At 44.2% G+C, this 288358-nt stretch overlaps 4 protein-coding genes and 2 long non-coding RNA genes across 13 annotated transcripts; 4 read left to right on the top strand and 2 right to left on the bottom strand.

Moving 5' to 3' along the window:
- The first annotated feature begins 2761 nt into the window (after positions 1-2761).
- On the top strand, positions 2762-13496 carry CCDC42 (coiled-coil domain containing 42). Its single transcript, XM_077324346.1, has 7 exons — positions 2762-2962; positions 4499-4604; positions 5093-5197; positions 7013-7210; positions 8556-8777; positions 9392-9550; positions 13207-13496. Exons 1-7 carry the CDS (start codon positions 2886-2888, stop codon positions 13303-13305), a joined length of 966 nt encoding a protein of 321 aa, XP_077180461.1. The 5' UTR covers positions 2762-2885; the 3' UTR covers positions 13306-13496.
- A 51513-nt stretch (positions 13497-65009) lies between these two features.
- LOC143831306 (uncharacterized) lies at positions 65010-66256 on the bottom strand. The gene is made up of 3 exons (XR_013228806.1): positions 66129-66256; positions 65859-65887; positions 65010-65218 (listed from the first exon to the last, which is right to left on the bottom strand). It is a non-coding gene; the product is annotated as an uncharacterized LOC143831306 (long non-coding RNA).
- A 27574-nt stretch (positions 66257-93830) lies between these two features.
- MYH10 (myosin heavy chain 10) lies at positions 93831-189558 on the top strand. Of its 3 annotated transcripts, XM_077327484.1 has the most exons (43): positions 93831-93962; positions 98380-98753; positions 107864-108020; positions 116890-116917; positions 119614-119716; positions 127744-127773; positions 129064-129081; positions 131599-131691; positions 133568-133631; positions 136326-136424; positions 137827-137970; positions 138563-138658; positions 141708-141826; positions 142169-142321; positions 146441-146614; positions 147647-147820; positions 149848-149962; positions 157371-157564; positions 157793-157914; positions 158112-158181; positions 158270-158430; positions 158915-159023; positions 159112-159243; positions 160296-160502; positions 160634-160771; positions 161708-161831; positions 165912-166083; positions 169428-169640; positions 170244-170388; positions 171223-171429; positions 173875-173979; positions 175880-176032; positions 176362-176610; positions 177026-177238; positions 179418-179630; positions 182008-182169; positions 183006-183134; positions 183764-183852; positions 184005-184128; positions 184224-184432; positions 184943-185051; positions 187383-187555; positions 188044-189558. In XM_077327484.1, exons 2-43 carry the CDS (start codon positions 98406-98408, stop codon positions 188186-188188), a joined length of 5982 nt encoding a protein of 1993 aa, XP_077183599.1. In that variant the 5' UTR covers positions 93831-93962; positions 98380-98405; the 3' UTR covers positions 188189-189558. The 3 variants fall into 3 exon arrangements, with proteins under 3 accessions (XP_077183599.1, XP_077183600.1, XP_077183601.1); XM_077327485.1 differs by lacking the exon at positions 129064-129081; XM_077327486.1 differs by lacking the exons at positions 127744-127773; positions 129064-129081.
- A 5463-nt stretch (positions 189559-195021) lies between these two features.
- On the bottom strand, positions 195022-236965 carry NDEL1 (nudE neurodevelopment protein 1 like 1). 4 transcript variants are annotated; one of them, XM_077327479.1, is made up of 10 exons: positions 236829-236965; positions 219342-219439; positions 215057-215210; positions 207508-207656; positions 205479-205615; positions 204825-204998; positions 203373-203464; positions 202162-202313; positions 200173-200302; positions 195022-196697 (listed from the first exon to the last, which is right to left on the bottom strand). In XM_077327479.1, the coding sequence occupies exons 2-9, from the start codon at positions 219425-219427 to the stop codon at positions 200206-200208; spliced, it is 1041 nt and encodes a 346-aa protein (XP_077183594.1). In that variant the 5' UTR covers positions 219428-219439; positions 236829-236965; the 3' UTR covers positions 195022-196697; positions 200173-200205. The 4 variants fall into 4 exon arrangements, with proteins under 4 accessions (XP_077183594.1, XP_077183596.1, XP_077183597.1 ...); XM_077327481.1 differs by lacking the exon at positions 236829-236965 and adding an exon at positions 236061-236535; XM_077327480.1 differs by lacking the exon at positions 195022-196697 and adding an exon at positions 198316-199179.
- A 93-nt stretch (positions 236966-237058) lies between these two features.
- Positions 237059-246972, top strand: LOC143832701 (uncharacterized). Of its 3 annotated transcripts, XR_013229371.1 has the most exons (5): positions 237089-237251; positions 237890-237968; positions 238076-238223; positions 240870-240928; positions 245771-246972. It is a non-coding gene; the product is annotated as an uncharacterized LOC143832701 (long non-coding RNA). The 3 variants fall into 3 exon arrangements; XR_013229372.1 differs by having other exon boundaries at positions 237059-237159; positions 240870-246972; XR_013229370.1 differs by having other exon boundaries at positions 240870-246972.
- Positions 246973-269621: 22649 nt separating this feature from the next.
- Positions 269622-272459, top strand: RNF222 (ring finger protein 222). The gene is made up of 2 exons (XM_077324345.1): positions 269622-269668; positions 270796-272459. The coding sequence occupies exon 2, from the start codon at positions 271069-271071 to the stop codon at positions 271744-271746; it is 678 nt and encodes a 225-aa protein (XP_077180460.1). The 5' UTR covers positions 269622-269668; positions 270796-271068; the 3' UTR covers positions 271747-272459.
- The last annotated feature ends 15899 nt before the right edge of the window (positions 272460-288358 follow it).

Raw genomic sequence — 288358 nt, 5'->3', positions numbered from 1 at the left:
GCCTTTTGTTCATTACCCTTGCCAAATGATATCAGAACTAGGGCACTTTGACCGACTATATTAAAAGAAGGCTTTTATTTTTTCAGAGAAAACGCAGGTCTGGGAGTTTTTTGTTTGGCTAAGAACAGCCAAGAGAAATAACAGGCATCTCTCTCAAAACAGTAATTATCCTGTTTAATCATTGTCAGTTTTCCATTCCATTCCATTCATTCTGGAAGTTACAGAATAAACGGCAAGCCAATTGTCTCTGGTTTTAGTTGGCAGGTCAGGAAGTAAAGTTATACATTATTTATATGTGATTAGTATATTGATCAATTATGTCTGAGACTAATGAAAAATTCAAGATTTACAGACAGACAGACTGTAGTGACTTCAGTAATGACCTCTTGGTTATTTAAGCAATGCCTGGAACACAGGACTTCATCATAAACTTAGGAATTTCCCCAGCCCCGGGAGATTCATCTGTCTTCTTCAGTCATTGTCTTCTGCCAGCAGGTGAAGACTTTTCTCTTTTGTTAAGCATATCCCCAGTAAACCTTACTGTTCCTTTAGCTGTGATGTGTGGTGTTTGTGGGTTTTTATGTTTTTATCGTTAAAGAAATGCTTTTCATGTTTAATGTTCAACCCCTGTGAGTAGAAAGGTGGCAATATTAATGTTTTAAATAAGTAGACAAGTAGACATTGCCTTCTCCCGCTGCTCCTCTCCCTAGACCAGAGTTCATAGTGATGCAGAATTTAGAGGTGGAAAAATGCTATCCCTTTTGGAACTAAAGTACAAAGAAGGTTCTCTGGTACCTACAAAGAAAGGGTTTCTGTATCAATAACTACATTTGCAAATGTTTCCTCTGCTCAGTAGCTATAATCAGACACTTATTGTTTCAATGTTTGGTTTCTTTTTCTAAGACTATTTTAAAGAGAAATTCAGTTGGTGCAAGGTGGTCTTTGCATCCCCATATGCAAATCTACTCTTTGTTGATGCTAAGAAATGAAGCTTAAGTGGGACAGAAAAGTAATCTACACAATCATATTTAAATAATCATATTTAAATAATTTAAAAATCATATTTAAATAATATTTAAATCATAACGCAGGCTTTGCTGCTTTAAGAAAAGAGTCTAAAACTCAGCATAAATGAAAACGGGTGGTCAAATAAATGTCTGTAAGCATTAAAAGAATATTTATTTGTTTGTTCTTCACATTTATAGACCATCCCTATCCGTAAAGATCGATAGTTGAAAAGAGATTTGTAGCTATAGGAAGACTGGAGACCACAGATCTAATAGTTCTTTCTTGTAGCAGCGGTTAAAAGTGCGGTGAAGGAGTAGAATTCAAGAAGTGAACCCACATTGTGGTCTAGTAACTTGGAACCTGGCCATTTGGGGAAATTCTCCATTCCCCTGGCAAAATGAAAGAGCCTGGGGGGGTTGTTCTACCACACATCATTCCCTAGATAGTAGCATTACAAGGGGCCTGAAGCAGTAACACACAACAGAGAACATAAGGTTGTAGCACACTTTAAGATCATTTGGATAAGCCCACAGTTACAAAAAGCAAATGGAATGAGACCCATCAGCTGCCCCTCAGTATTCAGCACCAACAAACAGTTCCTGCCTGGTGATCCTAAACCCCTTCTAAATAAGATCAGAAGGGACTCTCTGCCTTCCCTCTGCCTAAAATTTGTTCTGATCTTTGCATTCAGTTTTCCCACAAGTCTTGTATTTATATTCTGTCCTTTATCTACCCTGGAATTTAAGGCAACTTACACCAGCCAATGTAAGCAAGTCCACTCTGAAACTACAGTTAGTACAGAATGCAGCCCAGCTATTATGAGGTGCCAGGATACTCCGTTGCTTACTGATCTAGGCAAGATAATCTAGGCATTAACTAAGCCCTCTTAGATTCATTACATACAGCTCCTCTACTCTGCACCTTCAGATCATATTCTGGGCTTTAAAAAGTGACAGTTGTTGGTATCTCTTCTGTTTCCTTCCCGATTCTTCTGCTGACATCCAAGAATGGGGGGTGGGGGTGGGGGAAGTTTCCAAGCATCTTTTTTTTTAGATTAGGAGAAATATGTATTCTAAATTACTAGCACAACAGTGAAAGATAGCAAAGAATGGTGGTTCCACAAAAAATCCATACACCGCATGCAATCTGAATTAGTTGTTGTTAAATGACTAAGGATAAAGAAGCTGAACTGAATTCTGAGAAAACTGCTCTGCAAGAACAGCTCTGAGAGAACTGTGGCTGACCCAAGGCCACTCAGCCAGGTACATGTGGAGGATTGGGGAATTAAGACCAGTTCTCCAGATTTTACTCAACCACTCTAACTACTACAGTGCACTGGTTCATTTAGGGTGACTCCTGGCAGTCACAGCTTTCTCCTTCCCCTCTAAATCAGTAGATGGCACTTCACAAAGAGAATCCCAAGCATGACTCCCAAGGGAGTTGAGTCAGGGTCTGGACTCAGGCTGTCTTGCAATATTGTCTCAAATTCCACCGCCTACATTTTGGTCACGGTCAGAGGAAGAGGATAATTTGACCTGCTTCTCAAACGACAGTTGCTTCCTATTATTTTGAGAGATTTAAAGAAATTTAGAAGCAGTCTGGGGCATTCAGACCTTCTCGAAGGGAAAACAGCAGTGGCTCGGAGTAGTGGGCTGATCCCCAGCACACACACAGGGCAATAAAGAGCCTTCATTCCCAGTGCAGCCTAGCTCTTGGGTTGCTAAGCAACCATTTGCATCTTCCATATCTACAAGATTCTCTGGTCCCAACTGCAGCAGGCTCTGATAGGTCACGTAGCTCAGCTTCCTTCCTCGCTGGCAGAGTGTGTTCAGCCGCCCAGAGCATTAGGGTTGAAAGGGCAAGGGGTGTCTAGCATCATGGGCACCATGGAAGAAGAAGATCTCAGCGAGTATTTCTGCATGCAGTATGGGCAGAAGTTGCTGAAACTGCTGATGTGAGTTAAACCATCCCCTCTACAATTCTCTCTCTCTCTCACCCTGGACTCTTTTGCCATACGGCCCTCCCACATGCCTTCCCTACCCAGCTTAGATCTCTATCTTTCATGATTCCCTTGCCTCTGATCCATCTCTCCCATTTTAAGTATCTTCCTCTTCTCCCTTCATTGGTTTCCAGACCCACTTTTACTATAAGAGCTATGCTGATTCAGGCCCAGGATCCAACTGCTATCTTCTCTCCCACAAGAGCCAATCAGATACCTCTGAGAAGCCCACCATTAGGGTACACAGGAAACATGGACACTCATCTCATATCCCCACTGCATATGTCATTCAGAAGTCAACTGCCACTGAACAGGGTGGTTCTATTTCGCTGTCCGGGCTAACATCCATTTAAAGTTTTTGTTTGCCACCTTGGGGACAATGACTGGGTGGAAAGGCCACATAACAACGTTTTAAATAAAGAAACCAATCTCTTGCAAATCCTTTAACCTTTCCTTATAATAGTGCATTAAGATACCAGATGTTATTTTCACAGAATCATAGAATCATAGAGTTGGAAGGGGCCATGCAGGCCATCTAGTCCAACCCCCTGCTCAATGCAGGATCAGCCCAAAGCATCCTAAAGCATCCAAGAAAAGTGTGCATCCAACCTTTGCTTGAAGACTGCCAGTGAGGGGGAGCTCACCACCTCCTTAGGCAGCCTATTCCACTGCTGGACTACTCTGACTGTGAAAATTTTTTTCCTGATATCTAGCCTATATCGTTGTACTTGAAGTTTAAACCCATTACTGCGTGTCCTCTCCTCTGCAGCCAACAGAAACAGCATCCTGCCCTCCTCCAAGTGACAACCTTTCAAATACTTAAAGAGGGCTATCATGTCCCCTCTCAACCTCATTTTCTCCAGGCTGAACATTCCCAAGTCCCTCAACCTATCTTCATAGGGCTTGGTCCCTTGGCCCCAGATCATCCTCGTCGCTCTCTTCTGTACCCTTTCAATTTTATCCACATCCTTCTTGAAGTGAGGCCTCCAGAACTGCACACAGTACTCCAGGTGTGGTCTGACCAGTGCCGTATACAATGGGACTATGACATCTTGTGATTTTGATGTGATGCCCCTGTTGATACAGCCCCAAATGGCATTTGCCTTTTTTATTGCTGCATCACACTGCCTGCTCATGTTTAGTTTACAATCCACAAGTACCCCAAGGTCTCGTTCACACACAGTGTTACCTAGAAGCGTATCCCCCATCCCCCATTTTCAATTTATTTCCAGTTAATTCTCAGAACTCTGTTTGTCTTCTTTCACCACACCTGGACTCAATTCTGGTTTTTGGATGACAGAATGTGAAGGCCATCTCTTGGTCTGCCCCTATTATTAGCACCATTATCAAATAGGAGTTTCGCTCTCCTTTCCCACCATCTGTCCACCTGAGGCTGGTTGGTCAATACAAGACTGACTCATCCTGCAAGGTCCTTTAGCTTGGCATATTCTCTGCATTCTTCCCAACAAAATAATCATCCTCCCTGTTTAGGAAATTCCCAGTCTCGGAGGAGCAGTCCCCCTCTCCTTCCATTCGACTCCTGGAGAAGAAAAAAGAAGCAAAACTGGTGCACCAGGCAATGGAGGCTCAAAAGGAGGTAAAGTTCTCAAACCAAAGAGGATACCTTGCTTCAGTGTTCTACCATATACATCTTTCTTCATTGCCAGCCAGTTATCAGGCACAGAGCCACATGGCCAATGTTTAAGTGCCAATTAATCGCACATGGTTGTATTTCATCCATAGCTACTATACCAGAACACTTTTCTGGTCCATCAGGACTGGAATGTGCAGAAAGCCATTTCATGTTTTATTATAGTTCCAGGGAATCAGAATCTGAAGTCATTTACTTGTGATTCCTTCTCTAGGCTAGAAGGATGATAGATGCCATGAAGCTTCTTTTGTATTTGTCCCATGTTCTGAATAAAGTCCTTCTTTGTTTAACTCCAAATGCCCTCAGCATGTTCCTGAATGTCTGCAGGGACCCGAATACCAATATCTTTCCTCTGCTGGTACAGCAATGGATATAGAATCGCCAAAGCCCACTGGAATCAGACACATGACCTGTATCCTTTTTGAATATCCCAGGCATTCAAGACAAGAATGGAAGCTCTGAACAATCGGTGGGAGGAACTTGGTGCAAAAGAAGTCCAGCTGAAAGCATACATTAGGAAATTTGAGCAATTCATACAGGTATTGGTCCCTTGCATGTCCTTGATTTCTGCTCCAAAGCCTTTCCTCATTGGACAAGCTTCACTGAAGACACTGACAGGTTATATGCTCTGTCCCAAGGTAACTACAGTGGAGGGAGGCTAGGAATCAGCACAAGAACCTCTGCTTGCACATAAAAGGTCTCAGGTTCAGTCCTTGGCATCTCCAATGAAAAGGATCAAGTGACAGGTGCTGTGAGGGACCTCAGCCTGAGATCCTGGGAAGCCATTGCCAGTATGAGTAGACAATACAGACCCTGATGGGCTAATAGCCTCATTCAGCAGAAGCTCTGTGGCTATGTGTAAGTGTGGTGAGGGGGGACTGTCCTGGAGTGCACCTAGGGTACACATTCTGTAATGTAACCAAAAGTTATTAAAAGAACATTAGGCTGTAAATATTTCTTGAAAAAAATCAACATTAAGTAATTATGCATATTAGGTAATTACATCTGTTTTGAAGGTGGTAGGTGTAAAACAAGATATTTGCTCAGAGGCTTAATGAGGGCAGTAGGCTTGGCAGAATGGTACTATAGGAAAACCTGATTGGACCTGTGTGTGCAGCCTAACACCATAAAGCTGATTCTAGCCATGAATACTGGAGGAAGTTAGAGCCATGCAGTACTGGACAGCTGTATTAAGCAGGATTTTGCAAAATAGACTGAGCAGGAACTGACTAAGTGTAATGGTTAGGAGCGCAGACTTCTAATCTGGCAAGCGGGTTTTGATTCCATGCTCCCCCACCTTGGGCTCACCACAGCACTGACAAAGCTGTTCTGACCGAGCAGTAATATGAGGGCTCTTTCAGTCTCACCTACCTCATGGGGTGTTTATGTGGGGAGAGGAAAGTGAAGCCGCTTTGAGACCCCTTCGGGTAGTGAAAAGTGGCATATAAGAACCAACTCTTCTTCTAAGAGCCTTGAATTTCCACAACAGTATCTTTAAAGATCTACAGCCATTCTTAACTCACCTTGGTCCTCAGTCAGGCTCAAAACTATTAGTTAGGATACCAATCTTAGCTCTGGAGGTAATAGTTCAAGTGAGTCTGGGATTGAGCTCCTGGACAATACTACACAACCAGTAGCAGTCTGGGGAGTTGGGAAATGGCTGTAATTTTGGCTAGGCAGGCCACTGGCATCTCTGCCAGAATCTCAGTGAGCAGTTTCCTCTCTACTTTGTCCTAATCTACTCCCAGGCCTAGGTCTGAACCTCCAGTCAAAGACCAAAGCCCTGGGCACAGGTCAATCAGTGATGAAGGGCCTTCCCCCACCACCAATTTCTTGTCAAAAGCTGTGCAGGATGGGAGGGAAGGATGAAGCCCCAAATCCACAGCAGATCCCCCACCCTGCGCGTACACACACAATTTTTGAAGTTCAGGTGAGATGCAAAATGCACAATGTTACTTACATTTCACATCTCATATGATGACAGTCTAACTCATTAAGATTCACATAGAAAGCAGGGTTTATGATGAAGCAGATTCTATTTTGTAAAACACAATAACTAAATTAGTAGATACAACAGTGCCACAGATTCAACATTACCAGCTACTAACTGAAACGTAGCTGCTAATTCGCTTACATTCTTATGTGTAGCACACCTGAGAAGAGAAGCTTTCTGTCAACAACCCCCATATATTCAGAATGAGGAGCCAATAGACCCTACTCCACTGCCTTAGGGGTGCCAGCCCCATGTTTTCCCAACATGGAACTGGCAACGATACACCACCAGCTACCAGTAACTTCTTGTCTTGATTTTTTTCCCTTTCAAAATGATGTGGTCTCTGGGTGCTGAACATTAGGAGAATGATCAGAAGCGGATCAGAGCTCTGAAGAAAGCCAACAAGGAGAGGGAACTGAAGAAGCAACGAGTGAAGGAGCTGGCCAAGGCCAAGCTGGAGATGGCTGCTCTGAAACAGCAACATCAGCGGCTCTACAACAAGTTACAGCAGTACTCCATCTTCAACAAGTATCTTGAGAGGGTTGTCGAGATCTCGGAAGTATGTGTTGGTGGGGTTTAAATATGCAAAGAGGGGCCAAGCTCCAGGCTACTTAAAAGAATAAAATAGTTGTATTTAGAAGAGAAACAACTTTGTAAAGAAAGAGGAGAGAGAGTGTGTGTGTGTCCTAATTAACTGCATAACTGTAGTCCTGCATTCATTCTGTCTGTTCTTTCTGGAGGCAAGTGGGGGAAGTCTCCAACTCAGCCAATCAGGACAATTGAAATTTATTTGAAAAATATCAGGAAGTTCCCATTCTATGCTAAATACACATCTCCTCTCATGACCTCTGTAGGATATTCTTCATATGTTTATGAATCATGCACACTGCAGATCTTGTATAGGGTGGATGGATTGCTGGGAAAGGAAGCAAAGTTGAGTCTTTTCAAACAGCAGCGTCTCACTTCTTGGTTTGATCCTTGCTCACTAAACCACCAAAGTGGATAAAGCAGGGACTTTGCCATGGTTGTATCTGACTCTGGAACACAACACATTTGCGGGTTAATATTTTTGCCATGATACCCATCCAAACCGTGGCTTCCATACTGCAGAACTGAGACAATTACTGTTCAGGCATCCACATGGCTTCGTGATGCTGTCCTGGAGAATGTGTATCTGGGCAACTCTTCCCACTCTTTGCTGAATTCAGGCAGGCAGGCTGTAGATCCAGACTGTGCCCCACAGCTGAGGTCAAATTCATCTTACATGATAATAAGAGGGTGGCAGCCAGTTTTATACTTCTATGTGCAGCTTTCCCAAGCCAAGTTGCAGGGTCTGATTAGCCACTCATATTACTGAGGAAATCCTGGTGTGCCATTTGGTTTTAGCTTCTCTGTGTCCCCGTGGTAGGCTCTGCCAGGAGGACCATGGTCATGCCAAGCTTTGTCTGGTTCTGTTCTGGGCTGCTGTTGAGGAACATGGCAATGGCTTGCTTTGCCCTGCTGGCCTGGATATAATGCAGCCAGCCAGGGAGAACCATGGTGCAGTGGCCCCCAGGTTTACCCTGAATAGTGGCAAGGAGGAACAAGGTCAGAGGGATGGCCAGCTTTGCCTCTGGTGATGCAGATACAAGGTGGCTGGCAAGGAGGAGCACATTGGTCCCTCTTTTCTCTCCAGCTGGCTCTTTGCCTCCCCATCAATGAGGGGTATGTGACCTTTTCCAGGACTTGTTTAGCCTCCCATTCCACCCCTCCATGGTTGCTGGTGTTTCATGCAGTGTGTAGTGCCAAGCAATATCTTCATGTCCAAAGTGGCATGCGTGGTTTTAAAGATACCTGTGGGTCTTGTGGTTTGTAAAAACCAGTCTCATGGAGTATAGAACAGTAACACAAGACATCTCTTGTAGTTTGAAGAGATCCGGGAGGTCATTGGCCGCTACAAGACGCTGGTCGGGATGCATAGGGATTTGGTGCAGTCAGCACAGGAAGGGCTGGAGATGATAGAGCAAGCCAAGGTCCGCCTAGCCCGTTACAAAGAGGAGAAAGACGATGAGATCTTGCAACACAACAATGAGTTGGCCCGCTTACAGATGCGTTTTGACCATGCGCGCAGTGAAGTCATTGTCTGGGTAAGAGATGGAGTGGTTTTTCTTCAGCACAAGGAGAAATAATTGCTTACTCTTTGCTTAAGATACCGGTCTATATCTGCATGTCCTGAGGTCTTAAGGGTACTTAACCCCCCCCCCTTTGCCCTCTTTTTTGTTTCTGAATGTCCACTGCCCGCTGCAGCAGGAGCAACTGGTGGAGCGCATCACTCCCTCTTCCCAAAACTTTAGTAGCATAAAGAACCATGTGATGGGATAGAGATCATTAAAGTGGGAACCTGCTAAGGCTGCCAGGTCAAGAAAGGTGATTGAAACCCGAGTTTGACCTTTGTGTCTCTTCAAAGGGCTGGCAGTTATAGCCAGAGAACTATTTTCAATGAAACCACAGGAAATGATTGAGACTAACAAAAATATTAAAACCAAGATTAAAAAAAATAAAGTGCTTTCTCCTGTAACATTGCTCCTTGCTGGAGTGTGAGTTGTATAAAGAAAATGCAACAGAGAGAGACCAATTCAACGGGCTACTTTGTAAGCAATGATGATTCCCTAAATTACAATTTAGGATACTTCTTAGGGGGAAGTTATTACTGTATAAGAGGGCCAAAATCATTTTAATCCCAGTTCTTCCTTCTTTTCAGGAGTCACGCTGGGCCCATATCCAAAATACTGCTGCCAAGAAAACCCTAATGCTTGGCACCATCAAGATGGCGACACTGAACCTTTTCCAGAGTGTAAACAAGCAGATGAAGGAAGCTTTGTTGGTACCTGTGGAAGACACCCACAAGCAGCTTGACATGGTATGTCATGAGCAACTCCCACCCTTTGCTGTCCAGAGGAAGGGCCAATGGTTCTTCTAGCCGGCTGACAACGGAAAGTGACTGATTTCCTTAGGCACCTTGCTCCTCCCTGGTGGATGAGATTCATTACAGGACAGGGTGAGAAAGGGGTATTGTATAGTGTGGTGGAGCATAAAATATGAGTGCAGGATCCAAAGTGAAAGATATGAGAAAAACCTCTAATGGATTGGACCAAAATGTCGGTAGCTAACAATGGCCAGCCAGATGACTCTGGGAAGTTGTCAAGGAGGGCTGGATACAACTTTCCTCTCTTAGTATGTGTTCTTAGCATCTGCTGCCCAGAGATCTATCCAGACCAACCAGAGGAAGTACCCAAGAGACTGGGTTATTACTACTATGGGTTATTACTACTATGCTTGTAAACCACCCCTCTCTGCAAACAGACCCAGAGCAGTTCACAGCAGTAAGATAAAACAATCAAACCAATTAAAACTGCATAAAATCCTAAAATTAGGCAATAACTGTCAGCAATTAATAAGTCTCCATCCCTTCCTCCAGCCAACCTCCATATGGCCTGCTGAGTAGGTACTACGTGCCAGCAGAGGAAGGAGATCCGTATGGTTTTAAGCTGCCATGGCTGCAACCTTTGGCCTGGTGGAAGAGTGCCTTCTTACAGGCCCTGCAGAACTGTGGTAGCCCTGTCAGAGCCCTGATCTCCGACAGCAAGACATTCCACCAGACTGAGGCCAGGGCGATATCTTTGAGGCCAGGATTTACCAACATATTGCCACTTGAAGAATGAAGTGCTCTCTGGGGGACATAGGTTGAATCCCTATTACATTTTTTTTATCCTTCCCTTTCTCAAGGGAGCTCAGGGCAGTTTACATGGTTCTCAAGCTGCATCAAGTTGACAGGAAAGACAGGAGTTAAATATTTAAATTACTAAATATTCTCTGACCCTCTGTTTCCTCCCTCTCAAATTTAACCTTGTTGTTGCTAATAGCTCTTTGTCAAGATCATTTAGACAATAAAATACCCGCAGTATTATTTACCCCTCCCATATTTTCTTAAATTACACTACAGTTATACGTATACCTTTTCAATACCTTTTTGCTGTCTTTATCATGACAGAGACATCAGTTTTAATAAGCACACTTTGAACAAGCATATAATTGTTAACTATTAACAAATCAATCATATCTTTCAGTTACGTTTTCTTCCCATCCTTGACTCCTTATTTTCCTTCTATCGGGATCTATTCCCAGTTAACAAATCAATATCAACAAAACTTGACTCTGACCAATACCCCAGGATATATTAACTTGAAGCCATTCTTATGCTCTGGAAAACATCTGTAGACACTTACTTGAGTGGGCTACTCTTTGGTTGCAGCTAGGATTGCCACCTGTGGGTTGCATAAAACCTGGAGACTTTGGGGGTGGAACCTGGAAAGGCCAGGATTTGGGGAGGGACTTCAATGGGGTATGATGCCACACCGTCCATCTTCTAAGTGGCCATTTTCTCTGTTGCCTGGAGATCAGCCGTAATTCTGCCCCCACCTGGAGGTTGGCATCCCTAGAAAAGATCACCATCCATGGCTAGCATCCTCTCCCTGATATCCTTAGCTAAATCTATGGCAGGTAGATTAGGCAGAAAAAGAGAGAGAGAGACTGACTCAAGGTCCAGTGAGCTTGATGGCCAAGGGTGGATTTGCATGGACAGGATGCTTGCAGCAGCGAGACCAACCACATGCCCACTAGACTCCTGCCCATCATGGCTACTAAAAACACCAGATATAAGAATAAGAGGTCCCCTCCAGGAGATAATCAAGTCTTGAATTCCCAGAATCGCTAAAAGAGGCAGTGGTTCAGCCACAGCTGTAAAAACCATCTCTAGACCCGTGAGAGCCTGGTAACTATAGACCTGTTTCGCACCTAGCATTCCTGGGAAAAATGGTTGAAAGGACTGTTGCAGATCAAATATCAGCATTCCTGGAGGAAACTTCAGTCCTTGACCCATCACAGTCAGGTTTCCAGCCTGGCCATGGGGTAGAAACAAAGCTAGTCACCCTGACAGATGACCTCCGTTGCCAGTTAGACCGAGGCAGGTCGGCGCTGCTTGTACTGTTAGACCTTTTGGCAGCATTTGACACAGTTGACCATGAGCTTCTAGCTCACCACTTCACTGACACTGGAATACAGGGTACAGCCCTTCAATGGCTGATCTCCTTTCTTCAGGGCTGTGGACAGAGGGCAGCAATAGGAGAGAGACTTTCAAGCCACCACCAACTTATATGCGGAGTCCCACAAGGAGCGGTCCTCTCTCCAATCTTATTTAACATCTTCATGCGCATTCTTGCCCAACTGGTATGGAAGTTCGGGCTGAGACGTCACCAATATGTAGATGACATCCAGCTCTTTCTCCTGATTCTCCCCCAGAAGCATCACCCAGCTGCCTGGAAGCAGTGGTGAGGTGGCTCAAGCAGAGTCGTCTGAAGCTCAGTCCTTTAAAGACAGAGATCCTAAGGCTGGACGGGAAAGGACCAAGTGAGGAAGCATGTTTGCCCAATTTGGATGGAGTGCAGCTATCAGTGGCTTGCTCAACCAGCAACCTGTGTGCAATCCTGGATGCTTCCATCTCAATGGGAGGCCCAGGTCAGAAGTGTAGTGCAGCTGGCATTCTACCACCTTTGCCAAGCCAAACTAGTAGCTCCCTACTTGGCCCTGGTACACCTAGCCACAGTGATCCACATGACTGTACTTCTAGGCTAGACTTCTGCAACTTGCTCTATGCAGGCCTACCCATAATTTTGATCTGGAAACTATAGCTGGTCAAGAATGTAGTGGCCAGAGTCCTCACAACAACACCATGGAGGTCCCACATCCAGACTGGTTACCAGTTGAATTCTGGATCAGTCTGAAGGTTCTTGTAATCACTTTTGAGGCCATATGTGGTCTGGGCCCAGGGTACCCAAAGGTGGGGCACAACAAAATCAGAGCCTCTGCCTATGCCTTTCAAAGAGCTCTGCACTCCACCACCTCCAACTGGCTGGTGATCCCTGGCTACAAGGAAGTCTGCTTGATCTCAACCAGAGTCAGAGCCTTCTCTGCCCTGGCTCCACTTGGTGAAAGGAGCTCCCAGGGGAGATCAGGACCTTAACTAAAACAGTTCTACAGGGCATGCAAGAGGGAGCTGAGGTCAACCAAAGCTAAACAATGCTGACTGGGCCCCCAAATTTCCCTCCCTTGAACCCATACAATGACCAACCATGAATCTGTTAGATTGTTTACTGTTAATGTTATTTCTCTGTTTATTGCTATTATTATTATTACTGTTACCTTTATTCAATATAGTCACGGAATTCGATTTATTGATCTTTGCTTACATTCCAGGTGAACTGCCCCAAGCCTTAGGGGAGGGTTAGGGTTGAATGAATGAGTGAGTGAGTGAGTGAGTGAATCCATATCTTCCCAGTCCTAGGCTGAGATTGTAACCATGGCCCTAGACTGGCTATCCCTGGAAATGAACGTGTAGTGATATGGAACATGCGGTGGTGACTCTAGCTCAACTACCTGGATTAAATCCTGAAATGAGACAGGCCCTCAATTTAAATTTGTGCCAATCTGGTGGTCATCTCTACTGTCCTTTGCTCACAGATCCAGCAGTTTATCCAAGATCTGTCAGACATCTGGGCAGAAGTGAAGAAGAAAGAAGCCCAAAACAGATCTCAGATGTCAATGTCAATGCATGTCTAAGAGATGTAGGAGAAACAGACTAACACGTCTCCCTACTACACTTTCAGCTCTTTCACATTTGCTGTACTTGCTATATTTTTGGGGAAGATGATACTTCCTGCATTGTAAGTCACATCTTCCCTATTTATCCTTTTCATTTCTTGGAAAAAACCCTCAGAAACTCTATATGGTATTAAGAATATATTTTATATAATGCAATGTTGGTGTCTCCATTGTGTTTCTTTCCCTGTTTGGTACAAGCCCTTCCCAATCAGCTTGATGACAGGTCTTTTGGAGCGAGAAGAAGAGCTGCTTTTTGTACCCCTCTTTCTACTACCTGAAGGAATCTCAAAGTGGCTTACAATCGCCTTCCCTTCCTCTCCCCACAGCAGACACCCTATTAGGTAAGTGGGGCTGAGAGAGCTCTGAGAGAACTGTGACTGGCCCAAGGTCACCCGACTGGCTGCATGTGGAGAGTGGGGAAACAAACACTTGAACAGAACCCGCAGCTTTTAACTGCTTTGCCCCACTGGCTCTCAAGTGCCCTGGCTGACGTGGCACTAAGTAAGGTCTTCAGTAATCAGGTGGTCCTTTAATTCATGCCTAAAAACAATTCCACAGAAGAGCACACCTGGAGCTGGAATGCAATGTGCTGCTGGGATGGGGGTTGTGCATGGCGGCGTCTGAATTGGCCGTTTCAGGCCGATTCGGACGCCACCACACACAACCCTAGTTGCCATCCTTTGAGAGCTCTGCTGCATGGCATTAGTACTCAGGATCATGATATAAGGGAGCTATCAATGTTGTCCACACTGTTGGGAGGGGAGTTACTGAAGATGGGGACAAGTTTGATCAGCCCAGTAGCAAAAAAGGGAATATCAAACCTTTTCCCCTCCTGTCTTACAGGTATGACACTCTCAACACAGCCCTCACCTTTTCTGCAATATGCAGCCCATTCAGGCACAGGTGTAGGGAACCACGTGCAGAGCCCCTTCTCTGCTCCCTCTCATTGTGCTCCCAGGTTCTCTTTCAGTTTAACAGGAAAAGCGACAGGTAATGAAAGCAAGAGCAGCATGGATTCTCCCTTCCCCCCCCCAAAAAAGCTCTTTCCATCCATTGGGAAAGGAGGCAAAGGGCACAGCCTTTGACAGCAGCCAGGACCCAGACCATCTTTGTGCTGGCGTCACTGCTAAAATCTGCAGTGCAATCAAGTGGAGCTCCTGACGCAAATTCAAGAAGGGCAATTTGAACAGCGGGTGGGGGTGGTGATATCTCATCTCTTGGGGCTGCAATGACTCATTCCAGTTTGCCTCACTCAGCAGAGGGGGGGGCTGCTGTGAGAGGGGGGAGCTCCATGCACTTTGCAGTGGGCACAGCAGGGAGTGACAAGAAGCACCGAACAACTGCTGAATTCTGACTGGTCAGCTTTGCTCAGGAGAAAGCAAGCAGGAGGAGAGAGGAATCTCAGTGAAAAGAGAAGACACATTCCCAAGGCAGGGAGAGACACTTGAAGAGGGAAGGCCTCCTTCCATAGTCTCAGGAGGGAAACAACGTACTGGAGAGAGCAACCCTGAACCGTTTTTTTCCGGATCCTACTCATGTCTATTCCATGGGTCTGACGCCCGGGAATATTGCCCTAGTATTGAGAGAGTGTTCACTTTTGTCCTGTCTGCACAGTCACACTACAAACTCAGCAGTTCTATTATTGGTGTCAGTGGGAAATTCCTGGAAGTGTGTGGGTGAGGCTTGGGGACAGCAGAGTTTAGAGAGGCAAGGGACTCAGTGAGGTGTACATGCCACAGTCCACCCTCCAAAGCATCCATTTCATCCAGAGGAACTGATCTCTATACCCTGGAGATTAAATCCAGTGGCACCTTTAAGACCAACAAAGATTTATTCAAGGCGTGAGCTTTCCACTGTGAGGAAGAGTGCTTGCACTGGACTCTGGTTTTATTGTACTACTTCAGACCAACATGGCTACCCATTTGAATCTACCCTGGAGATCAGTTGTGATTCCAGGCTCCACAAGGAGGGTGGCAACCCTCAAATCACTAAGCTAACGCCTGCCGTGAGACACTGACCTAGCAAGGAGGAATAGGCTTCAGAGGAACAACTTATAATTATACAAACATCTCTACTTTTATCTTTTAAAAGTCAGGCTAAATGTATTGCCTCGCCCCCAAGAGAGAAATCTGAACTCCAAGGGGGAGGTGTATCAGCACCATGCTTACAAGGATCTCCCATTTGATCCTGCTCCTTTGTCACAACAAATAAAAGGTTTGTCAACATGACTCAGGTAAGGAGCCTGTTTTGACTAACAGGGCTTGGAAGAAACTGTCCCTATTCTTGGTACAGGCTGACTGATTGCATGTCATCTCATGGACTGTGAACTGCTTAGCCTGATGTTCAACTATGCTACAGTAAAATTGTTTCTTTCACACAAGCATACAATGAAATGAATGCCATAAAAACACCGAGAAGTATTCTTCTTTCATCTTTTAGTAACATAAAAATGAGGATGTTAGACACATAGCCCAATCCTGTGCATGTTTACTTGAAAAGACTCGAAGCATCTTTCGCAGGCCTGAATCCAAATTGATTTGGCATCTGGGCACTTGTCCCTTTCTATCTATTCCATGCTGTGTGTCTGTGTGTGTGTGTGTGTGTGTGTGTGTGTGTGGAGGGGGGGGTTTAAGATAGAGGCACCAAATTTGCAGCATAAAAGATGTTCTGTTCTTGTCTTTCCCACCCTCACTACTGGAAACAATGGAGGTCAGAGGGGGGGACCTTGTTTGGGGGCCTGTAGCACTGGACCCCTGGTACAATCTTTTTGAAACTTAGGGTTGCTTTTGAAGAGATGTTCCTGCAGCTATGCTGCAAATTTGGTGCCTCTACCTCAACCCACCTCCACCACCCACCCACCCCCGGCCACAGAACAGACAGAAAAGGGAAATGTTTGTCCCTTTAAACTGCCCAATATCTGCAGGACCAAATTGCAGTTTGACAATTTTGCCAAGGTTGATTCAGGCAGCTTAATTTAAGAGGAAGTGCTATTTGGACCAGATTTGTCTGAAAAGTGTCCAAATCAACATTGATTTGGGTACTTTTGGGATTATCTGAAATGGATTGCAGATGCCTATTCCTTGGTTGTACACATAGGATTGCTGTCTTAATTTATTCTTAAAATGATGCTGTATGGTTCACCACGAATGAGTGCTGCAACCATCTTCAGTTTTAACTAATTTATTTCAGCTTTTAACACAGAGAGACCAAATGCTACTAAATGAGGATCTCTCTGTGGGAAACCAGTGAAATTGGCTTAGGATGCAAAATGAATCCAACGTCATCAGCTCAAAGGGGAAAAAAATCAAGCTGCAGATGTTAACGACACGAGCAAACACACAATGAAATTTCAAATCAACGCTAAGCTGTTTCAAAATCACATCCTATTACATGCTATAAATGTCACCATTTAAGTATCCTTAAAAAGCCAATCTGTTGGAGGAGGCTGGTAGAGAAGAGTTTGTTCTCTCTTTAAAGCTGCTTTGTTCACAGCATCTGAATAAGGTTTGGGCTCTATTAATACGCCTTACGGGAAGGCACGCTGAGAAGTGAAATTCGTTATGTGCCAGCAAGATGTGCTAGCTGTTTATGCTAAAACATGATTCACTAAGAAATACACACTTATTAAAACACTTGACTGTGCCCATCACAGACAATGTGCAGCATTGCAGCAAAGGTAGGTGAGCACCAAAGCACCTGCACTGGGAATGGTCACTGCTCCAATGAGACATACTACATAGCAGAAGTACGGGGTGCTTTCCACTGGCCAATCCCAATATTCTGGTTTCTCTTTGGATCACATAAATCTTTTGCCTTTTACCAGTGGCCAATCCTGGCCAACACTCAAAGCTGTAGGGCTTGAAGTCAAGCGGAGCTGGATTCGATCAGTGCCTGATGAGAGCCCCATGTAAAATACGCTTTCAAAAAGGCCATGTGGGTTTTATGTCAAGCAAATTTATTTGCTTGAAGCAGCTCATGGCTGAAGTACAATACATTAAAAAATTATTAAAAATAGCCAAAACTCCCCCAAATGATAAAACATCTTAGAAGCACATTAAAATGATCAGAGAGTAAAAAACAAAAAACAAAACAAAAACAGAGCTTCCCTATAAGTAGTCTTGAATGGTATAAAACAGTGGTTCTCAACCTTGGAGTCCCAACCCCATTTGGAATCACCTGGCCCCATCTGCAGGGTCCCCAGATTGGTGGCTGCTGTGGTGGTGGTGGCTGCAGGCAGCGGTAGCAGTTGGTGGCAGGTGGCAGCAGTGGCAGTCAGGGGTGGGTGGCAGTGGCTGGAAGTGAATGGAGGTGGCTAAAGGTGAGCGGAGGCAGCCAGAGGTGGGCGGAGGTGAGTAGAGCTGGGTGGAGGTGGGCACAGGTGAGCGAAGGTGGCCAGAGGTGGGCAGAGGGGAGTGGAGCTGGCCAGAGGCAGGTGGGGGTGAATGAAGGTGAGCAAAGGTGGGCAGAGGTGGGCAAAGATGGGGAGAGGAGGGCGGAGGCAGCGGAGCCATGGCACTGGCCACCTCTGCGCCACTTCCTGATTATTGTGTGCCTGCGTGTATGCAAGTGTGCACACCCACACCTGTACACCTGCACACACTACCCCGTGCATATGCACGCCACCCCTGCAGTTTGGGTTGTGGCGGAGCAAAGAACCACTGGTATAAAATCAGAAGCTCCCTAAGAATAAAACCCATAGAATTTGCAAAGTACAGGTGGTTTTACACTAAGAACCAGTCAGATAAAAAGTTAAAAGAAATAATGGGAAATAAAACTATAGCTAGCATACTAGGTACATGACAAATCTTTGTGGAGGAGCGTTTTCCATAAGCACGGTGCCACTACAGTAAAAGCTATGTCTCTGGCAGCCATCTACCCTTCTTCAGATGGTGGAGGCACACAGACTAGGGTTGGAGAAGTCAGCGGGCATCCAGGTGAACACAGTAAACACAACAAAAGTGCACACCAAAATTACTTCATGCCCATTAGATGCAATAAGCTTTAGAATGGCAGAATAGCTTTGATTAGCTAACATGACCATCACATTTTTGATACATTCACAGAAAAGTAATCTCAGAGTATGACTTTAATAGCTTTGGCCACTTGGGGGCTAGCCCTTTTTAAAACTAGGGTGGTGAATTTCCATGCAGGATGTATCTGAGTCAGGTCCTACATGTAAAGGTCCAATATAACTTTGGGTGATCCAAGAAGTTTAAATAAGGAGGGAGTTTACCCTTAAACAGAAGTTCCAGGGTAAGCAAAACACATGTTCTCTGAGCATCAAAATGGGCATACATTCTTATCTCTGGCACAAATGTTTGGTCCTATTTTTTTTTGGGGGGGGGGCATTGACTTGTAGAGGAAGAAAGAAGATCCTCCATCTGTAGATTTACAAGAGATAACTTGTGCAGTTAGGCTTACCAAACTACCCACAGGGGCCTAAACAATAGATGAAACCAAATATTAAAGGCAGTCACCCAGGCATAGGCTACTAGAGAGCAAAGTTCAAAGTCATAACAAAGAGTCAATGATGAAATGCATCTGAGGGGGTCCTCCAATTTCCCAAAGGAACAAGGGCTGTACTCTGTTTATAGAATCACCTACAGTAGAAATCAGTACAAGGGCATGAAACACAGTTGTGAAATTACCACAGAGTTAAAAATTCTAATAGAACTGGGATATACTGCGCCCTATTAGAAGAAAGAAATGCAAAATTGCCTTCATAGTAGCCCTAGATTTCTGAGTGACCAATTGTTTACGACATCTCCAGGACAAGGTAGACTGAAATAAAACATCCAAATACTTAAAAGATGAAACATGCAAGATATTCCACCCATTAACTATCCATGTCTCTCGGTTAAAGATCGACGTGTAAACTGAGGGCCATTCCGCACTAGTTCAAAATTGCACAATGGTTGCAAATTGAAATCACTACTAATTTGCAGTTATGCACAACGTCGTTGACAATCTGCCACACTCCCGAAACCGATCCGCAAAAAGCGCTTCCTTGTAGCGCTTTCAGGGAAATCCCCAAAAGTGGATTCACCCTCCGGAAAGCACTACACTCTTGCAACCAATCTGCAACACTTGCAGGAAAGTTCTGTGCATTACCATTGTTGTGGTTTCTGCAAAGTCCCTCCCCCTGGCTCTCTCCTCTGATCTTCCGGCGAAGCGATCGCCATTTTTTTTTCTCGGAGCGAGTGGAGATCAACGCATCAAAGCACCACATAGCCCCGTTTACTGGTTTATTTTCCCTTTATTTTTCCCTTTATTTTCGGCCAAAAATCGTGCCTGTGCGGGGGGGGGGGGGGTATTTTTTTTTTCACTCAGGGGGAGCGTGGCAACGATGAAACGGCAGCTCAAACACCACCTGCTAGCTAGATTGGTCTCTCCATTGCAACAAATCAACGCAGATTCGTTGCAACATGTTTTTTTTTTAAAAACCTGCCTTAAAGGGAAAGGGGCTTTTCGGGAGCATGATAACGGCCGCCCATTGGCTGCTCGTTTGATTGACGGCCAGGGGCAGGACAAAGCTCGGCAATATCACTTCCTGGCTAGCGATTTTTGCCGAGACCAGAAACCTCTGAGAAACTATAGAAACGCAACTGGATTCCACTACAAAGGCAGGTATGCATAACGATGAATTCCACTATTTAAAATGGCATTTTTTTGTTTCACAACCAATTTGCAACATAGATACTGGTGCGGAATGGCCCTGAATAATTTTTGATGTGCAACAAAGTTCCTCTGTTGCCAGAGGCATGCTAGAAAGAAAATATATTGACCCAGTTTCCAGCTGGCTTCAGAAATTATGACACATTTCAATAGGAAAGAATTGCTAGGACTGAATCTAAGAACAAAACCAAGCAACTGACATACTCCTTTATCCTGCTTGAAGTCAATCATACATCTGCCTGTGCCTGGCATTACAGCAGTGACATCATGTGCACATAGGTCAGATTCTAGGATGCCTCAAAATATGAAATATCTAAACAAAACAATTCATAGATATATTATTTCTCACCTCAGGTAAGTTTCAAAATTATCTGATAACACTAGCTAGAAACATGTCTTCGGTTCAGCCAATACCTGTATTTTTGACATGATTGCTGAAATTGCCAAAAATGAGGGGCAAACATGTTATTTACCTGGTAATAAAACCATAAGAGCTGGCAACATTAGCTTCTTAGGTGTGGGCTGAGCATTATGGAATGAAATGGTTTCTTGCCCTATGATAGATTTGTACTCAAGACTAACTGGAAAATGCCAGGCACAGCCCTGGACCAGCTCTGGGAACATGCTTTGTAGGTATGACCAATCTAAACACAGTTTGGAGGGAAAGGTTCTCCCATTTATTTGAGTCACCATCCAGGGGTTGATGGCAGAAATAGAAACATAGCACCCCCTGCTGTGCTCTCAATCCGCCATCAGCCAAAGGATATCAACTAAGTCAGTGGAGAGTTGGTGTGGGTACAGTGGTTGGGCTTTGAGACAGAGGTCTGAGAGAACTGGGATCCAGGCCCCACATTGCAAACTCTCTGATGTTTTCTGCACACACAGCTTTGTTGTTGTTAGATGCGAAGTTGTGTCTGACCCATTGCAACCCCACGGACAATGATCGTCCAGGCTTTCCTGTTCTCTACCATTCCCCAGAGTCCAATTAAGTTTGCACCTACTGCTTCAGTGACTCCATCCAGCCACCTCATTCTCTGTCATCCCCTTCTTCTTTTGCCCTCAGTCGCTCCCAGCATTAGGCTCTTCTCCAGGGAGTCCTTCCTTCTCATGAAGTGGCCAAAGTATTTGAGTTTCATCTTCAGGATCTGGCCTTCTAAGGAGCAGTCAGGGCTGATCTCCTCTAGGACTGACCGGTTTGTTCACCTTGCAGTCCAAGGGACTCGCAAGAGTCTTCTCCAGCACCAGGGTTCAAAAGCCTCAATTCTTTGATGCTTGGCTTTCCTTATCGTTCAACTTTCACAGCCATACATTGCAACTGGGAAGACCATAGACTTGACTAGGTGCGCTTTTGTTGGCAGGGTGATGTCTCTGCTTTTTAGGATGCTGTCTAGATTTGCCATAGCTTTCCTCCAGCTTACTTTTGCTTTTCACTGTATTCGTCAGTATGGCTTAATGCGAATGCTGTGAGTGCCCTCTGCACCTTTCTGTTTCTCTGATTTTTGTCTGTGGAATTGCAGAGTATAATCCTACTTTCCACGAGAAGAATTACACCGTCGCAGTTGGCATTAATCTAATTGGCAAATTTCACCATGGGCATGTTCATTGAAAGAGGGAGGCAGTTTTTTAATCTGTTGTGTTTACTCTCGGGTAGCCATATTTGCAGGACAAAATGGGTGTCTCCCCGTCACATATGTGTACATGCTTAAAATGTATTAAATATCTCGGAGGGAGGACATGGGGGGGAAATCTAGTGAAAAAGCATGCTTATTGTTAAACAGTGTCACAGATCACTTGAGAAGCCAGTGGCAGGGGAAAGTTTGAACATTTAGCTTGATGCTGTGAAACAGCATAGCGGAAGGGATGAATGGATCTTGAGATCAGCATAAGGTCATTTACAAATTACTGAGCCCAGCAGCTATTGCTGCAGGATGCCCGCAGTACTCAGCTGGGATCCATGTGTGCATGTACCTGCATGCTTGCTTGCGTGTGTGTGCCTGCATGAATAACGGTATCGTTCTGTGCCCCAAAATATGAGATTCTCCTAAAAAATGAATAGGGAGCTATGTGTAGATCTGCTGTTGTTGAGAAAGTTGACAGGAACAGCATACATTTCATTGCAAAGTGCTTGTTCTACCATTCTGTGTGTGTGTGAATGAACATACATGCACAAAGAAAAGCATGCACATACCCCAGCTTGGTAATGTTGGTTGCCCGCCATGCTCACAGCTGGGGACACAATGCCAGTGTTGATCTCCATTCCTCCTTCCACCTGTCCGGTTCTGGAGCATACAAAGAGGTTCTCCAGGAGGCTGAAAAATGTGTCGTGAGATAAACCTGGGCAGAGTCTGTACTTACATTCTTTATTCCATTGTCAATCCTGTTGAATTCAGATCGCTTTGAACTCGGGTCTTCCTCTCCCCCCCCCTCCCCATTGAAACAGGAAAGTCTTCTGCACGTGGTTAAGGTAGTTCAGAAGGTGGGGGGGGAGCCAAGCCTCTTTCTTTTCTTGAAGGGGGGGAGGAGCCAGGCAGGGAGCCTCTTTCTTTTCTTGAAGGGGGGGGGAGGAGCCAGGCAGGGAGCCTCTTTCTTTTCTTGGAGGGGTGAGGGAGAAGATCAAAAAAGGCAGAGGAGGGAGGAAAAATCCAGGACTGACAGAAGTTGAGAGAAATTAGGGGCTTCTCCTTTAAGGCAAGCGTGTCACATGACCAGGTGTAACCTATCAGAGGTTCTCTACCACGGAGCTTTCTTTCCCAATCTGGATATTGAGAATTAACAGCACTCTAAGATATCGCACAATAAAGGTAGGGTCACTCCGGATCAATCCTTCTTGCTGCAGAAGGAAAATTTAAATCGCCCAAAATCCAAATGGAAATCGCATTCTGTGTAGAGGGCAGGGACTGAATCGATCTGTGGTTGGAATAAAAGCTCCGTGCAATTTACACCCCTCCACAGGGTTGTTAGAGGATTAAAATGTGGGAGGAAGATCATATACTGCCCCCTGGAGGAAAGGTAGGAAAAATAGCAGCAATAAGGACATTCTCATTCCCTCACAATTCAATAGAAATCCTTGTGCAAACATTTTTATTCCTTGAAGGCATTTCTGTTCCACCTTACAAAGTCTACAGCCATTTAAAAACAATATTAAAAAATCCACATAAGTTTTGCTTTTTTCATAGCCCACCTTTCTTATTGAGGCTCAAGGTGAGCGACACAATGCAATACCATCTGCAATTAATAGCTCTCCAGTGCTAGCTAGATATGAAACAAAGTCTTCCCCCCCCCCCCACACACACACACACACAACACTTCTATTTAGTTACTGGAGTCCTGGTTCCCCTTCCCTGCTTCTGGCATTTCCCATGCAGCTAACAAGAAAGTGTTGGCATGCTGACCCAGACCAGAATAAGAGAATAAATGCTGTTCTCTTATCTCTCCCTTAGCAATTGGCCTGGCAGGACAGGAGTCCCAAGAGGGATGACTCAGGCCTGGCCTTAGGTCAAAGGGGCAGCCTCAGCTCATTCCGGCAAGAAAGGCAGCCTTGCTTCTTCTCTCCTGGCTCCCCAACATGGGAACTGGAGTTGAACTCCTGCAGCTCACAAATACTGGACTGTCCACAGAGGGGAAAGCACATGAACAGGGGAGCCAGAAAGCTTGGTTTGGAGAAATTTCCTTCTCTCATTAAAGTGAGAGATTTCAGTTCTCACAGAGGGTGTCACGTTCTGGGAAGAGGAGCCAGCCTGGGATCCAAAGCGTGTGAGAATAAACAAGCATTGCCAAAGTCATCCCTGCTGCAAGCTCTGTCGTTTTGCTTGGGGCAGTTAAAAGGAATTACATGTGACTTCTTGGGAAAAGTCTAATTTTCCATTTGTCGGAACTTTGCATTCATTTGTTCTTGGGTTTTTAACCTTTCCTTTTTTTAAAGAAAAAACAACACTTTTGTGACTATGCTTCCCTCTCCCTGTCCCAGTAGGATGAACTGGACTAACTGAAATGCTAGCTGTAAGGCAGTAAACAAGTAACTGAGTTCACCATGTTCATATGCAGGAATGCCACCAATACCAAAAGAGAAGAGCATGGGAACATGCACTGCAGCATAAAGAAGAAAGCCGTTTATAACAGTGGCCTCTCTCCCATTTTTCCTGGCCAGAAACCAGCAATGTAACAGAGATCAATAGGAATTAGCAAAAGAGATACAGTCTGTGCCAGCCATTCCATTCCTCCTAGAACAAGTTACGGGGTGCTTTGCTGCCACTGCTTAGAAGCCAAGATACCAGCAGTGCTGCCCATAGAGCAATACCTGTGCTGCCCTCTATTGGTCATTCAGCAAAAGAAAAATGCTCACATACTAATAATCTGGAATTTGCTCCCCCCCCCCAAGCCACCATGGAAATCCATCAGTGCCTGGACACTGTCCACCTGGAAGGCCACTTTAGCCATTTTCAGGTATTACATTTCTGGCATTCCTAGCCTGCATATAGGAAGACCAAGTGACACACAATCTTCTTAGTCCATGTGACCCCCATTTCATGTGAAAGGGGCAATGCATGTATCTCAGTACACCCAGATGTGTAGCCTTGAAAATCTGGGTTATGCATAATATCATTGGGAAATATGCACAGGGACATTTTCACAAAATGGTGACCACAGTCACCAAAAGGACCATATGAAGCACATTCTCCTGAAAACAAAATAGGAGCACCACAACTGCAGCTTGATTCTGCAGGTAACGATGCAGTTACTCCATCTGGTGGACTGGACTTCTGTTAAAGACATAGCAGAAGAGTTCAGTTTTAAAAGTCGTGCTCCTGCCCCTCAGGACCTGGAGCTAGTTCCTGTGCAAGCTGTGCCTTTCTCAGTTGGTGACTGCAGCTTCCTTACTAAAACCATCAGGCGGGTTATGAAGAGCTAAGTCTTCAGTTCAGCGGCTTCTCTCTTTTTCACACTGGCCGGGGGGGGGGGGGGGTCCAAACCTGGTTGACCCACTGGGCATTTTTGGAATTTTTAAAATAATTACTTTTATTAAAGTTTATCACAGTAACAAGATAACAGGAGTTGAAAAAGAAAAAAAAGCAAAGAATAGACAACTTAAATCTCCTACATTACATTATATGTACTTTCCAGAAGGTTATAAATGTAAACTCTACATCAGATTCTGATTATACAATACATACATTTTTTAACTTTAAGATTACCTCCCTCCCAAAAAGTCTATATTTACTTACTTTATTCTACAAAACCACAGGTCATCCAGACATTTTCTTCTTTCTCCTGCAAGAAGTCAATAAAAGGTTTCCAACATGTCATAAAAGAAGTTATTGTCTTTCCTCTAATCAATGCTTTAGCCATTTCAACTAATTCTAAAAACTTGAAGATTCATTCTATTGTAGGTATATTTATAATTTTCCTGTTTTGGGCATACAAGAGTCTTGCAGCCATTATAATACACATAAACAGACATTTTTGGAATTTTTGGGACCATGTTTTAGGCACCACAACAAAATGGCTGCCATGGGGGCTGAGTCCAAGCATAAAATGCTGGGAGTATCCCAAATGGAGGCAGCTATTTGCAAAGTGGTACTTGCTCTCTGTGGACATGGAGTGAATACCTTCTGGGCTCTTTGGAAGCATGCCCTATTCCAATGAAGAGAAGAACAATCAGGACTGGCTTTAAATTTCAGCAAAAATATACTGAGGGGGAAAAGCAATTAGAAATACAGCACAGGGTGCCATGGTATCCTTTGATCACCATGTTAGGCTTCACTATTGTACACTACCATAAACCTCACAAAGCTCTTTAAACTTGCGTGGCCTTGGATAGATTGCCACCTGTGACAGCAAATAACAAAGGTAACCTCATTGGGTTAAGGTAGATACGGGAGATTTTACAGCACTTTACATAAGAGAAATGGCATAGAAGTTGACAATAAGGCATGCTTCCAGCATCATCGGCTTATAATAGAATTGAAACACTAGGTAAAAAGCAACTAACTATTGAAAATCACCTACAATCACTAAGGCTTTAGCACAACTGAGGCAATTTGTGATCATCTAAGGCAGCGGTCCCCAACCCCCGGTATTTTGACCAGTTCTGGATCGTGGATCAGTCGGTACTGGGCAGTGGCTCCTCCTCATCTTCCTCCCTGGCTGCTGCCTCAGGGGCTGCCCCGTCACTCTGCCGCTGGCTCACCTTTGGTGCTCTCTGGCGGCCGCCATGGCTGGGGCTCCCCCTTGGCATGGCACTGCGCAGCTGCTGCTGGCAGGACACCCCAGCAGGTGGTGGGAAGTCAGGAGCAGTGGCAGGTAAGTAGAGCAGGGGCTCAGGTGGCAGCAACATCCCTCATCAAAAGACTACCCCCCCCCCCGGACCTCAGTAAAATTGTCAAGCGTTGACCGGTCCCTGGTGATAAAAAGGTTGGGGACCACTGATCTAAGGAGTGGCACCTCTGAGGCTGCTTCCCAGATGGATGGTCCTTGATGGAAGCCATGGCATGTCCCCTGTTCTGAGGCCCTGAAGCAGATTCATGATAACCTGAAAATTGACATTGATGTAACAGCACTTGGGGCACTAACAAGAGCTGGGTTCAAGTTCACACCCCAAAGTCAGGGAGCCAGTGTGGTGTAATGGTTCAGTGTGGTTCAGACTCTAATCAGGAGAGCTGTGTTGGATTTCCTACTCCACCGTGCATAAGAGATCACTTTAGACAGCCTGTTGTAGTTGCTAGTAATGTCTGGATATGCCAGATACTGTTCAGACTTCTGGAATTCTTAAGAAAACTTTCCATTTGGATTTTCTGTGAGAATTGTGAGAATGAATGCTTCAGTTCTCATGTGTATTTAGGAACAGGACTGATACCCCTGAATAAGGTGACCAGATTGTCCCACTTTTGGAGGGACATCTGGGGGCATGCATATATATATATATATATATATATATATATATATATATATATATATTACAATACTATTCTTGCATTCTATGCATTCTATGAAACTTTTTGTTGCTCCATATAGACCAAATTTTTAATCAAGAACCCCCCCCCCCCCCCGGTCAATGGTGTCCCGCTTTACCAATGTTAAAATCTGGTCACCTTACCCCTGAATCTCTGCTAGTTCTTGTGATTATTTTTGACTCTGCTGTTTATCTTTTTGGAAAATAGAGCATTAAATATTGTTGCTTTTTGCCTCATGTAGTTTATCATATTTTTTATCCACCCGGGAACTGGCATCCCTGCAAACCAGGATAGGGAAGAAACAAGGGAGAACAGAAGTAGCTCAAATGGAGATGTTCCCCCAAACCCACTTTTTTAAAGAATGAGAGAATTAGCTTAACTTTTAATATTAATTTTAAAGTTGGACCTGCTGTTTTTTTAAAACTCTGGTATATTTGAATAGTAACTGCAGTTTGCTTTGTTTTCTATTTTCTAACACAAAAACCAGCCTAACCTGTGAATTCACTATCCCTAGCCTGTGGTATTAGTACTTTAATCTATTGGTGTAATAAAGTTTAAAAAGTTATATTAGAGCATAAGTTTAAATCCTTGCCCTTTGTTTGACCCTCTATTTAACCTTCCTGTACTGGAGCAGCTACAGCAGGACTAAACTTAGTACATTAGGACAGGGATAGTCAACCTGTGGTCCTCCAGATGTTCATGGACTACAATTCCCATGAGCCCCTGTCAGCAAACAAAATAGAACAAGAATCATGAGAGTACAGAATTTGGATACTATGACACAGTTTACTAATTTGCTACTAATTTACCTTTTATATACATCTGTGCTCTTATGATTCTTGCTCCATTTTTTCTGAGGAAGTGTGCATGCACACGAAAACTCATGTTTTAAATAAAGCTTTGTTGTTTTCTAAAGGGCTTTTGGACTCAATGAAGTGCTACTTCAGACCAACGGCTACTCACTTGAATCTGTTTTTGGCATAGTCATTCTTCAAGATTCAGCTCCCTGCTGAGGAAAATTAAATCTCTGAGAGGATGTGATTTCTAGTGCACATTAGATACACAAGCACCCCATTTTGCAGGCTGCAGATGCAGACCCATGTTTTGAACTTGTAATTACCAATCATCAGGCAGTTCTTTCTGTCTTTCTGTCTAGAGCCAGTTTGGTGTAGTGGTTAGGGGTGTGGACTTGTAATCTGGTGAAATGGAAAGGAACAATACATCAAGATGCAATTTAATAAAGATAAGTGTAAAGTTCTGCATCTGGGTCAGAAAAATGAAAAACATGCTACTGGATTAGGGATATGCTTCTAGGTAACACTGTTGTGAACGAGACCTTGGGGTACTTGTGGATTGTAAACTAAACATGAGCAGGCAGTGTGATGCAGCGATCAAAAAGGCAAATGCCATTTTGGGCTGTATCACCAGGGGCATCACATCAAAATCACAAGATGTCATAGTCCCATTGTATACGGCACTGGTCAGACCACACCTGGAGTACTGTGTGCAGTTCTGGAGGCCTCACTTCAAGAAGGACGTAGATACAATTGAAAGGGTACAGAGGAGAGCAACGAAGATGATCTGGGGCCAAGGGACCAAGCCCTATGAAGATAGGTTGAGGGACATGGGAATGTTCAGCCTGGAGAAAAGGAGGTTGAGAGGGGACATGATAGCCCTCTTTAAGTATTTGAAAGGTTGTCACTTGGAGGAGGGCAGGATGCTGTTCCCATTGGCTGCAGAGGAAAGGACACGCAGTACTGGGTTTAAACTACAAATACAATGATATAGGCTAGATATCAGGAAAAAAATTCACAGTCAGAGTAGTTTAGCAGTGGAATAGGCTGCCTAAGGAGGTGGTGAGCTCCACCTCACTAGCAGTCTTCAAGCAAAGGTTGGATACACACTTTTCTTGGATGCTTTAGGATGCTTTGGGCTGATCCTGCATTGAGCAGGGGGTTGGACTAGATGGCCTGTATGGCCCCTTCCAACTCTATGATTCTATGATTCTATGATCAAATTCAGCAACTTTGCCAGATGGAGTAACCATAATGATAGTAGTAATAACACAGAGAATAACATTTTAACAGAATAACAATCAGATCCATGGTTGGTCTGTTCAGGCACATGGAATCATGGGAGGAAAGTTCAGGAGCCCAGTGGGTGTTGTTGGTTCCCGTCAACCTCAATCAAATACCACAATTTAAGAGTATAATCTTCATCCCCACCATCCTACAGGGAAAGTACTTTTCTTTGTAGGGGGAATGTTCCCATGTTCCTATGGAAATGACCTGGGTATGATGTAGGGTAACATGGCTGCAGGATCTATTCAGACCGAGTGGTGTCCCAGGTCCAGCCAGTCAAATGAGTGGCAGAGGCCCATGCCTCGGTGTAATGCCAGGGGTTGTGGCCAAGTCCTTGAATCCTCTCCAGCCCCCAAAGGGCAGTCATTCCAAAGGCTTCCCTTAGTTTTCCTTCCTAAGCTGATCTCCTCTGGCTGCTGTGCTCTGCCTTGGCTTTGGGGCGGTGAAAGAACCACCATCATACTAGATTATAAACCAGCATAGACTAAGGTAAATAAATACTGCATAGATCCAGCAGAAAGAGGGAAGTTAGTTAAATGAACCTTATTGTAAAAATAGGCAGCTTGGAACGTTTCCACATTTTTTCTGTGAAATGTCATACAATATGTTTTCTCGCTAGATTTATAGCTGGCCATCCTTCATTAGGCACCTGTCACTATTGCATTGCTATAACTGGGATATCAAAGTAACACTCTCCTTTCCACAAGGAGACCTGGATCCTGATTTTCACTCACTCGGCCATTGTGTATACTGGATTCCAGTTCCATTGTCTCTGAATTCCTCACTGGCTGCTCCCTCTGCCACTGCATTGCTCATCTATTTCCCAGTTTTTCTTGGCAAAGGGCAGAGAACATCTGGCCTTCCTTCTTTCCATTTTGCTCTGCTCTTCCAGACCATGAAGAAGCAACTGCTGCATTTATAAAGTCATTTATCCCTTACAAAATGCTAACTAGGGCAGCATCCTTGCTTGCTTAGGGGTTAGGTGGGTCCGGTTATCATGTGATCCAAAATAATAATCCACATAATCCCTTTAACCAAGATCCAGAACTGCTCTTCTCCCTGCTGTATCTCTGATATTCGCAATGAGTACTCTGCTTTACCGAAGAAGGGTAAAAGTCGGAGTCTCTGCAATATTGGGATCTTGTCTGGAGAGAGGGCAATTGCTGTTTTTCATTAAACAGACATTAATCACATGGAAAGGGCTTGGGCAGCCATATAGAGTGCAAGCCACAGGACAAAAAAGCACCATAGAAATAATGTTGCACACGCATGCACCAGTGTGCACTACGAGCGTATATTTTTGTGATCTTTCCCCAGCTGCTTCCTTGGAGGTACCTGTTCTATATGGCCCCTGCGAATATATACTGCCTTTTTCTAGCCCAGCTGCCCCCAGGCACAGCACTCCTGTCATCATGGTTCACTTGTTTATTGACTCTTAGCTTGAGGGGATGGCTAATTTGTCCTAGAAGTTGTCTTTTACACTCCGTTTGGGTTTTGGATCACACATAATTCCTGGCCTTTGCATAGCACAGGAGGAAAAGAAGCTCTGTTTTCTACATGCAAGACCAAACTGAGGCAGGGAAGTTGGGTATGCAGGATGTAATGCAGGTTGTAGAGAGAATTTTCTCTAGATAGTAATGCAGGATGTAGCGAGAGTTTTATTTCAATCCTGCTCCAAACAAGACACTGGAAGCACCGGTCTTTCCTGACTTGTCTCTTTCCCTAGCACCTGTATGTCAAGGTAACCTTTAAGTTAAGCATTGTTCATCTTTCCTCCACCCCCATTCCAGGTTGGGTTCTTCTTGTCAGTGAGACCATTTTGAATGTGCATCTGTAATAGCAGGTTTTTCAGATGGGACAGACCAAAGGATGTCTGTCATTCAAAGAAAAGCCAAAGCATTAACATATTCCCAAGGGGGCATGAAGGGGTAAATCATCATGTGTTATGTAACCAACAACAGTAAGCAAAAGGGAAAAGGGAAAAGGAAAGGAAAAGGGTTGTTAGTCTAAAAGGTGCCAAAGGACACATCCTTGCTTTTTTCTTGCTTTTTTGAGTGTGTGTGCATGCGTGCGTACTACAGAGTGTGATTCACACAGTCTTCAATAGGGCATGCATGGATAGTAATCAGCCTATATGGACACCTCCCATCAGGTCATCAGGGAACATGCACAGACATCTATGCTGGCAATGTATTAAATGTCTCCAGTTCTTCCTCTCCTGGCTGAGAATTGCTAATGGGCATGCAGTTTTGCATCTCACAATGAGCATGACAGAGGTATTTGTACAAGCCCATTGCCCCATCATGTGTACAGTATTTTCAAATTGGAGGTGAATCTACTCTACTAATACTAATACTAATACTAATACTAATACTAATACTAATACTAATACTAATACTAATACTAATACTAATACTAATACTGGATCAAACACTTCCTAAGTGGGAAAATGTCACCAGACTCTAGCAGCTTTGGGGATCATCCAGCAGTCAGACATCTAGCCTGGGTTCTCTTGCTAGCTCTAAATGTGTCTCATGCCCACTTTTTCTACTGCCTTCTGGTCCAAATTGCTTACTGAAGCACAATGAAAACATTCTCACCGTTTTGCTCTTGAACATTACTTCAGTGAACTGTAGGGGGCGCTGTGAGGCTTTGCCATATAGCCATATTACCATTTACAATAGATTATGGGCATGATGAAATGCTATTGTCAACGTAAAAAAGACATTCATTCCCTCCCCAACAGCTCAAAAGTGATCTGTAAAAGGAGCTGCCTGTGTGGGATGGGACTAGACCTTCTGCCTGGAACCCTGTGGGGGATGTTCACAGGATCTGCTTCAGGAAACACCCTCACGGTTGAGAGAAATCATTATCTGGGCTGACAATTCATTGCAGGAAAGAAAGCACAGTGACACCAGATTTCAGAAAACTATCACTGTGCTCCATCTTCCCTGACATGATTGGTGCTTTACTAGCCTCTGCAACATTTGAGGAGGTCAGCAACATGCAACCCTGTCCCATAGACATCACCTCTAAGCCAGTGGTCCCCAACCCTCAGTCCGGAGACCGGGACTGGTCCGTAGATCAGTCGGTACCGGACTGTGGCTCCTCCTTGTCCTCCTCCCCAGCTGCTGCCTCGCGGGCTGCCCTGCCACTCTGCCGCTGGCTCACCTTTGGTGCTCTCCGGCAGCCGCCATGGCTAGGGCTCCCCCTTGGCCTGGCACTGCACAGCTGCTGCTGGCAGCACCCCCCCAACGGGCAGCAGGAAGTCAGGGACGCCAGTAGAAAAGCAAGTGGAGCAGGGTCTCAGGTGGCAGTGGCGACGTCCCTCGGCAAAAGACTACCCCCACCGAGCCTCAGTAAAATTGTCAAGCGTTGATCGGTCCCTGGTGATAAAAAGGTTGGGGGCCACTGCTCAAGCTAAAATCTAATGAACTCCATAGTGCCCCTTCTCAAGGAAGCAAGCACCAGACTGCAGCCTAAGAATGTGCTTGCTATAGAAGAAGACAGGCAGACAAAATTCTTACTCATCATCTCCTGCAAAAAGTTTCATGCTGGAGTAAGAGGAACCCTACAAGAATGGGAATGCGCTGCCTGGTGTTTTAGCTTCATTGGGGAAGGGTTTACCACACCAAGATATGCATCAACAGTTCTAGCTGTCCAGAGGGCCCTGAGCCAGCTAATCAAGACAACTTTTATAGGAAGGAGTGGGAGCCAAAGAGGAACTATCTATGTGCTAAAACTGCATGCCTTACATTCCCTCCTCTTTGGGGGGCATTTTCTGTGCTGTTGCTGCTGTTATTGCTCTTTCAGTCCTTGTACTCCTAGAAAGAGGAAACCCTGCTCCTATTCTTCAGGGGCGGGAAGAGGACAGCATGTAGAGTTGCCAACCTCCAAAGATCTCCTGGAATTAAAACTGATCTCCACTCTCCAGGCCCCCCTGGAGAAAATGACTGCTTTAGAAGATGGCCTCTGGCATTATACCCCACTGAGGTCCCTATCCTCCGCAAACCCTGCTGTCCTTGGGGACTACCCCCAAGTCTGTAGGAAGTTTGCAACTCAGAGCTGCCAACTCGAACAGGGCTGCTAATGCGAATCTGTGCTTTCTCCCCTAACTTTTTAGCACAGATAAAAGACTGTTGCATGAATCGTAGCACAGGTACTGCAGATTTTCTGTAACATTTTGAAGACAGCAGGGACAAGAATAGCAGCACCTTCACCTACTTGCTGTTGCTCTATTCAAAACCTAAGAATAGTCCCCAAATCCTCCAGATCTTCTCTGTAATGCTCCCATTATCAATGGGCAAGAGACCAGAGCCGCAGTAAGAATTCAACTGCCAATTTTCAAGATTCTGTTGCATCATTGGTCCTTCCTCTCATGGTAACTGAGGACAAGGTTAAGTGTCAGGTATCTGCAAAGATGAGGCCGTATCTTTCTGCCTCCCAGACCATGATGGGAGATGAGGGCTTCATCTACCCTTCCATTCTTCTAAGGGCCACAGAGACCTCCTGTGTCAGTGCAGGAACCTTGAATCTTTAACTAAAAGTTTCTGTACATGCCTTTTCTAAGCTGTCACAATGGGTAAGGGCTTCAGGCTTCAGTGAATTTTTCCATTTCACAGTTTGGGGCTGCAATTGAGCATATCTACCTTATTGGCCTCTCCCCAGTATCAAATACTGTTCAGTTTATTCAACAAGCCACTCTGCTTCATCTCTGCCTCCTATCTTTTGGGTTGGTGACCCCGTTCTTATCCCTCTGGCCTTCTTGAAGCTTTGAGCTGAGAAAATAAGGTTGCACTTACCTGTAACTGTTGTTTATTGAGGATCTTCTATGTAGGCACACATGGGGGCCATGCATGAGCAGGTCTGCTAAAAGCCTTCAGAGAGTGTTGTGCACTAGAACTGGAAAAGATTGTTCCCATCTAAATTGTTGTGTGCTCTATTGCACTCCCCTCCTCAGTACCTCAAGCACTGCCAAAGCCAAGAGAGAGCATGCTGTGGGGCAGGAAGGAGGGTATGTGTGCCTGCACAGAAGATCCTCAATGAACAACAGTTAGACTTAAGTGCAACCCAGTTTTCATTGTCAATCTTCTGTGCAGTCTCACATGGAGACTTTAACAAGCTTCACGCTAGGAGGAAGGAAATGCTCTCATCACTTGAATAAGGACTCTAGAACCACTTTGCCCACTTGTACCTCTCTTCTTGTATGTAGGTTCAGAGCATAGTAATACATAAACATGCTCCATAAACAGGCAATGGAACTCCATCTAAGAAGGCCATCAAAGACACCATTGCTCGGGTAGAATGGGTCCAAAACTTAAAAGGACATGGAAGCTTGGCCGTAACATCCCCTGATTGTATTCACAGTCTATCTATTAGGGGTGGGCTAGCCAAACAAAATAAAAGGGGGGAGCTTATCCTTTTGAATGTTCTCTTTAAGTAAAACAATAAAGCCCTTCTCACATCTAAAGCGTGAAGACCTTCTCATTTTATGATTCCAGCAGAAGGAAGAATATTGGCAGAATGATCTCCTGAGACAGATGAAATCTAGACCCTACTTTGGGTAGGAACTGAATGCTGGGTCTCAGGACCACCCTTTCGGAAAAAGGTGGGTCCATATGTAGTGCTGCCAACTCTCCTAGCAGAAGTTACATCCACTTAAAAGCATAGTTTCATGGGCAATGTAGTCACAGGGCAAGGACACAAGGACTAGAAGGGTTTTAGTTATGAAAGTACTAGGGACAGGGACCATTGGATCACAGGAAGATAGAGACTGGATATGCCTCTCAGAAATCTTTTAGGCAATCAGTGCAAAAAGGCCAATTTACCATCTAATTCCAGATGAAATTAGGAAATAGCTGTGGTGCAATTTCAGAGTGGAGTAAACCAGCCCAAAGGGAAAGCCAGTATTTGAACATGGACTGCAAAGGCACCCTAGCAGAGGCAAAATCCTCATGCCGACACCATTTTAAAAAAATGCTTCAATTTTTCTAGTGGTTGGTTCATGTGAATGTAGAAGGATCTCATTCACTTCCTGTGAGAATAGGTCAGCTTCTTTCAACATTTTGACCATGAAAAAACTCTTTGGAATATTTTTCAGGCTTCATGGAACCTCAGAAGTGGTGACATGCCTCTTCAGAGAAATGGGCTTGGAAGTAGGATGCGGGAGACAGCCAATCAATCAGTTGATCATTTACTATTTCCATTGTGGAGAGACACTAGGTCTGTAAAGTGAAAGGGGAAGTGGGCTCCAGTGATGTCAGTGGATATCCAAACTTTTAGGAATGGTTGCGTAACTCCTGAGGAGCTCTTGCATAACCCCAGAGTTCCCTGGAACCCTGGTTGGTTATCCCTGAAATATGCCTACATCTGGGAACCCACAACGAGAAAACACCAGCAGCATGAAGGTGTCCCTGATGGACCATTCATGCATGCAGGTCGGCATCCTGCTTGGGACCCCAGAGATATGAATAACATGGATCAAAGCCTGAGGCTCCATTATATGTGCCCAGACTGCCAAGTCTTCCTGGCACAACAGCCTGGATCCCATGGCTTTTTGTTTGTTCAAATAGAGCATTATGACAGTATTATTTGTTTGGAAAAAGATGGAATGATTTAGAACAGTGGTTCCCAAACATTTTCAGGCTGCTGTCCCCTTGGTTCCCAGGCCACATTCCAAGTGCCCCTCCCCACCAACATGCATGTTTTTCCTGGTATTAGGCCTACTGCAAATTCAAAATACACAATATTGCCTACATTTCTTTTTGGTTGTTGGGCAGTGGCCATAGTTTAGTCGGAGGGGGGGGTGATCGTTGTACAAGTCATTTGTACAAGTCACTTGGGTTTTGTCATTTGGGGGGGGAGAGAGAGAGAAGCAAGCAATGGAAAATCCCATGGCCAAGAACATGCAGGAATTGGCTCTTTGGCCAAAGATGCAGACTCTTGGGGAAGGGTAGCCAACCAAGGATTAAGAAATTCCTGGAGATCTGGTGTGGAGCATGGGAAGGACAGACTCAAAGGGGGGAAGGAGCTCAGTAGAAATATGATCACATCCAGCCCACCCTCTGAAGCTGTGGTTTTCTTCAGGAAGCTAAGCAGACTTGGCCCTGGTCAGCACTTGGATGGGAGACCACCAAGGAAATCCAGGGTCCCTACTACCAGAGGCAGGCAAAGGCAAGCCAGTTTTGAATATCTCTCACTAGGAAAATGCAGCCACAGCAGCAAAAGTCAAATTGCTGTCCCTGATTGCCCCAAAATTCCTCACTGTCTACCTGGATCCTTCCACCAGCCGTGGGAGGTGTTCTGTCAACTTTGGTAACTTCTAATTTTGAAGAATATGTGCAAGGCAGCTACGGGCATGACACATTGCATGAAGCTCTAAGATATTGCTATGCAATGGCCTCTCCTTAGGAGATCAGGTACCCTGAGTCAAAAAGCCCTTTGAACCAGGGAACCAAGTAGTGAGGCATCTGTAGTTAAGGTAGCCTTATACTCATCTGTTCCCTCTACATAAGAAAATCCTTTGTGAGCGATGCAGGGGTGAGATCTCCCACACATTCATCTGGACTAGAATCTGAAGGCGTATCTGAACCCAGCGAGCTTTGTAGATGATGTGGCAGGTGTCTCCCTAACCCCACCCAGAAAAGGCCCAGTGAGCCTCGGAGAGGAATCAGCAGGCAGCCCTCCCGGCCACACTCACCTGCGGACTGAAAAGCCCTGCTGCGGCTTCTGCGAGGCCACTGCCTTTTCAGCCCAGTGGAGAGTGTGGGCAGGAACTCCGTTCCTTCTGCCTCCCCACCCCTCCTCACAGTCCTACCAATCTCCATCCCCGGCGGCAGGCAAGGGCAGACTGACAATGATAGCATCAGAGTACTCCTGGCCAGGTTAGTGGAGGCAGGCGCTACTGTTCCGTGAGCCAATCAGGACACGCAAAGTGAAGTCTGGATAGGCCCCACCTAGGAGGGCTCTGCTCAATTATTATAACAGTGAAAACTGTTACAGATGTTAACATATATATGACTCACTTCTGGTGTAGTGTTCCTGATCTAGCCAGTATTTTGGGAAAGGGCTCTGGCTCAGAGGTAGAGCACACATTTTGCCTGGAGACAATCCCAGGTTCAATTCCTGGCCTCTCAAGCCAAAAGAATATTGAAGAAGTTTTATCAAAGACCTATACCTAAAGTTTGTGAGACCACTCTCCATTCAGAGTATCCAGTACTGAGCTAGATGGATTAATAGTTTAACTCATTAGGGCAGGTTCATTTCTACCTTGCATCCTCAAAGAAGTGTAAGAAATCATCTTCATTGAATAAAAAAACACATTGGCAAGACAGGAAACACCTGGAGTACCATAGCCAACCCAGCTTCTTCAGATATGAAGGATACCATCCCGGCACCTGGAAGTAGGAGAAGGAAACCAAAAGTTCAGGAGGTCACAGCTAAGTATTAAGGAAAAAGAATAACACAAACATCACAACGGTAAAGGGAAATCAGCACAATAGAACAGATTTGCCAAAACAAACATTCTGGAGCTTGCTAATATTGGCATCCTCTCCCCCACATTGTTTAACATCTTTATGCGCCCTCTGGCCCAGCTGGTACAGAGCTTTGGGCTGGGTTGCCATCAGTACGCTGATGACACCCAGCTCTATCTCCTAATGGACGGTCACCCGAACTCCCCCCCGGAACCATTTGCCAGATGTTTGGAAGCAGTGACAGAATGGTTCGAGCAGAGTCGCCTGAAACTCAACCCCTCCAAGACAGAGGTCCTGTGGCTGGGGGGAAGGGGGCGGGAACAGGTAGCGCGTTTACCCACCCTAGCAGGGGTGCAACTTACCATCGTGCCCCAAGCTAGGAATTTGGGTGTGACCATTGATGCCTCCCTGACTATGGAGGCTCAGGTCAAGAGAGTAGCGGGCCAGGCATTTTTCTACCTTCGCCAGGCCCGGCTACTAGCGCCCTACCTGTCCCCTGACCACTTGGCCACAGTGATCCATGCGACAGTCACCTCCAGAATAGATTTCTGTAACTCGCTCTACGCAGGCCTACCCTTATCCCTGATCCGGAAACTACAGCTGGTACAAAATGCAGCTGCCAGGGTCCTCACTGGAACATCTTGGAGGGCCCACATCCAGCCGGTGCTGAGGCAGCTGCATTGGCTGCCAATTGCTGCCCGGATCCGGTTCAAGGTTTTGGTTTTAACCTTCAAGGCCATACGCGGGTTGGGACCCACATACCTGAGGGACCGCCTACCGCTCTATGCCCCCCGCAGGGCCTTATGCTCTGTGGGTGAGAACCTGTTGGTCGTCCCCGGCCTGAAGGAAGCGTGCCTAGCCTCGACCAGGGCCAGGGCTTTTTCAGTCCTGGCCCCTACCTGGTGGAATGAGCTCCCGGGTGATCTGCGGGCCCTGCGGGATTTGTCAGCTTTCCACAGGGCCTGTAAAACGGAGCTCTTCCACCAGGTCTATGGTTGAGGCGGGGGTCAGCAAATCAGGGACATCGCTCCCCCCCTATGCTACTCCCTTATCCTTTCCTCTTCACCTCTTAATAATTGGGGGAGAGATGGGATTTTTAGCCGCCATGTTAGTAGATTGATGTTTTAATGGGATTAGTTGTTGTGACCCGCCTCAAGCCTATCGGGAGAGGCGGGAAATAAATCTAATAATAATAATAATAATAATAATAATAATAATAATAATAATAATACACAGACAGAGAGTAATATTAACACCTTGCTCTGCTTTGGATTGCTCATCCCAGAGTATCTTTGTGTATCACTATTGCTGAGGCAGTACACAACTATCTTACTGATGTCCCCCAGGGAGGCTTTTGTGTGCTCTCTGTGGTGAAGATGGGAATCTTCCCAGTTCCCAGCAAAGGTCAAACTCAGAACTGCATGAGGAGAGAGTCTCATTGCCGGCACCTGCTATCACGGCCAGCTCAGTCAATGGATCTTGAACTAAGGCCAGAAAGTCTTTCCCCTTGGAGTCCACGTTTCATCTGTAACTTGCTCAGTACAACTCAGGGGACTTCCTTCCTTGTAGTAAGGCTGCAGGTTTCCATTGAACAGAGCTGCTGTCACATCTGATCTATGTTTGCTGGAACAAAGTGGAAAGAATGGCTGGTCCCATGGGGACTGGGTGACCTTGGCTATGTGCTGGTTGGTACTTGACAGCCTCCAGCAATAATTGCAGAGATTCTATGCGTCAGCTCCCAGGAACATGGCTCATCACCTGGGAAAGATACTTGTCACCACTGAGTCCACATTTGGCTACAGAAAGCCAGAAAACAAGCAGAGCGAGACCCCACGAGGTCAACCAAGAAAACATACAGGACCACATCACATGTTACATGTTCAGGTGCAAGATCAATATGCTTTAAGTGTACACCTAAGCATCAAAAAGTGTGAAAGCAGCAAAAGTTCGCTCTGGGTATCAGACAGACAAATGCGTCAGGGAGCTATCTGACCAAAGGCAACGCTCTATTGAGTGTCCACTGTAACAAATCAAGAATTTCCTCTGAGTAATGTGTGAAATGTTTCTAAGACACATAACGATCTACAAAGTATCAAGTTCTGAAAATCTTTCTGGATCCTAAAGCAGAATAGAAATAACTAATTAGCAATTTGGAAAGAAAATGAGAAAATAAATGATACTCATTAGCTGCTGGGAACCTAGGATTTGGGGGGGGCAGGGGATTGTTTAGTGTATTTTGAATGCAGTGGCTCTGTTGTTATTGATATTATGTTACATCAGACTTTCTTAACCAGGGTTTCATAAAACCCTGGGGTTTCTTGGAGTTACTAGAAGAGTGTCCTGGATGAGTGGGAGTTAATAAATTTTTAAATATATTTTTAAAATTTGTTAAACATTTATCAGGTGATATGACCATATGTGGTCATGTTGACCTGCCCCCCTCCCAAAATGGCCAGTGATAGGGCTGGAGGGGGTGGGAAGAGGAGGGGCCTCAGGTGGGCGTGTCCACAGCTATGCTTCCCAACCATATTCTGCATGATCATGTCACTTCTGGGGTTTCTCGAAGCCTGAAGAATGTTTCAGGGGTTTCTCAATAAAAAAGTTGAGAAAGGCTGTGTTACATAATGACTGATGTTATGATTTTCCCTTCCTGCAAGTATTTTTAATACACTTTTTATTCAGAGTTGTTTTTAAATACAGCATAGATACGAAATAATATAAAATTGCAAAATTATCAGATAGGAAAAGAAAAGTAGAAAAAAGAAAGAGAAAAGAAAAGAGGCTTCTGATTTTATCTATGATGATTATAAATCAAATTGTTATCTGTTACACTATGATAGTACATACAAAATTAAAAACACTCTTTTTTCTATACATTCATACCTAAAATCCATGAACCATCATTTAATTTATCCCTGCAGACAATCATGTCCACTGTGATTACTCTGCACAATGTAGTGATGACTTTTGGATACCCTACTAGATCTACAGGATGTCCTGTGGGATTGTTCTTGTAACCTCATGGATGCTGAACAACACCACTCCCCTCCCCCCCCCTGCCTCCTCCTTGTCTTTTCCATCTTCTGAACCTTGTGAAAATTCAGTTTTCAATGTTATGCTTTTTAAAATCAGAGGCTGAGTGCTCTCTGCCATACCACTGGCTTATATTTAGCATCTGTGGAGACAGGGAAGCTGGCAAGGGGGATTACTTGACAACTTTCCATCTTCCCCACACAACATCCCACTGGAGATCATGGAGTCATTTGAATTACATTGTTCTTAGTGACCAATGAGGCTGATCCTGGACTAGCAGGACCTGCTGCAGGTATCACACCTAGAATCAGCAGTGAACGGAACACAACCTGCAGGCGGCTTCTTGTGCTCCAGCATTGGTTTGAGAGTTGTAAAACCCATCTCTTAGCATCATACTGGTTTTGCCGGGGCTTGCAAGCCTCACATCTGGCCTTTGTGGTGAGGTTTTATCATTCTTTCCATATTTTAAATATTAAACCATCCAGTTTAGTGCTGTTTTTGGTATGTCTGGCATTGAGGTTCTGTTTGAGCTCTTAAAGGACTCTGCACTGGAGGTTTGGAATCAGATGTGAACAACTCCAGGTGGAGTCTCTGATCAGGAATTCTCCCATGCTACTTGTGATCTATGCTGACCCTAAATTGGGAGATGTCATGCTGAATGGGAAGATGCTCTCTTCCATTAGGACTCTTTGTAATCCATTGATTTACGACAGCAAAGTCAGCATGCCATGCACATTATGCTTTACAAGGGCTGGAACAGCTTCCCTGGTGTGGGTTTATGAATGACTGACACATAAGAGAGGCTCCAGCAAATGAGGGGGAGGGAGGGTCTGTGCTGGGAGCAGAAGTTAAAGTTTCACACTATCAGTAAACAGAATTCCACCGTGAGGCTACAGTCGAGCCCTTGGCTGGGCCACATAATGATGTCACAGCAGGCAGAGCTTTGGCTGGCCTTCCCTGCACCTAATTTTCCCTTATATGGGCAGAGAGAACAATCGGACTTCTGGCAAGCAAATCAATACAACCAGATGGTGGGCTCCCAATTAGAGATTAGGCGCATTCTGATCCAGTACAAATAGACTATCAATCACACAGGAAGGAGGTATTTATAGTCTCTATCACATTTCTAAATTAATTCAAAATGGCTAGAGTAGAAAACAGATTTACAAAGGGGGCATTTCATACTGAGCTTTTGCTTTTCTCCAGTAAAATTGCATTCCTCTCAGAGGGAAAGGAATTGGGAAGCCACAAGACAGATGTTGGCGAGATCACTCTATGCGACTCGAGGGGAAAAGAGAACCATGCAGCAGAAAACGGGGCTTGTAGAAGAAAGCGATTGTTCTGAGTTACAGGCACCCGCTGGTGGGACTTGGTCCACATTACCCAACAGGATCAGGGCAAAGCTCTTCTATATCAGACTTTGGCCTGCCCAAAGGTATGTGATTGGAAGGATGGATCAAGGAGCATCAAGGCACAATCCCTACTGAGAGGATATCTGGACTGTCTCTAGATAGATGCCCTAGTTTCCAGTTGGCCCTGTAAAACAAAACTGGAACGTGAGAAGTGTCCAAAGAAATGACAGAATACTTGCACAATCAGAATTCAGAAGCCAATTTGGCTGGCTCCAGCTGGAACAATTCTGGTTCTCAAATCTCACATTGGCCATAAAAGATGAGCCCCTCTCTATTTACAGTGTCAGGATCAAGTTTACAGCGATTCACAAGATCATCAGTATATCTAATTTATGGCTAAAGATGTACAAACTTAAATCCAAAGACTGGGGCCAGGGGCTGACAAGACAGATCCTTCTACAGACCTGCACATCTATATAGATTTGCAGAAAACCTGAAATCTTTTTCTTTAAAAATTAGCTGCTAATATCTCCCCAAATAATAGAAGCGGCACCTGTCGTTTTAAGAGGCAAATGGCCTCAGTGGCCACTGCTAGGTAACTACACTATGGCTTGTTCAAGCCTTGTTTCTGTCAGTAAAAGGCAAGGCCTGGGCTATTTTGGTCTTTGAAAGAGGATTCATTTGGGATGGACACACCATCAATGACCCGGTTGCTAAGCCCAGTTGCTTGCTATCATTCCACACCAGTAACTCTACAACAGCCTGTATTATATAGTGGTTAGAATTTCAGCCTAGGATCTGGAAGACTCAGGACATTTCTGCACATCAGTAAAAATAGTGTGTTGCCAGCTGAATAGCAAAGTGCTAAATGTTATCTCACTTCCATGCCATTCCTCACCTTTTCTGCTCTCTTGTCTGCCACCATTTCACCCTCCTTACCCTTCACATGTGCTACTGGAAATGGTGGAAGAGAACCACACACATTATATGTAACTCTCTTCTGCCTGTCAATCAATCCAGGCAGCCAAAACCCTTCCTCCATATTATATAATGGGAATTTCAGCATTCCTGCCTTTCCTGGGGTCTGGATGGCCTGGGGTTAGAGCCTCCAAACTTTCAGGGAAGCTCCGGGAGGCTCTTCCCTGACTCCCCTCCAAATTTCAAAATGATTGATCCAAGGGGACCAAATGTAGAGGCTCCTGAAGAGGATGCTCCCATCCTTCCATTATATGCTTTGAAATGGACTCTTCATTGCGGGGATCATCAACTCCCAGTTTCCAGCCTGGTACCGGGCCGCAAAGGCCTTGGTACTGGGCTGACACCGGCCGCGCCTGCCTCCCCCCCCCCCGCCCCGCAGTGAGAAGCTCGCCAGGTTGCGAGCTTTGCTCACAGCCTAGCTAGCTTCTCACTGCAAGAGTGGGGGGGGAGGCAGGCTTAGCAAACGCATATGCGCCAGGTGGGCGAATCAAGCACCTAGTGATTTGAGTCCTTTGATTTGGGGGTGGGGTGGGGGAAGAATTGTTCCTGATTTGGGAGGAGGGAGAAAACTTTAAAGAGGCATGCTTTGTGTTTAAACTGTGGGGGGAATTTTTTTTTTTTTTTGCTTCACCTGCATGAATGAACATCTATTCATTGCTCCAGGCAGCTTACTTTTTAAAAAAGTCCTCAGGAGAAGAGAAAGGGAGGTGGGTATGAGGACAGGACATTGGAGGTGGAGATAATGCTTCTTCGCCTCCGTACATTTCTTTAGTGTGAGGCCTCCTGGTTGCTCTCCTCTACCTTACACTTTTTAGTTGGGGGAATGCACTATATGCGATTCCCCAGCTAGTGCTTTTAGATGGAGGATGTAGCTGCCAGTTTGCTGCTTGGACACTGGATGTTGACGATGTCGTGCAAAACACCAAAAATGTAGCGGTTTCATAAGATAAGCATTTCATTACATTTAATGGATGTAGAATGGCCCTCAGGTTCCAGGGCTGCTCAAAATTCCAGTTTTTCTCTTGGAAAAAAAGGCAAAATGTCTTCCCCTGGAAAAACCTTAATTTCCTCCTTAAAGTTTCACATCTCTGTTCTGGGTGGGTGAGAGGAGAGGGGGCACTCCAAATGGAAGAAAGGTATCCTAGACACTGGATTCCAGCCATGGACTGAGCATACATTAAATTTTTTGTATTTAAGAAAGCCACAGATTCTCTGTTATCTTTTCTGCAGCAGATTTAAGATGATCAATACTCTGGCATTTATCTTTAAAAGGTAAAGGTATCCCCTGAGCAAGCACCGGGTCATGTCTGACCCTTGGGGTGACGCCCTCTAGTGTTTTCATGGCAGACTCAATCCGGGGTGATTTGCTAGTGCCTTCCCCAGTCATTACCGTTTACCCCCCAGCAAGCTGGGTACTCCTTTTAACGACCTCAGAAGGATGGAAGGCTGAGTCAACCTTGAGCCGGCTGCTGGTATTGAACTCCCAACCTCATGGGCAGACAGCTTCAGACAGCATTTCTACTGCCTTAACAACCTGCACCACTAGAGGCTCTTTATCTTTACAAAGGACAAATTTTTAGCTGTACATAAAGTTGACAGAATTTGGTTAGAATATAGGATCAAGGCCCACTGCCTTGACAAAAATGTGGGCAGGCCTGAAGCTGAACATATGTGCAGGCAGCTTCCTGTCCCACCTAGACTAAGTTCTGTGAACAGAGTTTCTCCTAATGGGCTTTGAAATGCCCATAGTTCTTGGCTGGGAAAAAGTTCATCTTGATATTCTTATCTTATTACCTTTCCATTAGGAGCATCACTCATGCCCTCTTCTCAGCACTTCCGGCCAAGATGCAAAAACATTATGATGAGCTGCTGCTTGTTCTTATCCTGCTGTTGCTATGGAATTCACAGGATATGTACTAGATATACTGCTGGACTCCAACAACATAACCATTACGGAGAAGAAATGAAGCACTCTTGAATGAGGATGTCTAGGGATGCTACCTGGGGATCCTATGGAATTATAACTCATCTCCAGGTGACAGAGCTCCAAGGCCTGCTCAGTCAGGCTTCCGGCATGGCCATGGGTTGAGACAGCATTGGTCGCCCTGATGGATGACTTCCGCTGTCAAGCAGATCAAGGTGGGTCTGCGCTACTAATACTAATCTCACAACAGTGTTCAACACAGTAGATCATGAGCTGCTAGCTCACTGTCTCACGAATGCTGGGATCCAAGGGAAAGCCCTTAATTAGTTCACCTCTTTCCTCCGAGTTTGCAAACAGAGGGTAGCAATAGGAGAGAGTCAATCCCATTGCTGGCAACTCCATTGTGGAGTGCTACAAGGAGTAGTTCTCTCCCCAGTTCTATTTAATACCTTTATGCGCCCCCTAACTCAGCTGATAAGGAGGTTCCGACTGGGAGGCCATCAGTCTGCCAATGACACATGAGCTCTTCCTCATGATGGACAGTCATCCTGACTCATCTCCAGACTCATTAGCTAATATCTGGAAGCAGTGACGAGTTGGCTCAAGCAAAGCCATATGAAGCTTAATCCTGCAAAGATGGAAGTCCTGTGGCTCAGTAGGAAAGGGCCAAGTGAGGAAGCATGACTGCCCTACCTGGATGGGGTGCAACTGTCAGTTGCATGCTCGGCCAGGAACCTGGGCATGATCTTTGACTCCTCCCTCTCCATGGAGGAACAGATTGCAAAAGTAGCCTGGCTAGAATTCTTCCACCTACACCAAGCCAAGCTAATCATGCTCTACCTGGCCCCAGAACACCTAGCCACAGTGATCCAGGCAATGGTCACCACTAGGCTGGATTTCTGCAATTCGCTCTATGCAGGCCTACACTTATTCCTGACCTGGAAACTCCAACTGATTCAGAATGAGGCAGCCAGGGTTCTCACAGGAACACCTTGGAGGGCCCATATCCGGCCCACACTCCAACAGCTGCACTGGCTACCAGTTGACTACCGGATCAGGCTTAAGATTCTGGTAATTACCTTCAAGGCCATACGAGGTTTGGACCGTGAGTATCTAAGACACCACCTCTCTACCTATGCCCCCAATGTGCTTTATGCACCTCCAGCACCAATAAACTTGTAATCCCTGGCCCCAGGGAAGCTTGTCTATCAACAACCAGAGCCAGGACAGGTGGAACAAGGCCACAGAGGACATCAGGGCTCTGCTGGAGCTAAAACAATTCCACAAGGACTGCAAAAGGGGGCTCTTCCACTTGGCCAAGATGAGTGAACAAGTTCCTACCACCAACCAGAAGCCCCATAATCTGCACTAACAGAAAACCGGACCAAAGTACAGATAGACCAAACTGTTGTTTGCTGTTGAAGATTGTTATATCACACTGTTTATTGTTGTTGTTACCAAGCACTGTTATTACACTGCTTGATACAAGTTCACTGTTAAATAAATTTTATATTGAATGTTCATTGTATTGTACCACATATGAGTTATAATGTAAACCACCCTGAGCCAAAAGGGAGGGTGGTATATTAATAAAGAAACAAATAAACAAATAGTGTATTTAAACCAGTGGTTCTCAACCTGGGGGTCGGGACCCCTTTGGGGGTTGAACAACCCTTTCACAGGGGTCGCAGCAGGGCAAGCAGCTCGGCTGGGGGGGGCACCGTCACTGTTGCCGCTCCATCTGAAGGCACCCACCAATTTATATAAAATTTATATACAATCATGAACAATGGATCTCCATGCCATTGGTCAGTTTTGGTTAAATTTATGCGAAAGAACACGTGAATAATTTTATGATTGGGGGTCACCACAACATGAGGAACTCTGTTAAAGGGTCGTGGCATTAGGAAGGTTGAGAATCACTGCTTTAAAAGCAAGGGCCAACAGGTTAGATGAGTTGGCTGCTTATTAAACCTATGGCTAAAAAGGGAAGAGATGCTGTGAAGGCTGGCAACTAGCTTGGAGAAAAAATGTCTTTTCCCTTTGATATAGGCTTCATGTGTAAAAATGGCACGATGGTCAATAACCTCACACATGTCCGTTCACCTCTATTAAAGAAACGGGACATTCTCCTCCAGGCCAGTCAAGAACCCCTACATCATGGGGATCAGGTTTGGACAACATAGATTCTTCTTCTTCTTGATTCTGTACAAATAACCAGGCTGACAATTAAATTCATAAATTTCCCCAAACACATTGCTTTGAGTTAATTGTAAAGTGCCAGGGTCTGGAATGGTTTCATCCAAGTTCCAGTTATTGCAGTCTATCCACCGATTCTTGTTTCAATTCAAATCAATACAGATTTTAAATAGAAGTGGCATGAGTTTTGTGGGGTACGGCATCTGATAGTCAAAATACCTTCTTTAAAGGTGATCACCTGTTAGTAGGGATGCCAGCCTCCAAGTGGGACCTGGGGATCCCTCAGAATTACATCCCCAGTTTACAGAGATCAGTTCCCCTGGAGAAAATGGCTGCTTTGGAGGGTGGACTGTTTTGCATGGTACCCGACTGAGGCTCCTATCTTCTCCAGGCGCCATCCCCAAATCTCCAGGAATTGCCCATCTTGGATCTGGCAACCCTATCTGTGAACCCTACCTTGTTGATCACTTTTGAATTAGTGGTGCCAGCTCTGGTTTGGGAAATAACTGGAGATTTTGGGGATTGGGTGGGATTTGGGGTGGGGAGGGCCTCAGTGGAATATAATGCTATGGAGTCGACCCTCCAAAATAGCCATTTTCCCAAGAGAACTGATTTCTTTAGTCTGGAGATTAGTTTATAATTCCAGTGTAGAGTTTCATTAAGAGCCTCTTGTGGCGCAGAGTGGTAAGGCAGCAGACATGCTGTCCATGAGGTTGGGAGTTCGATCCCAGCAGCCGGCTCAAGGTTGACTCAGCCTTCCATCCTTCCGAGGTCGGTAAAATGAGTACCCAGCTTGCTGGGGGGTAAACGGTAATGACTGGGGAAGGCACTGGCAAACCACCCTGTATTGAGTCTGCCATGAAAACGCTAGAGGGCGTCACCCCAAGGGTCAGACATGACCCGGTGCTTGCATAGGGGATAACTTTACCTTTACTTTAGGGTTTCATGAAACCCTGGGGTTTCTTGATGGGCTTCCACCTACCTGGGTGCTGGCATCCCTCCCTTGAATGAATGATGAACAGATCTGCAGTAGCAGTGGTGGTGAAGTTTCATTTACTCATGAGAGTGAACATTCATTTCTTTGCCTTGAGGCAAATGTTTTTAAAAATATTTATGTGGTATGTGAGACTGAGGCTACCAATGGAGGTTCACAGATGGTTGGATCGAGTCATTAAATGTTGTGGGGAAAAACAACACGAATTAAATAATATCGTCAGCACTGCCATTTATGAATGCCAAGTTCTAAATATATTTTTAAAAATAAGACTTACAAAGGCTGGTTGACTGATCTGCCCACTGTTTGTTTATGCCGTTGGTTGTTGAGTGGCATGCAGCAACCAGTCTCGGAGGGAGAAGAGAGGGAGCAAGCAGGGCTGGCACTGGGCTCTGAGAGAATATTCATACACTAAACACCTGCACAAGGCTCTGTACTGCACTCTGTGAAATGCTGAAAAAGAACCCACTTTACAGGCTTAAACTGCTTGCATACAGAAAACTCATCAAGGGATAATTGGTTCCCTGTTTAAGAACAGATGGCAAGAGGAAATGCAACAAGGCTAGGTAAATGGTCTTCTACCATCCCTATTTTCAAGTCCATCCATGCAGTAAACTGCAGTTGGGTTTAAGACTGCCAACTCTGGTTTGGAAAACTGCTGAAATTTTGGGAGTGGAGCCTGGGAGGGATGGAGTCTGGGGAGGGAAGGGGCTGCCATCCTCCACGTGGGGCTAACCACTTTTAGATTGAATGACAGGATGTTAAGGGTTTTATGAGCTATCACAGAACAAAATTAAAAGAGTAGGCATGATAAATATGGAAGGGTACTAACTTCTTTCATTGTCCCCATTCCTTTGAGTTGACTAGTAGCCAAAAGTTAAGGTATGGGTGGATCCTGCACACCAGATTGCTATGAAAGGCACAGGGCCAGTTAAAAAAAAAACCTGGCAGCCATAGGAATGAGGGAGTTTTTACACTAACTCCATTGCATGGTGAAAGAAGAGGGGTTTGGCAGAGGCATCTCATGTGTTCTCATCTCCACTGTTTTCTTTTTAAATTCTGTTTGTTTGCTTTTTTGCTTTGGAGTTGTAACAAGTAGATAGAATATGCATGAGGTTGCCTTATACTGAGACAGTCTATTGACAGCTAGTTAGGTGGAATGGTTCAACTACTACGGTCTCTGAACTGGAGAACCAGGTTTGATTCCTCACTCTTCCACAGGAAGCTTGCAGGTAACCTTAGGCTGACATTTCTCTCAGAGCTCTCTCAGTGTGGGGAGAGGTAGGCAATTGTAAGCTACTACTTCACAGGGTGTCCGTTGTGGGGACAGGGAGGATAGGCAATTGTAAGCTACTTTGAGACTTCTTCAGGTAGTGAAAACCACTCTTCTTCTATTGGTTTGCCTTCAGTATGGTTTTCTGTGACTGACAACAACTCTCCATTGTCTCACTATCTTTCACATCATCTACTCCCTACTACTTTTTAAAACAAGATATGTTGAGGATCGAACCTGTGACCTTTTGCATGCCAAACTGGTGCTCTAGCTCTGAGACCAGGCCCTTCTGTTACAAAGGTGTACCACAGAACAGTACTGAGGAGTTGATAAGAGGACCAAGAGAAAACGGGCAGAAAAAGCCACAGCTGTCACACTTCCAAATGAAAAGTATACTGAATTTCTGTCAACATAATCAGACAATGTTAGCAACAAAAGGAAGTACTGCTTCATTCATGATTTCTATATCCAGTTTTACAGAATAATGATTTCAGAGACAATAAGTACTCAGATCTTTTTTTTAAGCGGTTTTCACTAAACATGCTCAGAGCATTATTCCTTGTACACATTCATTGTTTTTTGCTTTACTAAAAGGCAAGACCAGTAAAGGGCATAACTGAGGAGCTACGGCCACCACAGGGAACCAGACAAGGTGCTGCTGATGTGCAGCTGTAACTTCAGTAGTCCTAATATTGAGAAGAAGAGAAGAGAAAATATTTCAATATAGGGATGCCAGCCTACAGGAGGGACCTGCTTATCTCCCAGTTTTATAGTTCATCACCAGGCAACAGAGATCAGTTTGCTGTGAGCAAATGGCTGCTTTGGAGGGTGGACTCCATAGCTTTATACCCCACTGAGGTCCCTCTCTGCCTCAAATCCCACCCCCTCCTGGCTCCATCCCCAAAGTCTCCAGGTATTTCCTCACCCAGAGCGGGCAACCCTATTGGCACAGTCACTATTTCTCAACCTAACCTACTTTACAGGGTTGTTGTAATGATAAAAATAGAGTGTGTGGGGGGGTGGGAGCCATGAACATTACCAAGCTCACCTTGATGTTCAAGCCAAGCTCACCAGGGTGGAAGGGTAGAAAATAAATGTGGAATATAAATGTGAAGAGAAGAAATGAATAGAAAAAAGCAATGGGGTTTATTTTCAGATGATGCTTGGGTGATGAGAGGAGTAGATGGCATCCGTCTGGTGCTCTTTCATGGCTAAAGGCAGCGTGGATGAAAACTAAGGGACCTTCCATCTTTGGAAAGGTAGGGTGCGGAGTGAATAATGGCTGCTGGGATATACACACAGCCCACAAAAACAGGACTTGGGGACATATTACTGCTCAGTTTTGTCTGGAACTATACTTTGCTCCCTTTCATCTTATATAAAATCATTCCAGGAATCTGCCTCAAGGAGTTACTTCAGGGTCAGGAAAGCTGCTTTCACTGAGAAATGTGATAAAAATCTTCTTTATCTGACTCCAAGAAGCCAGTCACAATATTTATACAAGCCTTCTGCAGCCGCCACTGGGTCCTATAGCCACAGCTCTCTGAAGCTGAGCCTACAATCTCCCCCCTCCCTGTCCCCTTTTCTTCCTCTCGACTGGTCTGTTCCCCCCACTGAGCCTCCAGCATTCACTGGCTGAGATTGCTCACATTCCTGGGTTTACTACTTCACTTTACCACCCAGAGATGCTGGCCGCAACAAATCATGTTTCTCAGCCTGCAGAAAGCTCCTGTCTCTACTTGGAACACTCAGCCCTGGGGCATTTCAATCCCTTTTAGTCTCAACAGGATGAGAGCAAGATGTGTCGGGGCTTGCGCTGACGTTCAGTGTTAACAGCAGCCCATTTCCTTTATAACCCTACCCGTGAAGTAACTACAGACCTGGCAACAAAACTGTGACAACTTTTCACACCTAATAAAGGAGGGAAACTGCATTTCAGAGACCTCGACTGGCTGCAAGACTAGGAAACAAAACCAAAGCACAAGTGGGGTGGGGTGGGGTGGGGTGGGGTGGGAGATAGTTCAAAGGGGGGAAATGCAAAAAACTGTTCTGAAACTGGAGTATTTTTGGCAGTTGTAAGATATCCTTGGCTCCATTATCTTCTTTCTAAAAATGTAAAATTATATATAAAATGTTAGGATTTTATTGGGGGGCATTTTCTGGTAATATACCTGTCTATTGACTTAGTACATTTTATCCCATCCTTTCCCCAAGGTTGAAGATCAAAGAATTGTCTATCACTCTTCCCTCCTTCGTTTTATCTTTACAGCAGCTCTGTAAGGAATAAAAATAATAAACTTTAACTTTTGTATCCTGCCCTTCCTAGATAGCTCAAGGTGGGTAACAACATGGTCTAAAATCATATATCGCATAATAAATCAATTAATATTAAAATATTTTAATAAACCAGAGTAGCCTCTGCCTATTGGTTTTTTTTTTGGGGGGGGGGGGTGTTTGAGAGCTGTAGGGAAGATCTTCCTTGGTTTCAGCAACAAGGCCAGCTGTCTTACATGTCCTGAGGAACTGATTAAGGTCCTGCTGTGCCCTAAAATCTCTTCAGTAGAAAGAGGTTGAGCTGGAAGAGTGACTGGCCCAAGGTCACCCAGCAGAGTGGAAACTGATCCTTCTTTTAAAACACATTCCCCACCCCCCACCCAGGCTGAAAATTGTTAGTTCACCGTGGAGCGATCTGTCTCTCCAATGGTTCTTGCTATCACAAGCACTGTCCAATAGTCACCAGTGACTGCTGCTTCACCTATATTACAGAATCACACAGCTGATGTTAGTGATGGGGGTGAAATAGATTTAACCCTTGACTTCCAACTGCAATATGTGTTCTTGTTGGAAGCCACAAAAGGACAACTTGGGTAGGATTCTTTTGTGAGTAGGAAGAAAGTAAATGTGAATGCCATCTGGGGGGGGGCAAGCATCTACAGAACCACTTATACACAGGAACAGAATATAGGTATATCTGACTTTGCCGCATAGTTGGGCAGAATACACATCCATGCACTCAATCAGAAAACCCTTTGCAAAGACTCACGCTGGACTTCACACTTGTTCCCTGTGCTGGAATAGTCTGTGGGAGGCTCTCTAGCTGGTTTCAAACCTTTCACAGAATATGCAAAGCAGAAGGGCTCAGGACGGCACACTTATAAAAGGATCAGGACTACTGTATAATGGATCAGCTCCTAAGGTTGTTTCTCTATAGGACATCATTGTAGTATTTGGCAAAGGTAATTCTACACAACCCTTCTACTGCAATTCATCATCTGTTACCTTTTTAACCCAATATATAGCAGTCTTTAGACAGCCTGGTTGTTTTCCGATATAGTTTATTCAAAGTCTTTGCCTCTTTAATTGTTTATCATATTTTGTAATTCACCTAATTTTTTTTTCATTTCATGTAAGAAGTATGACAAAGTATAAATGATGATAATGATCATCACCATCCAAGGCAGGAGCAGACCAGTTGTGCTTTCTTGGTTTACTTTCTTTTAGCAAGAAGCTAAAATAAACCTTCTTCAAATAAAAGTTGGTTTTGCAGATGCAAGTAACTGCTGTCACTTATTGTGCGATTCTAAGCATCCCCTGCCTTCAACAACTGACACCTGGTGCCTTGGAAACACACATTAGTATTTGGTGGATTGCAAAGTTATTAATTAATTAATAGGCGCAGAGACAAGATAAGCAAATGCAGTCCATTTTCCTACAGGGGAGAGAGTCCTTGGCTATGGTTAGATTTAAGCATAGAGCCCCTGAACTCCATTCTACAGCCTCATCCACTCTTGTTGAACTGCAGGATCTGGATAACCTACTACATACAAACTCCCTGGGGCTTTTTGCACGCCTTCAAAATCGCACAATGGTTGCCAATTGGAAACGCTATTGATTTGCCATAATGCACGACGTCATAGACAATCTGCCACACACCTGAAACCAATCTGCAAAAAGCACTTCCTTGTAGCGCTTTCAGGGGAATCCCAAAAAGTGGATTCACCCTCCGGAAAGCACTACACTCTTGCAACCAATCTGCAACACTAGCGAAAAAGACCTGTGCATTAACATTGTTGCGGTTTCTTCAAAGTCCCTCCTCCTGAGCCTGTCCTCCAAACTTCCGGCGAAGCGATCGCCATTTTTTTTTCTCCGAGCGAGCGGGGATAAACGCACCAGCGAGCCTCTTTCTGTTTAGAGGCTTCCCTGGCTTCAGTCCTTCACCTTTAGTCACTAAGCACAAACCACATAAAAGCCCGTTTGCTGAAATAAAGTCCCTTTATTTTTTACACATTAATTCAGCCGAAAATCGGGCCCGTGAGAGGGGGGGGGATTTTTTTTTTTATCACTCGAGGCAGCGTGGCAACGATCATACGATCAAACGACAGCTCACATTAGGCAGCTGGATGGGTCTCTCCGTTGCAACGAATCTACACAGATTCGTTACAATGGGTCTGTTTTTTTTAAAAAAAACCTTTCTTAAAGGGAAAGGGGCTGTTTGGGAGCATGCTAACGGCTGCCCATTGGCTGCTTGACGGCCAGGGGCGGGACGAGCTTGGCAATAGCGCTTCCTTTTCTGCCGAGACCGGAAGCTGTGGGAAACGCTACAAAACGCAACTGGATTCCAGTACAAAGGCAGGTATGCATAACGACGAATTCCACTATTTTAAATGGCGATTTTTCATTCAGTGACCAATTTGCAACAAAGATCCTGGTGCGTAAAGGCCCCCTGAGTTCCCAAAACCCAAGGCCAAACAAAATTGTCATTGCTGTTAATGTTAGCGTTGCCAGCCTCGAGCTGATAAGCGCAGATCTCCTGGCACTACTTCTGATCGCCAGGCCATAGATATAAATTCTCCTGAAGAATATGGCTGCTTCAGAGGATGAAGTCTATGGCATTATACCTTGATGAAGTCCCTCCCATACCAAGCCCCACCTTCCCAAGGCTCTGCCCACAAATCTTCAGCCAGTTATCAATCCAGAGCTGGCAACCCTACCACTACCACAGTTTAATTTTGCATGACACTCTTGATAGGTAGAACCAAGTAGTTATTCTCACATATGTCTTCCCTGTGGCTGTGCAGCATCCAACATTTTCCCCATCTGACAGGAGGGGAAGTTGAAGTCTGACAATTAATTCATGGCAGGGATGGAACTGTACCGCTCGGATTCAAGACCTCCAGACATTATGAATGTGTGTTAATTATGCTGTATTTGAAAACCAAATGCATTTATATTATTTAATCCTAAATTTCCACTAGACAAAGGGATGCTGCATCTTCTGAACCTTCTTTAGGTATTCAATATTAGTAATGTCTGAGCTGACCAGTGGAATCTAGTTGCTTACCCAGATGGCTCCAGGCTGTAATGCTACAGGTTAAATAGGAGATTCCAGTCCTGCTACAGGTAGAAACAGGCAGTTCAAGCTTTTTGTGGCATGGAGGTAAAGAACATCACCTGGCCAATAACATTTCAATAAGCTTTTATTTAAAAGAAAGAACTTTTCCTCCCTCCAAGCACCTTATCTTTTCCCTCTTAATAAAACAATAAGGGGTGTTGGGGTGGGCTCAGTCCGTGATGGGGAGGGCCAACAATTGGTCCCTTGGCCCTGGACTGACAAGCGGAGGGGCCAATCGGAAGGCACAAAGCGCCTTCCAATTGGCCCCTTGCAAGGACAGACCAAAATTCCAGCCAGCCAGGGGCAATCTGGAGAAACTAGTAATCAAGCCCATTGCAGTTCTAAATGCAATGGGCGCTAGCAGTGAGTGTGGGTTTGGGGGGGGGGGACTACCTGCAGTCTTTGGGCAGGCTTTGAAAGGGGAGAAGGGGGAAGGGTAAGGGACACGCTTCCCTCCCCCCCGAAAAGCGGCGCCGCGGTCACGCTTCTCAGCTGTTTGTGTTCGGCGGGTGCTATCAGGGGTTTGGAGGGTGAGGGGGCGGCTGTCGAAGGGGAACAGGTCGAGGGGGTGGACTCTCCGCAATGGCGGAGGCGGCGCAGCCTACCCGGAGCTGGCGGTGGGTCTTCCATTGTCTTGCATCCTGGCGGTTCCCTCGGCGGCGGCTCGAGTCAGGCGGCGGCGTGAATCGGGTGGCGGCTCCCTCTGCGTAGGTTCCTGCGGCTGGTGGGACTCCCTCGGGCGGCGGCGTGACTCAGGCAGCGGCGGCTTCCTCGGTCGGCGGTTCCGTTGACGGCGGCGTTTCTTGGGCGGCGTCTCCCTCGTCGGCGGCGTGATTCGGGCGACGGCTCCCTCGGGGGGCTTGCATGAGTCCTGTGGTTGCGGCGGCGGCGGCCTGACGCGGCGAGAGGCGCTTCGCGCCTCTCGCCGCGTCAGGCCGCCGGGCAGGGAACCCCCGGCAGCCGCGCTGCGCGCGACTGCCGGGGGCTCCCCCAGGCGGCGGCCTGACACGGCGAGAGGCGCTTTGCGCCTCTCGCCGCGTCAGGTCGCCGGGCAGGGAGCCCCCGGCAGCCGCGCTCCGCGCGACTGCCGGGGGCTCCCTCAGGCGGCGGCCTAACGCGGCGAGAGGCGCTTCGCGCCTCTCACCGCGTGAGGCCAGGGGCAACTGCGAGCCGCGCTGCGCGCGGCTCGCAGTTTCTGGGGCTGGGAATCGGAGGGACCAATCGGCAGGCGCTTTGCGCCTGCCGATTGGTCCCTCCGTTTGTCTGTCATGAGGAAGGGTCCAATCTGGACCCTTCCTCATCCCGGACTCATCCCACCCCAGAACCCCTTACTGTTTTATTTAGTCCGTGGCGCCCGCGGCGCCACGGGCGGTTTACAGATGGCTGCCAGTCTGATCAGTAGGTCTGCCAAAGGGGGTGAGGCTTGGACAGACTGTGCCAGCCCTTTTTGCCGCAAGGCTGTCCTAACTGTCATCTCCAACTGCAAATGGCCTCAGAACCCTGACAGAGCTTGCAGGAGGCTGCAGAGTGCTCCCCCTCCCCCCCTTCAGGCCTGCTGCGAAGGAGCCTCTGACAGCCCCTGAATGAGGGAAGGAGGCCTTTCCAAGAGCAACGAAGGGGAGTCTGACGGCATTCCTTTTGAGGGGGGGGGACTTTCCCCTTCTGCCAAACAGCTGGCTGACAGGGAGGCCACAGAAAAGCCCCTTCTCACTTAAAATACTGCTCTGGCCAGGGGTTAGACACACCCAAGTCATGTGTATCTCTTCTTTGCAACTCTCTGCAGATTTGAGGCCACTGCACAGCGTTATTCTGCAGAGGAAGCTGGCTCTTTTGTCTCCTGTTTCATCTGCACAACAACCCTGTGCAGTAGGCCTCAAGTCTTTCAATTCAACAACAACCTGTGTGGGAGGCCTTAAATGTTTCTTCTCTACCACAACCCTGTCCAAAGTCCCCATTCTGTCTGGGGAGCTGATCTTTATACTCTGCAGATGAGCTGTAATTCTAGGAGCTCTCCAGCCCCCACCTGGAGGTTAGCTACCCCTGGGTTGGAAATATTCCTGGAGGTTTGAAGGTGGGACTTCAAAATCGTACAATGCCTCAGAGTCCAGCCTTCAAACGAGCCATTTTTGCCTGCAGTTGGGAGGGAGTGGTGCAGGTGTGTCCCTCCTGGCCTATGGGTTATGGCCAGCCCTTACCAGTAACTGTTTGTATTCTGGGGCCCAGACAGGCAGCCCAGCATCAGTCCTGTGAGTCTGGAAAGTGCAAGAAGATCTAAATAAATACTTACAGCCTAAAAAATGTAAATAGTGAGAGGGAGGGGAAGGGAAGATGATTGGAAAATGCTTTGAGACACCTTAGGCCTGCTGGGTTACTCCGGCCCATTCCCAGTTCTCTCACAGTCCCACATACCTCACAGGTTGACTATTGTGGGGAGACAAATGGAAAAGGTGTTTGTAAACCGCTTTGAGACTCCTTTGGGTAGTAAACAACAGGGTACAAAAATCCATTTTTCTTCTAAGGAGCAACCATGAAAGAGGCATGTGGGCACATAACATTTTATCAACAGTGAAAAAATGGAGAAGAAGGAACAGGGTGGACACCTGTGTACTGTGACTACCCCATGTGTATTAGGGCAGAGGGGCATTTCGGTGTCTGTGGCCTAATTCACACAAGAAGGGAAATAACGCAGAACTGGGGGGAATTGGTTGCCATGTAATCTTCCCCTAAGAAGAGTCTCCAGTCTGATTTTCCCTTTACATATCTGAGGACATGGCTCTGGAAAGCTCATCTGTAACCACTATGCCACAATTCCCAAAGGTCAGACCTATCTCACACTCAGCGAGCATTCCAAACCACAGGTTCTTGACACCCATATCTCCACACCCATGCCCTCATTTGCCACTATGCCACCACAACCTCCCACACAACACACACATTCAACCCCATGCCCTTACAGACTGGACAACTCCTCCCCTTCCTCTTCCCACTGCCAAGCTCTAGCGCCTGTTGTATTCTTGGATACAACGGGCTTTGCCCCTAGTATGTCTAATAATGCATTACAGACTTTGAATGGATAGTGTGAACAGAAATTGAAAACCAAGAATCATAAAATTCTGTTCCCATGACACAAATCTCTCTAATCCAGGATAATTAATCTATATTGATAGCTCCAGGGCCAAATGAAACTTGGGAGGGCATATGTAAATATTCAGATGCCTACTTGCTCATATGTAAGGGAAGAAGTACCGTATATACTCATGTATAAGCTGAGTTTTTCAGCACAGTATTCATCCTCGGCTTATACGTGGGTATATATGGTAATTGAAATAACAGCCTGCTCCTAGCCAGCCAATCGTTACATTGCTTCTGCAAACCTCCTGCAAGCTGAAACTTGCTTGTTCTGGCTGCTTGTAGGACAGCAAGGGTTTGGCTGAGGGACTCTGATCTTCTTTTTCCTTTGCATTCACGTCTTCCAAACTATTCTTTTGGTTTCTAGGGGGTGGGGTGAGGTGGGTTTTGGAGGTGCTTTGGGATTTACTGTTTCTTCTAATGTTTATTTCTTTTTTCTTAGGGGCAGCATTGTTTGCCTTTTATTCTTGGGGTTGTGTTTCTTTTAAAAGTTGATTTTTACAGTTCTTTATTTCAGTACTTTGTTTTGGGAAGGCACTGTAGGTGTATTTAAAGTAGTCCATTCTCCCAGTTTTATAGCTGTTGTACTTTTTGTAGGAGGTTGCCAACTTTGGGTACTGTTGTTCTGCTCTGGTTTGCTGGCCCTCTTTTGCACTTACAGAGCTACTTTACTGTTTTTTCTTTGAAATAAGTGTTCAAAAACATTGAATCTACTGGTGTCTCAATTAATGTAAATTTACCAGTAACTGCTGCATTTCCCACCCTTGGCTTATATGCGAGTCAATAAGTTTGCCCAGATTTTGTGGTAAAATAAGGTGCCTCGGCTTATATGTGGGTCGGCTTATATGCGAGTATATACGGTATTCATAGTACCCCTTTGTCTCTACAACATCAAATAACTATATTGAATCTATCAATTAAATGGACCTACTCAGCCAAATATCTATGCTGTATCTAGTAGATACAGAGAAAGGAAAAAGGAATGATTAAATTGACTTGGAGATGACAATGACAGAAACTATTTACCTATCATAACATGCTGATTTTTTTAAACCTTCATTAAATATCAATAAGATGATGTACGGATGGTTTATACCCCACCAAGAATGCCAGAAATGGTATTGACATCCTCTTTCAGTTGCTGGAGATATTAAAAAGCATGTTGGTATTTTTATCCATATTCAGTGGGTGTGGTCAAAATGTTTTGGTAAGAAATACATCAGATTCTAACAGAAATTATTCATTGTGAGATCGCATGTAATCCAGTTACAGTTCTGTTAGGCTGTCTTAATATGTTAGAAACAATGAGGAGCTTATAAGGAATTTGCTAATAGCAGCTACAATTTGAGTAGCAGAATATTGGAAACAGAGGGTACTACTAATGCCTCTGTGTAAAATATGTACCTGGAGAAAACAGTTTATAGACAAAGCTGGGATGCTAAACAACTTATTCAAGATATTTTGTTATGAAACATTATCTTTTTATTGTCCTAGATCAATGTTAAAATCCATTAATTTTTAAGGAAGAGATATATTTTGGGCAATAGGGATATGCTGTACATTGTATGACTATTATACATAGAACAACATTAGTATTATACTATTATGACAGTAAATTTAAACCTTTCCAAAGATGTGTTATCTGGGCATGGAATTGGGATCACTGTGGGGGCCAGGGTAGTTATGTTACCCGCACAGTGTAGGGGATTGGACGAGGTGACCCTGGAAACCCCTTTCAGCACCACGATTCTATGATTCTGTAACCTGTAGCCAATACCCAGCTGCTTTCAGTGTCTCAAGCCTATCAGTCCTTGCCTTTCAAGCAAAGCCTTCATCGTTGCCATAGGGATGGCTAGGCTATGATGCTGAGTATCCTGCTAAATGATGTCACAAACATCTTCAGTCATACATAAAGCCTGCACACAGTAGTTGGTGTGCAGTCTGCCAAGACCTGCTCGGTGGCATACATCTTGCTGATATGGATTATGCTCACCTCTTCCTTTGGATGTTACTGGTGCCTCTTACGGGGCTAGCGGGAGCTCAAGGGCCTTGCCCTGCCTCCTGCCACTGCAGTTTGGAAATCCTCAACTGCAGCAGAATCACCGACTCTCCTGGATTCCACCAAATTCCTCTTCCCAAGCCAGGAGTTGATCCTCATCCTTTCATGTACTTGGACTTTACCAGAAATGTGATTTCCTCTATTGGAAAAGAAGTGTGGAGGGCCTATCCCTGGACTGAATACTTGGTTCTCAAGGACAACAGCTTGACGAGGCTTCAAAACTCATCTCTGGAAGGCTTGCTCACACTTACCTACCTGGACTTGTCATGCAATAAAATACAAATTATCGACAGGAATGGTTTGAGGCTGTCCAATTCCTGCAGATTATAAACCTCAGTGGCAACATCATTGAACAGATCACTGAGGGAACATTCCGGGCTTGGCATGGCATCCAGTTTTTGCTCAAGGTGGATCTCAACCACAATCCCCTGGCGGTCATACAGGATTCCTTTTTTTACAGGCTGTCCGCGCTGCAGGTCCTAGACCTTGACGCCACTGAAGTGATGACTCGGATACTGGAGAACCTGCTGCAGACCTCTCTGCAGCTGAGGACACTCGTCTTTCCCAAGAAGCTGTCCTGCTGTATTTGCTGGATTCAGGAGGACATTGATGCTCTGGGTGACATTGTCAAGTTGAAGTGCACAGGGTCATGTGATGAAAATTTAACTCTGTGTGAAAAAGAAGAGCCTCTGATGCAAGAAATCATGAAGGCATTAGAAATGAGAAAACTGATTGGCAGCAGCCTGCTTAACATTTTGCCTGAGAAGGCCAAGCACGACAATGCCATGGCAGAGAGAACTGAACACAACTCTCTGGTTTTGGCCCAGAACTATTCCAGTTTAGTTGCCAATTTTAACCTGTTAAATTTGGTCAAACAGTTAATGCAGAAGAAGGCAGATGAGCCTTTGGACGTAAACTGGGCAGACAAAAGTGAGTTTCTTCAATCCCGCCAAGCAGCTCTTCCGACCTCTTGGAAACGCTCCATTCCAGACTCTCAGACGAATGTTCTTGAGGCCAAAGGCTCCATGGAAGTGGACAGTAAAGACAGTGACTTGACTAACCTCCCTAATGGTGAAACTCTCTGTGAGTACTGAAGAAGGTACTTTGGTCACAGATATCGACTAAAGAAGTCCTGTTGAAACCGCTCCTACAGGGAGCTAAACATGTTGCAGGAGAAATCTCGGCAGGTGACTCAGAACCTCTCTTGAATGAGCCCTCACCTCAGAGGACTTCTGTTTCTCCCCCTTTGGGCTTCTTGCCTCATCAAGATGACAACATTCAGGGTGATGGTGAAGTCTTTGAAAATGAGCTGAAGGAGAAGTTTACTGACCTCATCCCAAACACACCGGTGAGGAGACTCATCTCTCACATGATCCGCATCCTGAAAATAGATTGCACGTCACCCACACTCCAGGTGGATTGTGCAAAACTCATCACTGAAACAGACCTCATGAAACATTTTAGTGAGCACGTCAATGAAACATCCTCCCTATGGAGTATTTGGCCCTCCTTGGATGCAGCTGATACGACCACAGCAAGCACACCAAACTGGAGAAGCCTTCAGGCAAGTTAGCACATGGGGATTCCAGCATATGGATATGGAAACAAGCTGCTCTTGGCTATTACAGTGACCACCATCATTCTGATCATCGTTGCTGTTATCTGCCTAATTCAGGCCTTGTCTCTGCATTCTGCAGCCAAGGAGAAGAGCTTTCCGGGCAAAAAAAAGAAACCCCTGCCAGATGGAGAGATTCCCAGAACACCCTCTCCATTGAGGGATAAGCCTCTTTGGCTCAAAGATATGTATTATAATCTGGATGAACTAGAGGATAACACACTGAACAAACTGCATGACGAAGAATCCTTGGAGGAAGTGGATGTGACCAGTTGGAGCATGGGAACACCACCATTACGAGAGCCTAGTGTTGAAAAAATACTATCTGAACCCATGCAGGAACAACGGATTCCCCCTGTTACTCCACCTCCATCACCAGCAGAACTTGTTCCTCCTGCTGCTCCTCCTCCTCCTGCTGCTCCTCCTCCTCCTCCACCACCACCACCTGCTCCTGAACCACCACCACCAACAACAACAACAATACCTTCTACTCCTTCTGATAAGTCCATTGAGAAAAAGAGTTCAGAAACAACAGAGGCCATCAGTCGAAAAGCAGCATCTTCAGCAGCAGATGAAGACATAGAGAGCTCTGCTGAGAAATCGGAGAACCCCCCTTCAACAGAAGTTATGAGTGAAGGACCAAAAAGTGGAGAGGGAGATGATGAAGGTGAAGGTGAAGGTGAAGGTGAAGAAGAGAGTGACTAATCTCTCTCGTTATGAATATTTACATAATTTGTAATAAAGTTTTAGTGTTGCTTCTATTTAACATGTGATTAAAAACATACCTCTGACATAAAGTGTTTTGATTTGGTTTGACCGAAAATCTGCAGTCACGTTTCCATCTTTAGAAAGAGCAGTCATTCATTATTTATAGATTTGTTTATTTATATTAAAACTAGAAAATAAGCCCGCTGCAGGCAAAATGCAGCGGGCGCTAGGAGGGCGCGCGATGAGGGCGGCAGGGCTGTGCGGCGGGGCTTTAGAAGTCTGGGGTCATCCGGGAGGGGTGGGACCTCGCGGCCTACCTGGTGTCCTGGGGGGCGAGCGGCGGGCAAGCTGGAGGGCAGGAGGAAGTGGACGGGCTGTAGTGACTTGCGTCGGATTCCCGAGCTGCGGCTGGGAAGCTGGCTGGGCACTCAGGCTGTGTCCGGTGGACGGCGGCGCGGGCGGCGCAGGCAGCGCTTGGGTGGCAGGCGTGAGCGGTTGCATGTGGCGGTGCTGGAGGTGGGCAGCTTGGGCCGCGTGGTGGAGTGTGCCCCCAGCGCCGCCGGGTTCCCCGAAGCTTCCACCGGCCGCTGCTGGTGGGCAGGCAGCGGGGCGTCCTGCGCGTGCGCGGCAGGCGGGAGCAGCCTCAGCGGCGTCATGGGAGCTGGGCGGCTGGCACTCGCGTCAGTGGCGGCGGTGGCCCTGAAGCATCCCCCGCCAGCCGCTGCTGGCTGGCTGGGCCGGGGAGCGATGTGTTGGTAGCGGCAGCGGTGACCTGCGGCCTTGCAAGGCTTGCAGGTAATGGTGGCAGGCGGACGGCTGTTTCGGAGCGCAGAGGGGGGCGGATCGGGAGGCGCTTTGCGGGCGGAGAGGATCGCTCACCAAAGCACGGCAGGCGGCCAGGCCAGAGGGTCCCCGGGGAAGCGAGCCGCGCTACGCTCAGCCAGACGGCCGTCCTTCTGGGGTCCGACGCAGCTCGTCTCCCCGCCTGTGTGCCTCCTTTTGCGGCAGCGGCGGCAGCTCCAGCGGCGGCGGGTCCAGCAGTGGGCGGCGCACGAGCGACGGGCTGGCGGCTCCCAGCAGCTTCCTTCGCTGCCCGTCCCGACTGGTGGTGCAGGACCTCTCCACTTCGAAGCGGCCAGGCGGAGCGGCACACAGCCTGCGAGCCAGCCAGCCCGCCGGCGCTGCACGTGGACCAAGAGCGCAGCGAGGGAGGAAAGGAGGGAGGCTGGCGCGCTTCCCTTTTGCAGGCGGCGCGGGATGGCACTGTGGCTCGGCGGGGTTCCCGGGCTCGCTCGGTCGGTGGCCTGAGACGGTTGCTGCATCAGGCCGGCAGGTAGGGAGCCCCCGGCAGGCCGGCAGGTAGGGAGCCCCCGGCAGCCACGCTCCGCGCGGCTGCCAGGGACTCCCTTGCCAGGCCACTGGCAAAGGGAGCAAGTGCAAAGAAGCAAGTGCGAGCCACGCTCCGCGTGGCTCGCAGTTGCTGGAGCTGGGAATCGGCTGCGCGCCTGCCGATTGGTCCCTCCGATTGTCTGTCCAGAGGAAGGGTCCAATTCGGACCCTTCCTCATCACGGACACATCCCGCCCTAGAACCCCTTAGCCTTTTATTTAGTCCGTGGCGCCCGCGGCACCACGGGCGGTTTAAAGATGTTTATATTGCCTTCCTTGTGGGCTCTTATCTAATAAGAATGCTCCTGACTTCTGAGCCTTTCATTCTGAACTGAAAAAATACATGAGCTTTTGGGGAGGGCAGTATATAAATATAATAAATATAATAAATAAGTAGAGTGAAGAGGTTCTTGCTGCCTATTCTCTAACTCAATATTTTTTTTAATCGAGTAAGGTTTAGCTATTTAGTTACCTCGAAAAGACATGAACTTTACTGTGGAACTGAGTGATCAGAACTAGCTATTTATACAGTCCAATCCCTTGCAGACTACCCTAAATGCATTGGATTGGAATCCAGCCAGTTCATCCCCTCCACCTGCCAGAGAAAGCCTGATGATCATAGGCCCAGTCTTTTGTCCAAGCAGGTCCCATGGTCCCCACAACCTGGGGTGATTCTGTACTTACTTTGTTTTTTTCATTGTGGATCCTGCTGATTTCAGATCGATTTGAACTCGGGTCTTCCTCTCCCTTCCCCCCATTGAAACAGAAAGTGTTCTGCACTCGATTGTAGAAGCTCAGCATGGCGGGGGCGGGGGGGAGAGAAACGCAGCAGGAGTCTCCTTTTCTTGAATGGAGTCGGATTGGAGACAGCAAAGGAGGGGGAAAAAACCAAAAGGCTCATCTCTGCTGAGAGAAGTTAGGCCTTTTGGAGTGCAGTCACTTGAAGGGAAGCCTTACAACCAGGAACCAGGCAGACTTTGAACTGATGCCCTGGCCAATCAGGGAAGACTTTTTTGCTACAGCATTGGAGGCACAAGGCAGAATTATTTCACAAAGAGCAGAGTTCTGCACTGATCCTGATGCCAGTTTTTCAAATATTGAGGCTTATATCCACTCCAGGATAATGTGGGGAAAAGGTAGGGTCACCACGAATTAATCATGCTTGTTGCAGAGGGGAAATTTAAAGTGCCCAAAATCAAAATGCAAATTGAATTCAGTGTAGATGGGAGGGATTCATTCAAACTGGGACTGGGTAGAAAGCCCTGTGCAGACTACACCCTGGTGTTTTGCGTAGACAAAGGGATTACCACTCTTATCCAGCAGAAAAGCTGGTTGGATCTACTAGGTCAGTGGTCCACAACCTTCTTGAGGCTGCGGACCAGCGGCGGCGGGGAGGGCGATCGCAATCCTTTTGTGTTAGTGACAGACCATGAGCCTTTAAAGTGGATGGACAAGGCCAAAGACCATAATGCCCGTATCCTCCGTTGGTATTTGTCGTCCCCTTTTTCCTTTCAGGTGGTGCATCGCCCTGGCCGGTTGGGGTTGAATGCAGATTTCCTATCTCATATGTTTGAAGCCGAGCCCCTACAGTCCGCTTCCGTAAGGGGGGGGTATGTTCGGGCCCACCTGGACTTGAAAAAAGGAAAGCCTGTAAAAGAAAAAGACAATGTATACTATGGAAAGGAATCCCAAAGAATCGACTTACTGGGGACGGGGCCGTTGAGCGGGTCCAGAGCAGCGGCTGAACACGGAGGGGGTCTCAACAAAGATGTCGGCGCGGCAACAAACTCGGCAGCGACAGACGGTCTTGGAGAGGTCAGCGTGTGCTGGCGTGGCTGGAATAGAAGCGCCAGGCAGCATCAGGAAAGCGTCGAGAGAGGGAACAGACCGGGGGAGTCGAATACGGAGTGGGGCGATTCGGCCGTGGCATGGGCATTGGAAAAGAGGGGTACAGGAAAGGAGGACAGAGCAAGGCAGAGTATGCTGGCTAGTGGTGGGTCCAGTGGACTAGGCCTGGCACCACGGGGAAGGCTAGGCCTCGGGTCAGGCAACACAAGGGCGGCACGAGGAAAAAGGGAGAGCATTGGGGAGGCACACGAGGAATAGGGAAACGCCCAAGGTACAGGAGGAACGTGATTAGGGGTGTGGGCCTATGTATATATAGCAAGGGGGCGGGGCCTAGAGGGGAATAAATAGAGTCACAGGAACGGTGTGGGGATGGTGGTTGTTGCCTAGGAGTGTTGGTGTATGCATGGTGTGGAGCAGAGCTGAAATAAACCTTTGCTTACCTTGAAGACTGGTCCTGCCATGGTGGTTTCTTCATAGCCGACATACCGGGAAGAAAAACAAGGGTGAGCCGCCTGGCATGTTAATAAGAGCGCACCCTTCACAAATAATTCCACTGTAATATTTTTAAGTACCCTAACCTCCATAGCCCAGGTTACTTGATTTTGTCAGATTTTGTCAAGCTTACAATTTAAGGATGAGAATATGAAAAGATCATGGTCAACGGGTAGGATGAACAGAAACAAAGGATATGAAAAGCACCCAAGTAATACCGTCAGTTATCAAGACTTCTTAAAATTCACAGAGTGGTTTGGTGAATCTGAGCAGATGTAGAGATCACCATGGGCAATGAACAGACTTCCTTGAAGCTGAGGATGAAGACTGTGTTCAGACATTAAGAATGTTTTTTTGTTTGTTTGTGACATCTGAGGGAAGAGACATGAAAGAATGAGGTGACAATGAGGTAGAACCCTGAGGTGGTGGAATGGACTGTGCCACTTCAAACTGCAAATGGTGGGTTCCAGGATTGAATGTTTCTTTGCTGTGAGACCTCCATGCAAATAGAACATTTGGCCAACAAGAAGAACGTTCTATGGTTGGGCTGTGGGGTAGGTGAGGCTGAGAGAGCTCTGATATTACTGCTCGAGGAGCGCAGAATGAAACCCGGCTTACCAGATTAGAAGTCCACACTCCTAACCACTACACCAAGCTGTTGGATGTGGGGCTGGGGGTTCACACTCCAACAAGTTCATAGAGACATCCCACTCTTGTTTGGGATAGATATAAATAAACAGCACCACTCTAAGTCAAAAGAGAATCGTACTCCAGAAGCCTTGTCAGGCATAGGATAAATGCAAGTCTCAATTGAAAATGAACTAATCAGTATGTATATTAGTCTTACTCATGATGGATATGGTCATTTTAAATTCATTTAAGACTTGGCTGGACAATTAAACAATGTTATGCATGAGCTTTTAGTAGGGTTGCCACCTGTGGGTTGGGAGGCACCTGGAGACTTTGGTGGTGGAGATGGATGTGGGTGGGATTTAGGGTGGGGAAGGACCTAAGTGGAGGATAATGCTACGGAATCCACCTTCTAAAACAGCCATGTCATCCAGGAGCACCGATCGCTGTCGCTTGGAGATGAGGTGTAAAGCCAATGGATTTCCAGGTCCGACCTTGGGACTGGCATCCCTAGCACTCTGTCCTATTAACTCTTCCAGAATTCACAGGTAAAATAGGATGAACACCAGATCTAGAGAGCCAGCTTGGTGTAGTGGTTAAGACTGTAGACTTCTAATCTGGCAAGCCGGGTTTGAATCTGCGCTCCCCTACATGCAACCAGCTGGGTGACCTTAGGCTTGCCACAGCACTGAGAAAACCGCTCAAGCAGGACTATCAGGTCTCTCTCAGCCTCACCTACGCCACAGGGTGTCTGTTGTGGGGAGAGGAAAGGGAAGGCGACTGTAAACCGCTTTGAGCCTCCTTCTGGTAAAGAAAAGCGGCATATAAGAACCAGCTCTTCTTCTTCTTCTTCATGTTTCAATATATCGTATATACTCGTGTATAAGCTGAGTTTTTCAGCACAGTATTCACACTGAAAAAGTCCTCTTTGGCTTATACGTGGGTATATACGGTAATTGAAATAACAGCCTGCTCCTAGCCAGCCAATCGTTACATTGCTTCTGCAAACCTCCTGCAAGCTGAAGCTTGCTTGTTCTGGCTGCTTGTAGGACAGCAAGGGTTTGGCTGAGGGACTCTGATCTTCTTTTTCCTTTGCATTCACGTCTTCCAAACTATTCTTTTGGTTTCTGTGGGTGGGGTGGGGTGAAGTGGGTTTTGGAGGTGCTTTGGGATTTACTGTTTCTTCTAATGTTTATTTCTTTTTTCTTAGGGGCAGCATTGTTTGCCTTTTTTTCTTGGGGTTGTGTTTCTTTTAAAAGTTGATTTTTACAGTTCTTTATTTCAGTACTTTGTTTTGGGAGGACACTGTAGCTGTAGTTAAAGCAGTCCATTCTCCCAGTTTGGTAGCTGTTGTACTTTTTGTAGGAGTTTGCCAAGTTTGGGTACTGTTCTGCTCTGGTTTGCTGGCCCTCTTTTGCACTTACAGAGCTACTTTACTGTTTTTTCTTTGAAATAAGTATTCAAAAACATTGAACCTACTGGTGCCTCAATTAATGTAAATTTACCAGTAACTGCTGCATTTCCCACCCTCGGCTTATACGAGAGTCAATACATTTGCCCAGATTTTGTGGCAAAATTAGGTGCTTCGGCTTATATGCGGGTCAGCTTATATGCGAGTATATACGGTATATAAGAAATGAGTGTCTATCTTTTTACTGAAAACACCCACCCATCCACACACACCCATTTTCAGACCTGCTCATTTCTGATATTGCAGCTAAACTGTAAAACAATACTCCATGCAACATAGTTAGGTATGTAGGGCAGAGTAGTGCCCTCAGTCAGGCCCTCATTTTCCAGTAAAAAATCCCAAACCAAAGTAGATCTGTCCAAATCCCTGATCTACCAGAGAAGTGGGCATGTGCAGATCCACTTGTCACATCTAATTTGGTTTGCTTCTTTCGGAGTTCTACTACACTCTAGGATAGTAGATGGTGACACAGTTAGATTCAAGTTCAGTATCACTTTAGACACCAGCAAGGTTTTCTTTCCTTGGGGGCAGAAAATTAGTATCTGCAGTGAGATAAGAATCCTATGTCCTGGTTCAGCCTGAGATGGTAAAGGTGGGGGGGGCACTCTTTTGACCCTGACCCTCACATTGTAATTTCCCCTTGTTGTTTCTTTGCTTGAGGACTGCCACTCTTAGGTCAGCCACGGAATGACACGGAAGATTAAAATATTCTCCGAATGGATTTTGAGTGTTGTGGTTTTTAATGTCAGATTCACATCCAGGTATTCTTTGGCACAGGGGCTGAACTGCCTGTCCTGTTTAGAGAGTGGAAGGGCACGGCTGACGTTTGATGGCAGAGATGATTTTGGACGATGAACAAGTGAAAGAACCTGAGATGGTTTGGCTGGTGTGATTGGGTCTGGTTATTGTGCTGTCACAGTGCATACAGGGACCAAGTTGGCATATTGGTTAGCTACATGCCTTGGTCCAAGAGTCTACACCCATGTTAGGTAGGGCATGGTTTAGGCCGAGAAGTTATATTAAGGTTTAGGGGGGCTGTCTATGAACAAGAAAAGGGTTGCCTCCTAATGCCTGTGAAAGGGGAATATCATTGTCCAGCATGATGTGTTGAACCAGTTTGAGCTGAGAAATGTTCTGCTCTCAGGCATTTCCCCTCTTTTTTAATCAAGTTCATGAGAATATGGACTGTACCTTTTCATACTTTACAACACCCCTCCCACCTTCTGAAAGGGATAAAAAGGCTTGAGAAATCTCCATTCCTGCTCCTGTCTGACAAGGTGAGAGCTTTGACTCTCAAAAACTTTTTCCCTGGAAATCTTGTTGACCTCAGAGGTGCTACTGGACTTGAATCTGACTGTTCCGTGGTAGACGGGCATGGCTACCCTCTGAAATTACCTAGATGGTAACCAGCTTAGATGGCTGTAGTAATACAATAACTCCCATTCAAACATGACTTGCAAATGACCCTAGGGAATGCTTAGGATAATAGTGAGAACTTTCCGAAGGATATACAGTTACATAATATTAGCCCAAGCTGCTTTTCAGTTCCTACAAAATGTCAGGAATTCAGCAGATCTGCCATTAAGTGAAGATAGGTTTATGAACCAATTTACATCACCATCACTGACTATTCCATCCATTGTTCAGCTTTCTATATGGGCAGACATGGCCAGTTGTAAGTCTAACATGGACATATTTATGATAGTAGTTTTTATAAACAGGAATGTCTGAGAGGTATAGTAGTGCAGTCCAAAACAACTCCAGAGGATGACATACAAAATATCCTTAAGTAACAGGTACCTGTAACAATAAAGGTTCATCAGGAAGAAATCTTGAACTCAATTGGTGGCTATCAAGAGCCCATCTTAACTGGAACTACAAAGCCAAACAACTAGTGTTCAGAGAACCCAGCACTTCCTGGTATTAGGAAAAGGCGTGAATGTTTAAAAGGCTATTCATTTTGGGTGGTCCAAAAAGGCCCCACCTGAACCAAACCAGCCTGGGCCGCAGCTTACTGATTGCCCTGGAAAGACCTTCCTTTCCTTCTTTCTCCTGACATGGCTTGCCACAGCCAGAAGAGAAAGGCAAGAGGAGATTGCTCTGGAAGTGACTCCCTTCCACCTTTCTCCCAGTGGAGGGTTGTCCTGGCCAAGAGAAAGGGAGATGGGATCGCTGGGGAAGTGGTTTCCCATCTCCTATGCAGCTGGGAGGAGGTGGGGGTGGGTGGGAATAGAGACTGTGCTTGGCAAAACCCGATTACCATACTGGATATGGCTTTGCTTCTAGCTGTCAATAGCTTGCATGCCAAGCATAGGCTTATGGGAAATCCATCGGAAGAGACATCATGACCTGCAGAGGTATTACAATGAGTGAACTGTGGTAACTAAAAAGAAAACAGAAACAAGAAGAGTGTACTCTTCGGAAACAACTGAAGGGCATACTCTTAATGTGTGAGGCATTTGGCCAATCTTGGAGCTTATAAGCAGGCAGCCAACCTTACTGGGGTGGGTAAATGCTGGTTACTGAATTGCTAGAGACAGAGTGGGAAGTGGAAGGAGTTAAATGCTGTGTTCCTAACAGCTGATTCAATTTCAACTCAAAAAGAGCAGAAATTGTGAGCCAAACTGAAGCTATTGACTCATTGTGCAAGGCTCTGCACCCTAGTCAAAAGCTGCTCCTGTTCTTTGCCTGGTGGGAAAGAAGAACTGCTCCTTGGACAATTAAGCAAGAATAAAGACAAAATCTCTGCCCACCCCATATGTGGATGGATTCCATCAGCCTTGTACCTGGTCTGGCAGAGGCAACTATGGCCTAGTTGAAGCTACAATTTCTTTTACTTACTGCTGACGTAGAAGACTAGAATAAATCAATTCAGTTTTTTCTAACCACCTGCAGGCTTACTCAAACTTTAATCCTTGTCTTAATATTTATGGCTGAAAGCTGAGGAAACAAAAGGGTAGTGAGAAATATTTGGGAGGGGCAGCATCTGCAGCTAGGGTTGTGGGTCTTAGAGACCACGGTATGACTCTGGCGCATGAGCCAGGGCCCTTTCATCCCCCAGTTTCTGTGGCTAAGTTGGTAGTAAGTGATCCTGAATAACAGGAAGCTCCCTTGACAAACACTCTGTCTACTTTGCATTATTCCATTTATTATAGGTGTCTTTTAAAACGCTGCTTTGACCTGCCTCGTCTGAGAAAAAGAATGCACATCTGGACACAATCAGAAACGAAGCATCTGGCTGACCTGGCGAGAACAAAGGGAATAATATTTCCCCTTCACTGTGTGTTCTCTGCAGTAGGAGCTGGGCTGTGGCCCATTCTAGCACAAATGCATAAAATTAATCATTAAGTGGCGGGCATATGGCCCCCCTCCCCAGTTCTTGTTCATTTCAGTCAGCGCAAGGATTAGGAGAAGCAGCGTTCATATTCAAGAGAGCCAAGTGCTCAGACATTGGATCATCATCAGACTAGAAGGAATGATAGTGTATAAATCTACCAGCATGTGGTGGTGGGAATAGAAATACTGAACAAAGAATTCACCAACATTCAAGACTTCAGGTGGAGGGCAGATCCTGACCAAAAAGAGGGGAGAAATTGCCCTCTTAGACTGAACATTGTAATCAGATTACTTGTAAATATGACACACCAGTCTGCATGGCCAGTAGATATTGGGTGAGTATAGGACAGTGGTTCTCAGCCTTGGGGTCAGGACCCCATTTGGGGTCGCCTGGCCCCTTCCCTTGGGTTGCTAGCTTGCTCTCCAGTACCGCGGCAGGCGGGCAACGGAGGCGTGAGGAGGCGGGTGGCAGCAGTGGTGGCGGATGGAGGCAGCAGCCGGTAGCTGGAGGAGGTGAGCAGAGGTGGCGGAACCATGGCAATGGCTGCCTCCATGCTGCCTTGATCATCGTGTGCGCTCGTGCACACCACCCACTAGTGTGCGTGCAGCCTCCACCACCGCACCAGCCACTGCCGAAGTTGGGGTCGCAGTGAAGAAAACTTTGAGAACCGCTGGTGTAGGAGAAAGCAGGCTGGCATCACCTTCTGCTTGCAGTTGAGCATCATAGCACCACCCCTTCCTATGCATATTCACCATATGTGGTCACAGCACCTATGCTCACACAATATGTACGCATTCCTGTGTATGGGAAGGATTAGAATCTAACATTCTTGACTATGGGGATGGAGCCCATGTACATATATGTCTACTACATACTTTATAGAGACAAGGGCACTGTGTCCACATGCTGTGAAACTGTAGTGGAGGCACAACAACCCCAATTACTCTTGTACCCATGTAGGCATGTTGGAAACTCCCAGTGGTGGAGAACTGCACAGCTTGATTACTATTTGGGGTTAAGGTTGTGACTAGGCAGAGCATGCACATTACACCTATTTTGCAATCACCTCCACTTGTTAACCATTTGTTCCCAGCTTTAATTCAATATGCTGTAACCTACAAAGCCCTTTGTGGCCTAAAACCCACTTATCTACGAATAGGTACAATATTTGGGAGGGCATTTTCACAAAAGGAAAAAAGTTGTAGTTATGGCCTGTGAAATTTCAGCCATCTCATCTCCTTTTGAAAACCTCTTCAACCTTGTTGAAGACATGGCTCTACTCCTTTCTGCCTTCCCTTCTCCCACATATTGAGGAACATGGAAACATTCCTGACACTATCTTATGCCATTCCAGGGTGGGGGAGATCTAATGAAGATTGGGAGGCATACAGGAATCTGCTCAACTACCCTAGATGCCTCTGGATTCTTTTTATAATCCTTTCAGTTATGCCACAACAAAAGTGTTAGTCTTCAAAGGCTGCAAGAGTCTTTGTTGTTTTGGCTGCTGCAGACTAATTTTCCTCTGGAGTTAAACATATGTAGTTCTTCATGAAATATTTTGCAAGAACAGCAAGAAAACAATCTGTTGGCTGGCTACATAGGGGAATGCTGAAGTTTCCCTGGGACCCTGCCCAGGGCAAAGGATATCCAGGGTCTCGATCCGTCATGAATAAGAAGCAGAAGAATTCAAAATAGGAACCAGAACAAGGAAAGGAGAACAGGATTAGAACCAAAATTAAAGGCAAAAGAGCCTGTTGTGAAGTACATAGTCTGTAGATTAGATACTTCTTTTGGATTGGACCACATACAGAAGTGTTGGCTATGTGGGAAAGAATATTAGAATCAGAATCAGAGCTAAGATGCCTGGAGGCGGCTCTATATATATGTTGTCTTCAGAAAGTCCCAGAATGTGGGAAGCAAAATGCTGGATGTCTCCTAGCTACCAACCAAGAATATTATATGAGCAGAAGGACAACTGTTTAGGAGATAAGAGTCTGTATGTGTATGGATCTGAGCTGATGCAACAGAGACCACAGAACTCAGGATGCTTTTTTTAAAGTCATGCACACATTTGATGAGTGTGCAATTAATGTTGTTTGTGTATCGATGACATTGCAAACCATGTACAAAGCAAACATGTTTTCAATTTTGTCATACAGGCTTGTTTTAAAAAAATGTATGCCCTTAATTGTGACATAAAATGCACAAAAGAGCTTACAATAAAACTAACATCAACAAAATCTAAGAGTCAGATTAAATCTCCAGATACAGCCTCTAGTGTCTTCCCACTTGCCTGAGACCCTGGGTGGGGAGGAAAAGAGCTAGCCCACTCACCAGCCCTGCAATGGCAAGTGCAGCTCCTGCAGGGCTCTCCCGACCACCCTCCCAAGACTGAAGAGGGGAAGAGAGCTGGGCTGCTTGCCAGCCTTGTTGCGGTAAGTGAGACCTCCATTCTGCCCCAGGTAGCTGCAGAAGGAGGATTGTGCCAACCAGTGGAGTAACCCTCCTCTTGTTAATTCCACCGCCCAGGATGGGCATAGATCCAGGAGACACAAAGTAGGCTTCATTTCTTCAAGCATTTTATCCATTTCCACAAGTGCCCATACAATCATGACAAACAGAAGTCTTGGCAACATTTAAAGTCAGTTGTCATCTATTTTATCAGTGAATCGGTCACTGACTGCTGCTGCTGAGTTTGCCAGCAACCAAAGTCTGTTTTAAGCAAAAGCACTCTAATAAAACCCGGGAGAAATTGAGAGAAAGTGAATTGAATGCTGAAGGGAGAGGGAATCATTGTAGAATCAAAACAAAAAACAACCCCAATGCACATGCACAGGGTAAGCAGAGGAAAAGCAGATTGTAAAAAAAAAAAATCAAGAATGCATGGTGAGTCTGAAGGAAAATACCAGTGCATAAAAGCCCTATGAGGAAGAGCATTGCTCCCCCATATTGCTTTAATTTTTGCCCTACAGATATATCCTCCCAATCCTCTTGAGAATCGAGGACTGACAGTAATCTCCGATGCCGAAATAGGCAGGTTACCTGTTCTTTAGATGGGGAGGATAAAGGCTAAAGGGTAATTAAACACACAGAGACATGTGATGAAAAATCAGGGTGTCTCTCTGAGAAAGAGAGATATGAGATCTCTCAGCTGTAGGGGACCTGATATGGATGGGTAAAGCCATGAATTTATTTTATTGCAGAAGTGGAGCGTTCAGGTGCAAGAAGACAAACTCTGTTCCTCCTTCCTTATTTCACAGTGCTGAGTACTTGGCTATCTGGACACTGTTCCTTCCTCCAGTTCAGTTTTCAAGGGAGTGTTGGGAAATTATTTTTGCTGGATGAAGTATGGCAGCCTTTGCTCAGACATATAATCTGAGGGGCTTTTTGCACGCCTTCAAAATCGCACAATGGTTGCTAATTGAAAATGCTATTGATTTGCCATAACGCACGATGTCGCCGACAAACTGCCACACACCTGAAACCAATCTGCAAAAAGCGCTTCCTTGTAGCGCTTTCAGGGAAATCCCCAAAAGTGGATTCACCCTCCGGAAAGCGATACACTCCTGCAACCAATCTGCAACACTAGCGAAAAAGACCTGTGCGTTAACATTGTTGCGGTTTCTACAAAGTCCCTCCCCCTGGCTGTCTTCTCTGATCTTCCGGTGAAGCGATCGCCATTTTTTTTTCTCCGAGCGAGCGGGGATAAACGCACCAGCGAGCCTCTTCTGTTTAGAGGCTTCCCTGGCTTCAGTCCTTCCCCTTTAGTCACTAAGCACAAACCACAGAAAAGCCCGTTTGCTGATGTATTTTCCCATTAATTTTTACACATTCATTCAGCCGAAAATCGGGCCCGTGAGAGAGGGGGGGGATTTTTTTTTTTTCACTCCGAGGCAGCGTGGCAACGATCAAACGATCAAACGACAGCTCAAACACACCAGGCAGCTGGATGGGTCTCTCCGTTGCAACGAATCTACCCAGATTCGTTGCTATGGGTCTGTTTTTTTTTTTTTTAAACCTTTCTTAAAGGGAAAGGGGCTGTTTGGGAGCATGCTAACGGCTGCCCATTGGCTGCTTGACGGCCAGGGGCGGGACAGCTCGGCAATAGCGCTTCCTTTCTAGCGATTTCTGCCGAGACCGGAAGCCTGTGGGAAACGCTACAAAACGCAACTGGATTCCACCACAAAGGCAGGTATGCATAACGACGAATTCCACTACTTTAAATGGCGATTTTTCATTCAGTGACCAATTTGCAACAAAGATCCCGGTGCGTAAAGCCCCTGAGAATTTCTTTCCAATTGGTTGGCAGGCAAAAAAGTTACAAGTGAAAAATATTTCCCACTGAAATGAATGGGAATACATTCAGATACATATGCCATTAAAATATTGAACAGTTTTTTTCAGCAAAAAAACAGGCCTGGATTTGAAGAGACTGATTTGCCCAGAAACCATTCTTTACCCAATATGGGGGTGTCCCAAGACAGGTAAGCGTGGTGTAGGGCCAGCATAGTGTAGTAGTTAAAAAGTGGTGGACTCCACACTCCTTTGATTACCCTACTCCACATGGAGCCAGCTGGGTGACCTTTGGCTAGTTTTTACAGAGCAGATATCTTAGAACTCACTCCTCCCCACCTACCTCACAGGGTGTCTGTTGTGGGGAGGGGACGGAAAAGGTATTTGTAAGCTGCTTTGGTATCTTTCAGGTAGTGAAAAGCAGGGTATAAATAAAACAGGTCTTCTTCTAATGACTCTGTGCCTTGTTGGAGGGTGGTTACTGAAAGCCAAGTACACTCCTTCCAATCCTTGGCAGGATGTTGGATGGGTTTCTCCTTGAGACATCATGCTGCCTGCCCTGTACTGAGTCTGCGCTGTATATGGCTCTGCAGTGACTCCCTATAATGAAAGGGTAGTTTGCCATTTATTCTGTGTGACAAGTTGACTTCATGGCCTCATACAGGGTTTTAACTCCTTCTGTGTTCTCACTCCCCCTGCTGTGCCTCAGATCAGTGATTTGCATTGTGGCTGGCACCCAAAGGGTTAAGTGGCTGACTTTTTGCAAGACAGAGAAGCACAGCAGTTAATCAGACTGGAATTTAGTATAATTGCACGTTGACAGGAGTGCTTGATGGCTGCTGACCTTGAACAGTGATGTGAAATGGCAAATATTTATCCACATGGCAACAAATCTGGCCCTTTCCAAGCGATGCCCCAGAGGGGCAGGAGCAGAGGCCACTGTTTTTTCTGCACAGCTATGACCATAGACAGAATCACAGACTGACTGGTGCTCAAGCAAGTCCTTGGAGAGCAAAGGAGTGACAAGCAAGACAAGGAAGGAAGAAGTGCTCTGGAATGCCAGTGCATTACGAGGGGGCTCTGGAAAGAAAAGCTTTTTATGTATATAGGAAATGAATATTCTGCTTTTCTACTTTAAAACACTCCTAGATCCTCTTATGTGGTTTCAAGCAAACGAACACAAGATTGTAGCAGTGTGCCCAAAAGGGTGGGGGGAGATTTTGAATGTATCCTAAAAACTATCACTCTAGATCTCTGTCCTCTCATTTCCCTGCAAGTGTCGATTGACCTTCATTTAATTTCTCTCAGAGGAAGGGATTAATAGATCACCAGCACATTTTTTATTGTTAAACAAAAAATGTGTGTTGGGAGTAGATAACTGTGTTCATCTGAAGCAGCAGGACAAAGTTCAAGTCCTGTGGCACCTTTAAGATAAACAAAGTTTTATTCAAAGTATAAGCTTTTGCACTCTTCCTCAGATATACTGAAATGGAAGTTACCAGCGCATACATATAGATAGAGGATGAGCAGCAAATCAGCATATAGCATAATGAAGATGTTTAACAGAAGCAAGGACCATACAGGAATAACAAGCTTAGTTTACATGGTTTATATGGTTACCATTTGTTCAGGTATACTTCTGGGGGGGAAACATAGTAAAGGAAATAAAGCTATCAAAAGCAGAGATTGATGGGCAGATGTAACCAATCAAGGAGAAACTCTCTGAACTGAATTTTTCTATTTGGAATCAACCTACTTGGCAAAATTTCTACAATGAAGACAAACAATCTACTGCTATTGGATTTGCTTAAGATACAGAAAGAGAAAAAACACTGTAATGTGCAACAAGAAGTGAGAGAGAAAAAAAATCTCTAATCTGCATGCTACTGACCAAAGTAACAAGAACTCTAACAATAATGTCACTCTTTAACAGCACAGATTCGTCACAGTAAAAGAATCAGTTCTTTCACAACCATGATTTGTTAGCCCACTACCTCGCTGGGGCTGGGATACGTGGGACAGCCCTTCAGTGGCTGATCTCCTTTCTTCAGAACCAGACACAGAGGGTCGCTGTGGGGGAAGAGCTGTCATGCTCTGTTCAACTCCCTTGTGGAGTTCTCCAAGGGGCGATTCTCTCCTCCACACTGTTCGACATCTATATGTGCCCTCTGGCCCAACTGGTCCAGAGGTTTGGGCTGGGTTGTAACCAATATGCGGATGACACCCAGCTCTATCTCCTGATGGACAAGCGCCCAGACACACACACCCCACCTGGATACATTTTGCCCAATGTTTGGAAGCCATGGGTGGGTGGGTGGAGCAGAGCGGCCTGAAACTCAACCCCTCTAAGATGATGGTCCCATGGTTGGGTAGGAAGGGCTCAGATCAGGAAGTGCATTTGCTCACTCTGGACGGGGTGAAATTTAGTTTCATGCCCTTGGCCAGTCTTCCTTTCGGAATGGTGTGTGTATATATATATGTGTGTGTGTGTGTGTGTGTGTGTGAGAGAGAGAGAGAGAGAGAATAGGGGCTCTGCAGCTGCTATTTAGCAATACACTTTCTGCTGAAGACACATTCATTGATTTTTCAGGGTTTGACCATAAGAAGTCAGCTCTGACCTGTCAGATTGTCAGTGACTAATTTCAAATATAGGGGGGAGTGCATTCTGAATCTTGGGGTCTAAGCTGTGGTAGTCTGGGGAAAGGGGTTATTAGCCATTGAAACAAGAAGTACACAGCAGCCCAGCAAACTGGCTTGCAGAATTTTAAAATTTGGATTTTGTAACTTTTATTAATTTCACTGAGCAGAACTGGTTTTCCAGCGTTTTCACTGGTAGCTAGCTACTGCATGTCAGGTGAGTGCACACTTCTGAGTCTGTTTCAACCTTTTGTTCTTTCAGACTCTCAGAAGAGACTTTGGTTCAAGGGAAAGGTTTGTCTGAGAAAAGCGGGCAAGGCCTTAGAAAGAGGCAGAGTGAGGGATCTCAAGCTTTGAGGACTAGAAGAGAATAAGGCAGATTGCTTCAAGTGATACATTTGGCCAGGTGTTTATTCACAAGTCTCTTCTCTTACAGGATTATCTGATTAATGGGCATAAAAGTTGCGGCTGCAGGATCTCCTCTAGCATGCTTCAATTGTAGACACATCCTGCTGTACCTCAACCTCTGTCAAAATTTCATCGTGAATTTCTGGCAGTCAGAGTCTGGGCTGTAGCCAATGTCGTCCTATATGTTACCAGAAAATGGTTGGCAGGCATTCTGCACTAATTCATTGCAGATACCATATATGTTCAACTGGAAATGGCAGGCAGCCTTGTTGGACCCTGACAGAGAATTTAAATTACTTTTTTTAAATGGAAAAACAATTTTGTTGACATGTAGGTGGAAATTAAAAAATGCCACACATTTCTCCTAACACAGATCCATAGTCTTTATTCTATAGACTGCACGGGTAAGAATATCGTTGAGCAGCTGTAGTTTCGACCGTGGTGCCATTTGACTTGCTCAGATGCTTGTCTCACATGTTTAACATGCTTCAGTGAATAAGTTGCAGCCATTGAAACATTAAATTTCACTGGTTTGCTGGCTCCACGTCAGCTTTTAGATCCCAATAACAGACAGTAGAGGAGAAGACATGGCTTTTTGGTCAATATATCCCAAGGCATGAGAACTTACAGACCCAGTTTACAAACACTATAGTCTCCATGGCACTTGCTTTTTGATGCAGAGTATCCAGTTTACCAGAATTCCTCAGGGAATTAGGTTAAACAGTTTGTATGCCAAGAAAGGTCCAGGACAACTGAGCAGCACTGAAAAGGAACCCAGAACTCAAGAAGTCACTTTCCTCAGACTCAGATTGGGATTTGCTCAGCAAAAATCTCATCATGTACTAGGAAATACAAACTCCCAGTTTGATACCGTTCATTTTCTTACAGAAGCCATTCTAAAATGTTGGGCTGGAAGTTACCATTAAAAAAACATTAAAATCAACCTTCTCCTCCTCTGAGGCCTGAGTATTTATATTATGCACATATGCTCCTGATCACTGTTTTATAGCTAAGAATATTTTCACATCACCTTCTAAATTGAATGTTATTGGTTGATGGCCCAATTTCAAGTAAAGAAATATAGGGATGGGAGTTTCATTCAGCAAATTCAATTCAATTAATGAGTCATCTCTCAAGCATTATGGTAATTTCAAAGAGTGTCATTACCCCCCCCCCCTTACTTTTTTACCAGGCCATCTTAATGAGTGTTTTTAAAAACATTCTAAGTTGAGCGCTATAGTGCTAAACCAATGTTTAGCACTATAGCACTTCAGTAGTATAGCACCACTAAAGAGCTATATTGGTTTAGCACAATAGTGCGCTTCTCAGATCATTTTTAAAAAGTCTGTGGAAGATTCTACAGTGAAAAAGAATGGAGTGGCATTTTAAATAGCACATGTCAACAATTCAGAAACACAATGAAAAGGTAGAAAAAGAAAGTAAGCAGTTTCCATCAAACTCAACCACACTTAGCTAATTTGACATATACTCGCATATGAGCCGAGTTTTTCAGCCCTTTTTTAAAGCTGAAAAGTCCCCCTTGGCCTATATGTGGGTATAAAAAAAAGCTGCCAGAAGACAGAAGGGTGGGGGTGGGCGAGAAATATACTTAACTGAAGAAACAGATGCAGGAAGAAGCAGAGATGCAGCAAGCCCAGGAGGGACAGTTGGAAGTGAGGGAAGAACAGTCTCCACCTCCCCCCCCCTCACTGCCTTAACGAGGCTAGCCGAGGCTAGCACATGCTGCTGCTGCTGCAGGAAGCTCTGGAGCCTCTGTCTCAGATGGAGAGCAGAGAGCAGAAGGAGGAAACGCCCCTAGAGGAACAGAACACCCGGCTAAGAAGAAGGGAATTGGATAAGAAGAAGGATTGGATATAAAAAGGCAAGAGGGGTCAGAGGGAAAGAGGGAGGAGGGTGGGAAGAAAGGGGAGGGGGAAAAGCCACTATCCAAACACCTTGGCTTATATGCGAGTCAATAAGGTTCTCCAGCATTTTGTGGTGAAATTAGGTGCCTCGGCTTGTATGCGGGTTGACTTCTATGCAAGTATATACGGGTAAGTGGGTTTGTATGAACAGGTAAATAAATTCCACTAGCAGCTGGTGACTAAAAGGGTTCAGACAAATGACAGTAAAAATCCATTTGCAATCAGTTACTAGAACAGAATACAAAGGCAGTGTCCAGCCTCTTCCAGGCTCCCACTCGGGAGGCCAGACTTAAGGATGCCTCCCCAAAGCCTCAGACTGACCTGGGCCACAACTGAAACAGAGCAGCGTGGAACTCAGCCAGCTGCCACCAGGCCAAGAAGACATGGCAGGCCAGCCCCAGCCGGAGCAGGACGGTGTGAGGCCCAGCCAGCCACTGCCAAGCCAAGGCAATGCAGCAGTCTGGCCCAGCCTCAACAGATTGGCATGGCTTTACACCCACCACTGCTTTGGAGAAGCTCCTTGATGCTGCCCCAGCATCACACAATGCCCCAGCAGGGGCCTAGCAACAAGGAGCATCAGGCTGCACCTGGCATCTCAACCCTGGCTCATGTGGCTTGCTGGCCTATTTGAGCCAGGGGACACTTATGTCCATGGCTGCTGGGTACAGGAAAGGGCAGAGTCCAGAAATCAGACACCAAGGTTGGGGTAGAGGCTCTTATCAGCTCAGGGGGAGGGCATGAGACAAGGGCTAACAATGGGAAGATAAAAGGAAGGGAGGTGAGAGAGATGGGGTAAGATGCAAAGGAAGGAGAGGTGGGCAGATGTCCAAACAGAGGCAGAGAGAAAGAGTGAGAAAGAGGCAAGACTAAGGAGAAGTAAGGAAATGTCCTGTGGTGACAGCCAGGCACAGATTGATGCTGGAGGAGGTTGAGTGGGCATCCTCCTGTGAGAACAAGGAGGAGGAGGATTTGGAAGCTGACAGCCTCTCCCTACCATCCTTTTGATGCCCTTCAAAAGGGGGAGCCCAACTTCATGTGTTGGGGCATGAATTAGGGGGAGCTGTAGCTGCTGGACAAGCAGGAGGAACCCACAGGCAGTTTGAAAATGGCCTAAGTCACTAACAGTTCAGTGTGGGAAGAAATGGCTTAGACCCCAAACTTTGAGGTTAAACCCTGAAGTCTGATCATTCTTAGCTAGTAAAGTTTAACCTGGGGGTGGCTGCTCCCTGCCCCTGCCCTGATCATGGGTTATTGCACAAGCTAAGCAATTATAAAACCAATAAGCAGCTGATAACTAAAAATTGACCTGTTAATTACATGCGTGCAATCCAATCAATAATTAAATTGTTGCTGTCAGCTCGCATGACAAATGGATAAATCATGGAACCCCTAGGGGCTTGCTCTTCATAAGGAAACTGGATGACAAAATCACTAGGATTCATCAGTTCCAAACGATTTTAAAAAACACTATTGACTATCCTATATCATTGGTATATCTCTTGAGCTCTATCTATGTACTGGAATGTGGTTTCTTAACTCTGGTAACTAGTTTTTATCCTTTATTAACCGTTATTTCATGGTCCTGTACAGATGCTAAGATATGAAATCTACATAAAATGTCTGCTCATTGCTCAAATACTGAGAAAATCATCAAACCAAATCAAAACCAGGTAACACCAGCCTCTATAAAAAGCTACAATCCTAACAAGCACTTATAAGGGAGTAAGCACATTGTACTTAGGATTTATTTCTGAGTAAACTTGCTTAGAATTGCACTGTGAATTATTCACACACAATTCACATATAGTCATCTATCTATCACTTATACTGATATTTCCCATAAGCTCAGACTCAACTGTGCTCATAATGAATGAACAGTCAGACTGCTCCATCACCACCAAAATCTAGGGATGGGTACTGTTATCTGTGGGTTTGGTAAACAGACACATCCCTTCAAAAACACAGCTCTTTATTAACACCAACTCCAACAAGAAACATTGAACAGCAAACTCTAAAGTCCATTGAACTTATACACAATTTGGGCAGCTCATCAAGTAGCCTGATTGGTCCTTAACAGAGCCCGACAATTGTTCCATTACTAGAGGCTGTAGATGATCAGTGATTGACTGGTTTTCAATCCTTCATTTGCACATTGCCATACAAAAGTCAATGTCTCATACACAACAGGTACTAACTGGCAGAGAAATGAATTTTGGCCAGTTTATGGTTCACACACTGAAAAGCCACAATAAACCTCCCCAGATTTGGGGGCAATTCATGGCAGAGGATCACCACCAGCAGAAAGGAATGGAAAAAGTCCCCTCCTAGGGGCACTGCCTCTCCCAGTTTGTTACAGTCTTCTGCAGTCCATTTAGAGTTTAAAGGAACTGCACAAGATAGCCCCAAACTGCGAAGTGGCAGGGAGCAAGCTGCTCCCCACATACTGGGCTTTCTGCAAATTCCATTTAAAGTGACTGGGGTCCCTTTCAATGGGGGTTGCAGGACAACAAAGGCATGAACCCCCCCACCCCAAAAAAAAACCCCTTAGGATGGGCTGAAGAGCAATTCATTGAATACTGATTTGATGTCACAATCAAGTACTAAAATAGCCATTTCACCTCCACTGCCTATAATCTGGCATAGCAGATTGGAAACAATATCTGCTTACATATCTATGGATTGTGTGGAAACTCTCTGAGCTATTTCCTTTGGAAGAAAATAATTACAGCAAATAATACCGACTCCCTTTTATTTTATTTTTGGAAGTATTTTGACTGCATAACACAATGAATGAAAGATTATATAGCTTGCTGTAGTGCAGACACAAATGCCGTAGGACTACTTGCAGTATTATCCAGAAGAAGTTTCCTCTCTGTTTGAGATCATATTTTCAACATAATGACATCCCCCACATCCCATTTGGGCAGGAGTGACGCAGCTCTTTTCTACTTGGAAGCCCAAGGCAACAATACACATATTTCAAATCACAATGAATACTAAATAAATGTACATAGTTGGTCTTGAATCCAACAAAAAGTATCATTTTTGTGAGTCAAGTCTTTTCAATTCTTTTATTGCAAATGTCAAAAGCTTTTGCTTCAGTGTTTTCCCATTAGAAAAGCTATGGCATTTTTACAACCAAGCTGGAGCAGAAACCTAACTTCATAATATTGTGACTTTCTGTCAAGCGGATTATTATTTTACTGAACAGCACTAATTCCAGTACAGTTTGTTAATCGATCGGGAATGTCTGCATGCTCCTTCCACACGTGGCCCATTGCAGGCAGGACTGAGTGCTCCATTTTCTTAATACTCCACAGACTCTCCTGAGGCAACAAATGCAAATCACAAACCAGCACTTTGCACAACATTAAGTTGATTTCCCCCCAAGCCTGAGACGACTGGCAATTTAATCAAAATTGTAGTAACTTCAAATTATCTAACCTGTTGTCTTAAAAGTTACAAAGGGACATATTAAAGTCACATTATGTTACAAACATACCTCCATGGCACCCATATAAAATGTAACTGATCATTTCCAAGTAGGGCTGCCAACTCTAGGTTGAGAAATACCCGGAGACTTTGGGGGTGGGATTTGGGGAGAGGCCTCAATGCAGTATAATGCTATAGAGTCCACCCTCCAAAGCAGCCATTTTCTCCAGGGAAACTGAGCTCTGTTATGTACAGATGAGCTATAAACTGTGGGATCCCAAGGTCCCACCTGGGGACTGGCATCCCTATTTCCAAGAAAAGCATCTCTAGGGGCTTCAGGGATCAAGACTAGCTAGGATTAGTCAGTATCACTGGGACAAATTATCAACATGCCTAAAAATATATCCTATTAGCATATACACAAATGCCTGAGCAACTTATCATAAAATAATCAAATTTATCAAAGTCACAATATGTTAATCAAAATAATTTTTGCTGGGTGTTCAAAAGGTCTCAGGTTAAATTTCCAGCATTTACAGTTAAAAGTTCTAGCCAAAGTGCCCGTTCATCTGCCCACTGAATTGAACTGAATTGAATATTAAATTTGATTTTATTGTTGAAGCCAAAGCCATAACAATCATGCAAACAAAGTGTTAAAACAATAAAATGAATATTTGTGTGTGTGTGTGTGTGTGTGTGTGTGTCACAGTATAAACAAGTGATCACAATAAGAAAATTGCAACTGCAGAATAAAATAAACGAAGTTGAACAAAAGAATTATACATTGACTAAAATAAGGGTTCTTCAGTCATACTTGAAACGATCCTTTTTGAAATAATAATGGATGAGGGAATGAAATTAGCAACCAAAGTGACTAACCCAAGTTTTGTTATTCTTTTATCTTGGTTGGGAATGCACTCTGCCACTTAGTGGCAAATAAGTTCTCCAATGGCTCTATTACATGCTACCACACCTATTTGAAAACAGGATGTCCCACTGAAATCTGGATGTATCACAGAGACTGTTTCACTGGGAACTTCACTGCCCCAGCTCCCGTGCAGGAGCACAAATCGGCGGCGGATGAGGTGCACCAGGACAAATGCTCCCCCATGTGGGTGCAGGAAGAGGTGGGTCAACCTGCCACAACTAAAACTCCAGCCTGCAACTTGGCATGAAACCTCCAGTGCGTAAATGGTCAGAGCCCTTACACTATGTGTAAACTCTATGTAATTATATGGCATGACCAGGGAATGGCCTAGTGTCAGGACATTTATGTTCCAATCTGGGCAGCTGATATCCAACAATGGGCAACTGCTTTGCTACTAACAAATACCATCAGTGAAATACCATGCTCTGGCCTTGCTGCTTCTACCCTGACTCATTCCCTGTCTTACTGTGTGCTATTTTTGCTGATCTGACCTCAGTTTTGTAGAATCATATCTCATTGCTATTATGCATTCCCTGGGTAAAACAAGAAACAATTTTTTCCATTCCAGTTTTAGCTGTTGTGATATTTTTTGGGTGATGAGGCCAGCTTGCTAGGGATATATCTGTTAAGTATCTGCATAACATCATCTCTGTGTAACATCCCAGAAAGGTACCTCACATCTTGATGTGTAAGATAAAGGTTAATGAAGAGACTTAATTTATGAAATATGGTTAATGCAGGCTTTTTCAACCAGGGTTTCATGAAACCCTGACATTTCTTGATGGCCCTGGTTTCCTGAATGGGTAGGAGTTAATTAATAGTTTATATATTTTAAAACATTTGTTAAACATTTATTGGGTAATATGACATATATGACCCACCGCATCTCTCAAAATGGCCAATTAAAGGGACAGGAGAGGGGCCACAGATGGGCATGTACCCAGCTATGTTTCCCAACCATATTCTGCATGATGGCACCACTTCTGGGGTTTCCTGAAATCTGAAGAACGTTTGAGGAGTTTTTCATGGTAAAAAAGTTGAAAAAGGCTGGGTTAATGCCACACGAGGGCAACTTTTTATACCTTAAAGAGAGGAATTCATCTAATCTAAGAGTCTGAATAACTTTGTTTTAAAAATAAATTGGGGGGGGATTGTTACAGCTGGTCCTTCACAACATCTGATTTTAAATCCTGGTGAATATTTCTTCACCAAGTTATCTCATTCCCTCAAATACAACGTAACCAAATACTTGGACTTCATCATCATCATCATCATCATCAATTGAATTTATAGTTCGTCTTCCTCCAAGGACTCAAGGCAGATTTTAGCTTCATATCTTTTACTGACACACACATAAAAGGCTTCCCAGACCTTGGACAGGACATTGAATTCATAAAACTGGCTAAACAAAAACAGTATAACCATCAGACAAGCATTCCAATACTTTGTACATTAACACTCATGATTCAGTGCTCCAGAAAAAAAGTCTACCAGTTGTGCAGAGTACTAAGATGACTCACATGGCCTCATATGGCAAATCAGTGAGACAGCCAAGAATCCTGACTCCATAGGCTGCTTTGTAACCTCTGCAGAATTCTTCACTACACACTGAGGTCAGGCCATTCCTGTTTAGTTCCAGAGTGATTCCAACAACATTATTATAACTTACATGACAATGTAAGCAGTTTTTTAACTAAAAGACTTCACTGACCATTCATGGAAAGTCACACCTCAGCAAGAAAGATTTAAATAATATATGAATAGTATAGTGCCACATGTATCTAATATTTCTGACCTTGTCCATGTACTGCTAAAACCAAGCCAGAAGTAACCAAAGGTACTGCTTTACCGTGTTGTCAGTTATGGGTTATGGTTTTTACCTGCATCTTCTATCAATTAAAAACCCATTGAAATTGTAAGGGTTTTATTCTTAAACAGACAATCATAAGTAATTTCCAGCTTGTGAGTATGTTATTCTTGTCCCTAGATGTACACTTTCACCAAGTGTCTGGAACTTTACTTTATTATTACTATAAATGTATGGCTCAGAACTTTTGGAATATTAAGTCTCTAAATGTACTGCACTTACAAAAGAAAAAAAAAAGATGTTCAACCAACTAGCATATTTGATAGCATAATGTATTTGAATCAGGGCTTGTGGTGTTTTGCCAATAAACAATGTGTGCACTTTATTTCTGGTTTAATGTAGGGTTTTAAATGTATGTTGCTGTAATCTAAAATGGAGACCTGTAAGAAAAAGGGGGCTGGATGAGTAAGTCAAGTGTGCTATGATTGGATGATAGCTAGCTACCTGGGGGCAGAGTTAACAGGGTGGTTCAGAAAGAGGTTTTGTGTGAGAGTTAATACTGAGCAGGGTGCATGCAGAGCAAGGCACTTGAGTGAGGTGCCGTAGAGAGTGTGAGAAGAATTTGTGTTCTGTATGGAAGTTAATAGCTTGGGCGGCAAGTTAGGAAGTTACATGTTGTAGAAATTATGAGCTTAAGTGGCAAGTGAAGAAAACGAGTCTGTGTGAAAGTTATTTACCTGGGTGCCAACCTGGGAAGTTAAGCTTTGTGGAAGTTATTAGCCTAAGTGGCAAGAGAGAAGTCTGCATGGATAGGTCTATCTGAAACCATTCTGCTGTTTTACTTATAGACTATATGTTTAAGAAAAATAACTGTTTTTTTTTAGAGTAAGGGATCTCCTTTTACATCAGAGTCACACCCACATGCTGACAGTTTGGCCATTTTACCTTAAGCTAAGCCATCCTGTTCTGGCTAGTAGCTGTTGATGGACCAGCACAGTGGACTCTAAGCTGCAGATCTGGGTTTGATTTCTCACAACATGAAGCCTGCTGGATAACCCAGGGATAGTCACAGTTGTCTCAGAACTCTCCTAGATCCATCTACCTGACAAAGTACTTGTAGAGAGAGGAAGGGAAAGGCAATTGTAAGCTGTTTTGAGACTCCTTAAGAGTAAAATGGAGTCTAAAAACCTACTCTTCTTCTCTTCTTCTGTCTAATTGTTAAAGCCTCACAACCTAGTGGCCATTCCTAAATCTACTTACACTGAAATGTGTACAGCTTAATCACTCATTCCATGAATACTTTCCTTGTTTGCCCTGAATCTATTGCCCATCAACTTCATTGTGTGCCTTGATAAATTCTAGCATTTGTGTGATGGAGAAAGTTCTGTCCACTTCCTTCACCTCGGTTTTATAAACCTCTACCATCTCTCTCTTCAGTTAGAAAGACATTTTCTGAATTTGGGAATGAACAAGCACAGGGGAATCTTGGCTTTGCAGATGGGGTCTGTATCTTCTGAGTCTATAGACTGGATGCCCCACAAAGGAAACTATCACAAAAGTCATAGCCATTATTCAGCACAAGTCATTTTAACAAAGCTTTTCTAAGTCCTTTATCTCTAACATAGTCCTTGTCAGTGAGCTTCAAATTTAACTATAATCCAAAGGGATTCTGCAACTGGCCTCCAGGGTCTGCATGATGGGATGAGCTCTACAGTGTGCAGAGGAATGTGTATGCAATGCTGAACTACAATAATATCTTAGTTTCTACAGTCTTCTTCACCTCAACATTTTATTCTACCATATCTGACGAAACCTGCTCTTACAAGTAAATAATAACTGCTTTTTGGCATCTGGCTAGCTCATAAATCCAGAACACTTCCATTTCAATTGGAGACAAAATGTCTACTAAAAGTCAAAAGCAAAAAGAAATAATTTAAGATCATATAATATGGAAAAGAAACTATGTCTCATTTGTCTTTTTTTCATTTACGAATGTAAATTTTAAAAACCCCTGCAGTTCTGCTTTCCATTGTTTTTGTCAGTTTTCATCAATCTGGCCAAAAGCACTGTTAGTCATTTGTCATTGGGACATACAATGGAAATATAAGGATACACAAGTGAGGACCTACAAGAAGTTGCAAGGGGCATCTCATTTTCTCTTCCCTCCACTATCTTCTCTTCCCTTCCCCAAAAGCACCCACTGCCTCTCTCCTTTCGCTGCTGCTTTTCTCCTTTCCCACTCCCCTCTGCCTTTGCCTGTCCCCATTCCCAGCTTCCCCTCCTTTCCTTCCCTGGCAGTCTCTACCCAACAAAACTGTGGCCCATTTCTGCAGTGCCAGCATTGTGAGGAAATAGTAAGGACTTACCCTCCTATTCCCACTTTCCCCTCTCTTAATGACTCCCATATGCTCACCATTCCATGCTTCCTTCTTTCCTTACCCAGCCTCGTTATATTCACCCATGTTCAGATAAAAAAAAAATCATTTATATTCCACCCTTCTTCACCATGGGGGGACCAAAGAATCTTATATTGTTTTCCTCTCCTCCATTTAACCCTCACAACAATGCTTTGGAGTAAGTTAAGCTGTGACTATCTAACTGGCCCAAGGCTGTTCAGTGAGCTTTCATACCAGAGTGGTGATTTGAACCTTGGTCTCCAAAACCCAGGTCTGATGGGCTGCTATTGTATAGTAGCAAGTGAATAATGCAAGGCCTGCGGTAGCAGGTTGCCTGGTGGTTGATGTCAGAACTGACCCCAATGAGGTCAAAACAACCCTGGAAGTGGCCTGACATTTTAGTGAGATAAACCAAAACTCAAAACCTGGCAATATCGTTATGGTTGCCTAGCAACAGCCACTGAGGGCATTTAATTCTTAAAGCTAGAGATTGCAGCTTCTATTGATATTTTGGGAAGTTTTAATCCCCAGTTTTCATTTTTTCCCCTGCCATTTTATTTCTTTTCCCATTTTCTAAAAACCAGGAGCAATAGAATCATAGAACCATAGAGTTGGAAGGGGCCATACAGGCCATCTAGTCCAACCCCCTGCTCAATGCAGGATCAGCCCAAAGCATCCTAAAGCATCCAAGAAAGGTGTGTATCCAACCTTTGCTTGAAGACTGCCAGTGAGGGGGAGCTCACCACACTCAATGACACTGAATCATTCTAATCTACAAAATATCTTGCAAAATAGTTAGACAATGTAACTACACTGTGAGGATTCTACATCTTGCATTCATTCCCACTGCAAATGCATAGGCATGCTCACCGGCAACGGAACAGCCATATGGGAATTTTCTATGTACTTTCTTCCATCAGATGTCATTATTCACCAGCTGCACTACTGAACAACCTTTTGAGGACTTAAAAAGACTGCTGTGTGGAAAGGCATTTGAACATTGCATACCTTCCTGTCCTGATGGTGTGATAATTTGCCAGGTTTGGAAAAAACATCCTGGAAGCAGGGAAAGGACAATTCGAGCCTGATGATATATGGGTGTGTCCCCCTCCCCTGTGCTCCAATTTAGAATCCAAAGAGGAGGAAAAGCACTGGGTGGAAGCTGCCATAATGTATAAATAGCAGCCAGATAATTTGTAATTGACCATTTAAAAGCAAAACAGTATTTTTATGTAAGGCTACTCAAAGCTCTTATGCTCAGAGTTCTTCTACAGTTTTACTTAGAAGCCCTTATCATTGACTTCCTATAGCAAGGATGTGAAACATAGATCATGGGGTACTTGTGGACTGCAGGCTAAATATGAGCAGACAGTGTGATGTGGCACTAAAGAAGGCAAATGCAGCCTTGACCTGTATCAATAAAGGTATCACATCAAAATCACAGGATGTCATAGTCCCATTGATCAGACCCCGCCTGGAGTACTGTGAGCAGTTCTGGAGACCTCACTTTAAAACCGACGTGGACAAAATGGAGAGGGTTCAGAGGAGAGCGACATGAATGATCCGGGGCCTGGGAAGCAAGCCCTATGAGGAAAGGCTGAGGGACATGGGAATGTTCAGCCTGGAGAAGAGGAGGTTAAAAGGAGGCATGATTGCTGTATTTAAGTATTTGAAAAGTTGTCACTTGGAGGAGGGCAGGGAAAGATTTATTTATTTATTTGGATTTTTATACCGTCCTTCCATACAGCTCTGGGCAGTTTACATAAAACATCATAGAATAGTTACATGGAACATTATAACAGTACTAGATATTAAGCCCGCTGTGGCCAAAATACAGCGGGCCCTAGCATGATGGGTGGGTGGAGGGATGGGGCGAAGGAAGAAGGAAAAGGAGAAAGAGAGACAGAAAGACAGAAAGAAAGGGAGGAAGATAGAGACAGAAGAAGAGGGAGAGAAACAGGTAGCCAGAAAGAGGCAGATGGAAGAGAGGGAGGAAGGGAGAAAGGGAAAAACAAAGTGAATGCTGGGAGGAAGGGAAGGAAAGGGCAAAGGGAATGCTGGGAGGAAGGGAGGAACAGAGGAAGATAGGTGGCCTTGGGACCTTCTGCTGGGCCCAGGGGCAGTCTCGGCTGCTCCAGGGCCCGGCAGAAGGCTCGGGAAGGCGGCGGCAGGCTTTGAGGCCTACTGCCGGGCCGAGGAGCAGTCTCAGCTGCTCCAGGGCCCAGCAGAAGGCTCCGGACGGGGGCGGTGGGCTCCGCAGCCTACTGCCAGGCCTAGGAGCAGGCTCGGCTGCTCCAGGGCCCGGCAGAAGGCTCGGGACGGGGGCGGTGGGCTCCGCGGCCTACTGCCAGGCCTAGGAGCAGGCTCGGCTGCTCCAGGGCCCGGCAGAAGGCTCGGGACTTCGGGAGTGGGCTTTGTGGCCTTCTGGCGGGCCCAAGGGCAGGCGAGCCTGCCCCAGGGCTCGGCAGAAGGCTCCCTGGGCGAGGGGAAGCCGGCCGGAGGACTTACCGCTGGGAAGGCTTCTTACTCTGAGCGGCAACTCCCCGGCTGGCCCAGGCGAGTGACACTCGGAGGGCCCAATCAGGAGCCGCTTCGCGGCTCCTGATTGGGCCCTCCGAGTTTTTATCCCGGACAGGGCCCGCACTAACTCCTCCCCACTTGCCCTTACTCCTTTATTCCTCCCGCTCCTCTGGAGCGGGGGGAGGGTTAAAGATAACAAATAACAATCATAGCACAACATGAACAGTATTTAACAGTATTTAATCAGAACAGTATTTAACAGAATAACATTGATAGATCCCTGAGTAGGTTCAATTGTTCAGTCATGGGGGGGGCATCTGAGGGGGGGATGGGTTTAAACTACAAGGAGAATGATATTGGCTAGATATCAGGAATGTTTTTTCACAGAGTTGTTCAGCATTGGATTCAACTGCCTAAGGAGATGGTGAGCTCCCCCTCACTGGCAGTCTTCAAGCAGTGCCTGGGCAGATACTTATCCTGATGATTTAGGCTGATCCTGCATTGTGCTGGGGGCTGGACTAGATAGCCTGTACGGCCCCTTCCAACTTTATGATTCTCTATGGTAAGACCCTGGTGCTGGAAATGACCCATCCAGGGTTCTTCCCCAACTCGCAAGCAACTGGTATATATGGAAATGTAAGGTAATCCTTTTATGATATCCCTTGGAAAAATCAAGTCTTGCATATGATCATATTTATTGGGGCTTTTGCTTTTTCTGCCAGGAATTTGGCAGTATTTAAAGGCTTTGGCTTGTATTTAAAGCCCTAAACTGTCTGGGACCTTTGTACCTTCAAGATTGCCTCATCCCCTATGCCCCACAGAGAAGTCTACAATTGCGGGTACAAAACCTATTCAATATCAAGAGCCTCAGAGAAATCTAGCTGGCTTCACCCACAGCCAGGGCCTTTTCAGCCCTTACAGTGGCCTGGTGGATTTAAGACAGTTCCGCAGTGCCTGCAAGACAGAGCTATTCCACCGGGCCTATGGTAAAGGACTGCAAAATACCACCAGTAGCTGGCCTCCCTATGAACACACAACATATACAGATATGGAAAGGTTACCATCTGTAAGCCATAAAATGAACAAATGTAACACTTTAACCCCTCCCCCCCCCACTGAAATAGAAATTATGCTCCTAGGATTTTAAATGTTTTAGGTTTTAAAATGTTTTATTGATAAATTTTAAAATCCAACTAAATTTTTATTGTAGAATGTTGTAAGGCACACTGGGCCTCCAGGGAAGGGTGGCATATAAATGAGATTACAAATAAATAAATAAATGTCGACTAAATAAAACATTATTTATTGAGTTTGCCTGTATCCTTTATAAAGTTCGTATCCCTGGCATTTCATTTTATGGCACACATAAACATGAAGAGGGTAGCTATTAGAGAAACTGAACAGGAGAGGATCTGTTACTGGGGTACATAACGGGTGTGGCCAATGCAGGATTTGGATAACTGCGGCGCCACTGCCTATGCGGTGGGCGACGTGCCTCCAGTGCCAGCGCTGATCCACGCAATGCTACATGCAGTTTCATACAACGGGCAGCGCATCCCGCCGAGCTGTCCGAAGTATGACACCTGGCAGCAGGCAGCGGAGAGGGCAACGCGACTGCAGCTCCAAACAGACGGAGCTGCTTGCAGATGCATGCGGGGCGGTGGGCGGGGTACTTGCTGCATACGATTCTGCGCGTCTTTGGAGAAATGGAGAGCCCTAATTCTCCGCGGGCGTCCTATTATTCCAGCTCCTGGGCGTCTCACGTCCCCTCACGTGCCGCCAACCAGGTCCAGAGTAGCTTTGACCTCGAAACACCGGGGGGGGGGGGAGAGGAGGACCCGCAACGGTGCACCCTACCCTCCATGCCCTCTCCTGACAGACATTCCCAGCCACCCACTGGAAGAACAGCGTCTTCTTGATAGGCAGAGCCAGGTTTCCAATCGGGCGCGCGGGAGGAGGCAGGGCTTGGACGCCGAAGCTTGAGAAGGTTGCTATGATCCAAGGTGGGGGAGAAAGGGCGGAGCAGGAGGGGGGCCAATAGCCGGCGGCAGGGACGTCGATGGGTGGGGGCGGGGACCAATAGGCAGCTGGATGGTGTTGGGGGGCGGGACGAGAGGAGGTGGGGGAGTCCTCGGTGTGGCGCTAAAGGAGCCGGGAGCGGGGGCGGGGCGGCTAGTGCGGAATCGGTTCGAGCGCGCGGCGTCGGGAGGCGGCTTTGCTCCGCGCGGACGGACCCGAACCGCTCCCCGGAGCGAACGCTGCGTGCAGGTGAGGCGCCCGGCCGAGAGCCGGAATGGAGGAGAGCGGAGGGCGCCTCAAAACGACCGCCGCTCGCCGCTCGCCCGTCGCCCACCCACTCCCACCGGTTCCCGCCTAGCGAGGAGAGGGAGGGAAGGTGGGGGAAACAAGTTCTGCGGGGCCTCGGCTCGGCGTCTTCCCGTTCTGCTTCCCGAGCGGCGCACTTTTTGCCTGGCATGCGAATCGTCACCTTTTCTCCTTGGTGGTCTTCAGTGTGATCTGTGCCCCACGAGGGCTGGTGGGGTTGAGGCCGGGTTACAGGAGGAACACGTGTCCCTTTGTTTAAGGGGGTGGGGGTGGGCTTGTCTGATGCTGGGATGGGGGGTCGGAGGGAGGGGATACGCACCCCTTCGCTTTGTACGCCAGTGCGCTTAATACTCCCCCCCGCCCGGAATAGAGGTTCTTTCCTTCGTCCCTCCCCCCGCCCCAATATCTCTTTGTGAGGGTCCTGGGAATCTCCAATTCTGCAGGTCGATCTTTTTTATCCCGCTCGCCAATAGCCCCGGTGTCATATGCAAGGTTTGGCACATGTCTACGGGTCGCGTCTATGCCTGCCTGTCTGCTTTTTAAAATAAGGGGTACAAGCTGTAGCACACCTCTTCTTTCCTCCAGCGTTGGCGCTGGTTAGAGCCGGTTCTAGACTTAGATTCGCGCTAAATTATTCCGGATGCATCTTCTAACCAACGAAACTGCTTAACCTGCTTAGACCCATTGACCTTGCGTTGCTTCCTCCTTGCATAGGAGGCACTCGGTACATTAATGACCTCAGAAAGGGGCATATGTTGCTGTTTCTGCTCCATCCTTATTCTAATCTTATTTGGTGGTCTGAAATGAGAACTGTGGCGTTTATGTATAGCAGCTTGTAGAACTTGGGTGTCTCTATGGTGACATGCCCTCAAGGATTGTCAGCCCAATAGGAGTGTGCATGTCTCCCTCACAGAATGTCTACTCCAGTTCTTTATGTGGCTGAACATGGGAGGTCCTGCCCAATTTTGTGATCTAGTTCTGTACAAAGCAAGAAATGAGAATATGACTGTGTGCTTCACTGTCTCAGTAGCTGTGCCTTAACTGCTGCGAACTAGGCACTGCCCCTCTTAAAAATGGTATATAGGGTCTTTCACAGTGCAGAGTTGATGTAGTTGTTTGAACTAGAGAACCTGTAGTCATTCTGAGATCTGGTTTTTACAGTGGAGGAATAGAAAGGTCTACCAGATTTTATAACCGTGTGTTGTGTAACTGAAATAAGATCACTTTGGGAAGAAATATGCTGTTGAAGGTGTCTCCATAACAGTATAACAACAGGTTGTGCTGTGCCATTTCAGAGGTGCCATGATAGAATTGAACTTTCAAGCAAATGACTCCTGTTGTCTTCTTTCAGCTGGAGACATGTTGCCTTCCCTTCTCATGTCCTGCAATGCTGACTGTAGTATGTGGACTCTTGGTCTAATGATGTGAATTCGGCTGGTCTGCAGCAAAGTGAGGCAGGCTGCCTCATGGCCCTCTGGTGGATTGAATGACTACCTGTTAGCTTTGCAGTTCAACTTTTAGTGACTTTATCTGATCAATATGCTGTCAGTGTATTAGACCAACTACTAGTAATATCCTTCAGTGAATCCTTCCTCTAAGATACGTGAGTTTGATGAATGCTGTATGAATGTATTATTCTTTACAGTTTCACATATAAAAAGACCATTTTTGACTTTCTTGAATGGTGATCAAGATTGAGTTATAGTCCTAGGCTTATACCGTATCATCAGTAGTGTGTGGATAAACAACTCTTCTGTAGGTGAATACGAGAGCAGTTTGGCACAAGGCAACTACCCAGTATAGGTATATTATTACATGTTTCTGTCTCAAACAATGCAGACATTGCAGAAAGTCTGGAGGACAGCACACAGCACATTGCAAATATTCCTGATTAATTGTGGTTGGAATGTGTAAAATGCTGATGATGCTATTTCAGTATACAACATTAAGCTTGACCAAATGTGTGCTTGTGATGGAACAGTTCTGCGCTGGCCTCTGGCCCCTATTCCACCCTGCCCTCCTGAAGTTTTCCAGCACCTGGAGTGACCCTTTCTCCCTCTCAGTTCATGCACTGCTACCACCTGAACTTCATAGGAATTGCCCACTGTGGCAGGGTCATGGCTTCCAGCTTTCCTTCCATGTTCTGAGGCCACTTCCAGGGTCTGGCAACAATGGGGACTGTTTAATGCCTTTTGTAACACTAGGGGAGTAGCACTTTCCAACTGGCTGCCCTCCTTTTTCTCCTGGCTCTCCTTTTAAAACAGTGTGTCCAGGATGGCGGAGATCTATGTGATATAGAGTACCATGACCAGGATCAAACGTTATAAAGGTTTTACTCAAGTCAGATCTCTACCCCCAAAATGCATTTCTTCATAGTGCATCTTATAATTAAATTTGATGTAAAACTAGAGCTTTGCAAACTGCTGCATTCAGAAGTTAACTTGGTTTCAGTTTGCCTGGGTGAGTGATGCTAGCCTGATATTGGAAGCTAAGCAGGGTCAGCCCTGTTTACTATTTGGGTGGGAGACTACCAAGAAAGTCCAGGGTCACTAGGCAGAGGCAGGTCATGACCAACAACCTCTGGACATTGCTGGCCTTGAAAAACCCTAAATTTACTGTAAATTGGTTGTGACTAGAAAGTAGTTTCCACCACCTCAGTTTTGAGCAAGGAGTTTTGGTATAATCCTATGCAGTATGTAGGGGAAACTTAGATGAAATCGATAGTGTCTTCCTTACTGTTAGATCTGTTATCTTTCTATAATCAGCTGTCTCAAGACTCTGAAACTTAACCAGTAGCCCTTTAATATAGATGACATGACCATATTAGTTCCAAATTTGGGATCTGCTCCAGAGTCCATCAAAGGAACAGAAAGCTCTATTCTCCACTGACATAGGGACCATTGTCCAACAGAAAACCCAGCATTTAACAGCAGAAACTTTGCTCATGTTTCCAGGTGCAGTCAGATTTCTCACAAGTTTCAAAATAGTCAGATCAAACAGTGTAACTTCTACCTGGCACCTAAACATGATGACAAGGCTCAATACACCTTTTTTGGCAGAATAGCACAAAATGCACATTATTAGACATGAATACAAAAATAGACTCCACAAGTACATACAGTTTTGGAATGTATATAAGTGGAAATATTTATCAGTAGCAGAATAAATTAAAGTTTAGAAAAGCAAAAGGAAACAGTTAAAGGATCAAAGGCTTCTTGGCTCTTCATTTCTATAAGTAGCTAGCTGTTAAAGAGAATTAAATTTGATTTTAGATTACAGGGTCTTTGGTACTGGGTGTTCAGTGGAGAAGAATACATTTCTGAATGGGTGTATATTTTTGGATGTTGGAGAAAGTATGTGGCTTGAGTGAAAATACTGTAATTATGTTCTGTGGGGTTATTTGTTAACATTACTTTCAGTGATCATCCCTGACTCTGAAAGCAATCTTATTGGTGGGGAAGTAAGTGCTAAATGAATGTCCTCTCAAGGAGGAACTACTAGAGTAAGGGAACCTGGGTGCTAACTGGTCATGATGTCTCTGCCTGAGAGATCCTGATGCTTGATATGGATTGCTGATGTGACCCCAGGATTTGTTGCTTATTGCACTTTCCTCTCTGGCTCAAATGGTTTTAGAAGGAAATATTTAATGTTGCTGGTCACGGGAGAAGGAAACAGAAGTGAGGGCTAGGAATAATTAAATTTCAGACTGTAGAATGATATAGACATAACCCTGCAAATGGAAAAGCCAGGAAAGCTGGTTACTGTCAGACTTTGATACAGACATGCCTGAGCGTAATCAGATGCAGCCATTGTGTCATACAAATAATACTATGAGGAAAATCTTGCAAGGGAGGACTTTGTGAGGTACTTTTGAGGGAAGATTGATTAGCAAAGTTTTGTAAGGTATTCACCCTAAAATGGAAAGGAACAACAAAACAGTGCTCCTGCCACTTTAGACCAGGTCCCTTGAATGACAGCAAAGAACATCACATGATTCCTGAAAAAGAACTATATAGTACTCTAGTGGGAATGTCAGAGAACATGCCTGCATTCTTTTGCATCTGTAAAGTCTGCTATGGAATGGCGTTTTATACTGTATTATTATTGGAATTCTACTTTTCACAGAAGTTGGGTATATATTGGAAAAAACTAATTTTAAGGGAAGCCAGAAATGAATGCATGTATCAAATAGGAAATTAGTAACCTGTTGGGCAAATGAATATCAGTGTGCATGCTGAAACTGTGGAAGACAAAAGTCAGGTCTGTCTTTAATCCCCATTTCAATGCCAAATGATCCACATTAAGCATTTTAGTTTGTAATGATTTATTATTGATGATGACCATTTTTACTTTTCACTAGGTTACAGTTATTTGAGAACTCCCTTTATGATGGCGCAGAGGACAGGACAGGAAGACCCTGAGAGATACCTCTTTGTGGATAGGGCGGTAATCTACAATCCTGCTACACAGGCTGATTGGACTGCTAAAAAACTGGTGTGGATTCCTTCAGAGCGTCATGGATTTGAAGCTGCCAGCATCAAAGAAGAGAGAGATGATGAAGTGCTTGTTGAACTGGCTGAGAATGGAAAGAAAGCTGTGGTTAACAAAGATGATATTCAGAAAATGAACCCTCCCAAATTTTCTAAAGTGGAAGATATGGCTGAATTAACCTGCTTAAATGAAGCCTCTGTTCTGCATAATTTGAAGGACCGATACTATTCTGGGCTCATTTATGTAAGTAATAAACGATTTGGCTACCATTTATAAGGCTTTGTGTAGTCCACAGAAAGCCATTTGATTGGTTAAAGTGAAAAAAGGAAGTGCCTCAATGACTTACAAAATGACTTACAAAATTGAGTGACTTACAAAAACCTAACATTTGATTTTGTTTGAGCCACAATATTGTTCCAATTCAACCTATTTATTTATTTATTTATTATATTTATTATATTTATATACGGCCCTCCCCGAGGGCTCAGGGCGGTTTACAGGAAACAGGAAAAGATACAGATAACAGGTGGAGTCTCTTCTGGCCTTTGATTCTTGTAAGTCAGGAGGTTCTGGTTACATGGTTTAAGGACTTTATTTAGGTTTTTGCATACACTTTTGAGTAATTTATGTAGCTGTTTTCAGTGAGGTTTAAGCAAGGGTGATGAATAGGAGTGTGCAATATGTGCATGTGTGTGATTCGTGTATATTGGACCTGAAAAATATTGGTATTTCCTGGTATTCCCAAATCCCAATATGTATAGTATTTGGGTTCAGTAAATATTTGGTAATCTCAACTTTTTTCAGCTTGATTATTTCAAAATGTCTAAAAATGTTTAATTATTATCATACTAGGAATAAAGCCCATTTTATTGCTAAATAAAATGGGCGCTAGTGGGCAGGCCGTGGGGAAGCCTTCGCAGGGCGAAGGCTTCCCGGGGATCTGGGAACTTCCCGGGGATCTGGGCCATGACCGGGGCTGTTCTCCCGGTCGCGGGCAGGCCGGCCCGTGACCGAGAGAAGGCGGGGAGGCGCCCCCCCCACCACGGAGCGTCCTCGCTCCTAGTGCCATCCCCAGAAGGGGGCTCGACGCGTCGAGGAGAAGGCGGGAAGGGACCGTAGGCGAGGAGAATGTGGGGAGTGATGTATCGACGGCCGCAGGAGCAGGCTCGGCAGATGGACAAGACAGCAAGGCCGGGCCTGTGGCGGGGAGAAGGCGGAGACTCACCTCCGCAGGCCGGAGCGTGTCTGCGGCTTCTCCAGGGGGGGTTGGTTGATTCCCATTGTTGAGGAAGGCCGCTCCGTGGGTTCGAGAGTCACCGGGGCTCGGGCGGGTGGCAGCATCGAGGACCCGCAGTGGCCAGTGGGAGGGGAGGCGGCTCAGATGTCCGGGCGATGGCCGCGGGTGGCAGTTTTGGTGGAGTGGCGGTTCAGCGGCGCCATTTTGGGGTGGCCGTGGGAGGCGTGTGGGGGTCGCTGGTGACGGAGTGGCTCAGTGGCGTGGTCGTTGGGTTCGGCGCCATCTTGTCCGCGGTCGTCGTCTGTGGAATGGTGGGAGCGTCCTGGAGCATCGTTGGACGACAGTGAACTGTGGTTGTGGCAGCACTAAATTCCGGGGCCGCGCAGGCCATCGGCGGCGTGCAAATTGGAAGGGCCCGGGCGTCAGCGGGCGGGTACGGACGGTGGGGGTGGGGGTGGGAAGTGCTCGGGTGGTGGCTGGCGGGGTAGGATGTAGTGGAGGGCAGTTTGTGGGGAAGGGCAGTCGCTGGGTGGAGGGAAAGAGGTTTCCCTGGAGCCCAGTGGCGTGGGGCAAGGCCGTGGGCTCGAGAGTGGCCAGCAGCCATCCGGCAAGGATGGCTGCTCGGGAGGAGTGTAGAGTTAGCGACGGGCTGCTCGGGAGATGGGCCAAGTGTCCAACAGGGAGACGCGCTTTGGACACTTGGCCCTGGAGCGCTTCGCGGCTCCTGATTCGCTCCTCCGAGTCTTTATCCTGGACAGATCCCGCCCTAACTCCTCCCCACCAGCCCTTACTGATTTATTTAGTCTGTGGCGCCCCGCACTGCTGGACGTTTAAAGATTGTAAGCTGCTCTTAGCCCTCAGGGAAGGACAGCATATAAATGTGAAAAATTAATAGTTCCCAAAGGTAGTTATTTAAGTCATTGCAAATCTACCTGGGGTTTATTCAGTGATCTGGGGTGGTGGTGAGGTAGAGGCACCACATCTCCAGCATAGCAGCAGGAGCCTCTCTTCAAAAGACCCCCCCTCAAGTTTCAGAAAGGTTGGACCAGAGGGTCCAATTCTGTGAGCACCTAAAGAAGGGTCCCCCATTCTCCATTGTTTACAATGGAGGAAAGGTAGCAAAGCAATTAAAGCCCAGCAGAATGTCCCAGAGAATCTCTGCAGTAGAAAGTGAAGTGTCTGCCTGTATGTGTGTGTGGAGGGGGGCATTTTTGCAAGGCCAGCAGCAGAACCAGAGCAATGTGCCCAGCAGAACCAGTTCCACTGTAGCAGTGCCAAAACCCAACAGAACTAAGATCAAATTTCAGAATCTCTGCAATAGAAATGGGAAAGGGGGGGGGGTTCTATAAGGACAGCAGAACCAGGGCAATGTGCTAGTGCCCAGCAGCAGAACCCCGTACTGTTGTGGCAAATGCCAGCTCAACAGGACTAATGTCAAACACAGAATCATAATCTGATTGAGGGGGAGAGAGGTTGCAAGGACCGCAGAACCAGTGCAGTAGTGCCCAGCAGCACAGTCCAGTACCAGTGTGGCAGCAGTGCAAACCCAACAGAACTAATCAGTGTGACATCAGAGAATCCAACAGATTTTTTAAAAAAAGAAGGAAAGAAACAAGGACAGTAGAAGCCCAGCAGAACACTCAAAAGAGCAGTGTGGGTAGGCACTTTTGCTAACCCATCTGAACCAAGGCCAGCCCAGTATACACAAGCCTAATAATGTTTTGTTGTCTTCCAAAGTAAAGGGCAAACCCAATGAAGCCGTATACACCATTTCCCCAGGGAAGGCCTCAGAAAGTGAGAGGGAGTGATTTGTGTTCACCCTTCCTATATCTGCAGTAGGAATACACACACCAACCATCACTTGCTTTAGTGAAGGATTTGCAGCCTGGGTGCTGCAACTGCTCCTCATCACAAACTCTCGCTTTCCTGTCTCCCACCCCTGCAAAGTAGAATATTTCACAGCAAATTACCTTCATTATTTACGGTGCTTCTCTGGGTTTTGTTTGGCACAGATCTCCCTTTCCTACTCTACCCTTTCATCTCCAACAAGATGAAAAGCAGGGGTTTTTTTTGTGTGTGTGTGTGCTGCTGTTTTAATTTCAGCATGCACTTTTGGTTTGGGGGTGGCTGGTTCCTCACTGAGTGAACTTGCAATACTGCCTTACCCTAGTTTCAGAGATAAGGACAGTCAGGTTCTCTTATGCTACACCAAGCACTCAAACATGGCACAAGTAGAATTTGAATAAGTGCCGACATCACTAATCGGGATGCACCAGCATGCCTATCAGTATCTGCTTCTTACAAAGTATAGGTGTCTTTCACATTGTAAAAGGGCTGACCTGTGATATGCCAGCTTTTCAGGAGAAGATGTCTGAACTCACGGGTATTGGCATCGAAAATAAAATTCTCTGCCGAACTCGTCCCCATGAGAAGGTGGGCTGTGCAGTAGATATACCTGAGGCCCAGTGCCTGTGCTCTTGCCCTTATGTTTGTGTCAACATTGGTCACTATGAAGCCCATGGAGGGGTCTCTGCCTATCCCTGCCACTAGCTCAGCCTTTTTCAACCTTTTGACTGTGGAGTAACCCCTGAAAAATGTTGTAGGCTTTGAGGTAACCCTGAAGGTAACATCACCCAGGACCCCTCCACCCACCCAGAGTACAAAAACCCCCTCAAAAAACCTATGGAACACTCCACCTCCAAGTGGTCCAGTAGGCTGCTTCACCAAGCCTGAGGCTGGGATAGGCCCCCTCTCTCCTTCCCAGCCATGAAGAGTAAAAATCTCCTCATGTTACCAACCCCAAGAGGACTCACCCAGCTGGAGAGCAGCGACTGTTGCACTCATCACCATGACCAAAATCCAGGTGTTGGTGGCTGGAGTTAGGCTTCTGTTCTCCCTAATATATATATTCCCCCTGTTCCCCCATATATGTGTGTGTGTGTGTGTGTGTATGTGTGTGCGTGCGTGTACACGTACGCATACGTGTATGTGTATAGTTAATCTGTGCTATTATACTACTTTTTTATTTATATATTTAATTTATTATTGCATTTCTAATATTTAATAAGCTAATGTTTTGAACACATACACACAAACTTGTATTTTTATATATCTTCCTAGCACTGGCCTAGTTAAGTAGAAAATAAAGCCCTTTGCTGCAATTTAATTAAATGTGTTAAAAGTTAAATAATTCCTAAAGCAGACCCTTATTACTAAATGCATATTTAGCAGCACCAAAGTATTGTACCCAATAGCCCTTGAAACCAGAGGTACACACTTGTAGCACAGATCAGTGAATACCTCTTCCTCCCAAAACCAATTTTCTAGAAATTAAAAGGAAAAAGAAATATGGGGTGCAGGGGGAATCATAGAGTTGAAAGGGACTTCCAGGGTTATCTAGTCCACCCCCTGCACAGTGTAGGAACTCACAACTACCTGCCCCTCCGTAGTGACTCTAATTTCATGTCCAAGTGATTCTCCCCACCAAAAATTTCCAGAATCCAGCCTGATCTGGGAGAAATTTACCTACCATCCCACAGTGGTGATCAGCAATTTCCTGGGTGTGCAAGGAAGAGGCCAGAAGAGACAAAAATAATTGCGAGCCACAAACCCAGAAGGAACTAAATCCAAAAGAAACAAAAGAAGTCCTGACACTCTTGGCCTCATCCCACCCACCCTTAACCAATATATACAACTTCATGCATATATTTAAAGCCTGAGATAGAGCAAGGTACAGTTTACATGAGCCATCAGATTGAACTGAGATGAGTGAAGGGAGAAGATATAGTAGATCACTGATTCCCACTACTTTTTGGGCTGCTGCCCTCTTGGCTCCCAGGCCACATCTATAGTGCCCTCCCATTCCCCCACACACAAATACACGCCACTTTCCTGGTGTTAGGTTAACTGCAAATTCAAAACACACTGTATCACCTACACTTGTTTTTCGATTGTTGTGCAGTGGCCATATTTTAGTCTGGAAAAAAATTTAAATCTTTGTAAAAGTAATTAGTAAAAGCCACTTTGGATCCTTATTGGGGCGAAAGACAGATGGAGAAAGAGAGACACAAACAGTGGAAAATCCCATGGCCAGGTCAAGCAGGAGAAGGCTTTTCCAACCTCCTAAAGATGGAGACCATTGATGAAGGGTTGCCAACTCTGGGTTAAGAAATTCCTGGAGATCTGGGATGGAACCTGGAAAGACAGAGACTGAGGAGGGGGAAGTAACTCAGCAGGAATATAATCCCATCCAGCCCGCCTTCTGAAACTGTCATCTTTAGGAACATAAGTAGCATTGGCCTGGTCATCACTTGTCCAGGATTGGTACTACCCCAAGGCAGGCCAGGCAAACCATCTTGGAAAATCTCTTGCTAGGAAAATGCAACTGCAGTGGAAAGAATGTCTCTATTGCCCCCAAATTCCTTGCCACTCCCCTGGATCCTTCCAATGCTCCCATGGGGGGGGGGGCACACTGGCCACAATGGGAACCTCTAATCTAGGCAGTATATTTATAGGTAATAAAATTCTGTATTTCACATCTGTTCTCTTATGCCAAAGAGATAATTTCCTGAACTTTGATTGTGGATTGACCCCATCCAACCTGGATCTGCTTCAAGTCTGGAAGTTGGGAGAGGAGAAGGGGGACCTGTCCACTGGCTTGGATCCTGGGCTGTATTCTTTTAGGGGTGTTTTTGTTAATTCTTCTCATGGCAGCCCTAGTTGTTCCTGGGGAATTGGGAATCCTCATGGAGCAGCTTCAAAGTAGAATTGGGAGAAAGAGCCTCTATACTTGAGTCTCTGGAAATTCTAGGCAGGATCTAAGCTGCTGGTTTTATAGCAAAATCAAGAGAATTCTGAAGAGAAAAAATGGAAAGAATGAACAAGAATTACTGCAGATCACTAGCCCACAATAAGATTATAGCAGTCAGTGTCAAAGGCTTGAATTAACTGTTAAAGAGAGTGCTTAATTCCTCTGTAAAAGAGAGGGCAGGCTTAGCAAAGCTGCATGAAACACATCAAAGCGAAAGTCACTCTAATTTGTTAAGGTTTAAATATTTTCCAGTATAATACTCAACAACTGGCACCTTAAAATCAAGGGACATAACTATTCCAGTAGTGAGATCCTTACAAGTTATCGCAGATATTTCCTCTCTGATCCTAAAACTAAATACTTATTCCTACAAAGTAAAATCCTTGCAAAAAATTCACTGTGGGATTACTTTAGGTTTTTTTTTTTAATTCCTTTTATTAGAGTTGGAAGCATAAACATTTTAAATCAGTTGGAAGAGTTTCAGGAAGGGAACTTTCTCCTAGGAAGTGATTTCAATTCTGTTATCTGAGATGTTGGCTATTTCCCCCTTCATGTCACTTGGAAACTGAAATCTTAATTCCTCAGGCACATGTTTCACAAATACTTGATTTACAAGATTCCTGGAGGGCATTCCATCTTGGAGGGTGAGACTACTCCCTGCTGCTCTTGGATACCTGAAACTTGCATCAAGTTTGCTGCTGTCATCTCCAGGCCTTTTCACATAGTTCATTTGGGTGCCTTAGCTGCTCATGTCTTGCCCAGGAGAAATATGCTTTTAGGCATTAGAATAAAACAGGAGACTTCTGTTGCCTTTATATAGTAACACAGTTTATTCCAGAATAAGGTTTTGTGCATCCGAGTTTTTTGGAAGCAAGAGGTTGCATCCAAAGTAACTATACTTATAGTGGGAGCTACAAACAGACAGACTCACTCATGTGTGCTAGTTAGTCAGATGATAAATCACTAAAGAGTGTGTGACTGCAATACAAACGGCAAATGCTAACCTGTGGATTATTAGGAAGTGGATTGGGAAAAAGCCAGTATCATAATGCCCCTGTATGGTGTAGCCTCATTAGGGATTTTGTTTACAGTTCTGGTCATTGCACTTCAAAAAAGATATTACTCCATTGGAAGAAATGTTGAAAAGGAAAACACAAACAATTAAGAAGAAGAGGAGTTGGTTCTTTTATGCCACTTTTCTCTACCCAAAGGAGTCTCATAGTGGCTTACATTCACCTTCCCTTTTCTCTCCCCACAACAGACACCCTGTGAGGTGGGTGAGGCTGAGGGAGCCCTGATATTACTGCTCAGTCAGAACAGCTTTATCAGTGCTGTGGCGAGCCCAAGGACACCCAGCTGGTTGCATGTGGGGGAGGACGGAATCAAACCCTGCTTGCCATATTAGAAGTCCGTACTCCTAACCACTAGACCAAGCTGGCACTAAGGGGGTGGAACACTTCCCCTGTGAAGAAAGGTTGAAGAGGTTAGTGCTTGGAGAAACAGTTTAAGGGGTGATATGATAGAGGTTTACAAACTGTCTTATAATACAAGACTTTGCAGGCACTCAATGAAATTAATGAGTAGGCATAGAAAAAATAAAAGCAAATACTTTACCCAAACTTTACCCAAACAGTAACTAACACATGGAATTCACTGCTGGAAGAAGTGATGGTGGCTACAGTACAGCTTCAAGACTGGATTGGAGAAACATGGAACAGATTAGTCACAAGGTGTAGATGGAACACTGTCTGGGCTTGTGATGCTCTATATTCTTGGCTTTTGCGGGGCAACAGTGGGAGCACTTCAGGATTCCTGGCCTCACTGGGGGACCTCCTGATGGCACCTGGGTCTTGACCACAGTGTAACATGGACTGGATGGGCCTTATCCAACATGGCTGCTCTTAAATGGGCAGCTTGAAAATGAAATAATCTTTTGAGTACATTTACAAGAGGGCGTGAAGAAATACTTCTAAAACAACCTGAACTGTGGCATTCTTATATATGAACTAATTTTGATGTTCTAGAACTATATATTCAAAAGAGTTGGTATACATTAGGTAATTCCATGTTAAAAGCAAGAAAGGGAAGCAATTTTCAGAAATATTTGTTGGTGTTGAAAAACTGTATAAAATAAGGTTCTTCAGGGCTATTAGCTAGTGCTGGTTGAGCTTCATATAGTCACAGCACATTTCTATACAATATTTTTACCCAGTGCTGAGAAAGCCCTTGAACAATTGGAGGATTCATTTCTATGGGAGATTCTGAGAAATTGTGCACTGGGGTGATTCAGGTAATAAAGACATTCTATAGTAGTCTGAAAGCATGAATGACAGCAAGCTTTCTGGTTCAATGGGGGAACTTAATAAAGATGCTGGCTGTTTCCCTCCTCTCTTCATGTTTCTAGAATATCTAGTTGAAGTCGTTAGCTGCAGTTGTAGAACATCTATGTAGTTGAAGTAATATTACTGCAGTTTAAATGATACTCTAAGATTATCTGTCCCTCTGATCATGCCATATTCTTTGACACTTCCCCAGAAACCTCAATTTCTCTTATACAAGAGAAATTTTAAAAAGCAATCTCTCTGGGTTCAGATTTGAAATTAAATCCATTAATGTATTTAATTCTAGCATATAATATCTCCAAAAAGGCTTTCCCTAAAAATGGTAACATCATATAAGTACTTAAGGGTTAACTATAAAAGATTTTTTTAAAAATCTGTTGAAACTGATGGACATGATCAAAAGAGAGAACTTAGTAGACTATTTAATATATTTCATGGCTATATAAAATAATTGCAATTAAGGTGATATTCTACCCAAAATTTGGACCTATTTCAGACAATATGAATATCCAAAAAGTGGGATACTGTTGTTCTTATGTTTAGTTTTTCTTAATATTTATTTTGTTTGTATTTTGTCAGTTAACTAATTCCATATCTTTCTGAGCCATCACTTTTTACCTGTCCTGAGCCAGCTGAGAAAGGTGTCCTATAAAAATAATTATTATTACGGTGGTGATCAAATGAACTCTAATAGAGGGAATCATGGATTTGTGCATGTAATAACATTGACATTGAGTTATATTTTATAGCCTGAGATTTCTTTGGTATGGTAGAAAACTTTTGCCCCAGATGTTTACTTTTGGAACAGATCCACTAAATATAATGAGTGTCTACATTTCCATAGGCTTTTCAACAAAGCCCAGGTTTATTTTTTAAAATTAATCTCCCATGGGCTGGCAGTTCATATCTGTGAATACAAGATTGTAGGAGTTAACAAGCCTTTCTTCCCCTTCTTCCCTTGTAGACATACTCAGGACTATTCTGTGTAGTCATAAATCCGTACAAGAACCTCCCAATTTACTCTGAGAACATCATTGAGATGTACAGGGGAAAGAAACGGCATGAGATGCCTCCACACATTTATGCAATATCTGAATCAGCATATAGATGCATGTTGCAAGGTAAGAAACTTAATTCATTTTTATACATCAATGTTTCAGAGTTTGTTGTAAATATATCAGAAATAAGTAAATCTGTGGACAATATTTGAATTATCTGCTGTTTGTTAACACATTGTATTCCCTTCTTTAGGGGATTTGTCTCCTGCCTGTCAAACAAGTACCAAATAAGATAGAGAGACTTACCATCTGGGGAATTAGATTAGGTGGCCAGTGACAGGGTGGATAGCCAACCCTAAGGATGAAGGTTTATCTTAAATTTGTGTGTCTCCCATTCCCTGGTGTGAGGTGTCTGTCAATTGAGTGAGGAGTATAATCTTGCCTATAGAATAGTAGTGCAGTCCTGGGTTTGAGGGTGGCATACATTTTCCTAAAGGATTACTTGAGGTGTAGCTTCTCACTCATCTGGAAGGCATCACTTACATTCAACGAATAAGAGATTTGGGTAATTTCCCATTAAGCAACAGGACAAACAGGTATAGTGAGAATAGGGAGGGGACGGTGTGTGATTTGAAGGTTCCACATGGTTTGGCTAGTGTGGGGCTATTTGCTGCACTGTCATCTTATCCTCAAGAGCAAGTTGCCTTCGTAGCATTTGCTGTGTTACGTGTAGGGGCTCTCCCGCCAGATATTTGGTTGAGGTTGACCTGAACCAACACCTTCCACTGGGCCCCCGGGCCTCCATCCCATGAAACTCTTTGCATGAACTGACCAACCATGGGTCCATCAGTATGCTTCAGTTGTGAATTACTATTCTCATTACTTTTCTGTTGTTCAATTGTACTGTTTTGTACTATTTGTTCTATTGTTGTTACTGTTATTACTGTTACTTATGGCTACCAATTCTCTGTATTCTTCTGTTCTGCTATGTTTCATGCAAACCGTCCTGAGCCTAGGGGGAGGGCAAGTATATACATGTAATAAATAGAATAAATAAATAGAAAGTATAGTGGTCCATTGTCGGTTGGATGGTTATATCTATCTCAAATGGTACTTGTCTTGTTTCTGTGTGGCAGTACGAAGTGGAAATGGATATGTTGATTTGAAAGTTTTTAGGGATTTCTGATCCCCAAGAACAGGGTACCTTCTTATTGAATATCTTGTGATCTAGTGTTCATCATAGTATGCCTTGGGTTGAATAAATTACATTGGCATTATAAAATGCTGTGAAATCTAATATTGTCCCCCCAAATTGAGATTATAGCACATATTGTATTTGACTGCCCTTTGAGAGCTAAGAAGTTTATTTTGTCTTTATTTTCTCTATAATTGCAGACTCTAGTACAACAATTGAGCCTGAGATGAGTAGGCCTCTTTCAGATTCTTATTTCAGTGTTATCTTCTAACATTGCTCTGTTGTGTCCCATGTGGTATTTAGCAGCATAATTAAAGTAAGCTATGTAAATAAATCTTGGGGCATTCTGCACTTAGATGAAGTCTTATAAAAATTGTTGAAACAGATTGCTGTAAACTACATTATCAGATTGGAGTAATGATTAACCTAGTTAAATTGTTGATAACTGATTTTGAGCAGTAGTTGACTTATAATAGTATTGATCTTTGGGGAATGTGTAAAGTCTCATGTGTAGAAAGTACTGACTTGTCATTTAATAGTAAAGATTGAAATATTTATGCTTTATGCTTTGTCTTAAACAGGAATTTTGGATCTTGAAAGTCTTGTGTTGTTGACACTTCTATTACCTTCTAGTGTAATGCTTGTACTTCTACCCTCTTGTGCAATATGTCTAATTGTCCTCTGGTATAATTCATAATCTTGGTAGGTTTCATATCAACAAGTTGCTTTTGGAAGTACAGTAGTATGGCTTAACCAGTTGAATGGTGAAATTATAGGAGGACATGACTGATTCCCTAGAACAGAAAGGTATCCCTGCTACTTCCATCTGTTGTAGTTTATGTAGTACATCTGGCTTTTTTCTTGCACGAGTCTTGCATCAGTCTACTCTTTCCCTTTGGTGAAATTCATTGTACTAGAAAACAGACTAAAACAGGAATAGGGCTACAGGTCTGTTTCTTTTATAGTTAACCCTTAAGTACTTATATGATGCTACATGTGTAGGAAAAGTCTTTTTGTCCATATTATCTGCTAGAATTAAATACATTGATGGGTTTAATTTCAAATCTGGACCCAGAGAGGTTGCTTTTAAAATTTCTGGGGTGTCAAAAAATTGAGGTTTCTGGGGTGTCAAAAATAGGGTTAGGAACCAAAGATACCCGCTCCAACTCCATTGTGACAGCATACTGTTCCAAGGAGACCATCTGTTTGGTGAGCCATTGGAATGCATCTTAATAGAGACCAAGGTTTAAAAACGTGTTATGCCAAGATATGTCAGGTAAAATACAGACAACAGGTCCTTTCAACTGGGATCCTTTTGTTCCCAAGGCACTTGTCCCAGATTTTGTCAGGAGTACCAACAAGGCTCCTGGGCCCAGGACAGAAGGGGGTAAAGATGTGGAGGCTATTTCTCAAGGCCACCTAAAGCAACTAGATACGACAAGCTCGAGTATGACAACACTCAACCTAGAGCATGACTTACCACATGCGGCTGCCTGTTGCTATTCAAGCATCAGTGGAACCAGCTCTTGATAGATAACTGAGCAAGAGAAACTATACAAGATAGAATTCGAGGTCCTCCCATCAGACAGGTTCATGATATCAATGCTACCTCTAAATCAGAACAAAAGACAAATTCTTATTCAAGCAGTCAGTCACCTGTTAACTATTTAGGCCAGTGGTTCTCAACCTTCGTAATGCCATGACCCCTTGATACAGTTCCTCATGTTGGGGTGACCCCCAAATATAAAATTATTTTTGTTGCTACTTCATAACTGTAATTTTGCTACTGTTATGAATCGTAATATAAATATCTGATATGCAGGATATATTTTCACTGTTACAAATTGAACATAATTAAAACATATTATTTTATTATTATTATTTAATTTTTAGACCGCCCTTCTCCAAATAGGTCTTAGGGTGGTTTACAACATAAATAGTTAAAACACAATAAGAGGGAGCCTAGGAGCAATTTTGTCAATGGCGGCCGTAAGGCGGGACTGCCAGTCCTCCACCAAGGCTGTCAACGAGGTGCCGGAGGGCATCGGGTCCCGCAGGGCATTCAGGAATCTCTCAGATTCCATGAGTCTCTGCGGGCTGACTAGAATACATCCGTCACCAAAACGGAGAGGGGGTGGCATCCTCAGTCGAGCCTTCAGGGCATGGTGGTCTGACCATGGAACAATGTTATTCGTGATTAATCGTGAATAGTGATTAATCACAAAAACAATATGTAATTGTACCCTGTTTGGTAATGCAGATCTGACCTAAAGAAAATATAGGACAAAAGTGTACGAATTTGGGTCTCGGTGACTCTGCTGTTATTTTATGTTCCATATGCAAGGTGTGGGCACCAAGTTTGAAGGGCCACAAAAGTCAGCTCCACACAAACTGACTTTTGTTCCAGGTATCAGCATAATAGCTTTCCTTATAGGAGCCAGGCCACTGCTGACCTGGAAATGAAATTTATGGTCACCCAACAGCTATTCTGAGTTGCAAACCTATTTAAACCCAAGTTCTTTATTTGTATTTTCTCCCACTGACCAGGATGAGGGCAGTAAGTTTAATAAATAAATGAGGCTTGCCTGATTTCATCAGAACTCAGAAGCCCAGCAGGATTGGTCCAGAACCAGGGAATGGCAAACTACCTCTGAACATTTCTTGCCCTGAAAATCCCATTTACAGGGTTTCCATGAGTCTGCTATGATGGGAGGGGGAAATGGGGAATATGCTTCATAAAAGCACTTTCCACACATAACATACCTTGAATTTAATCCTGAGGAAACGATTTGTGGTTTGCACCCTGCCTCAATGAGTCAAAAAACATTCCTTACTTCTCTAAAGAAGTAGCTAATACCATGATGCGTTTACAAATTCCAAAACATCTGGACTCTACAGTCTGGTGAGAAATATGGTTGATGTCTAACTCCAGCATGTGTTTTTGTGGCCGGATGTACATATTGGCTCTGCTCGGCCACCTCAGAGCTCATGAAGCTGCAGAGATCTTCAAAGTGGTGTGGAGGAGGACAACCACACGGTGAGCAGGGGTGCTCCTGCTCACCATGCCGTGGATTTTCCTCCATGCTGACTTGGAGATCTCTGCAGCTTTGTGAGTTCTAAGGTGGCCAAGCAGAGCTGAGGCATACATCCTGAGCCTTGCTGGCGTAAAATGCGGGCCAGGGCAAAGGGTCTGCTCCAAGACTGGCTTTTGCAAGTAGGGAGAAATCCGGTGCAGGGATTTGCGGTGTAGCTGACAGCCGGGCAAGATGGCCTCTAAAAGTGTCATGACCCCCAGGTTGAGAACTGCTGATTTAGGCCATAGAACTGGTTGCCATCCCCAGAGCACTTTGAAGGAGTGTATTCTTATTTTTTCACAGTTCCAAAGCTGAATGGAAACTGGTGAGCCATGCTCAATCTGAAATGTCCCAACTGACACATCAAATGAAAGAAATTCAGGATGGAGACTCTTCAATCCATGGAGAATCTCTCCAAGACAGCAAATTTCTGACAACCTCCATGTTCCAGTCTTTCTATCACACCACTGAGATTTTGCGTGGGACAGTAACACTTTCAGTATTGTGCCCTTTCCTTCAGCTTTCCCAAGCTTCTAGTCAATTTGGTGGTGATTCTAAGAGGGAATATACACTTACATGCTTAATTGGATGACATTGTGTGGGCCAACACTTTACCTCAAGAGATGAACAGCACAACAGAGGTCATTAAGATGTTGTGCGAGTTAGGCTTTCTTGTCAACCCCAGCAAGAGCAAGCTAACACCATCTCACTCAACACCTCAGTATTATCATAGGGCATTCTTTCTAACAGAAAAGATTGTCAAAATCAAGAATCTGGTCATGGACATAAGGAAGAAAAACATCTCTCTCCTGGCGTTAACAAGTCTACTGGGACTGATAGTAGCCAACACTGAAGTCCTTCAATGGGGCAGATGGCATGTAAGACAATTGCAAGAATTCCTGAAGCCCTTCCAGCATTTAATTACATAATGACAGGATCTCTCCATAACATTAACCCTACAACTGAAATGGCATGTCACCTGGTAGACAAGAAAGAAAAATCTTCAAGTAATGTTCTACTCAATCCCACACCAGGTTCAGATCTTCATGGATGCCAGCCTGAAAGGCTGGGGGTAATCTTGAGCAAATCTTTCATTTAAGGTACACAGACAATACAGGAAATGATATTTCCAATTAGCATCCTAGAGATTAGAGCAAAATTGCTAGCACTGAAGCAGTTTGCCACTCAGATTCTGAACAGACGTGTTGGTAAGAATGGACAATGTAGTAGTGAGGACATATCTCAACAAATGGGGTCCTGATCAAAGGGTCTCCTGAAAGAGGTAATCAAAATAATAATTTGGGTAGAGAAAAATCTGTTCTTAATTCATGCAGAGTGTATAAAAGGAAATCTCAGCATACAAGCAGAGTGGCTCAGTCAGCAGACCCTACAGGAGTGAGAGCGGTCTTTGAAAGAAGTGGTCCAGATGATAATGGAGAGATTCAGGACACCGGTCATGAACCTGTTAGCATCAGTGGAAAAGAAGAAAGTACTGAGGTTCATGTCCAGGTTCCCCCATCCAAAAGCAGAATGCATAGATGCATTAACATCAGAATGGCCAAAAGGCCTACTTTATGCATTTCTGTCTGTTCTTATAATTCCAAAGCTCCTATGGAAAGTAGTACAACAGAAAACAACAGTTCTGTTAGCACTCTATTAGCCAAGGAGACCTTGGTTTTTGACAATCATCCAACTAACTCAAGAGGCACTCCTCTCTCTGCCCCAAATACTGGAGTTCCTGAGTCAGGGACCAACTTTGATCCAGATTAGATGAAGTTAACCATCTGGAAATTGAAAGGGGCCAACTGACGAAAGCAGGTTGCACTGATGAAGCGATTCATACTGAATTGGCATCTAGGAGAGATTCCATCACAAGAATATACAATGTAACATGGAAGGCTTTCTTCCACTGGGGAAGATGGGGAAAAAGTAGACTACTTATGTCCCTTGATGAAAGTTATTTTAGATTTTCTACAGGATGGTCTAACTCAACGCCTTAAAACTGCAACACTGCGTAGACAACTGGCTGCCATAGCATAAGTCTTTCCACAAGTGGAATCTTACGCCCTTGTTTTAACACCCACCCATAATACACTTCCTAAAAGGAGTGTTGGACAAAGCTCCACTCAAATCCATAGGTTTCCCTTGTGGAAGCTTAATGTGGTGCCTCATGGTTTAACCAAGGAACCATTTGAACCATCTCAGCAATATCTCTTAAATGACTAAGTATGAAGACAATCTTCTTGGTGGCCATTATTTTGGCAAGATGCATCTTGGAATTAGGAGAATTATCAACAAAATCTGAGCTATCTATCCTAACCATGGTTCCTCTATATATTTGTGAAACAGCCTGGGGGGTGGAATGTGTCTGGCTGTCCAAGTTGGAATAGGGCCAATCAGGGTGCATCCAGCTTTGCCAAAAATAGATACAATCTTTCATAGGACGCAGGAAATAATCCTTCCGTTGTTTTATCCCCAACCAAAGCATCCTACAGAAAAGAAGTGGCATACTCTCGATGTGAGGCGAGCCCTTAAGGCATACCTCATCTGCATGGAATCCTTCAGAACACTGGAAATCCTGTTCATTTTGCTCCCAGCTCCCAACCTTGGGGAAAAGATGTCAAAGGCAACCATTGGTAGAAACGTAACGTAGTTGTATTGTGGAAGCATAGAAATCTTTCGAGATGAAGGTACCACTGGGCATTATGGCGTACACAGTCAGAAGAGCCTCCACTAATGCAGCCTTAGCTAATAGGGCATGGGTGTTAGAAGTTTGCAAAGCAGCAACAAGGATGTCCATAGCAATGTTCACAAGGCATTACAAGCTTGACAAATGCAGCTGTGCTGATACTGCGTTTGACAGACAGGCATTGCATCATGTTCTGGATCCAATAGATGAAATCCCACCTGGAATACAGTGGTGCTGTAGAAAGGCCCATCATTCCAGATGTCCTACGCTCCAGGGGGAGAATGACCATTGTACTTAAGGTCCTTCTTCCCTCAAATAAGGAGGACATCTAGCTCCGCCCTAATGGTTATTGGATCCTTAATTATATTTATAGTCAGGCACAGGAGCAGGGTCAAATATAGTCGCTAGATAAATCTGTCCTCTAAACTGTATTTTCTATTTGCCTAATTTTTTGTTAAAGTTGTTCAAAGTTGGTTATAGTTATAGTTAAGATCAGCAAGATGGCTTTTGCTCTCAGACTTGAGCATGCATGACAGGAAGTGGAAGGAGAGTGTTTTTCTTTCTCCTGCCTCCATGATAAGCTGAAAAGAAAACCTATCACTCCTCATATCCTTCTTACTCTTTATGAGTAAGTTCAGTGGTCATTCGTACATGGCTTACAAGATGAGGACTTAAAGGGCAGCTAATTCTGTAGAATCACAACTCAAAAGTCTCTGACCCAAGCGGGAAGGAACTTTGTGCTAATGACAGCAAGAAATTTTAGTCAGAGGCTAACAAAATACACTGGGAAGGTACCTGAATTTTTTTTACATGTTTTTTGTAGACATGGGAAAATGAGTATGTCAGTAAACCTAAATTTCTGCTATTCAACTGAAAATTGCAATTAGTTATCCTCACCCTTTGCTGAAATGCTTTACATTGGAAAATAGTGTGAAAATGAGTTCATTTTATACCTGGAGGATCAGAGGTATGATTACAATGTTAGGATTGCATCTCCTTAGTTCTCCTCCCTCAGCGGTTTTATTTAATCCTTGGAAAGATTATTCTGGAGTTGTGGGAACCTGTGTGCATAAACAGCCATGCAGATGAGACTAATGGGGAAAGCCAATTCATTCTCCTTTTTCTTTTTCTGCAAGTGCAACTTTGCTGAAGGAAGAGAGAGGAGGTGTGATTTTACTGCACTACTCAATCTCTGCCATTGTTTGTTTACATGAGTCTCATGGCTCCAGGAATGATCACTCCAGGAGCTGAAAAGGACTGCTGGAGGCAGAAGAACAAAGGGGAAAACCCACATGCATTCCTCCATCAGTTTACTTTATCCAAGCCATGATTTATAGGTTAATAGACAAGAGATTTAAAAACTTAATAAGAGATGATGTTTGTCAGAACCGTCCTTATTATATTTCTTCTGTCACAAATATTCATATTTTTAAAAAAGTATAACTTGCTAATACTTTGTATCAATTTAAAGGGCAATAAAAGGAAAATTATAACAACAATAAACACAAATGGTAGAATGTTAATTGTGAAAATACCAGGAGCTTCTTACATTGATTTCTGTGCACATGTGGCAACAAATCAAAAAATGGGCATCAAATAAAAAATGGGCAATATGGTAAAGAAGACGTTGGAGATTGGTTATTTGATGTATGCTACTTTTGGGCCACTAGAACAAGTACTGGGCTCTTTTTGTGGCTTCTGGTCCTTCTGTTGTCCTCACCTCTGCTTGCTTACTTGCAGGCTTTGTAGCTACTTTGGGTTGTTTCAAATTGCCACTCTTATCATCGATATTACATAGAGATTAAAGAACAATATTGTGTACTGTGCCTCATCACTGTTTACACATTTATTTCAGTAACAAGATTTTTAAAAGATTTAAGTGGATAAAAGAATAGTCCATACTCCTAACTAGCACATAGTATTTTAGAATACTTTAATACTCATTAAATCTAGGCATGACTGTTATATTCTTGCATGTTGTTGAATGGCAGAAGAATGTCAGTCATAACTTATTCTGTGTCTTTTCCTTTACAGATCGCGAGGACCAGTCAATTCTTTGCACGTAAGTATACAACATGGATCAAAATTCTACTCTTTGTTCTATAATAACAGGATGATGATGGAAGTGTCTGCTGTCATTTTCAACCATTGGTGCTGTTTATATTTTAGAAGAAAGGAGCCAAATAAAGTGTAAAAAATGTTTTTCATATAGTAAGTGTCCTGAGTCAGACAACTTTCTGACAATTTAATTTATCAAATGGTGGAAGAAACTATGAGAAGTTTGGCCATATTCAAATTAATTCTGACTAACAGGCAAGAATTGGTGGATGGGTTGAGTGAGGTGGGGACCCTGGGCAGGGGGGTAGGGTGGGATGGAATGACCATGTCCTAGAATTTCGTATAAGATGGGGGACCAAGGAAGTTTGTATTCAGATGTGTCTTTTAGACTTTTGTAGGGCAGACTTTAATAAACTTAGAGACATGATGAGATTCATCTCATGGACCAGAATCCTGGAAGAGAAAGGAGCAAGTGATGGGTGAGCTATTGCTTGCTCAAGCCATGACTATTCCAACAAGATGGAAACATGGGATCTAAGAGGCCTATTTGGATGAACAGAGAACTTGGTTGTTGTTGAGAGACCCCTGGTTGCACTGGATGAGTTCAAATCCCCTGGGCCAGATGGCATACACCCAAGAGTGCTCAAAAAACTTTCTAGAGAGCTTGTGAAACTCTTGCCCATCATCTTTAGGACCTATTGAAGGACTGGAGACATGCCAAAGGACTCCAGTAAGGAGAAGTGTAGTTCTACATCTGGGTCACAAAAATGAGAAGCATGCATACTGGATGGGAGATAGCAGTATGTGTGAATGTGATCTTGGGGGTATTTGTGGACTGTAAGCTAAATATGAACAGGAAGTGGGATGCAGCAGTAAAGAAGGCAAATGCAGTCTTGGGCCGTATCCACAGAGGCATCACATCAAAATCACAAAATGTCATACTCCCACTATATGCTGCCTTGGTCAGACCCCACTTAGAGTACTGTGTATAGTTGTGGAAGCTTCACTACAGTCAGAGTAGTTCAGCAGTAGAATTGATGGCCTAAGAAGGTGGTGAGTTTCCCCTCACTGTCAGTTTTCAAGCAGTTGCTGGACAGATACTTACTCTGGATGCTTTAGGCCAGTGGTTCTCAACTGCCACTGCCCTGCGACCCCTACAGCAGGGGCGGGGCAGCAGCCGCATGCACGCTCGTGTGTGTGCACGTGTGCACATGCCGCTGTGTGTATGCGCACAAGTGGCGGTGTGCATGAGCAGATGCCGCCATTGCTCTTGCTGTAGGGGTCGTGGAGTGGAGGCGGAGGCAGCCAAAGTGGTGACAGCATGGCGCTGGCCTCCTCTGCGCCGCCTCGGTGAGCTCCGAGGCGGCATGGAGGAGATCAGCCCCATGGCACCACCGTGACCCCGCCCCCCCAGGAAAGTCTAAATGGCCCCTTGGGGGGTTGCAACTCTGGGTTGAGAACCATTGCTTTAGGCTGATCCTGCATTGAGCAGGGGAGTGGACTAGATGGCCTATATGGCCCCTTCCAACTCTGTGATTCTATATATATAGCAGTGGGACATTCTGGAAGATCTTGTTGACATAGATATCAATTTAAACCATAATTAAAATTAAAGGGCAGCCCACATAAACAAACTCAAGTAATAAAACTACCTCTGCTTTGGCGGTCGAATAGAACTTGGATACACCCCACAGAGCCTGTGTACTCTCTGACAGGTGATTCCACTAGGAAGAGGTTACCACAAAGTAGGCCCTTGTCCTGGTGGATACCAGGCAAACACTCCGGGAACCAGGCAGCACAAGCAGATTGAAGAATACAATTTATTGGGGGGGGGGGTTGTGTGTCAGAAGAGGCAATCTGCCAGGTACGAAGGTCCCAGACCAGTTAGACTTTAAAAGCAATCATCAGTACTTTGAATTCAATCCAAAACTCAACTGGCAGCCACTGCAGCTGTTTCACAATGGGATAGTTAAGGTTTCTCCAAGGAGAACCTTCTGGACAGCTTGTAATTTCCAGAGCACCTTTAAGGTTAGTTGTACAGAAAACCATAGGGTTTCCAGGCAAGATATTTTCAGAGATGATTTGCCATTGCCTGCTTCTGTGTAGAAACACCCAGACTTCTTGAGCAGTCTCCCATCCAAGTATTAACCATGGCTGACCTTGTTTAGTTTCCAAGATTTAGATAACCTGAACTATCCAGGTCAGGCCAATCTTCTGTTAGTCTATATTAACAGCACATTTGCCCCCTCTCCTGTAAAACAGCCTTAAGAAAAAGGTCTTGCTGTCATGAATGAAGATCCTTACAGCAGTCTATTCATATCTGTAGAATGAGAGGATAGTAAGTTGCCTTCATGGCACTTGTGAAGACAAATAGGATATAAACAGTCTGTACACTGTAAAACAATATTTTACTAAAGCTGTTTGTCAAAGCTTTCTTTCCCTGCTTTGTTCTGCTTTGACCTCTGGAACGGCAATCAGGATAGTCCATGATTTGTGAATTTTGATAAACACTTGGGTGAAAAGTGCTTATAGTACCAAGAGCATCAGTTGTACAGCAGTGATTTAAATAAGGTGTAAAATTGTTTTAAAGTACATCAGGAAATGAAAATACCTTAATGTATAATCCCAGTAATTAAGTTGCAATGAAAATATGGCTCTTGTGTCTGCCATACATTTATCAGTAATTGTGTATTATTACAGAGGTGAATCGGGTGCTGGCAAGACAGAGAACACCAAGAAAGTTATTCAGTATCTTGCACATGTTGCATCCTCTCATAAAGGAAGAAAGGACCACAACATTCCTGTAAGTTTAATTTTGAATGTCCTGCTTGTTCTGTATTTGCTTAAAGTTATAAATAAACTAATTATTCCATTGTTTCTATTGAGACCCTCCTTAATAAGAACTCCTGGTCTGCGAGCATTTGCCACGTTGCCTGTTCAGGACTGAATGCAATATTTAGAGAAATATAGCATGATTTTTGATGTGTTACTGTTATGCTCTGATAAAAGTGGCAAAAGCTTAAAATGACTGGATCTTGAGAAGATGGAAATTTCAGATTTTCATGTGCATGTATCAGTAAATTTACTGCTGTTCAGAACACCCTCATTAATAATTCTATGAAATGCTATTTGTATGTTGTAATATGGTGAATTCTTAATCTAAAATATGACAAACATCTCAGCTGGTAATAAGTAAACAAAGAAGGGCATTTACCCTGGCTTCAGCTCTTGTAAAGGGTTGCTATAAGAACATTCCCCTTACACTGAGTTTTTGTGGGAGTGGTGAAATTGATACAAGAGAGTATATGTTGTTCCACTGCCCTGCTTATGTAGACATTTGTAGCACCTTGATTGAACCACTCCTTAAAAAGTTGCCATCATGATGTAGATAGAGCAAAGAGGCTGCTAAGTGATGAGTCCCCCCAGGTGACAACTCAGCTGGCTAAGTTTCGTGCCGCTGCCATAAAAATCCGATGCTCCATAGTTATAAGTTCTATTTTATGATCTGTTTTAAATTGTATTACATTAAATGACCATATTCTTTTGGTCTCTTATGTATCAACTTCATCAATTAGTCTTCATAACTTAGTCTGAATGACTATAATAAAGTTTGATTGGATTGAAATATGATAAACAGTTGGATTTGGTTTTTGCTGCATTGTCAGTTATATATCAGCTCATTAATTCAGTAGCCCAGTTTAGCAAATACAAAAATGAATGTTAAATTGCAAGTTGCATCCAGATTTTACCATAAACTGCATTTTATAACTTTGGCAAATTCCTAACACAATGTCTGAATGCAGGCTTCCCACAAACTGTAGTGTGTTGGTAGGTGCAACTGGGATTTTGAACTATGGCTTGGACCTGAGCTGACTGTAATTTGTGTTGTGTGTTTTGTTGTGAAGTTTGAATTCTAAAATTCTAGTTTGTCTGATAGCACCTTGTAGCTTCCAGCATACAGAAAGGGAAGCAAGATTAGCCTAAAAACCTTGCCATCAAAGCGTTATTCTGTTGCTTGACAATGCCTTCTGATGACATTCATTCCTCTTTGCACTCCATTATTGATCACTGGTTAAGTAGATATGTGCAGCAGACCTCCCATGCCAGAGAAGAAATTTATAAAAGTAGCAAAATGACAAAGATGAGAGAATGAAACGGCTTAAAAGATCTGTTTTGTTTCAGAGTTTAAAAGGTCAGGAATTTAGCAAAGATGCTAGATAGAAAGGGGGAGGGACCCGATGCCTCCAGGTGACTCATTGGGGAAGGACTGGCGGTCCCACCTATTGATTAACATTGATGAGATTGCTCTCCAATTCCCTCCCCACCCTTGCTTCAAACAGACCTCATGGTATTCTTTGGAGCTTCAGGAGAGGAAGAGTGAAGTGAGATGGCCAGAGCAAGTGTGGAGGAAGCCTTGCAACTAAGCCTCTAGAACTGGGGTAGTCAAACTGCGGCCCTCCAGATGTCCATGGACTACAATTCCCAGGAGCCCCTGCCAGCATTTGCTGGCAGGGGCTCCTGGGAATTGTAGTCCATGGACATCTGGAGGGCCGCAGTTTGACTACCCCTGCTCTAGAACATCTTATCACATGCTCATGAGGGCATTTGAGAGGGTGATGAAGGCAGCAAAATACCACTTTTTTCCCTCCTCCATCTCATCTCAGAGCTCTCCCCTGGCACAATTATTTAGGGTTGTTCAATCTCTCACCACCATCAAGGAAGAGTGGCAAAGTGTTAGTCAGTTGGATCTGAGGTGTGAGGCATTATCGAGCTTTTTTGTGGATAAAATCTCAACACCCCTCCCATGACCTTCCTCCCATGGTTGATACAGAAAGAGAATTGGAAGCCCCTTGACCACCTCAGGAAGATGTGTTTGATGGCTTCAAGTGGCTTTCTCAAACTGAAGTGGGTAAGTTGCTAGGCTCCTTGAGGGTGACCACCTGCTCCCTGGGTTTCTGTCCATCTTGGTTGCTTAAAGCACCAGATATGAAGCCCTCTCAGGGACCTCTCCTTGACATCTGGTGAATTCCCTGAGGGGCTGAAGGAGATAGTGGTCCATCCCTTACTGGTCAGTTACCACCCAATCTCACATCTTACGTTTTTGGGCAAAAATTGAGAGGACCACCAAGGATCAGCTCCTGGCATTCTTGGCAGAAACTTCGGTGCCTGATCCTCTCCAGTCTGGTTTCTGTTCTGGCCATGGGGTGGAGACAGTGCTGTTCACCCCGATGGATGATCTCTGGCATTAGCTGAATAGAGACAGGTTGGCACTTCTTACGTTCTTAGACCTGTTGGCTGCATTTTTTTTTTGCTCTGTGAGAACTAATAAACTGGTGATCCCTGGTTCATGTGAAGTGCACCTGGCCTTGACCAGAACCAGGGCCTTTTCTGTCCTGGACCCTGCCTGGTGAACTCCCGGAAGAGCTGTTGGCCCTGTTGGAACTATAGCAGTTCTACGAGGCCTGTAAGACAGAGCTCTTCTACCAGGCGTTTGGTCAAGGCTAGGGCTGGAAGATTTTGGGTCCCCCCTCCTTTTCCTGATGTCTGTATGATCAGATGCTGAGCATCTTCATTCCCCCCTTGTTGTATAGGCCCTGTGATGGTAATTGTATCTCTACTGCTGCTTGTTGGGTAATGGGGGGGGTTATGGTTTTAATCAGAATGTACTATGTTTTCTGATATTGTCTGTAACACGCTGTGAGCCAGCCATGGCCACGAATGGCAGGAAATAAATCCAAACATAAATAAACTAACTGACTATCTTGAACAAAAGGGCAAAAGTGGGGGCTTGCCTAACCTAGGCTAATTTTTCACTGCTGTCTTTCCTGCTCCGGCTGTGTTTTGTAACTGACCAGTAGCGAGAGGATGTATGCATAGTGTGGCATTGTCAGTTGTCTGGCAATGCAAGACAGTAAAATGCTTGAAGGTTGGAAAAAGAGATAGGCAACTGACTAACTGGGATTTACAAGCAAACTTTTATGTCTATCTGCTAGAGCAGTGGTCCCCAACCCCTGGTCTGGAGACCGGTACCAGTCTGTGGATCAGTTGGTGCCAGGCCCGGCTCCTCCTTGTCGTCCTCCCCAGGTGCTGCCTCGGGAGCTGCCCTGCCACTATGCCGCCGGCTCACCTTTGGTGCTCTCCAGCGGCCACCATGGCTGGTGCTCTCCCTCAGCGTGGCACTGCACAGCTGTTGCTGGCAGCACCCCCCAGCGGGCGGCGGGAAGTCAGGGGCACTGGCGGGAAAGCAAGTGGAGCAGGGGCTCAGGTGGCGGCGACGATGTCCCTCAGCAAAAGACTACCCCCCCCGGCCTCAGTAAAATTGTCACCAGTGATAAAAAGGTCGGGGACCACTGTGCTAGAGTACCTACTGGTTTAAACAAACTATGGTTGAATATGATGTCTGAATTCAGTCATACTTTCCTTTCATGTCTCCTACCTACCATTGTAGTAAATCTTGGACATTAAAATTGTTCTTTGTGCTTAAGTTGTTAATATAAGTGTTCTTGTGATGCATATTTGTAACAGAAGTAGGTTTTAAGTAATCCTGTGCCAGGCACTGCATAGTCTTTGGCACAGTAGTATGCAGTTAGTGGGTGTCTGCTCTAGTTGTATACATCTTAGACCTAATTCACAGGGCTTTGTCACATCAATAGGGCTCTAGGAAAAGAATATGCAGATGTGTGGTAGGTGTGGGGAGCTAGCTGGTGCTATACAGTAAATTGAAATGTAGGCCATAGATGGCACAAAACTTATCCCTTGTCCCAATAACTAAGATTTAGCCCTATGACCCAGTTTTATCACACCAATTTTTGTTCAGTTAAATTATTCTATTTTATTTATTATAAAATTTATATCCCATCACTCACTCAACAAGTGAGGCTCAGGGTGGCTTAGAACACAGTAAATTAGCTTACATTAACTTGTATTAGAGAGAAAATATAAAATGCTTAATTTGGGGACTATGTTGTAGCAGCACCCGTTCTAAAAGTAGGGAGTTTGGTATTCCTCCATATATATATGTATACTGTGTCCTGCCATAAATCTCACTGGGTAATTTTGGGTAGCCACTCTCCCTAGCCTGAACTACTACTCAAGATGATTGTGAGGGCAAAATAATGTGAATAACCATGCATGCCCTCCCAGTTTACAAGTATAGGATGATTGCTTTGGAGGATCTTAAACTAGAACATCTTTATTAGAATTGAGTATCTTTAAAATTCTCTGTGTGTGTGAAGGATTCAGTTCTAAGGCTGGAAACTTGTCATGCTTCTCAGCCTGTATAAATTAAAGATATTTTAACATAATTTCGGCTAACAGTGGAAAAGAGCATAAGAGCTATGCAAGGCACTATCACCTGAGCCCTGCAAAAACCTTTCCCGGCATATTTTGAAGAAGAGTTGGTTCTTACATGCCACTTTTTCTACCAGGAGTCAGAAAGCGGCTTACAATCCCCCTCCCTTTCCTCTCCCCACAACAGACACCCTGTGAGGTAGGTGAAGCTGAGAGAGCCCTGATATTATTGCTCAGTCAGAACAGCTTTATCAGTGCTGTGGTGAGCCCAAGGTTGTCCAGTAGGCTGCATGTGGAGGAGTGGGGAATCCTTGATGCCTCCCTCTCAGTGGCAACTCAGATCACCATGGTAGCGTGGCTGGCCAAGCCAAACTGCTAGTGCTCTACTTGGCCCCGGAACACCTAGCCACAGTTATCCACGCGACGGTCATCTCTAGACTGGATTTCTACAACTTGCTCTACACTGGCCAACCCTTATCCCTGAACTTGTCCAGGATCCTCACAGCAACCCCTCGGAGGTCCCACATTCAGCCCATCCTCCAGCAGCTGCTCCCAGTCAAATTCTGGATCAGGCTTAAGGTTTTGGTTATTACCTTCAAGGCTACACATGGTCTGGGCCCAGTATACCTAAGGGATCACGTCTCTGCCTACACACCTCAAAGAGCCTTACGCTCTACCACCTCCAACGTTCTGGTGATCCCTGGCCCAAGGGATGCCCGCTTGACCCTCAACCAGGCAGGGCCAGAGCTTTCTCCATCCTGGTCCCCACCTGGTGGAATGAACGCCCAGAGGAGATCAGGGCTCTGACAGAACTTCAACAGTTCTGCAGGGCCTGCAAAAGGGAGCTCTACCGGGCATTTGGTTGAGATTGACCTGAACCACTACTTCCCCATCAGGCCTCCCTTAGCCTCCCTTCTATGACCAACTCTGCAGACTCACCCATTCTACTGGGCCATCATCATCGTCATTGTTATTGTTAGATTTATTTCCCGCCACTCCCCGTAGGCTTGTGGAGGGTAACAGTAGTCTTCATCCCATTAAAATACCTATTAAAAGACTTTAAAAACAATCCCAACATGGCTGAAAAGAACTCTGATTGTTCCCACCCTCTGCTATCAGAGCGGCAGGGAAGAATGGGGAGGAGATATAGCCTGCTAGACCCAAGGGGGGGGGTATTATGGCTCTCATTCGCTGACTCCGGCCTCAACCAAAAACCTGGTGGAAGAGCTCCGTCTTGCAGGCCATGCGGAAAGCTGGTAAATCAGTGTTGCCTTATTGTCCTCCCCAGTGTTATCATTTCATAGTGTTTATTGTTATTGTATTATAAACTGAGTTACTTGTATTGTTCCTGTTTGATGTAAACTGCCCTGAGCCTTTGGGAAGGGCAGTATATACATATATAATAAATAAATAACTTGATACTGTGGCCACTGTTGGATAACAGCACCTCTTACATGAATAATCCAATTTTCATCAGGTGGATTTTAAACGAAGGAACTGTTGGGTCCATTTTTGTGAAGTATTTACTGTACCAGGTTAGCCTAGTCTCATCAGATCTTGAAGAAGAAGAGTTGGTTCTTATATGCTGCTTTTCTCTATCCCAGTGGTTCTCAACTTTGGGGTCGTGACCCCATTTGGGGTCACATTGCCCCTTCCGTATGGGCTCCAGGTTGCTTGCCACCGCCAAGTGACTGCAAACGACCGAAAGTGGTGGCGGGCGGTGGCAAGCAATGATACCAGGTGGCGGGCAGCAGAAGTCAGCAGTGGTGAGGAGCCGGAGGAAGAGGAGCTATGGCAATGGCCGTCTCCACGCCACCCCACGGTTGTGTGCACCGTGCATGCAGGCGCACAACAGTCGGGGTGGCATGGATGCGGCCATTGCCATGGCTCCTCTGCCGCCCACTGCCGTTGCCTGCTGCCACTTCCGGCTGCCATCACCTTCTCCTGAAGGTACAGGCCTGGCCCGCCACAGCCTACTCTGGGGGGAGGGAGGGTTTCCCCAGGTGGGCCTGGCCTGTATCTTCAAGGAAAGGTAACAACGGCTGAAAGCAGCAGTGGGTGGCAGTGGGCAATGGCGGCAGGCAGCAGTAGCGGGCGGCTGGTGGCGGAGGAGCCATCGCAATGGCTGCTTCCATGCCGCCCCGACAGTTGCATGCCATGCGCGCAGGCGCACAACAGTCGGGGCATCATGGAGGTAGCCATTGCCATGGCTCCTCCGCTGCCACCGTCACCTTCCCCTGCAGGTAAAGGCCGGGCCTGCCCCAGCCTTCTCCTGGGGGGAAGGGGCTTCCCCAGCAGGTCTTTCAGCCGACTGTTGTGCTTGTTCGCACGCCGACCTTGCTGCCATTGCCGCAGTAGAGCTGTTGAGAACCGCAGCTCTACCCAAAGGAGTCTCAAAGCAGCTTACATTCGCCTTTCCTCTCCCCAGAACAGACATCCTGTGAGGTCGGTGAGGCTGATAGCCCTGATATTACTGCTCAGTTAGAACAGCTTTATCAAGGTCACCCAGCTGGTTGTATGTGGAGAGGGGCGCGGAATCAAACCTGGCTTGCTAGATTAGAAGTCCACACTCCTAACCACTACACCAGGCTGGCTCCTTGGAAGCTAAGCAAGATTAGCCCTGGTTAGTACATGGCTGAGAGACCAGCAAGGAAGGCCAAGGTTGCTGTGGAGAGGCAGGCAATTGTAATTCACATCTGAATTTCTTTTGCCTGGAAAACCCTATTGGATTGCCAGCCATAGGTTGACTGCAACTTGACTGTACGTAGCCATTTACACTTTGGGGCATGTGGTGAGCTGTGGTGAATTCTGCAGGGATCTAATGCATGCAGACCTCTGCAAAATGGTATCTGTAACAGTTTCTTCAGTAAACTAGGGATTCCTATGCATGCAAACATAGCTCTTATGATGTATTCACCTCATTTAGCCAAAGAAAACAGTGGAGCTCTTACAGAGCAGCTCCTATACATCTGTGTACATATTTAGAGGCCTTGGATGTACATCACAGCTGTTGAATTCTAGCATAGGCATCAATATACAAAACACTGACATTTCTATTATGTAGTCTAGGGACAAATGTGTTTTTATGATAGTTTTTGACAGAGTCTGCTGGAAACATGGCAGTTAATTGAAATTTGAGAGTGCATATCACTCTGTATTAGCAATCCAAAATGGCAGTCCTGAAGAGAGTTACACCCTTCTGAACTCACTGAAGTCAACGAGTGTAGAAGGGTATAACTCTGCATATGACTCAGACTCAGAAAACCTTTACTGGAATACATAACTCTGCATATGATTGTGAGGCACATCTTTCTAAATTGAAGTCAGTGCTGGATTTCTTAATACCAAAGTCCTAGGATAAAAAGTCCCTTCAGCCATCTTTGAACAAGAAGATCGAAATTTAATATTTTCCATCGCTATTGTTGTGAATAGTATGGTTAAGCAAATGTGTCAAGCGATATGGAGGGGTGTGTGAAATCTGAAGAGGGGGAGGAAGGTCAGATTTGCTAACATGTGAATTTGTTTGTTTGCAACAAACAGCCCGAGTCACCTAAGCCAGTGAAGCATCAGGCAAGTGTTTTTCTTTATGCTTCTAAACTTTATATAGGCTTAAGTTTGCACTCACCTTTTACATTTTTCAGGAGACTACCTGACGACGACCAGTTGAAGTATACAATTAAGTTCTGAAACAGGCATGTGATTACCGTAAATTTCATTACTGCATTTGTACAGAAACACACCAGTAAAGTAATGGTTCTTTAATCAATATGTTTTATGATGTAAAGCAGTGAATGGATTCTATAAGCTTATTGGGCACTCCTTCATGGTTTGGGGGCTATGATGGGAAAAGTGTTAATATAGCCATGCCTAAAAGTATCTTGGTGTCCAGGACAAAACATAGTTTTGTGGCCAAACACAACATAGGTGTAACATTATTGGTTCTTTCAAGTAGATACTAGTTAGGGAATGTTGGTAAAATGAATGCTCGTGGTTTTAGAGTCCAATGAGGGGATAGGGGGATCAATTCCTAAATCTCAAAGAAAATGGTGGTTGTATTTTTTTCCCTTGAACCTTCATGTCTCTAAGCTTGAGCAGTTATGGCTATGTTGGCAGGATAAAACTAGTACTATTTGATTCCTATAAAAAACAAAGGAACAGCAAAACCTCCACAGCTTTTATGGGCACAGATTGATTAGTGTAATAGTTAGTTGGCTTTTTATCCAGTTAGCATCATTGGATTAGGATGAGTATGTCATGTTGGGATTCTGGGAGAGGAAGGCCCATTAGGAAGGACACACTTGTTTTCTGTATGAAGTGTGCTGTTGTGCTCCCTGAAATTGTTTAATAGATTTCTTTGGACCAAGAACAAGTTTCTTTGATTGATTTATATTTCTGTTTATAGGCCACCCCTCTCCTCACAGTCTTGGTGTGGCTTACAGAATGAATTAAAACCAATACAAAGAATTTAGGATTAAAAAACATTAAAACAATCTATATACATCGCTCTTACCATCCCTCCTATGTGCCTAGAGATAAGATGGTTACAGTTGGTCAGGCACAAAATGGAGGATAGTGTGTGTGGGTTGGCTGGGGGGCCCAACTCGATGGAAGTGGTGGTCCTTGCTTTCAACCAAAATACCTTCAAGCCCTCCGGAACTTAGAGAATCAGCTACAATTTGGGAAGGAGGTAGGTTGAGGAAGTATTAAAGTTTACAATTTAGGCTTATGAAAAACTGTTTAGCTAGCTCACATTGTAGGAATCAAATAAAATGTTTTGAATCTTTAATCCCAGTGTGTTTCTGTAGATTTCATAAATTCATGACCATTGACATTCTGTTTCATTGTCATTTTAAACTACAGAGTGGATCCCTGTTGTATGTGAGTAGCATGTAGCTCCACAGCTTCTCACCTAGATCACATGATGAGCCAAATCGCAGGGATGCTGAGAGCAGTATCCCTCACTTAGCTATCATTGCACTGTTGATTTGCATGGTCTTGCATGTTAATTACCTTTTCATTCTCTTATGCTTTTTCCAAGATGACCCTAATTTTATTAGAAAGGCAGCACAAATAATCGTATCCTGTTTCAGAACATTTAAGTAATAGTATAGAAAGGAATAATAACCTTCAGATATTTCTGACTGTTTCCACATTCTTACTTTATAGCCCTCTTTTCTCACTTGGGGCTCCAGGTAGATTAAAAAACAAACAAACAACATGGAACCCTGTGGCACATGGTACCTTCAGTGCAGGCCTAAGCAGAGTTATACCTTTCTAAGCCTGTAGACACTCAGCTTAGAAGGATGTATTCTGTTCAGGATTGTACTATAAGACTGTCAAGTGGTATGCCAGGCATCATAGGATCCCATATATAAATGGGAACCCTATCTTGAATACGTCATAAAAAAATAATGTCCCCTTTAAAAGTTTTATTTTGGGGATTGATTAAAACTTTCACATTGACATGAAATTTTAGGACACACACCTCTTTTTTGTTATTCAAAGATCTAAGTATGCCCACTGATGACAACCTACAGGCACTACTAACCAGGGGTAGCATCAGATACTCCACCAAAAGGGTTTTTTTCCTCGTATATTTACTTAAGATTTTTATAACTGCCCAAGTTGAGATCAACTTGATTCCTGGATAGATGTGTACATGCAGGGTTCATATTGTTTTTATAATACTTGGTATGATATTGTCAAACTAGACATTTCTATATGAGGTGATCTTTTTTCATTTTGTTTTAACATGAATGAACTTTGAATTATCCATTTGGGCCTCCATTACGTGGCTCTTGTTTAACCCCCCACCTTGTTTTTCCTCAACTTTTTGTTGAGATTAGGTGAGTAATCTTTTATAAAGAAAGAGTTATCAAGATCCTGTCAGACACAATTAGGAGACAGTAGACAGCAATGTGCTTGATTTTGTGCACGGAAGTCTTCAGATTATAGACTCCTATTAATAAAAATCTTGTCATTATGGACGATTTTACTTTAAAGGTCTATGATTATATCATAGTTCTGGTCCTAGTGAAAGAACATATTCTAGTTCTATTTTCAATAAAATTGGATATTTATAGAAAGAACCCATCAGTTACAAACTTTTAAAACCCTGTTGAATTTGCTGTTAAACGTTTCCCATTTGAAATCCTTAGCTTAACTGGATCAGTCCCATAATGATTAATGGTAATCTGTTTACAAATATATGTAGTTTTAAGTGGATAATGCCCTAAGTCATGAAGAGACAATTCTGTTCAGAGAAGCACAGTTCTAAAACTGATTCTGCACAAATACTGGATTGGATCCAGCCAACTTTTTTGCTCACTCACACCCATTCCTCTTATATTGCAGCACCTATGCCATGTGGCTGTTGCTTATGGAGGGCCCCAGCATAGTCTTTCTGGTGGTCAAAGGTGACTCCTCCCTCCCTTTTTCACCTGTGAAAAAGCTGGTTTGATCCAACCCAGTTAAATGTATAAAGAAAAAATATTTTAAGACATCTGTAACTGTGACCAGATTAAATTGTTCATAGTGTGAAATGCTGGAAATTAATACAATGTTTATGAGTGGAAGAAGATGTCAAGCAGCATTTCTGTTGAAGGCCCATTATTATCCTGTGATGAGTAATTATTGACTGGAAAAAGCAGTGCTTATTTTAATTTTGTAGTTATATTTCAGACGTAATTCTACTTTTTCTCCCTTTTGCTGTCAGTCAAAGCAAGGCAACGGTATCACATCTTTTACTGAAGCCTCTTTTCCTGGGCTAATGGATATGCACAGACGGAAAACAATACACAGAAAACAATAGTGTAATTGGCTTTGTGTTCACATTTATGTATTCGTGATATTTTTCAACAGGTTTGAGAACAGTAAAATCTAATACAAATTACATTAAGCTCTATATCATTCTAATAGTGGTCACTCTACTTTGAAATAATATTTCAGTGGCAGTGGTCATAGTTGTATCTCTTTCATTGTATAGGAAAGCAGGAAGGTTCCTAAATAATCAGAGATAAAATCTGTACTACTTCTTGCTATAAATAGTACCTCATGGATGAAATTTCCTTGATGCTTGTAAACATCAAAGTTCGTATGTTATATCAAGCCATTTTTGGTCTAAAAGATGGCAGTTTAAATGTATTGCTAATCCTGTGCTTTATTCATTAGTCCTAAATTTAATTTGATTTTTGTGTGTGTTTACTGCATACCATACATTTCAGCTCCCTTATATTTGCAAGGCTTGTTAACAAATCTAGCAATAAATATTTTAAAGATGCTGTATTAAGAAGACAGAAGGAATCAGACCACTGAAAAAAGATACTGTTCCTTGAAAACTATACAGCCCTTAAGCTTTGATTCCATAACTTTATTTTTCTGTGTATATATTTTCAGGGTGAACTGGAACGTCAACTTTTACAGGCCAATCCCATTCTGGAGTCCTTTGGGAATGCAAAGACTGTAAAAAATGACAATTCTTCTCGTTTTGTAAGGCTTTTAAAAATTTAATTTAATTGTTAATACTTTCTACCTGAACTTTTAATCTTTTCCTGAATAATCCTAAGCAGGTCTTCAGAATCCTTCTCACGTCTGTTCAGTGAAGCTTATTTCTAGGAAAGTGTTCTTAGCATAGCACTGCTTGAAAGGTAGTGAAATTGTGCTTGTCTTAAAGCTGAACATTATGCGTTAAACCACATTGTGCTGTGGAATCAAGTAAACTTATACTGCAAGGCTGGAAAACTCTTGGCATCCGCAAGACTATTGATTCAAATATATAAAATCTTTGGCCATCACAAGTATAAATTGATTCTTCACCTTTTGTGGTGTCAGTGTTTACATAACTGTGTGATTAGGCAGAAATGTGCTCAGATTACTAAATTCTTTGAGAAGTGTATGTTAAATTTTCCACAGATAGTCATTATTGCAGTTGTAGTAGTTCACAGTAAAAACAGTTTTCTTAAGGACCATGTTCTCTGGCTTGAATTCCATAAGGGTGATAGACAGCCAATAAATGTTTTAAATAAACAAACATTTCTGGTTATATATCTCTTTCATAGATATATAACCAGAAATGTTTGTTTATTTAAAACATTTATTGGCTGTCTATCTCCCTTATGGGATTCAAGCCAGTTTACAATATAAATAAAACAGTGATAAGAAATGCAACAAAAACAATAGGAATATAAAAACAATGATAAAACATGTAAACCTCTTAAACTATGGCTACCATTTCAATCACCGTTTCAGTGCTGGGTTGATGCACTGTAAATAGAATGCCTCTCCCATTCTGAGTATCCTTTGTTATATATATTGGCAGAATTTAAATTTACAAAGAGTATGCAGCACCAGGCTGCTGAAGAGAAGAAAACAATTTATTAAGCGAAACAATTATGTACAGAAACAGGAGAAGAGAGAAGAAAGTTCTGCCTAACTGTTATCTATCTACAGTCATTTCGTCTGTTGGTTCGGGGCCAAGCAGGGAAGGTGCTCAAAGGAGCAGGATGTCTCCAATGAGCTGATCAGGACACAAGAGGAAATAATTTGAAAATATCAAGTTCCTGATCTAACTGTGCTAAATACACATCCCCATAAAATTATATACGTAAAACCATATATGATTATGCTGTCCCACCCACCCCTCCCAAAAGTGCCAATGATGGGCCTGGAGGGGGTGGGAAGGTGAGGGGCCCCAGGGGGGCCATGTCCATAGATATGCTTCTCATCTATATTCTGCGCAGTTGTGCCGCTTTTGGGGTTTCTCTGTGGTAACTCAATGACTGAGTTGCATCATTAAACCGTATCTGTTTTGAAGATATGGAGGTACTAGGAATGTAATTATTCTAGTTGTTTTAGTCACTCTTTCCAAACTGATAACTCCACTGATGAGAACTTTAGCAACAACTTATGTTTCATTGTTCAATATCATGTCTTGTTAAGTTTTTGTAGAAACCTTAAAGATGACTTGAATGTAGCTAATCTTTTTTCTGTGGAAGTTCTCTGCATCTGTTTCCAATTACATTTTTTCCTTTAAGTCTGCATTGATGTTGTGAACATAATCACTCCAATAGCTTTGGCACTATTCTTATGAGTAGTTTAATGCACACCAGATGGTGGCTTTAAAAAGCCATAGCCAGTATTGAGAATCTCAACATTTTGGTGAGAGCACTTCTATCTAAGTTATATTGTGTTATGAATTTTCATCTAATTAAACTCTGTAGACAAAATAATAAATTTTTTTTATGGATGTAGCTGCAATTACTGATGCTCTTAATAAATTTCAGTTGTTATAATCACTTGAATTCTCAGTTTAATGAACATGGCTGCAATGTATGTATTGGTAATAATTTCTTATACTTTCCTACAGGGCAAATTCATCCGAATAAATTTTGATGTTACTGGTTATATTGTTGGAGCAAACATTGAAACATGTATCCTGCTTTTCAGCAGTCTTGTTTATGAACGGCAATATTCTTTTCAATTTACATTGCAATGTTTTGGTTAAAACTCAGCAGATAATTCTTGTACACAGTGTTGGGAAACTTTGGGATTATCATACTTGGGTGGGACACTGACCATTTCCCATAAATAAATGTCTAGATGTGTTCATCTCCCAGAGCATCTTTGTTCCCAGAACTCCACATCATAAACTGGACTATGCAGGAATCTTTCGATATGGTACTTCAATATTTCTGAACAGGCAGTCTTTGCCAGTTAATTGGTTGAACCATTTGTTTATAAATGAAATAACCACATAAGTAGTAATGACAGACTTTATGAGTACTTTCGATAACAATCAAAAAGGAATTAGAAGAAACAGAAAATAATTTTAACAATAGAGGTTATTAATAGATTATGATAACTAAAGTTGGGCCTTGACATATTCTCTTTGGCTCTTATAGACATACTTTCAGCCTTCAGGATTTTGTATTTTAATATAAATTTTCATATAAACTAATAATGGCAAGGAAGACATACACATTCATTTTTAACATGCAACAAAACATTCTGATGCAAAATGGATAAACTTTGGGTTGGCTCCAGGCATCTTTTTCACTTACTCTCAACAAATTCCTTTCATAATCACAGTCTGTTCCTCCCTGCTTTTGACCATGCAAGTCACAAGACTCCAAATATAGCCTTTTTGTGGTCAGATGGTCGACCCTTCCTCCATTTGTCATCACTGGAAAATTAATTGCTGAGAGATGCTGAAAATATTAGGCCCCACAATGCCTTCTATAGGTGTCACAGAAGCCTGGTGCCTGGGATTTGTTGATATACATTTTCAGGTATATTAACAATCTTCCAGTTCAACTTGACCAACGTTGTCTTTTTCTGTTTTGCACATGGCATTTTGTAAGTGCTGATGTGTTATGAGTTTAGCCCAAATTTTGAGTAGTAAGCCAGTAAATAAGCTATTGGTCATAGATGTGGTGACATCTGAAGCTGCTTATCTCTTGCATTGGAATGGCATCACTTGTTCTATTTATCTGGGGGTTTGTAACCTTAAGTTCAGATTGGCTTACAAAATCTAGAATACAGAAATTGATGAAATAAGCTCTTATAATAAAAACTATTTGAACAACTAAAACATGTGCAACAAAATATCAGCAGCTCTGAGATCACATACTATAAAAGCCTTATGACTCCAGTTATAGATTAAAACTCTTCAAAAAGTAATATTCTATAGGTTCTAGGGAGATTAAAGAGGCAGCTTCCTTAACTGCAAGGAAGTTAAGCCAGTGCATTTGCTGTAATACTAGCTGAATATGAACCATGTGCAGACTGACAGAAGGGTAGCAGCCATACCCTATACCAGTTGGAATTTCCAGGTTTCCATCTCACACAGAACATGTCGTCAAATCTGGAATATATTGATGCTTGGATGAATATGGAGAAATCTGATGTCAGAGACCCAATATAGTGTAGTGGTTAGACTGTTGCGCTAGGATCTAGGAGACCAAACTTTGAATCTGTTGTTGCTGTGGAAACTTGCTGGATGACCTTTGGGGAAGTCACGTACTCTCAGCTTAACCTACCGCACAGGGTTGTTGTTAGGATAAAATGGAACAGAGGATAGCCATGTAAGCCAATTTGGGTCTCTACTTAGGAGAAAGGGAGAGTATAAGGGGAATAAATAAGTTAATATGTCTAGGAGGGATAAAATTTTTCACAGGATGAAAATTTTTCACAGGATCCACCCCCTGTGGATTCAGTTTAAACTGGTTGAACTTCATCAACTTGATCATGACTTGAGTTAAAGACCAAGTAAATGTTCCTGTCTTAGAAAAATATAGGGCTGGGTGTTAAGATATTGGTGATAAAACCAATCTCTGTAATAATTTCTAAATAGCTATGAACAGTCTTAGCTACTGCATATAGATGTTGGATTATATTGGAAAAACTGGATCTAGTAGCACTTACAGAATCATCCCTCTAGGACTGATTCCCCTTCCTACATTTCCTTTTGAGTTTTTTGACAAATAATAAAACTATTAAAGAGTACCCCAAGTTATTTGTTAGATCTTGAAGGTGATCTAACAATATTATGACCAGATTTATAAAAGATGACTATAAGTTCATCTTCTGTCTTCTCGCATGGGGGCTATGTTTGCGCAGGCCAATCATGGAAACATGTCCGTGTGCAAGTCTAGTCCCAATGTGTGCTTGCATGGAAGACATCAATGAGCAGCAGTTGCAGATAAGTGCAACCCTTTTATTTAACGGTTAACACAGAGATATTCCTTATGATCATTATAAATATAAATCACCAGAACTGTTAAATTAAATTCCATGCTGTCTGTATTCGTTTATCCTATGTAATCTGCTTTGACTGTCAATGAGAAAGACGCACTAATAAATAACATAAGTCATTTTGGTCAGGTAGACTAGCTTTTTTGAATAGTGCAGTCCATTGGAGGAAATGCTACTCTCACAGTTCTGTGTTTGAAAACTATTTGACCTTGAACAACTTCAGAAGTGTTAATTTGAAGTACTCGACACTAAGATTTTCTTGAGCTGCTTGGCACAACAAAAAAAGAATGTGTAGGAAGAGGACTGGAAACTACTAAGTCCAGTGCAGAATGCTCAGTTACCCTTTAAAATCCTTAACTGCTTTGGCTCAGATTTGCTGGAAAAGTCACGTGCAGTTCGTCAAGCCAAAGATGAACGGACTTTTCACATCTTCTATCAGCTACTAGCTGGGGCTGGCGAGCACTTGAAAGGTAAATTTAGTACATCTTACTGTGTTGAGTTAATTGTAGCATTTGAATAGGAGCAAGAGCCTCTTGTGGCGCAGAGTGGTAAGGCAGCAGACATGCAGTCTGAAGCTCTGCCCATGAGCCTGGGAGGCTGGGAGTTCAATCCCAGCAGCCGGCTCAAGGTTGACTCAGCCTTCCATTCTTCCGAGGTCGGTAAAATGAGTACCCAGCTTGCTGGGGGGTAAACGGTAATGACTGGGAAAGGCACTGGCAAACCACCCCGTATTGAGTCTGCCATGAAAACACTAGAGGGCGTCACCCTAAGGGTCAGACATGACTCGGTGCTTGCACAGGGGATACCTTTACCTTTACCATTTGAATAGATGCAAAAATAATTCCTTGGCTTTCTACTTATCTGATAAAAGGAGAAATGTTTACCTACTTGTTTGTATTGAGCCCATCCAGATTAATGTGGGCAACTGGTTAAGTGATTAAGTGTGGTAGCTTCTAATCTGGAGAGCCAGGTTTGAATTTCACCCTCCTTTGCATGCAGCCAGCTGGGTGACCTTGGGCTTGTCACAGCACTGATAAAGCCTGTTCTTGCAGAGCAGTTTTGTCAGAGCTCTCAGCCGCACCCACCTCACAGGGTGTCTGTTGTGGAGAGAAGATGGGAAGGCAACTAAGCAACTTTGAGTCTTCTTCAGGTAGTGGGAAGCAGGATATAAAAACCAATTTTTCTTCAAGTGATTCCTAAATACTTCGGAGCTGAAAGTACAGAGCAAAGGTTCTATATATGGAATGCTGAACTGGTGCCAGTGAAATGTATATGTCCCAGTTTGACAATTACAGTCTAAAGATTTATAAAGTTCAAGTCCCTAACTGGGAATTTCTAGTCAGAAATATTTTTGCTTCTAACAGGATGGTTGAAGGCGTTTTGGCAGCTATTGCCAAACCTGCATTGGACATAAAAGCACTCAAACTTGGAAGTGAGCCAGGCTGCTGCTAGTTATGCTAGAGGACTGTGGTATTTATGCTTTAGGACAAGCATCAGTGACTGTGAGAAAAGTCCAAACTTCTCTCAGGGTCATCAGCATTACATGCTCCATATGTTCTTTAGGGCATCTTTAAAAAGTTCATGTGTGCATCTTCTAGAATACCATTTTGTATTAGATATGTTCTAATCCCCCTATGATGGTGTATGTAAACCGCCTTGACCATATGGAAGGGCAGTATAGAAATAAAATAAATAAATAAATAAGGCTAGTCTGAAGAATTTTTATTTTTTTAGTTTTAAGAAGTACTTTCATTGACTTATCCAAAAAAATCAACTACAAATTTGAAAAATTTTGGTGAATAAATAGAGGGTTACTTACTGGCACTCAGATAACTTAAAATTTGTTTTTCTCATCATTCCATCTCATCACAGCTGACTTACTTCTTGAAGGTTTTAACAACTACAGATTCCTAGCCAATGGTTACATTCCCATTCCTGGCCAGCAAGACAAAGATAACTTCCAGGAGACAATGGAAGCCATGCATATCATGGGTTTTTCTCATGATGAAATCTTGGGTATGTCTGGAATACAGGTAGAAGGCAGAGTTATGTATATTTAGGTGTACAATACATCACATTTAATGGATGACAAGTGGAAAGTAAATTTAATGCATGTGGCATTTCACACAAGTGCAGAATTCAGCATCTGAGCATTCAGTTTTCATTAATCATCAGTTCTTAAAGTAGGCATGACAGTACATAGAAAATGCTTGTGAACCCTGAGAGGATTTTGATGGAATAGTGCATTAGTGTCATAAATACCTTATTGCCCTTCTTTGTGACCAGTGGAGTAAGCAGTGCTAAGTAAGGAAATATATGCAAAACTGTAGCAATCACATAATCACATAAATAGCTCTTTTACACAACTGGATTTTCTTCGTGTAACCCAGTTCACTACGTTTAAATACTGTGTTTGATGTTTGTAGGAAGTGTTCTGATTTCTTAAGTGGTGTAGTTAAATGCACGTATGAACAGACCTGAAGTAGAAGCAGTCTGTCTAGTGCAGGTACCAGTTGTTTGTTCTTTTAATGAACTGGGTTGCTGGTCAGATATGGATGGGTGAATTTATTAAAACCCCAATTACCTATTTTATGTGTTTCTTTCACAGCTATGTTGAAAGTAGTATCTTCAGTACTACAGTTTGGTAACATTTCCTTCAAGAAGGAGCGAAACACTGACCAAGCATCAATGCCAGAAAATACAGGTAAATAAATTATGCAAATGTGAGAAATACTGAATTTTAACAACTTTTGGTCACCAAAGAAATAGAATATTTTTGTGGTGGAGACAAATATATAGTGTGGTTTCCTAGAGATGTATGTTGGACTTATGTTCAATTTTTAGTTATCTGGAACTGGGGGTAAACAATGAGACAGTAAAGTTTCATTCATTCAGGATGGGGAAAACAAGGGGATTGATAGGTGCACCAAAGGGACTCCTCCAACCTGGATGAGTGTATGAAATTCATTTTAAGTGCAAAGGGGTGTGTCATCAGGGAAAAATATCTTGATTTCACATATATGCTGGTGGGACCTGAATGAGTGTGACATCAGGGAAAACTACATTTGATTGGGGCCAATTAAATGTCCGTGTAGTGGAATGCAAACTTTAAAAAAGGCAAATTGTGTGCTAGGAATAATCAGAAAAGAATGGTTGCTGAAACTTCCAAGTTAATTAAGCCCTTATACAATACCTGTACAATATCCATATCAGCCATTTTTGTATTGCATGCCATTCTGATTTCTGAAACTCAAAGACATTGAAGAACTAGGAAATTTACAGAAAAGAGCAGTCCAAGTTATTATGGGACAAGGCTTTCAAGACAAGACTTTAAGAATCTGGCCCTTTTTATTTTAGCAAAAAGCAACAGGTAACATCACAATAAGTCCTTTCTGTGCTTCTGCTGTAAAGTTATCTGTTATTGACAGGTATGGTTATAACAGTCACACCCAGCATTTAAGTACTGAGAGGCTTTTAGTAAACCTTTGTACAACTACTTTAAAAGACTATTTTTAGAAATCGGTGGACTGTTAGAATTCCCTGTGTGAAGGTATTTTCTGTTCTCTTTGGAAAAGTATTTGAACTGTGACCTCATTAAGAACTTATCAGCAAAGACTTTAAAACTGGTATGTATATTTAACTTAGTTTATTTTGCTTGGATCTATATGATGTTTATGCTGCCAGGGAAAAGGATCCCAGAGCCAAGCACGGCTTGTGGCAGAAATGAAGAATGCAAATATTATAGTTAGAAAGTCTGATGGTTGAAAGGTCAAGGGTATACATAGGATTGACTTTATCATTTAATGCTCTCTGTTAGAGACCCTGTGTAATAAAGAAAGAAAAAGAAATCTGATAACATTTGTAACATTTTCTCTTACATGCCTAATTTGTAGTCTCTTTTTTGCAAAGTTAATCATAGTTTAAAAACACTGCATGTTTAATTTACTGTACTGTCCATGTCTTTAGATGAGCTGTAAGGGAAGAAAAAATACAAGTAGTTAGCAAGATGTTTCACGTTCCTCCTAATGCAATTTGATGTGTTTTGTGGTTCACTAAACTTTCTTCAAGATCATAATAGTAAATTAATTTTGGTAAAAATCCATGTTCTGACTTAACCTAGCATAACAACATATACCCTATAGCAGGGGTAGTCAACCTGGTAGGGGCTCATGGGAATTGTAGTCCATGGACATCTGGAGGACCACAGGTTGACTACCCCTGCCCTATAGTGTATATGAAATTGCAGAGATTCGGTAACATTCTGTTTTGGTATGTCCTGACTTAAATAATGCCAGTTAGTAGATAAATCTATTATTAATCAGTATATTTCATTGTAAAGTTTGGCTGATTTCTGTTCTGTCTGTCACCACCCTCCCCTGTGGCTCAGGGCAGTTTACACAAAACATGGGAGAACATGGAAAAGTACAATATAACTCAGTAACAATGTCAAATAAACAACAGTAACAATAGTGGTTCCAGTAGGTTCAAGAACTGGTTGAACAGCATTTACATGTTAACAATCCCATGGTTGGTCAGTTCAGGATATTTAGTTCATGAAGAGGGATTTTGGGGGGCCTGGTAAATGTTGTCGGTTTGGTTGACATCAACTAAATGCCTGACTTTACTCACGTCTTTATGTTTGTTCCTATAAAGATTCCGCTACTGTGTTTTTTAGTAACCGTTTTTATACTATTTTGGAGGAACCCTGGGGTTCCTGATGGCATATCAGGGGTTCCTTAGTTATTTTTATTATGTTGTTTATAGTCTGCTTTTTTCACTGGAACTCAAGATGAATGATGCAGACAGTCAACATAGCTGACGGGATGGGCCATTCAGTGAACGAATGTAGTAGGGTAGATTCAAATGAGTAGACGTGTTGGTCTGAAATAGCACAATAAAATCAGAGTCAGACTGCGGAAGAGTGCTTGCACTCGAAAACTCATGCCTTGAATAAATCTTTGTTAGTCTTAAAGGTGCTACTGGACTCTGATTTAAATGTAGTAGGAGTTAGGGTTGTAGAAACAACCAGAAGTCTAAAAAGAGAACAGAAGCAAAGCAGAAATATTAACATGACACATTATATAATGCAAAAATTACATTATAGAATCCTAATTTCAGTAAGGTATACACACTAGTATAGAGCACAGTCCCCAATAATTTATCCAAGTAACTTTGTGAAATGTTTAGTACAGCGTGACTCTGTTGCCTGTGTAGAAAAGCCCTCTTGAATAATTTAGCTTTGCATAGTTTGCAGAAAGCCAGGAGAGTGACAGCCTTTGATCTCTTCAGGTAGGACATTGCATAATATGGGGGCCACAACAAAGAAGGCACGTCTACACAAGCACTTGTTAATTTGCCCATTTGCTAGGATGAGCAAAACTGTTGGGAGGGGGTCATGGGGGAGAGGCTTATGAATTGAGCCTGATAAGTGGTGGTAGCTTGTGAAAATTAAAAGATGAAGAATTGTGGACATGCATACTCACCACTTTCAATATTCTGTTGCAAAGTAAAGCTGCATAGAGTGTTCCAGCAAAATAATTGGATGTTCAGCGTGTTTGCAGGAATTAAATGTGCATCCTTAAAATATCCCTGCCTAGAACCCTATGCATTGTGCAGGGATTCCATGGCAGATAGGCAAGTTGAAATGGAAAGCTTCTATAAATAGGCAGGTGAGGAAACTCTTTCCTAGAGCACTTTCTTCTAATGTTAAATTTAGTGGTGGTGTCTGATAACTGACTGCTTCCCCCCCACAGTTGCACAGAAACTCTGCCACCTCCTGGGGATGAATGTAATGGAATTTACACGAGCAATACTCACTCCACGTATTAAAGTTGGAAGAGACTATGTCCAGAAAGCACAAACCAAAGAACAAGTAAGCTTCAGCTTTAAGCCAACCAACTTTACTCTGTTTCTTTTCCCGTGGGTAGTGATTGATCAACTCGTGGAGTGGCTCTCAAATTGCTGCTGGGCTTGGTAGCCTAGGTTTTCCCCCTACTAACCAAGGGTAAAGTCAGGAGCCTTGGTTTGCTGACTGAGAAGGATGAGGGTTGGAGACTGGAATGGAAAGAAAACTGTGGAGTGGAAGTGACTTGGGTGTGTGTTTGTTAATTCCCCTTTCCAGTGGGTCCTAATGTTGTTTAACTGTATTTGCCGGCTTTTATTTTCTGTAGATGCTTCTCTAGCAACTTGCTTAAATTTTGTCTTATTTTTTCAGGCAGACTTTGCAGTAGAGGCCTTGGCAAAAGCTACATATGAACGGCTTTTTCGCTGGCTTGTTCACCGCATCAACAAAGCCCTAGATAGAACTAAGCGGCAGGGGGCTTCCTTCATTGGCATCCTGGATATTGCTGGATTTGAAATCTTTGAGGTACTTAAAAAATGACATTTAACTTGTTTTATTATATCTGTATAGCAACATTTATCAAGCTTATCGTGTAGTCAAGTCAAGTCTTTATTATTACGGTACTAGACCAGTAGTCAAATTACAAGATACATAAAAACATATGGCATTAACAAGATAAAAGAATAATTGATAACTTTTGTTGTTGTTATGTGCGAAGTCGTGTCCGACCCATCGCGACCCCATGGACAATGATCCTCCAGGCCTTCCTGTCCTCTACCATTCCCCGGAGTCCATTTAAGTTTGCACCTACTGCTTCAGTGACTCCATCCAGCCATCTCATTCTCTGTCGTCCCCTTCTTCTTTTGCCCTCGATCGCTCCCAGCATTAGGCTCTTCTCCAGGGAGTCCTTCCTTCTCATGAGGTGGCCAAAGTATTTGAGTTTCATCTTCAGGATCTGGCCTTCTAAAGAGCAGTCAGGGTTGATCTCCTCTAGGACTGACCGGTTTGTTCGCCTTGCAGTCCAAGGGACTCGCAAGAGTCTTCTCCAGCACCAGAGTTCAAAAGCCTCAATTCTTTGACGCTCGGCCTTCCTTATGGTCCAACTTTCGCAGCCATACATTGCAACTGGGAAGACCATAGCCTTGACTAAACGCACTTTTGTTGGCAGGGTGATGTCTCTGCTTTTTAGGATGCTGTCTAGATTTGCCATAGCTTTCCTCCCCAGGAGCAAGCGTCTTTTAATTTCTTTGCTGCAGTCCCCATCTGCAGTGATCTTAGAGCCCAGGAAAATAAAATCTGTCACTATCTCCATTTCTTCCCCATCTATATGCCAGGAATTGAGAGGGCCGGATGCCATGATCTTTGTTTTCTTGATGTTGAGTTTCAAGCCAACCTTTGCACTCTCCTCCTTCACCCGCATCAACAGGCTCTTTAGTTCCTCTTCACTTTCTGCCATTAGAGTGGTATCATCTGCATATCTGAGGTTGTTGATATTTCTCCCTGCAATCTTGATCCCAATTTGTGACTCCTCTAATCCCGCATTTCTCATGATGTGCTCTGCATACAAGTTAAATAGGCAAGGCGACAGTATACAGCCTTGCCGAACTCCTTTCTCAATTTTGAACCAGTCAGTGATTCCATGTTCAGTTCTCACTGTTGCTTCTTGACCTGCATATAAATTTCTCAAGAGACAAATAAGATGCTCTGGTATTCCCATCTCTTTAAGAACTTGCCACAATTTGTTGTGCTCCACACAATCAAAGGCTTTAGCATAGTCAATGAAGCAGAAGTAGACGTTCTTCTGGTACTCCCTAGCTTTCTCCATGATCCAGCGTATGTTGGCAATTTGATCTCTAGTTCCTCTGCCTCTTCGAAATCCTGCCTGTACTTCTGGAAGTTCTCGGTCCACATATTGCTGGAGCCTAGCTTGTAGGATTTTGAGCATAACTTTGCTAGCATGAGAAATTAGTGCAATGGTGCGGTAGTTTGAACATTCTTTGGCATTGCCCTTCTTTGGGATTGGAATGTAAACTGACCTTTTCCAATCCTGTGGCCATTGTTGAGTTTTCCAAATTTGCTGGCATATTGAGTGTAGCACTTTTACTGCATCGTCCTTTAAGATTTTGAATAGTTCAACTGGAATGCTGTCACCACCACTAGCTTTATTGTTGCTCAGACTTCCTAAGGCCCACTTGACTTCACATTCCAGGATGTCTGGCTCCAGGTCAGTAACTACCCCACTGTGGTCATCAGTGATGTTAAGTTCGCTCTTGTATAGTTGTTCTGTATAATTTTGCCACCTTTGTTTAATCTCTTCTGCTTCTGTGAGGTCCCTACCATTTTGGTCCCTTATCATACCCAACTTTGCATGAAACGTTCTCTTCATATCTCCAATTTTCTTGAAAAGATCTCTGGTCCTCCCCATTCTATTGTTTTCTTCTATTTGTTTGCACTGTTCATTTAAGAAGGCATTCTTATCTCTTCTAGCTTTTCTCTGGAATTCTGCATTCAATTGGGTGTATCTTTCTCTTTCTCCCTTGCCTTTCACTTCCCTTCTCTCCTTAGCTATTTGTAAAGCTTCCTCAGACAGCCATTTTGATTTCTTGCATTTCTTTTTCTTTGGGATGGTCTTAGTTGCTACCTCTTGTACAATGTTGCGAACCTCCGTCCACAGTTCTTCAGGCACTCTGTCTATCAGATCTAATTCCTTAAATCTATTTGTCACCTCTACTGTGTATTCGTCGGGGATATGATTTAGTTCATACCTGAGTGGCCTAGTGCTTTTCCCTATTTTCTTCAATTTAAGCCTAAATTTTGCAACAAGAAGCTCATGATCTGAACCACAATCAGCTCCTGGTCTTGTTTTTATTGACTGGATAGAACTTTTCCATCTTTGGCTGCAGAGCACATAGTCAATCTGATTTCTGTGTTGACCGTCTGGTGATGTCCATGTGTAGAGTCGTCTCTTGGGTTGTTGGAAAAGAGTGTTTGCTATGACCATTGTATTCTCTTGACAAAATTCTACCAGCCTGTGCCCTGCTTCATTTTGTACTCCAAGGCCAAACTTGCCTGTTATCCCGGTTATCTTTTGGCTTCCTACTTTAGCATTCCAATCTCCCATGATGATAAGCACATCATTTTTTGGCGTTGCTTCTAGAAGGTGTTGTAGGGCTTCATAGAACTGATCAACTTCATCCTCTTCAGCAGCAGTGGTTGGGGCATAGACCTGGATCACTGTGATGTTGAATGGTTTGCCTTGGATTCGAACTGAGATCATTCTGTCATTTTGGGGATTGTATCCCAAGACTGCGTTTCCTGCTCTCTTATTGATTATGAAGGCTACTCCATTTCTTCTGCGAGATTCTTGTCCACAGTAGTATACCTGATGGTCATCTGAATTAAATTCACCCATTCCTGTCCATTTTAGTTCACTGATTCCTAAAATGTCGATGTTCAGTCTTGTCATTTCTTGTTTGACCACGTCCAGCTTGCCTTGATTCATGGATCTGACGTTCCAGGTTCCTATGGAATAAAAATCTTTACAGCATCGGACTGTCTTTTCGCCACCAGTTACTTCCACAACTGAGCGTCCTTTCGGCTTTGGCCCAGCCGCTTCATTCATTCTGGCGCTACTCGTACTAGCCGTCTGCTCATCCCCAGTAGCATATTGGACACCTTCCGACCTGAGGGGCTCATCTTCCAGCGTCATATCGTTATGCCTATTGGAACTGTCCATAGAGTTTTCATGGCAAAGATACTGGAGTGGTTTGCCATTGCCTTCTCCAGTGGATCACCTTTTGTCAGAGCTCTCAGCTATGACCTGTCCGTCTTGGGTGGCCCTGCACGGCATAGCTCATAGCTTCACTGAACTACGCAAGCCCCCTTGCCACAACAAGGCAGCGATCCTTGAAGGGGGAATTGATAACTAAAATATTATAAAAGATAAAAACATTCCAGCTATAAGAATCACTCTGGTTTTAAAACTCACCAGGGTTGGGAGGTGGCAATCATTGTACCTATACATAAAAAAGGGAATCTGACTGACCCAGCCAATTATAGACTGATAAGTTTACTAAGCGTAATAAGCAAACTCCACGCAAAACATCTTCAGTGGAAACTTCGGGATTGGCTGGACCAGAATAATTTTCTGGCAGACGAACAAGGAGGATTTAGAGAGGGTTGTTCAACACAAGATCACTGTACAATACTTGATAATCTCGTAGTTAAATACTCTTCCAGCTCTATGACAACCCTGTATGCAGTTTTTGTTGATTTGAAATTGGCTTTTGACTCTGTGTCAAGGGAATTACTATGGGAGTTTATCGTGTATAATATTGGTTATGCTTTTTGAAAAATATGTCTATAATCTTCCAGGACTTTGTAAACTCAAATATTGAAAGTTTGGTGTTCTAGGTTCTCAGCCATGGATGATTGCATTCCTTAATGGCTCTGCTTTTGTCTTTTTAAAGCAATGTTAGCAAAGTCCAAAAGAGCATTTTTGTTGTTGTTGCTATTAGCTTGACTGGCTTGCTAAGCATTCCTTTATATATATTGACCAAGTACTTGTATAATTTCTCCAGCAAAAGTTGCAGTTATATCAAACACTTTAAAACTAAGGTAATTATTTCTTGATACTTTCCATAGTTAAACTCCTTTGAGCAACTTTGTATCAACTACACCAATGAGAAGCTGCAGCAGTTGTTCAACCATACCATGTTTATCTTGGAGCAAGAAGAATATCAAAGGGAGGGCATAGAATGGAACTTTATTGACTTTGGACTAGATCTGCAACCTTGTATTGATTTGATTGAAAGACCAGTAAGTTGTTATTCTTGTGGCTTCAGCAGCCAGTAACTTTTTCAGCTAAATGTTATAAATGATTCCATGAACTTCAGTGAATTGAATATCAGGTCAAGGACCACAGCTAATATTGTCTTCTAAGACTTGTTTTTCTTCTGTGACAAGTGCAGCAGGCCTGCCATTCTGATCTGTAAGTTTTTTTTTCTTCTTTTAGCAAACTGATTATTAGGCACAAACTGAACTACAGAGCAAAACTCATCAAAAAAAAATTGCCTTGTTTGTGGTTTGTGACAGGTCTCCCATCATGAATTTCCATCAATTTTTAAAGCCATTTCTGCGGTTCATGGATATAGCACAAAGCAGCAGTTTAAAGGGATCCCAAGACTCTTTAAATCCCTGCTTTCTGTTCCCCAAAAGAACAGCTGAGCATCAGGCAACATCCTGCTTTCCACCATTCAGCTGTTGTTCGTGCTTTCTTAAGAAAGCATGGGAGCTCCCTACTGCTCAGTTGTTTTTCACACATTCTAGTGCAGCTTCTTTGCATATACTCTGCTGGGGTTTTTTGCTGTTTCTGAAACCCCTTTAAAGGGGTTCCTTTCAACAGGATTTGCAGGGCCATGAACTGGTTCGGTTTTTGAACAAACCTTATTTGATTCCATTTGTGGTTTGCCAAGCCCAAATGTACCCAAGGCAAATCTGTTCTCAGGTTGAAAACTGAATCCATGGGTAACTGTGGATGTTCTGGTGTTCCATTTCTTGTGACATATCTTAACTAGCTTTATATACCAGTTAGGTCTTGATTGTTTGATAATATGTCAATAGTTTTGTATTGTGGTAGTTTGTCATAAGTAGAGATGCTGCTTGAAAATAAAATCAGTAACTCTAATCATTTATCTTCTGTTGTTGCTGTTAAGGTATGACTCGAAACTTGCCTTAGCAGTGATTATTCAGATGCACTGATATGATGAAAGGAAAATTGGAACTATGTTAGGGGCAAAAAATACATACTGAGAACAACTTCTATCTCTTTTGCAATTATTTCCTGCTTAGGCAAACCCCCCTGGTGTACTGGCTTTACTGGATGAAGAATGTTGGTTCCCTAAAGCAACTGACAAGACTTTTGTAGAAAAGTTGGTCCAAGAACAAGGTACCCATTCCAAATTCCAAAAGCCTCGACAGCTGAAAGACAAGGCAGACTTCTGTATTATTCATTATGCAGGAAGGGTAAGAATCCAATCCAGTTCCTTTAACCTTTTGCAAAGTATTCAGGAGGAGTGACTGTGCACACTTCTAATATAACTGTCAGCTAATGAACAGAAACATTTTATCTGTAGCTTTGATTATTAAAAGTAAGGCCACTATCTAAATCAACTTTCAATGCAGTCACTCTTCTTCTTGAACCTTAATAATTTTAACTATAATTAGACAGTGGCAGATGGCAGATATTCTCATTGTGGCCAATATGCTTGAGCTAAGCATCCTGCATATAGGTCTTTTCAGAACAGCTTCCAAAGTGTTTCCAACAGAAGCTGCCTTGGTTGATCTCACTGAAAATGTTGCCTGGGAGAGAAATGAAGTCTACAACTCTGTTATTTCTTCTGTAGCGTTTAGTGGCCTTAAACACCACTGGTCACAGTAACTTTCTGGCTCAGCTGACCAAGATAGATATTGTAGGCATTGTTCTAGTGGTTCCATGCTTATTTCAGCAATCAGTACCTGAAGTTGATACTGGGGAACAAGGGCTTAACTCAAGCGTTTATGTGATGGGTCCCATCTTGTCTCCATGCTGTAATATCGATGTGGAGCTGCTGGGAGAAGTCATTCAGAGGTTTGAATTGAAATGTCGTAAGTGTTCTGCTGACATGTAATTCTTGTGTTTCTGAATGTTATTAGATCAGTGTCTACAGTGGCACTGGATTCCTGTGGTGAATAGCATATTTAACCAACTTGATTGGTCTGCCCGTTCTGGCTCTTTCTTGAGGTATCACTTGGCTTTAGTTAATCTAAACTCATTCTGCAGTAAGATCATCTAGACGCAATGTGCTTTACAAGTGACTGCCTTTGAAAATTGCTCCTTATTACTTGCTATCACTTTCAGAGAGCGTACCTTGCTGGTCTGTTAAGGCAGTGGTCCCCAACTCGCGGGCCGCGGCTCCCTCTCCCCACCCTCCTCCCGCAGTAAAAAACTTCCCAGGCCGCAAGCTTGCGGCCCAGGAAGCTTCTTACTGCGGGAGGGGGGGAGAGGGAATCAGGGCTGCGGCCGGGCCGCACATCGCGCACATCCGCATGCGCGGCTGAAATCGCGCATGCGTGGCACTTTTGCGCATGCGCACATGCACGAAAGTGCCGTGCATGTGCGATTTTGGCCACGCATGCGTGGCATGCGTGGCATGCGCGGGTGGGCAGTTGCCCTGCCGGTCCCCAGCCTCAAAATGGTTGGGGACCACTGTGTTAAGGTCTACACTGGTTGCCATTTAACTTCTGTATACAACGCACTGGTAATAACTGGGAACAGAGCATTTTAAGGGACTGTCTTTTCTTTCCCATATGAGCCGTCCCACTTGTCCCCTGTCTTCTGATGTAAGGTGTGTAAGCATTGGGATTGGAGCTCTGTTGTTATGCTGAGACTCTGGTGTTCCTTCTGTATATTGTTCTGTCTGATGCCAGGTTGTTTTAGTTTCTGGCACCAGATGAAATCTCCGCGCCATTATTTTTGAGTTATTTGGGACTGATGTGAGCGCAAGGTCTCTTCCTATCAACTATTTTTTGAGCTGCGCCTCTTTCGTTTTGTGCCTTGCTTTTTAGATCTCACTGCTGGTTTTACTACTGGATTTATATAGGTCATTGTATATTGATACTTAGGGGTTTGGATTTTTTGTTTAATATTCATTGTTGAAAGTTTCCTTGCTAACAATATGCAAAATACTGGTTATAACTATTTTATATATATTTAACTATTTTTGTATATTTATTATGCAGCCTATTCAAATTCAGCTTCAGTGCTTTGTGGGCTAGGCAGAGGTGTTCAGATCATTCAGGTTGAGTAGCTGCTTCCCTGTTAGCGAAGCATTCATTACCCAAAGATGCCCAAGACACTTGAACAGAAACATTATACATTTCAAATTGAGCATAATGTCTATAGAAAGAATAGCATTTGTTTATCAATATTACTTTGTGCCTTTGAGCACTGTTTCTTAAAAAAAGATCAAGTAAGAAATACCAAAACACCTTTTCCATTTTCTTCAATCCAGGTAGACTACAAGGCCGATGAGTGGCTTATGAAGAATATGGACCCTTTGAATGACAATGTGGCCACCCTCCTACACCAGTCTTCTGACAAGTTTGTTGCAGAGCTTTGGAAGGATGGTAAGTGTCTGCTTTGAATCTACATGACAAATGGAAGTTCCCTGTGGATCACTTAGTCAGTGTTTCTAAGGCTTGATCTGGAAACTTTTAACACCTGGATTGCTGTGAATTCTCAGTAATTTTCAACCAGAATTTGCAGTGGGATGATTCTGAACCGCTGGAGCGATATGAATTAACTCACTTTGCTTGTGACATAGAGCAGCTGCATTTTGTGTCAGTTCTCCAAGCTTCTTAGCTATAAATATATATTGAATAAACTCTTACTACTTTGTCACAATTGTTTAGGTGTGTATCTAAAACCACCTTTTTGGAAGTAAACCAGTTTCAGCCTTGTATGAGATTCAGAAGTGTATGGGTGGGTTGACGTGACCATATATGGTCATATCACCCAATAAACGTTTAACAATTTTTTTTTAAATATAAAAATTAATTAACTCCCAGCCATTTAGGAAACCCTTCCAGGGCCACCAAGAAACCCCAGGGTTTCACAAAACTCTGGTTGAGATAGCCTGATCTAGACATTTGTATAGCTTTAAACTAGTCCCCCTGAAGCTAGAAAAGTAATACTGTATGCACTATTAATAGTTTTTCCGTTGCTGGTAACTGTATTGGCTATGACAGCATATCTACCAACAACCACAGAAGCAAGTAATGCAGTAGTTAAGCTAGCTTGTATTGCTTGGCTTGCTCTCAAGACAGTGTTGTAATTTAGGATCTTTTTAGTTTTTACTTCACATTACCACTGATTTGTGAACCAAAGTTATACAAGTGGATGTATGGAGCCAAACTCAAGAGTATGTAATGGCCCAGAATGGTTCATACAGTCAACAACCTAAAAATGTCATGTTGTGTCGCAGAGCAGGGCACGTGTGTTGGTATGCACTTGATGTGTGTAATGCTTGGATTTTTGGAATCGCCTTCCACTTACGTGCCCTCTTGTTGGTAAGTGAGTAATGGTGCTAAAGTGGGAGAAGAAGGAAAATTGTTTTAGTGTCTCTCATTTTCCTCTGTCCCTTTCTCCCCCCTGTCTCCCACCCCATGCATGTCTTAAATGGATGGCATTCATAGAGTGCATCTGACACTTCAGATGCTATCCATCCCAGCTATGGGAGGGGTGGGGGGAGAGAAGAAAAAAGGAGGACAAAAAAAGTAATGGAGAGATGCTACAAGTATTTTTTGTCCTCTCTAGTGCCTCTTACTACTGTCACTTATTGTCCATCAGGCAGGCAGATGAGTGGAGGGGCAAATCCTTCTGGTTTCAGATTTACTATCCAAACCAGGCAGCTGGGGAAATCCTTTTACTTTTAAAATGGGGATTCGGAGCTGCTGAAACTCATGCACTAACTCACAGAAGTACAAACTTTGTCAGCATCTCTAATGTCCCTGTTATTTGTGTTGTAAGTGGAATGTATGGATGTTGGTTCACTGCCCCACTAAGCATGCACACAGTGTTTCTACACTGAAGATATGGTGAATCAGCCTTACGTATACAATGTAAACAGTTGATATGTAAAAAAATGTTATCTAGTTAGTAGTATAGAATCTGTATTTTATGTAATGTTTCCTTGTAATCTTTTAGTCAGCCTCTGTGCCCTGGGATGACTAAACTGCCTGGGATCCACAGTGGCCTGTCTACTTCTGTAATACAAGGTTAAAGCTTGCTTGCAATTCTAAATGGTATTCTTTTTACTAACAGGACTGTCTTGTGTATCTGCTCTTTGTTCTTGCTGTTTCTGTGCTGTAGAGATTCACAATATTCAGAGAGCCTCTTTCTATGACAATGTTACTGGTCTTCCTGATGCACCAGGTGAATGAAAAAGCTAGGTCTCCTAAAAGCAGGATTTGAACCTATACAAAAACCATTCTTGCTTGTAGACCAGCATGAACATTTCATTTCATCCTAACCTTAGCCTCCCCGAGTCAAGTGTTCTTAGTGCATACCTGTTCAGTTGCTACCTCATACACACATAGTGTCTCATTTTATGTACCTCACTTTTAGAAGCTTTGCAAATGAATAGCTGCATTTTGAAAAAAAGAGGCTGGCTTATCCAATATATTCTGGCTTTAGATATTTGAAGTTAGAATTCTCAGAGCTCTGTTATATGTTGCACATGTTTATGTTGTCTGTATACAACTCAAAACGAGATACAGACAAATGGCTAATGCAGAGTTTTGTTTTGGTTTTGTGCCTTTAGACCTGAAGTTGAATAGCATGTTGAATGTCCTTATTTGGAAACTGCTCAGTACTAGTGTCATACTATTAAGTGCCTACATGTCAAAAGATGACTTGTGGGAACAGTACTTGGGTCAGACAGAGAAGATGTGCCAGGCTGATACACTCATGTCACCCATTTTTGCTTTAGAGTACTACTAAACTTGAATCATTCTGTTAATATTCTGATTTTTTCAAGTTTCTCTGACACAGAGAACTCTTACTTGGCTATCTATGGCTTGACTGGTTGGTTTAACAGTTAACCCTTTATTTCATTTTTCCACTGGCTAAAAGCTTTGTATTATACAAGCATTTCAGTTTGATATTTTTCCTTGCTGGGTGATAAAATTTTGCAGAAAATCTATATGTGAATGTGGATGTATCTTAGTTAAACTTGTGGGTATAGGTCCAAAATAAAGCAGTCTCCCCCTTGTCACTTTCTCTAAAATTGCTTGTCTGCTCTGATTTCTGTGAAGCAGGTCCAGTAACTTAGTCCCATTTATTTATTTGCTGTCAAGTCACAGCTAATTTATACTGCCCTTATGGGGTTTTCATGGCAAGAGATGTTCAGAGGTGATTTGCCATTGCCTACCTCTGTGTCACAATGCTGCTATTGCTTGGTGGTCTCCCATCCAAATACAAGCCGGGCTCAGTCCCACTTAGCTTCTGAGAACTGACGAGATCAGGCTTGCCTGAGGCTTATCCGGGTTGGGGCTTTAGTCTCCTTATTAGGGCCAATTACAACATCGCAGTTTAGTGAGCAACCTTCTGTATTTTGCTGATCGCTTAATCAAGCTAAACAAAGATGGAGGTTGAGGTTGTTATTGGGCATGATGGGGAAAGCCTTCTTGTCTGTGTATTGCAGCAGTTTTCAGATAGAGCACAGAAAGTTAAGCCACGCCAGGTGTTAAAATCAAATACTGCTGAGATAAAAGAACTAACATCTGTTCTCCCTTTGAAATAGGATCTCTCAAAGCTAGCAGTTACCTGTCTCAGTGTTGCTAACAGCCCACTCTGACTACTATATTTTTGTCACTACTGGAAAATAACAAATGGGTCCTATAAATGGAGCAAGTCTTCCCTCTGTTAAGTAAGAATGAGCATTTGTTTTTGCAAGTTGCATGCCCCTTAGTCACTACCCGGTTTAGTTCTATTTTCTAACTAGTACATCACCTTAACCTCTAGCTTTGCTACTACATTTTAGTATGCTTTCTAGCTTACTATAGGTTCACATTTTCCATTTAGCACTAGTGTGTGTGTCATCAAGTGCCATCAAGTTGCTTCTGACTTATGGCATCCCTTTGAATGGGATCCCCTCGTCAACAGCCATTCTCAGGTCTGTGGCTTTCTTTGAGTCAGTCCATCTCATGTTGGGTCTTCCTCTTTTCCTGCTACCTTCAACTTTTCCCAGCATTCTTGTCTTTTCATAGTCTCAGTTTAGTCATTTTTGCTTCTAGGACGAGTTGAGGCCTGATTTGGTCTAGAATCTACTTCTTTGTCTTTTGGGCAGTCCTTGGAATCAATAAAACTATCCTCCGACGCCACATTTCAAAAGAATCTACTTTCTTCCTGTCAGCTGCTTTCAGTGTCCAGCTTTCACACCTATACATAGTAATGAGGAATACTATGTCACCAGCAATCCATCCTTTCATTTTATGATCTTTTCTAGCTCCTTCATGGCTGTCCTTCTCAGTTTCAAACTCCTTCTTGAGTGCAATCTCGCTTTTGGTTGATGATAGAATCAAGGAATAGAAAATCTTGAACCATTTCAATGTCTTCGTTGATAGCTGTATAATTCCCAGTAGTCATCTTCTTGATGTTCGACTGTAATCCTGCTTTGGCCCTTTTTGCTTTAACCTTCAGCAGTAGTGGTTTCAAGTCTACACTGTTTTCTTCTAAGAATGTGGTGTCATCTGCTTATCTCAAATTGCTCATGTTCCTTACACCAGCTTTCTCTCCAACTTCATCTAAATTTAATCCAGCCTTTTGTACGATAAGTCCTGCATATAAATTGAACAGGTAGGGAGATAAAATGAATCTTTGTCTGACACCATTGTCAGTTGGAAACCATTCTGTTTCTCCATGTATTCTGTCCTAATAGTAGCCTCTTGTCTAGAGCATAGGCTGCACACATCAAAACAAAGATGCTGGGGCACACCCATTTCTTTAAACCCAACCATCGAAGAAGAAGAGTTGGATTTTATACCCTGCTTCTCTCTACCAGAAGGAATCTCAAAGCAGCTTGCAATTGGCCTTCCCTTCCTCTCTCCAGAACCGGCACCCTGTGAGGTAGATGAGGCTGAGAGAGCCCTGTTACTGCTCTGTGAGAACAGCTCTATCAGGGCTGTGACGAGCCCAAGGTCACCCCACTGGCTGTGTGTGGGGGAGTGGGGAATCAAACCAAGTTCTCCAGGTTAGAAGCTGCTGCTCCTAACCACTGCATCAAGCTGGCTCCAGTAGAGGGAGATTCAAATAGCTGCTGGCTTTTATATTATGAAGGGGAGAATAGCTGTTATCTGTGCTCAGAAAGCCTATTATAATCGGAGATGTACCTGCATAAAGCTTGAGTAATATCTGACGATGGAGGGACACTCTGTCATTCCCAGTAATACATTTTTCTTGATCCTAATAAAAAGTAGTTGGTCCTAATAAAAAGTACTACACTACTAGATTTTTTTCATGAATCCCCATTGCTACCTATAGACTGATTAGGCACGGGAGGGATAAGCCAGGCTGTCACTCGCACAGCAGCAGGGCAAATTCCCGCTGACAATTAACATCGCTGTCAGCCCAGCCCTGGCCTGCTTTAGGGCCTCCGATGCCCCTGAAAAATCAGTGTTCCCTTTTCTAATGGGGACACCATTGGCAGCTGTAATGAGGTAGGCCCATGCATACAGGGAAGAGCCAGGTCTTCCAGGTCCAGAGCCCCCCCTTCCTACGGTGTCCCAGGAAGGGCACACACAATGCCCTGTTTGGCTCCACAGTGCTTTGTGGAGTGGAACAGGGCATGTTTTTCACTCCCATGATGGTGGGATAGCGTTGTGATACTATCCCACCTTCGTGAAGTGAAATCCCTCTTCCCCCTTCCCCCGCCTCTGCAGCAAGGTATGGTGGAACCTTTCTGCTCCGGCTTCATGTGCATGTACAAAAAGCTGTTGTAAGCCATGTCCGGTGGGGGAAATCTTTCGCTATCAGTACACAGGACATGATGGGGCGCTAGAAAACAGCATTGCCTAGTATAGCCACTACTGTGCATAATTGGTCATAGTTTCTATGAAACTGCTAAGATAATTTTTGTATTACTCTTGAATGGATTTCTGTATTTGTGAAAACACTGAAGACTTTGTTGTTTGACCCACCACTGAATGACATGTATTTGCTTAATTTTGTGATGGGGTGGTGTATTTAAACCTTGGTCCATCTGTTGCTGGTGGTGTTTCTCTTTGTAAACTAGCGTTTTAAAAGTATAGAAGTGCAGAAAGTCTGCAGATCTGAAATATAAAGTTTGTGCTGCAGTTCACCCATCATTTTTCTCACTGGTAGATTGTGTTTTTATAGCACAAATCTAAAATGTGGCATAAGTTTTTAGCTTTAGCTGGGGCAAATAAAACACCATGTCAAATGTGTTTACATTTCTTGCTATTTATAAATTAATAGCGAGTCTTTTGCCTCATATTTTTACAGTACCTCAGTTTCTTACTTTACTTACTTTACTGATTGACCAAGGCACTTATTTCCAGACTGAAGCATGCAAGGCAAACATAAAATGCATGAGTTAACATTTTTACGTCCTGACGCTATCATATGAGGAAACTACTAGTTCAATGGCTCAAACAGAAACCTTCAGCCTAGCTGCATTCTAATGTTTTTGGTTGTTTTGAATACCCATCTCTGCTCAGGTTTGATTGCTTGTTTACTTTCCTGTCCCACTTTAAGGCCAAAAATATGTCCTGCAGGTGTTGGAACATTTTCTTCATTTTCTTGAAGATGCCATAGCTGGTATTCTTCCAAGACAATGAAATAGGGCAGTTAGATTGACATCCCGTCTTTGGTTCCTGAAAAAGAGACTGAATTAATAATTAATATAAATAAATATTTTAGAAGTTTCAGTTATGTTTAATATGTATGACAAATCACTAAACTTGCCCTTGGTGCCATACGAGATTTCCATTGTCGTATTTGTAATATAGAAATTATATTTCATTTTAATGTTCTGTCAAGTAAAAACAAATTAATACTTCATTTTTCATACTCTTAGTTTTGTAAAAAAAGATTTCATCTACTGCAGATGAAGGAGACCTTTGGTGTTGGTGTGTTGTATCTAGTGCAGGCTTAATATATTGGCAGTGCCATCCTAAGCATGTTTTTTGAGAAGTAAGTTCTTCTTACTTCTTCTGTGAAAGTTGGACCATAAGGAAGGCTGAGCGTCAAAGAATTGAGGCTTTTGAACTCTGGTGGCTAGAGAAGACTCTTGCGAGTCCCTTGGACTGCAAGGCGAACAAACCGGTCAGTCCCAGAGGAGATCAGCCCTGACTGCTCCTTAGAAGGCCAGATCCTGAAGATGAAACTCAAATACTTTGGCCACCTCATGAGAAGGAAGGACTCCCTGGAGAAGAGCCTAATGCTGGGAGTGATCGAGGGCAAAAGAAGAAGGGGAAGACAGAGAATGAGGTGGCTGGATAGAGTCACTGAAGCAGTCGGTGCAAATTTAAATGGACTCTGGGGAATGGTAGAGGACAGGAAGGCCTGGAGGATCATTGTCCATGGGGTCGCGATGGGTCGGACATGACTTCGCACCTAACAACAACAACAACAACAACAAGTTCTTCTTAATCCCTTGTAAATGTTCATAGGGTTGCATCCATAGTAATTTAAAATCTTTGGCTATGTTGTTAAAGATTCCCAGGGTTTTTATTTATGGCTTCTTGGTCAGGTTTTTTTTTTTTTTAATGAAGATGGAATGGCTCTGATGCACTTGAACAATAAAATGGTGACCTCTGTGCTTCCTGGTACATAATTGTCAAAGCTCCGATGTTCTGCCTGGTGCATTGCTTTAATCCTGCTGCATCCATACCTGCCAACTGCTTTGCCCACAGATGGCACCTTCTACCATTTGTCTCAAAACATGTGTTGCACCTCTCTTAAATCTGCTCTGTTTTTGCTAGAATGTTAATGTTGCATTCTTATTGTCTATAGTGGACCGTATCGTGGGCCTAGATCAAGTCACTGGGATGACAGAGACTGCCTTTGGCTCAGCTTACAAGACCAAGAAGGGCATGTTTCGTACAGTGGGCCAACTATACAAAGAGTCTCTCACCAAACTGATGGCCACACTTAGAAATACTAACCCAAATTTTGTTCGTTGCATCATTCCAAATCATGAGAAGAGGGTAAGTGCTGTTATAAAGACTGTGCTCTCTTGATAAGTAGTATCAAGCAAAGAAAACTTTTCTTTGAGGCTTTACACAAGTATCAGTAGTAACTTGATCCTTGTGATCAGTTAACTTTAAAAAAATCAAGTAGGGGTATAAGCAAAAGACTGATAAAACTGGCAAAATGATCTTATAGCAGAATTTTTGTTTTGTTTTGTTTTGTCCCGTTCCCCCCCCCCCCCCCAGGCTGGGAAGTTGGACCCCCACTTAGTTCTAGATCAGCTTCGCTGCAATGGTGTCCTGGAAGGAATAAGGATTTGTCGGCAAGGATTTCCGAACAGAATAGTGTTCCAAGAATTTAGACAGAGGTACTGGGTCTGAGTGTTGTTGCAACTACATGTTGAAAAAACTGCCTTTTCATCTGATTTAGAGTCATTTTTCCCTTTCATCATCTTAGTTTCCTTCCACTTAGGATAGAGATCTTTGCTTAGAATTTGTTAAATGAAAACTAGGATCTCTTTCCTTTGCTGATGGCTTAACAACTGGCCTTCTGATTGACTTGTAGATATGAAATCCTGACTCCTAATGCAATCCCTAAAGGTTTTATGGATGGGAAGCAGGCGTGTGAGCGAATGGTAGGCCCTTCAGTAACTTCCTAATGTTCCAAAAAATTACTTTCTTCATATTCTGTATGTAAACCGAATGGATTTGACACTCTCACAGATCAGAGCATTGGAGCTGGATCCCAACTTGTACAGAATTGGACAGAGCAAAATATTTTTCCGAGCTGGTGTCCTGGCACATCTAGAGGAAGAAAGAGATCTAAAGATCACAGACATCATTATCTTCTTCCAGGCAGTATGCAGGGGATACCTTGCCAGAAAGTAAGTAAATATGGTAATCTTAGCAAATGCTTCTGAGGAAGTGCGTTGCGCACATGAAAGCTTACACCGTGAATAAAATTTAGTTCATCTAAAAGGTGCCATTGGACTGAAACTCAGTTCTGTTGCTTCAGGCCAACATGGCTACCCACCTGAAGAAATTTCCCCATGTCATCCATAAAAACAGGATTCACTGGAAACTTGTTAAGGTTTAGCTTAACTGCATTACAGTGAGATACATATGACCCCTCAGATTTATTGGTTAATTAATGATTAATATGAAGCTTTTATGATCTTTAAGAAAATGTTTCTTTTATGTGGTAAGGCAGCGTTCTGGGATCCATCCTTTATTTCCATAATAAAAGCAAAAATTATCATTGGCCCTACTACTTCTAAGATTTTTTAAAAATAAATGTGTTGTTCTGTTTGTTGAAATGCAAACATTTTCAGCTATTTGACTCAAATACTATTGGCTATTTGTTTTCAGGGCCTTTGCTAAGAAACAGCAGCAGCTAAGCGCATTGAAAGTCCTGCAGAGAAATTGTGCTGCCTATCTGAAGCTAAGGCACTGGCAGTGGTGGAGGGTGTTCACAAAGGTAAGTAGCTTTTTTCTTATGTGGTGTTTTGAACATCGAGAAAAGTGATTTACCTTTTTGCCCTCATTGTCTGGGCCATACTTTGCAGGTGAAGCCTCTGCTTCAGGTGACTCGCCAGGAAGAAGAACTTCAGGCTAAGGACGAGGAGCTGGTGAAGGTGAAGGAGAAGCAGATAAAGGTGGAAGCAGAGCTTGAAGACATGGAAAGGAAACATCAGCAGGTTTGTATATAGGATCTGACTGTACAGAATCCCACTGACCTAGGTATTTATTTTATTGTACTTTTATTCTGCCTTTCTCCCAGTAGGTTTAATGTGGTAATTTGTTGATTTTTGGCTGTGGCATAAAAACAGATCAAACACTTCTGACTATAGTATTGAAGGGGCAGTCTCTTATGTCTAAATAGTTTTAATTTTGTAGAAATTTGAGACTGTACTTTGCTTAGGGAAAATGGGTTTGAGAGCAGACAAAAAAAAGAAGAAAAAAAAAGGCCTGAGTTCAGGGAAGCTTACTTTACTGTATATTCAAATGGGTAGCTGTGTTGGTCTTAAAGGTGCTACTGGACTCTGATTTTACTGTATATTGTTTTCCTTGTGCAAACAAGGGGACTGGACCTTACCAGTGGTTGGGTGCACAACACCAAAGGATCGCTGCAAAAATACATCTTTACTACTTTCTAAAACAATGTATATCAGAAACCCGAATGTTTGCACCCGAAAGCTCACGCCTTGATTAAATCTTTGTTGGTCTTAAAGGTGCTACTGGACTCTGGTTTTATTGTGCTACTTCAGACCAACACGGCTACTCATTTGAATCTATGTATATATAAGCACTTCTTTTATACGTGGAAGTATATCGACCTCCTTGTTGTATTTAGCTTTTGGCTGCAGGAACAGCCGGAGTATAATGTAATGGGAGTGGACTAGAGCAGGGAGGTGGCATAGATGGCATTTTGTGTTGATTCCTGTCTATGTGCCCTGTTCTCCAGCATTGCCACTTCTTTTCCCCGCCCTCAAAGACAGCATGAGAAAAAACTGAAACATGGAGCTGTAGTAAAACCTTTCTTCCAGTAATCTGGCTCAAAGTCTTTGTAGCTTCTAACTGTGGAAGACTGTTCATTCATGCACACTATTGATTAGCATCATTTTAAAGTGGAGATGAGCTTTATCAAACTTTCCTGTATCTGAGGAAGACTAATTTCCCAAAGACTAGCACATTGTTTTGTGAAATCTTACTTAAAAATTTTAAATAGGCTTTTATGTCATATTTGTAGCTGTTGGAAGAAAAGAATATTCTTGCAGAGCAGTTACAAGCAGAGACAGAGCTTTTTGCTGAAGCCGAGGAGATGAGAGCCCGCTTAGCTGCCAAGAAACAAGAGTTAGAAGAAATTTTACACGATTTAGAATCCAGAGTGGAGGAGGAAGAAGAAAGGAATCAGGTGCTACAGAACGAGAAGAAGAAAATGCAGGCTCACATACAGGTATATCCTGATGCACTGACAAATAGGACCATCAGATAATATGCCTCAATATTGGAGTGGTATCCTGGTTTTAGTAAGATTTTGAGCTGGGTGAAAACCATAGGCAAGTGTTCATTTTTTTCCTATCTCAGGATCTTGAGGAGCAGCTTGATGAGGAAGAAGGTGCGCGACAGAAGCTGCAGCTTGAAAAAGTAACAGCTGAAGCCAAGATAAAGAAGATGGAGGAAGAAATTCTACTCTTAGAGGACCAAAATTCTAAATTCCTTAAGGTGACAGCTCAAACTCAGCATTCCTCTCTAGTGCTAGTTAATGTGGTAAAGTGGCAAAAAGTATGAATTCTGACTTGCCTGACATTTTTGAAAGGCAGAGAACAGTGGCTCGTAGTGAACAGGAGCGATGTGTCTTACTGCATCAGCACCTCTTCTCTGAAATTCTGTAATGTTCATGTAGTGTGTAGTGTTGAGTTATACATATCAGTTCAGTCACAGTTTGAGTCATTTCACAGCTTATATATTGTTTAAATTCTGAATAGACGTTCACATAAAGGAAAAGCATTATATGGTGTATAGGGGAGGGCACACTCCAGCTTCCCCCCTATTTACCTATAACCGAATGAGCTATCAGCACCTGCTGACTCTTAAAGTTGTGGATTCAGATTCACCCCACCAATGCAGAGAACAACCCCTTGTCAAGAACTGATACTGTGTTGCAGCAATGTTATAAGTTGCTCAGAAGGAATAAGCCTCCTATTCAGTGACAAGATAGATGGGGCTTTGTGGCAAATATGACCTCCTTCTAGTGAAGTAAAGGGCTCATTTCAAGTGTCTCAATTTTGATATTAAGTGAGATTGTGCTCTCAGGTCTGTTTGAAATGCCTCAAGATATACAACTGCTCATTCAGTTTTTTTTGGGGGGGGGCTTTTATTTGCAATGGAATGTACTGCTAACATCAGTTCTGTAGTACTTGTTATATAGTTAATAAGGTTTTGGTAGTTTATTGTAGCTTGGCCTTAATTTTGCTCTCTGCTTTAAGTATGGGCTGTATCAGGACATGCTTTAATTAGCTCCAAGTACTTGCTGCCTGTTAACTTTATGATCGCTAGCCCTGTACAGTTGTTCTAAAATATGCTAAAACAATCTATAAGACACTGAAAAACAATGGAAAATATTATACCCATTAAAATGAATTTCTCATACTCAATTAGGAGAAGAAATTAATGGAGGATAGAATTGCAGAGTGTACATCACAGCTGGCTGAAGAGGAAGAAAAGGCTAAAAATTTATCTAAACTCAAGAACAAGCAGGAAATGATGATCACAGATCTAGAAGGTTAGCCCATTTCAAAAATTTGTGGTACACATTCTGTTACTCAAAATAAGCATGTGTTTTACTACCTGTATATACTATTTTTTAGGGGCAAGAATATTTGACTCCTATAAGCCTAGTAGGATGAATGCAGCTCTTGGTAAAATAAATGTTTAGATGTTTGTCATTTTTGTCTGATACTATATTTAGAATTATGGTGTTGGAGACGAATGCAGCAAATACCATGGACAGCCAAAGTTACCAACAAGATAGTTTTAGAGAGGAGCAAACCAACTATGTCATTAGAAGGGAAGATATTATGGCTAAGGCTCACTTACTTTGGACACATCACGCGATCAAACTCACTATAGAAATATCATTAATGCTCGGCATGGTCAGCAGCAAAAGGAAACATGGTCGCCAGAGGATCCGCCGGCTTGACACAATCAAAGCCGATACAGGGATGACGATGAACCAACTAAAAGAAGCAGTCAGAGACAGGGGCGCATGGCAAAGACTTTCCTATAGAATCGCTAAGGTTTGGACATGACTGAATGGATGACATCATCATATTTAAACTCTGTTTTCTAAATAGCACATCAGTTTCATTCTGTTTCTATTTTCAAATGAATAGCTGTTCAGCATGGGCTATGCCGCTTCAGAGTGCAGTGTAGAGTTTTTGTTTTGAGTTCTCTCACATTAATAATCACAGTAGGCAAAGGGCCCTGACCTGGATGTCCCAGGCAAGCCCAATCCCATCAGATGTCAGAAACTAAGCAGGGCTAGCCCTGGTTAGTATTTGGTGGGGGACTTCTAAGGATCAGGGTGGTAGTTCCTCCAAAGAATTCAAGGGGTCATGACACAGTGGCAGGAAATGGCAAATTACCTCTGAGGATCCCTTGCCTGCAGTCAGACAATCCTTGGATCTCCCGGTTACACTACACACACACAGATTTTTCTTTCTTCCTGGTATGCTGAGTTTTGTGGGGGGAAATGTTATAGGTATGCCTCTCCCACCTGGCCCAGTTCCATGGGGCCTGCAAGACAGAGCTCTTTGGCCAAGCTTTTGGTTGGGGCCTGTGATCAAACAACATCAAATGAGCCCCCCAAAGGAAGACCCCCCTCCCAGAGAATATTATCAGTAGGCTACACCAGAAATGAGATAGGACTGGTTGCACTGGGATATGTTAAAGATTTTAATGTTTTGCATTGAGATGCGTTTTAAAGGTTTTAATGTGTAACTAGAGGCAAAGCCCATTGTATGTCTAAATACAATGGGCGCTAGCCTTTCCCTGCAGGGAGCCCCTGGCGCGCAGCTGGCGGGGGCTCCCTCGGGCGGTGGCCTGACGCGGCGAGAAGCGCCTCTCACCGCATCAGGCCACTGGCAAGAGAGCAACTGCGAGCTGTGAGCCGTGCTCCGCGCGGCTCGCAGTTGCTCCCTTACCGGCAGGGCGGGAATTGGCCCGGCCGATGGTCTGTCTGGAGGAAGGGACCAATCGGCACCCTTCCTCATCCCGGACAGAGCCCGCCCTAACTCCTCCCGCAAAGCCCTTACGGCTTTATTTAGTTCGCAGTGCCTGCGGCGCCGCGAGCTGTGTTAAGATTAGTGTTTGTTTATACTATTTTTATTGTCAGTGCTATATACTGTCCTGAGCCTTTTCTGAGTGGGTGGTATAAAAATCAAATAAAAAATTAAGAAGTATGGACATTTTGACATGGTTCTTTAGGATGTGCCAGTTAGATCCAGTCACAGTCTTTCAATTCTTCCCATCTGGCTCCTAAGAAATCTCAGTGGTTTCTAAGGGTTTTTTTTGTTTTGTTTTTTTCAAATAAATTGCATCCCTGTGAATATTTAGTTGGGATAGCCAACAAATGCTAACATTCTCCATGTTACGTTTCTAAAAATTTCTTGTCTGCTCTTTTCCGCTGATGGATTATGTTTTGAGAATAAATATCATGAAATGTTTGCCATATCAACTGTATACGTAACCCTCTTCTTAGATTTAGACACATAATCATTCTTGGCTGTTAAGTACATGATGTATTGTGGAATTCTGGCTTTGCTGTCCGATTCCTAATTTTACACATTCACCAATCTTTGTGTCCTAATTTGGAAATAATTTCTTACTTAGAATACTGAGGCCAACTGACCTCCTTATGGAAGGATTGTGGTATTTGAGTTTCTGCCAGATGGGCTGAAATTGAATAATTAGTGTTGTTACCAACCATATTAAAGTTCGTAGTGAAATTTGAACTTCGCTTCAGTTGAACTTAATGAGCTTTACATTCGGTAGCCAGGTCATGGAAAGCATAAAAGTTATCACATGCCTGCCTGGTAGAAGACTACTTTGGCAACTTAACGTATTAATAGATACTTTTCTTTCCTAAGAGCCACTTTGCAGCTGGAGAGTTAGCAAAAGAGAGGCTGTGGGTTAGATCTTGTGATCCATCACCCTAGAAGGCACAGAGTCTCCAGTCCTCTCAACTTTCCCCTCCCCATAACAGTCCTTTCCAGCCTTGGGGCATGGGACGTGTGGGCAATGATAGTCTTGCAGGTGGGAAAGAGGGCAAAATCACTCCTGCCTTTCCCCTGAACTTAACTCCACTGCTGGAAGAGGAAGAAAGGTGTGATTTTGCTCCCTTCCCCACAGCAGCATTCTTCCCAATGTGGCTGTTACTCTTTTTGGGTCCTGTGACCCCAGGAATAAACTTTCCCCAGATGACAAGTCTGCAGGCATTATGCACATCTTTGTTTCAACCCCATTTTCTAGGAGGCAGATTTAACTTACTGAAAGAGTAACTTTCCCCAAGTTGTTTTTCCTGGCACTGCCAGGGAAAGATTCAGATTCCTATGAAATCCTACGTTGAGTACTACACTACTACACTTAGCCTTTTCTCCATTTGCCAATACTGCTCACTACCAGGAAAGATCAAATCTGACCGTATTCACCCACTCTTCAAGGACCCCTGTAGTCCTAGCCAATCATGTATTCCTGTGATCTGCATTGTTTCCCCAACCTCCCAACTTCTATCAATAGACTTCAATAGACTATCAGTAGTGCTGCACTGAGATCTGGGCCAGTCACTCGCTGTCAGCCTAGCCTACCTGACAGATCTGCTTTTTGAGGGATAAAATGGAGGAGAGGAGAATGATGATGGCCTAGGTTCCTCTTGAGGAGAAAAGTGGGGTATAAATGTCTTTCATTTTTAATCTGAAATCCCCCATAGTTTCGTGGCATCTTAAAGATGAACACATTTATCATGGCTTGTGCTTTCATTAGATGGAGCCTGTTTCATTAGGTGAATGAAGCAGTATATAGAGTTGGCAGGTATAAGCAAAGAAAGAAGGGTAAAACATAGCATCATAGAGCCCTAGAACTGGGGGGGTCTCCAGGGTCATCTAGTCCAACCCCCTGCACAATGCAAGAAGCTAACAACTACCTGCCCACCCACAGTGATCCTAATTTCACCCAGATCTTCTGCTGCTTTCTCATTAGTATATGTATTTGCCAACTGAAAGTAATACCTCATGCCGTTTTTAGGGTTCTGCAAGAAACGTCATTGTTTTGTCATATGAAATGTTTATGCTGTCATTAAGTTGTGATATTTGTAGTAGTCTGGAAATTTAACATCTTCCTCAAGAGGGGTACTTCTCTTAAAGTATCCCAATTTATGATGGCTCAAGAGACAACTTGGTCATGAGGCAGAAAACCCAAATGATTGCACTGCTCCCCGACAATATTATAGTTATAAGCTCAATATTTAGCAATTTGCTGTTCTGCCCTTCTTAATGGTAGAGTTTGGTGTGTCTTTAAACTGTTTTTGGGCAGAGGCTGCTGTGCCTCTGAAGATATCAGAAATGTACCGGTGTGCTCACTCCATGTAGGCATAGCTAGTTGGTGTCAGCCATCCTGAAGTGTTTTTCCCCCCTACTTTCGGGCTTTTAAAAAATGTTCCAAATATATTCAGTAACTCCCAAACCTTTTTGTCCCCAAACTGGCAAGCGGCTCCTTTCCAGAGCTAATGTAGAAATAGCATTCAGTAAAGCAAAAAACTCCCAAACAAACAAAAAAACCCTCAATGATCACATCTCTTTCTCTGAAGAACGATTGAAAAAAGAAGAAAAGACTCGTCAAGAACTGGAAAAGGCCAAAAGGAAACTCGATGGTGAAACAACTGATCTACAAGACCAAATTGCTGAGCTTCAAGCCCAGATAGAAGAGCTAAAGATCCAGCTTGCCAAGAAAGAAGAAGAGCTACAAGCCGCTCTTGCAAGGTAGAGCACTGAACTTCAATTGAAAGATAATGTGGAGTGCTTGAAATGGTACTCTGAGATGGTACTGAGATGCTAGATTTGGGAGATTGAATCCTGTGAACTGTGAATGGAAGAGTGGGTCTTGTGTATTTCTTTCCTTTGGGGGGGCGTTATAAAATTTTTATTCAACAACAGAGAAGAAAAGAAAATTAGCGCTTAATCCGCTCCATTAAGATTCAACATGCTTTAGAAAGAAGTCCCAGCATTCATAAAACTCTTCAGGTGGTCTCCTCTTCATCTAGTTGGTGAGCCTCATCCCAACACACTCTCTTAGTTTCTCTAGCAATAAGTCCATATTGGGTAATTCTTACTACTGCCACCTTGCAGCAGTCAGAAGTCTTGCTGCTTTTGTTACATAGAAGAATTTCCTGACAAACACAGGCAAATTCACATGGAAAATACCTAACAACATACATTTCAGATCTAACGGGAACTTAATTTTAAGCAATCTCTGCAATTTCTCATGAACTTTTATCCCAAAAAAACTTTTAACTCTTCCACAAGACCATCAGATATGATAAAAAGAGCCAATAACCAAATTACACCTCTTAACAGCTCACATCAAATTGATCAGCCATTTTACTTATATCTTTAGATGACAAGTACCACCTAAAAACACCTTATACTAGAGCTTTGCTTAATAATTGACATTTTGTTAATTTTATATTCTTAGACCGTATTTGTTCCCTTACATCAAAAGCTATTTTTTTCAAAGTTTCACAGCCATCTCATCATGCAGGTTTTGACCTACTCTGCTTCAGTATCTAATTTTAACAAATGTTTATACACACTTCCCAGTAACTGGGGCTTGTTCAACATTACTTGTGATTCAAATTCAGTTAGACTCTCTTAAGCTTTCTGTCAGAAGTTTAAGTCTTTTAAAATTATATATGACTGAACCAAATCTATCTTCTTGCCTTCTTGATTTATCGCTTATCAAGCCAGATGCATCCACCAAGTCCTGATACTTTATAAAGTCTTTTGCAGCTTGATGTCTAAATAAGCTTCAGTTGGAGCTTTTAGGGGAGAATATTGGAGCTGGTCTTGGCTCTATATTTTGTCCAAATCTTTTAAGAGACTGCTTCTCAATACATGATGGTCTTGTCATACTCATACCTTCTAACTGAATCCAATCCTGGATCTTTTATAATTCCACATGAATGTATTCATCTGTTTCTGCCATTCTTGTAGGTCCTTATCCCTTAGTTCAATTGGGAGTGCTTGAAACAAGAAATTCAATTTAGGCAAAACATTCATCTTGATTAAAGCCATCCTGGTAGACCAAGAAAAATTCAGTTTATAGTCCATCTTTGAAAGATCCTTTTGGATCTTCTACCAGGTAGCCCTATAATTGTTTTGATAAAAGAATTTCAAATCCTTGTCTATATAAACTCTCAAATACTTAATCTTCTCTGGATTTACTTTGTAGCCCATCAAACAGGCTGGTATAACAATCTCAGGAGTCCACTCCAACTACTTGTCTGAATTCATCCAAACAACTCATCAGCTTCAGAATTGGCTCTGCTGTTGTGAGGACTGCACCATCTTTGTAGCTCCTGGTTTTACACCCTTCTTCACCATCAAGTTTTAAACCAGGGAGACTGCCAATGCTTCCAAAATCAGATTGAACAATAGAGGTGAAAGTGGGTAACCCTGTCTTGTTCCTTTGCCAATTTTAACTTCCTGTTTACAATAACAGGAGCCCATTTTGAACCCATTTTAAAAAGTTTTCCCCACAGTCCATTACTCACAGCACATTTTTAAGGAGATGTCATCAAAACCGTTCTCAGCATCTAAGAAAATAAATGCTAACTTCCACCTGTAGGTCTTTGTAAACTCCAGCACTTTCAGAACTAATCAGATATTGTCTTTCATATATCTCTTTTGTACATAACCAGTTTGATTTGGGTGAAAACTTTGGATATTCATTTTTCAACCTTTCTGCCATGATTTTTGCAAAGATTTTATAATCCACATTCAAGAATGAAATTGGTCTATATGTTTGTGGCATTAGTGGGTCTGCTTCTTCTTTATGGATGTGTCAGAAAAGCTTGTGCTCAAGATTTTGGGAAAACTCTACCGGGTTGCTGGTCTTTAATGTTTCCAACCTTCTCCATCCTGCAGCAATGTCCTAAGATCACTGGCAACATCATTCCTCTCCACTCTTGCCTAGGCAGTCTTGCTTCAGTGGAAATTTAGCCAGCAGAAGAGTGAGCAGGGGTACTGTTGCCCAGTATTTCTTTCTTTATTCATTCAGAGCTCCTTCTACAGGTTAGGAAGTATACAAGGAAGTGAGCAAGACTCCACAGGAAGAGTGGTTGGGCAGAAACAAAGAAACACCTGGGAGGGGAAGATTGATGAGGAGAGGCTGGGTGGGGAGCAGGCATGTGAAGGAAATGGAGGGTTAGCAGGGAGGGTGAGATCCCCCCTCATGAGTTTGCATTATACATTGTGAATGAAAAATCAGCTGGCTGTTTTTGCAGGGATCACATATATAACAACATAGGACTTTTATCATGTTGAATACTTAAGTGCTCAGGGTTGTTGGGTTGCTTGGTTTACTGGGCTTCAGATAGACTACCTTCTGAGATAGACAAAAGATAATTATTTTGTCAAGTCATTATCATTATGTCAAATTCTAAACAATGGGACCATGTATAGGTCAGGGAATTCTTCTACATACCTGGGACAAGTTCCAAATTTGTACAGAAACCAAAGAGTAAAAATATAGGAGTCTAACCCCCTTCTCCTCAACAAAGAATACTGACCAAGACCTCTTGAAACTTTCCAAGATCACAGCTGGCGTTTTAGGGTTGTCTAACAATTCTGGCCTGGATAAATAGATGTGGGAACAGAAAAAGGGGAGAAAAGGGCCCAGTGGAGAGGAGAACAGGGGAGGTCAAGAGGGCCACACGGAGGGGAAGGCACAAAATTGGACAGCATAAACTGAATGAGGTTGCCCCTGCAAATCTTGTAGGTCCCCAGTTGTTGTTCCCTAACAACGATTTCTGCCACTTAACTTGGATCCCCATATGTGACGAGACAGGTAACAAACATGTATTTGCCCTGATTACTTTCCAACATGTTAAGTTGAGCTTAATCCAAGCTGTGGTGGTGTTCTTTTCCCTTTGTGCCCTGCTACTGGTCATTGGCTGTGTTTCCATACAAGTTTAGTCTTGTTTATTATTGCATTTATATTCTGCCATTCCCAGCACAGCTGGCTCATAGTCTTCTGACTATGAAGAGTGTATTTGTACAGCAAAGTGTGGGTTCAGGCACCCTCCTTTCATCTGTTTTATTTCCAGAGGAGATGATGAAGCTGTGCAGAAGAACAATGCATTAAAGTTAATAAGAGAATTGCAAGCTCAGATTGCAGAGTTACAGGAGGACCTTGAATCAGAAAAGGCTTCTCGGAACAAAGCAGATAAGCAGAAGAGAGACCTCAGTGAGGAGCTTGAGGCACTAAAGACAGAACTGGAAGATACCCTGGATACCACTGCAGCTCAGCAAGAGTTAAGGTTCGTGGATATAGCAGGAAGAGCAGTTACGATGCCATGATGCACCACAAAAAAAAAAAAAGAGAAAGAAAAGTAAAAAAAAAAAAGCAGTTTTAGGCTGACTAACTGAAAATTGCAATTGCAACTCCCTAGGAGAATCAGTGAGAGCAAACAGTATTTAAATAATCTTCTAAGCTAATGTGGGGCTAATGCTTACTTGTACCTTTGGGAAAACTCTTGACATGTGAGATGCTGCAAAAAGTATCACAGAGCTCTGTGTATTGTCATAATTATTATCATAATGTGTATTGTCATAAAAACAGGGTGGTTCATAGATTACTTTTTCTAAAATAGATTAATATCCAGTTCAGGACACACCATTTGAGTGGTGGCCATAACCCTCTCTTTCCTTATAGAAGTCTTGCAGAAAGGGAATGTGAAAATGGAGAATAGCAGGTGATGCACACCAACTAGGGTGTGCTTGAATGGTTCTTTCTGCTACTTTAGATGTAGAAATGACCAGAATCTGCACACATGCAAAAATAGTCACAGAGACAATAAACTAACAAACACATTGGAAGTTGAACCCCATTCAAATATTCTGTCTTGCTGATTGGTCCCCAGAACGAAGCGTGAGCAGGAAGTTGCTGAACTGAAGAAAGCACTTGAGGAAGAAACTAAGAATCATGAAGCCCAAATTCAGGACATTAGACAGAGGCACGCAACTGCCTTGGAAGAGCTCTCAGAACAGCTTGAACAGGCCAAAAGAGTGAGTGGAAATTGCTTGTGTTGAACATGACTGGATGTGAGGGATTTCATATTCTACTCATTGACCTGCCATTTGAATGGATTAAGTGTCATTTATACATGGTGTAGAGGCAGCTTGAGACGTAGACTCTGCTAGGAACTGTAGACATTGCTAGTTCTAAGCACACATTCTTGCCTTCACACTTCAGTGGATGTCAGAGATGGTACATTTAAAACTGTGTGAATGGTTCTTTGCTTATCTTCCATCACACGTGGGTCTAAATTATGATTTCAATATTACCCAGAAGCAGTGTTAGATGACTGCTTCCAGTATGGTGGTGTAGTTAGCATGTTGGACTAAGACGAGGGGAGACCTGGTCTCAGAACCTAATTTAGAGATTAAACTCATTGGCCCAAGGTCGAAATGTCACTCAAATCTACTTTGCAGGGTTGTTCTGAGGATAAAATTAGATATGGCCACTGTATACTTGAGCACCCTGGAGGCAGCTTAAAACTGTAGTTGACAGATACTTTCCTAGTCTGGTTGCTAGAATACTTGTTGTTGACATTGCTCTTGTGGCCTGAGTGTAATTAATACAGTATATGCTATGGAAACATGTATTTCTGCTTGCAATTAATAGCTCTGATGCTATATTCCAGCATAAATATAGGGCCTCTATATGGAAGAATTCTTTTTTTTTAAATACAGACATGTCTTTGTGAATTAAAGCCAGGAAATGAAACATTCTATGTATTCATGGGGAAACCTGCTGAATTTCTGTTTGAAAATTTTGCATTGGTTCAGCTCAACACTAAGCTGAAGACTAAGGCTGTGACCTGTAACTCTTTCTTTTAGTTTAAAGCAAATCTTGAAAAGAACAAGCAGTGTTTGGAGATTGATAACAAAGAGCTGGCCTGTGAAGTGAAAGTGCTGCAGCAAGTTAGATCCGAGTCTGAACACAAGAGGAAGAAGCTGGATGGCCTGGTACAGGAGCTGCAGACCAAAGTAGCAGAAGGGGAGAGGCTGAAGGCAGAGTTGGCTGAAAAGGGAAACAAGCTTCAGGTAAGGATTTGGATTTGCGGGTCTGTGGCATAATCTAATGAACCGGCTGGAGTCTGGGGGAACACGATAAAGCCTCCTGTTCGATTGCTGCAGAAGCTTTTATGTAGTCATGTGTAAGGATGGCATGCCACTGATCCCAGCTCATACTTCACAACAGGGGTAGTCAAACTGCGGCCCTCCAGATGTCCATCTCCTTCCAAGCTCATGGGAATTGAAGTCCATGGACATCTGGAGGGCCACAGTTTGACTACCCCTGCTTCACAGCATTTGTATCTCCCTGGCAAACCTCTTTGGAACTTGAAAGGTCTAATAGTAATGTTGCTCATAATACTATCTTTCCTTGTGTCCTTCTAAAGCCTTCCTTATCCACCAACATACTACCTTACTTTCTCTTTATACTATGCCCTGCCTCTTTCGAGATACGTTTGGGGAAAGTATATGCTAAGGAAGTGCCATGTAATATAGGCAATACAGTTTGGGTGCTGGGCACTAGGTCACTTCTGATTGTAAAATGTCAATGAAGAGTGTGATGGGTCACGACTGGGACATAATCTGGGATAAGATCTGTATCTGGGTGATAAATTCTGACAATAGGAGGAGTGGGATAATTAAAGAAAAACTTCAGGTGCAAATGTGATAAGTTTTTCAGTATAAGTGGCATTGAGAAAAAAATTCTTTAGGAGGAAACCAGAGAGAAGTTGAGGTTCTTGCTGCTGTTGTTATGCTTCTGGGAAGTAGAAGCAGGACATCTTTGCATGGCCCCGTTGACCAGCTGGGCACCACCCGTGCAAGCAGCTCCACCACCGGCTGCATAGGCTTCCGTCCTTTGCATCAGCAGTGGCTGCTCTGCTCCCCGGCAGTCTGACCTAATGGCCCAGGGGGCCACCACAGCTGCTGGTGTGGCTGCGGGCTCTGCTGTGGGGCACACAGTTGGCCATCCAATGACTGGGGATTTGGGGGCAGCTCTTGAAGCTGTGAGGCCAGACATCATTTACCAGGAACTGCAGCCAGCCCAGTCAGCAGTGCAACAGTCTCAGTATATGCCTTGCCAGTACAAAATGAAGCAGTTCCTGAGTGCACCCAGAACCAGTCTGATCTGAAGCTGTGTGAGGGTTTCTGCAAAGTCTTGAAGCAGAGCCGTTTTGCAAATGGCCTAGCCTAATCTGAGCGGAGAGAAGTCCAACTCCGTTAATGAAAAATACCTGAGTAGTAAAATTCTCTTTTAAAGTCTTAAAAAAACCCTCTAACATGTTTTTATTTATTGGTGTGATTTATTTACCACCACTCCAAGCATAGCTGATTCAGGGCAATTTCCAACATTCCAATATAAAACAATACAATTCATAAATATAATGCAGTGCAAAACTTCGTTCTAAAACATGACAATAAAACTGTTAAAACAATCAGTCAGACCAGCTGCCACTTAATGTTGTTCCTCAGGATTTGTGGGGGGGGGGGGGGTTGGGTATTCATACAGAGGGGAGTTTGAGTTTATTGGCCCCAACCCAATGCCTGGTGGGAGAGTTCCGTGTGGAACTGAGTCAGCTCCAATAGAGACCTCAGCTCTTCTGTAAGCTCATTCCCCCAGGTAGGGGCCAGGACCAAAAAGGCCCAGGCTGTGGTTGAGGGCCGGATGTACCTCTTGGGCCATGGATCAGCAGTCTGTTAGAATTGGCAGAGCACAGTATCCTTTGGGGGGGGGTATAGTCAGTCAGGCAGTCTCTAAGATAATGCTGTCCAGACCATGTATGGCCTGTTCTGGGGTGTTTTGTTTTAAATATATGACAAGTGAAGGCTCCTGTATTTGCCAATCGTTTGACCTGCTTGGAATTCACACCCAGTTCAGTGCTGAAAGTTTGGAAGCCAATGATATAACTGTTGGACCTTGTTATTGAAATGCGGTTCTAGGCAACCCCAGTCAACCCCTCAGTTACATTGAATGACTAGATCCTTTGTAGTACAGTTAGCACTATTTCCAGGGGAGAAAACACTGAAAATCTTCAAGGACTTGAAGCAAGCATATCTAGGATGAGTGGCTCTCATCTTTCTTCCAGCTAGACCAAAAAATAACTGGAAGAAGAACATCTTGTATCTTGTAATGGCACAGATTTAAAGCAAGCACTGGCTAATGAGCCAGTTGAAGATCAGAAAGAAACAGTGGTGGTTCCATTGTCATCTCTAAAATACCTAGACATTTCACAGGTGAAAACTGAAAATAGGTATGGCTTCCTTCAATCCAGTGTGATGTCTCAAATTTACTCATTCATAAATACCCATATAAAATGCAATTATTACCACTGGGCCTCACTGCATGGAATGTGTGCAGTCTTTCCAATGTTCCCTTAAATGAATGTTACTCTGGACTATGCACAGAAATCGAAATAACCCTTCTACACCTGGCCAGTAAGCTGCTACTATATTACATCTAGGTTCCTTGCTTTGCAGAATGAACTGGACAATGTCTCAAGTCTCTTGGAAGAAGCAGAGAAAAAAGGCATCAAGTTTGCCAAAGATGCTGCCAGTTTGGAGTCTCAGCTGCAGGACACACAGGTATGTCTGCAATTTTAGAATCTATGTGAATTTGTAGTACTTTTATGGGGAACTGCTATAGTGCTGAGTGGGAACCAGTTTAGTAGAAGGCAACAGAGAGAGTGCCTAAAAAACAAGTCTCACAAAGAAAGGTTGAAGGAACTGGGTGTGTTTAGCTGAGGCAGAGTAAACTGAGGGTAGACATTATTGCACGTGCGTCTAAAGGGCTGTCACATGGAAGCAGACAGAGGGCAAGACTGGTTCTAATAGATTAAAGGTAAAATGTAAAGGTATCCCCTGTGCAAGCACCGAGTCATGTCTGACCCTTGGGGTGACGCCCTTTAGCGTTTTCATGGCAGACTCAATACGGGGTTGTTTGCCAGTGCCTTCCCCAGTCATTACCGTTTACCCCCCCCCCCCCCCCAGCAGCAAGCTTGGTACTCATTTTACCGACCTCGGAAGGATGGAAGGCTGAGTCAACCTTGAGCCGGCTGCATGAATCACTGTGGTCGAGCAGTCCAAGGGCAGGTAGGACACTAGTAGCCTCACCTGGCAAAGATGGTAAAATGCTATGTGGGTTACTCCCATGACCTGGGCCTCCATCAATAGGGAGGCATCCAGAATCACCCCCAAATTCCTGACCAAGATGTTAAGTTGCACCCCAGCCAAGATGGGGAGGTGCACTTCCTGACCTGCTGCCTTCCTGCCCAGCCACAGGACTTCTGTCTTGGAGGGACTGTGTTTCAGGCGACTCTGCTCCAACCATCCAGCCAATGGCTTCCAATCACTTGGAAAATGTATCGGGGGGGGGGGGGGGAGAATCTGGGTGATAGAGCGGAGTGTGATCCGCACATTGGTGACAACCCAGCCCATAATTCCAGACCAGCTGTGCCAGATGGTGCATAAACCTTAGCACTGGTTAGATCAGGACCCTCTCTCTCAATGAGAGAGAGCTCTTGACCACTAGTTGGACAGAGGGTGAGGGTGGGAGTTAGAACTCTTTGCATCACCATCTTTTAATGTTTAATGGTTAATGTTTAACGTTTTACAGGGTTTGTAGGGGTTGTACTGGTTTTTATTGTCTTCTTGTGAACTGCCATGAGTTCAAATGGAGAGTGGCAGTATACAAATTTAAAAATAAATAAATAAAATAAAAATAGTGTTGGTGAGTGTAGTGTGGGACCCCACAAGGGAGTCAATAGGGGCACGATAGCTCCTCCCTTACTGCCACCCCACTTGTCTGGTTCTGGAGAAAGGAGCACAGCCACTGAAGGGCTGTACCCCGAAACCCAGCCCCAGCAAGGCAGTGCGCCAATAACTTGTCGTCGACCATGTCAAACACCTGTGTTTGTGTGCCTTTGTACAAGAAATGAGGTAGTCACATCTTCCTTGGCAATGGTTTGCTCAAACTTTTAGAAAAAATTCTAAGGTACAAGACCCATTCATCTTCTTAAGGCTGCTACCTGCACACAGTTCTGAGGGGCATTTAAACTTTGGGGAGAAATTATTATTATGTCTTATAATGTAGCGATGGCCAGCAGTGCCTTCTGTTGTAATGTGCTACCAAAGCATGACGATCTCTGGCAAATCTTCAGTTGCCCTTTTATCTTTTGGGTGATTGCTGCCATTAGAAAGACAACATGAATCTTGTCCTGCTTGGTTGTAATAAATCGGTTGGATATTTCTTCATTTAGCAGAAGACCTTTCCAGTTTTGGTTCCAGCTTTTAATAAACTGCTATACAATATGGAATGTTGTTTCTCATCAAATTACACTATGATGAATTCATGCTTTCAGGTCATGCAGTACGAATGCTGCTTTCGTAAGCAAATAAAAATATGTATATGATTAAATATTCAAAAACAACCATGTCAGATGGTCAGAACAGCAGTAAATGTGAGTACATTTCATTCACACAATAGGAACTATTGCAAGAGGAGACCCGACAGAAACTGAACCTGAGCAGCAGGATTCGGCAGCTGGAAGAAGAAAAGAACAATTTGCAGGAGCAGCAGGAAGAAGAGGAGGAAGCCAGGAAGAATTTGGAGAAGCAAGTGATAGCTCTCCAGTCTCAGGTGAGAAGCCAGGAACTGCATATGCATCTCCACAGGGAGCTCCGTATGCTGCAGTACTTCATCCTAGTTAGGTATACCTCAGATGTTAGTGAGACTCCTCCCCCCCCCCCATCTTAGTTCACTCTTTCTCCAGCATTGGGAGCAGTTATGAAATTGTGAGGGGTGGGATGTTTATTTTGCATAATTTTATTTACTTAACTTAGCTGTTGATGAAGATGTCTTTTATTCTGGGAAATCTCCCCACCAATGTAATATCTGAAGTTAATGTGAGCCTAGTTCTCATTGGGGTGACAAATGCTGAACTTTTTATCTTCCATAATTACAACCAGTTGGCTGACGCCAAGAAGAAAGTTGATGATGACTTAGGGACCATTGAAGGATTGGAAGAAAGTAAGAAAAAACTTCTCAAGGATATGGAAATTCTGAGCCAGCGTCTAGAGGAGAAAGCAATGGCGTATGATAAGTTGGAGAAAACAAAGAACCGCCTTCAGCAGGAACTTGATGACTTGATGGTTGACCTTGATCATCAGCGCCAAATTGTTTCCAACTTGGAGAAAAAGCAGAAGAAGTTTGATCAAGTATGTCACTTCCCTTCAATGCAGTTAAATATCTGTAAATTAATATTGTCATAGTGTCTTTTGTAAAGGCTATTTAAAAAAAATAAACTTGCACATGCCACATACCTGCCATATTGGTACTTCCACTGGACTTTGGAAATATGATGACTAGAACTTGGAACCAGGTCGTCTTTAGCTTTTCAACCAGTTTTCTAGGGAGGGGAGGGTGGATGGACCTTAATATTTTCTTGTGTTAGGATCAAAGGTGAGAAATTGAGGAGATAATAGATATGCCTTATGTCTAAGAGGTGACCCCCACCTCCATTGCAGAACCTGTGTGGCTGATTCGTAACAAAGAATTTAGATGCTAACAGTTGTTAAGTTTAATTTTTTAATATTTAATCTGTTCCAACTATCCACATATTACAATGTTCAGATGTTAGCAGAAGAGAAGAATGTATCTGCTCGTTATGCAGAGGAACGAGACCGTGCAGAGGCAGATGCACGAGAAAAAGAGACCAAGGCGCTGTCTCTGGCACGGGCTCTTGAAGAAGCTTTAGAGGCCAAGGAAGAGTTTGAGAGGCAGAACAAGCAGCTCCGAACAGACATGGAGGACTTAATGAGTTCCAAAGATGATGTGGGCAAAAATGTGAGTATTGAACAGTTAATTGTTAATAATATAGTTTAGTCCTTGAATGTTTATGTGCTTTAGAAAATATTGTACTGAACTTCAGGTGGTTGACAACTTTCTTATGCCAGGATCTGATTCCTGTGATTCTGTATGCTTCAGTAAGTGCTTAAGACACAAATGCTTGTAGTTCTAGAAATCACTGTAGACTTAAACAGATCTTTATATTCAGGAATATGGGTATGAAATTTTTTTTCTCAGTATTTTTTTATTTGGGTCTATTAGACTCCCCAAAATTTGGGATTTCCAAACAATTCTGGATCCCAGTACCGGTAAAGTATTTGCATCTGGATTTTTCAGAAATCCTGAATGTCTTCAGATCCAAGAAATGCAAAAAGAAGAAAAAAAGGGGGGAGACCAGAAGGACTGCACAACAGAACCCAAAGCTGAGCCAGAAGTGAGAGTGCTCCCTGCTGACTCAGCTGTTTTCCGGTCTGTCTGCTTCAATCCCTTTAAATGTGCCCTTTTTCCAGGTTTTCATAATCTTCCTGGTAATTCTCAAATATATCTGGAATTTGAATGCCAGAAAATACTGATGGTATTTTTCTGGTATATTTTTGGCTTGGCGAGATCCAAATGCACGCCCCTTTTCAGGAACACATTGACATTTGTTGTCAATGGTGTTTCATCAGACTGGAGAGAGGTGAGTAGCGGGGTACCTCAGGGCTCGGTGCTCGGCCCGGTACTTTTTAACATATTTATTAATGATCTGGATGAGGGGGTGGAAGGACTACTCATCAGGTTTGCAGACGACACTAAATTGGGAGGACTGGCAAATACTCCGGAAGATAGAGACAGAGTTCAACGAGATCTGAACACAATGGAAAAATGGGCAAATGAGAATAAGATGCAATTTAATAAAGATAAGTGTAAAGTTCTGCATCTGGGTCAGAAAAATGAAAAGCATGCCTACTGGATGGGGGATACGCTTCTAGGTAACACTGTGTGTGAACGAGACCTTGGGGTACTTGTGGATTGTAAACTAAACATGAGTAGGCAGTGTGATGCAGCGGTAAAAAGGCAAATGCCATTTTGGGCTGTATCAACAGGGGCATCACATCAAAATCACAAGATGTTATAGTCCCATTGTATACGGCACTGGTCAGACCACACCTGGAGTACTGTGTGCAGTTCTGGAGGCCTCACTTCAAGAAGGACATAGATAAAATTGAAAGGTTACAGAGGAGAGCAACGAGGATGATCTGGGGCCAAGGGACCAAGCCCTATGAAGATAGGTTGAGGGACTTGGGAATGTTCAGCCTGGAGAAAAGGAGGTTGAGAGGGACATGATAGCCCTCTTTAAGTATTTGAAAGGTTGTCACTTGGAGGAGGGCAGGATACTGTTTCTGTTGGCTGCAGAGGAGAGGACACGCAGTAATGGGTTTAAACTACCAAGTACAATGATATAGGCTAGATATCAGGAAAAAAATGTTCACAGTCAGAGTAGTTCAGCAGTGGAATAGGCTGCCTAAGGAGGTGGTGAGCTCCCCCTCACTAGCAGTCTTCAAGCAAAGGTTGGATACACACTTTTCTTGGATGCTTTAGGTTGCTTTGGGCTGATCCTACGTTGAGCAGGGGATTGGACTAGATGGCCTGTATGGCCCCTTCCAACTCTGTGAATCTGTGATTCTGATTCTGTGAATACTTTATATGCAGCTTCATTAGAGCCAGTATCATATAGTGGAGTAGGAGACTCAGATAAAAATCCTCACAAGCCATGATACTCATTGGGTTGACTGATGGGTAATGAATTTAAAATGAGGAAGGGAGGCCATGTTCTCTACCTTAAGCTCCCTGGGGGAAAGCCAAAATAAAAATCATACTAGATTGATAAATATTACTTATCTGCTGTTGAATTTTTCAGGAGAGATTCACTCTGAGAGCTGAAATAGATGTGACATGGGTTAGTGGTTAAAAAAAAATCTGCGTAAACTTTCTTAATAATGCTCTCTTACGCTTAGTGCACCTGTATGTACTGGCCTGCTCACAGGTGGTGACAGCATGTTACAAATAAGCAATTGCTTCATAGAAACAGACTGACGCTTATGGTAACTTGTGTAAATGTGAGGGCACACTTAATTTTGGCTAAGAGTTGCACTGATTTATTGCTGAAAAGATTGCATGCCTCCTTGACCTGTAGGTTCATGAGCTTGAAAAATCCAAGCGCACCTTAGAACAGCAAGTAGAAGAGATGAGAACGCAGCTGGAGGAACTGGAGGATGAGCTGCAGGCCACTGAAGATGCAAAATTGCGTTTGGAAGTGAACATGCAAGCTATGAAAGCACAGTTTGAGAGAGACCTCCAGGCCAGAGATGAGCAGAATGAGGAAAAAAAGAGGTTGTTGGTAAAACAGGTAAACCTTTGAATAACTATGCTAGCAGTTCAAGTTGAAAGGGTTGATGCTACGTTTGTAAGTTATTGAAAACTGTAATATCTGAATCACGAAAGTTCCCCTTCCCTGTGGTCTGGCTCCTCATCCTCATCCTTTGTGGTTGCTGAAATAATGTAAGGATAACATAATTGGGTCATTGATTTCAGCCACTGTTTCAGGGCACCTTCCTTTGGCCACTCAAAGGGGTGGTCTTATAAACTGCTTCTACTGCTTCAAAACCCATACTGGAAAATGATGTGGCCAGTTGTCGCCCTGTCTCTAATCTGTCCTTTGTGGTCAAATTGATTGAGACAGCGGTGGATGGAGCAACTCCAGACCTTGGCTAATTGTGGTCTGGACCCTTTAGGCTGGGTTGTGGCCAGAGATGACATTGGTGGCTTCAGTTAAGGTCAGAGGTTTGTACACTTTGTATGTTCTTACTGCGAGGCCCCATGGGCTAGAGAGGGAGATGCAGAGGAAAGCCCATATGGATCGACTAGAGATCCAGGGGTACAGCCCCCACAGTGCCTGGAGGAGAGAGAAATCCTTGCTCCAGTCTGCGCCTACAGCAAGTTCTGTGAGTTCTGGGTCTCAGGATAAAAAGGCGAAGTGGCTGAGTCTTGCGAGATCGACCTCCCCACACACACACAGCCACACACTTCAAGCCATCATGGGAGGGGACTGGGAAGCAAGTGGAACTAACCCTCCTACCTGAGGAAGCAGGGGGACAGTGGCCCAGGTGCAGGGCTATGTGCATGGCAGAACCCAGACCAAGCAAAGCTCAGTAAGCTGAAGACACCCAAGCAGGTGCTGCTGCTCTGGCCAAGGCTGGAAGGCTGCAAATCCACACATTTGGATTTGTGCAAACTGTGTGGAACAGCTCTTCAAGCTCTTCATCGTTTTATAAACAGGGCTGCACTTTAACAGAATGATTCAGGAAGATGTTTCAGTAGAGCAAGCAGGACTATAGACACTACTACCCATAAGTATTGTCCATTCCTGTATGTTCTTATCTTGCTCTCACAGCATTATGTTTCTGCTTATGCAGTGCCCTTCTCCAGTAGTCCAGGGTGAGGCAGGCTCTGCTTCTGGGAAGAAGGCAGGGTCACAGGACCTTACCATTCCTTGAGGGGGGGGGGCTTCTCTCCCAAGCCCCAGTTTGGACCCTGCCTGCAGGGCAGTTAGGTGTTGATGCTTGTGTGCCCTAGAGCACCATGGCTTTAGAGAGTTTGGTTTACCTTTTATTATTTCGTTTTATTTTTCTCCTGGTTTGCCCTCCATTCTCCTCCCCCTCTTCTGGGGCAGTAGCTTAGGGCTTCCAGGAGGTCTTACGAACAATTCCTCGGAGGATGGCAATGCCTTTGCCTCCCCCCCCCCCAGGTCCCTACTTGTGTGTAGGGGGAAGGTGCAGGGATCACTGCAGTGACATCTTTTCTGCTCCAATGGCCGCTGCAGCCATAGGAATACTGGCCTTTGAGTTTGAAGCCTCCCTGGTTGCTCTTGAGTCCCATGGAGTGTTGGTGGCTGCTGCAAAGGAAGCAGGTCTGCCTCTTGCTGTCGTTATTCGGAGTCTGTTGTGCCATCTGGGCTCTGCAAGCTGCAGTATCTCCCTGCCCACTCTCTTCTAGCCATTTTTCTGAAGCTTGCTAAGGTGAATGAGCCCTCCTTTTAGAAGCCCCTAGCAAATTTTGATTCCCCCTCCCCCCAGAAGTGGGAAATGGCAACATACATAGGTCAGAAGTAACAGGAACTTCTATCTTAGATCTTTTGGGGATACTGTGCAGGCCTAACCTCCTTTGATTTGATCCTGTCATAATACACGCTATTAAGTTATTACCAAACCCTCCCTGGTTTCTTGCCTAGTTTATCATAAATTGCTTTTCATTTTGCTTTGATGAATTAATGGAGATGAGACAAGGCCTTTATTGTCTAATTCTGGGAACAGATGATTTGGAACAAGCATTTCATTTCACCCTCACTATGAGGATAGCCATTATGGTTGACTTCTTGGCCAGAAACTACTTAATAAGGTACACTATGGGCTTTGCTTATAGAAGCTGTGGATGAAGGGTGAAAAACTGAACATCAAATTACTGGGCACTTGAGAACATAAGCTGATTTCAGCCCAAAAGTGTGCCACATTCCTTAAAGTCTTTGTTCGTCTTCTTGGCTTCTCATCAGAGAGAATTTTGTCTCCAGAAGAACTAATGATTATTTTCTCCATGTTTTCCTTATAAGGAAGATGAAACATGTGATTATGTATTTCTGTTCAGTTTAATAATAATAGCCAAACATTTTTTTCCCTTTGTGATATGCATCTTCAACTATTGGGTTCATTTTAAGTACATTAACTCTATAGGTCCGGGAGCTTGAAGCAGAACTGGAAGATGAAAGGAAACAGCGGGCTCTGGCCGTGGTATCCAAGAAGAAAATGGAGGCAGATCTGAAAGACCTGGAAGCTCAGATAGAGGCCGCAAACAAAGCTCGTGATGAGGCAATCAAGCAGCTCCGTAAACTGCAGGTGTGTAGAACTGCTTTGCAATTCATTGGTCCTTCCTTAAACAGAAGGGAGGGATTAACAAGTTTAACATAAAGTACTGGGGAAAACATACTTCAGCTATGGATATCTGGCGATGTAGAGATAGATACAGCCATTTTGGGCTGTATCAACAGGGGCATCACATCAAAATCACAAGATGTCATAGTCCCATTGTATACGGCACTGGTCAGACCACACCTGGAGTACTGTGTGCAGTTCTGGAGGCCTCACTTCAAGAAGGACTTAGATAAAATTGTAAGGGTACAGAGGAGAGTGACGAGGATGATCTGGGGCCAAGGAAGCAAGCCCTATGAAGATAGGTTGAGGGACTTGGGAATGTTCAGCCTGGAGAAAAGGAGGTTGAGAGGGAACATGATAGCCCTCTTTAAGTATTTGAAAGGTTGTCACTTGGAGGAGGGCAGGATACTGTTTCTGTTGGCTGCAGAGGAGAGGACATGCAGTAATGGGTTTAAACTTCAAGTACAACGATATAGGCTAGATATCAGGGAAAAAAATTTCACAGAGTAGTTCAGCAGTGGAATAGGCTGCCTAAGGAGGTGGTGAGCTCCCCCTCATTGGCAGTCTTCAAGCAAAGGTTGGATACACACTTTTCTTGGATGCTTTAGGATGCTTTGGGCTGATCCTGCGTTGAGCAGGGGGTTGGACTAGATGGCCTGTATGGCCCCTTCCAACTCTATGATTCTATGAGTCTTGTGGAAACTGGAGCTTGGATGGTCTGGAGTAGATTCTGACCATGTGTCCAGTGTGCAGAGTTCGCAAATCCTATATGCCATGCTAAGCATGTCTTTAAATTCCAGGCTCAGATGAAAGACTATCAGCGTGAACTAGAAGAGGCACGGGCATCCAGGGATGAAATCTTTGCTCAATCGAAGGAGAATGAGAAAAAGCTCAAGAGCCTAGAAGCAGAAATTCTTCAACTACAAGAGGTCTGGTTTGGAGATGGTTTAGGGAGGGGGGAATGTTCTGATTAAGGGTTATATTTACAGGTTTATATTTACAGATGTGTGAAATGCTTATTCCAAGGAAGTGAATGCAGATGAAACAGAGATGATGATGATGATATCAGGGTTTGCCTATTTTGGATTTGTTACATTGAGGCTGTAATTGGAGGCCTACGTTTAGGTGAATGGCATCTGGGGGGAAAGGGCCTTTTGGGCATGGTTTTGAAATAGCCTTTCTGTAAATCTGGCCTTAATAGTCTTCACTATGTTAGGGTTTCAGGCAAAGACATTTTTGTTAGCTTTGGGTGTTTTGTTTTTCTTGTTGCTGCTCCTTGTCATAGTTGCTTTATTTTTTTTCTAATGCAGTTTTTATCTAACCTACTGCTTTGACTCTTGGCTGATTAATTTCATGCTATTTATATTTTTGTGTGGTGTAATTGGTGCACCTGATACAATCTGCATTACATTTAATTATTTTTTAAAAAATTTGTGAGCAGCCTTGGATTTTGGTTGTGAGCAAATATATTTTTAACAAAACATCTGGCACGCTGTGGTAGTCCTGTCAAGCATCTGAACGTGGTCTTGCTTGCTTGTGCCAATGGATGTCTTTTTAGGAGCTTGCTGCTTCTGAGAGAGCCAGACGACATGCAGAGCAGGAGAGGGATGAACTGGCTGATGAAATTGCCAACAGTGCCTCAGGAAAGTAAGTCTCACCATATGGGCTTTTCACTATGCTCAAGCATTTACGTGCTACACGTGCACATGCTTTCAGTGGCGGTTGCATGTTGTACTAAATCTGATTATTGCTTCTTTGAGCATGAGGCAGTTATTGAAGATCTCTCTCTCTCTCTGTAGATCTGCTCTACTTGATGAGAAGCGCCGCCTGGAAGCCCGAATTGCACAGCTGGAGGAAGAACTAGAGGAGGAGCAGAGCAATATGGAGTTGCTCAATGATCGTTTCCGTAAAACTACACTTCAGGTAACCCACAGCGACAAAAGCATTACTTGGGCATTTTCCTTTCACTCCTGCAGGCAAGGCGAGATACCTGATAAACTATGCTTGCCTTCCCAAAGGTTGATACACTAAACTCTGAGCTAGCTGCAGAACGGAGTGCTGCCCAGAAGAGTGAAAATGCACGTCAGCAGCTGGAACGGCACAACAAAGAGCTGAAAGCCAAGCTACAGGAGCTGGAGGGTTCAGTAAAGTCCAAGTTCAAAGCAACCATATCATCACTGGAAGCAAAGATTGGGCAGCTAGAAGAACAGCTGGAGCAGGAGGCCAAGTAAGGAAGGCTTTTGGACAAAGTTGAATTCAAGAGGCTGACCTTTGAAATCAGTATCAGGAAGCAGGTTCCTAATTGCCAGTGTCTGTTATGATTAGATGATCCTCCAGTGAGGAGCTTTGAGTCCAAGAATTTTGATTCTTTGTGGGGATTTGAGAGATCTGCAGGTTGTCTGCATTTCTGATTAGTACTTGGGTAATCTGGTGCTGCACTGCACTTTAGTGTATGATTTTTCTTATAGTCTCCCAAGGGCACCCCATCACTAAATTACCCTGGGTTAGCACATAAAAATTGGTCTCATAACGAGAATTTCTATTTCTGCTGTGAGCTCATAGAAGAACTAGTTTTGTGATGATTCCTTATAGTAGAGTGTATGAACTATTCTGACACCACAGGAAATATCCCTACAATTCTTACTTAGCTGGACTCAGTTTCAGATGCACTCTTATATGATGTCTGCCTTCTCTCTGGTATCATAATGAGATAGTCCGCTATATTGAATTTCCTCAGAGAGAGGGCCGCTGCTAACAAGCTGGTACGCCGCACAGAGAAGAAACTAAAAGAAGTATTCATGCAGGTGGAGGATGAGCGCCGACATGCAGACCAATACAAGGAACAGGTGAGCGATTGCTAGATCTGCTCAGGAGAAGAGCACCATACAATCACCCACTCCTTCAACCACATTTGAAGAAGGATGTAGTTGTTTTCTGTGGCCTCAGGGGGTTAGACCAGAACCAATGGGTTGAAAATAATTCAAAAGAATTTTTGGCTAAACATTCAGAAGAAGTTCCTGACAGTTGGAGCAGTTTCTCAGTGGAATAGCCTTCCTCGGGAGGTGGTGGGTTCTACTTCTTTGGAAGTTTTTAAGCAGAGGCTAGATAGCCATCTGACAAAAATGCTGATTTTATGAACAGGCAAATTGCAAGTGGGTGGGCAGGAAGGGATGTGCCTATGTTTGTCTCTTGGGTCCCTTCCTTGCATACTCAAGGAATTGCTGATTGCCACTGTGGGATGGTAAGTGAATTTTCTCCAGGCCAAACTGGATTCTGGAGATTTGCGGGGGGGGGGGGGGTTGAGGGATCACTAGGGCATGAAATTGGGGTCACTGTGTGTTGGCTGGTAGTTGTGAGTTTCTGCATTGTGCAGGAGGTTGGACTAGATGAACCTGGAGGTCCGTTTCAACACTGATTCTATGGTTCTATAATCAAGACAACTTGGTGCCTTCTCCACTTTATATCTCCCTAATATATAATCATGAAATCGTCTAAAAAATTCTGCCAATCATGCACTCACCATGCATCTGTGGTGTTACCGTGAGCCACATTCTTTTAAACCACTGGAGCCTGTGACAACCAACTCACTCCAGTACTATAGGCTGCCCTAACTACTATTCCTCTGCCCTCACAATGCACACAATTGGCAGTTCAGGAGAGGCAGTTGAATATATTGACTGAAGAAGGGCACTTATGCTATGCGTAGGTCCTTCTGCCCACTTCTGGGCTCACGACTATATAATCATTTTCCCAGTGGGATGTAGTGGTTAAGAGTGGTGGCCTCTAATGGAAAATTGGGTTTGATTCCCCACTGTTCCTCCACATGCAGCCAGCTGGGTGACTTGGGCCAGTCACAGTTCTCTCAGAGTTCTCTCAATCCCATCTACCTCACAGGGTGTTTGTTGTGGGAAGAGGAAGGGAATTGTAAGCCACTTTGAAACTCCTTCAGGGTATTAAAAAAACAACGGTTCTTTCTAGTATTCCACCAGTGGTAATGACAATCATTCTTAAAAGTCTTAGCTCTCCTCCAGGGCTCTGAACCAATCCTTGTGATTTAGTTGTCATGCAAATCCAAGTAATTGTCTGCCTTTCAGAGCCCATGGAATTCCACTGGGGCGGGGGGGGGGGCGGGAGAGAAGTGAACCAGGCTCAGTTTAAGAAGGGTCAAGAATTTGGGATATAGGAATTGGAGGAGATTGGAGGATTTTGTGACTCTGCAATGGAGTGTCAGTTTAGCCAGGTCTTTTTATTGGGGCTTCCTTTAGTGTTCCTTTAGTCTTCCTTTAGAGTACCCAGCTTGCTGGGGGGTAAACGGTAATGACTGGGGAAGGCCCTGGCAAACCACCCCGTATTGAGTCTGCCATGAAAACGCTAGAGGGCGTCACCCCAAGGGTCAGACATTACCCGGTGCTTGCACAGGGGATACCTTTACCTTTACCTAACTTAGTGTTCCAAATAATCATCCTGTGCAGAGCCCCTCATTCCTGACTGAGGCGTGTGGGTTCTGTGAGAAGGGGCTGTATGAGTGAAAAGAGCAGCCTTGAATCTGTTAAGGTCCAAGGAAAGAGGGGTCAAGTCTCTCCTCACGGGTTGTTTACTTTATATGAGAGCAAGCTTTGTACTTGATATATTGAACTTATCCACATAGCATATTTAGCTTATTAAATGCTTCCCCCTGTTAAATAAACCTTTGTTGTTCAACTCCATCTGTCTTGTCTGTCAAATCAAAAATCTAAGAAGGAGGAATTGCTGTGTACAGCCTTGGGGTGGCCAAACTGTGGCTCTCCAGAAATCCATGGACTGCAACTCCCAGGAGCCCTTGCCAGCATATTGCTGGCAGGGGCTCCTGGGGATTGTAGTTCATAGATATCTAGAGAGCCATAGTTTGGCCATCCCTGGAGCAGGTTTCCAAATAACAAGGCCGTTTGGAAGCATGTAGCTTACACACCACCAGTCTTTAACTCGAAGCTTGTGTCCTTTTTTATTTGATTAGTGAGTGGTTGGAGGCATAAAGAATCTGTAGGAGAGGCCAGAGTAACACATCTTTGTGCCAAAATATTGTTGGGTCACATGGGAAATTATGTCCCTTGTCTATTTAGACCAGTTTTCTGTGAGAGGGAGGGGAAAAAGTAAGTTCTTTTTGGTCTCACCGTTCTGTACCTGGTGATATTCCATAGATGGAGAAGGCCAATGCTAGAATGAAACAGCTTAAGCGCCAGCTTGAAGAGGCAGAAGAGGAGGCAACACGTGCAAATGCCTCACGCCGGAAGCTCCAGCGAGAGTTGGATGATGCCACAGAAGCCAACGAGGGTCTTAGCAGGGAGGTCAGCACTCTGAAAAACAGGCTAAGGTGAGTATCGTCTGAAGACAGGGACGGTAAAGTGGGCTTCAGAACACACCAGTTAGGAGGAGCCCATTTTACTAACATATTCAGTTTCACTTTTCTCCACCCCCACCCCCCACAATTCCTAGCGTTAATAGCAGATTAGTAAAACCTCGTGATCATCCACGTGTGGCATTGTGCTCTCTGCCTGAAAGGGGCCTGTTCATTAATCCGGTGTGGACGCCCACTGCTGTAGGAACTGAGTGCCCTGAGCCATCTTCACCTATGGGCCAGGCAGTCTTGCAGATCGTGTCTCACCACCGATATCTATTCGGCCTCATTCCTAGCTCAGCTGTGTCATGATGTCACTTGAGGGATCAGAGCGTTCATTTGTGCCGACAGTGTGGTGCTTGCAGATGGCTGGATTTTATCAGCATCCCTTGATGGGGGTTTGTTTTGTCCTGTTAAGCAAAGGGCTGAGTACTTGAGCAGTCATTCCTTGCACACTCTTACAGGAGAGGTGGACCAATCACCTTTTCCTCCAGCCGATCTGGGCGGCGCCAACTGCACATTGAAGGAGCTTCCCTGGAGCTTTCCGACGATGATGCCGAAAGCAAGGGAAGCGATATCCACGAGCCGCAGGCTGCCCCAGCAGAGTAGAAGCCCCACCTGTTGGACAGCCAGCACCCTTACCAGTGTGACTTTCCTTCCATGCGACTGGGAGAGAAGGACCTCATTGGCCACCAAATTGCCTTGTGGCCCCAGCCTTGCCTTAGGCGGAACTGTCATGTTACTAGGTCACACATTGCAGGTCACCCGTAGCATATTGCTGCCAGGCTTGCCATGCTGTAGCTTGCTCTGGATATAGGCACCACTGCTTTTTATATGTATCTAAATGTCTCTGTTCAGTGCTCTTGTTTCCAGGTATCCTTTGTAAAGCCATTTGCTAAGGCACCAGGCGATAGAGTGCTTCGCGTATGCTATTCCTGAGAGGTTTCTGGCGGCTGGCTTGTGTCCATGCTCCATTTGTTGTACAGTAACAGTACTTCTCTCTTTTTTGGGTGGGGGGTTTTAGCTCTGCTCTTCTGTAGGAGCTGACCGCTCTTTCATTTTATGACATGCTGAAAGCCAATATATCAACTGTGAAAAGGCCAGAGGGGTTAAGAGGGAAAGCTGGGGCTGAGATTAGCAAGCACTGCTACCCAGCTCCTTATTTGAAGAGAATATGCTCCTTGTTGCACACTTGTTCACTGTGGACAATACTGTGTCTTTTTTGCCCTCCTATCCTGGTCAGTCCTGCATCCTGTCGGGGGGGGGGGGCAGGTAAACTGCTACCTATTTATTCAGAATGTTCAGTGCAAATTTGAACACCATAGTGAGGAAAATCTTTTCCATGTCACCCCCCTTCCCCCCCCCCCCAATCCCCAGCAACTGTTTAGCTGGGACAGGTCTTTGGACTGAAGTGGATAACCTTGCAGACTGTTTTTGTGCCCATCAGTGTCCCTGCCAGAGGCTAGCATTTGAACACTACCTGTAAATGAACATACCAGTGGAACAAACCTCTCCCCCTTTTCAGCTTTCATTTGGACAGTGTTAACTACACCTAGCTAGTATCCTCTTTTGTTTTGTAGCTGAGGATTGACATTTACAGAAAGTGCCTTAGACACTACAGTACTAAGACAATGTTACATATATGATTTGCCTATAACAATGATTTAATGGATTAATTTTCTGTTCCTCATATCATGTTACGCATCTTCTAGTCCAAGTGGTATTATTAATATTCAGTGATAAGGAATCAGTGTTAACTAGGAAATCTCGATCTCTTGCAACATGCTTGAAAGTATATTTTTCTTTGGTTAAAAGCTTTAACCTGTTGCAAAGCTTTTGTTTTGTGCATTTGGGTATGTCTTAATCATTACTGGCTGTTGACCACCAGGCATCTGACTGCAAATACCTTGTTTCTTTGTATTCCCATATTTCTAGACAATGATTTTTGTAAGACAATAAATTTATTCATTCTAGAGACATTAACGCTTTGTCCCTTTGTTCTTAAAATAGTGTGTTTTTGCCTAAACCCAGCTAGCAATCAATAACTGAAAGTTTCTAGGATTATGCCTGTTGATAGGTTGTGATGGATTCAGGCTTTCTCCAAAATCAGACCAAGGATTTGAGACTCCATTTCTTCAGTGAATACCTAGCTTACTGTTTCATTTTGTTGCTTTCTGAATTATTTGTCTTGAATTAAGTTCAAGCACGTATGCTCTTGGTAGCTGCTAAGGTGATGAGTACAGTTAGGAAACAGAAGATGTAATACATAGATGCACACATCATATCTGTACTAGAGGGGCAGTTAGAAATAACCTCACCAGGGGCATTTGCATTTGTATTTTAACCCTACCCAGTGACTTGACTTAGGATGTTCAAGAAAGGAAAAATGTCACGTTTTTGAGTTAGGAAAGACGCAAGGCGAAATATGACCGGGCTATGTAAAAGTATGGTTTGGGTGGAGGACACCTGCTTGCCTTCTGCTGTAGTCAAGTGATTTAGAGAAAAGGTTGAAGCACTAATAGATTTCTTTTTGTGTGTATAACTACATAATGTTAAAATAGGATACGGTAATAGGCACTGTATGAATAGATTTAAACCAAGGAAGTGAGGCTAGACTATTTGAGGAAAGACATCCATGATACGACCACACCATTGCCTCTCGTGGGTGGGGGGGGGGTTTAATGCTCTCCTGCCCAAGTGTGTAGGATAGACTACACAAGTTGGTATATTAGGCCACTTTCTCAGGTCTGATCTCTCTCTCCTTCTACACAAGAAAGACACTGAATTTGGGAGCCAAGCATGGTATCAGTCTAGAAGTTTGGCAGAACCACCTTTGTAAATACTTCTTAAAGAGATATGCAGAAAATTGCTTTCCTAAGATTAGAAGAGTTTAAATGATGAAGACTAACAACTTTTCTTTTGATCTCACTTGGTTCCCTGCCCCCCAAATGGACTCCATCTGATGTTTTTCCTATACAGATCCCGAAATCCCTGAAATGTTGTACTCCATTTATACCCATCTTTTTCTACCATTGTATCTTAACAGCCCTGTGAAGCAACTAGACTATGTACGACTGGCCCAGGTTCACTTATCCCCAACCTTCCTCTTTTCTGCCCAGTATGGTCAATGGGATAAGACTGCCCTAAGCATGGCCAGCACTTGGACTGGGTGACCAAAGAAGCCTAGGCAGTGTTAAACCATCTCAAACCTCTCTTGCCTTAAACAGCCTCTGGGATAGCCATAAGTCAGTTGAGTCTTGATGGCAAAAAAAAAAGATTTTATTATGTTCAGTGGTATAATAGATCTGCAAAGGCTGTGTAAACTTATACAAGCAGAGGGATGTTGACAGTTGATAAAATTGCTATACGCCAGGAGTCCAGACGGATTGGGGAAGTTTTCTCAGCCCCTATGAAAGTAATGCTGGGAGCGATTTAGGGCAAAAGAAGAAGGGGACGACAGAGAATGAGGTGGCTGGATGGAGTCACTGAAGCAGTAGGTGCAAGCTTGGATGGACTCCGGGGAATGGTGGAGGACAGGAGGGCCTGGAGGATCATTGTCCATGGGGTCGCGATGGGTCGGACACGACTTCGCACATAACAACAACAACATGAAAGTATAGGTGGTCTTTTAGAAACAAAAGAAAAGACCACCCATACTTTCATAAGGATTGAGAAGATCTTGTTGAAACCATTTGGAGTTTATCTTTCCAGTTATCTGCCTGTAGACTGTGGGATTATAATCAACTAGTAGGTTAAGCCCGATGTAGCCGAAAATACAACGGGCGCTAGCGTTGTGTTAGGGTGGAGTGGAATGCTTGGAAGTGTTGGGTGGGGAGGAAGGGAGCAAGGAAGGGCTGTTCTGGGGTCGCAGAGGCGGCGGGGCCCCCACCCCCCTCTTTTCACGGCGATGCCTCCACCCCATACCGTGGGCTGCGTGGCGGGCCTTCGTCAGGCTGGCGTTTCCCCGTGGGCTATTCTCTTCGTAGTGAGGCAGCCGCCGCTTGCCTCCACGGGGCAGGTCATGGCCGCCAGCTGGTGAAGCGAACTCTGGCTTTCTGTTGAGTTTCCTGCTGCCATACAAAGGATCAAGGAGTATTTTTTTGCCCCTAGGTGTCTTGTCTTCCTACCCTTTATCAAAGGGGGGGGGGGGAAGTGTGAATCTCAAAGCGATGCAATAGGCTGGGCAAAAAGGAACTTGCAGTCCTGTTCCCCAATTTTATAAGTGCATGTTTGCACAAGACCTTTACAGAACTGGTTTCTAAGGAAGTTTGATTTTGTGTCAGATCCCCCCTGGAAGTATTTCTCCATTGCCAGAACAATTCTAGCCTTGTTATCTCAATGGGCAGATCTTAATAACCTCAACAGGGGCTTTCCCTTTGGGTGCCAACCTCATGGCATTGAGATTTTTACTGCTACTTCACTTTTTGGGCTGCAGTTCTCAGTGCCGTGTCTATTTGGCCAATGTGTCCTGGTTTCCTAGAGAATCTCAGATGCATATTAATTTGCTGGAATTCAAGAGGTATTATGTACCAGAGGGAACGAAGGTCATTGTCCCAGACAATGCCATGGCAAAGGCCTATTTCAACAAGTTTGGGGGCATAGCTTCCCTGCCCCCCCCCCCCAGTGAGAGGCCACTCTTATCTGGCATTCAACTATTCTGACACAGATCTCATTTCAGCTCATCCATGTTGTGGTTACCTCCAATGTAGCAGCTGATTCCATCAGCAGGTCTGCACCTACAAGTGATCTCTTTCTGGCAAGTACTTGCTTCCTGTCTTACACCAGTGATTTCCAGCCATAGACCTCTTTGCAACGTTACAGAATACCAAGTTACCTTTTTTTCTCCCTTGCTGGAGCAGACTCTCACTTTTTAGGGATGCTTTTCAAAGTGCTTTGTAAGGTTGCCTCTTATGCTTTCCTTCCTTTCCCTTGTCATAATGAAGCTCAGAATGGATCACTCCACATGTATCCCAGTGGCCTCCCTTCTGGTCTAACAGGGTCTGGTTTCCTTCCCTGCTTAGTGTGGTCGTAAATACTCTTCCTGATAGCAGAGGACATGCTACACACAGGCTTTCTGTTTCACCACAGTGTAAAGTCCTTTCACCTCACAGCTTGGTGGATACAGGGTGACTAGTCTGCCACAGCATGTAGACCCTCCAGTTTGAAATATTATGCTGTTGACTGGAAGAAGTTTAAATACTTTTTTGTGAGTAATTACTTGAAGACCATTAAGGTGCTCTTCTGCCTATCATAACAGTATAGATAGGCATGTATTTTTGTTCTAAGTTGTCAAAGAAGCTTTTGAAGGGACTATTTAATATGCACCCATTGATCCCTCCTCCAGTCCCTCAATGGAGTCTCTTTTTGGCTCTTTCATATCTGACATATAAACCATTTGACTCCATGGCTGCATCCAATGGAGAACCATACTTTTATTAGCCATTACATGAGCCCAACGAATGGGTGAACTGGGGGCTCTTAGGTGTTTTGTGATGCTGTGCACTTTTAACCTAAGATAGCTTCCACTTTCCATAGTTTTCAGAACACATGGGTGTGTTTTCCTTTCTCCTTGAATCTGAAGGAATACACGCTACACATTCTAGATTTAAGGAAGCCATTTTATTTTATTTAGACCATACAAAGGAGCTTTGCCATACCGATAATCTCCTGGTCTGCTTCACGAGTTCACTTAAGGGGCAGCCAGATTCTTCTCAGACGTCTCCTGGTAGGTGATTTCCATCAAATTGGCTTATTCACTGCCCAAGGTGAATTGCCTGTTCCGGATTAAGGTGCATTTGACCAGAGCTCAGGAGTCTTCTGCTACCTTCCTGGGAGAGGTTACCCTGCTGAATATCTGCATGGTGACAATGTGGTCATCTGTATCCACTTTCATCAAGCACTCCAGGAACCATGCAACTCTGGGAAAGGCAGTACTCCAGTCACTGTTCCACTAAGGATCCTGCACCCTCCTGTGATGTGAACTTGTTATTCCCCCATGTGGGACTGCACAGAAACCACAAAGATGAAGACATGGTTGTACATATCTGTAACTTGTTCATCAAGTGGTCTGTGCACATCTCTTCCTTTACCCACTGTGGCATCCTCTGGTTTGGTATCCTTCATCTAGAGAGGACTGATCTCCCTGCCCACATCATGTGTCAATTTGGCTCACGTGGTGGCAGGGGAGAAGCACTCCACAGCCAGAAACAGTTAGAAAGCTTTAGCACTTTCTCTGTGCCTGGCCTGCACAGTCCCATGTGTGCCTGCGCCAGAGACCACTCAATGAACAAGTGTTAACAGGGAAGTGCAACCATATGTTACACTGTGCTCCAATATAGCAGTCCCTTGCTTTTTGAGGTAAAGGGGGAAAAAAAGAATTGTCCATTTTGTTCAGAGATAGTTCTACACTTGTAGCTTGGTAAGAAACAAGTAGTAGGACACAGCTAGTACAAACCAAAATAATTTAGGAAGCCTGTAACTCAGGGGTAATCATCTGTGGTCTTCCAGATGTCCATGGTCTACAAGTCCCATGAGCCCCTCATGGGGCTCATAGGAATTGTAGTCCATGGACATCTGGAGGACCACAGGTTGACTACCCCTGCTGTAACTAATACAGCCGCTGAGGTACTCTGTGTAGGAAGGACATATAGGATTTAAAATAAGGTACATATTATATCTTTTGTTGCAAGAAGGGCCCCCTCCTTACCACACCCACAAGAAAGTAGTCAAGAGCCTGCATCCTGCCTAAAACTGCATAAAAAGGGATCTTATTTCAGATAGTTCCAAGCCTTCAAATATTACCGTGGCAATATAGATAACTAGCTTCTATAGTCCTACAAACATGGGGGACATGGTATGTGATAAAGTGTACTAGCTTTTGTTCATGACTTTTAACTAGAAGAGCCAAATTAAACTTGCATAGGGGGCATGAAACTCTTGTGTCAGTTCCACTTCCAGAACCTTGGCTACATCACAGGTCACTCTGAAGGGGCTGCAATACAGACTGCTTTGAGCTCCTAGGAGAAAGTGCAGGATAAAAGACACTGAATAAAACATTGACATTAAAGCAAAGTAACTTATATGCTATTTAATATGTTCTCAAAGCAGTTCATACCAGAAGCCACACATAAGGAGTCTTCAGTAGGATCTGGGGACAGGCAGAATGGAGAATTACATAAATGTGACCTGAATTATAAGAATCCACATGTTCTGGTAATCTTATGAAGCAACTGTATGGACACTTTCCTTCACTGCCTTGCTACACAGAAAGTACTTAAGACTGTCCCAAGCTGAAAGCAGATGAACAAGCATCTATGGAAAGTTTAGCCACTTTACATTCTCAGCTGCAGATATGCTCTGGCCTGAGTAAGCCCAGTATCTACATATGCTTGCTTAGGGACACCTGCAGAAGTTAGCCTTGTTGCAACAAGAATATGAAATGGTCAGTTTTTCAAAATGTGAGAAAGAAATGGATTTCAGGTTACTTAAAATTATCAAATAGTTGAACTGCATTTAAAAAGCCATCTTATAAATTTGTGCAAAATATGCCCCTCACCAATTATCCTCCTGCCAACTTACATGACTAGGTCTGGGAGATGCCCAGCATGGTAAAAATAAAGCAGCTTTCTAATGATACCTTGGGTCATCCTGTTTTTTGTTGTTGTTGTTGTTGTTGGGGGGGGGGGTGGTGTACATGATTCAAGTTTACAGCACTAGTCAAACACTTACCCAAAGCAACCTGGAAGAGGAGTACTTCCTTGCAGCTGAAACATCATTCATTGATGTAAACTGGCTCATTGCTATGGTGTTAATTGCTACTTCCCCCCAAGCCACAAAGTAACAGCAGACACATCTTCTTCTGCAAAAGCCAGTGTGTCCACATTAAAAGATCTTTATTTTTGGACCATCTCTCGCATTGAACCACAGGATGGCAGTCACCACAGAAATCTGATACACTGTCCTAGGGAAAACATGCCTCAGAGATTCTGAATAAATAAAGCTACAAAGCCCAAGTTATGTACAAATATCTTAGGCAAAGATATTATGTTTACAAACCTATGTACAATAAAACAAATGTAAACAGTTAATGCAGCAAAGAACACACAGGAAAAGGGCTGACAAAATCCAAAACAGTGAGTGGTAAGTTTGCCTCCCGCCCTCCCAATCCTGCCTTGACTTTAAGTCCTCCTCCTCCCCTTGCTCATGGACAATTCTCATTAACAAGACCAAGCTCAGTCCACTGGTTTCTTTGAAATAAAATAGGCAAAGCCAGCTGAATAGAATAAAGCTGACTGGAAAACAACTGCTAAATTAGGGTGAGAATTCTCCACTTTAAAAACCATCAGCTTTGGTGAAGAAACATAATTGCACAACACCTATATTTCTTGTGCTCCACAGAGGCGATACTGCCATGCCTAGATGTTTTCCATGGCTGACCTAGCTCCTTACAGGTCCCAGGACTCCTCAGGTATATCACTTCCACTGAGGTATGGAAGAGCCATTCTGTGAATAGAAGTTCAGACTACATCTCAAGTGCTCCAGCTGACCAGAGAAGTTTAGGTCTTCCCCTACTGCTTTTGACATGAATAGACTTTTTATGGGAAAGAAAAAAAGCACAGGGATCTTTGTGTGCTTAAGTGCAGGGCTCGGAGGAAATGGAAGCAGTGTGAAGAGGTGGGGGAGAGGGGTTGCTAAGGAACAAGTCAATAGACCCATGTTTTAACTTATAAAATTAGGGTGGAGTGGGGGAACAGAACCAAGTGATTTGGGCAAGTGCAACTCCAGCATCCTGTGAGACAGACATCAGCAGTGACCACGTTAAAGAATGTCCATGATGGAAATAGAAGAAAATAAACTGTATTGACGTAAGGAGTGCTGTATGTGTTCTGGGATCTTCTCCGGGCAGTTTGAGTGCTGAAACCTCCACTGAGTTCCAGCAGGGGGCACTAACGGAAAAGTATTGCAAGCAGCTCTTTCCTTGTTCCTTCAAGAACCAATTTTTAAGTCACAATGTGGCCTTGCAACTGTTCATACACTCAGCGGGAGCATGCCTGGTGCTGACGATGGCCTGGAAGCTCCTAGACCTGGTGGTGGGCCTTGATCAAAGCCATTTACTGCCCTGTTGAAAACAAAAGAAGTCAGTCACCAAGAAGCAGACAGACAAAAGTTGCATCCCAGCTCCATTCTAGCACTGGGTGCAAAACTGACTGCATTGAGCTAAGGGCTACTCACTCATGCAGCACTGCAGTCACCCTCTGCCACAGTAAAAGCTATATAAAGACATGCTTATTAATACAGACTGCTGAGAGAAGGATCCAAAAACTGTTAATCTTTTGTGAACCAATAACTGACCTGGACTCCACATAGCAAAGAAGTTGTCACAGATCTTTTCACAGACACCCCCCTTCCCTTTGAAGACTTCAAACAGGTAGGACAGCTTCAAGCTTAGGAAGCTATTCTGCTTGGGCTGCCAGAATTATTTGGTGATCCTGAGATCTCCCAAACACAGGAGTCGCCAACAGACAAGGGACCACCTTAAGACGGATCTAGCCTTACCTCATAGACAACTATTCTAACAATATTCTGACCTGTTCTTGAGCCATAACAGGAGTGGCCAAACAGTGGCTCTCCAGCTGTCTATGGGCCACAATTACCATGAGTTATAATAATCTACTATCTACTTTTAATTCTCCCTCAAACCCACATGTACACCTAAAACTTACCTCTGTTTCCATCATGTTGATTCAGAGACAACCAAAGTTAGCTGCTACAGCTGCCCGCCTCTTTCCCCCAGCACTAGGCTGTACAGGAGAGTAATACCATCCCATCTTAGAACAAAAGCTAAGACAGACCACTATAACTAAACAGATTGCAGGGAGAGATTTTTTTTACTGTGCTAAGTGGGCCATGGTGTGAGATCAGTGATGCTGAGAATGGTTCCTCTTTGAGATTCTAAAATTTAGCATCTACAAAGTTATCTATGCGAAAGTTCAGCAATCGAAAGCTTTCTGATTAAGGGAATTTGCTTTGGATGCTTTCAGTCTTTTCCCCATTCCCAAGGAAGGAACTGGCTTGGATTTTTTGACAGGAATTGAAAAAGGGGAGAAATTAAGTAACAGTAGACCACAGATGTACTGGAAGAATGGATTGGGATCTATGAGGAAGGATCATGTGCTAAGAGCAAGGTCAGCATGAACTGGCATTTTGTTTTCTACTATTTTGGAAAAGAGGAGCCAGAGGTCAGACTGGGTACAGGAATCTTGGTTCAGGCATTTCGAGAATTGATTCTAACATTCTGTCACTTCCTTCAGGGCTTCATGACTTCCTACATATCTTAATGTGGGTTAAATCTACATATTTAACAGCGTTGAAAGGAGTCTCTTAAATCAGTGGTCCCCAACCTTTATTAGGCTGGGGACCGGCAGGGCATCGGGTCGCGCCCGCAGGGACCGCGCCCGCGCGGGCCACGCCCATGCTTCGGGCCGCGCCCGGCCGTGCCCGCGAGCCGCGCCCGGCCGCGCCCGCGGGCCGCACCCACGAGCCGCGCCCGGCCGCGCCCGCGGGTCGCACCCGCGGATCGGGCCGAGCGGGCGCGGCCTGCACGGGCGCGGCCCGGCCCTGATTCCCAAGCTTGCGGCCTGGGAAATTTTTTACTGCGGGGGGGGGACGGGGAGAGGGAGCCGCGGCCCGGCGCCATGGCCTTTGCGGCCCGGCGCCGGGCCGCGGCCCGCAGGTTGGGGACCACTGTCTTAAATGCCTTATGTTTTCTCTGCTATGTGTTTAGTTTCTGACTTTAAGAAGTCAGCATGGCCAGGAACCAGAGATACCATCTGGCTGCTGAAGTGAAATCAAATTATCAACACATTTTTGCAATCACATGCATGGTCATATGTTGGCTACAAGCTATTCCCACCCGCACTGCTGATAAAAGATGCACCAGTTATGATGGTTAATTTCCAAAGGAACTGGACAGAATAGAATCAATACGGTAACCTGTCTTGGCCAATTGGGGGCTTCTACAGCAAGCTAAATGAAGAAGACATGAAGACACTGGGAATACCATTGAGTCAGAAACACAACTAGCCTGAAGGCAACAAAGCCAGCTTACCCTTTTAAAAACCTTTTGGAAACTCCTGGGTTAGCCATACCAAAGAGTGCTAGGTAACAGCCATTTTGGTTGCTCAGTTTCCTTTGTAAGTAGCCAGGGTCAGTGAACCATTAAAGTTGTTTCCTATCTGAATTGTATCAATATGATGACAAATCTGTCCCAAGGACTTCCTGTGGCATCACTGCTCAAGGAGCTCTTTTCATCCTACCCAAAAAGCAGAAGCATCACCCACATTCTCCAAATTGTGTCACTCACTTTATTAGTAACCCATGCAAGGAGGAGGACAGTACAACAAAGAAGCACTGCTCCATGCAGGGAAATCCGTCATGTGAAGCCAACCAACTTGTCACATGGCAAACATTAACTTCAAGTAAAGTACAAGGTTAGTATAACAGCCCCATGCCCTCAATAGCCCAGCACTCATCTCCAAGCACTGACCAAACATGCATGCCAAACAGATGCAGTTACCCATGACATTCTCAGGGAATCTGACCTAGCCGAACAGGAGAGATGGAAACAATTCATGTAAATGCACCAGTAACAGAAGCATCTTCAGAAGCCACAAGTTATCAGTGAATTCTGGGTGAGTATTTAAGAAGCAGTTCTTAAGCCCACAGGGAAAGTCCCCTAAACTCCACTGATCCTAATACACAGCACCATAAAAGCAAGCTGTCAGTTACCTAGGATGAATCCCGTTTGCCAATGACTACTTTATGTTGGGAACATATTAGAAACAAAAGGGGTTTTATTTCCTGTTTCACTAACAACAGCACATAAACATGAATGTAGAGACATGCACATCATACATTTATGATGAACGGAGCTTTAACTCTCAAAAGCTTATACCCACAAAATCTTGTGATCTCCAGGATGCTACTAGACTCTAATCTAGCTGTTCTACTGCCAACCAACACAGCTACCCTTTGAAACTATTTCTGGAAACAAAACTAGTGGGATCTGTGAAGCATTTAAAGGGGACGGACATTTAGCAGCAGCTGAAGACAAGATGATCAGGACAGTAGTATTCAGAATTTAAGAAAAGAGGGCATTAATGATAAGCTAATGGAAGGTACAAAGCAGACCAAGCAATTTTCAGGGGGCTAGAAGCCAAAGCATGCTCTACTTATGGTGCTGTTATTGTATGACAGAACAATGTGCCTTCTGGCTTGATCTGAACTCCACAGAAAGCAAGAAAAGTCACTCACTCAACTGGGCAAGGAGATCTAAAGAAGAGCTCAGAAAGGACTCCAAAGAAAGTAATTTCCTCTTTGTCAATCTACCAGATGTGATATTCTCTGCCTTAGTGCATGATGCATATGTAATGCTGAACAGGTTTTTCCTGTGACTCTCAGCAGCACAGGATCCTTCCTGCCACAGTGATTTGGAGGGTCACTCAATTCTTCCACATCTTAGAAAACAAAACTGTGCAGGCAAAGCAACTAGCACATGAGCAGCAAAGCCAGCAGTACAGCAACGAGCAAGTTACCTCAGTCAGTCCCACCACCCAACTACCGGTCTTTCATAAGGCAGCAGCAGTAGACTGGGTCGGGTCCACAAGCAAACGTGGCTGATTCAGGATCCAGCGACAAGTGGGGGCAGGGAGAAGAGTACAGGGGCTAGAGAGAGAAAAAAGATGGGAAGAGGAGAAGAAAGGGCATGCCTGAACTCACTTTCTGTGCCACAACAAGCTATAGCTCAGCCCCAGCCAGCACCATTAGAACAGGGGAAATGGCAGCCAAAACACAATAAGCCAATGGGTGCCCAACTCAATGGAAGTAGTTCATAGTTTGACAGAACAAGGGGAAGGGAGAGGAAAAGCAGCAGCAAAGGAAGAGGAACACTATGCAAGAATCACAGCATCAGGATCAAGAGCAGGAACGACTGGGAAACGTGCCCATTGATGTCACCTGCACACTTCTGGGTTATTCAGATACTTCTAGTCTTGGCTATCCAAGAACCTGTGTGCCTCTTTTTATGGTATATACAGAAAGCAGCTGCTGTTCCCCAGACAACTCTAGTTCTACCTTTAGATAATATTTTAAGATGATGTCTAGTCACAATATTAGACAATAGACAAGCACAGAGACCACCTAACCACTGCTTAGAAAGGACTACAGCTCACTATTTATTCTACCCTGTGTGTATAGTTACTCAGCACAATACAGAGGTCTTACCTACATTAAAGGGGACATAAGCTGGTATCCAAGGACAGATAAATGAATAATGAGAATCAAATAAAAGGGAGTCTAATGGTTGTAGAAATACAGGCGAAGTGCACTGTATTGGTTCAGGAAATGCTTTGCTAAAGTAAAGTGGCTTGGGGAGAGATCTCAGGGTTCAGAAATTCAGCTGTCGTAAACAGAGGTGAAAGAAACTGGGCCAATGCAAGATGAGCTGACACACAATGGAGAAGAGAAGAGGTAACACAAAATACACACAAGTCTTGAATGCTTTTGTGGGCCAACTAGAATGTATACAACACAAAGCAACCGACAATGCAGACAGAACAGGAATCTGACTAATCAAGAGTGACCATTCCCTTGCTGCAATCTGCTCATTGTTCCCAGCATGGCTCAAAATAGTGTGGTTCTTAAGAAGCTTGTCATAGGATTTGAGATCATGAACTACACACAGCAGTTCAGTAGGTATTTCACTGCTGTAGTGCTAGCCTGCACATCCAACACCAAATGCAGACCTCTACACAGGACTGAGGGTCCATATGTAATTTCCTATCTTGTGCAAATCCTGTAGATACAGGCTTGGTCTGCAAGATACTTAGAAAACACCATTCAACCAGGCACAAAGCTAGTCAGCAGAGCTTCTACACAAGGTTCCCCTGAATGACTCAAGACTTATTTGTGCTATGTAAGATAACATGGCTGCGTCTGCTGTCATTCACTAGGCATGAGACCAAAGTGCAGGAAAGAGGAGGACCATGGCTGACTGTTCCAACACTACTTACAGAATCTTATATACCCAGAAGTTTGCACATGCAACCTCCCAACCTAGCCCATCTTAATAAAATACTCCATGAGAAATTAAGGGGGGAGAGAAATGGATGTTCTGTGCGTTTCACCAATGACAGCTGAAGTCATACTGTCCTTCACAGAAGAAGTTTGGGGGAGGAGGTGACTGAAGCAGGAAAGGCTGCAGTCCAGGCCTAGAAATTTTAACTAGGCCATACACTGCTTCCTCTGAGGAATGTGATCATATATGCCATCAACACTTGCCCCAGTTTAGCAAAACACTGCAGAGACTACAAATGGACTCAGTACTGTTGGGGGGCAGGGGGGAGCTGCCTACACCAGCTCAGGTAGCCATCCTTAGAAGAAGAATACAGGAAGAGTGGCTCCATAGGTCGTGGCCTACATACACAGAGTGAGATGCCTTTAGGTCAAACACAGAACGTTTCTGCCTGTAAGAACGTAATTTTACAATCCACCTTTTATAAATCTCAAGAGCAACCTAAACTTACGCTTTGTCATAGAATGTTGTATGTCCTGAATGACAGAATTTCATGCCGTTGCTGTTGATCATGCTGCTGTTTATATTCCCTGAAACGTAAGATTTCCGTGACGCCTGGTCTTTTGCAAAGTTTCTGCAAGCAGCTAGTTTAGATTCCAAAGCCTAAAAAAAGAGAGAAAGATAAACTTCTTTATTAATTAATTAAACCTGTTTGCCCACCTCTGCCAGGATAGTGCAGTGCATGGCGGCTGCGGTTTCATCTGCCCCCCTCTTCCTACCCCCCTCTATGAGTTTTGTATTGGGAGAATGGATATGTTTGAATTGTTTTTCTGCCATTTCTTTTATATTGTGATTTTTGTATTGGGATGTTTTTATGTCTGGGGTTTTTAATGGGGTTTTATTCGAGTTTTTACTCAGACTGATGTAACCTGCTACGAGCCAGTTGGGAGTGGCGGGTAATAAACTGAAATATAATAAAAATAATAATAATTAGCCTTTATGAAGAATCAGCATTAGAAAGGTCAACACGATAAAAGTGTTAGTAAAGTATCAGGGCCAAACTGGCCACCATTCTCACTACATTCATAACAAGAATTTCATGGTAGGCCCTTGAGGAAAAGGGAGTTTCAAGGATTACAGACAATCCTTCCTATTATATCACACACAAAAAGAATAGAACAGCTGAAACAGCTCTTTGAACTTCTTCAGCAAACAGAAGAAAAAAAAACTGAGAACAGTTGGCAAAAATGCTGCCCCAGAGGTATTTGTTAAGAACATAAGGTAAAAGAAAAGCCCTGCTGGATCAGACCAAAAGCCTATTTAATTCTGTACCCCACTTCTCACAGTTACCTGCCAGAGGATTTTGGGAAGCCCACAAGCAGGAAATGAATGCAAAAGCAACACTCCCACATCAGTTCACAATGAACCAGTATGCCTATACTTAGCTAAGCCTTTGTAATACATACTGGAGACAACAGTCCCAATAACCAAGTAATTCCACTACTATTTTCTGAAGCAAAAACCAGTGCTAACTGTGCCCAAACACCTTCATTTCTCAGTGTTCGTAAATATTACACTTATGCCACAGAAACTTGGCATCTGCTGTTTACAGTCATGCCAGATGAGCTTGCAGCTCATACTAAGGATGCACAGTCATATGATAGCATTTAGCGTTAGGCCATATTTCAACATATCCAGACCTGAACACCGCATGTTTCTTACCCCCACTTTTCTTAGGAGATCACCCACAATGTTGAGTGCAGATATTCTGGCAGATGGAGTGAGTGGACTGGTACCAAATCCATTGGGAATAGCTGCAAAACAAAACCAAGGTGGAGAAAGTTACAGTGGGTTGGACTCAGTGAATAGGTTGGACTCTCATCAGTAGAAAGTTCTGACAGTTGCAGATCTTTACTGCTTTTCCCTCCCCGCAGCAGTTCCTTTCTGACCCCAGGAAAGCTTAATACCAGAGCATTGGGACTCATGTGACCTAACAGCCATGTGGATTTGGAGGCTGCAGTAGGGAGAGGGCAGGTGTCAAAAACCCACTTCTGCATCCCCGTCTGTTGATGGAGCAGACAAAAGTGGCAAGACATTAAGTAATACTGTGTCATCCAGTTTCTCCCTCCTCACTGCAGCCTCCAAACCAATGAGGCTGTTGGGCTACTCAGGCCCTTTGACCATGGGAATAAATTCTCTGGGGTCAGGACTGCTGGGGGCAGCATGGAAAATCTTGGATCCTCACACTGGATCCAACCCACAGATGTTTTATATATGTAAGTACCCCAACATTAAAAAGAGCCTCTTGTGGCGCAGAGTGGTAAGGCAGCCGTCTGAAAGCTCTGCCCATGAGGCTGGGAGTTCGATCCCAGCAGACGGCTCAAGGTTGACTCAGCCTTCCATCCTTCCGAGGTCGGTAAAATGAGTACCCAGCTTGCTGGGGGGTAAACGGTAATGACTGGGGAAGGCACTGGCAAACCACCCCGTATTGAGTCTGCCATGAAAACGCTAGAGGGCATCACCCCAAGGGTCAGACATGACTCGGTGCTTGCACAGGGGATACCTTTACCCCAACATTTAAGAGGAATTTATTCCAAATAGAAATAGAACTTACTCCCACTCTAAGGCCCCCCGCATGCCTCCAAGGAACAGCTGTTATACTAAATATCTAGGGTGGTTGTCCTCCACCTGAATTCTGAAAATAGCAGCAGCTCATTTCTCAGCAAGACAGCAGAGCCAGCTTCTCTTCATAATGAGCCATCTAATCACCTTCTAGAGAAAAGCCATTAGGGCATCTACCCACACAGCCAAGAGCAGGGCTACACTAAGCTGTCTTCCAACATCAGCATCAGACCGTGTGAGTATACACAGCCGTAAGCCAAACCCATACTGTCACTGCCCTGAATGCTTATCTCACATACTCCCGATCTCTATGCTGCTATTATATGGAGCAAGATTTTGTAACAAGAATAACAGAGACAAAATGTAAATAACTTACACAGGAAGTATTTCCTTATACGACACAAAACTTTCTTCTAAGTTTTTCTTTGAGCCAATATTTCAAGGATAGTAAAGCTGAAACTATGCAAGTGCTTTTTAACCGCACTACACCTGCAGCTAAAAGTATTTATTCTTTCACAATCTCCACAGAACACACACGTTTGTTTCACCTACCTTTTGGTGAAGGAAAGCTGTTCTCACAGCCTTTCCCAACAGGTGTTGCTGGCAGAGATAGAGAAGCCTGGACAGCTGAATCAATCTTCTCGCAGTCCAGAGTTGGAGAACTTGGGGCTGACTTCCGGGTTACTTCCTGCTGCCTTTCCCGCACTGCTAGCTCTTGCCTTAAATCTTTAGGAGTTGAAGAAAATATTGCAGACTTACCCCTTGAGATCAAACATGAAATATCTACTAACCAGAGCACCTTCTCTCTATATTTCTTTCCTAAACATGTACCAAATAAAATACTAGAACTATATGAATCTAAAATGGGCTGAAGCTGCAAGTCATGATGTTAAACCCTAGACACGCTTCATGTGCTTTAGAGATTTATGTCAGCAATAATTAACCAGAAGTGTGTCTATTCAGAACAGAGATAGCAGTAACTGTATTAGATGGTACATCAGTCTGGAAGACACAGCTCCCATAAAAACAAGCTCCTCTGCTAGAGGAACAGGCATGTATCTGGCCATTAGTTATAGCACTGATGTCAAGAGTGCTAAAAGAACATATTCATACTGGAAAACTGGAGGAGGGACTTGCAACCTATTTAAAGTTAACACTAGATTCCATCATTCTTAAATTAGCAACCAACTGTAAATCAAGTAGTACCTCTTGCTTCATCCTTCAGTCTTTGTACAGAAACTAGCAAAGATTCTTTGTCATCCAGTTCACTTTCCAAAAAGGCATTTCTCTCAATGGCCTGATTCAGCCTTTGTTCAAAGTCTTCCAAGGAAACAATCGTAGCCCTAGAGACAAACATCCAGAGGGTATAAATCTTTAGTATGCATTTAGAGGTATGAAAAGCAGCAAAGAAAATACATGGCAAAGAAATAATATGTTTGAGAAGATAACACAGAAGCAAGTTGAGTAAACTAATCAAATATGCAAATTCAAAATCTAGGGACCAAATCTAAAATGGAACAGTGTAACTTCATTCTAGGACAGTGGTTCTCAACCTGGGGGTTGGGACCCCTTTGGGGGTCAAACAACCCTTTTACAGAGATCGCAGTAGGGCAAGCAGCTTGGCCAGGGGGCAGGGCACCATCCACACAACAGCCTTTCAGGGTAGATTGAGATAAGAGCATTCATCTGTCTGGAGCAGTGGAAAAGAGTGAGATTGGCATGGTGGGACAAGAGGCTGAACTGAACTGAGAAACCCTGGGGAAAAAACAATGTATATACAATTATGAACAATGGATCTTCACGCCATTGGTCAGTTTTGGCTTAATCTCTGTGAAAGACCAATTGCATAATTTTATGGTTGGGGGTCACCACAACATGAGGAACTGTATTAAAGGGTCATGGGCATTAGGAAGGTTGAGAACTACTGTTCTAGGAATATGCACAGTGTATTCACATGGGGCTAAAGCTAAACATGCAGTTAAGCCTCTTGCCCAAATGAATTATCCCCTCTCAGTAAAACCTACTTCTCAAGGCCTCAAATCAAGAATCCATAAGTATGTATTTTTGTACATATTTGGAAAGTATGTCTTACGCAAGAGAGCAGGAGTTCCTTAAAATATTTGAAAAAAAATCAATGTAGAAGAGATGTGTCAAAGCAGGTTGCTTAATTTAAATGTTAGTGTTTCTGTGGGCTCTACATGAGTAAAACGGTCTAGTTTTCCCTCAGCACATTCTGAAGACTGGTCCCCAGGGCAATAATCATTCCAACACTGGCCATAGACACAGAGAGACCAAATTCTGTTTGCCGAGGAGTGCAGACTAGGATTGAACCAAAGGGAAAATTATGGCTTTTAGTTTTATTGTTTATTTAAAATATTTCTATATTGCCATTCCACTCAACTCTGGGCACCTGAGGAAGCAAATATTGCAATTAAAACAGCATTTAAAATACAAATATATACAGAATATTTAAAGCTAAATAAAGCAAACACTTAGGAACTGCAGTAGGGATGAAGGCTAATAATAGTTTGTGAGCAATGCCAAATGAAACAAAAAAGTCTGTACCCACAGGCAAAGACAATGTCAGAGACAGACAAATCTTTCTAGGAAGGGACTCCAAAATTATGCCACCATAACCGCGAAGGTCCTTGGTTTGGGTTGCCACCCATGTAGCCTCAGATGGTGAGCCACCCAAAGCAGATCCTCTGCAGATAAGTAGAGGTGTCAAGTAGGTTTATATGGGAATACCCAATCCTTAAAAATGCTGGGCCCAAGCCAGATATGCTTTAACTGTCAATACCAGCAACCTTGAAGCGAAGAAGCAAACCTGGAACCAGTGAAGATTGAACAGGACTGGAATGATATGGTCCCTACAACTCACCACAGTCAATGCTCTGAATACAGCATTCTGTATCAACTGCCAAACAGTTTTCAAGGCTCTTCAATTAAGAGTTTACCACAATAGTCTAATCTAATTGTCCCCAGAGCATGCACCACTATGGCAAGATCTTACCTTTCCTTTAACACTTATTTTGTGGAAACAACAACAAACTGTGTTTATATTTCCTGCAGAGCTATGAGGTAACTAAATGAATACCAATTCATTGTTTGCAGCATAGAGAGTGTTTTAGAAGCTGCCAGAAACACCCTCTGAGTAGCATGGTAGCATCTAGGAAAGCCAAGGCCTCAGGCATAAAACAGATTCTCCAGTTGCCACCAACATTAAGGCCATTACCTCTTGGCGCGCTCAAGGTCATCATTGGCTTGCTCAAGTTCTCTCACATATTTATGCAACTGGTCTTTAATTGCCCGGGTCTGACTCAGGTCATCCTCCAACAAGGACACTTGCTTGTAGCTCTGTGCATATTGATGCTCAAGCTTCTCCTGAAAGTATAACGATAATTTGAAATTGCCCCTATGAAAACACATCAAGCAGTTTAAAGATATTCCTGCCTTCCTTTACACTACTTCAGCCAAATTAACATCATACATACAGATACATTTAGTGGCTATTGAAACCATCAGGGCAGACAAAATAGCACTCCACATGGCTCAGGTTTTTTTTAAGAGAAAAAGTAACAGACTGCATTTTCTTTCAACCTATCATCTCATCTCCAGCTGTATAGCTCTCCAAGGAAAGCAAAATTACATTAGTCAACTACTAGCAAAATATTTCAGTATTAACAAACTGCCCTTTATTAAAATGTCAGCTAAAAAACAAAACAAAACATTGGACCTTTCTTCAGTGAGGCGAAGTCCAGATAGTTATGGCACACCTCTGCTCATTCAGGTAGGGCAAATTGTAATGCAAATTGTTTGCCAAGCCTTTTGAGTGACCACTGTGTGACCTCTCCAGTCTTGTCCAAGCCCTGCTGTGTAGTTATAGTCACATCCATCATCAAGAATAGCTTGTCCAAGTGAACATCCCGTATCCTCTTCTGTGACGTCCTAGCTTGGGTGGGAAGGGATGACTTTGCCCCACTGAAGAGAAGAAACCTTCTGGTAAGGTCCCAAGTTTAGTTCTCCTTCAGTGAGGCCTAAGTCATTCAAGCAGTTAGCTGTACCAAAGCTCATGCCAGACTGGGAAAGAGTCCCATCAGTCCCATTCTGCCTGTTGCAGTACTCTGCGCCCAAAGGAAGCTTCTGCCAAAGCCACCTGGCCGATTTGGTAATGCTTCACGAACGGGAATGATGTAGTCACTTTACAAATCTCTGCCACTGGGGCCCTGATGAAGAAGGCCGCAGAAGAAGTAGCCGCTCTTGTGAAATGTGCGGTGATCCTCAGGGTGGAATCTTACCCTCGGCCTCATATACCCTAAGTATACATTGCTTGACCCAGAAAGTTAAGGTTGCAGATGAAACCGTTCTGCCCAGGTTCTGAGGGTTGTGTGAAATGAACAATGCACCCAAGCACCAGAAGGGTGCTGTTCTGTGAAGATAAATTTGGAGTGTCCTACGGACATCAAGTTTGTGCTGCACTTTTTCATCAAGACGTTATGCCCTGGGATAGTATGATGGCAAGTCCACTGGTTGTTCCAGGTGAATACGTAAGTTGACCTTGGGGATGAAGCTAAGGTCTGTCCTCAAGGTGACTGCATCCTTTGAAAGCTGCACAATTCTTTCCTGGATGATAACACTGCAAACTCTGACAGGTGCCTGGCCAAAGCAATAGCAATCAGGAATGCCACCTTCCATGACAAGAACTTTTCTGTCTATTTAAGGGGCTCAAAGGGACATTTTATAAGAGCCGTGAGGACAATCAACAAGCTCCATGTGGAGAATCTCTGCGGGACAGGAAGGTCCAACTGCTTAGCCCCTTTAAGAAAGTGCCTGATGTGCACATTATTAGATACGAAATGTTCTCTGTCCTGGCCCAGGACAGCATTGATAGCCGCTACTTGCCTTTTGGCCCAAGGACCAAAAGGATCAGGGCCCCTGTCCCTCCTAGGACAGAAGACTTGATCTGTGGCCCTATATGGCTCCAAGTACCCTCCACAGCTCCCATCTGCCCCCTTCCTCTTCTTTGTCAGTTTCTCCATATTAGTGGTGGAAGAGGAGCCACCACAGCACACTGCAGTTCAACCCTTCTTTTTGGATCCAGTCTTCTTGTTCTTTTGGCTTGCTTTGCAGGCAATGACAGGGGGAAGGCTGGAACTATTCTTGGGAGCTGATTCCTTGGACGTGTCCAGGACTGGAGCTCCGGTCTGCTCCTTGGGGGTCTCTGCAGTTGAATAGAATCTCCAGGTCTTTGCTCCCGCGCCTTGGTGGGAAGGCTCTTTGTAGCTACTACCTCATCTCCATTACATTCAACAGTTGCTGGCTAAGTAAGCTAAACCTAAATTTAAAAAATATATATTTATTTGTGTTTTTAACTAATCTAAGAGCAGAGCCTAAGAACCTGAGCAGTAGGGGAAATCAGACTACAGAATTCACTTAATGCATTGGTCCCCAACCTTTTTGAGGCTGAGGACCAGCAGGGCAACTGCCCGCCTGCACATGCCGTGCAAGCGGGCGCGTATCGCAGAAGTGCGGCCGTGCACATGCGTCATGCGCGGCCGAATCACGCATGCGTGGCACTTGCACGCACGCGTGCATGCGCAAAAGTGCCGCGCATGCACGATTTCGGCCACGCATGCACGATGCGCGGGTGCGGCCCTGATTCCCTCTCCCCCCCTCCCGCAGTAAGAAGCTTCCCGGGCCGCAAGTTTGCGGCCTGGGAAGTTTTTTACTGCGGGGGGGCGGGGAGAGGGAGCTGCGGCCCGGCGCCATTGCCTTTGCGGCCCGCGGGTTGGGGACCACTGACTTAATGGACACTCAAGCAGGCTTGGAAAAAATGTGCATTACAATTTGCCCTACCTGAGTAAGCCGAGGCATGACCTAACTACCTGGATGACTTCAGCCCCACTAAAGGAGAACCACCTTACAAAAGTCTTAAGAAAAGCCAGCTATGTTGGTGCTTTCCACAGCACCTCTGCCAATCCATTCCACAGTACAGTGGCAACAGAAGTGTCTGGAAATGGGCCAAAAAATGAGTGGCTCACACTGAATGTGAGAACTGAAAACAGAAATTACTGTGAGGAGTGCAGCTGACCAAGTATACTTGAACGAAAAAAATATATACTTGAACAAAAAAAAATTAATGCACACTCCTAATAACCACTTCCAAATTATGCTTTATGCCTTAGATCAGTGGTCCCCAACCTGCGGGCCGCGGCCCGGTGCCGGGCCGCAAAGGCCATGGCACCGGGCCGCGGCTCCCTCTCCCCGCCCCGCCCCCGCAGTAAAAAACTTCCCAGGTCGCAAGCTTGCGGCCCGGGAAGCTTCTTACTGCGGGAGGCGGGGAGAGGGAATCAGGGCCGGGCCGCGCCTGTGCGGGCCACGCCCGCTCGGCCCGATCCGCGGGCGCGGCCCGTGGGCGCGGCCCGGGCGCGGCTCGCGGGCGCGGCTCGGGTGCGGCCCGATCCGCGGGCGCGGCGTGGGCGCGGCCCGCGGGCGCGGCCCGATCCGTGGGCGCGGCCCGCGGGCGCGGCCCGATCCGCGGGCGTGGCCCGCACGGGCGCGGTCCGCGGGGGCGCGGCCCGATGCCCTGCCGGTCCCCAGCCTCGGAAAGGTTGGGGACCACTGCCTTAGATTTTGTAGGAAAATGAGCATTCTGCATTATTTGCTGTGTTGTTTTTAAACATGTCCCGGGCTACAGGTAATATATGAACAGTCTCTAAATCAGACATGATGGAAGAAAGCACTCCTGGCAACAACGCCATCTCCTTTTTACACTAATAAGGCTCTTAAGAACACACGGACTTTTTACCTGACCAGCTAATGCAGGACTTAAGAAATTTTCTTTGACTTTAGAATCCAGATCCAAAACTTAATCCTTCAGGGGTTGTAATTAATAACACAATTTTCTAATAATTGCTTCCATTAAACCTAATCCAAACCTCTTCAGTTTCTCATAATTTTATTAAAATGGACTACACTGTGGTATTAAAAAATAAAGGAGAAATCGTCATCATAAAATATAAATATAATATAAAATAAATAAATAAATAAATAAATAACAAAAAGCTAATTTCTAAACCCAGTCTAACTTCTTCCCAGATTCTCATAATTCCATTATTGTCTTTAAAAGCTCCATTTATTTGAATATTGCAGTATAGTGGTTAGAAATTAATTCATCTACTAGATAAGATAAGATAAGATAAGATACATTTATTTGTATATAGCCATAGGCCTTTACAAAATATAAAATACAAATTTACAAACAGTAAAATAGAAAAAAGGAACTGTATAAAAATATAAAATTTAAGACCAAAAAACTGAAACAGCATACAAAGTGCAAGAGTGTTAAGAGGCTGCCTTAGTGGTTGTAACATTGGCCCTTATTTTCCTTGCAGCCAAGGCAAATAGGGCGGTTTTATATGTTACATCATCAACCTGGTCAGATAAAAGATAGATTATCTTTTCAGCGACGGAGTGAAGGTTAGAACCCCGTAAGGTCTCATTGAGGAATTTGGCTCTGGGTTGGGCATAAAGTAAGCAGTCAAAGATGTAGTGGGGTAAATCCTCCAGAGCTTGTGCACCACAAATACAGAAACGCTGGTTTTTTGGCGTACAGCTAAATCGACCCGCCAGTACCTCTGTAGGCATCGTTTCGAATCGAAGTGATGTAAAAGCTACTCTGAGATTATGGTTACTGATTTTCATTAGATAAGAGGATCTACGATGGTCATATTTAAACCGCTTAAACCATGTTGCTGTCTTAATTTCCAAAATTTGCATTCTGTCTAACTGGGCATCACTTTTGAAGATCCAGTCTCTAAGGTGAGAGTTATTAGCTGAAGGATTTAGGAGGTCATCGGGGATGGAGTAGCGTGCAATAAGGCTATTAATAAGGCAATGCCGTGCTGGATCCTTAGATAACATTATATTAAAGGACTGATGACTAAATTTGTTTAAGTTGGCTAACCTGAGGTTTTTCCACTGTTTTAAAATTGCCAAATGTACTCGGGCACTAAGAGAAGGCAGACCTGTTTCTGCCCTCATCAAAACAGCCGGAGTTCCCCTAGGTAGGGCTAGAATTCGCCTTAAGAATATATTTTGAACAGATTCTAGCCTAGGTATGAAGTTTTCCTTCCATCCCCAGACCTCTACTCCATACAAAAGATGGGGGATAACCTTGCACTTGTATAATTTGAGGGCTGGATCGATGAGGAAGCCTCCTGTTGTATAATAAAACTTCAGAATAGTGCCCACTAGGCGTGTTGCAGAGGCTCTAATGGTGTCCAGATGAAGTTTCCAATTCAGCCTCTCACTAAATGTGATACCCAGATATTTAAATGAGTTGCACTGGCTAACAGAATTTCCAGATATGCTCCAAGAGAACTTTTTGGCCCTTTTTCTAAAGACCATTACTTTTGTCTTATCGTAATTTATTTTAAGACCTTCTTCTTTACAATAAGCACCAAGTTGTTGTAGTAGTCTTTGCATCCCAATTTTTGTGAGGGAAATTAGGGCCATGTCATCTGCATAAAGTAAAATAGATATTTTTTGACCTCCTAGTATGGGAGGAACAAATTGTGGGCCAGAGAGTCTTTCTGCAATGTTGTTAATGTATAAATTAAACAGCAGGGGAGCCAACACACATCCCTGCTTGACGCCCTTGCATGTTGGAATTTTGTTGGTTAGGGAGCCAGAAATTCCCACTCTAATTTGAGCATAAGTGTCAAAGTGCAACTCCCGCAGCAGAAATAGGAGCCGCCTATCAATGTTCAAGTCTGCTAATTTTTGCCATAGGCGCTGCCTGTCTATAGAATCAAAAGCTGCGGCCAAGTCAACGAATGCAACGTACAACACTTTCTTAGGGCCATTTATCCCTGAATAGACCAGTTGCTGAAGTATCTGACATTGGTCAATAGTACTAAAGCCCTTTCTGAATCCAGCTTGATGTGGGTATAAAATATGATTTTCATCTGCCCATTCCTCCAGCTTAATCAGTAAGTACTTACTGTACAGTTTTGCTGCTATGTCTAGCAAACTAATAGGCCTATAGTTATTTGGAGCTGATTTGTCCCCTTTTTTGTAAATGGGCACAACAATGCTAAGTTTCCATCCAGGGGGGATTTGGCCTGTATTGTTAATTTGCGAGAAGGTTTTTGCTAATATAGGAGACCACCATGATGGAAAGGCTTTATAAAGATCTGTAGGGATCAGATCTTCCCCTGGGGACTTACCAGATGTCAATGAGGAGATCAGGCCTTTGATTTCAGCCTCTGAAACTGTGTGCCAAACTGGGAGATCTGTTAGATCAGGAGGGATATGTTGTAAATGTGACATGGCTGTTGGGGGTGAAGCCAAATGGGCTCCAAAGACCTTGCTAAAATGCAGGGCCCAATCTTTAGCTGGTATTTGAGCCTCCAGATGATGGGACCAGGTGTTTAAACTATTGGAGACTAGTGCCCAAAAACGTGAGTCATTTTTCTCAGAAACCGCCCGATCTAATTCTTTCCATAAGGATTTGGCATGTTCGAGCTTTTTTTGTTTAATTAATTTTTTGTATTGTGATCTTAAATACAAAAGTTGGGGCATCCAGAACTCATTAGTATTTCTCCTTGCTTTCCTCATGGTGTGGGTTATATATTTTTTGAGAGTTTTACACTCTTGGTCAAACCAACCATTATTTGGATATGGTGAAAGTTTGATTGGTCTGTTATTAACAAGAAACGGCTTTAGGAGAGTAGTAATAGCTTCCCAGATTTGGATAGCATCATTATCTGACTGAAGGATAGCATGCCTCAAAGATTCTGTTTCTGGGTTTGCAAAAAATTGGGAGAATTTGGATTGAAGCTGATCAGACCATTTGAGTCTCCTAGAACATGGTAAACCTGCTAATTCAGAAACTGGTTTCAAGATTTTACTGCCAGTAGTTTTAAGTGTTAGTCTCAGTGGGCAGTGGTCACTTAACAAGCTATCAACAACCTCAAACTTGGCTACTAGGTTAAGTAAATCAGATTTTTCACCATGCAGATTCCATTAAGTTCGTTTTCCCCTTCCAATGGCTAAAGGGAACCCCTTCCTCCCTTTTTCACATGTGGAAAAATTGATGCTTCTACTGAGAACTGCTACAATAACTTGGCTTCTACAGAAGGAATCAGTAATTTTGGTAAGATATGCCCTTAACTTTTCCTGGTGTGATTTTAACAGCTAGGACCATGGACCTAGTTTCCAGGTGGTACATTCTACAACCCCAAGAATCTTGTCAACACTGATCATAGAGCTCAATCCATATCCATAACTACGCATAAAAGCTTATGAAATGTATGTTTGGCATCTGAACTGCATTAAATTCCACTTTGAGAGTACTTACTCCTCAAACATCTATTTACACCCCCCCCCCCAATATCTAGCATTGGGCTGAATCATACAGTTGCAATTTTTTTAAATTCTCAGAAAATTTGTGGACAAATCTTTCATTGTCTTGAGATGTCTGATTTGCAACAGCAAACTACTGAACAATGCACAGTTTATCATGGCAGCATAACAGAAATCAATACATTCTACCCTCAGTCTTACAGCTCCATAACCAGAGAATAGAAGGGTACTTAATCAGTAAAGGAGAACCAAAAGAAGTTTAAAATATTAACTAGTCGATGTTTGTACTGAATATAGTACATTCAAAAGATCAGGTTGTGAAATCTGTAGAAAACACTGCAGGCAGGATAGTTCACAATTAACTAATCCTGGAACATATGTCCACACTATATATATATTCTCACCAGCGCCATTACCTTTAATGTTTCCACTTCCTGCTTCAGTCTTTGGTTGTCTGCTTGCAAGTCACGGTTCCTCTGTTCGGCTTGTACCAGCTGTGCTTCCAATTCTGCTTCCAGTTCCCTGCTACCTTCCTGGAACTCAGCCAGCTCTTCGCGTGCCTCCTGGAAACTGTGCAAAGGATGTTACTACAGACCAGCCAAGTTCCTACCCTACTGACTTTACTTGTGGTCATTAACCACACTATTCTACCCTCGGAAAGCATTATGTAGATTATCATGAAAACTTAGTATCAGTGCTCTTCCCTGGAAAAGTATGCTATATGATTATTGTACCTTATCCCAGTGGTCCCCAACCTTTATTAGGCTGGGGACCGGCAGGGCATTGGGTCGCGCCCGCAGGGACCGCGCCCGCGCGGGACACGCCCATGCTTTGGGCCGCGCCCGCGGATCGGGCCGTGCCCGCGAGCCGCGCCCGGCCGCACCCACGGATCGGGCCGCGCCCGCGGATCGGGCCGAGCGGGCACGGCCTGGCCCTGATTCCCTCCCCGCCCTCCCGCAGTAAGTAGCTTCCCGGGCCACAAGCTTGCGGCCTGGGAAGTTTTTTACTGCGGGGGGGGGGGGGGCGGGGAGAGGGAGCCGCGGCCCGGCGCCATGGCCTTTGCGGCCCGGCACCAGGCCGCGGCCCGCAGGTTGGGGACCACTGCCTTATCCTATAGACATCTCTGGTAGAAGGCCAATACAGAATTTTTCCAATCATGTATGATCATAGGTTCTCCTGAACCTGTCCGCTGATTTTTATACTCTTTATTATCACAATAATCTACTTAGTCAGTAGGTGGGGTTGAGAGATGAAATTACTACAGTATACTACTTCCACTTCCTGTCAGGCAGCCCTAAAAACATGGTGCTGACAAGACAGCTGTTCTGTACCACAGCATGTCTCAAGGCTCCACTATACCCTTTGTGCCATTAACATCTGTACACAGCCCGTGGCGCCACGGGCGCCACGGACTGAATAAAAGACTAAGGGGTAGTGGGGAGGAGTTAGGGCGGGACCGGTCCGGGATAAAAACTCGGAGGGGCCAATCAGGAGCCGCGAAGCGGCTCCTGATTGGCCCCTCCAAGTGTCCATCCCGTCCGAAGCAGGCAATAGGGAGCCGCGCAAAGCGCGGCTCCCCATTACCTGCTTCACCCGCACAGCGACAGGTGAGCGGTCGCCCGCGCTGCCTTCTCCCGGCCGCCGGAGCGAGGGCGCTCCGGAGGCCGAGAGAACGCCGTTCGCCGCTTGGGGAGGGTGGGGGTGGTGGGAGCCGGCCTTCTATCGGCCTCCGGAGCGCCCTCGCGGCAGCGAGGGCGCTCCGCAGGGCGAGAGAACGTCGTTCTCCGTTCTCGGGGGGGGGAGCTGTCTAGCGCCCATTTTATGACAATATAAAATGGGCTTGAAATCTAGTCTACCTATAATTCCCAAGATTGGTTTTCTGGAAATCTGAAGTGAAAGGTTACTTAATTTTTATCATATTTTGTACTATACTCATAGTCTTTCCCATACCTGTAATCCGCTTAGCCTCACTGCATTACTATGTTTTACTGGGAATTTTTGCTGTTAGGTTTAGAGGTTTTTTTAACATACTTTGTAATCTGCTTGCTGCTTGACTGAATATACCTTATTTGTAATCTACCTTGTGTCCCAATAAGAAAAAGGAGCCAGCATAGTGCAGTGGTTAAAAAGCGCAGATTAATCTAGATAATCGGATTTGATTCCCCACTCCTTCATATGCAGCCAGCTGGGTGACCTTAGTCAGTCCTTTCAGAGCTGTTCTTTCACAGCAGTTCTCTCAGAGCTGTCTCAGCCCCACCTATCTCACAGGGTATCGGTAGTAGGAAAAGGATTGTAGGAAATGTGATTGTAAGCAACTCCTTTGAGTAGTAAAAAGTGAGGAATAAAAAAAATCAGCTCGTTTTCTATGTGTGAAGCTAATAAGTACCAAGAGCTATTTCTACTTTTCAACCATGCAACAGTGGATAATATAGGAGGTATGATAAGGTTGAAAAAGTGGGATCTAACTTGTAGTTAACTAGTAGTTAAGCCCACTTTAAGAGCGGGCAGGAAGGAGGGCCTGCTCCCCCCACTCCCCAGCTCCTGTTGCAGCAAGGCAAGAGCTGGAGGTAGACCTGCTGCCATCTCAGCAGCCGCCACAGGCTCTTCCTTGCAGGTTGGATGGGAGCACTTTGGGGGGGAAACGCCACCCTAACAGCGCAACCCCTTGCCTCGGGGGGAGGCAGCCAGTGCAGGGGGCTCTGGTGGTTCCAGCACCACTCTGGACCAGGAGGCAGCACAGAAGCCTCCAGCATCCCCCGCACCCCGACTGCGTTGCTCCATGCACTGTGGGTAGGCGGGTGGAGGCTTCTAGTGGCTACAGCCTGACACAGAACTGGGAGGCTGCAAAGAAGCCTCCCCTCACGTGACAGCTCTTAGTGCAATGGGCTGGGAGGCGGCTTGCCACTTCCTCCCCACCAGTGTGAGGAGGCACCGAATGGGGCGTGCCACTCTCGTCAACCATTCCAGGATCTTGTGGTGATAGCTGGGGGGGGGGGGGTAGGCTGTTGGTGGATTCCAGCTCACTTCTAAAATAGGCTTTAGCCGGGCTTGTGGCCCCCATCAGAGGGCTAGAAAAGCCTCTGATTGGTCCTCAGTGGGGGAGGACCCTGTCACAGTAAGGGTGAATCCGAGGCAGCGAGGTGGTGACTGTCAGTGTGCCACCTCCTCTGAGTAGCCCTCGGGGAGGGGAGAGCCCCACCACCACCAAGGGCCAATCATAGGGCTGGCACATTGTGAGAAGTACCCTGCACATTTTATTATATAGGATTATCTCCTGGCTATGAGGGGAAACTAACTTGAAGCATGAAGTAACAAAGAGACATACAAGTTCACCATCTTGTTCATTCTATAACATGCAGCTGTTCATTCTTATTGTAAAGGTCCCCTCGCCACGTGACAATTTTGTTTTGATATTGTGGGGTATTTCAAGCAAAACTGTCTGATACAGCATAAAGGACTATCATTCAAAAGAAAAGTCAAACATTTGCTGGATTGTACCCAAACTCTTGGACACCTAAAGTTGATCTCTGAATCTCAATATATTTTGTAAGTTGTAACTTTGTAGAGTTTTTAATCAATTAACAGATTCCAAATGTTAAGAATAATAACCATACAGGTCTCCTATTTAGATTTTAGGAACAGAATGGCAATACCTATGTATTTCCATGTCCAAAGATAAAAAGAAGTAGCTCCAGGTGAAGGAGGAGACCTGAACAATGAAAATAATTATATACTCTTCCCCAGGCTCAAAATTCACCCCCCCCCCCAATCTGCTATTCAGACTTTTTGGACGGGGGATCCTGAGATGATTTGTTCACAAATTTCCCCTAAATATATATGTTTGGCCCTCAAGAGAAAGAGTGGTTAGGCTTTGAATGTTTATACCTCACAATATATTAACCAGTTGGACATGAGTGCAGCAAATATTTGTGTCCTAAAATATATTAAACTGTTAAAAAAAACCCACAATGTACACTTTGTCTACTGTTAATCTTTTTTGCTTTTTAAATAGCTCTGCTCTGGCAAACTGCACTACAGAATCTATTCAAAAGGTACACTACGTCAGAACAATGAAGCTACTATCTGGTCGCTAAGGGGGTGTGCTTTCTGGTGACACATAACTGCTGCCTTTGTCTTGCACTTCACATCAGGCATACTCTGCATTCAAGCAGCAAACTGAATTAATTCGGATCATGCATTTACTGGGCTGCACTCAGAATATAAAGGGGGAGGGACTCAGATGGCAGTTTAGTCACTGATAACGCCTGTAATTCACAAGCTAGGAATGACCTTATTCATCAAAATTAGCCAGCCTTACAGTTAATTGAAACTTCACTTTAACCAAAATTTTGAAGAGGCACGCCAAAATAAACTAGATACAGTATTAAACCATCAATGAGGTTTGAGACTGAATTTGCCAAGGGTAGCAAGTAGCAGCATTCATGAGACGATAAAGGGTCCCATTGTTTGTAAAAGTAGATTTCTAACAATGCAAGGCCACTCCTGGACAAAAATTCAGCCTTTGCACCCTAGAGCTCACATCTACCCTAGAAATAAATGGCTCTCAGCTGCTGAATTCATGGGGCAACATTTTAAAGATTATCACAAAGGAAGCAATTCCAGTGCATTAACTTCTATCAAAGAGAAATTCATAATTCATAATATGCCACTACAAAATGGAGCTGCCATACAGGTCCGTACCTTTGCTTGTACTTCAAAGAAAGCTCCTTCCAGTATGCAGTTTCTTCCTCTGGACTTGAAAACTCTGGGATTTCTCCACTGTCCATGATCAGGGAAACCTGCAAAATGTATCATAAATCCAAGTAAGGCCACAAAGCTTAAGAGAATATTCAAAACATACTCATACGTTCAGGACACAATAGTTTCCCAAAATTACATACCTATAAGGCAAGTAGATATACACCTCAACTTTTGTCTCCATCACCAGAAAAGCTGATGTGGCACAGTGATATGTTCTAACTGGCAATGAAAAAGCAGTAGAGATTTCAGTCCTAACCCAGAAGTAGACCTCAAAAACCTTCAGAAGTTATTTTTATTTGAGACCTATCACAAGAGTCATCTGCTTTAAAAATTTAGAAAAGCCAGACTCTTTGTATGTTCTGGAGTGTATAATGGCAAGACAAATCTGATTAAGGGATATACAAACTGATGATTCACATTTCCAATAGTACTGAAGCTTTCCAGACAGAAGAGGTACCTACATTTGTAAAACATGCACTAGGTGATAATTATGGTTCTATTTTAGATCAGCAACAATTTGGTTATGCTCCTCAAGAAACAAAAAGGTTACATGACTAGTTTCCTTAATTTCATGTTTTATATAGGTGGTTGGGAAGGTCTTGTATGTATACACCTTCTTATTATTTAATACAGGATGATCTTGATAGGCTCGAGAAGTGGGCAAAAATTATAAAATTATAAAAAATGTATAAAATTAAGTTCAATAGGGGAAAAAGTAAAGTTCTGCATTTAGGTAGGAAAAAACAAATATACCAATATAAGATGGGGGTGACGTCTTGGCAGTAGCAAGTGCAAAAAAGATCTAGGAGTCTTAGTAGACCACAAATTGAACATGAGTCAACAGTGTGACTCTGTGGGTAAAAAGGCAAATGGGATTTTGGGCTGTATCAAACGGAGTATCGTGTCCAGATCATGGAAGGTGATGGTACCGCTTTACTCTGCTCTGGTTCGGCCTCCTATGGAGTACTGTGTTCAGTTTTGGGCACCCCAGTTGAAGAGAGATGTAGACAAACTGAAGCGTGTCCAGAGGAGGGCAACAAAGATGGTGAGGGAGCTCAGTCTGTTTAGCCTGGAGAGGAGACGACTGAGAGGGGATCTGATAACTATCTTCAAATATTTAAAAGGCTGCCATATATTTATTTATTTCTTAAACTTTTATACCACCGTTACCTTAGGCTCACAGCGGTTTACAAGATAAAAATTGCAAAAAAAAAACATAGTTAAAACCATTAAAACCAATCCACACTATCAACGTTATCAACGTTAGGCAACAGGCGAGCACTAAATAACCCCACTATCCCCCCCCCAAACTGCCCCATGTTAGCTGAGGGACATCAGGTTGCTAATATGGGAGTGAGGCAATCAGATCATTCAGATGAACCCAGGGAGCCCAGATCTAATGTCTGGACCACCCGCCCTGGCCTCAACCATATGCCTGGCAGAAGAGCTCCGTCTTGCAGGCCCTGCGGAAAGCTGTTAACTTCAACAGGGCCCTTCACTCTTCCGGGAGCTCATTCCACCAGGTTGGGGCCAAGAATGAAAAAGCCCTGCCCCGGGTCAAGGCCAGGCAAACATCCCAAGGGCCAGAAACCACCAGTAGGTTTGCACCCGCAGAGGGAAGGGCCCTGCAGGGAGGCATAAGCAACCAAGCGGTCCCGTAGGTAGGCAGGACCCAGGCCGCGTGTAGCCTTAAAGGTTAAAACCAAAATCTTGAACTTGATCCGGAAACAAATTGGCAACCAGTGCAGATATTGGAGTACCAGCTGAATGCGGGCCCTTCCAAGGTGTTCTAGTGAGGACCCTAGCAGCCGCATAGTGTACCAATTATAACTTCCAGGTCAAAGACAAGGGCAGGCCCACATAGAGTGATTTACAGTAGTCTAGTCTGGAGGTGACTGTTGTATGGATCACTGTGGCTAAGTGATCTGAGGACACGTAGGGCGTTAGTAGTCTGGCTTGGCAAAGATGGAAAAATGCCGCCTGGGCTACTTTTGTGATCTGAGCCTCCATGGAAAGGGAAGCATCAAAGGTCACACCCAAATTATTGGCTATTGGTGCAGGTGTTTATTGCACTCTGTCCAGGCATGGGAGGCGCGCTTCCTGATCTGGCCCTCTTCTGCCCAGCCACAGGACCTCCGTTTTGGAGGGGTTGAGCTTCAGGCGACTCTGCCTGAGCCATCCAGCCACTGCTTCCAAACAGCTAGCAATTGTATTTGGGGCCCTCCATTAGGAAGTAGAGCTGGGTGTCATCCACATATTGGTAACATCCCAGTCCATAGCCCCAGACCAGCTGGGCTAGAGGGCACATATAGATGTTGAAATATGTGGAGGAGAGTATCGTCCCCTGCGGAACCCCACATGAGAGCTCGCAGGGTTCTGATAATTCATCCCCCACTGCAACCCTCTGCATTCGGTTCCGGAGAAAGGAGACCAGCCATTGTAGCGCAGCCCCTCTTATTCCGGTTCTGGCGAGGCGATGTGCCAATATCTCATGGTCAACCATATCAAATGCGGCTGACAAATTTAAAAGCACCAGTATGGCGGAACTACCTCGGTCCAGCTGGCGGCGGATATCATCCATCAAGGCGACCAGCACAGTCTCCACCCCATGGCTAGGTCGGAAACCAAACTGGTATGGGTCAAGGGCCAAAGTTTCCTCCAGAAATGCTAGAAGCTGGTCAGCCGCAGCCCGCTCTATCACCTTTCCTAGCAACGCAAGATGCGAGACTGGGCGGTAACTGGCGGGGTCCCGCGGGTCTAGCGATGTTTTCTTCAGCAGAGGATGCACTACTGTTTCCTTAAGTCCCTCAGGGAACTCTCCAGATGTTAATAATAGGTTGATAATCTCCCTCAAGGGACCACCTACCCATTGGTCGTCTGATTTCAGCAACCGGGCAGGGATCTAAGGGTCAAGTGGTTACTCTGACTGAAGTTAGTAGTCTGCCCACTTCGGTTAAAGAGAGCCACCTAAAGCCATCAAACAACAACTCCTGGGACGGCCACAGAGCCTCCAGTTCACTCACTATCAACTGTGGCAGGTAGATCGCGGTGGAGTAACCAAACTTTGTCCGCGAAATACCTTGATAAAGCTGCACAGCTCAAATCCAATTTCCTTACCATTTGGCGCCCTTCCTCAAGGGCTGTAAGGGACCGAATTACTCTAAATAATTGTGCCAGGCGTGAGCTCGCAGACGAGATTTCCGCGGTGTAGAAGTCTCGTTTCGCCGCTTTCACCACATTCTCATACGCCTTCATAAGCGTGCGATGAGAGGTTCTTGTAGCTTTGTTGCGAGTCTTCCTCCACACTCGCTCAAGCCGTCTCACTTCCCTCTTCCTCTCCCGAAGCTCCTGGGTATACCATGGAGCCTGTCTGAGGCGAAGGCGGAGAGGGCGCCTAGGAGCAATTTTGTGAATAGCGGCCATAAGGCGGGACTGCTAGTCCTCCACCAAGTCCATTAGCAAGACGCCAGAGGGCATCGGATCCCACAGAGCATTCAGGAAACTCTGGGAATCCATATGTCTGTGCGGGCTGACTAAAATATGTCCGTCACCCAAAGGGGGAGGAGGTGGTATCCTCAATCAAGCCTTCAGGGCATGGTTGTCTGACCATGGAATGATGTTATTTGCCAACAGATCTACCACTAGATCTAGAGGATGGAGCAGAGTTGTTCTCTCTTGCCCCGGAGGGATGGACCAGAACCAATGGGATGAAATTAATTCCAAAGAAGAAGTTCCTGACAGAGCGGTTTCTCAGTGGAACAGGCTTCTTCGGGAGGTGGTGGGTTCTCCATCTTTGGAAATTTTTAAACAGAGGCTAGATAGCCATCTGACAGAGAGGCTGATTCTGTGAAGGTTTAAGGGGGTGGCAGGTGACAGTAGATGAGCGATTGGGATGTGAGTGTCCTGCATAGTGCAGGGAGTTGGACTAGATGTCCCATGAGGTCCCTTCTAACTCCATTATTCTATGATTCTATGATTCTATGAATCTAATTTTTGGTTTTAAATTTCAAATATTTTAACTATTATTATTGGCTATCTTGAACAATAAAAGGAGGGATATCCTAATATTAATCTTTTTTAATATAAACAAATAAAATATAAACAGAAATCTTTCAAAGTAATTCAGAGGTGGGTTAAGTGGTATCTTTAGACGTAACAGATCCTGCTTGCCTATTCTGGTGACAATAGAATCATAGAGTTGGAAGGGGCCATACAGGCCGTCTAGTCCAACCCCCTGCTCAACGCAGGATCAGCCCAAAGCATCCAAGAAAAGTGTGTATCCAACCTTTGCTTGAAGACTGCCAGTGAGGGGGAGCTCACCACCTCCTTAGGCAGCCTATTCCACTACTGAACTACTCTGACTGTGAAAAATGTTTTCCTGATATCTAGCCTATATCGTTGTACTTGTAGTTTAAACCCATTACTGCGCGTCCTTTCCTCTGCAGCCAACGGAAACAGTATCCTGCCCTCCTCCAAGTGACAACCTTTCAAATAGCAATATTAGTACCCCAATACTGTTTTAAACAGTCTGAAGAAGAGTTGGTTCTTATATGCTGCTTTTCTTTACCAGAAGGAACCTCAAAGCGACTTATAGTCACCTTCCCTTTCCTCCTGCCACAACAGACACTCTGTGAGGTAGATGAGGTTGAGAGAGCCCTGATATTACTGCTCAGTCAATGCTGTAGCAAGCCCAAGGTCACCCAGCTGCAGCATGTGGAGGAGCAGGAAATCAAACCTGGCTCACCAGATTAGAAGTCTGCACTCCTAACCCACTACACCAAGCTGCATGGATACGTGTTTCTTCTGCAACAGTGTCTCTCTTTTCCCACAGAATTATCTTAAATTTACAATTTACTGTTAAAACATCAAATTGACACCACCAAGAGCTCCACAGAAGCATAATCATAGCAACCAAAGTCAGGGAGAAAAAATAGAAATGTAACACTTTTTTTGACCCATAAAGAAGTCTGATGAGCATGAAATCTATTCTAGAGGTGACTGTTGTTTGGATCACTGTGGCCAGGTAGGGTGCTAGTAGCTTAGCTTGGTGCAGGTGGAAGAACACCAGCTATGCTACTCTTGTTACCTGTTCCGGCAGGAAGAGGGAGTTGTCAAAGGTCACATTTGGGTTCCTGTCTGAGTGTACTACTGATAGTTGCACTCCATCCAGGCAGGGCAATCGTGTTTCCTCACTGGGACTGTTCCTACTGAATCATCTCTGAAGGACTGACTTTCAGATACCTCTTCTTGAGCCATCCCAACACTGCTTCCAGACATCTGGATAATAAGTCTGGGGGTGAATCAAGGTGGCCATCCATCAGGAGGAAGAGCTGGGTGTCAACAGTGTATTGATGACAGCTCAGTCCAAACCTCTGTACCAGCTGAGCTAGAGGGTACATAAAGATATTGAACAAAATTGGGGAGAGAACCACTCCCTGATGCACCCTGCATGGGAGTTGGCAGTGATGAGATTACCTCTCTCCAATTTTACTCTGTCTATCACCCTGAAGAAAGAGATCAACCATTGTAGGGCCGTCCTGCATATCCTGGTGTCTGAGAGGTTGCGACTGTGTGAATTGCTGCCATGAGGACAAGCAACACAAGCAATGCTTACCCATCTCAGTCTAGATAGCACCCATCCGATCACTCCCAACGCAACCAGCGCCGTAGGGGGGAGATGGAAGGGAGACGCAGGCACACACACACAAACGTGGAGCTCCATGCCTGCGTGTGTGAGCCCACTGGTGCTCTGATGCCCGCACCTCCCCTCCCACACTGCGGTGCAGCACTGGCTGCGTCAGGTGCAACCGGCCCCTTCGGGTGCCGAAGCACCCAACCCTAGTTCTAACCTCATGACCAGGCTGGAAGCCTGCCTGGGCTGGGTTTAAGACCGGATCTTCATTCAGGAATGCTGACAGTTGGTTTATGGCAGCCCTTTCCACCACTTTCCCTAGAAATGCTAGATGTAAGACAGGGCAGTAGTTGGTGGGTTCCTGTGGATCTAGGGATGGTTTCTTTAGTAGTAGCGGATTTAGTAATTATAAACTGTAAATTAGGAAATTGTAAATTATAACGTGCCATACGGCCCCAAGGGATTATATGGCCCCATGGACTACAATTCCCATGAGCCCCTGTCAGGAAACTACTACCCCTGGTTATGACTCTTGGAGATTTGCATGTTATGAGAGGCAGATACTTGGCTCGGTGTTAATTGTAGTCCATGGACATCTGGAGGGCTGCAGTTTGACTACCCCTGCTATAAACCCTGGTGTATCAGTGCTCTGGCCTTGCAGCTGCTCAGTTTTAAACCCAAACAGCATACTATTTTTCAGACAGTATTCACATCAACAAGACCAGGCCAGTACATTTCAATTGACAGTTTACCAGCACTGTTTCCAGCCAGGGTGGAAGCTTGATTGGGCTGAGTCTAGGACTGAAACTTCATTCAGGAACACTGACGGTCTGCAGCAGCCTTTTCCACCACCTTCCCTAGAAATGCTAGATGTGAGATAGGGCGGTAAATTACAATTTACCGTTTAGCAGTGAATTTGGGGACAGTAGGAGGGCAGCAGTAAGACTCCTAATGCTGCAGCTGAATTTTCCTAGCCAGATATGTTCCAAGGTGGCTTGCCCTTGCCTGCCTCAGGGTAGTAATGACCCTGGATTTCCTTGGTGGTCTCCCAACCCTGCTTAGCTTCCAGAAGAAAACGAGAGCTTCAGAAGGTGGACTGGATGGAATCATATATCTGCTGAGTTCCTTCCTCTCTTCAGACTCTGTCCTTCCCAGGCTCAAGGAATTTCTTAAGCCAGGGTTGGTAACCCTTCCCCCATATCCTGTTTGCTCCTGGCCATTTTCAATTGCTTGCTTCTTTCTCTCCCCAATGGGGACCAGAAGTGGATTTTTTAAATGACTTTTACAAAGAACTTCTATATATTTTTTCCAGACTAACATATAGCCGCTGCACAACAACCAAAAAAGAAGTGTTGGCAATATAGTATGTTTTGAATGTACAGTAGACCTAATACCAAGAAGGAGGTGAGTGTTTGGCCGGGGGGGGGGCATTAGGGATGTGGTCCAGGAGCCATGGGTAGCTGCCCCAAAAAGTTTAGAAATCACTGATCTTCAGTATTAATATATGGCTATGGCATATCATGGGGAAGGCACTGGCAAACCACCCCATATTGAGTCTGCCATGAAAACGCTAGAGGGCGTCACCCCAAGGGTCAGTCATGACCCGGTGCTTGCAGAGGGGATACCTTTATCTTTATGGCATATCAGGTTTAGGAAAGCCTTAAATAAGTAAGAATTGCAGCTCCCCAGTGAAACTACAGCACGAGCCAAAGTGAGCTGAAGATGTAAGTCTTCAAAGGATTGTAAATCCTTGTAGTGCACATCACAGAATAGAATTAGAGTAAAATCTTAACTGCAACATCTCGTTAGCAAGCATCTGCTTGTGACCAATGACCATTTCTCCAAAATATCCTTGCATAAAGAATATTGCTTTTCTGCATTAGAGATTGCATTCTAGCACAATGTAGTAATCAACCAAAGTTAAAAGTACATTTGAAGTAACTTGGTTGCCAGAAAGTCTGTTACCATTTCAGCCCATTCAAATAAGAGACACTTGGTACTTCTGCAGGTTTGAAGCCCTGTACACAAGACCAAAGAAGAATCTCCTGCCCAGCAGCCAAGTCATTAGTGGACTCAAAGTACATCAAAAACATTTTTCTAGCTGCTTCTTCTGTGAGAATATGCTCCAATTATGGCTCAATAATCCAAACAGCTAGCTGTCCTAGTAATGTAATACTGCTTTTATTTTTTTTTCCTATGGAGCAAGTGAATCTGAGGCAAAACTAGGGCAAGTAGTAATCATCACTGATGGTGTGAGTGATTTATTCATCATGAATCAAACAGGAGCAACACACTGAGTAATTACAGTAAGTGGCAGTCTGGAGGCATCATAAAGGCTTTACAAGTTACCCAGTTCTAAGAAGCCCCAATTCTAGTTTGAGCTTACTTTATTATGTATTTTATTATTATCTTAATCTCCGTGGAAGCGGTATAAATAAAACAGTAAGGGCCCTGGCGGAGGGCTCTGTCCGGGATGGGGAAGGGCGCCCATTGGCCCCTTCCCGCCAGAATGACAAGCGAAGCACCTGGTGATAGGGCCCTCCGGTTGTCAGTCTGACGCCAAGGCCCCAATTGCCAGCCATGCACAGCATGGCTGGTGATAGGCCTGTTGGCCCCAGCCTGACGAGTCGTGAGGCGCTTCTCGCCTCCTGACCCACCCACTCCCCGACACCGCCCGACTTCGCCTGGCCGCCGCCATTGCCTGCCTAGCCACCGCTCTCCATGCTCCGCTGCCAAGGCTGCCCCAAAGCCGCTCCCCCACCACAGGACGGGCCCACCGCGACCGCAGCCCACGGCGCCCAACCACCGAGGGAACCCCACCACAGGGGAATGTCACCGGCCCTCACTCCCTGAGCTGCACGTTGCCATGCTAAACTGCTACCCCCCCCCACTGCAGCTATGAGCCACCCCGCTGCTGCTGGGGCTGAAGAAGGGCCCGTCAACCCCCGGGATGCCTGCATCGGTTGCTGCACGGTCACTTACCTGCCACCCACATACTGCGGTAAGGGCTGTCGCGGCTGCGACAAACTCAGCCTGGGTCCCGCGGAGGGAGGGAGGGAGAGAACCCTTCGCGCCAGCCTGTGATTTCCCCACTGCCGCCTGGGGGGGCCCTGGACAGAGGCAGGGAACACCCTGCTCCTTCCCCCCCAAAGACCGCTCATTGTGGCAGCCCCGGAGGGTGAAGGGGGCCCCCCGGAAAGCTGCACGGTGCTCCGCCACCCTGCAAAGCCTGCTAGTGCCCATTGTATTACGCCATACAATGAGCTTTAAATCTAGTTTATAATAATTCACCTTTCTCAGGTTCTTGAGCACCCTCTGGAAAGTATGATTGACATGCTTGCACCAGTAAGCCCTCTAATGAAGGTCAACAAAGAACTAAAGATTTAAAATCTGTTTGGAGCAAGTTCAGTTTACACAACCAGAAAAGGGAAAGAGTCCACATACAGTGTATCTGATATCTATAACATGAAGCAGCACACACAATTAATAACTCATCTTTCCCTGGGTTCACAGTTTTCAGTAAAGCAAAGTTAAAATACCACAGAAGCCCATATTTCTTAAGTACCACTGAAGTACCTCCAAGGAACAAATATATTTGAGTACTGAGAATACCTCCTCTGTGATTCAGCACATCACGGAGTACTGAAGGGGTGAACCATGCCAATCCATAATGTGTACATCCAGCCAACCAGTCATAATCCTCTTCTGGAAGAATTAAGGCACCTAGCAACCAGAGACCGGCTTTCTCAGTGGTGGTGCTTGACTTTTGGAGGTCTTGCATCTCTGATATCTGAACCTCACCTATCATTTATTTTACTGCCCTTTAGGGGTCAGGGTAAACGTCCTTTTCCCAAGATTTTGACCAAGAAGTTTTTAGCTGTCTACTTCTAGCCCAAGGACTGTTTTATGGATATTATTTTGGACTGCTGAATATAGTTTTATGATATTTCTATGCCCTGGCATGTTTTAATCATAATTCTAATATTATTTTTGATAATTCATATGGGTTTTTACTTGATGAACTACCTCAAGCAGACCTCTGATGCAATTTTTCTAAATAAATGAGTCACATGAGTGTGTTTTTGCAACTCCTTCAAATGATGTAGAATTTGATCTGTCATGCCATACTATGGAACCTCATCTGCATCGAGAGAAGTTGCAAAGGGGGGAAAGAACCCAAGTAGGAGTAGCACAGCTGCCTTTTTGAATTCAGCTGGGACCACATTCTCCAATTAGCAGAAATGAACTGGTCTCTTTCCTCACATTATGTTAATGTATCTAACATCAACAAATTCAGGAATGCAAGACAGAGCCACTGTTCCTGTTTTTAAGAAATAGAAGTCAGGGTCACATGTGGCACTGGCTTAGTAACCTCTCCCCCTTTACCAAGCTAGTGACAATAACTTTTCAGACTGAAAATATGAAAGCATCAGCCTCACCGTAAAAGCCTGGAAGGTTGCTGTCATGCTTACTTTACTGTTGTATCTCAGTGCCAGAAACAGCATATATGTGGGGAGGGGCATAACTTGTGCAGGCCTCGGTATGGGGAGGGAGGCGCCGGAGCACCAGCAGGCGCACCTCCCTATCCCTCCCCCACGGTGTGTGCGGCACCAGGAGTGATCAGCTGCCACCCAGCGCAGCAAGCGCCGCGCTGCGAGGGGGAGGTACGGCTATTGGCGGGCAGGCGATTGCAGGACCTGCTGCACCCATGCATTTGCGGGCGCTGGCCTCTCCCCCCCCCCCGTCCCCAGCCTGAAAAAGGTAGGGGACCGCTGCCTTACAGTACTTCAAGGATAATAAATCTAGTTTTTCATAAAACTATGAAAAAATATTTTATTTACAGCAGTTAAGTCACCTCTCCCCAAAAGAGATGAATTTCCTTTTACAATTTTCTATGAACAGTGGAAGAAAAACTTCTCTCCATGGCCTCACAAAATATAAGAAAACATATCCTGGTTAGGATGTGAATTTGGTCCAAATATATATTTAAAAACTACATTATCTGTATTTTCAGACATATTCAGGTATCCAGGGGGATATACAGGCTTTTTTTTTTTAAGTACTGGCAAACAGGTCCCTAAACATTCCAGAAATATCCAAGGCATTTTAAGGCCCCCTGACCTCTTTTTCTTCAATTTTGCTGGATTTCCAGGCAATGGTAAAGAGATGGAAAGCAGCTCTCCCTGGCATGGGATCAGACATCAGGGGGGAGGACTAAAATTGTTTGTCCAATCATGATAATTCTCTCACAGCCGTTCATGGCTCTGTGAGCAAAGAGAACAAAAAGTAGGCCTGCAGCTCAGCTCCATTTCAGGGAAGGATGTTTCAGTGTCTTACAAGGGCTGTTTGGTTTAGATTCTTCGGTTCAACACTGGATCTGTTGGGTTAGCTACATCAGCCTGGCTTCCACTGGTACTGTTGGACTTGCAGCAGTGACCCTTGTTTAAATAGGTTTGACTAGGATTCTCCATATTGGGCTTGCCACTTTAGCTGGGATTTTCTACTTTGACACTGATTCTACTGGGCTTCTTGGTTCTAGAATCATAGGGTTGGAAGGGGCCATGCAGGCTTTCTAGTCCAACCCCCAGCTCAGTGCAGGGTCAGCCTAAAACACCTGTGGTGAGTATCTGTCCAGCTGCAACCTAGACTGTTAGTCTAGGCAGCCTATTCCTCTGCTGAACTGACTGTGAAAAACGTTTCCTGTTATCTAGCCATTACTGTGTGTCCTATCCTCTACTGCCAACCATTTCCTGTCCTCCTCCAAGGGACAACCTTTCAAATACATAGAGAGCAATCATGTCTCCTCTTAACCTCTTCTCTAGGCTGAACATTCCTATATTCCTCAGCCTTTCTTCATAGGGCTTGGTCCATTAAGAAGCCACTATTTCCAGAAATAAACAACTGATAATCAGAAGCAGGTATTACAATAACCATACATCAGTATCCTGGTGAATCTCAAGTTTCTAGCAACTGGCTGGATATTAGCACTTAAACTCATTGTTTAAACTTATACTTCTCAGATAAGCCTTTGTGCTCTAAAGTAGCGATCCCCAACCTGTGGGCTGCGGACCACATGTGGTCCTTCAACTAATTGGAGGTGGGCCCTGAAGGACGCCTTCTCCCCCCCGCCCAGCCCTTTACTTCATCCCCCCCCCAGCCCTTTACAACACACTTCATTGTTGTGGCGTGTCTGTATCTTATTTTGAAGGGATGTTTAAACATTACCATAGCGATCAGAGAGCGTTAGGGCAGTGGTTGAGAGTAGAGGAGTAAACTACCCCCCCACCTGGCCTCAGTAAAAGGCGTTGAGTGGTCCCCAGTGAGTGGTCCCCAGCGTTGAGTGGTCCCCGGTGATAAAAAGGTTGGGGACCACTGTTCTAAAGAACTCAAGGGCCACAGAGAAATTACAGACTGAAAAATATCTCTGCATTTCTAAAGACATTCAATTTCTTCAAAAAAAGTAAGAACCTACCATGGGTATGATGTAGTGACTAGAGCAGGGGTACCCAACCCCCGGTCCGCGGCCCGGTACCGGATCGCAAAGGCCATCATACCGGGCCGCCAGTGGCCGCGCCTGCCTCCCCCCCTGCAGCGAAAGGGGGGGAAAGAGGCCGGCATGGCAGCCGGCACGCCAGCAACGCTAACACGCACGCATGGAACTGCCGCGCATGCGCGTTTGCGCCCCTGGCGGCCAAAACGCGCATGTGCGGCAGTTCCGCGCATGCGCGTTTTTGAGCAACTGCAGCAGCCGGGCCGCTGGCTCTCCCCCACCCCCGGAGGCGGTCCCCGACCAGATGAAGGTTGGGGACTGCTGGACTAGAGTACTGGACTTGGAACAGGGAGACTCAGGTTCATCACCCTACCCAATCTGTCAGGAAAATCACTGAGTGATCTGGGCCATCACACACTTTCAGCCAGTCTACCTCAGAGGGCTGTTGTGAGAGGTCAAATGGAAGAAAGAGTATAATGTATTTATTTATTTGTTTGATTTATTTCCCGCCACTCCCTGACGGCTTGCGGCAGGTTACAATACATTAAAACCCCAATAAAACCCATAGACAATAAAATAACCTCTATATAAAAAACAGCAAGATGTCAAAAAGACCCGGTGGAAAATCTTGTCGCAATTTAATCAACCCCTAAAAGAGAAAAAGAAAAGAAAGATGAAGGGAGAGGTCACTGATGGAATTCGCTGCCACCACTTCTGTGGGGAGGGTGCTGATCGGCCTGGCTGCCTGGCCTCACCCATAGACCTGGCGGAAGAGCTCCGTTTTGCAGGCCCTGTGGAAAGCCGATAGCTCCCACAGTACCCGCAGCTCTTCCGGGAGCTCATTCCACCAGGTCAAAGCCAGGACCAAAAAGGCCCTGGCCCTGGTAGAGGCCAGGCACGCTTTTCTGGGGCCAGGAATGACCAAAAGGTTTGCCCCCGCAGAGCATAAGGCCCTGCGGGGGGGAGGCATAGGGCAACAGGCAGTCCCTCAGATATACGGGGCCCAGACCGCGTATGGCCTTTGAATCTCCTAAGGAAAAATCAATATAAGAATGTAATAAAATAAACTGAACTCATCAGTCATCCTTTCACTGGTATTTGTGGCCCAGTATGAGAAAAGAAAATAGCAAAATTTCTAGGCCCTAGGAAAACAAACTAAAATCCCACATGCAAACTGAAAGTTATGATACAAGATGGTGTTCAGTGAACAACATCCAAAACTTGGAAGTGCATGAGCAAATCTTTCTTGATTTAGTATTCTCACCTGTACAAAATAAGTCATAGCAGTTCTCTCACAATGATGAGTATAACATGTAACTAAAAACTGCACAGAAATTATACCCGGTTTATAAAATATAAAATTGAATCTTGTTTCCTAATTTTATGCAGCAGAAAGTTATTTAATATTCCTCTAGCAAGTACACCAGTCATAAACATGAGGCTACCTGAGTTGCAAATTGTCTCTAATGAGTTTTCTTTCTGGTTATAAACTTTGATCCAACAAAAATGCAGGGACTAATGAGTTAAACATCAATCTTCACTTCACTGTCCACAATCAGGAATACAGGACAGTATAGATTAGACTTTAATGATTTAATGTTAACATTTTAAAAGTCTACCAGATCAATTTAAGTTATGTCAACAACTGAGAAGACAAACTGAAAAGTCAAACAAGTTGCCTCCTTCCAGGAGACAGAAACATTCAATGGGGAATCCCTTTTCTAGAAAATGACCTCAAGTTCAGAATTCCCTAATGTAATATAAAACAAATCTGGACATTAACAGAAGTAACCCCTATGAATACAGTTATTATCTAATAGAACTCATCAACCCACATACATAAACCTCATATGCAAGAATTAAAATGTAACCACTTTGCATTCACAAGAGAGTATGTGTTATGCAGCCTAATCACATGTCTTGCTTTGTCTCTGTCCTCAGAAAAAGTCAGATTCAAATGAGTAGCCGTGTTGGTCTGAAGTAGCACAATAAAATCAGAGTCCAGTAGCACCTTTAAGACCAACAAAGATTTATTCAAGGCGTGCGCTTTCGAGTGCAAGCTCCTTTGTCAGATAAAAAAGTAATGAGACTAGAATTCAGTAGACGTTTTAATTCATCAGCTTACTCACTCTATGTTGTTGCCTCATAACGAAGTAGATCCAGACATAAATAGGAAGGCATGTGTCTCATAAGTGATGCAAGTTTAGGCAGCCAGAGTTCACATGACCTCAGAGCTACTGCAGACACTCCACCGCCTCCCATCAGAAGTGAGTCAGTCACTCCCTCCACTTTGCTCCTATTATTTCCAAATTACACACCTACTGAACTAAACTTCTGAAGTTCTTATTTATAACAAAGTTCTGTACTTGAGAAGGTGCCCTAAATCTATACCGACGGCTAATGTACACTTTTGTACTAAACTAACAATTGTCCTATGTGAAAAGTCACTTGGAGGCCTCACCAAAAATGGAGAAAAGGCTAAGCACAGGGGGTAGTTAATTCTTTCCTGCTGGTGTTTTCCTTTCAAAGCCAGCTCCCTGTCCCACTGCCCCTCCTAAATGGGAAAAAAGCTCAATTATCCATACCCTCCCCCACCTCAGAAAAGAAGCCTGGAAGTAAGTTTGGCAGGGGAAGAGTTAGCCCCTATTCTCAAAAGGCCCTTTTCTACTCCTTAGGTTTCTGATTGCAAGTTAGGGACAATTAGAAAAACTGACAAATAACTGAAGGAAGCAATGTGATCCATCAGGCACCTAAATACTATCCATTTGACAGCTAACAGCTGTTTAATTTTAAGCACATGTGCTAAAGGCATAAGTGAATCAAAAAATTTTGCAGTCCAATCCATTATATTTTATTCTGCATCTTTGGATGAGCCACTGGCTCAAAGTTACTCAGTAATCTTCAAGAGTTGAAAATTAAACCTCTCCAAAACAATTTGACAAAATGAGATCTGACGCATCAAAGTTTGTGCTGGATCAAGTTGTTAGTCTTTAAGGTGCTACTGGACTTCTATTTAACTTTGCTGTACCGAACTAATGCTCTATAATGATAAGCATTCCACCATGCTAACTACTAAACTTTTTATCAAGCCAGTTTACAATTAGTCAAATCAAATACTAATAATCATAAAACACAAATCAATAGAACTAAAACAATTAAAATTATAAATCAGCAGTAAAGTTACAGTCTCAAATGATCCTTTGCACAGACCAATACTGCTAAAGGAGCTGAGTCACAGATACTTTGAGAGAGATGCCCAATATACAACCCTGTAGAAGTTGTCAGTATGCTTTCAGAGCAAACTCATGGCTTAAAAACCGATCAAGTGAAGCAGCAGCTACACGTTTCACCCAGGAGCTCTCACAAATGAACAAAGGTCTCCCTAATCATCTTAAAATAATACCACCTCATATAAAGATACAGAGGAATAACTCTTTAGGCTCACTCAACTATATATTCTGCATTTATCTCCCAAATCTACCAGTAGAAGTTAAATGCTTTAAGGGAAAAGTCACAGCTTGGGGTTTGTGTACTAACAATGTGTGCTATGCAAAACAGTAATCTTACAGCAAATTTGATATTTCCAGCAGAATATGCACCATACCTGCCACTTCCATGCGCTATTAGGAAAATATTTTCAATGACTCATGGGAACTCAGCACACTGACATCATCAGTATATTTGTGTTTCCTAGCAACCTGACAGCAAGCATCTCGCAAGCTTACCCCCTTTATCCAAACATGGCTGGCAGTTGAAAAGGCTGGACAGAAAAGTCAACATGACAAAAGTGGAATTATTGCCACAGGGCTATTACTGTCGTAGAACAGAAAACAAAAAGAGAAAGAAAAAAAATGGAAGTCAATGCCACAAGAACGTATCTAAAGGTTGACATGGAGTCCACAAAAGGCAAAAGAATCATGAAGGCAAGAGTAATTGGGAGAATCTATGTTCAGTTCAGTTGCATGTAAAGTTTAGTTTCAGTAAGTACTAGGTATACCTCTTTACAGATTTTAAATGTAAAGGGGGCTAATTTGTACAATAAAAGTCTATGAAGATAAGGCATACACATCCCCGCCCCCTTATTTTCTTGTCCATCACGCCTGCAGGTATTTTCTCTTACCACTATCTCAATGCTAGAAGTGAGCCTGCCTGGGGAGGAAAATGTATGAAACAATTAAGTGTGGCAAGAAAAAGAAAACAAGATTCCATTTCCCTCAACCATTTGTACTTAAATAAAAAGTTAGAACCACTCTTTTATATGAATGAGACAGAAACAAGAACATACAAGCTGTCCATCATTTCTATTTGGTCTTGAAGCAGAGAAGCCAAGGGCTTAAAGGAGACATGTTTACCCCATCACAAGGACTCAAAATGAAATTATAATCTTTGCTGTCTCAAGTTTGCTGCACCATACTCAAGCTCAAGCTACTCAAAAAGAGGCCACCACAAGAGAATGTCTGGAACAGCTGTTTGTGAGGAGGCTCCAGTGGTAGAAAAAACTCCCCAAAATTTGGAAAAAAAACTAAACTCAACGTACTTCTCTGTACTAGGCCTCACGGCGAGGGGGGTGGTATTTTTATCGTTTAGAGACCTGGTTTGGACTGCTTGAGGCGCTGGTAACCCTTTCCTAGGATGAGTACAGGGCTGTCATGAAACCAGTCGACACCGAAAGATGTAGCCACAGAGGAAACTGAGGAGGTGGACAAGATGCCCGGCCCTTTCAGCACTTGGGCCGGCACAAAACGCAACTCCTTCAGGCTCGCGTGGAAGAGGAGCCAAAGCCAAGTCACGCTTCATGCCCCGGCCTGGAGGAGAAGGGGAGGTGGTCGGCCGTGGCCGTTGAGCAAAAACGGGCCAGACAGGCCGGCAGTTAGGCCCCAGGCAAGGACGCGGCCAGAGCGGCAGCACTGCTCTAGGTGCTAAGGCTGTGGGAATGTAGCCCGCGACGGCCACAAACACCAGCCTCTCCCCCCGAAACCGCCGGAAGAGACCGGCAACGAAAGCCCCTCGCTCGCTCCTCAGGGAAGGGAAGGGCAGGGCAGCCCCACCCCGCCCGGTGGCCGCCTGCTCCGCGACTGACACTTTACGAACCAGTCACAGACAACAACCGCTGCCCTTCCCGCAAATAGGAAGCCGGCAAGGGCGGGACCTGCCCCGTTGTCAGTTCGTGACCAATCAGCAGACGCTTGCGGGGAAGTGAAGCGGTTGAACTCGGGGGAGGGGGGGAGATAGGGAGAAACACAACCCGGCTTCAACGGCGCCCCAGTTCCAACTTAGGCCCCCAAATGTGCGCGCGCGCCCTTACCCGCTTGACCCACACTGCTTCCTCCGGCCGCCTCTCTCGTTCAGCGTTCGGTGCCTGTTGCCGCCGCTACAGCCCCCAGTGCCTCTTCATCGCCTCAGCGGCTGACTCGTCTCCGAACCCTGCCTCATCCGGGAACCCACGGTAAACGAAACGTCATAGAAGAGGATGAGGCCTGCGACGAAACTAGTACAACCCCCTGGGGAGGCGGGGCTAGCGTGCTCGTGTGACGCGATCTGGGCGGGGTATGCAGATTAGGCTCGCTCTGCGGGGCGGCAAGGGAGAAGGGGAAGTCCGGTTTCTGCCTAGATGGAGATCGCTGCGCACGCGTTGGGTAAGGCACGTTCAGGGCGCTTTCCTGCGCGACACAGGAAAATCTACTTTTAAAGTGGATTGAATGTGCATTATCCAACGTTTGCAGACAAGGTATACTGTGGCCTTTTCTTCAAGAGTTCGTTGTGGATTGACAATTAGATATAATGGGGCGGGGGATCAGCGTGTATCTTTACGGCTCAGTTTTTTTTCGGAAAGGGGCTTCTATTCACAAAGCGTCCGTTGTTATAGGTTAGTTACGTCACTTGATTACTGGATATAAGAATATTTAGATTAGGCTATAAAAACAGGGCCTTCGCAGATTAAAAGCATTCTGGGAAAACATGCAAACTATTAATTGTCCACTTCAAATGTGGCAGCTTCAAATAACAATAACAAATAGTTAATACAATTAATGTCGTAATGACTATATGGTAGTGTGGCTTGCCACATATTCTTTATTTTAAGGAATTGATGTTTATTTCAAAAAAACGCATGAAAAAGGAATACAGCATGACTTTAAAAAGCAACTTTCATTTTCTAGGTAGATCGGGATGGTTTATTTTAATAAAGAACTTTTAAAATTCTGATGCGCGTAATATGGTTTATGATGGTTTCACAATTTCTTATTTTTTAGCTCTTCAAGGAGCAGCTCTAGGTGTAGTAGTTAAAGAGTGCAAGTCCGCAGTAATGTACTAACTTCATTGGGTGGTCTTGGGCTAGCCACCCTCTCTGCCTCATCCACCTTACAGGTAAAGGCTGCATACTTTCCAGGCTTTACAAGCTCGCCTGCACTGAAAAACCAAATGTGAAGTTGTAATTCACTTGGAAGTAAGTCCCACTTAGTTCAATAGCTGCGATACTAAACATGCTCATTAGAATGCAAGCATTGTTGCATCATTTCTGGCTGATTTTTCAAAGTCTATATGTCCTTACAGGTTGCATTTCATACCAAACTTCCTTATAGCCTTTGGTGTCCACCCACCCCACCCACCTCTAAGAATTTTCTACCCAGGGAAAAAGTGGTAAATCAGTGTTCCTTGGATTCTCTGAGGAGGTACTCTTAAGAGATCTGCCAATTGAAAGGTGAGTCCTTTTGGTACTATGCAGTTAGTGTGAAAATAGAGCCTTCTTCATCTTTTAACAGTAGGAAGTGTCACTCTGTGCCTCAGGAAATGGGGATGGAATCAGTTTCCCCCTCTTTTGAAGGGCAGGGCCTTGTGCAGCTGTTGCTGCTACTTGCAAGCACATAGCTTCCAGGTCACCTCAGAGCACAAGCCAGAAAACAGGGTGGGCACTGTAGCTCAGTGGCAGAGCATCTGGTTAGTCTCAAATTGAATTCATGGTGTCTCCAACTAAAAGGATCAAGTAGGAGGTGATGTCAATGACCTCTCCCTGATTCTCCGGAGACCTGCTGCCAGTATTAATAAGCAATATGGAATACCTCAAGAGACCAGTGATCTGATTTAGTATATAGCAGCTTCATGCTGATTGGTCATTGGGGAACAATAGGAATCCTGAGACTTTGCTCTGACCAATAGAGAGATAAAGGATAATTAATGGGCAGAAGATTTCTCAGCTATCCTTTATTTATTTGGATGTTTTTTTTCATTCTTTGTTCTGGAATTGTCATAAGCTATTGGTCACTCATAAATCTATGGCTGCTATGAAGGCAATTCCTTTTTTATCGAATGGGGCACAGGATATTCCAACTGCTATTATGAAGTAATGACAGACATAAGGCTTGCTTCTCTCTCTGTGCTAGCCTGCTCCGGAGCTTGCTGTCTCTTCTGAGCAGGCTTAAGCTTTTTCTCCAGTTGTACAGTTCAGAAAAAACTTCCCAGTACATATGTCAGCAGACAGCAGTTTATCAAAGCTTATGACTATGTACACATTCCATTGCTATCAGAGTGCAAGACTGTATATCTTAATCTTCACACAGGAAGGTTTCTTGAGGTCAGCTATTAGCAGAAAACCTGTCTTGTGATTATACAGAGACCAGTCTGACCTTTTGGCCCTGCTCCTGCCTGGCTGTGCCCAACAGCAAAGAGCAGAGACCGAATTTGGTAAATCTCTACACTAAGAGTGTTGATTTCATAACTGTTGAATAGTGTCCCTGTATAGATTTCTGTTGTAGAAAATTCTATAGAGAACATTCCTCATTCCTTCAGGCAATTCAAGGGTCTCCCAGATGCATTTCATCATTGGCCCTTTGATATGAATTTAGTCTGTGCTCTCCAGAAGCTATGCATTTAAGTGCCCTTAATCTGTGGTTTCACCCATTCTTTGAGGGCCCTGAGTAAGCCTAACCCTTGGGAACTCTTATAAAGCTCCCAGGCTCCCCTGGCTCTAGCTCTTATTAATCAAAATTAGCTCCTGTTAATCTAAAGATGGAGGATATTTTTTCTTCCTCTGCAAGTCAGTGCAAAAAACATTGCCAAACTGATTTATGCCATAATATTATAAGCATTATATTGTTGATGCTCAGAGAACATGTTCTCTCCTTCCCCTGGGACTTCCATTTTAATAGTAAAAGTAAAGGTATCCCCTGTGCAAGCACCAAGTCATGTCTGACCCTTGAGGTGACGCCCTCTAGCATTTTCTTGGCAGACTCAATACAGGGTACTTTGCCGTTCCCTTCCCCAGTTATTACCGTTTTACCCCCAGCAAGCTGGGTACTCATTTTACCAATTTCGGAAGGATGGAAGGCTGAGTCAACCTTGAGCCTGCTGCTGGGATCGAACTCCCAGCCTCATGGTCAGAGCGTCAGACAGCACGTCAGCTGCCTTACCACCCTGCACCACAAGAGGCTCTTATTTTAATAGTAAAAAGGTAAAGGTATCCCCTGTGGAAGCACCGAGTCATGTCTGACCCTTGGGGTGACGCCCTCTAGCGTTTTCATTTTAATAGTAGCCAATGCTTATTTCCAGTAAAATGCTGGAAATTTAGGTTTTGTATGACACTGGCCTTTTTTATTTGCTGTGAGCTTCTTGGCAGGTTTTTCCAGGCCTCTTCCCTCACTGCTTCTTCCAGTGTCTAAACTAGAAATGATTAGCCAGTCAAGAACTTTCTTGCTCTCTCTTCTAATGAAGAAGTAATGTTAATTAGAATATGGGCAGAGGCATTTGAGTTTTGCCCCCACGGACCTTGCATGCTACATTCAGAGAACAAAAACATTTTTCTTAAACTTGCTTTAAAAAATGCAAGTATCTCATTGTGGTGAGAATGTGACAGAATGGAAGTATTCATGGAGCGTGCTGAACTATCTGCTGGCAAGGAAGGAGGGGAGCACTGGGGCTGGAGACTCCACAAAGTTTTAAAACCCAAAATGTGATTTCTCTGGTTGTTAAAGCTTGAGAATCACTACATGGCATGTACAATGCTGCCATGAGTGCAGCAGAAACTGATGTGGTTTGCACTGAACTGCATGGGAGAATCAGGCTTGTCCACCGGATACGCAGAACAGGAAGCTAGAATGACAAAGAAAAAAGAAACATTTGTTCAAGTGTATGGAAAGTCTATTGCCCCAGAGAAGACAGGAAACAATTTACAGCTCCTCCCCCCCCCCATCTTATTTGCTTCTGAATTTCCTCCTTTCTTTGAGATCTTCATAAGAGGGTATTTCAGTGTATGTTAGAAAAAGAAATAAAAAAGAATGAATATATTGAAAGGAAGTGCTCAGACACGTAGCCATTGCTTTGTTTTCTAAACTTTCTATTTCCATACCTCTAGGTGTGAGATGCCACCAAGTCAAGATCCATCTTCCAGGGCTGTTGCTTTAGATGGTGGAGGTGTGTGGGGGGGAGAGAGTTGCATGGGAGAAAGTGCAAGCCTCTCTCTCATTATGTCTTTGTCTTGATCTGATTCATGATCCATGCATGCTGGGTCCATTAATGGCTGGAGCTTTGTTAGTGGCATTATGTGTAATTAAACCCTGAAATTCCTGTTTCCCAATTCCATGGCCTCAATCATACTCAACCCCCCTACAGTGGGCTTTAGGTAGGAATTCCATCCTCCAGGTAGAATCTGGGGATCCTCTGGAATCACAGCTAATTTTGAGTTCAGAGATCATCTCCCTTGGAGAAAGTAGATGCTTTGAAGGGTGGACACTATGGAATTGAACCATACTGAGGTTCCTGTTCCCTTCCCCAAGCTCCACTCTCAAATCCTCAGGAGTGTCCCAGCCTGGACTCTACCCCTCCATCCCTTACCAGTGGCCAGGAGAGATCTGGTAACCATCATTTTAGGGCCCAATTGCATATAATCATCACATGTAATTTGTCCCTGTTTAACTATAATCTCGTGCAAGAGGAATATAGCTGCAGAATGGATTCTCGGCCAAAGCCCCTGAGGGTGAATCGACCAAAATGATACACATCTCCACTGAGACTGTATTGCCTCCACTTCCCCCTCCTTAGCTGCTGCACCTGACACATGGCAACATCCCTTGCAAACTTGTCTTTGTCCAGAGCTGACAAGGCTTTCATAAAATTCACAAAGAGATGGTGCTGGGGCCCCTGTTTCCAAACTTGCATTCTAGAGGCTGCCCGTCTGGTTAACACTGATTTAAAGTTGATGTTTGTTTTGAGAGGTTTTATTTTCTTTTGCTTGCACCCTGTTGTAATCTGCAGCCGTTCCCATGCATTCTCCACAGGCTGTGAATCCTTGGGCTCACAAAGGCACAGTCACTTAGCATTAATTCTTTCCTGCCACAAGCAGCCAGTGCTCCCTTTTAGCCACAACGGGGCTGTGCTTCCCAGGCAGAACCAAGTCATTCACTGAAAAGCAGACCAAAGGAAAGGGACATAATGGATTCTATTGAAGCAAGATCTGTCTCATGGGGTGGGGTTGATGGGAACACAGAGGGGCCTGAGAGAAGAGATGAAGGAGTGTCTCATGAAATTTGAGGTCAGGAGTCTCACAGGACTCTCTCCTCCCCCCTCGTTTCATTGGAGCACACCCATGGGGTGGGTATTGTAGTGGGAATCATGGGTTTGGGAAGGGGCATCCAGATGTCTTGCAGAGCTAACACTTCGGTGGGCACAATCTCTTCAACTCTATCTGTACAAGCACTGAACATTGTAAACCTGCATTATTTCCAGGCTAAACATTTTTGTGAGAGGGATCTGTTGAAACTGACTCTGGGAATGACACTTCCAGGAAAAGAAAGAATTTGGACACCGAGTTTTATTAGTACATAAACTATAACATGGATTTTCTCTTGTAATCCCATTCAGAATTTCCAAACCATACCCCAGCAGAGAGAAATACAGTGAGAGCATGTAGCTTAGCTTAACCTAAAATATCCTTGCCTATAGTGAAGCATTATTTTTACTTGAAGCAGCATGAAAGTAAGAAAGTGAGTGAGAGAGGCTTTGGATCTTTCCTGCCCGACTTCCAGTGGATATTCTCTAATAATCAACTCGTCTGCCTACTTTTCTAACCCAATCAGATTCTTAGATCTACATTTGGATTCTTACCAAGGTGGTGACATTATTGGCAAAATCATGAAAAATGCACATGCTGTTTTCCCTTGCCAAGGACACCCGAACTCTGCTGGGTCAAATTGTCCTGTGCTGAACCCGTTCCTAAACCCACTTTTACTTTGGCTCATCACTGACAACATGGCCTGTCTCCTGACATCATCCATCTTAGAATCAAATCTTCTATGATGATTATCCTTTTCTATTCCTTAGTTTTTCCAAAACCATCCCGTCAGAATTTCCTGATTACTAGCAGTAATCTGCTCCACTATATATTTGTGGTAAGGCCTTGGAGGAGGAGCTAGTATCATGGCTTAAGTGCCACTCAGCACTTAACACCCAAGCAGGGTGGCTGTCCCGCCCCCAAATGCCTCCTCCTCCTCCAACCAGCTTGGCTGTCTGTCCAGCAGCCAGCCAATCACCTTTCATCCCCTACCCCTGACCACCCCTTCTCCTTCTACTTCCGTCTGAGTCTTGGAGGCTGCAGATCCCTGCTGCGTGAGAGCTGCCCCTACTAGTGAGTGTCCTAACAGCTGCCTGCAGCCTTTCCAGGTCCTGGGGGGAGGGGGAGGCCACCTGCAGAGTTATTCCACCCCTCCAATCTAGCGCCCATTGTATTCCTGAATGCAACGGGCTTTGCCCCTAGTGGATACTATATATAGTGCATAATGTAAGTGTGTCTTATATGCAAGCATGTATAGCACTAATCTGCATAGCATAGCTTTATGACTTATGGTTACTTGTTAGTTGCAATCCAAATACATCACTAAGCAATTTCAAATAGAAAGAGGGTGGAGGAAGAGGCATGTGTGCCTTTCTGCTTTGGTCAGTGTTCAAATCTGACCTGGAACCTTCTCCTCCCACCATTCAAACTCTACCATCAACCTCATCATGAAGACTTTATGGAAACTAAATCCCTTTCTTATGGAAAATAAACTTTAACCTATTTTATTTCCCCATTTTGTGGAGAATTAGGGGTTTTCCTTTAGGACTCTTTAAAGTTTGAAATCTATCTCAGCTGGTAAAGGTTTCTCTCTTTCTTTGGCCTGGCTCCTGATGCTTGGGTAAGTTGGCATCATGAATCCTGCTAATCATTAATTAACCTGTTCTTGCTTCCCAAAGAGCCTATCTTATTTCTGTTAGGATAGGAAAATTAAGTTGTAGTTGAGCTACTGTGATGGCTTGAATGAAGTTCTTTCCTCCCATATTTCTCTGTCCATCTCCTCAAGGTGCTTGTTGAGATCTTAACGGTTTTATGTAAAACTATCATGCTCATTCCTAGCCTTAAAATAACCATTTCCCTTGTGTATTGGTTTTACATGCATGGCCACAGGCTACGGCATTAACTGTTTTGCATGCTTTATCCTGGCTATGGATGAGTATCAAAGATTTATCTAATACTGGAGTTGACTTTGGAACTGAACCATATGGGTTCCATATATTAATTAGACTTTGAACTTCTAAACATGTTGGAGATGGAATGAGATGTGACTTTGTGCTTATTTATGACTAAAGGCAAAGCCCATTGTATCCTGGAATACAACGGGTACTAGAGCTTGGGATGGAAAGAGGAAGGGGAGGGGTGTCCAGTCTACAAGGGCAAGGGGTTTTGTGTGTGGAGTGTGGTGGCCTGGTGGCAAATGCAGGCGTAGTAGTGGAAAGGTGTTTCAAAGCAGTTCCCTTCCTCTCCCCATAACAGACACACTGTGAAGGAGCTGGGTCTGAGAGAGCTCTGAGAGAACTGAGAATGGGCTGCAGTCACCCAACAGGCCTCAGGTGTCTCAAAGCAGTTTACAATTGCTTTCCCTTCCTCTCCCCATAACAGGCACCTTGTGAGGGAGGCGGGGCTGAAAGAGCTCTCCGGTTCTCTAACTGTTACCCTACAATGGTTCTCAGAGACCAATGCAAGAGTCACTCTTCTCTCTCCCCCACCTGTCTCATCCTGCCAAAATAGGTCCAAACATTAAAATATTTGGCAAGGAATCTTCAAGTCACCCCCAACTGGAGGGATTTCTCAGAATTCCCACAGCACACAGAGGCTGGACCTTAGAGGGCTCTCCGTCCGATTGGCTGGCTGTCCCCACATTGTCATTGGCTCTGGTTGCCATCCATTGCAGGGAGCCTTGCTGAGACCAGCTTCCAGAGTTTTAAAGACCCCTTCAAGTTTCTTAGGGGCACATTGAGGATGGACCATTTTTATCCTGTAGAGCCCACTTCTTTGTGTGGCTCCTTCCTGGGCAGACCTTCTATGCAGGAGACATGAAAAAATTAGACTCCAGAAAGTTCAAGGGGGCATGAAGGGCCAGCAGTACAAAGGGTGGGGATTATGAAAAGTCCATATTTAATCAGGAAAAGTGCAGGGAATATTTGTTAGAACAGCTTTGGATCCCTAATGGCCCCTCAGACCTGGTTTGTGCTTGCAGAACTGAGGCAGTAGAGCCCTGAGAGAGGAGAATAGATTACAACAGCCCAAGAACAGCCCCCATGCAACCCTGGCAGTTCACTCACTGCAGGTCTAAGTGGCTGGGGACTTCAACAAAGCAGCTGAACTGTAAAGAGACCATTAGGGATGGAAGTTGTAATTTGATTGGTCAGCCACTGGGCATACAGCCAATCAGGCGTACAGGCTCCTACGGGTGGACAGTAAACAGTCACACTAAACTCCTCCCAGGACCACTTTTATTTATATATTCATGGTTACAGATGACAGTGTTTGATACTCATGGTTACAAATGACAGCATTTGATTTCTAGGTTATACGGACCATTATAAGAACCATTATTGTGCATTTGCTGTACATACTAGAACTGCACCATAGGAGGAGTATGGGATATTGTACATGCCAGTTGAAAACATTTTTAAGAATGCAGATATTGTAAGATAATGTTCATTCAAGTAGAAGACATTGAAAATCTGGTTTCTTCTTTGGTGAATTGTGGAGGAATTTTCTGAACTTCTAAGAGTGCAGGATTTAACCTTAACTGTACAAAATTTATTTACAGCATTATTTACACTAATAACCACTAACACAATGCAAAAGATGGTAACAGAGCTAAGCAAAGTTACATACTTCTAAGTCCATTGAGGGCCATTATTACACAGGAGTCCAGTAGCATTTTTAAAGGCTAATAAAATGTACTTCATCAACAGCTTTCATGAGTCAGCTGCAACAAACGTGACAAAGATAAACTGTTGCAAAACAAGATTCAATCAAAGGAGACATCACACCAACCAACCTCAGCAAAGAAGAATGAATATCAAATTGAACGCAGGATGGAATTCTAAAAGTTCATGCAAAAATACATGTTGTTAATCTTTAACAGACATTAGATGGTTAGGATGGCATTGCAGCAGTCCCTGTTTGTGACAGGATTTACTTCTGAATAAAATGTTTTACCCTGCGGAAATATGAGAATGCCACTGCTTTCCAAATAAAAACTTTTAGAGCCAAAAATCAGAATTAGTAAGTTCACAAGATGAAGTCTATTTTAGGGAGCAAAATTCAGGTGTCATTATTCTAATTTTTAATTTGGGTTTAAAATCTTGAAACTTGCTATAACCGCTTGCATAATAGTTTCTTGGAAGAATTCAGAAACATTTTGAATTCAGATTCATGTTCTCATATGAATTTTAGCTGTATTTTATGAGGTTAATCTATTTATTTCAAAGTGTTCATCAAAAGGTATTAGGCTAAAAGTATGGCAATCATAAAATGTGTATGGTGTATCATCTACCAGAGTTGGTTCTAAGATAAATGCGAGTAAAATCCTGATCTGTCTCACTTTGGTTTTATATATTTACTAGCCGAGAAGGCCATTGTATAAAAAATGCAATGAGCTCTAGCGTCCAACCCTGCCCTTGGCAGACCCACCAAGGCCTCGCCAGGCTGTAGCAAGGCTGGTTGGAGTAGGGGCGAGCTCTGGCAGGCACTCCCCACCTCCCCTGCAATCCATCCATCCAGCCCCACCGAGGCCTCACCGGGCCGAAGCAAGGTTTGGCAGGGTGGGGGTGAGCTCTTGCAGGCACTCCCTGGCTCACGGCCACCTGCCTGGGCAGCCCTGCTGAGGCCTTGCCAGGCCTTACCTGACTGCTGACTGCTGGAAAGCGGAGAGGGAGGCAGTCAGGGACACATGTCCCATACTTGATTGGTCCTTCGGGAGGGGGGTGAGTGCCCTCCCCGAGGGCTAGTCATGGAGGTGGAGGCCGTTAGGGGTGGGCCATCACCTGCTTAATTGGTGCTCTGGGGCGAATGACTCCCCAGGGCCCCAGTCAGGTATGCAATGAATGCTAACTCCTCCCACCATCCGTGTCTAGTTTTATTTATCGTACAGATTTTAATAATTAACTACATTTATGCATTTAAAAAATAAATATCATTTATAAATGTGCATTAGTTTTAACTCATCACCTCTTGTGTCTTTTACTGGGATGTCTCTATGTGAATGCAAAATATAAGAAGTCAGTATAAGGCCCACTTAATGAGCTCTGAATTAACCCTAGTGGCATTCAGCCTGCTTTGCTTCTGCTGTGGACATTTGTATCTTCTATTTCTAGTTTGCGAATTTCCTGGAAAGTCACGGAAAGCTGCAGCCTTCCCAAAGCCAATGATGTCATGCTAGCTGGACAGTATGCCAGTGCAATTGTGGGGGAAAGAAAGCCCGTGCATGCTTCTGGGCAGTATTCCATAAAGGAAGTGCCTATGAACAGTTCATTGTGCCCTCCGGCGTGGTTCCTCTTCCACCATATTGTTGGAGTGGTGCTGGCCTATAAGACCAAAGGAATATGCAAGCATGCTGTGCCAGTTCCCAGAAGCTGATCTTTAAGGACCTCTCTGTGAAGGGTTCAAAGCCATTCAGGCAATGGAAGGAAGCTCACTTTTCAGATGCAAATTGATTTAGGGGAATGATCTCGGGATTTTTGCCAGAGAGATGAGCCTCCTTGTTGCTGAGTCCCCACCCTATTCTTACTTTTTGGAACAACAGGTCCAGCCTGACCTTTCTCAGCCAGGGCAGTAAAGAACAGGATCTGTCACTGAATCTGCAGGGGGATCAAGCTTGATCGGCATGCAAAGGCAAGGGCCCAAAGCATGTCAGAAACAGCAATCACTGGTACAGTTCCAGAGCAGGACCCAAGGTGTTAGCCAAAGGTATTAAGTGATGGATATCAGTGTGATGTCACAGCGTGGGTAGAGGGGCTAGAGGCTGCATTCAAAGGTGTTTCAAGTGAGATATTTTAATGCTGTTTGTATCTTCCTAAATGCTCTGTTGAGTTCTCTGTGTGACTACATCCTCTTTGTGTCTGTGGTGCATCCCTTGGCAACATCTGCAGCTTTCCCTTTGGAGATGTTACCGCCCTCTCTTGTACTCTATCTAGTATACAAGGAGGAGGAGGAGAGGCTGAGCAGTGCCTTTCTTTTCTGCCCTCTGAGGCAAAGCTTAACTACTACGGCTTATTCCCAGAGAGATTAACTTTGTTGTAGAAAAGACTTGCACCATCATTATCAACGTCATCTTAAGCAGAAATATGCATTTCTAAGCTAATTAATTTCAGTTGACTTAGAAGGGCATAATGCTGTTTAAAACTCTACTACAAATCACAAATCCCACAGTTTCTTGGGAGGGAAACAACTGATAGAAATTGCTTTAAGTTTGTGTTGTTAACAGGCGTTTGTAACAAGCAACTCATCACAGACAGCAGAAGAGAAATGTATTGTAGAGCTTAACACACCCAGCCTTCGTAACAGGAGCCATGCACTTGGGTCACAGATTGTGATGCCATCCTCCAGGTGGGACCTGGAGATTCACTGGAATCCCCTGTAGTCATCTCCAGACTACAGACTTCAGTTTCCCTGGAGAAAATGGATGTTTTTGAGGGTAGACTCTGTGGTATTGTTACCCCACTGAGGTCCTTTCCCTCCCCAGGCTCCATCCCCAAATCTCCAGTTTTCCAACCTGGATTTGGCAACCCTTCCCCTGCTGTTTTGTCTACTATAGTTGAAATGTCTTCATGTGCTAATCTGGTGCCCCTTCCCCACAAAACTACCAGATTTAACATGTCAGATTTGCTGGCATGACTCTTTTAGAAACTATATGCGCTTGAACATCTTGTTACAGTCTCAATTCTGAAACACCCTCCCCCCTCCAGACTTCCGTTAATCCCAAAAGCCTATGTACATTGTCATCCTTTAGCTCTTGAACCACTGATGCCTACTGTAAAAAGAAGGAACGTGCTTGGCATTTCCGGTCTAAAAACTAGATTAGCTGTCTGTGGCCTTCATAAGAGTATGCTTGGCCTCTCAGATATTTATTTGCTAAGGTGTGTATTTGCTAAGGGGGAGCTAACACAAGTAGAGGCAGCTGTGAAACAACAGCCCCCTGCCTAGGACCCACACCAAAGAGCCTCAGAGTGGGTGCACCTTGTTCAACAAGTCCTCCATGCCAGTAAAAATAATCCGATTTACTCCCATGCTTTACACATCTGGAGCTGCCAGGAGAGTTCCTGTCAAGGATAAATTGGATACTGAGTTAAGCACAAATTGCCTCTACAGGATATATAATCAGGGATAATGCCACCTAAATCTTTTTTTTTTTTTGGGTGGGGGTGGGAATTAGACATACTGGAGAAAATAACATGTGTGCACAGATACAGAGAGGCATAGGGAGATTGCTGAGCGGGGGAAGGGATAAGCTGCCCTGAAATCCCAACTGCCAGTTTTTCCTTCCTCTTGTTAACACCATCAGTGTCTTTGTCAAGAGCTGCTGATTCATCGCTTTAGATTATGGAAGCAAATTAACCTGCTTTGTTTGTTGCTGGAAATCACACAATGGAGGCCAGAGGAGAGCACCATGCTGTGGAAATTGAATTGTTTGTTTATTAAAATATTTATATCCTATTTATTTCTGAGCAGAGGCCATCTGCAGGATAGGAAGAGGAAGACATAAGCTAACACACTGTCTTCACTGCTTTGAAGCGTGGATGCAGTGAAGTGCTTTGCCAGAAGCACACACCTCCCACCAGCCCTCTCAAAGACCTAGGTAAGCATTCGTAAAGAAGACTTTATGTAGCCCAGTCTAGCCCAGTCCTATTAGTTCTCAGAAGTTAAGCAGGGTCAGCTCTGGCTTGTATTTGCAAGGGAGATCACTAAAGAACATCAGGGTTGTGACATGGACCGTTTCCACACTAAGTTTTTGGCTCAGCTTTGCATGAGTATAGAATCAAGTTTTTCATCTATTTCCACCCTGAAATTCACCTTTTCAGGCACAGACCTGATTTGCCTTGCCACTTGCCCCATGGCAATGGAATCTCCAGAAATCTGTTTTTCACCTTCGGATGTGAGGGCGATTTAGCTGTGACATCTGTCCCCCCTTAGATAGCCAGGACTGATTTGGCTGATCTGGCTGGCTAGGCAGGGGTCCCCTACTTCCCTCACCACTCTATGTGCATCCCTCCCGAAGCTGCGTGCCTTGTGGAAGTAGTAAAGGGTATAATGTGCATCAAATTATGGCTGGTTGATTTTGTCATCTTATACAACCAAGATGTGCCTATTGTGGTGCAAGTGGTAGTGTGGATTTTTTGAAACAGATTTTGTAATCGTGACATGAAACTGTGCAAAGTCAAGTTATGCCTGGTGGAGTTTGTCCTCCTATACAACCAAGATGTGTCTATGCTGGGGCAAATTTGGATTTTTTTGAAACAGATGTCACATGAAACCCCTGCAAAGGCAGGGGTAAAGATGAGGTCACTCTGCAAAAGGAAGCATTTACCTCATTAGCTGTCTAAGTAGATCAAAGACCATCCCTAAGGACAGGCCTTGAAGGGCCTATTCTTCTTCCCGAGCTACCCTCCCCTCAGACCCTTCCCCAGCCTTCTTCCCAACCTCCCCCCCAGACCCTTCCTCAAGCTTCTTCCCAACTCCCCCTCCCTCAGACCCTTCCCTAGGCTTCTTCCCAACTCCCCTCCCATCAGACCCCTCACTTCACACCTCGCTTTGGGGGAAAGTAGGTTTGGAGGCTGTCCAGGCAGCTCAGGGCCTGCTGGCGAGATGACGGCCTGTCTGTGGATGGTGGGCCTGCATGGCCCCACAGCTCTCAGTGGTTGCGGGGGGGGGGAATGTTGGCTGCGCAGGCTCTTACTGTGAAGGCAGAGTCTGGGGGGTATGCAGGAACGGCGAGCAGGAGCGAGCTGAGCGACAACTGTCCTGCTGGCAGCGCAGCAAGAAGTGAAGGCGGCCAACGGTTTAGAACTGCAGGCAGTCAGCCGGTGGGCCAATGGGAAGGCGCTTTGCGCCTTCCGATTGGCTCCTCACTCGAGTGGCTAGAATTCTTGTCAGTCCATGCGAGGGGCCAATCAGCACCTTCCACTATCCTGGACTGGCCCCACCCCTTTCTCCTCTCACTTAGGCCTTAACCAATTATTTATACCGCTTCCAGCGGTTTACAGATTCTGTGATTCGATACTTTGAGATTCCTTTGGGTAGTAAAAGGTGGGGTACAAAAAAAGGCTCTTCTTCTCCTCTCAGCTGCCTCTAATAATGCTTCCCTCTTTTCCAGAAACTCCCCCTACACTACAGCCCTTTGAAAAGGTGTCCTAGAGGCCTCTATGTTATCATTTCATATGAGACAGCCTCTGGATGAAAAGTACTGCAGATTGCATGTTTTGTCTCTATTGGCTACTGATACAGGTTGCTTTGGATAGAGTGAGGCATCACTTCACATTCCAGCAGTTGCTTTTGAGGTCTTCCACTGACCTGGACAAGGTTTCCAGGATATGACGAGTATTATCTGAAGTCCTGTGTGTGCAAAGCTTATGCTCTGTCATGGAGCCACTGTCCCTCTGTTGGGGCTATTTCAATCCCTGTCTACAGGCACTGTCTAATCGTGTTATTATGTGAATGTTCACTTCTCTCATGGCCTGGCCTTTTATTCCAACTGGAGCTTCAGCTATTTGGCAGGTCTGGCTGCTTCAGAAAGTCTACACCCTCTTCACTCATTTTGGAGATTCTCATTTTAGATCCCCAACCCTACTCTCTGTTGACAAATCAAGATAATTTGCCATAAATGACTCAAACAGTAACAGATTGGGAATTATTTTCCTTATAATAACAACTAAAAGCCTTCAGCCTCCAGAGATGGATTGATGTAAATGATGTGATGCATCAGCAACAGTGCTATTCTAAGCAGAATTGTTCCTATTGGCCTCAATAGATTCAGAAGAGTGCTTAGGACAGCACAGTATATCCTCCCCCCCCCCCATTTCACAGTTGTCCTTGGAAACTGGACAATTAGGCTGTTAACCTACACAGGGTTTGCATGTGTGCAGTGAAAGCAGCCCAGAGATACAGGTGTCAGCAAGATATTAATTCCTTCTTTGCAACTCTCACAGTGAGGGGCCTTGGGGACATACAACACAATGAACCACCCATTGAATAGGAGGTCATCAAGAATATGTCTATGCCAGCACAGCACTAGGCATTGCGAGGATTAAGCATGGACATGCCCCTTGCCTTGTGGCTATTCTTTCCTGAGCAAGGAACAGGGAAAACAACACTGGTACTGCAGGAACAGATCTCTGCCTCAACAGCCTTTTGTGGCCTGTTCCTGCCTGAAGACCGCCTGGGGTTCCCTTTTCTTGCCAACACCAAATGCCAGCTGACAGCATCAAGGTTCTGTGGGTGGGGACAAGGTAGATACCTAGTGAGATTGGCATGTAGATTCCTCCAGTGACTCTTCTATGATGTTCTAGCATGTTTTGAATCCCTATGAACATAGCAAGAAACTCAGCAGAGTGTATTCTCCATGCTGGTCCCACAGAAAAACCATGAGGCTTTGGCCTACTTTGGAAATTCTTCTGCACATGAAACCATTTCAGATGAACACTGTCTAACAGATTCTCTCACTTTTAATTTGTCAGGGGATGAAAACAACATCTAGCTAAACTGCAGGCTGATCCAGGAGTTCTTCCCTTAAAAATAAATGCCATTCTGACTGTCTTCCAGTCGCAGCTTATTCTGTACTGCTCATGAAACCATTTGGAATAACTTCTTGATTAATGGCTATGGATTTGTTTTCCCGGACTTTCCTGGACATGTGCTGCCATTCAAATGACTATCATACACACCAACCTTGTTTGTGCAAGCCCGGACCAGCAGAGTCTCAGGACACTGTTGTGGCTGAATGCTGCTTTGCTATCATAAAATGTACACTGGATAGCTCCTCATTCTGTGTTATACAACCCTCATGTTGGCTTTATCCTGATAGTTCCTGGCCCTGCATCTGCCTGGCCTCATGTTTATAAGAACTAAAGTAATAAGTGATCAAACAGGGCCGATTCATTAAACTTCGTTGGCCTTAAAAGTGTCACTGGACTCAAAACTTTTTCATATTTTGTTTGCCACTGAATGTTGATCACCTGATGGTTTCCTCATTTTAACTACCCTTTAATTACCAGTGGTAATTAGAGACATCGAGGAGACTTGTTGCTGGGAAGTTGAATCACACTGCTCCCAGACCTGCCTAAGGTTTTCCTTTCTGGACTCAGGTATCTTCCATAAAGAAGGTTATTTATAGCCTGATTTTCACTACCCAAAGGAGTCTCAGTGGCTTACAATCACCTTCCCTTCCTATCCCCACAGCAGACAGCCTGTGAGCTAGGTGAGGCTGAGAGAGCTCTGAGAGAACTGTGACTGACCCAAGGTTACCCAGCTGGCTGCACGTGGAAGAGGGGGGAATTAGTCCATAGTTCTTAAGCGCTACACCACACTGGATGGCATTTTTAAAAAAAACATCTTTATCTCTATATACTTGGACCTTTGCTGCTAACTACCTGCCTTGCTTGACATATTGCTCTTTTGATATATTATTCTTCTGGCTCTGGCTTGGCAAACCATTTCCTTATCAATGGGAGGAAGCAGTAGGAAGAACAGCCTTCTTTCTCTTGGCAGCCTCTTTATGCAAGAGTGTGTGATATGTGCCATAATGTTGTTTGCAAGACTTATAGAAATCCTATGAATTACCCAACCTGGATAGCAAGCTTGATTCCATCAGATCTTATAAGCTAAGTGAGGTTGGCCCTCACTAGCATTGGGAAGGGAGACCTCCAAGGAACACCAAGGTCATGACACTGATGGGGGGGGGGGGAGGCAATGGCAAGCCACCTCCGAATGTCTCTTGTCTGACAGCCAGACAATCTTAGGGATCTCCTGGCTTAATTACACACGTGGTAAGATAAATAATAACAAAATAACTAATTAATGACCTCCTATATGTCTTGCCAGCAAAAAAGCCTGTTGTAGAAAAAATACGGGTGCTAGCCTCCCTCCCACCGACCTGGACAGGTCCACCAAGGCCTGGTGAGGTCACTGCTCGGGACGGGGGTAAGTGCTGGCAGGGTCTCCCTCCCCCCTGACCCAAGCCCGCAGTCCCAGGCCCTCCCCCCTCCCAGCTCCCACTCACTGGCTGGCTTACCTTTTGCAGTCAGCTCATTAGAGTGGGCTGGCACTTCTTCAAGGTGGAAGAAATTGGAGGGGGATGCAGCCAGGGGCAGGACCTGATTGGTTGTTTGTTGGGCAGATGACCAATCATGTAGGCAATGAGTCCCAACTCCTTCCATCACCCGTTGGGCTTTATTTATGTTACAGATAATTAATAGCCTTGCTCTAGTCTTGCAAACTGAGGGCTGTGGCTTCCTTTACTGAGTCAATCTGTCTCATGTGGAATCCTTTGTATATTGCCTTCATATTTTCCAGGTATTACTGTCTATGCAAGTATAATGTGACTCCTCACTTCACCTTTCTTATACCTCTCTCCTCCTATTGTACAAGGCCAAAAAAGAGAAGTAAGTTGTCAGAAAAGATATGGTGTGTGTAATGAGGTATCTAATCTACAAACAGCTCACTGCCCTTTTTGTATTCACCACCCAGCAGCACCTTGAGCAGAGGAACAGCTGCTGTCCCTCGAATCCTAAAGTAAAACACATGTAAACAAATGAATGATTATTGTTCTATACAAGCATCATATTCAGGTGTGTAGAAATTCCATGTCTTTAGAAGGCTGAGCTTATTCCTGCTCACTATCAGATGAAAGTCCCTAATAGATATCACATTGGAAGGCAAAATCAGTGCAGAAGATCCATGATCCTGGTCTTGCTCCCAGGATAAATCACGCAGTCCGAAATATAATAGATGGAGGTTCAGATGGAAGAGAACAAGTCAATTGTGGCAAGATTGCATTTGGAGTCATCAGAACATGGGTTTGGTGTGTGGCAGAAAAGAGAACAGGGTATGTGTTATATCTGTGGGTTTTTAGAAAGAGACCAGGCTACTGGGCAAATGAACAGCTCTTTATTGGTGATCTCAACAGTAGATACATGTTGTAGCAAGAGACAGGAAGACAAAAGAACCCCTCAGAAAACCCCAACATATATATAAGCGGCAGACAAAATAACTTCCTGCGGGTGCCTGCAGTTGGTCAGATCAAACGCAATTGATTTAAACTGCAGCAGATGGGATCCTTACTGCCCATTGGTCCCGTCTGCACCTGCCTGGACCCTGCCTCAGACCTCAAGCTTGCTCCTCAGCAGATCCTCATACACAACACCCCTCCCCCTTTAGATAGTCAGAATGTGGTAGATAAAGTCTTGCAAGTAGTGGGGTGCCGTGTAAGTCCAAGTGGACCAGCATAGCTCAGAAGTTGGAGCTGGTGGAACAATGTCCTGAAAAATGACAGGGGCCACTGGAATGCTGTGCACTAGGTCAGCTGGCAGCCGTGCAGGCAAGTCTGGTGCTGTGACAGGTGGTAAAGACAGGCTGTTAGCGGTGGCTGTTGGCACTGGGCTTGACACTCCGTGATTGCAGCTGGACCGGAATTGTGGTGGTGTACCTGTTCAACATGCCGGCATAGTATGCGACCATCTAAGACCTGGCCGCTGCAGGAGACTGGTCCTGTTGCTTGGGTGATGGTGGCTGGAATCCGATTGGGGCCATCGCTGTTGTTCTGGACGTGAACAGGGTCATTCAGGATGAAGGTGCAGAGCGCAGTGGAGAGCTCTTGGAATGGAGACTGGGTTGCATCATGATCCAGGTGCAGGCAGTCGAGGAGAGTGTGGAGTTTCCAGCCCATCAGCAATTCTGCTGGGCCCTTGCTGATTGATGAGAATTGTGTTGCATATTGGTGAGGAAGTGGGTCAAGCACTGTTGTCAGTCTCCCTGTATTAGCTTGGAGAGCACGTTCTTGGTCGTGCACACTATGCATTTGGCCTGTCCATTAATTGGAGGGTGGAATGGTGTGGAGATGACCTGACAGACCCTCTCAAAACCTAGTTGAGAATGTGGGAGAGGAGGTGGTCCTTTGCAGAGTAGGCAGCAATATTCGTGGAGCACAGTGGCAGTTGTGGGAGTGAATTGAGTAGCAGGACAACCCTGGCAGGGGCAGGGTTGGTGCCATCTTGAGGCAGCAACAGGCAGCTGTCAGTGTGGTCAATAGGCTTCCCTGACTGAAGTCATGGCCATGGAGAAAAATGGACCGGCACAGCATCCATGGAGAAAGGATCTGTGGCGTTTGGTGGTCCGTAGTGAAGAGTCTAAGAAGAGGTTTGTTGTCTGTGATGATTGTAAACTGGTGGCTGTAGATGTATTTGTGGAATTTTTTTATTGCAGTAACCATAGTGGGTGCCTCCTTGTCTTATCTGTGTATAGTTGCGCTCAGTAGAAGGCAACGTGCAGGGACAGAATGACACCAGAGCCTCTTCTCTGTCCGCTATGCAGTGGCTCAGGATGGCACCAATTCCATGTTGGGAGGCATCACATGGAAGAACAACAGGCTGAGTCTCATCAAAGTGCACCAGCATGCTGTGCGATGTGATGAAGTGTTTGACAGCCTCAAAAGCAGATTGCTGAGTGGGTCTCCAGGCCCAGGGCGTCTTCTTATCTATTAGCCAATACAGAGGCACCATGATGGTGATCTTGTTGGGCAGAAAAGAATGATAGAAGTTCCAAAGGTCCAGGAAGGCTTGCAGATCATGCTTGGACATCAGCGGTGACACATTCTGGATGGCTGTCACCTTGTCAGTGGTCGGATGGACTCCAATGGCATTGATGAGGAAACCAAGGAACTCCACCGATGGTACACCAAGATAACATTTCTCTCACTTCACCTTCAGACCGGCTGCATTGAAACAGTGCAGGACCTCTCATAGGTGGTCAGCGAGCTCAAGATCCATGCTTCCCATGAGCAAAACATCATCAGAATAGGGAGTCACCCTGGAATTCCCCTGAGGAGATCTTCCATAAGGTTCTGGAAGATCCCTGGTGCCACACTGACACCGAATTGAAGGGGCTTGACCCTGAACACCTCCCTGTTGGGTGATAATCATTTGGGCCTCAGTTCTGAGATGTCATCAACTGGCAGTTGCTGGTATGCTTTAGCAAAGTCAAGTTTGGCAAAGATCTTGCCCCCTCCCAATGACCAAAAGGTGGCTGATAACAGGCACTGGATAGGGGTGCTGTTGCAGCACCTTGTTCAGTCTGCGCAGATGTGGACGTCCCCATTAGGTTTAATTGGGGTAACAAGTGGAGTCCCCCAATACACATTGAGAACTGGCTTGGGGATTCCCTATGCCAAAAGTTTGTCTAGCTCTGTATCAGTGCGAGGCTTCAGTGCAAAAGGAACCCTCCTGGCCTTGAGATGGATGGGCAGCACCTGGGGAACAAGAGCCAGGGAAATGGGTGGACTCTTATAGCAGCTGACTGCAGGGAATTCACTGCAGACATCCTCTAAGGATGTGGCCTGGAGCTGATGGATCCCACTGATGGTTATCCCTAGTGGCTCAAGGCTGAGGAGACTGGTGCATTCCCCCTCAACAATGATCAGCGGCCAACAGCTATAAAAACTTTTAAAACAAATGTGGAAATTGTCCACACCCTGTACTGGAATGAGGCCACCCTGAAAGTCTAACAATAAATTCCAGAGGTCACAGAAGAGGACTTCTGCCTGGGCACAGGCATTTGAGGGTTGCACTCAAAATGATAGGGGATGATGACCCAGTATCCAGTTCCATTGTGCGTGGAGCCCCCTCTATGCTTACCAACAGGCAAATCTTGTTCTTGCACCTGTTGTGCATCGAGTTGATGAAGAGGATGTGGGTGCTGGTCTTCAACAACATCAGTAGCTGGCTGTGTCAGCCTTACACAATATAGTTAAAGGTTTTTTCCTTCTTGGTGGGACCTGTTCTCACCAGGCTGATCCTGGGAAGGTGTGGCGGTTTGCTGGGAGTGGCACACTCAAACTATTTACCCTTTCTTATTGCAGGCTCTGCAAAATGCATCACGGAAGTGGCACAGGTTCTGGAGGTAGGTGCTGGGAAGTGGTGTGAATGAGTGGCTGCGTAGTCCTCATTGTCGTTGATGGCCTCGAAGTTCTTGTGGTGGATTGACATTGCTGAGTGCAGTGCTCAGGTTTGCAGAGGTAGAATGTTGCCTTGGACCGCATGAGTGCTTTGAGCGGTGGACACAGTGGCGATGGCGTCCTCTAGTGTGTCCTCCAGCGTGTCTTGGCCTACTCTTGTCCTGCAGCGCACAGACAAGATGGTTTTGGACTACCCTCTTGAGGTCCTTGAAGAAGCAATCATGAGCCAGGCTGCAAAGGGCAGCATTGAAGTTGGCAGTGGACTCAACCCTCTTGTTGAACGTGCTGGTAGAACACGCTGGCAATCTTTCCTGGCTGAGTGTTGCAATGTTCCTGAAGATGCTGGAGAATCTCTTCCATGTCTGCAGCATCCACGTTGTTCAGTGTGAAGAGATCTTGTGCAGGGTCATAGGTTGCTGGACTGCAGAGGCTCAGGAATGCGGACCTCTTTTAGTCGCTGTTGGTGATCGTGTTGGCCATGAGGTTACAATGGACATGCCTCTTATAGGATGGCCATCTGGCAAGGTTGCTAAGATCAAAGGGCTCGATCTGACCCAAGATAGCCATGGCATTCGTTGTTTGTTGAGTCTGCTCTCTGAGTAGCGTGTTCAGCAGTTAGATGGTCCCTTCCCTGGAGCTTGGGCACTGAACAAACAGTGGTCTCTACCAGCGGTTTGACCCTCCTAGATGGCAGGGCCCTACTCCATGATCTCAGCTGGTGGATGGTCCCTCCTTGGCGGCAGGGCTCCGCACCAGTGATTCAGCAGCTGTTGGTAGTCGCTTACCAGGGTTCTATACCTAGCATTGTGATCCCATCCTCGTCACCAGTGTTATGTCTGTTGGTTCTTAAAAAATGATGATCAGGGTTCTGGGCAAATGAACATATATACAAGTGGCAGGTAAAAGAACTTCCTGCAGGTGCCAAATCGAACATGATTGGCCAGATTGAACATGATTGATTTAAACTGATCGGATCTAGCTGACGGGATCTTTGCTGCGCATTGGTCAATTCTGTGTCTGCCTGGATCCTGCCTCGGACTTCAAGCTCAGTCCTTGGCAGATCCACATACACAACAGTAGGGTCGGGAACAAAGTACTGAAAGGAGAAGGACAAACCAGGTGTTCTCCCGATAGATGCTGAATTTATGGTTGAAGGACTGGAAGAGAGCAAGTTGACTAAAAGATAACTGAGTCCTTGCAGTGGATAGAATTACAGTGATCCACAGTGCCAACTACAGACTGTAGCTAGACTGAGGTGTCTTCTTGTAGGGGAATGAGCATTAGGGTAGCCAGCTCTGGGCTGAGAAATACCTGGATATTTTAGGGGTGGAGCTGGGAGTAGGTAGGATTTGGGGCAGGGAGGGACCTCAATGGAGTGGAACACAATGGAGTCCACTCTTCAAAGCAGCTGTTCTCTCCAGGGGAACTGATCTCTTTGGTCTGGAGATGAGCTGTAATTCCACGGGATCCCCAGGTCCCACCTGGGGACTGGCATCCCTAATAAGCATCCATATCTGAGCTGTTGCCATAGGAATTAAGCTTATCCAGTAATACTGTTTCTCCAATCCAGCAGCACCAGGCAAAGAGAGGATCGGGGTCCTTTTAACAGCTATAAAATGGGAAATCCAAAAGATGCAGAGTTTGTCACCTCAGCAACATTGTGACATAACAAGATCCAGCTGTTGAAATTCTTGTTTCTGTCCAACTTTTTGCAACACAGGATTCATGGCTCTGATTTACCCCCTTGTCTTCTCACTTTAAGGAACTGAGTTCTCACAGGAACTGGGCCTCATGCTTCATCCTGCCACACCCTGTTGTAATATCAAGACTTCACAGAAACATTCACAGCTGCCTTGCTAGCTGTTCTTGCCACACCTGAAACAAGATTTGTTACAGAAGACCAGGTAGGGAGGAGTGGGCCTTGTAACCCGCTCACTGCAGCAGTCAGAATCCTGGAGAATGAAATCGGAGAAGAGGTCTTCTTACCACACCAAACAGACTTGTTCTCATTTCCTTTGAAGTGAGCACATTATACCCTGAGCTGCTGAGCATTGCTAAAAAAAGTCTAGCCAGGAGGACCTCTAGTGACAAGAGGAGGAATATCAAATGTTAGAATTTTGGAGGCCATTCCTCACAACTTAAATGTAGCCGAAGTCTTACCTTTTGTAAATGCTATTAATTTAACATTCCGCATGACATCGTAAACAAACCGCCAAACTCCCGCCAAACTCCAGCAACAATCGGAATTTTATAGCGCTTAGGGAGAAATCCAGAAAAGCGGATTCCCCCCGAAAAAACTGCTACACTTCTGAGAACAAGCCGCAACACATCAGCGAAAGACATGTGCGTTCTCAAAATAGCGGTAGAAAGAATGTCCCTCCCTCGCTCTCGCCCCTGAGCTTCCGGAGACGCAATCACATTTTCAAGTGTGTATCTCTGCTTGTTATTTCTACTTACAAACAAGTCCTTGCCCCTACTCCTCTTCCACGAGGATCCCAGGAGTGGGAAAGGAAGCAACAATAAAACAAAACACTCATCATTGTGTTCATATGGTTCATGAATCAAGTTCTCACTGTCAGTCTTCAAGCAAAGGCTGGATACACACTTTTCTTGGATGCTTTAGGATGCTTAGGGCTGATCCTGCGTTGAGCAGGGGGTTGGACTACATGGCCTGTATGGCCCCTTCCAACTCTATGATTCTATAAGTTCCCATTGCCTTCACTGTGGGAGGCAGGCTCTTTCAGGTGAAGTTGACAAGATCTGAGAATTAAGGAAGAAGTTACAGGTTATTGAAACCAAAGTAAAATCACCGCTAGGCATGTGCATTATCTGGATCATGAAATAAAGTTCATCACAAATTTTGGGCAGCTTGTGGTCCATTATGTGATATCCATGAAGGCTCTACCGTCACAAATTTTCACTAAATTTTAGTGCGGCTTGTGAATGGTGACAGACTGGTGCTGAGCAATTAAACTATTTACAAAACTCCAGGGCAACCGGGGGTGGTGATGGTGGAATTCTCCAGCCTTGGAAACAAAATAGGAACCTCCCAAAGCTTAATAGGCACTGCTGGCTGCCAATAACAGAGTTCCCATTTTGGTCTATGGGTGCAGAAGGCTATATATTGAGCAAGCTCCCCTCCCCTCCCCCGCCCACCCTTTGCTGGCTGGAAAAGAGAAGCATGGAGCTAGGAGGTCTAATTCATTGCTTAGCTTTCCATTTGCTTGATCTGCTGCTGGTTGCTGAGATTTGGCTATTTTGCTTTCTCTTTTGGCAGAATAATTAACATAGTGATGGTGCACAATCTTATTAAAGAGTAGATAAAAACTTATTTAGGAACTAGCAGACTTGATAGGAAAGAGGAGAGAGTTTGGTTCCTAACTACATCTCCAGCTGAGAGAGAGTAAAGCTGAGTGTGGCACTTCCAAGAAGGGTGAAATTGCCTTAAGAGTAGTTATCTGGAGACACTTAACAGGAGAGAAGGTCCTGACCTCACTATCCTACCCAGTTGTCTGCTTGCTGCCCCCTACAGGGTCTTCTTCTTTTCTTCTTTGCACACCAGACATTTGCTTTCCCCCTCAGCTCTCCTGCTAGTGATCTGCTCTCCTCTCTGCTATGAGGGCTTGGGAGTTTTCTGGAATCGGGGATCTAGTTCAGCTCTTCCTGCACTCATGCCGAGCGCAGGGACATAGCCATTGGGTGCATTTCTATTCGTCACCCCCCTCCTGCCAGCGATCTTCTCTGCTGTCTGCCATTGGAGTTTGTAAGGTTTCTCAATTCTGGGATCAGATCGGCATCTTGTTCCTGCTCACACGCTGAGCACAGGGCCTCAGTGAACACCATGAAAGTGAAAATGGGTGGAAGGGATGCTCATTGTGGGGGGAAGAATCCCTTCCCCCACTGAGAACCACAGCCCCCCCCTCTCCCAGCAGAGCAGCCCCAGTTGTCTCAGAGACTGCTTGCCCTGTTCTGTCCTTGGGGATTTCCCAAGAAGAAACATAGCAACATCCAGACACTAGCAGTTCCTAGAACGCTTTGGAGAGGAATTCCCTGACATCAGTGGTTCAGAGACTGGGCAGCAGTGCAGGGGGAAGCTTCTTCCCCTCCCAGGCCTCCACTCCTCGTGGTTCCCACTGCCGCACTCCCTCCTGCTCCTGGCACATCCCTACCCCAGCTTCCACACATTTAACAGTTACATTTGTGCAGAGTTTATGCATCTGCATCCAAATGAGTCCAGGCTCCTGAATGCACAATGACTGCTGCACCTTTCTCCCAGGAGGTTTACAGAAGCTCATTTACATCCAAGGGTACTTGAGTAAACTTTGAGGAAAGGGAATCCTCGACTGCACAGAGGTCATTCTCCACTCAACACAGTACTGACAGGACTCAAGATGCAGAAATCCCTGCCCCCCGCCACACACAAACACACATGCACCACCCCAAATTATCTTAATTATCCTGCTGCCAATTGGGATTTACCAGAAACATATGTTTCCTCTTACATCTGAAATTAGAATAACTAGATGCAAAGGATGACCGGCTTCCTGCATTGTTCATAGCTGTGTGTTTTGGCTGTATCATGCCCCTCCAAAAGCAGCACTTTGCTTCCATGGCAGGCTATGTGCTGCTGCTACACAAGCGTTAAAGGTACCAAAGCCCCATCCTCCGTTGCATCTGGTCACACTCCAAGGTTGTAGCTATTGAGCCACTTCCTACCTTGCTAACTAACATAAGGCCTGGAGGAAGGAAATGGAGCTACATTCCTTCATCATCAGTACCGGCATTGTCCAAGTCTCTGAGTCTTTGTGTTCATGCCAGGAGACAGCTCTTCAATCATTTACATTGCACCGAGGCTGCAGGTCTGAGGGGCTTACAACCACATTCCCCCGGATGGAGCAGAAGAAACTCAGCTGGCTTTTATCAACTCACAGACATGTTGCCAAGGCATGTCTCATAGTCTAAGAAGATATTCTACATCGCCATCTTGTGGGTGCATTGGGAAAGAAGAATTGGAAATGATTACTGATTTAAAAATTGTGATTTGGTAAAGTGGCAAATAACCATGCATTTTTTATTTGCATCAATACGATGTGCTGAATTCAAAGATTGGCACATATTTCTGCTTTGAGTCTTAAGTCAGATCTACACCTGAGTTCAAGTTTGCTATTTGTTAGTTCAGCTAGTTTATCTGTGAGAAATTCACTTGCAGCTTTGCTCCTATACATAACACACACTAGCCTCTTCTTTCACATGCCACTGCTAGAGATGTGAAATTTCTAGAAAACCTTTTGGGGGGCAGGGGATGGAAAAGTGAAATACCCACAATACTTGCTGCCCTATCAAAACTAAACTAATTTAACTGCTTTATCAACAGAAATATATTGTTTCTAACTTATTTAGCATATAACATTGCAATATTTGAAATATTTATGGAATGTAACATTTACAAATTCCTTAGTTTTCTACAAACAAAATTGCAAATCTGTGCAATGCTTAATAGAAAACCACAAGCTGATACACCCTATGCTACTATAGCCCATATACCCTAATTTTTTTATGGCCAATAGAAAAAAATAGATAAAACGGAAAACACAAGCTTTGCATTTAGTAACATATGTATTATTTGGTCAGAAAAAAATGATCACACAAGGAGTCAATAGTAATATCCACACCGCTAGAAATAGTTCCAGCTAGATGCTGCCTTCTTCCTGCCATAGCTACTAGTTACAGAGAGCTCAGGGCAACTTTCAGCTTCCCTCTGAGTCTTTGGTACAGTTTTTGCCCTGCATCCCTCTGCTCTTCCCCTCTCCAGCAAGGTAGGGCAATAAGCTACAGGATACCCAGTCTGTGGTCATGTGTGTCATAGCAGTTTGAGGGAGAAGTGAAAAGGTTAACTGCGAGAGAACAGCCAGGTCAAAAGAGCCACAGAAGTAATGAAAGTAATGCTGCCCTCTCTAACATGCAAATATTTAAATCCACAGACCTAGTTCAAACATAAAGGAGATTTTCTCCAAATTTAGAAGAGCCCCCAGATTTGCAGGGATTGTGGGGATGCTTAACCCCCCCCCCCCCCGGAAAAAAAAAGGTTGCTGCAAACCTGTAGATTAGTTACCAGAAGCATGGCTTTAAAAACATTTCTGCAGAAAGATGCAGTGGGGGGGGGGGGAAGGAGGGTTCTTCTCTCTCACTGCCTGGTTAGAAGCCAGCAGGAAAGTTTAAAGAGGGCAGTTGAGGCAGCGATCATGGGCCCCATTTGTAAAACATAATTTTTAAAAACAGCAAAATGACAGCCATCTGAAAAAAAAACCCTTTAAAACCCAAGACCTCATAAGGCAATCGTCTTGAAGAGCCAAAGGTTCTTCTAGAGCAGGTTTCTGAACCAGGGTGTCAGGAAACCCTGGGGTTTCTTGACAGACCTGGAACAGTTTCCTAAATGGGTGGGAGTTAATTAATTTTTAATATATTTTTAAATTTTGTTAACATTTATCAAGTAATATGACCATATATAGTCATGTTGAACCACTCTCCCTTTTTCACAGTGGCCAATGAGGGGCCTGGAGGGGGTGGGAAGGGGAGGTTCCAGGTGGGCATGTACACAGCTGTGCTTCCTAACCATATTCTGCACGATTGTAACCACTTCTGGGGGTTCTTGAAGCCTGAAGAATATTTCAGGGGTTTCTCAAGGGTAAAAAGGCCCTCCAAAACTTTTCTAACTGCCTCCAGATGACAGTCTCCAAACATCACAGCATCCACCAAAAAGGCCACTTGAAAAAAAAAGGCAGTATTTTCAATCAGACTACCAAGTGTGATGAAATGGTGACAATATTTTCATTGTTTAGAAATGCCCATGGCTTTTAGCAAAAAACTCAGTACTGAGGAAGATGCAAAGCTGGAAACAGAGACTCAATCAGAGGCAGAGTGAAGAATCAGGAAACGGGGATGGAAGACTGTCAAGATGTAACATCATAAGCACAAACTGAGAAGTGCCAAGAGCAGAAACCGGAAAATGTGCCAGTTTTAAAATGAATAACTAAAACAAAGCAGTATGATCTGACGTTTCCAGTCCCCATGATCACAGTTTTGCTGCTTCTCACTTCAACCCACCCCTTTGACACATGAATTATAACTCTAAGGAAGCAGATGTTCTTTTTCTCACAAGGAAAAACCCCAAGTGCTTCTTGCTCCAGTAGTCTGGAAATAGCTGGTTGATATGTGCCTCAGAAGAATCATACAGTTCCATCTCAGGATCCTGCAAGGTAGGAAACATTTTACAAAGATGGACTCCAATAACCATTTCAGCCTTCATGGTCCCTGGGCTGCCCTCAAGAATTTGCTGTTCTCCTCCCTATTAGTGACTGGCTTAATTTTCCTAGCCCCTTTTACCCATCTCATCTAATTTGTATGTTAAGCCCTTGGAGTATATTATGAGCTCTCCTGCCTAGTACTGGTGACGGAGAAGCCTGTGGCACATCTAACCTTGCTGTTAGAACTTGGCTCTTCTAAGCCATGGAAGTTTGTTGGTTTTTGTTTTGATGCCAAATTCTTATGGATGTCTGTCATCTCTGAATCTGCCACCTTAGATCCACCATGGATTTCTGCATATAGCGAGGAGGAGCAAGTTTCTTGGATGACCTTGGCACTACAGCTATCTCTCAACTTCTGTCGGCCTTGGATTTTTTTTTGTGCCTTCTTCGTTCCCCCCCTCCACCTTCAAGAAAAGAAAGGACTTTTTTTCCTCCCTCCTCTGACTTCTTGGATCCTCTCCCCCCCCTTCAAGAAAACAAAGAAAGAGTCTCCATTCCCCCCCCCCCTCTTCTGAGCCTCCCTAGCCACATGCAGAAGACTTTCCTGTTTCAATGGGGAGGGGGGGGGGAGAGGAAGACTCGAGTTCAAAGCGATCTGAATTCAACAGGATTGACAATGGAATAAAAAAAGTAAGTGCAGACTCTGCCCTGGTTTTTTTTTGGGGGGGGGAAGCCCAGAATGGATGAAAACAATGAGAAAAGGAGACCCCCCAAAAAAAAGAAAGAAAGAAAGAAAAGAAATATTGGACTTGCTTAGCTGTGCTTCTGATTTCATTGCCCTCAGCGGTCTTTGTCAAGAAGGGAATCAGATTATGCTCTGTACACACAATATAGCAATCTGCTTTGCTAGATCTAGTGCTGCTTATCATATATGTACATTAGAAAAGTCCACATTCTAGAAGGAAGTGATAATTCCTCATTGCCCCACCATCACTTGAGACTTCCACAAGAAAGATTCCAGCTTCAGGAGTGCCTGAAAATTGATTAGCCTTCCAGAAAACAATTTCCTTTTTAATGAGCATGGAGACATGAACCATTGTGTCATAACGTAAGACAATCAGTAAAAATATCACTAGAGGGTTTGAACATATCAGTCCAATATTTCAAACAAAATCTCAGACCTTTGCCGCTATTCAAACCTGTTTTAACTGTTATCATTCCGTTTCCAAGTCTTTTGGCAGGAGAAGAGACAGAGTGTGTTTGCTATCCTGGGGAATGGGGACACCACCCACGATAACCAGCCAAAGTCAGGAAGTGCACATTTGACCTGCTAAAGCATCTCTGTTTCCATTGCTGCTAGAATAGCAGGATGTGACCAGGCTTGCTTAACCACTGTCTTCTATATATAAATATGAGGGTGAGCTCAGAGTTTCTCTTTGACCTAGTTCTCACCAAGGCAGGGTACCTGTGTCTGGACTACATCATTTAAGGCCACAGGCAGGTGTACATTTGTTGTGTGCTCCTCCTACCTCCCCCTCAAACAACACTCTCCAAGGACATAGAAGACGGGTAACTCTGCTTAGCCTGCTTCATGATGTGCCATTTTCCTTCAGTGTCATCCTGAGCAATATAGCCACCTTTTCAAACCTTCAATTGAAGTATCAAAATGTTCCTTGGAAAGGAATTATAGTTGGGGAGCATTCTACGATTTAATTCTCCATTTATAGTAAAAAAAAATTACATACTGACTTATTGGAAACTAGGCCATAGAAAACAAAGCAATGGTTCAAAATACAATATGTACTTCAACAGCAAGTGGAGGAGGAGAGAGGAAACTAGCTCAAATCAACCCTGATATCAGCCCCAAAGTATACCCTTTGAGTCTATTATGGACTTACACAGTGAGGTTACACATGATTTATCCGGCTATAGTGCGGCTATTTTCCACTGGATGGCGTAGGATGTCATGACAGTTATGTACCGGAGAGATATACTTGGATATTTTACTTCCTGGTCTTCTATAAATAGGAAGAAACATGATGAAATTTCTGTCCATACAGCCCTGTCTTCATTACAACCCTTTGAAGGAAGCAAGTGAAGTATTGCTGCAGGAAAGGCCCACTAATGTGATTCACCAGGTTGACAAAATGGGATCTCCATATGTAGAAGCAATATATCTCCGAATGCCCGTTTGTGTGTATGTGTGCACACTTTGGTCTTTGTGCCATTTTTGTGGCTGTAGTAAATAGGATGCTGGTCCAGATGATCCACCCGTCTGATCCCACAGGGCTTTTCTTTCATTCATATGACTGGAACAAGTTAAATAATTATAATACTTCAAGGCACAATTCTTGCTCTGCTGTGCCTCCGCAGATTCCTGGGGGACAGATTGTGTGTATGAATGGAACATTTCCTACACACAGGATGCAATCCTAATGTTATTATCCTTAGATTAAGTGCTGCTGAATAACATGGGACATATTTCTGAACGGACATAGTTAGAATTGCTCCCATAGAAAATTAGCAGGACAGGTTTCTGAACTAGTCTTCTCCATGACTTACTAGGCTTTTAAAAAATATGCCAGGGCAGGAGTCGTAAGAGAAGGTGTTTCAACATGTGATGCCTCACTATCCTTCTGAAATGGCACGGTTCCTTTGTGTTTTAGTAATCATGATGCTATCTTTCAGAACTGGAGCTCCCGTTTTGGGCAATAACAGCTCAGCCCACAACAGTTACACATACTCACCAAATGATTCATCTCTTGTTGTTGTTGTTGTTAGGTGTGAAGTCGTGTCCGACCCATCGCAACCCCATGGACATTTAAGTTTGCAGATTCATCTCTATCACTCTGTAAATATCTATGCCTTCTCCACTGATTACTGTTCCACAGGGTGACTCTAAGGGGGAGACACAATGTGAGTCACAAACCTTAACAGAAAGACAGGGACCCTTCACCATGGATAGGCTGTTTTGACTTGTGGCATATATGATGTCCTGCCATTGTTGCTAGCACTTTGGAGGGACTAGCAACAGCTTCATGGAAATCTGGTCCTTATTGTATGGTCAGGACTGATGATGTGAACAAGCTGTTTATTAGTGTGTGGTCCATCATGTCTAGACTCAGCTCTTGCCCTTCATGATGGTTGGTATCAAGCTTGGTTGGGTTGGTTGAATAGGTCTAGGTGGTTACAAAGTTCTCTCTATAGGAAAGTATAGTTCCAACCATCTTGAAAGAGTTGGCCATGACATCCCTCCTGAAGAATTCAGAAACTTTCCATTTGGGGGGCAAAGTGTTTTAATGGGTTGTAGCTATGCAGCTTCAGGCAGTCTTGGCAGAGGCAATCTATACCCGTTTCAATCCAGATTCAGACCTGGATTTTGGGTGTAAATGGCCTTGGTCACCTGGACTGAAGATGTCTGCTGAGAGAATGACCAGGGAAGTTCATCCCAGCAAATTCTCCTGGACCCCTCTGCAGTGTTTGATATAATTGACTATGAAATTTTTATTTATTTTGATTTATGTTAGTTATGTTTAATTCTTTTTTCCTCCCCCTCCCCCAGAGTGGCAGCTCATCATTTGGGGTAGTGGTATGGATTTGCTTTATTAATATGTGGTGTGTTATGATACTCTTTAATCTGTGGAGAATTGCCCTTTGTTTTGTTGTGATTTTGAGACTGTTAAACCAATATTTATTCAAATGGATTATTTCCTGTCATGACTTTCCAATATATGCCCCTCTTGACATTATGATATGAAAATAAAACGATAATGCTGAAGTGCACACCACTACTCTACATTTGGCAGATTTGATGTTGTTCAGGTGTCTACTTCTTGAGAGACTGAATTAGGAACCCCCACATTCACTTCTTGCCCTGCCATATTATTCTGTTCCTGAGGATGCTCTTGTAACATAAGTCCCTTTGGGGTTGCTTGCATATCCCCTTTTGAATATCAGAGAACAGTGCTTAAGGAAGTCCTAGGAAAGCTGACATGGGAAAGGCTTAGGCCCAAGAGACCTGTGTTCAGGTTTCAGTATCTTCTTTGATAAGGCAGACCACATGATTTCCATGGATGCTGTGGTGAAGACAGAGGTTCTTGCCGGTGTCTCTGTAGTGACCAATGATTCAATCACCTAGTTCTCATAACTCCTCCCCAAGTCCCAAATCTAGAAGAAGAAACCTTCGACTCACAAACAAGTTCCTCCACATTCACTCCTTGGGAGACACCCATTTGCCTGCTTGCTGTTCTTAAACATCTGACGCAAGGTAAAGGCATGGATAGCGTGAACCACACAGCTGCACCCCTAGTTATATAGGTAGGGCTTGTTCACTCTGTGCCAGAGAGGTCAGAACAGACACAGCAAGTACATGGAGAGGAGGAGGCTGCTCTCAGGTTTTGGAACAGGTATGGTGCCGGGATTGGAGGAAGGTGGTAGATGCAAAACGGAGGGGGAGGGGGGGTTTCTTCTGGGAAAGCTCCAGGGCCTTATAAAATAGCTCATGCCCCAATTTATGCCCCAATTTATCTCTTCAGATAAGATGCATCAAAAATCTATCCAATTATACTTATTGGTGCAATCTTTATCCATTGATCTCTTGGCAAATTAGTAAACCTTAAAGAGATCAGCTTTAGCATGAAGTTTCATTCTCTTTTTACACTGTTAAAAACTTTTGTTCTAAGTGATTATTTATATTGTCATATTCTTGGAATATTAGCTATGTTGAATATGGGTTAAAATGGATTAGAATTCTGAGTTAATTTTCAAAAATCACATACAATTGTAACCTAACATTTCACATTAAAGCTTATTCCTATGACTTTTGTTTAGAGGGGATTCTTTGAAAATATGACTAGAAAGTCTGAACAAAGAGGCCAAGTTTTTAAAATACACTAATAATAATAATAATAATTTGTAATCTCCTTTAGGGTTTGCTGCATGGGTGTTTTAACCCTGAGATTATTAAATTGCCAAATGTCTAGCCCAGAGATTCCCAACAGGGGGTATGTGGATCCCCCACAGGAGCTCTGGAGGGGCTCCATGGCCTTTCCCTCCGGCCCTAATCGATGTGGTCACAAGCTAGGGAGCCAGACACTTCCATTGCTCCCCTCCCCCTTTCGAATGTGAGTGAATTTTCTTGTGGTTTCCGTGCCTGGGAGGGGGTGGAGCCTGTATGCCTACTTCTGCCTTAGACCACCTCCTGTCTCTCCCCCCTCAGTCTTCTTTGAGTCTGCCTGTGAGTGCGAGTGGAGCTGTCACTTCTGGTAACATGCCCCTTCTGGGGTGTGTGGCAGGGAGGTGTGGCCAGCTGACATGACTTCCAGGGCTCTTCAAAGCCTGAAAAATTATTTCAGGGGCTCCTCTATGTGAAAAGGTTGAAAAAGGCTGGGCTAGCCTTCCCTACCCACCAAAAATGCCAGTTCCGTTTGTGAGAACATGCTGAGCCTACAGCTCTTATTGTTTTATATGCCCACACTTTCCTCACTTTGTGATAGTTTTGCTTATAACCACTTACCTTTTGTTTTTCTTTCAGCTGGATGCAGCCTGTGATCAAGAGGAATGATTATTATTTCTCATATGGTGTGTATGTAGCCTGGCCAGGAGAGCCAAGGCTTGTCTGGCAGTCAGGCAAGGGGTGTTGGTTTGCCTTTTCCTGTCTTCACGTCATGACCCCTCGTGTTCCTTGAAGGAATCCCATTCATATCCTTGGAGGCCTCCCATCTGAATACTAGCCAGGGTCAGCCCTGTTTAGCTTTTGAGCTCTGACAGGATAAAGCTTGCCTGGACTATCAAGAGGAAAACAGCCATGTCAGAGGGCAAAGCCAAAAAGGAAGCTCCTGCTGCTGCCTCAGCTGAGTGCCCTGTATGTTATGAGACATTCCAGTCTCCAGCAGTATCTCGTCGGATACTGAGCTGTGGGCACACCTTTTGCCATGACTGTTTAGTTAAGTGTTTCCTAGCTTCACAGGCCAATGGCCGGTTCCAGAATGGCCTTGTGTGTCCCATCTGTCGCTTCATCACTCTGCTCTGCCAGAAGAGGACCTGCTGGCTTTCCAAGCCAGACCCTAATGCTCACCCACTAGAGTTGCCACTCTCACCCTCCTTGTTACCCTGCGGAGTGCCATTGGGGTCTACAAACACTTTGGAGGTGCCTGGCCATTTTCTGATGCCACTGAGTGGTTATAATGGCCACCAGAGCATGTGTGGCTGCCCTAATATGGATTCAATGGTGTTTCCTCCTGGCCTGCAGCAGGAACCCAGCATATTCATTATCAGTCAGTGTGGAATGCCACTGATTGAAGAGAGCTATGTTCCAGTGGCTCAAGATACCGGGATGGAAGTTCTGGGATCAATGGAATCTCAGAGTTCTCTAGGAATGGGCTGCTTCCGGTCACCCATTATGTTGGCAATTTTCCTTGTCTCTGCTGTTGCTCTGTTGGGAGCTGTTCTCCCCTGGCTGTTACTTGTGAAGAAGAATGAATGAACATGCTGGATGGGCTCCCTTATATGGCTAATATGCAGAATCTTTCACATGGAGATACCAGCTGAACAAAGCCAAAAATCTGCAGTGTCTATATGTTGAGGAAACAGATTGCTGCAGGAGATGGTATCTGCGTCTTGTCAGTCACCAGGAACACTTGAAGAATCACCTGCAAAAACAGACGACTCCTGCTTAAGGATGCAATTTGTTCATTTATTTGGTGCTTTTAAATCCTGCCCTTCCTCCAAGGAGATCACATTATAGTTTCATAATTTTCCTGTGAGAAGTAGGTTAGATTGAGAGAGAAACATTGCCCAAGACCACATTCAATAGGAGTCAGTCCAGATAAGGTACTTGGAATTTCATGATCATCACTCCCATTTGCTTTAAAAATGCAGTGATTAGGCGTGCTAGGGCTGAATTCTGATTGAGACTACAGCAAGATCTTCAAATGGCCCTAGGCAGATAATGTTTGCCCATCCTGGACAAGTGTACAGATACCTGTATGTTTTCCCAGAAGGGCACAGAGCAGCTCCCTTGAACTATTCCAGGTCAGCACAATGGCACAAGGGAAAGCTTGAAACTTCTCCCCCTTGTCAAAGGCTTGGGTGATTAAGATGTGCCTTTTTTCCACCCAGGCAAATTCTGTTTGTTCCTTGATAATATTCTGCATTGCTAACACTGAAGGATTTTCATTCTACATGCCAGAGATGGCTGTTTTGCCACAGGAAATAGATGCATCCCACTCATGTGGCTTTTGGTAGATTGTCCAATGCAGGAGAGATAGAGCTAGCTGGGACACAGTTTTCCCAGCAGTTAGCAGCATCTGTTAATAATTGCTGCTATAGTTTGTTCACCTCTACTTGATGTCTTGGTGGATTCTTTAATTTTGTATCTCCTATGCATAGATAGGTCTATATTTTAATTTTGGATGTATCTATTTAGGAAGGATAGGGTTGTCCTGATTTCAGTCTTTCCCAAAGGATAGTTTCCATAAGTCGTTCCTAGTGGGATTCCATTTTTCTCTTGTCCATTGGCTAGTGTGATATCATAGATTCCACCTTGTCTCTTACATTCTCCAATAGCCTTGTGAAGCTTTTGAGAGAGATCATTCAGATATTTGGGGCATGGTATTTTCCTTTCCAGATGGGGCAGGGAAGAGGTACAAGTACCAGATCAGAGAGTGAAGGCCAAGGGAAGACAAACTGAACAACTTAATCAAGACAAAACAGGTACTATGGTTTGGAAGTCTGACTGATGAAGAATAGTTGTTCAGTCTACTATAGATGGAGTTACACATTATTCATAAAAGACTAGGAATGCAGTCCAGGGGTACAGGGAGTTGCCTCATTATTTTTAGATATATAACTTGCATTGTTAGGTGTTCCATTTTGAGCTTTGGCTGGCATGACAGCGTTGGCTGCTCATGGAAAAATCCAACTTGGCTACAGCTGCACATACCTTGAAAACATCCATAATAGATTACTGTAATGTGCTCTACATAGGGCTGCCCTCAAAGGCTGTTTGGAAGTTTCAAGTGATGCAGAATACAGCTGCAAGAGTGGTGACTGAGACTCATAAAACCAAAGTGGATCCACTAAATCCATGCTGTTCCAGCTGCTTTGGTTGCAATTTGTTTCTAGGCTCCATTCAAAGTGCTGGTATTGACCTCTAAAGCCTTAAGTAACTTGGTTCCAGAGTGCTTGAAGGATGGCCTCCACTCATATCAGCCTGCCCAGGCCTTGAGAGCCATTCATGGTGCCTTCCTGCAGAACCAACTTCATCTGAGGTGAGGCACAGTTAATGGGATTTGTGGGAACACATTTCAGCTACCCCCCTTGAACTCTGGAACTCCCTCTTTTAGGATGCAAGACTGGCATAGGGTTGCTACCTCCAGACTGGGACAAACCTGGAGATTTGAGGGATGGAGCCTGGAGAGGGTGGGGTCAGGGACAGGGGCCAGATGTCAGTGAGAAATAATGCCATAGAGCCCACCTTCCAAAGTGGTCATTTCCTCCAGGTGAATTGACCTCTGTCACCTGGAGAGCAGTAGTAATCTCAGGAAATTCCTAACCATCACTCAGACACTGACAACCCTATACCAGCACCATCCCTACAGGTGCTCCAGAGTAAGCTGAAAAAGTTTATTTTCTGGAAGGGCTTTGACTTACATTAAATGGTGATATCTGTTGTTTTTCTAGTCATTCCTGATGTTTTATATATATAATTTTTTTAAAAAAAAATCAATATCAGTTTTAATCTTGATTCTACTGGCTCTGTAATTTAACTTGTCTTAATTTATTGGCCACCTTGGGATCTTGTAAATGGCTGTAAGGCAACATAGAGATGACCGTAATAAATAGAGAGGTGGTTGCATAAATAAATAAGGATTATTTTTATATATGTGGCATTTGCATTCTACTTTTGATATTGATGGTAGCGTCATAATGAGACAAAGGAAAATATAGGACTGCAATGCACAATATCTTCTGAATCTGTCCTTGTTTTGCCTGGGGCAGGCATGCCAGATAGATGAGCATCATGTTGCTGAACATGCAAACAAGCTCCCTCGTTGTGTAATTAGGAGCATGCAGATTACAGCTATGCCGAGCATTGCTTAACTTTCATTATAAGTTTTAACATCGAGTAGTGGGACGAAGCAGGAGCAGACTGAGAGTGAATTCACATGCGCATTTGTATCAGGTCATATCTTTACATGTTTACCATTGCTCTGTCAAGTGATGACTTGCTTGATCCCAGACTGAATATCACAGACTGACTTTTCTTGAGTGTGATGTATACGGCAGGCCTCATGATCCAAGATCAGCATACAGATATAGCCATAACACAATACGTAGGTGTCATTCACACAACAGATGATAAAAACTGTTAATATCATAACAATCTGTACATTCAAAAATGACAATAAGATTACTGGGAGTCAGTCACTTTCTTCTGCCTTACTGAGCATGCCTCTGCACAATATTTTGCTACATTAAAAGTAATTTCAGCAGAGCTATCAGCCAGGAGAAGACAAGTATAGAAGTGGTCTGTTCTGCCTGGGAATTTAGACAAAACTGGCAAAATATATTGGGTGTGAATATCCTTGTAAAATTGGCAATATAAAAGCACATGTTCAATGGATTCTACCATTCCCGACTGACATGGACATATTCGAAAAGCATAAGAAATACATGCATACCTCCCTTCTGTCAGAGCAGATGGAAGGACATTGAGCCGAGCTAGAGCAATTGTTCTACAATGTTTAGGGTACTCTAAGGCAGGAGTAGTCAACCTGTGGTCCTCCAGATGTCCATGGACTACAATTTCCATGAGCCCCTACCAGCGTTTGCAGGTAATGCAATGAGATGAAGTTTTTATCACTGTTTCTTGCTACAGGATTAGAATGTGTCTGTGCTCTATCATTTTGAAGATGATGGAATTCATCCTCAGACTTTCTCATCCATCTGGATTGGTGAATATCTAAGAAAATTAAGGGAGTTGCAGGCCTTACAAAGGAACACTCTGTTTTTCTCTTTGATACTTGTGATTAGGTCTATCAGTGGCTACTAGCCATAGTGACTAATAGGCACCTTCACCTTCACAGGCAGTAAACCTCTGAATGCCAGAGCCAGGAGGCAGCATCAGGGGAACTGGTTGACTACTGTGTGAGACAGGATGCTGGACTAGATGGACCACTGGTTAAGCATAATGGTTAAGAGTGGGGTCTTCTAATCTGGTGAGTTGGGTTTGATTCCCTGCTCCTCCACATGCAGCCAGCTGAGTGACCTTGGGCTCACTCCAGCACCGAAAAAGCTGTTCTGACCAAGCAGTAATATCAGGGCTCTCTCAGCCTCACCTACCTCACAGGGCATCTGTTGTGGGGAGAAGAGAAGGCGACTGTAAGCTGCTTTGAGCCTCCTTCTGGTAGAGAAAAGCAACATATAAGAACCAACTCCTTCTCCTTCTGATCCATCAGGGCTCATCTTGTGTTCTTATGTGCTTTGGTTTAGTGTCTCATGGGGTGGACTCCTTGCTTTTTTGTTAATTGGAACGGTAAACTACTTGAACTCTCTTGAGCTGAAACCAGTTTTTCCCATGGCTATATCTCCTTTTAATAAATTGATGTTGATTTGAACATATTATACCATTTATTCCCTAATGGAGCATTTCAAGCTTTTGTCAGATTTATCCTTTATGGGAAATTTAGGGTTCAACTGGAGATGATGGGAACTGAAATTATACCTAAAAGTCAAGAGCCTGAGAATTATAAAATTGTAATCTTGCTTCCCTGTGTAGGACAGAAAGCCCCACAGATGTATAATTATATGCAAAAGGTATTTGTAGACCCTGACAACAAAACTTCAGCAGAGGTTTTAACAGCCTTCAAATCTTATTGTGAACGAGGGAAAACCCTGTGTCTGAGAGATACCAGCCCAGGCAGTTACAATATAATGAGTCTGCTTGGACAGATTTTCGTGGTTGTTGTTATCAAGCTTAAAAAAAAGGCTCAGCAGTGTGAGTTTGGCTCATATCAGAACTTTGCATAACTTATTGCAAGCTTAAGGAAAAGCTTTTAGAGAAACATGTGCTCATCCTTGAACAGTGTATGGATGTTTGCTGAGCCAAAGCTCTTATCAGTGCCAGGCTTGAGCTGCATGCAGTTTAGCAAAAGCGAAACTACCAGAGCTCCCAGTTCAGGAAATGCCCCAGCAAACACAAACAAGATTTGCAAGAAATGCAGAACTGCAGCTAAGCTAGGGTTGCCAACCTCCAGGCAGTAGCTGGAGGTCTCCTGCTATTCAAACTGATCTCTGAGCAACAGAGATCAGATCCTCTGGAGAAAAGGGCACCTTCAGAGAGTGAATGTCATGGCATAGGCTGCTGAGGTTACTTCCCTCCCCAAACTCCACCCCTACCCCAAATCTCCAAGCATTTCCAAACCCAAACCTGGCAACCCTGATCTAAGCCCAGGCTGTGTCCATCCTTTGGAGCAATTTATTATAAATGATCCAGAAAAAAAATCATTTTGTAAAAGCACACAGGCTGAAAGAAAACAATACGAATCTAGAAAAAAGGCATGAATATGTTATTTATGGGTTGTGTGACCAATAAACAGTTCTCAAGTGACAGTGATCTTTCTAATGCATGCAGAGTTGTAGTAGCAAGCCTACCAGACTTCTAACTTGGACAGCAGGGGAGAGGAAGCTAACTCCATCCCAGCTGCAGCTGCTAAAACCATGAAGGATCAAGCATGCCACATCCAGACATAAGTACCTGGATCAAATCACAAAGGGAAATGAAAGCAGTGACCCAATAACTAGAACACATGAATGCATTGCTGTAGATTTAATCTGATGAGTCTATAGGGTTGTCAGGTCCTTCCTGGCAACTGGCAGGGTATGGGGGGACATCAGGAGAAAGAGGAAGGCCCATGCCACATCGCAGGTGGTATGGCAAAATGGCTTCCAGTGCTCACAGGAAGTGATGTCATCATGCTGACAATGTCATAGTGACACTCCTCCTTTGGGCCACCAGCCTCATGATCATGGTTCTGATTGTGCTATCTCTATGCAAAGAAGTCACGGCTTATCTCCATTACACACTTGAGTCCCATGTCCAGTGGTCAGGCTGGACGCATGGTCCAAACATATGTTCAAAAAACACTTCATAGATGGTTCAGATCTTATTTTGGCTTTACTCAGTTTGATAAATACTCCTGTTTCAGGTCTTGAATGTGCCCCTGCATGCCTCCCGATGAGAAGGCACTTTGCCAGCTACCTCAGCCACACCAGTGCCCATGTTACTGGCTGATGTTCATCAGAAGTTAACCAATTTCCAGTACTGACAAACTGCTGTGATAAATAGACTGTGTCTCTTTGCCCCAATGAGAGGTGGGGAGTGTGCAAAATGCAGACAGATGCAAGATGGATACCAGCTTCAATTAAAGAAACAACAGCGGAGCCACATTCTTATAAAATACAGACACAAAGTGGAAACTGTATATTGATGGAAAAGGAGATTTCTGTGAAAAGACTCTCCCCCATTACCCTCAAAATACCTGCCATAAGGGGTTTGAAGGGACTCTGAGTCCCTTTAAACCCCTGCTTTCTGTTCTCCACCAAAGCTGCAAAAAAAAAAAAGAGCTCAGCAGCGGCTATACCGTTTCTATCTATGGCAGGGCCATGGGTGAATGGTCCTCCATTTTAAAAATCCTGCATATGGAAATATTAGGGTAGATATTTCTTCACAATATGCAACTTTTCTATAGCAAACGTTTTTGTACGAAGGTTCTCTGCTGGGTTACCCCCCACATGTACTGAAGTGATATAGGCCATACAGCTTTCTCACTTTGTTAAGAATATAGAGCATAATTGCATAATAATTGTCCACAAATTTTGGCTTATATTCACGACTTGGTAGGCTGGCAGAGGGAAAACTAGTGTAGAGCTCACTGCTGCATTGATAGTATGATGCCATTTGCAGGGCTGGAAGTGGCATTACACCACTCTAGGATTCAATAGAAACTTCATGCCAAACAAGCTGACCCTGTACCAAAATAAATGGAACTTAAAATTTCTGTTAACTTCAGAAAAGACACCGTGCCATTGACCTGACAATGCCCACCATTTTCGTGTCTCTCTGGGCCATGTGTCGACCATCAGCTGGCAGCCCTACTTACCTTATGAGCCACTCATTTTTTGTGGGGAGGATCACAAACTCCTTGGTGAGGCCTGATGTTCTCCTGGAATTACTACTATCTTCTGGCTACAGAGATCAGTCCCCTGGAAGAAAAATCGCAGCTTTTGGAAGATGTACTTTGTGCCTTCTAAAGTTATCAGATCCGCCCTGGTGTGTGTGTTAAAGTTGCTAGATCCAGGTTGGGAAACTCCTGGTGATTTGGGGATGGAGACTGGGAAGGACAGGAATCTCACTGGGGTATAATACCACAGAGTCCACCCTCCAAAGTACCTGTTTTCTTTAGGGGATCACTGTAGTCTGGAGATGAGCTGTAATTCTGGGGGATCTCCAGGTCCCACCTGGAGGCTGGCATCCCTAGTGCCATCATATCTCTGCTGAGCTCTCTCTTTTCCCCAGGCACCGTAGCCAAATCTCGAGAAATTTCTGAGGCCAGAGTTGGGAACCTTATTTGTTGCAGATCTTTCTGCTGCAGATCTGATTGCTGCAGATCTTTCTCAAGTACATTTGCCAGCAAACTCAATAGAGAAATAGGATCTCTCTTAATTCATACAGGCTTTGTAGAATGTTCTCATGCGGCAACAGAAAACAAGATTTTGAGTTGCTCTTTCTCTGCCTCCCATTTTTGCAAAGAATCCATTCTTCCATTCCTCTGAATTCAGAAGGAAATAAAAGGAGTCATGGGCTAGGCCTGAAAGATTCTTAAATTCTGTTAATAGAACAGCCATTACCTCTTCTGTTCTAGCTTGCCGTGATTTTCTGGATCACTATAGGACTTGTGAGAAGGTAATAAAAGTAACAGCCTGTATAACCAAAGGGCAGAGAGCAATTTTGTGTAGGCCAGGACAAAGATATGTTGGGGTTCTTTCAGCTTTTCTCTGTAGTCATCTTTATATTTTTCACAAAACATGTACATCATCCCCACTGGGGTCAGTGTGGCCCTGATCCTACACCCACTGAACAAAAGGCAGCTTCCTGGCAGCCAGCAGCACACTTACTGGTAAGAGAAACTAACAGCTCTCTGCAAGTTATACTGGCTAGGAAGAGGACTAGAGGGGGCCAGAAGAGGCAAGAGGTAGCAGTGGCTTTGAGAAGCAGGTAAAATGGACAACATGGCAGTTGCTACTGGAGGTAGGATGGCCAGTCTCCCTTGTTGGAGGTGGGACTCTGCACCACCATGCCCTGCCATCCCCCATCACCAGCTGGTTAAACTGGCACATCCAAGACTTTTTTCAGTGTGTGTGTTTTATTGAGAAACATCTCCCCTTTTGAAGAAACCTCTCATGCTAATAACATTTATCTACATTGAATGAATTCCTTTTCATAACACTGACTGGATCATTTTTGAAAGACTATCAAGATGACAGTGTTACAGTCTACATCTTTAAACCGCTCCGCGGCACTCCGTGGATTAAACAACAGAGTAAGGGCTGTCCGGGAGGAGTTAGAGTGGGCCCTGTCCGGGATAAAAACTTGGAGGGCCCAATCAGGAGCTGCTTCGCGGCTCCTGATTGGGCCCTCCGAGTGTCCATCTAGGGCCAAGCAGGCAATGGGCTGCTTCGCCCGGCTGGGGAATCACCGCATAGACTGAACCGCCTGCCGATGCGGTGAGTCCTCTGACCGGCCTGCTCCTCCTCCTACTTCTCCCGGCCGCTGGAGCGGCCTCGCTGGGAGAAGCCCCAGCCATGCTCCGGGGTGGGGTGGGGGGCTTTCTGGCTTCTCCCAGCCGCAGGAGCGGCCTTGCTGCGTCGAAGCCCCGCATGTCCTCCGCCATCCGATGGCGCCCTCTCCGCCTTCTCCCGGCCGCAGGAGTGGCCTCGCCGCGTCCTTGACTGGGAGAAGCCCTGAACATCCTCCGATGCCGCCCTCTCCGGCTTCTTCCGGGCGCAGGACCGGCCGGGAGAAGCCCTGAACGTGCTCCGAGGTACGGCCGGGCCCTCTCCGGCTTCTCCCGGCCGTGCTTCCCGCCCACTCTTGCCTAGCGCCCATTTTATCTCGCCATAAAATGGGCTTTAATTCTAGTTATGATATAATGGAAGTTGAGAGGATCATTTCATATCAATAATTCTCTCAAGAGGTATTTTGAATTCAGAGTTTGCAAAGTACAAAACATACAAGTATATTATGAACCTATCTGATAGTGATCTTTGAGAGCCCTGGTTTGGTTGCCCATACCTTCTGAGATTAAGTGTGTTGCAACCCAGGATTGGGCCACATTGATTGTGACACTAAAATTCTGGAACTCTCCCCTGAAATATTTTGTCTATCCACTTCTGTTGCTATCTTCCAGCAGTAGGTGACGACTGTTTTGTGTTCTCAGTGCCCAATGTTTACTTATTTTTATGTCTTTTCGCTCTGGTTCTAATTGTTTTAATTATGTGTTGGATGCATGTATAATTTTATTATGTACTAGTAGGAAAGCTTTTTAAAAAGTGGGCCACGTGCTGGAGAAGCCCTCCAGCACTCCCTACAGTTAGGAGATTGGGCAGAATGGCACGGTCAGCACAGAGGACTCCTACAGTGTTCCCCACTCTCTTTTGGTGGCAAGGAGGCCAGGCAGTGCAGCGCAGCGCAGCCCAGGCAGAACATGTGGTCAGTGTTACCTGCCCTCTCCTAGCAGCAAGGTGATTAAGGAGAGTGGGGTTGCCAAACTGGAGTGCCCATATGGCTTTCTCTGCCCTGTCCCAGAGGCAAGACAGCTGGTCAGAGTTGTGCAGCCAATGTAGAGTACCCATATGACCTTTTCTGGCCTTTTCTTCCCTCTCCCGGTAGCAAGGAGCCCAGGGAGAGTGGTGAGGCCAATACGGAATGCACCTGCTTGGCATTCCCTGGCCTCCCAGTGGGCAGGAGGATGGAGAGGGCAGGGAAGTGTAGCAGGGCTGCGGCAGAGAGCAGCAGAGCACACAAAGATGGCTGCCCACAGCCTTGCAGCTTAGCTCCTGGCAGATGTTTCTCCTCACGGCAAGTGCTGGAAAGCAGCACAGAGGAGGAGAGGGAGGGCAGGGAAGAATCTCTGACTGGCCCTCAGTGGGTGAGTGCTGTCACCCTATTGGGGGCATGTCCATCAGTGAGGGCCAATCAGAGGGCCAGCACGTTATCAGAAGGACGATGCACTTTTTATATGGTATAATGATGTTTTAATCTTTTAGTCATCTGGGTGGCCTTTATCAATGTAAATAAATAAGAAATATGACATCTAGAATGAAATAATACTTTTGTTTTCTTTTTTAAATACATAGAAGTACCAAGTGAAAGGATCAGTCCCATTCTTCTATATAGGGTTATATTTCAGTCATATAGATATTCCTATTTATTACCTTTTTCTCATACCCTTTCTCCATGGAATTCCAAAGAACATGCCCCCCCCCCCACTTCCCTCATTTATCACCATAACAACAAGCTGAGAGAGATGACTGGCCCAAGGTCACCCAGTGATCTTCATGCCTGAATGGAAATGTGAACTCCAACCTCTCTACTCCTATCCTAATGCTTTCATTATTATAAACACTGGCTTTCATAAAATACACAAATTGTACAAAAGACAAAGCATATTGGCCACTGTCATGTAACTGTTTATCAGCACAAAGTTAACAACAGTAGGGTGACATGAAATAAAGCTTTAGGAATGCTGGAGCCATGTTTTTCTCAACTGCAGAAAACTGCATTCTGTTCACATAGGACTAGCATCTTGCAGTGAGTGGTGGGAGCCTGGGGAGGAAGTGGCTTGGGTTTTTTGTGTGTAAAACCATAGCTTCACTGGCAATTCCTAGAGAAGTATGATGTCACTTTCATCAGTACTTATGCAAAAATTGCAATGCTCATTTGTCAGGATGGAGAAAATGTTTTAAAGGATACTACACAGGGGAGATACTATTTCGATCTCCCTCACTTGGTGTGGCATATATGGCTCAAGGTGTGTGAAGCAGCAGCTGGTGATACAAGGTGGAGAGGACAACAGAATGAGAGAGGGATAGGGCAGGTATTGCATTGCTAGGTTTGCCAATTTCAGGTTGGGAAATAACTGAAGACTTTGGGGGTGGATCCTGAGAAGGGGAGGGATTAGGGATGGGAGGGTTTTAAAGACCTTAGAGTGCATCTTCCAAAGCAGCCATTTCCTCCAGCTGAACTGATCTCTGTCTCCAGGAGATCAGTTGTAATCCAGGAGATCTAGGAGATCTCTAGCCACCAACTGGAGGTTGGTAACCCTAAAACATGGGAAATTTGAAAGCACGTGTCTGAGTCAAATGGGTTGCCACCCAGGTTCTTGCTTAGAAGCTCTGAATGCTCTCAGCTCTCTTAAACTGGTCTTGGCCCCTCTTGTACAGCATAAGGCTCAGCTCACTTTAGCCTGAAAAACAATGAGCAGTTTTCAAACATCACTAGCTGTGGATGATGTTATATGGAGTACTGGTTTAGAACTGGTTGATGGGGGGAAATATCTTTGGAAAATAGTTCAGCTTGCTGAGCCAAATTTGGAATTGAGCCAGGCAGAGTTCACCCTCCCCTAGCAAGAAGAATTATGATCAATGGAAAAACCTCCATGTCTGGCTAGGGCCTTTTCTTGCTTTTCTCAGCCTGTTGAGAGCAGAGGGGAATGTTTGAAGCCACGGCAGGCAGAGCTGGATACCTGTCCTGAGGGGAGATTAATGTGTAGCCGGGTCAGGTCCTTTCCAGGAACAAATAGCTCTGACAAGTGCTGCTAAGCTGAAGAGCTGGATCTCGGGATGGGTCAGCTGTAAGCTATCATTAGGAAATGAATGTCATACTGGACAGCAGCCAACTCTGGTATGCGTAAGGGAAGGATTCAGTAGCTGACTGCTCTGCATCAGTCCCTTTTTTGTGGCTGGGATTGCCTGTCACAGTTAAACTATAGGGGATGCTTCAATCCAAATCAGCTCTGGGATCATTAGCAGTTGACATACAGATGTTAGAAATGGGGAGATTTCCAGGCGTGGCTGCCACCTTGACCAACAAATCTACACTGTCTCTTAGTAACCAAAATGTTGTGTGGCTGGCCTAGCTGATTCCTAGCATGGCCTTGACAGCATCATGTCTGTATTAAAAAATCTCAGTTCTATGAACAGCAGGTCTCACAAACACAGACTCCTCATGCTGCCCTGCCTGTGACTAAGCAGTAAAGCCTCTTGGTCTCTGCAAGTCCCACAGCAGGAACAGAGGGTTAGGGATGAACAAACCCTTCCTCCTTGTACACAAAACTGATTCCAGAAAGTTTCTTGTGAAGTTTGGAACAGAATGCTGAAGCTTGGGCAGAAATTGGCACCCAAAGGACCACTTGCAATGCAGGTCTACCATCACATCTACTTGCCAATGTCACTTGCTTCAGATATCGGTGCATTCTCACAAGGCATGGAGACAGCTTTTCTTCTCTTGTCCCTTTCCCCCAGACCCTTTGGAAATGACCTCAGCAATTCCTAAACATTTGTCACTTGTCTTAGCACATGCATGGCAAAACAATGCGGGACCAAACACAGCAAAACAATGCGGGACCAAACAAAACAATGGCTGCGGTAGGCATTTTAGAGAAAATGCATGGCTTCTAAGTTTAGATAGGAAATGGAGGCAATTAAAAAAAAAAAACAGGGCTGTCTTGTTACCCAAAGAAGCAGTCTTCTAATTAATTGGGGAAATTAGCTTTCAAGGAGACAAAGTAAGAGGGAGTAACTGGGATTCCTCACCAAAGTTTATGGTGATTTTTCTCTTAAGAAAATTCTTGAAATAAACCAGGCAAATGTTCAACCAGAAAGGTTCTTAATTAAAATAGAAGTATAAGAATAAAACATGAATATAGACACAACACTAGCTAGCTAAGAGGAAATCAGGGAGGAAAGGGAAAAAAGCAATTTCAGGGAAGACTATAATTCCCAGTCTCAACGAAAGAGGTCTATGGAGGCAGCAGCAAAACAACCAGCATTCAATGGATCAGGGGTGCACGTATGGATCTGAGGACACACACACACACACTGCACTGTTTTGCTAGAGACCTTAGATACAGGGCAAAATGCTTCCTGGGGCAATCTGATGTATTTTTCAAAACAATAACTTGATGGGTTTTCTGGAGGTGGACAGTGATTTCCAAGAAACTTGGTGGGATATTCTGATATGGACTATAGGTGTAAATATTGCTTGATGACCCTATAAGTACTGAATGGGAAAAGCTATCAGCTTATTTAGAGTAAATTGCTATTGCTTATTTAGAGTAAATTGGAGCAAAGTGGGGAGGCTGGATGTTCATGAGATTAGTCCAAGGTGGGTTCAATAAGTTCCTGGGAGACCTATTGTCCTAAATTATGCATCTCACTAGGGTGGAGAGGTCAATAAGTAGCCGCTCTAACTCACACTTCTAAACTACATATCCAGCCTTGTCTCTAGCTAGCGTCTATTTTGTGTCATTTTGGGCCAGGGGGTGTATTGCACTTTTGATATTTGAGATATTTTAGAAGCAGCAGCAGCAGCAATGTTGATTTTGATACCCTGCTTTTCACTACACAAAGAAGTCTTAAAGCAGCTTACAATCACCTTCCCTTCATCTCTCCACAACAAACACCTTGTGAAGTAGGTGGGACTGAGAGACATCTGACAAGACTGCTCTGTAAGAACAGCTCTATTAAGACTATGATTAGTCCAAGTTCACCCAGATGGCTGCCTGTGAAGGAGCAGGACTAGCCAGATTAGAAGCTGCCACTGTTAACCATTACACCAAGCTGGCTCTCCCTTTTAGGAAGGGTGTGTATATATTTTTAGCTACAAAATGTTCCTTAGTGAAAGGATGGGTCTGATTGCTAACTTCCTGCAAAGTTACTTCCTTAAAAGTTAACTGCTAAAAGAAATAATCAACCTTCTATAATTCTGAGGCATCATGGTTTCACAGCAGCTGTTCCTATAAGGTTCACAAGAAAGCACCATCAATATATCTAATTCACATGTGGCCATATTTGTAGAAACTTAAATCCAAAGATTGGAGCCATGAACAGACAAGACAGCTCTTTCTATAAACCTGAAAAACATGCCAGGTGTGCAGAAAAATCTGAAAAAAAAAAAAGGCTTAACCTCCCCCCAATTATAAAAAGCAACAATAATGTGAGGGGTAGACAAAAGTTAGATTGGTTTGTGAGGGGTAATGTAAGCAGAGAAGGGTGTGGATATAGAAGCTGACAGGAAAAGGGAAAGAAGGAGGGTGATAGAGCAGAAAATGAGGTACCTCCTACAAGTCCTTGCCATTTCTTCACTGTGCAACTTGGCCTGGCTCAGACAGGAGTGTAGACAAAGGTAAATTGACTGGTAGGAATAAGAGAAGTAAGTAAGAAAAAGGGTATGGGAAAAGGAAAGGGAAAGAGAAGACAGTGGGGCTGGGGGGAATGAGATGTCCATTGCAAGCCCTTGAGGGTGCCCTGCTTCTTAAACTCCTGAATCCCAATTATTCTCCAGGAAATATACACCTGAAGTACAGCAAAAACTTTTATGGATTTTCAATTGCTCTGGGTGAGACCAGATTTGGGCCTCAATAATGCCAGTCTTTCTCACCTTCAATATACCAATAAGAATGTGCAGATAGATTCAAGTGAGGCCAGAGATAGCAGAACAAAGTTTGAGTCCAGTGTCACCTTTAAGACCAACAAAGTTTTATTCAAGGTGTAAGTTTTCGTGTGCATAGTGCAGTTTGTCGGACAATGAAATGGGAGTTACAGGACCACATATATAAACAGAGAGTGTGTCACGGATTAATACACAGCATAATGATGTTTACCAGATGCAAGGACCTTCCAGAAATAAGATAAGTTTAGTCAAGATTAAAGATTAATGGACAGATACAATCCCCATTAGGGGTGAGCACTTCAGTGGGGTTTGGCCGCCTTGGCAATCACTGAAGCCTGAGGCGGCCAATGTCACAGCACAGAGGGGGGAGGCGTTGGCATCAGTGCACCAGCTGGTGGCTGCACACAGGTGCAGAGCATGCCATGAAAGCCTGCATTGTCCACCTTGGGCTTCGGTGATCTTCGGTGATTGCTGAGGCGGCCAAACCGCGCTGAAGCACTCACCCCTATTCCTAACTGTGGACCCTGAAAGTAACTAAAGGGGAACCTGTCACAATATTACATTCATTTCCACCCAAGCATGGACCACACGGGACCAGTCATGCAGAATTCTGTCCTCAAACCTGAGAATTAAATTTCTGTCTCCCATTCTAAATTACATTACATTCTACTATTCATTGCATTACATTACAATCCACTATTCAATTCTATTATCCTACATAAGAAATAAAATTAAATGGATGTATGCCCCATTGCAGATATAATAGCTGGATGAGGTTAGCATACGCAGTGAGATAAGAAACCAATATTCCTGTTGAGTCCTGTGGATTCCATTGTTCTGAGTGTTGTAATAACTTGCAACTCAGCAATTTCCATTTTCAATTTGTTCTTCAAGTTCCTTTGTAACAAAACAGGTACTTTGAGGTCACCCACTGAACGTCCTAGAAAGTTGAAGTTTTCTCCTATAGATTTTTCAGACTTGTGATTCTTGATGTCTGATTTGTGTCCATTTATTTTTTGCAGAGGGTTTGACTTGTTTGCCCAATGCAGAGAACAGAAAGACATTGCTATCATTTAATGGCATATACAATGTTAGAAGATAAGCATGTGAATAAGCCTTTGATGGTGTAGTTCATGTTGTTAGGACCTGTAACGGTGTCATCTGGATGTATATGGCAGCAAAGTTGGCATCTGAGTTTGATGCAAGCTCTGGTACCAGTGTCCATGTTCAAATTAGATGTTATGTTATTGTGGGTGTGTTGTTTGAGAATGGGGGATTGTCTGTATACAAGTCAAGTTTGGCCCTCCAAAACTTGTGAAAGACGTCATTTTCCCGTAGAGGTTGTAAGTCGCTGATGATGCTGTCATGCTGTGGTGTTCTATTACCTGTCTCTTTTGAGCCAATCATGTAACAGGTTTTCTCTTGGTACCATTCTGGCTTTGTCAATCTGTTTCTTGACTTCATCAGGTGGGTACTTTAGTTCCCAAAAGATTTGTGGTAGACCCCTCAGGTAAGTACGTCTGTAGGACTGGAGCAGATGAAGTTTTAACATAAAGACTGGGAAAATGTACCTGGAAAGGGGAAAAAAATTCGGAATCACATTCAACAAATGAGTAAGAGTCTTACTTTTATAAGGCAAGGCCGATCATCTGGTAGAAGCAAAACATAGTCCTTCTATGTGACAGCCAGTAGTCCTGTGCTTCTGGCTCTTTGCACTGACAGAAGCCACCATTTTTCTTGCTGTGCAAGTGCTTTAGAAATGTGTGTGTTGTTATGCTCCTGGCCTCTTTAGAATAGATTGGGTGGTTCATTCTGGAAGAAAGGGCTGACAAGCTAAGGACCTTGGTTCAAGGTAGAGGGCAGAATTCATTGGCCCTTCTAGGATTTTCAGACTGTGCCCCCACTTTTTTCTAATGCTGTTCTAATGTGTTTTGAATTATGGAACCCCTCATCACTGGACTGGCCAACAACCCATGGCCTCCATCGCCAGTCAAGGCTTATGCCAAAGCCAGACTCCAGGTTCTCTCAGGCTCCATTTTCAGTTTGACCAAAGCCACCAGTCTGACCTGACAGCTGCAACCCTCCTGCTCTGCATGCATTCCTCCCCACTCCATTGTATTGCCAGTCCTGTGGCCAGCAGAGTCCCTTGCACCTGAGGGCTCTTGCCCAGCCTCTTTGTCTTCACACATGTGACTCAACCTGAGCCACTCTGCCAGGAGGGAATTTCCCTCCACCCAGCTAGCTAGTCTTTTGAGGCCCCTGGAACCTTTCCATTGTACTGCAATGGTTTCCTTTCTTCAGAGCCATCAAGCCCCACCCTCACCTGTCTCCTGAGCCATTGCCCATTGTCTCAATCCTGAGA

Source organism: Paroedura picta, chromosome 3, assembly GCF_049243985.1.
Source record: "Paroedura picta isolate Pp20150507F chromosome 3, Ppicta_v3.0, whole genome shotgun sequence".
In the NCBI taxonomy this organism is placed as follows: domain Eukaryota; kingdom Metazoa; phylum Chordata; class Lepidosauria; order Squamata; family Gekkonidae; genus Paroedura; species Paroedura picta.
The sequence above is the reverse complement of the archived record's forward strand: the minus strand, read 5'-3'. Positions and strand labels throughout refer to the sequence as shown.

Coding starts and splice junctions, on each gene's coding strand:
- CCDC42 (XM_077324346.1), top strand. CDS start 2,886: ATGGGCACCATGGAAGAAGAAGATCTCAGCGAGTATTTCTGCATGCAG. Junction 4,605..5,092: donor CAATGGAGGCTCAAAAGGAG/GTAAAGTTCTCA, acceptor TGAATATCCCAG/GCATTCAAGACAAGAATGGA. Junction 7,211..8,555: donor GGGTTGTCGAGATCTCGGAA/GTATGTGTTGGT, acceptor CATCTCTTGTAG/TTTGAAGAGATCCGGGAGGT.
- MYH10 (XM_077327484.1), top strand. CDS start 98,406: ATGATGGCGCAGAGGACAGGACAGGAAGACCCTGAGAGATACCTCTTT. Junction 157,565..157,792: donor TTCCAAATCATGAGAAGAGG/GTAAGTGCTGTT, acceptor CCCCCCCCCCAG/GCTGGGAAGTTGGACCCCCA. Junction 173,980..175,879: donor CTCAGCTGCAGGACACACAG/GTATGTCTGCAA, acceptor TTCACACAATAG/GAACTATTGCAAGAGGAGAC.
- NDEL1 (XM_077327479.1), bottom strand. CDS start 219,427: ATGGACAGTGGAGAAATCCCAGAGTTTTCAAGTCCAGAGGAAGAAACT. Junction 207,657..215,056: donor AGGAAGTGGAAACATTAAAG/GTAATGGCGCTG, acceptor TTATACTTTCAG/GAGAAGCTTGAGCATCAATA. Junction 204,999..205,478: donor ACTGAAGGATGAAGCAAGAG/GTACTACTTGAT, acceptor CAACTCCTAAAG/ATTTAAGGCAAGAGCTAGCA.
- RNF222 (XM_077324345.1), top strand. CDS start 271,069: ATGTCAGAGGGCAAAGCCAAAAAGGAAGCTCCTGCTGCTGCCTCAGCT.